This window comes from Struthio camelus, chromosome 4 (genome assembly GCF_040807025.1).
Source record: "Struthio camelus isolate bStrCam1 chromosome 4, bStrCam1.hap1, whole genome shotgun sequence".
Taxonomy (NCBI): Eukaryota; Metazoa; Chordata; class Aves; order Struthioniformes; family Struthionidae; genus Struthio; species Struthio camelus.
In genome coordinates, this window is record NC_090945.1 from 38,787,418 (window position 1) to 39,045,960 (window position 258,543).

At 41.9% G+C, this 258,543-nt stretch overlaps 5 protein-coding genes and 3 long non-coding RNA genes across 26 annotated transcripts; 5 read left to right on the forward strand and 3 right to left on the reverse strand.

Moving 5' to 3' along the window:
* The first annotated feature begins 430 nt into the window (after positions 1–430).
* Positions 431–4,993, forward strand: LOC138067045 (uncharacterized). Its single transcript, XR_011140715.1, has 3 exons — positions 431–607; positions 2,180–2,262; positions 4,204–4,993. It is a non-coding gene; the product is annotated as an uncharacterized lncRNA (long non-coding RNA).
* Positions 4,994–9,747: 4,754 nt separating this feature from the next.
* On the forward strand, positions 9,748–96,310 carry TMEM131L (transmembrane 131 like). 5 transcript variants are annotated; one of them, XM_068942340.1, is made up of 35 exons: positions 9,748–9,947; positions 10,124–10,194; positions 17,645–17,688; positions 46,637–46,708; positions 47,556–47,679; positions 48,771–48,887; positions 50,707–50,817; positions 57,160–57,237; positions 59,041–59,194; positions 61,471–61,529; positions 61,887–61,995; positions 62,969–63,074; positions 63,751–63,904; positions 64,557–64,727; positions 65,028–65,097; positions 67,120–67,237; positions 67,948–68,089; positions 69,091–69,200; positions 70,867–70,939; positions 73,096–73,238; positions 74,126–74,268; positions 74,586–74,772; positions 75,874–76,059; positions 77,617–77,766; positions 78,380–78,996; positions 81,441–81,595; positions 82,969–83,093; positions 84,515–84,672; positions 85,419–85,604; positions 86,935–87,013; positions 88,117–88,202; positions 89,546–89,666; positions 91,324–91,412; positions 92,247–92,389; positions 93,813–96,310. In XM_068942340.1, the coding sequence occupies exons 1-35, from the start codon at positions 9,824–9,826 to the stop codon at positions 94,089–94,091; spliced, it is 4,854 nt and encodes a 1,617-aa protein (XP_068798441.1). In that variant the 5' UTR covers positions 9,748–9,823; the 3' UTR covers positions 94,092–96,310. The 5 variants fall into 5 exon arrangements, with proteins under 5 accessions (XP_068798441.1, XP_068798444.1, XP_068798442.1 ...); XM_068942343.1 differs by having other exon boundaries at positions 88,120–88,202; XM_068942341.1 differs by having other exon boundaries at positions 67,951–68,089.
* A 5,058-nt stretch (positions 96,311–101,368) lies between these two features.
* On the reverse strand, positions 101,369–116,455 carry LOC104145543 (uncharacterized). 4 transcript variants are annotated; one of them, XR_694357.2, is made up of 6 exons: positions 116,316–116,455; positions 110,021–110,241; positions 108,627–108,811; positions 105,698–105,865; positions 103,006–103,103; positions 101,369–101,492 (listed from the first exon to the last, which is right to left on the reverse strand). It is a non-coding gene; the product is annotated as an uncharacterized lncRNA (long non-coding RNA). The 4 variants fall into 4 exon arrangements; XR_011140994.1 differs by having other exon boundaries at positions 101,472–101,778; XR_694355.2 differs by having other exon boundaries at positions 101,472–103,103.
* Positions 110,108–119,023, forward strand: LOC104145542 (toll-like receptor 2 type-1). Of its 6 annotated transcripts, XM_068942347.1 has the most exons (5): positions 110,108–110,247; positions 112,911–113,101; positions 113,308–113,412; positions 115,226–115,310; positions 116,286–119,023. In XM_068942347.1, exons 4-5 carry the CDS (start codon positions 115,297–115,299, stop codon positions 118,654–118,656), a joined length of 2,385 nt encoding a protein of 794 aa, XP_068798448.1. In that variant the 5' UTR covers positions 110,108–110,247; positions 112,911–113,101; positions 113,308–113,412; positions 115,226–115,296; the 3' UTR covers positions 118,657–119,023. The 6 variants fall into 6 exon arrangements, with proteins under 6 accessions (XP_068798448.1, XP_068798447.1, XP_068798451.1 ...); XM_068942346.1 differs by lacking the exon at positions 113,308–113,412; XM_068942350.1 differs by lacking the exons at positions 110,108–110,247; positions 112,911–113,101; positions 113,308–113,412 and adding exons at positions 113,635–114,995; positions 116,109–116,174.
* Positions 119,024–120,173: 1,150 nt separating this feature from the next.
* Positions 120,174–128,669, forward strand: LOC104145540 (toll-like receptor 2 type-2). 5 transcript variants are annotated; one of them, XM_068942351.1, is made up of 4 exons: positions 120,174–120,284; positions 122,341–122,408; positions 122,601–122,723; positions 124,503–128,538. In XM_068942351.1, exons 3-4 carry the CDS (start codon positions 122,606–122,608, stop codon positions 126,860–126,862), a joined length of 2,478 nt encoding a protein of 825 aa, XP_068798452.1. In that variant the 5' UTR covers positions 120,174–120,284; positions 122,341–122,408; positions 122,601–122,605; the 3' UTR covers positions 126,863–128,538. The 5 variants fall into 5 exon arrangements, with proteins under 5 accessions (XP_068798452.1, XP_068798454.1, XP_009675409.1 ...); XM_068942353.1 differs by having other exon boundaries at positions 122,601–122,714; XM_068942352.1 differs by lacking the exon at positions 120,174–120,284 and adding an exon at positions 120,396–120,714.
* A 2,102-nt stretch (positions 128,670–130,771) lies between these two features.
* Positions 130,772–149,134, reverse strand: RNF175 (ring finger protein 175). Its single transcript, XM_068942355.1, has 6 exons — positions 149,003–149,134; positions 145,590–145,624; positions 134,337–134,444; positions 132,583–132,703; positions 131,857–131,990; positions 130,772–131,007 (listed from the first exon to the last, which is right to left on the reverse strand). The coding sequence occupies exons 3-6, from the start codon at positions 134,360–134,362 to the stop codon at positions 130,926–130,928; spliced, it is 363 nt and encodes a 120-aa protein (XP_068798456.1). The 5' UTR covers positions 134,363–134,444; positions 145,590–145,624; positions 149,003–149,134; the 3' UTR covers positions 130,772–130,925.
* A 16,486-nt stretch (positions 149,135–165,620) lies between these two features.
* Positions 165,621–169,552, reverse strand: SFRP2 (secreted frizzled related protein 2). The gene is made up of 3 exons (XM_068942354.1): positions 168,849–169,552; positions 168,123–168,203; positions 165,621–166,674 (listed from the first exon to the last, which is right to left on the reverse strand). Exons 1-3 carry the CDS (start codon positions 169,339–169,341, stop codon positions 166,370–166,372), a joined length of 879 nt encoding a protein of 292 aa, XP_068798455.1. The 5' UTR covers positions 169,342–169,552; the 3' UTR covers positions 165,621–166,369.
* Positions 169,553–173,151: 3,599 nt separating this feature from the next.
* Positions 173,152–230,818, forward strand: LOC104145544 (uncharacterized). 3 transcript variants are annotated; one of them, XR_011140996.1, is made up of 5 exons: positions 173,152–173,274; positions 182,620–182,809; positions 207,094–207,170; positions 221,490–221,575; positions 225,643–228,189. It is a non-coding gene; the product is annotated as an uncharacterized lncRNA (long non-coding RNA). The 3 variants fall into 3 exon arrangements; XR_694358.2 differs by lacking the exon at positions 173,152–173,274 and having other exon boundaries at positions 180,695–182,809; XR_011140995.1 differs by lacking the exons at positions 173,152–173,274; positions 182,620–182,809; positions 207,094–207,170 and adding an exon at positions 215,923–216,450 and having other exon boundaries at positions 225,643–230,818.
* The last annotated feature ends 27,725 nt before the right edge of the window (positions 230,819–258,543 follow it).

Consider the following 258,543-nt stretch of genomic DNA (forward strand, 5'->3'; position numbering starts at 1 on the left):
GTGAGCCTGCTGCCTGGGACTGATACTGGTAAGGCACTATGAAGCGAACCTAGACACAGGGTAAAATACGTGTTTGTACCTGCTCTGCTGAGACTGTTACTGGTTTTGCAAAAAGTAGTTCACTGACTATGAAATAATCTATTCTTCCTCAGCTTTTCTTTTACAATCATCCTCACGGTCTGTACAACATCACGCTTAAACTCTAGGACTCCTTTTGTGGTACTTGCACAGCATTAAAATGTTAAAATCAAAAGGGTTTGGGCACTGAGGTTAATTCAACTGCTAAACCTTTTGTTACCCCATCCGCTGAAATGTCATTACTTGTACTTCCCAGAGCTCGGGGCACAGTAACCTGCATGGTTTAGAAGGGAAAACTGAGGCACTGAAGCAACTGGCAGAGTGAGGCAGTGACTCGGTGGCAAAGCTGGAACTGAAACTTCCTGGGAGGACGATGGCAAAAGCAGCCCAAGCCGTCGCAGTAGTGTCTCACGGCGAGCGAGCGGCTCGGTGGAGGAGCTCCTTACCGAGTCCTCCTGTCAGCCGGGCATGTCGCCAGCAGTACGGGAGGGTCTGGCTGGTGCTTATCTCTGCCTTGTTTCTTGTGGAGGTGAGGTTTGTACAGTTAGGCTTTCTGTCGTTTCCCTCCGTCTTTCTTTTCCCTCCACTATTCTTTAAATTTGGTGATGAATTTCAGCCAAATTTAATCTGAGGAGTTGCAGTGGGAGTTCCCGGTTTGTCTGTTTTGCTGGTCTGGCCGCCTGGGAAATACAGGCTTTTCCTTTCCCACCTGGTGGCTGAGGGACTTGAGAAGGGGCAGAGCGTGCTGGGCGATGGGAGGAGGAAGGAAAAACGTTGCCGACGGCTGCGAAAGACCTTTGGTGCGTTTGCTGCCCGGTGGCCGCCGGGTTTACGCGAGGGTCTGGCAGTGTTGCTGGGGATGAGGTTGCACAGCATGTGCTTCATTTCAGTGGGAAGGAACCGGGCTCTGGGAAACTGGTCTCTTGGCAGCTAGACTTCATTATTTCTGCTGCTCGTGGAGCTATGATGATTATGCTGTGTTCTCAGGCCACTGTAAATTTGCCCAGGGTTTTAGGGAGACAGAGATTAGGTGCCTTGCCCGCGCTGTGGAAGCAGCGTACTGCAGAAGCGTATGTTTGGGGGCTTAAATAGCAGAAGTCTATGGCTAGTCTTCAGTGTCACACAAGTGGCTGGATCCTTCCATTTGTGGTTAGCTGCTGACAAGCTGCAGCATTTGCATAAGTATTCATGCGTTTAAGGGCTTGCCCCTTTGCAGTGGCAATTGCTGGCCGCTTCAGCTGCTTGTTCCTCTTGCTTTTTCTCTTCCATTCCTCCGCTGTCATTTCCCTTTCAAATTTGCTTGCAGAAATTACGTAGGCTGAACGAGCAACACATGCCAGTCAGTGCAGATGGTTGTCTGTCTTACTCCTCCTCTCGCTGACACACACGTCAACACACGCACCTTCCAGTGCAAGTGGGAAGGCGTGCACGTATAAATTAGACTCGCCTCTTCAAACTGTACTTCCAGAAAGTTATATGCCAAGAAGATTAGAGGGAAGAATGAGTGAGCAAAGCACCACATGTGCTACTGAACTTCTCAGGGCCTCTCTAGAAGCTTTCTAACGCTCCACACAGAAATGAATAGTCTTTACTCTACAGGTAGTTTGGTCAGCCTGTCATTACTTCACCAAAACTGGTCGGAAACATTTTCTTTTTGGGAAAAAAAAAAAAATCATCGCTGGTGAAATATTTGCAACTAGCAGCTTTCAACCAAAACCTGCAGGGCAATTTTCTGCTTCCAGTTTTTTGATGAAAGCTGACGTCATTGTGAGAAAAGAAGAACCTTTCTACGTGAACGATTTCGTTTAAAGAAAAGCCCATCCTTTTGTATCATAACATCTTAGTGGTGTATCAGCAACCAGCTCTAAAGTAAACCCTATAAGCAGGCTGAGGGGTACAATTTTTCTGGTAAGATGATAAAGTGGAACTCTGATGAAGCTCAGAAAGCAAGCTGTTAAAAATTAGGCCTCTTGGAGAAGCCAGTAGAGGAAGAAGGTGTGTTTGAAGTGAAAATGGCCTGAGTTATAGTCTGCATACTGAAACGTGTCTTTCAAGGACTCACCTCTAACTGGACTTTTCTGCTCATTTTACCTGTGTTTAGGCTGAACCTCTGCAGAAGTCTGAAGATGAGATTTTTATATTGCTGGGCAGGAGCTGTGCTTTTTCTCATTTGCATAGTCTACGGTAGGAAATCTGGGTTTTTTACCCCCTTTCCCTTTCTATTAAAAAAAAAAGGCACAAAGAAGTCAATCACATGTTTTCTTGCATTATACTCACTGGCTGTGCAAAATAATGCCTCTCGATGATCCTAGCATCCTGGAGGATTGTTGAAGGAAGATAAAAGCCAGATTTTATATCGTGTTCTCTATTTCTTAGGAAACTTAATAGGCTATTAAGTCAGATTCTTTTCTTGCCTGTCATGCTATATTTGGTAAAAGAGATATTCCCAACTGCAGGAACGCTTGTTAATTAATTTTTGCAAGGACATCAATTAATCATCTCAGAATAAGTGATATTCCGCTGTGGGCTTTCTTTTGTCTTAAAATATATTCCGGGAAGCATGCTTTTCAACATGCTTTAAAAAAAGCAAATCAATTCATGAGATCAGTGATTAAAAAATCAAAAATCTAGGTTCTGTAGCAGACGTAGTTGCTGTTCCGTGGCCATTAATATCACATCTATGTGAAAAGGGTATATAAGAAATAACGCCGAAGAAAGTCACACCAAGAACTCCAAAGTATCAGTCTCTGTATCAATGGGTGGAAGGCAAAGGCTTTATTTTTCCTTTTCTACAATTTACTGATTTCAGTTTGATATTTAGCACTACCAATCTCAGATATTTTAAAAAAAGTAAAAGATCTGGATGATAGGTTCCATTTTTGGAAAATTACTGTCAAAAGTTCAGTGGGTAAGTAGTTTCTTGAACAAATATTTTAAACACATCAGCTTTAAAGCCATCTTTGGAATTGATCTGGTCCCTTCAAGAGAAGGTGTTATCGCAATACTGGTCTTCTGTGTTCAGGTAAGGAGGTAAGAATGAAAAATAGTTAAAATAATTCAAAAGCAAAGCTTTGATTTAAAATATTTTACTCAAAATTGGCTATCAGCTCGTTGAAGCCTTTTTCTAATAATAAAAAACCAAACAAATAAATAGGAGCTGTTTCCTTGTTCTTAAATGTCTAAGTCATAAGACTGTACAAACATAGGAAAGCCACGTATGTCTGAGTAAAGCGTATAAATTCAGGACGTGCATCCTCACGCTTTTGAACGGGCACGACGTGAAGATGAATCTAAATTTTAGGGCTACATAGTCTCAATCTTTTTTTTCTTTCTTCACTTTTTGTGGTATTTACTAAGACAAACGGTGATAGTTTTTCTGTTAAGTGCCAGTTACTGATGCGCAAATTCTCCTGTTAACCTGACAGAAACAGGCTTCCAGGTTTGGAAAAACCCATAAGAGGACAAGCGATCTATTGGACAATAATTTTTCCTCACTATAGTACATTTCAGAGGCTTTAGGTTTAAGCAATAAGCCCAAGCTAATGGGAAGGTTTTGTCGCCTTCCCTGTGAGCTGTAGCAGTGATGCTGGGACACCTGGCTTCAGCTCTTACTAAAATTAAAGAACTGTTGCCAAGATCTGACTGGTCCAGAAGGCAGGAGAGGAAGAACTTGATGAACAGAATCGGTCTACTGGGGAAAGAAACGTTTCTGTAATACGTGTCTTTACAGACCTGCTGGATTTTTTTGAATAAAAAAGTTCCCAGGTCTGCTTCAGCTGAATTTTTTTCTCTCCTCCGTTTCCGCGCTCACATCCTGCGAAAACCCGAGGTTTGCCCCTCGTCTTTGCTCCACCTGACAGGTGGCATCTTATCTTCCACCCAGCCGTTAGCGGCTGGCGCCGGGAGGCAGGGCTGTGGGATTTGCCATCGCGCTCTGCAAATGGCTGTGATCTAAGCTATTGCTCCTCAGCTCCTCGTGTGCAGAGAACAACCTAATACCTGTCCGAAAAGCTGCAAAGCTTTGGAGACCCTTGCGCAGAAAATTTTGTGCGAGTGCTAGTATCATGTTATCCACTTTATTTTAAAGCTCACGTATCCTTTGTTTCTTTTACGTTTGAAATACAGATTAAGGCACGTGTCCAGCCTGCTGTTCCTTGGCCTTCCGAAGCTCTAACGTTTAAAAATGGCAATTTTTCGTCTACCGGAAAAAAAGTAGTGCTTTACAGTAACACTGGCTGAAACCAAAGAAGAAGACAGGCTAATTGAATTAACTCAAGGAGAGGCGCTCGCCAGCCTGCGGCGCTTTAGTGCAGAGAGACACGGTGCCAACCTGCCGGGCTAGAGCTGTGTCCTGGCAGAAACTTTCTCTTGAGTCCTCTGGCCACGGTTGCGTAGGTCCTAAAGACACGGTGATACGGAGTGGTTGCAGTTCCCTCCAGCCCTGCTGTCCACGCCATGTTAAAGCATATTGCTTTTAGCTCTTTGGGCTGTGGGGTCAGGTCGTCAGTCCGGCTGGGGGAAGGAGATGTCGCTGGCTTACCATTCTTTAAAATAGGTCTCCCCACCAAATGTTTCCTTCTCACACTCAAAATGGGTTTCCATGGGAACGCTGACACTGGCACACTCTTTTTCTCAATAAAAAAGGATGAAAATAAGTGCCTTTTTAGCAATCCTAGGCTTAGCCTAGTGAAAGTCCCTTTTTGTTTGAACCTTAAGTTTACCTCTGGGGAATCCTGTGTCCTTCCACCTCGGCCGCAGGTATCCTGGCTGCCGCCTCTGCTCCCGCTTCCTTCCACGCGCTGAATTCAAATCGGTGCCTTGCTGCAGGGGTAAAAACCCGGGACGTTTGTGCAGCAGAATTCCCTGCGTGATTTGGCTTCCCTTTTGGCTAAATCTTCTTACGTTGCACCTAATTTTTATATAAACAAAATAACTGTGCTGGAGTTATCAACAGCTGTAAAAGCTCTGTCACAGGTCTGGGAGGTTACTGCTTTCAGTTTGATACTTATCGCTATTTCTCACTTTATACTGCGAGATGATGCAGAATATTGTCCTTCTGGCCGTTATGCTCACGTCCTGTTGGGCCAGTCCAGAGCGCGTTTCAGCTAGACCACCTGAGGCCGAAGCAGAGCCCTGTAATCTGCTGTTTGCTAGGGAATTTCTCTCGAGGAAAACTGGTGATTGCTCAAGGATTAGTCATGCAAAGCGTCTCCAAACCAGCCCTGTATGCTATGTGGGTTTTTTTGTAATGCCTTGCTGCAGAAACAGCTGTTGTGTGTTGACATGAGACGCAAGAGGCAGTTTCAGCCAGCTATGGAGAAAAGGCATCCCCGCTGCAACACTAGCCGTCTTCCAGCCCGAAGGTTTCTCGCAGCCCGTCCTGCGGAGGGGACCGTCCTGAAATCCAATTAGGCTTTTAAAGAGAGGAATCTAAACACCTGGGACCGTCGTAGCCAAGCCTCATGCCGTTTAAGGAAAAGAGAGTCTGGACTGCTATTTTTGTAACTGATTAATTAGAGTTTAAGTTGACTAGCTTCTCTTTTGATACCTCAGTCCAGACCGGCCTCGAAAAGGTCACAGTTGTTCCCTTATTGCCCATTCCCATTCTAGTCTCCCGGTGATCACACATTTTCAGGAGTATCATAAAAAGCATTGCTACTTTTCTGCTTTGTTTCTATTAATTATTCTCTCCTCTTACCTCCATTTTACCTGTGCACTAAGGAAGAGATCTCATTCCACAGGACGGTGGCTCACCCAGAAGCTGTACTGGCGTGCCTTAAACACAACAAAATCTCTTCTCCTTCCTGAGTCTTCAGCAGGTTATTGAGCGATTGTCGGCGTTTGCCTCGACATCCCAGGGGTATCAGAGCACAGTCGCGTTAAACGCCGTACGTCGCACTTGTCAGTCGCCGTCTCCTCTCTTCAGAGCTTTTCAGGAGGCCAAGGTGAATTAAAACAAAAAGGAGAGATTTTGTGCATTTCTTTCTCTTTCGGCTCTCTGTTGCCAAAGGCAGCAGGCGAGCGAATGGCCTGTTATCGCCTGCTGAGCGGTGGAGCCTGGGGCTGAACACGCTAGGAACACGCAAGCTGGATTGCAGCTGTTTTGCTCCCTGCTTATATTCAGAGACCAAAAGCCTTTGATGGGAGCAGAGAGCAGCATCGGAGGCGATTCCCTTCCCGATAAATGTGCTTGGGATCGCTTGTCCTTCTCCAGTTTGAGAATAATTCTCACCTACTTCCAGCTTTTTTGAAGGACAGCTGCATTATCTTCAACTCCTTAAGAGAGGAAATTGAGACAAACCGAGTTTGGAGTTGAGTCCTTCTTGTTATTTTTGTTTGGTTTTCTTTCTTAGAAAGGTAACACTGAGAATGAGATTTAGAGGGCAGTTGGCACCCTTTTCCCTTGAGAAAGTTGCATCCAGCATCCGCTGTTTCCTTGTCATGCGTGGGTCATGCTAAATAGAAAGACTCTTTTGGAGCATTTTCCCAAACGGATCGATCTGAAATGCTTACATTTGTATTAAGCAAAGAAAGATCACCTAGCTCTCCTGCTGAGGATTCATGAAGTGGCATAAAACCTAGATGTAACCCGCAGCAGGTTAGGAGTTACAGCTTGTCCCTGCAGACGCTTCACCCCTGGCTTCTGGGGCTCAGGATCGTGAGGAATACGTGATTCCAGCTACCCGCATTAAAGAAATGACCTGTTGGAAATACCAGCCTGTCCTCCTTGCTACCGTAAATCATATCGGAAGAGAAATGTAAAATAATTTTAGAACACTGTCGCCTACTTTTTCTTTTCTTTGCCTTTTTCATTTCACCTGTTTTCCATGGGTGAGATGGGTACTTAATGAATGCACTCAGCTGTTTTTTTGATTAGCCCTAGTTTCACGGCCACAGATAAACCCAAGCAGCGAGGTGCCAATTCTGAAGTCTGCGCCGAGTAGTGACCTACTTTTCAATACGCTCGCGTCTGAGAGAAGAGAATATTATGCCAACAGGCAATATAATCCCTCTAAACAGTATTTCTAGCCCGAGCGGTAGCGTGCTTTTACGTCCAGAGGCTTTTTACTACCTCCCTCTGCGTGTCTGGTCCTCCGGTCGGCCCGCGGCCCCCGCGCTGCCCCGGGGCCCCCCAGCGCCTGCTTCCCGCATCAGCCGAGGGGGGGATGCGCGCAGTCGCGTCGCCCTTTCGCCTTTACCAGGAGCTGGCTTCCTCCCTCCCGCCTCAGAAATAAATTCATTAAAAGATATTTTAGCCTCGGGGGTACGCTATAAATTTCCTTGGTAGAAATGAACGGGCGCTTTTGTGACTTGCAGGGGCTATACCCCCACCTGCGGCCGAACGGGCTAGGTGTTGTTGCTCGCGTTTTCCTATTTGGGAGCAGGCTCGTAGCTTGTTAACGGCACCTAGCAAGCGGGAGAAGAAAAGCGGCATTAAACCCAGCTCTGGCAAGGAGAAAGCAAATGGAAAAATATGCATTTTTTTTTTTTTTAAATATACCACTGGGTAAGTATATAAGAGTGGAACAACATTGGTTGTAACCTGATATGCCTCAGGAATGAGGGGAAAGCTGGACTGCTTGCTCCAGTGAGCCAAAAAATAAGACAACGCGTAAGCGCAAGCGCGTAGTCAGCATGAGAAATAACGCTCCAGAAAGGCGAGCTCCTCCGCCGCCGCCGCCCGCGGCCCCCTTGCAGGTTTTCGGCTGCTCCTCTCACCACCCGCCGACTTATCCCAGAAAAGGAAGAAATATTCTCAATTTCGTTCACTTTAACGGGAGAACAGCTGTGGGGCGGTGACGTCCAGCGCCGGCCCGAACGGCGGCCCGGGCCAAGCGCCCCCTCGCTCGGCCGGGGGCCGGGGGCATCGCCGGCCTCCAGGGTTTTATCACCACGTTTATTTCTGTAGCGGTAGCCCTGCAGGATTTGTAAGAGAGAACTGCAGCGCTAGTTCACTGTGCCTGAGGGACGCGCCGCGAGCCGCGTGGCCCCTTCTGGTGCCATTTGACCGATAACGTTGCTTTTTTAAAAAAAAAAAAAAATTATTATCCTTTCTTCTTTTTCTTTAACGCGCAGAGCAGTTTGGGGTGGCTCTACCGCTTTCGTTTCTGAGAGCCCAGAGCAAGTGACTTTATTTTTTTAGCTCGCCTAACCGTAAAAAGCAAAGCTTGGCTTTTTTTTTTTTTTCCCCAACCTTTTACAAGCCATACTCTTAAAATAACCTAACATTGCCCTATGTTGGGCAAGTCTTCCAGGCGAGCGTTTACATGGCTTGTTTCATTGCGCAGCTTTTTTCTATGAAAGACGCGTTGGTGGGGGAAAGGAGGGGGGGCCAGGTAAAGCGCGCCACCGGGGCCAGGTAAAGCGCGCTGTTTTCCTGTCTGCGTTCAATCATAGCTTAGGAAGTCAAAAAGACTTGGCCAAAAGAAAGAGAAAAAAAAAAAAGAAAAGGAAGGCGGCAGAGAAACAGCAGCGGGCTGCTGCTGGCTGGCAGCAAGCCCCAGGCGCAGCTTTGGGTTGGGAGGACCCAGCGCCGGAGTGGCGTAGTCCCCCTTTTTTTTATTTCTCCTTAAGGTTTGCAAAACTATTTTAAAACAACTGGTTTTTTTTTTTCCGTGTAATTTAAGCATTTGGGGGTGTATTTCGGAGCAAACTCTACGTTAGCACAGGATTAAAAGCGCGCGCTGGACGCGTGCAAGCCTAGCGTCGGCTCTTCCTCGACACGACGCTTCTGCTTTACCAACTGCATGAACGACAGGCCAGACCTCTCTGGAAACGGCAGGCGCTGGAACCGCTACAGGTTACTGGAAAAACCAAGCGGACCAAAGAAAAAAAAAAGAAAGCAGTAACCCCGTTAACAGGGCAGCGGCGCTGGGCAGTCCAGGGGCAGCATCGCGCACAAATCGCGCTCCCGATGTAATTTTCTGAACCTCACACCCGCTCTCGGCTTTGGCAGTGTCTTCCCGAAGAACATCGGCACGAAGGGCAACACCTTGGGGCTGCTTGGGGGTTTTGGGGGTTTTAGGGGGTTCCCCCCCCCCCAACGCCGCCTCACTGTTTTCTCCCGTTGCTCGCGCTTTTCACGCGTTTCTGCAGCCAGCGGCACCGCGGCTCGGCCCCGGGTGGGGGGGGTGCGGGCCGCGCTGGGGCTTTCCGCGGGAAAACGCGCCTAAAAACAGCCGTAAAAGCAGAAGAGGGCCGCAGCCCAGGCGGCAAGTGGGGCTAACCAGCCCGGAGGAGGACGAGGAGGAGGAGGATGAAGAGGGGCGCGTGCACGTGCTCGGCCGCCCCCCCCCCCCGGCTGGCATGCAAGCGCCAGCCCGGCGTAATAGAAACAACAAAAAAAAGGGTGTGTGTGTGTGTGTGTGTGTGTGTGTGTGTATATATCTTCAAAAAATATATAAATAAAACACATATTGTTGATATATAAATAAATACACAAAAATATTAAAAAAGCCATATTTTTAAAATTTATATATATATTAAAAATATGTATATTTACATATATACATATACAGAGAGAGGCGCCCGCGTGGGACCCCGGCGCGGCGCCGCCGCCATGTGCCGGGCGCTGCGGCGGCGCGAGCGGGGCGTGGCCAGGCGGGCGTGGGCGTGGTTGGGGGCGGAGAGGGGGCGTGGCCAGGGGGCGGGCGGGGCCGGGGCGCGGGCGTGGGCGTGGCGTGGCGTGGCGTGGCGTGGCGGCCGAGCCGCAGGACGGCGCGGCGCGGCGCGGCGCGGCGGGGGCATGGCGGGGCTGCGCTACCCGCAGCAGAGCGGCTACTGCCGGGCGGCCGCGGCCATGAACCTCCTGCTGGGCGTCTTCCACGTCCTGCTGCCCTGCTGCCGCCCCGGCGGGGCCCAGGGGCAAGGTGAGAGGGCGGGCGGGGGGGGGAGGGAGGGGGGGGAGCAGCCTCCCGTGGGCACAAAGCGGGCCGGGCCCTGCTCGGGGGGGCGGCGGCGGCGGCGGGGCGGCCCTGCTTCCCCCCCCTCCCCCCAAATGGCGGCGGCGTGACCGTGTGTGCGGTTGTTGTCTCTGTGCCCGCAGCCATGGAGCCGATCGCCGGCGTGGTGGAGCTGTGGCAGGCCGAGGAGGGCGAGCTGCTGCTGCCCGCCCAGGTGAGGGGGCCCGTGGGGCGGGGGGGGGTTGCGTGGGTGGGTCTTGTGGGGCCGTGGGGGGGGGGCGGTTCTGGAGAGGGGGCGTTATGGGGCCTAGTGGGGAGGTGGGGGCGGTGGTGGGGCCGTGAGGGGTGCTGGGGGCGGTTGTGGGGCTGTGAGGGGCCGTTATGGGACCCCCCGCGGAGAGGGGGCTCCCCCCCCCCCCCGGGGGCCCGTCTGTGGGGCGCTGCGGCTGGGCCGGGCCGGGCCCGGGCTGCGAGTTGGGGAGGTTGTCATGCTGCATCTGCCTTCCTGGGGGTCCCCTCCCCTCCTCCCCCCCCCCCCCCCGTCATTCTGCTGTTTTTGAGGTAAAAATTGAGAATGTGATTTCCCCCCCCCTTTTATTTTTTTAATAGCTCACGTATGTTGTCTGTGTGTTTTCTTGCATGGTAAATACTGAATGTGCATGTGATAAATACGTGTGTGTTTATGTTTCATGGCCTGCTCAGGTGAAGCCATTTTTTTTTTCCTTCTCTCAAATGACGCATCATTTGTGATGTCATCCCTCTTTTTGTAGTGTGTTTTCTGCTTTGTTTAGCTGCTTGTGTTGAGCAGTAACAAAATTGGTTAAGTTCTGTGTGAGGAAGAGAAGCTAGTACAGTGAAATAATGGGGCTGAGCTAGTACACGAGGAGGAGCGCTAGAAAGAGTGGTCCGGAGTTCATGGCGTTTGAGGCAGTCGTTTAACTCGTGCTGACGGACTATGCCATATGTTGAGCTGGGCTTTCCTAGACTTCAAGGCACCAGGCTTACAAATGCAAAGAGTCAGTCCTTAGGGGCCTGAGGAAAAAGAAATACGTTCTTTCTCCTAAGCTATTATATCATTCTGTGTTTATTGCTGTGCCATTGATATCTATTAATGCAGGGGAAAACAGCAGAAGTATTTTTTTCTCTCCTCTGCTCACTAGCAGTTGGTACTGCCGTTGCTACTTCCACAGCCAGCTTTGCAGGGCCCAGCTTTTTGTACTGTGGCATTGTCAAAGTATTATCTATGGCGTATACAAAAACTCTTTCTAAAATTGTATTGTGCTGTTCGGGACTTGCATGGTGCCATTCAAAAGCGTAGGTGTGATACTAAGAGAAGGTAAAGAGTCTCTGTGGCCAGATAGGCTTAAGAAGCTGAGTCTTGTGCTTGTTTCGTCCTTTACCATGAAGACATTAAGATGCATTAGAGGTAGAACCGCGTAATGCAATCGTGCATAGTTGCCTCTCACAGCAGAGCTGCAAGTGAAAGATGATTACGTAATGTTTACTTCCTGAGAAGATTAGGTCCTTTTGGAAAACACTGTTCTTGAGCATCCTCTTAAAAATATTCTAATACATCTTAGCAAAACCAGTCATAAACGGCCCCTGAACTTGACATGATTTAGCACGTGTTCCTGCTGAAGCCCTGGAATGGTGAAAGGTAAGGATTAGGCTGCTCTTCTTTCATTTTCTGTCGGTGCTGCATTGGGTATACAGGAAAATAAAAGCGATCTTCCAATTTCAGTTGCGACAGAGGGGGAAGTGAAAATCACGATAGGCCTACTAAAATAAAACACTGACATTAGAAGCCAGACTAACTGATACCTGTGAGCAGCAGTGGTGCAAAGACTGCTTTGCATAGTTTTTAGAGCTTGGAGAAAAGAGCAGAGAGTCAGCTAGTCAGATGCTGCTAAAACTGAAAGAGGAGGGCATGGGTTCTTCAAACAGATTTTAAGACCACAGTGTAATGCAAGCCCAGGCACATAACCCTGATGCTCAAATTTCTCTTCCCTTGCAGGCGTTGGCTTTTTTAGCAACTTTCAGGCTATGGGCCTGTGGCCGAGCGTCCCATTCGAAGCCTCCTTTTCCATTTAGCAGGAAGAGGAAGGTGGTTTCGCTGTATCTGTCCTACAGAACCTCTTGGATGTGGTGAGGGACTCTTGCAAGACTATTTCCTTAGGGAAACAGAACAAAGAGTCACTTTCCTTAAGAGTAGTGCCACTGGCTAGCCATTGGTATTTGTGGTACTTCTCAGAGCTCCGGAAGAGTTAAATGTTATCCTGTGTTGATCATCCTTGCTATGTGCATGGGTTCTAAACTAGAAAAAACAGTTCAGCGTGTTACCTGGCTGGGTTCAGGGAGGGTGTTGAACATCAGCAGAGGCACTCACCTGGCTCTTTTGGAGAATCTGAACGCCGGTTCGCCTGTTAATCTTTGATTTTTCCCTTTCTTTGTTAGAGGGATGCTTAAATTCCTGGGGCAGATACTGCTTGTTGGTTTCTGCACTCCAGAAAAAAAATTGCCTGTCTTGTCCTCGGCAAGGAGGTTTTCCGTGTTCTCTTCCTTGCAATAGCAGACTTTCTTACTTCCTCATGATCGTGTACTGGAACAGTGATGGTAAGGGTCTAATAAGAGGAATAACTTCCTTGCTTTTAAGTAGATAATAAGCAGTGCTAGATATAAAATATTCAGGTGTTCACTCGCCTGTCAAAAGATAGGTCTCAGGGACGACTTTAAGAACAGGAAGATATCCTAGTTCCTAGATCTGGTTCTTCTGGTTTCATTTTGGAGGAGTGATTGCAGCACAACAGAGCACAGAACTTGATATACAGAAATGAAAAATCCAAAGAAGAAATGTGCGTGCTCCTCTCCCAAAGGACCTCCACTCTATCTGTGTGTCACCAGCTCTGAGCGGGGGAACAGAAGAGGTTGCCACATCTGTTTGGGCCTTTTGCCTGTTTTTGGTGACTAACTAACATTGTTTTTACCTTTTCTAGTGGGTTTGCGTTATTATCTTATTTTACGTGCATCATCAACTGTCTGTTACATAGCAATTTGAGCATTTCTTGCTGCATGCGGAGTTTGAGAATGCAGGTTAGACAGGTCAGTAGCCCATTCAGCCATGAGGATCACATACTGAATGACGAAATTGGGTTAAAAGAAAGAAACATCTTAATATTTGTAATTGTTGTACAGCTCTCTTGCAGCATCACTTTGTCTGCTTAAAGTATATGTATTTGTATTCTGGAGCATAATCTTCCGGGGCCTTCATGCCTCCACCCTTGTCATTCTACCTTCTGTTTCCTCTTGCTTCCCTTTCATTGTTCATGCTTCTTGTGTGCTGCCTCCTAACTTCCCTCTTATATGTAGCTTCACGCCTTTTTTTTTTCCCCCCCTTTTTTCCCTCTCCCTTCCTGTGCCTGGGATCTTTTCTCTTGCTTTGAGCTTCTGCTGAAAACATTTTGACTGCAGAGCCGTTCAGCGATGGCTCACCTACTGCTGTTGCTCCGTAGCTGAGTCTGGCATATTACAGTCTTGTAATTGCACGTCTGAACTGAGAAGAACCTGGCCATATCTGGTGTGCTGACAATCTTCCATCAGTCTGTAGCTGCCTCCACTATTGATATTTCTTCCTGAGGCCCCTTTTTGTGTTGAAATGAGTCTTCCAGTCTGATAGGGTATCAGTATTCCCCTGGGTTGAGTTTCTCTTTCTTGAAGGTGGCGTGAAGTCTAGGGTAGCCACAGAGCTCCTGCCTTGTTTTTAGACCTCCTTTTTATAGCATAATGATGCAAAATATCTCTGGGGTGATTGGGTTTTTGTTTTTCTTCCTGTTCTTTAATACTGAAAATGTAAAGTCTTGCCTGCCCTGACAATTGGGGGCTGAATGGAAAGTTAGTGGGATTTTGACATAGCAAATATCAAGTGAGGGAGGCTTGATAAGAGCAGTTGCAGTTTTTATTCAAAGTCTTCATAATGTTGTGGTTTTGCTTGTTTGTTTGTAACTTGTTAATACTTATTTGACTAAAATGCTTGGGAGAAAAGTTTCTTTGTGTAGGACTTGACACCCAAGCCCTTCACTACTGATGGCTGAAAAAGCTCCAAATATGAACAGTCATGTTTGAGTGCTTCAGTGCAAAGCTGAAATGCAATTAACTATCTCTTTTCTCTAAAGATGAGAGTAAAAACATAGTGAGGGGACTAGGCCTTCTGTCTACATGTCCACAAAAATATGAAAGAAGATGCACGAATACCACTTGTTGTTTATTGCAGGCATCACTTAAAAAGGTGTTAGAAAGTCAATGTTGCAGTGATTCTTTCGCCCAGAAGCTACTTTGGTAATTACTGGGAAAATTGGAAAGCAATGGCATAGCAGTTGGGTATGTACGGAGGAAGGCATTCAATGCTTTCCTTTTAGCCCCTTCAATTTCGAGGGAGGGACTATGTTAAAATGAAATAGTGAAGGCTGAATTCTAGGGCTTGATATGAAGATTGAAAATGACAGGAACTCATCAAAGTTAACGTATATCAAGCTTTTTGGGGGGGGTATCTGTATCATATCTGTATCTGATGTGAAGTACTTTGTAGTGATGGAGTTTCTACTTTTTGTGCATGTTGCATGTAGGAGACGAGCAAACTGTTTTATCACAGGAATGACTGGTGTACATTTGGATTTGTTTGCACATACTTAAGGGGTTAGCATGACTGCTTACTTCAGAGCACTATGATAGTGTTTCAGGTGCTTGAATAAATTTGGAAAAAGAGATATGCCACAATATTTGCTGCATCACAGTCAGTTACAGACATTGTCAAATACAGAGCTATGTCGATTTTCACTTTAAAGGTTCTGGCTAGGTCTGAAAGGGTGTTTTTTTTTTTTTTTTTGTGCTCTGGTTGTTTCTCCTCACCCTTCATCCCTTCCTGTAGTAGAGACTTATCTTCAATTCATGTTCTTCAGTGCTGCTTGGAGACTTAATACGGTTAATGGCTCGGCCTGTCTTGAAAGCTGAGGAAGGCCTTGATGTTGCATATGTATCTGAGATACTTGACACAGCAGTGTGTCATTAACAGAGGCATAAATTGAATGCATAAATTGAATATACGGAGTCACTTACTTCAAAGCAGGATTTGTCTGAAGGCACATAATTTCTGTCAAAAGCCTGGGACAGACTTAGGGTGGGAATTACATTCCTCTTTGTGCTGTTATAAGGTTCCTCCAGCTTCTCAGTTGAACTTCTGGATGGTGCTGATATGACTCAGTCTAGCTGGCCATGCAGATTATACAGAAGCTGTCAGCCCAGCCTCATGACTCATGTGACATGAGAGAGGCTCTTCCAGGGGCTTTCTGGCAGCAGATATGCACCTGTCTATATTCAGGATGAGGTTTGGAGGAAGTTTTTTCTTTTTTTTTTTTTTTTTTTTTTCTTTTTGCTTCTGTCATGGGTAGGCTGTTGTAGCCTGTGTTTTGGCTTCAGGAGTTGTTCCTTTCCACTTTTTTTTTTTTCCTTTTTTTAATCCTCGGTGTACGTATACACATAGCCTGTGGTATATAAAGGAGGGAAGGTAACACAATACTGGAAATAGTGCTCTGAGTCAAGAGTGATTTATTTTTGTTTATTTATTGATTTCTTCCCGTTCTTGCACAGTTGAGATTTTATGCTGTGGCTGCACCATAGATTGGGAAGAACTTCATTGCTTAACAAAAAGGAAGAAGAGAAGTAGTCAACACTAAGATAGTGAGTGTTATGAGCAAACGCTGTGTAATGACACAATCCCAGGTTTCCAATGCTTGGCAGATGTTAATCTATTTAAAGGAAGAGCTGAGCCATTTAAAATGAGGATAGATCGCCAGCCTGTTGCAGCAGAAGAGCTGTTTATGGGAGAGGTGGATGAGAAATCCTCTAATTTTGCTCAGCATTGTACGGAGGTCCTGGAAATGCAGAAGGAGGTTGGAGGAACTGGAAAACAGAGGAGACACGTATGGTGCCTTGCTGGTAGTCAAACAGGCAAGGATCAGCTCAGTTTTTGAAGGAGACTGTACTGTCTTCAGGAATGCTAGGCGTCTAGGACCTCTCGGTAGGTCTGTGCTGAAGAACCACGTGATGAACTGTAGATCCTGGACAATTATCACAGTGTCTCCAACCTCCATTAAAAGACAGGCTTGCAGGAAGATACAGAACCCTCAAATTAACTTGCTTCCCTGTCAGGCTTGTTATAGAGTTCATTATGCTACTGTGAAGGCTCTGCTGCTTGTGTTGGTTGATGAGCTGCTTCTGACGAAAGATTAAAGATTAGATGCATGTGGTAGCTTTTGGGAATATATGAAAGCTATTTTTGATAATATTAGCCATTTATGCTTCATGTCGGGGTCTTTTTTTTTTTTTTTCTTCCCTCCCTGGTGAGCCTGAGGTCTTCAGAAATGTTGTTGTTTGTCCTGTTCAGTAGACTAATGGGGCTACGTGGGCTGCTTAAGGATCCAAAGTCTGCAGAAAGAAGTTCTATGTTTGTGCAAGTGAATTTTTTTTTTCCAGTATGTAGTGAAAATTGAAGCTGGAATCAAAGCTAGTGACTTGGGGTCTGTTCAGTGATGCAGTTAAAGTGGAAAAATATGTGGGAGGAATGATGGAAGGTATAGTCTCTTAATTTTATTCCCCTCCCTTGCCCCCCTAAAAAAAACTCTACACCTTTTCAGCATTAAAGTTTGTAGCTTGTGTCTTGTGGAACCATCACCTGCTTCTGCGGTAGCTAAGAAAGCTTATCAGCTGTGCTTGGCAGGACAACTGTGACCTTTTCTTGATAATGTTAATCTCTCTTAAGTTGTTCCTCATATCATCAGTGCAGATTAGGTTGTTGTAACACATTCCGTTTTGAATTATACCTAAAGCTCTCTTGGAAATTTCAGCCAGTTCAGAATGTAGTTATCTGCTTGTTTTAAAAGGATTTCCTGCAGGGAGCTCATTGAACCAGTGCTTGAGTTCATTTTTTTAGGCAGTTCAAAGTGTTTAGTTTTGAACTGCAAGCTGTCACGGTTTGTTTCCTGTATATCTTGAAAACTACCTTAGTCCAGCAATTGAGCTCAGCTGTTGTGTTTTAAGCTTATATTCTACAACTTGTGTGCGTTTTACTGTTCACTGGAAAGCTCTAGGTCTGGGCTCTTACCATCTCAGTTGAAATTTGTTACCTAAACTTTATTTTTGACGTTACAACATCATCTGAATTTCAAGGCATTCTGTATCTTATTTTCTCAAATACTAGCTAATGAAATTTACTGGCACAGAGCAAATAATTTGAAGATGCAAAGAGCTAGTCTCCCTGTAGTTTGAGGATGATTGATGTTTTTAGTTTGAAAGGATACATGCGAACAGAATTTTGGAAAGATGCATTTGTATAAATAAGTAAAATAAAGCGACATTTGAGGGGAAAAAAAAAAGATGAAATAGCCGTGTTACGTCACCATTTATCTTGGCAGAATGAGCTGAAACTTCAAACGGGGTGGCTAGCATCCTACCTTATTTGAATCTTGAAGGAGTCGCTGAAGGAGTTTTAGATTTGTGAGTTTTTTGCAAGTGAGTCACGAAAGCATCCATCTGCAGAGGAGTTAAAAATGGTGCATATGGTGCACACTATTATAGTTCTGAGATCCTTACACAGTATTTTCTTTGTTTGTTAGGCTGAACCTGAGGAGGATGTGGAAGAGCATCCACAAGAGCAAAGGTAAGCAAAACCCAAATGAAAACATGAGTATTAAAGCTCATTCTGTGTTTTGCTTTAGGGAATACTGAAGTATAATTGGACAGACTACTGAAAAATGATCTTTTTTTCCTGCCTTATTGTATTAAATACCTTTTCATTACTTGTGGCTTTATTTTCTCAACTAATACTAATATTCAGTTGTTACCAAAAACAAAAAATAAAGGGCAGCATATAAGTGACAGAAATAAATGCCCTCTTGTGTCTGTTTCTCGTTATTTTATCTCTAAGCTGCATTTACTTTGTATTGCTTTTGCGCAAAAAAAATCTACGTTTATTCAAGGGCTTTATTGTGTACTTTGTAATTCATTCGTTTGAACTAGAGGACAATTTTCAGTTCCAAATTCTGCATACCTAAGTAGTCTTGGAGTGTTAATGTTCACAGCAGGGTAAAGAAAATTTAAAGTCAAAGACCTTTTAATGTGTTGCAGTGGAACAGTAAATATCCTGCTTTGTTTCTTGAAATCAGATAAATAGTAAAGCTCTTAAGAAATGTAGTCTTCAACTATGCTGTTTCTGTTAATGTCAGGCCTCCTCTACTTTGAAGAGTTGGGTAAATAGCATTGCAGATTATTTTTTAAATACACATCTTGTTTCCTCTGAGTGTCCAGATTAAAATGCTTGGACATCTACCAGTGAAATGTTTCCTTCCTTTGGTATGTATTAATGCGGGTACAGCTTTCAGTGCCATGCAAGTTGTAAAGATCACAAGACTTAAAATAAACAAGTATAACACCACTGTGTTCCGATGGCTGCAGTACGCCAGAAATGCTTTTCTCATTTATCTCCTGTCTTTGCTCGGGTTTGAGAGAGAATAGGTCTGATAAAACACAAGCCTTGCTGGGTATTGACAGAAGGGGTAAGTGTAGGAGCAGAAAGGAGATGGTTATGATTGGTCTGTCCTGTGCTGCAACACTGCAGTTCTCAGTAGAGGTTTTCTCCCTCTTCTGCCCTGTCAGGAGCAGTCTCTTTCTGCAGTATATTTGTGAACCCAGGGTCAGTTGAGGGCTCTCACGCCTAATCTTTGTGGGAATGACATAGGTGGAATAGAAAAGAGATGGCTGAATTATTGCTGCTTTAAGCAGCTGTTGTTGACAGTTTCTACTTATGTATATCCCTGCTTCCTATCTGCATAGAAAAAAAATTTGTTCTTTCTCCACGCTTTGAGAAAAGGGGAGCAAACTGATGCAAGCGGTCATTTTCTTGCATATAATACTGAATTTGGTCTGTCAGCTGGGGACTACTAAGTTTTTATGCAAAACTTTCACTGCATGCCTGAGCAAGCTCTCCTTCTTGAGATGTAGTCAGAAGACAGCAGTTTCATACTATGCTTAAAAGGGTTTGTGAGTTTTTTCACTAGTAGACGGGGAGATGCAGCTTGGGGTGGTCAGGAGTGGGGACCTGCCTGTCTTTCCCTGGAGATGGATAGAGTGACTGGCTACTATGGCAATAATAAAAACATTGTTATTGAGATGCAGATAGGAAAAAGTGGTTTGATCATTTATTTTTATCATTCAGATGTTCAAAGATTCTATAGTAATTACTCATTTCCAAAAGTGAATTTGGGCTCTGAAAGTAAAGTTTATAAGGTTCACTGTTGATGGATGGAAAAATCCTTCTGTTATACTCAAATGCTTCAGGAAGCTTAGCTTAACAGACACTGATCTGTGTGCATCTATCGAACTGTTTTGGTTTAGTGCAGTATGTAAAACTGTGTATGCTCCATATAGTGGAGGTACGTCATAGCGTGAACTTTATGGAGAAGACTTAGCAAAGCTATCTTAGAAAGGCTAGAATGGGTTAGTTTCTTTTTAGGTTAACTTTCATTCCCTTGGCTTATGTTATTATATATTGAAATCATGATGATTTCCTTTTCCTGTAGCAGCAAAACCTGAAAGCTTGCAGCATCTCCATCTCATTGTCCACTGACACACTAACACGCCCTAGGGAAATCAGCTAAAGATGCTGAAGCTTGCTGTGGAGTACCTAGAGCACTAGAAGCAAAGCACCTGAAAGTAGCAGTCTGAACAGAAATTAACAGGGGTAGTGAATGCAAAATTGTTCCCAGAACTGAAGAAAACAGAGAGGGTTCAGCATCTTGGGGCATAGAGGAGAAAGTCACTTCACAGAACGTGGTATTTTATTTAGTTTCTAATTCTAGGGCTCTCTTGGGAGCTTGTTAACTTAATTTAAAAAAAAGAAAAAGTAAAGCATTAACAGTCTGTTAACTGACTTCCTGTGCACGTGCATCACAAGGTCTTCCATTTGAGGTGGGCTTCTTGTTTTTCTGTTGTTCTGTAGTGAGTACACGAGAGGGGTGGAAGTTATCTTTTTCTGTCTTAGATTGAGCTTGAACAAACATGTAAGTTTGCATAGGAATAAAAAGTGGTTGTCAAAATCTTTTTACAGAGAGCTATTTCAGAGATAAATGAGAAATGGTTGTTTTGGATGTCTGTAGGCTTTCAGCTGCCCTGAGTAAGAAAAGGATAATTAGCAACATCTTTCTTTCCAAACTACGATTCCCGCCTTGTCAATTGCTTGGATACCACCACAGGTTGCTTTCCTCTATTTTCTGTCTCTTTGGATCAGACTCTGAAATAAGAAATGCTCCCTAGTAGATAGTTGAGTTGCTGGATGTACTTTTTCGGGCCACAGTCTTTGACGGAAGTAAAGCCATGCTTATTTGGACCAGCCTGTTAAAAAGTTTCAAGTTTCCTTAAAAACTATTGCGTTTAAATATCTGTAAAAAGATGCCTTCCAAAACAAATTTGGTTCAGGATGTTAGCAGAAAGTCAGTGACAGGTGTTGACAGGTAGTTGTTTTTTTTCTGCATGCTGGTAAGTGTTCATTTGCCCACAACTGAAAGTGACAAATTTTGAAGATGTAACTGCTTTTTTTTTTTTTTTTTTAAATGACCCATTTACTAAAGCAACCAAATAATTAGTCCAATGTACAACTCTGGCACAGATAAAGATATGATAGTGTTAAGTGATGATACTATTGAAACTTTAGAATTTCCACTTTGAAGTAAATATTAAACTAGCCAAAAAGAAGAAAAAGTCCCGTGTATGACATTCTTAATCCGTCCGTGGTTTTGAAGAATTTTTCAAAGAGGCCTTTTAATGTCCAGTTTTCCGACTAGTATTTTAAAGATCACTTGTACCAGTAGACTGTTGCAAGCAATAAAACATGTGGAACAAGTACTGCTATACACTCTAATATGTGACATGCAGTAATACTTGATGAGAAAGGCATATATCCCCATACTCTTAGTATTGTAGCCAGCAAATAAGAGGATCTTTTTCACACTTTACATGAAACAGATACTTATCTACTTAAAGACAACTTATCAGATAATAAAAATATTGAGTGTGATCCAGTTAGCTCAGTCAGGCATTTTGCTGAACTTTTCCTTTGATCTCCTGAGAGAGCGTTTGACCTAGTGGACTGGTGCTGCTTACAGCACTTAACGATACCAGCTTTGAAAAGTTCCAGCTACTGTAAGAATTTGGCCACTAGGGTAACCGCTGGCACCTGGGACTTTGACTCTCCTAATTGTCAGGTGGGATTACTCCGAATCCCGTGATTTTTGCTGCCTCTGTGAAATACCGCTTCAGATACGGAAAAGAAATTGGAAGGTAAAGATAAGGAAGGAGCACGGTGTTACCTTTCCCTGGTGTTGGACAGTGAAATGTCGTTTGACATCACTGAAGTGTAATAAAAACTAGTAATCCTAAAGAGTTTAGACTAATGTTTGGAAAGACCAGGGTCTGACCAGACTGGTTGTCTGAGAGACAACAAAGCAGTTTAATGAGTACAAATTGCAGAATTACTCAGGTGTTTAATAGGCTCACAGTTGTCTAAGAAATACAGGTGTAATGTTTTCTTCAGTAATGGTTTGGAAGAGTTAGTGTGTGGTATGTTGCAAATTCGTATGTTGCAATTTCCACTTGGCCCCAGCTTCATTCATCTCCCCTGCAATCGAGAGTCCACAGTGCCAGGTTCACTTGCGTCTATCTGTGGGGACAGTCTAGAGTCTAGAAACTTAGTGGGAGTGGCTCCTGTGTGTGCAGAAAAGCTTGTGCTCTCAATGCCATGATGTCTAACAGTCCAGTTTGTGGAAAATAACGCCATGGAGAGCAGTTTTAAGGCTGGCTGCCTGACCATTAGCTTTGGTGGCCAAGCCCAGGAAATTGATTTTTTTGGTCAAGAGAAAGTCTGAATATTAACAAATGATTTAGAATTACTTTTATTTTTTTAAAAACATCTTTATTAAAGTTAGATGGAGTACTTGCTGGGAGAGTTTTTCAAAATGACTTTGTCAAAGCTACTTTTCAGCTTTTCAGAGTGTAGTGTTGAAACTGTTCAGAAGGAACCATCCTAAAACCATGTTCTGAACCTCAGCTCTTTGGGGTAGTAAGTATAATGGCAATCTAAATGATTAGCAAATATGTGAAAAATTGCATGTAGACTTTTCCTAGGATGTACACTCAGTCTTGGCTTGTAATACTGAAAATTGGGTTTATTCAGTTTTACAGGGTGGGGTTTTTTTGAAGTGAACGTAAGAACGTCTATTTCTTCTGTGGGGGGTGGGGGGAAGAGCGCTGCATTTCTTTTGGTTGAGAAAAGGCTCTTTAGTCACCAAAAATCAACCCGTTTCTACAGCCTGCATAGAATGAGTGTGTTTTCACTGACTAGCTCCAGAAGAATATTTCAGTATTGTATCAGTTATAAACAAAAGTTAACCAATGTCACGGCTGTTCTATCCTACTTAAATCACCAAGGGGCCGGTCATTTTTAAGCTTCACTGGATGAAGAAGAAATGAAAGTTTACTCTATATAATCCCTAAAAATAAGGGAGTAGCAATGAGATACATACACCTACCTGTTAGGTTTAGGTGGAAATGTTTAACGAAACAGCTGTAGGGAACATAGAGAGTAATGTGAAGCTCGAATGAAAAAGGCTTACTGGAGAAAACTGTTAAAAGGTTGACAAAGTTAAAGGATCTCTTACAGATGAAGAAACAAATTGTTTTGAAAGAAATTGTTACTGTTATATCTACTGTCCTTTAATCTTCGACTTCTGAAAGGCCTAGCGAGGGTGGCAAACTGAACTTTCACTTCTTTAATCTTTTATCTCTGACTTGCATGTTGTAATTCATTCACTGATGACCTTTGCCTTGCTGACCTTTGCGTTACGCGCTGTTCGGAACAGCTTTGCTCTCGGTGTGCTGCGCTCCTTCCAAAATACTGATCCTTTGCGATGGTATCGCTCGTCTCCTGAGGCGGGAAGTAAAAGACTTGAGGTTTTTCCAGGACAATTTACTGCGTGCCAGTGCTGTGTGCTAGCAAATGAGTCCACTTTTTTTTTTTTTTTTTAATTTTTAAGTCACTTTCAACCACTTCTGAAACTGGAACGGCAGCCTGGCCAGCTGTACTGTATTTCAGACCAGGAGCTAATGCTGTGCCTTTCTGTGATCTGGAATTAACGGAAAATAAGACAGCTTGCTGCATTTTGCAAAGAACTGTCAAACTTTTGTCCTCGACTTATATCTTAATTGGCCTTAATTGAAATATTTTAAAGATGATGCGTCACCGTATTTCGTTTCTCTTTAATATACTGTTGCAGTCCCACACGCTGTCAAAAGCTTCTGTGTTTGAATTGGGGGGGGAAAAAATGCTTGTGTGTGTATGTGATATATGTATGTATACAGGTACATATGGATAGATATCTATGATATGTGATGAGTACCTGTCACTGCTGTGAGCCCTCCTGCCCTAGAAGATGCCCATCAACACAACAGCAAATATTTCATCTGTATGTTGGCCTTTACACAGGCTTAAAATGGTCTTTCTCACCTATAGGTGATAATTTGGCTGTGAGAAATGAAGACAAGCTTGGTGTAGCTATGAGTGTTAACACTTTTGCTTTCACATGGCTCATATTGCCTTGAAGAGCCATGCTTGCTATCTTTACCTCATTTCTGTACTTGTAAAAATAGCAAGCAGTGATGGTCGTCTTCCAGTGGGGCTCTCAGCTCACTGTATATGAAGAAGCTGTATTGGTGGATATGCAACTAGAGTAAGTTTTCTCACGTGTAATGACCTATTTTAAATAGACAAATAAACTATTTAGTATTACATTTTTGGCACCTTGTCTTTTTTCTTTCTCGTGTTCTGTTCATTTCTTCTTCCTTATCTCTGTTTCCCGCTTTCTCTTTTTCTGTTTGCTTTCTCTTCCATAGATCTTATGCATATCTTACAACATCTTTCCTCTCTTCTTCTAGTGCCTGTCTGGGCCATGCCTGAAACAGTTGTGTTTTCAGCCAGCAGTGCAAGAGAAAGAGGCCTTCTGTGCTGTCCCCAGCTCCTGCAGCCCTACAAGTCAGATCAGGAAACTCCTTTTTTTTTTTTTTTTTTTTTTTTTTTTTTTTAAGAAGCACGTTTTTTGTTCTGTTTTTTTTTCTGCTAGGTTAGCTTTAACCCATGATTGTTCTCTGATCTGGTTCCCTTTAGCTAGACAAACGTCTGTAGTGGCAGAAGGAAGGATCTGATGCAGGGACAGGGGCAAGCGGATGGGGGGGGGGCACTGTTGCTTTTTGTGGCAGTGTTAGGTGAGAGCGTGCACGAAACCCTCCCTTGGTGTCTGCCTCCCTCTGCACCTGTGCAGGAGGATCCCCTGTGCTGGTGCTGGACCTTGAAGCCAGAGCTGCATCTGGCAGCTCAGCTCAGCTGGTGGACGGCAACATCACGGCATTCCTTGTGACCGCAGCGCGAATGAGTGGGGCAGCTCTTATGGAGGCCTGCCGATTTCTTGGTGCAGCTTTGGTTCAGACCTCAAACCCTCTTCCCACTCTTTCTGCATGCCCCTCTCTTCTGTCCTCTTTTGCCAGCTGCCTTTTGGCCTGTTGGGTGGTTGAGGGTTGGTGCTGTTCCCCGGGCTGGCCCCAGCTTTCTTATCTCCTGCCGTGCAGCAAGAGATAGGGAGGAGTCCTGGGAGCGGTGGGGACATAGCTGGACCTTCTGCTGTGCTCGCTGCCAATGAGGAGGACTGAGAGGAGAGCATCTTGTCGTATGCTGGGAGTAATAAAATGCATTTGCAAAGCGTTGGCTGTTATGTAGATCTAGGGAAGAAGGGTGAAGTATTTGTATTGGTATGATGGATAGGCTTGGGAGACAGCTGATGGATTTGGGCGGATGGAGTGGTGAATTGCACAGCCTGCCGCTGTGTGGGAAGTAGAAGGCACGTGTGCATACATACCCGTGCACAATTTGTGCAGTTTAGTGGGGTTTTTTTTCCAGGCTTTTGCTGAACCCTTATAGCCTTTGCTTTGGGACAGAGTCTACCCAGAACACATGATGTTTAGAGTTGGGACAGTCGTCATCTGAGCGTGTAGAAAAAGGGCGTTCAGTCTCCTATTCCCCATTCAGTGTGTGTTTTGATACTGGCTATGAAGCTAAGCAAGAGTGGAGATGGATCTCATGGTGGCACCGGCTGTTAGTATGGTCATTCAGCAAACATAGGGAGGGTCAGCTCCTTATGGGAAACACCTGCATGCTGTGAATGCTCTGGAAGACCACCTCGGAACGTGACATTTTTTTTGTTAAACTTAAACTGCCTTGTTTTGACAAGGGGACGTAAGAACATTTTAATTAAGTAAAAGTAAACAGCTGCTGGGACACGTTTGTTGTCATCCTAATCATTGTCTACTTAGTGTCCCCCTTCCCTACTCTTAGATAAACAGCCTAGAGTAAGGATTCTCTTCTTACACCTCAAATTTTACATTTTAATGCACTAGTAATGAATTTCAAATTTGTGTTCATCTCAAGCTAATCCATCTGATTCATGGACAGGAAGACACAGAAGATTAGCTTTATACTTATTAATTTATTATTATTTTGATTCAATAATAGAGAACTGCTTGCTTAGTTGCTGAAGAGAGCTTAATTTGCTGTAATTTTAATTTTATCATTAGACAGTTAAATGACAGACAGCTGGATTAACAGACCATTGTCAGCAATGTGAGAATTTCATACCTTGCAAGTGTTTCGATTCTCAGCTTTTCTGTTACAGATTAGCAAATTGTTACTAAGTAGAAAAACCAAAACTATACTTTGTTTACTTCTAGAAATCTGCAAAAGGCCCGCTTTTGAATTGTCAACCCCAGCACGTTGGCTTGATTTCTTATCACTTGAAAATAAAGTTACCTGAAATCTCTCTTCCTCTTGCTTTCTCTCCGTTACCTTAATACATTCATTAATTAATTGGAGAGTGAAATTTATCACATCAAAGAAAGTGTCATAGGCAATGCTGTTACCTTCCTGCTGTCCTCCTTGAGACTCAAAGATAGTAAAACACCTGGTTGACAGCACGTTACTTATTTTAACCTAAATAGGAGTGTGCTCTGCTGGAAAAGCAAGAGTTTGAGCCCTGGCATTGGCTCTGATTGGAAGGGCTTGCAGGCAGTTAGGTGCAAGAGCATCAGATTTTTCAGCAATTCTGGTGTTTGTAATTTTGGTAAAAATAGGGGCAAGAAAACAAAGCAGGTAGCTCGTTTTTACCGCTTTCAGTCTCAATTATAAATTCAAGCCTTAGTTTTTAAAACTCCTGATTGCATTGGCTGAAACATTAATGTTTATCCACTTTCTTCAGTAGCTGCTTAGGGAAGTGTTCCTTGTGACAGTTATTACAGAATGACCAGCTCTCCTCTTATCAGGACAAAGTCCTGTCCCCTGTAGGGAGACAGGAAAAAGTATATCCAATATTGTACTCATACATGGCAATAATATATATCAACTATTTTGCAGGATTCTGAGTGCTCTAAATAATTTGCTTTTTGTATATAGAAGAGTGTGTTTTAAGCACGAAGTAAGGAGCCTAGAAGAAGCATGCGGTCAATAGGATGAATTTAGGTGTCTGTCTTCTCTGAGGAGTTTACTGCTCTGTGTAATGTCCAGTCTATAAACAGAGCTGTGGAAGACAGAGGGCAAAACTAGGCTTTGTTAATAACCTCCCAGCCTCCCGCTTCCACAGTAGTGCACAAGTAAGGCTGCAATTTTTTGTCTTGGTAACTTTTAGGAAGTGGTGTGGACATACAATTAGAAGAGGACGACAACTCAGGGATGGGTTTTTTTGCATGCAAAACAGACCTTGTTTTCTGTGGAACAGATGGGCTTTATATAAATTTTAAACACGGGAATTTTTCAGTCAGAACCAATCACTATAAATAAGTTTTGTGCTCTAAATTATGAGGAAGGGGAGAGAAGGAAAGAATGTTTTCCAAGAGGAAGGTGAAGGGTAGCCCTCCATTTTTCTGTTGAGGTTCTCCTTCTCCAGAAGCCTCCTGTGTAGTTCAGGTTGTCTGCTGCACTACCTAGTGAACAGTAAGTTGTTTACCATCCCACCCACCCATACACTAAAAAATCCATGGATGTCAAAATTAAGTTTGAAATGTCAAATTAATGGAATTTCTGACTGCCTGATAAAAGCCAACTGTTGCTATACAACTTTACACATGTGAAGGAGTTCTGAGGACTTGGAAGTAAAAAGGAGAAAGTTAACACAGTATATAGCATTATTTACTGTTGGAATCCAAGGGTGCATCCCCCCCCCGTTCATAGTTTTGCTGGGTTGCAGTTAGAAGTTGGGCTATTTGAACAAGAAAAAGTTTTGTAAATGTGTTTGTTCATAACAGCATGCTGTTTCAGGAAACATGAAGAAAATAACTCACCGTTTTTAAAGCAGAGTTTGATTAGAAACAGTTATTTCGGATGATGAGATAGTGACCTTTGCAGTGATGTAGCTGAGCCTTTGTTTTAAATCACTTCAGTTCATTTGCAACTCTAAAATTTAAAAACTGATCCCATCCTTGAAGAGGCTTGCATATCTTTATAATGATAATCTGACGCTTCAAGATAGCTGGAAAGACCTTCTGAAACCTGAGTGTTATATATGGAGAAGAAAAAAGTGACCTTAAGTCAACAGGGTTCTGACATGTGTTCTCAGTATTTCTTTTTTTATGTATAAAAACCTCCCTTTTTTTTCCTGTTCATTGATTTTTCTGCTTCTCTTTGGGACCTTATTATTAAGAGGCTGAAGGGTAATTCCATTGTTTATATCTCTGTATGCTATCTCAAAGAAAAAAAAAGTGAACTCTGCATCAACGCTGATAGGCAGTCTCAGCTGTACATAGTATATAAAACAAAGAAAGGACCAATTTGTGTTCTGCTTATCTCAGTCTCAGCTACAGCCCTTGCCTTGACTTCATATCTGTTTCTCTCCTGTGTGGGACTTTCCCAGCTCTTAATTTTTTTTTTTATTTAATCACTTATGAATGCTGACACCTGATCTGATGGAAAGTTAGTATTCTTGTTTATTTTATGTTTTTTTTTTTTCCTCTCTATGCTCCTCTGAGGACTGCCATGTTCTTACAGGCCCGTTTCCCCTCCTGGTTTACCGAAGGTCGTCTCTCTGTCACAAATGTGGCGGTTATATGCTCGAGGAAAGTTTTGTAGGTGCTGTAAAAGGCTCCAAAATGGGACTTTCGATAGCTCTGAGTGACTTTGAATCACTTCGAATGACTGCAGTCAAATTCTGCCAACTTCTTTCAGAGCTAATGATGTTTGGCAGGCAATGGATCCAGATGTTAAGATTTGTTTTTTAAGTCTGTCTGTGTACTGAGGTCTTGACCTTTCCTGTGAAGCTACTTCAATTGTTTCTGCAACTTCTGGTTATCAGATTCAGCCAATAAATGGCCACCTGGAGTCCTGCTTCGTGCTGATGCTCTTTCCCCTGTTAATACTTCTAAAGAGTTCTCTCACAGGCAGCGCGTGTGTTTGATGGGATCAGGCGACCTTTAAATATTTTACTCTCTTTACAGTCCTTGAGCTGTCGATATTTGTTTCTTACTAATGAGAACACAAAGAGGTTCAGTAGTCATGTATCAAAGTAAAATTGGCCCACATACATGAGTATGTGTATGTGGTTGGATGCCATCCCTTGGCATTTAGGACACTGACTCATGTTTGCCTGAGCACTATGTTGCATTGCCATTGGGAATAAACTTGGAATAAAAAGGGAATTTGGAGACTTGTTTGACAATGAGCCAATAATCTTGGGGTGATGCGTTTAGCACTGGAGAGAATAAAACAGATGTATGCTTGTTTTTGAATTATTTGTGAGGAAGATCCTCTGCATGCTTTACGAGGTCTTGAGGTTCCTGCGTTATGGTGCCTTTTAACACCGTAGCTGTAGTGCTCTCAAGTAAAAGGTGCAGTTTCCACAAGCATTTAAAAACATGAGCGTGTGTGCATGCGCATATATTTTTTAAAGCTCTTAGGCGCCCTTGCTGTTTGTGTCCAACATCCTATACTCAGAATCCCAAAGCAAAGTGCACCACGTTCTCAAGTTTTTTTTCTCCATGGGAGTATGTTGAAGATGCTAGTTACTCATCTGTTATAGACCGGGCATTTGATGAACAGGTGAGGTCTATATGTAGATTTCAATCCGTATGAAACCCGTCCTGACCTACATTGTAGTGTTAACTGTTGTGATTGCACAACAGAGTTGAATCCTAAGAGAGCTGTGGGATAAAAGTCAAAACTGGTTGAATTTGTTACTGAATCATCTAATATGATACAGTACTTTTTCTTTGAGATTAAATTGCTGGAATTCATTAAAAATTTGGTAATGTTTGATAGAAAATAAAAGCTGTAATTGTAAAATTAAACGTAATCATACTTTCCTGACATGCCGCTGAGGCATAAGGATCATATTTTTTAGAAGCATCTGAAATATATAAAGGTTTGTGTTTTTTACCCAGCGTGAAATTATGGCTCTGCCAGAGTTACTGCCAAAATTACTGCAGGACTGGCATTCCACAATTTAATGTGATCTGGGCATTGGTTACTAACTCCTGGAAGCAACACAGCAGTGGCTGAAAGACACCTTAACAGATCAGCTTCTGCAGCGTGCACCAGCTGCAAGTCTTGCGCGTTTTGAAGTAGTGATGTTATCAGCAGTAACGAGTTACTATCCCAAAAAAGTGTCATGATAACACCAGTGCCGATGCAAATCCCTTGGGCAGGGCAGCAGTGGGGTTTTGCCAAAGGTTGGGGTAGTTTTCTTTCCCCTCACTGAGTGCCCGCCGTCTCCCTGGGCACCTGGCAGTACTTCAAAGACTACACTGCAACGTTGCACTGAGCGTGCTGGCTTTATCCCTGTCTTTTCATGCCCTCTGGGCTCATGGGACATTTCTGCCAGCCCAGCTTTCTGCTGCCAGACTTTTTTCTGCAGACCCCATGGAGGCAGCAGACCTGTCCTGCTCCCTGGTAGCGCTGCGAGGGGGCGAGTGCCAAGCCAGAAGGGCTGCGCATCCGAAGGAAGGAAGTGGCAGCAGAGTAGTGGCTAACAGGGAAAAAATATTAGTGTTAGTGATACCACAGGACTACTGCAGTATTGTTGCCTAGTCGTTTTGGTGTCGTGTGGTATCCTGTACGCTTACAGCACTGTTGCGGCCATTGCTCTTCTGTTGTTTGAAAGCAGATCAATGCAGAGGGTATGACGGTGGTCAGATTGCAGTAATCGTAATAAAAATATATTCAAAACCAACACAAGAGCCTTAGGGGTACCAGTCAGGCAAGGTACACGTGCTGCGTGACCTGAAGTTGACTCTCGATAAGAAGCAGGATCTGTCCTCACCACCAGCATGTGATCTCATCTGTGGGGAAGCTCCCTCCGTGGGCACTGGGGTGGTTGAGGACAGAGCTGTGGGTGTTAGATGGCTAGTCTCCTCCCGCTCCTTCTGGAGATAGAGATGCTTCAGCAGAGAGCAGTTAAGAGTCTAATTTAGCTTCTTTGACTTGCCCTGGGGAAGAGTCTGTTTTCTCCATCCCCTTGATGGGAGCTGAGTGGCAAGTTTCCTAATTTTGGAGCCCAAGGCGAGGAAGCGTTCACATCCCCCGAGCTCTCCCTTCTTCTGCTGCTTACGCAATCTCACGTGGCCAGAAAGAACAAAAAAGGCAGGTGATGTTGCAGTAACTTTTTTAAACCCTCAGTGTTACTGACTAGCATGGCAAGCCTGTCTGGCTGGGTTTTTCTTGGGGGGTTGGGTGGGTAGAGATACAAAGACTTTGATATGCTTGGCCTTGGTCTGTTATGTACTGAGGCAGAGGCTGCGGTTGATGATTTTGCATCTTAGGTACTGCAGGACTTTCTACTGTAAAAGCAGAGGATGTCTGCGTGCCAGCTAGGCCTTTCTCGGGGAGCGGCACGAGCCTCGGGGGAGCTCCTGCTCATGACCGACTGCCTCAGTGTCCGAGGTGCTCTTCAGCCTGCTGCCTTTTATTGAAGCTCCAAGCAACAGGTTTATTAGAGCAAAGTCAAACCGAAACGGGATGCTGCCATCCATGCAGGATGATCTGGCTGAGGAAAGGTTGGGCAGCGTGAACCACACGTGATGCTAGTTAGACGTCTTGCTTAATGCATCACCAGAAACTGGTCAGCTGCAATGTAAGAACCTGTCTAGGCTAGAGTTGGGCTGGGGTGGGGGGAAGGACAGCCAGAAAGACGGAGGAAAAGAAACAAAAGGGAAGAAAAATGATTTAAGGTTGTGGACCAAAAAAAAAGGGACACAAATCCTGAGAACACCCTAAGAGAATGAAGATACTGGTAGAAAGGGGAAAATGAAAGCTAGCTTATTTAAAGCGCTAGAGAAAGCGAGTAAGGGAAAAAGATTACAATCTGGTGATTAAAGGAAAGATGCACAATAATAAAAGGGAAGTGAAATGAGAGAAAGGAGGGAGCGACTGATTCATCGCTCTTCACACCATGTGTAACCACCTACCTTTATAAACTGAACGCGAGTCCGTGCGCAGCTGAATCGGGTCTCCCTGCTCCACTTGTCAGCAGTGTTTAACAGTCGTGTTGCACACTTGCTCAATGTGAGTGCAAGTTACTCCACGAGATACAAAGCTGTCAGTGAATCAGGCCTGCTTAGTGACACTGTATGTTGCCTCTTATACTTTGTCTAAATATATGTTTTATTGAAATACATTGTCTTCTTGGCTGAAGTTGTGGCTTGGCAGTAGACACGCCAATAAACATGCAAACAATAAAGACTGCATGTGACCTGGACATAGAGATAATGAATGTGTTAACCACATGAACGTAAATTGTGTAATTCCTGGGTTTTTTGTTTTGTTTTGTTTTTGAGAAGGGAACAATGAAAAGTATTGCATTGCCCTTAGAAAGTGAGCGATTATGTACTATTGTAGAACGGGTTTTGCAGTTCCTGATCACTTTGCAGATTTCATGCATCTGTTGTGCTTTTGTGTCTGCCTGCTAGGGCTGTATGCCATGTGCACCACTGGTTTGTGTCTGTAAATCCTGATTCCTGGCAACTGGAGGAGGGTAGGGAGTTGAAGGGCCTGTACTTGACCAACTCCTTGACCCGTGCTTTATGTGCTTTGTTGCTATTAACTGCCTTTCTTCAATAGCTATTGTTTGATTTCTGTCTTGGTGCGTTCTGTCTTTTATTTGAGTCCTTTGCTGCAAGCCTGCTGCGTACAACCCATGAGGTGCTTGCCGCCTGCTTAGATATTTCTGTGGCCTATTGGTGACCTAGTTTCTGGAGCATTTAAACTTTTCTTTCAAAAGGGAGGCATTTCTGGCTTTTGTGAGTATTCTCAGTGTTGCTGGGATAATACGGCTGATCCTGCAGATGCACTTAGTCACTTTAAAACAACCAATCAAACCCTCCCTGCCACATCCTCATACCTTCAGTCTTGCTTTTTTTTTTTCTTGTAAATAAATAAAACTTTTCATGTTTGCTGGTCACCATAGCGCTGGGTTGCATTTTGGTGGGTGGTTCCTTCTTGGAACTGCTAACAAAGCGTTTGTTGCACAGCCTTCGAATGGGATGACAGTACCCCGGCTAGTAAGAGTGCACGCCTCTGAATTTAAGATGGAGGCCTTTGCTTTTATTTCCAAACTGAGGAAGCTCATGTGGAAGTTAGAGAGCAAATACGTGCTTTCAGGTGGCAGTGTGCTACGCTTATGAGGGTGAGATTCTGTGCAGTGTTTTTGAGCAGCGCAGAGCACTGAGCTGAGGTGGAGGGCTCAGCTCCGGCATTGGCGAGGGGCTTGCAAGCCATCGTGATACCTTGCTCTTTCCAACTGGATCTGAGAGTTGGAGAAGATGCTTGTATGCTTTAGATACTCCTGGGGCCCACCTAAATTTTATACCTGTGACAGGATTGCCTGGTGCGCTGTCATTACTTTGCGCTACAAGTTGGCCCATCTCTGCCTTGGCTTTGTCGCAAGGTCTTGCTCTGAGTTTAGGTTGTGCTGGTCATGAGCACTGCACTGGGGACAAAGACTTTTGGCTTGAAGACTCGCAGCTTTGTTTCATTTTCCCACTCTGCTGAATTTTTACAAGCTGTGGAAAGGTAAGATGATGTGGTATAAAAAAAAAAAAAAATCTAATGGAAGCTGCAATTCAATGTATTACCTACTGCTGGGCATAGTTGGGTGCAGCACTTTGTGCTTCCTTGTTTCCTGTGCCTTTTTGCTGCAGTCTTGGCAGACGTTAAGTCTTCCATTTTGAAATAATCAAAGATTCCTCTTACAAAACTTCATTGCTCCTTTATTAGTGTAAAACGTTGCCGTGGGGTGACGTGAAGAAGCCCTTTAGAGTTTGAACGCATTTCTAGCACTTGCCAGGCTTGTTTTCAAGCGCTTAGGTCAAGTGTTTTTGAAGGTGCTCTATAGTGCTGAATATGCCCGTAATAATGGGTAAATACGCTGTACTTCAGTCCTGCTTCTTGGCCCATTAGTGGGCGCCCCCCCCCCCCCCCAACCTGCAGAAGGTCCCGCTGGCTGCAGCGGGATCTTGTGCAGGTACCGAGGTGCAGGCTCCAGCTGGCTCTCGTGTAGGAATATGACGTTTATTTGCTTGTCATCCTGCAGAGAAGGGAATACGGAGGGAAGTACAGCCAAGGTTGTGTAAATACGTCTTTGGGCCGCAGAGAAATCTTTGGCCCGTCGCTAGCCGATTTTCCTGACAGGTGGAACTTGAGAAACTCTGTGTTAAATAGATGAATTTGTGCAGCGGGCAGAAGCTTTCCTTTCAGGGGAAGCAAAATTCTGGTTTATGAGGACCATTAAAAAACTAAGAATAGCTTTACTTTGTGATTGTGTATGATGAAAAATGTACTGTATCAGTAGTTTCACAAGTGAATATATTTTTCTGCGTGCTGAGGTGTTCTCCACTTCAAGCGAAGGGGTTTCCTGGGGTTTGATTTAACCCAATCCAGGGAGATGGTGAATGTGTTCAGCTCCTGTGGAAGTGGATACCTTTTCATTGACCGCGAGGAACAAAAAGTGATGGCTTGGCATTTTAAATTGGCAAACCCTGATTAGCTTCTCGGCTTTGAAATAAAGGAGGAAACACTTAGAAATCTAGGGGAGGTGAAGTCTTAATATAGTACTGGATTGCAGCATTTTTGTTAAACTGATATAAAATTATCAAAAGCTGACTTCCTGTTATTTTTTCAGCTTATTTTCTTCCTCTTTCCTCCCCCACCAGTTGTTCTGTTGAAGGAAGCAAGTGTTAACTCGTTGGCTCAAGGTGCCCATTACTGGAAATCAAAGCTCTAGAGGTTAATGCTCCAGCCATGACATAACTGAGTTTTTCGGTGGTAGACATTTTGTTAATAAACCTGTGAAACAGTGCATTTTTCATATGGTTCTGCTTTATTTAATGGGAGAAGGTTGCATTATTTAGTACATTAGCAGGAATTGGCTCAAAGTGCATGCTGTGCATTGACTTCAACAGATCCCAGATGTTTTGTAAGAACTTGATAATTTCTGCAATGAGCATTGCAACTACTAATCCTAGCAGTGCTGTAATGTTTGAATTTTTGCCAATTTGGACTTTCAGGTGTAATTTCTTTTTTTAATGTTGTGTATTTCTATTCTTTGAGAATGTAATCTAACGAAGTATTCAGTAGTACTTAGGAAGAGGTCACGAATACACTGTGAGAGTGCTTCCTGTTATTAATAGCCCTGAATCATGGAGTTGTCTTTTCCTTTTGCATCCCATGACGGAGAGCGCCGAGTGACATGAGACAGGCTCTAGCAAGCTGCAGTGCGGGGAATTCTGCGGTCTCTCCGTACCGCGTCCTGCCGCTGCGGTGCTTGACTCGCTTTGGGTCACAATGTGGAAGTGATCTGACGCGGTGGAGGGTTTCCCCTTTCTTTTTCTGCCCACAAAAGGGGACGTAACTTGGAAACGTAACTGGAGCTCTGTCTGAGGAGCTGCAAAGAAAAAGCTTTTAATAATCGGTTTATTTAAACATGTAGAGGAAAATAAAAATGCATACTGCAATCAGTTAATAAAACATGAATGAACAATGTCAGTAGTCTGCAGTTGCTTTTTTTTTTTTTTTTAAACACTCTGATAATTGTATAAGGTTCTCCTAAGAAAAAGGTTCTGGGTGTTTCTGTAGAAAATACATGCCCAGTGAAATTAAATAATATTGTGCTTCATTTTGGTAAAATGGCATCGAACCCAATAGGTTACTGCACCAGAACAAAAAATTCTGCCAAGCCGCTCCAAAAGGGAGGGAAGAGGGGGAGCGAAGAGGCTATAACATGTCCCAGGAGGGAAAAGCAAGAACAAGCCGGTGACGTTTCATTGGGATGCGGAGGTGTTAGTTTTGGGCTGAACAGCTCCTTTTTGTGCTACTACTCTTTGTCGATGGCTTATCTTTTGTTTTTCCTCCTTGAGATTTCGCGGGGGCTCCTGGGCTGGGGGAGCGGCAGTCGTGTGTGGCTGCGCGCCAGCCCCTGCCCACCGAGCCTGCTGTGAGGGCAGCCGGGCTGCCTAAGCGCCGGTTCACTCGGCGGCACCATGCTTCAAAGTACCCTGAAGAAAAGCGTAGCCTTACTCTTTCTCATTATGTGTCTTTCTCTTTTAAATTGTACTTTTGCAGTCAGATGATACGGCTTGGGAAAACGCTATTCAGTGACATGACAAATGAGGTATTCTTAGAAAGCTAGTCTGTCTAGTTTACATTCTGGTTAGCTTGCGCGTGCCTCAGAAGTGTTGTGTGGAGCTTCTGATGTTGGAGGAAAGAATGAAGTTTTTAATACAGCAAACAATAGCAGCTATAATTTTTCTCCTTGTAAACCTTAATGGAGCACTGAGAAAGCTGAGCTTGGCTGTGTTAGTCTAGCAAACGCTCGGTGAAGGAATGGTAAGGGATGTGTTTGTGTAGGTTTTCAACAGGGACTCTGTTTTTCCACTCTCTTACAGGTCTGTAAAATAATTCGCTACTTTATCCATCTCTACCGTGTACTGCAGAGTTTACTTTTCTGAATAAGAAATATTTGAAGCTGTCTGGCAAACTATGGTATAGATAACTTGTACCATTTTGGATACTGAATCCATTTTGGTTGTCCTCATATATTGGCTTAAACAAGGAATGGTATTTGATGGTCATGCGAAATTATTAGTTAATGCTTAAAGTTTATCCCCCCCCCCTTTTTTTTTTTTAAAGGTTTGGGCTGAAATTCAAAAAATGTGGAAAATATAAAGTAAAGGGGTAGTGTTTGCTACTTCTGTGTCAAACAGCCGTACGTGTACTTTTGCAGCTTCCTATGACGCTTGAACTTATCGACCCTTCTGTGGCACCCTTTCAGGAGCAGGTGATAGCAGATGCGTTGTCCAGACCAGAGGGCATAGATTAAAGCAGAATTTGAGCTTTTGGGTCCTCGGTCTGAATTTTCTCGTATTTGCTTTGCTTCCTTTTTAGCTAATGTTCTTTTTTAATGTTTCAGGGGAAAAAAGGAGGGGAGAGGAGGGGATTTTTGGTACTTACCAGATGCACTGCAAAGATTTCTTGTGGACCATTAAGATCTACCGTGCAAAATCTGTGCTTTAGCTGCCTTATAGGCCTGTATTCTTTCATTGTAAAAGGAAACTGAAAGGCTTGGATTAATGAAGCAACAGCAAAAGACAGCTACTGCAGAAGATTATCACTGTTAATTATTAAGCAGGTCAAGCTTATCAGCTACCCCAGAACTCTTTAATGCATTTGGCTGAACTATTCTGATCTAACTTAAAATGGTTAAGATGGAAATTTTTGGCTGTAGCTGTAAATAGAAAAAGGAAATGGTTGAGTGCAATGATATTTGACAAGAATGTAACTTCCTATTGCTGTGAGCTTTGCAGCCCCATTGTGTTTCCTGTCACTAGCCTGCCCCGTCCTCTCAAGACAGGAGCGAGAGCTTCTGTGCAGGGGGACTGCTGCATTGCCCTTGCATACAAACAGTGAAACCTTTGAAGCAGGGTTGCAGCTGAATTGACAAAATATGGCCCTTAACTATTCAGCCTCGGGAGAGTTTTGAGTAAAAGCGTGTGCCAGTAGGAAGCCTACGGTTAGTTTCCTCCCCTTCTCGATGCAATGAGATTTTATTTGAAACTGATCTAGCCTTTTTACTGTTTAAACTCGGACCTTTTCCTTTTGTATTGCTAATTGTCCCTCCTTGATTTGCATTTGCAACTTTCAGCTTGGGTCTCCCCTTTCTGCCCCCCCCCCCCCACACACACACACTCTGCAGGAACAGTGAACAAGTCCATAGTTACGTTTAAGGGAATTAAATTAAGGCAGGTATGAATGAATCAGTATGTGTTTTTTTGTGAACTGCTGCTTTTTCCTTTGTTGGTTTCCTAATGGTGTTAGTTCAGGACAACGTTTAAAAGCAGACCTTGCCGCTGAAATCTGTTGTCACAGTATCACTGTTGCAAGGACAGAATTAAAAAAATTACTATCTAGTGTACAAAAACGAGTACGCTGTCATTAGGTACAAGGCTCGTGAGCTGTATTTTAGCTTTCTTAAGATCCTTTTATCCTACCTCTTTCGCAGGGATACGCTATGACGTTTGGTTACTGTCAGCAAAATACTTTGGCAACTTTGGCTAGGGAACGGCCATTTGAAAATCCTGGTATCTCAGCGCAAGATTTGCAATTGGAATGGTTTGCACAGGATTTTTGCCTGAGGAAGCACTATGCTGACTGACGTTGTTGGAGCTTTTTCTGCCTGTGCAGTACATGACTCATGTTCCAATAGCATCTGAAAAGACTGAGCAACAACTGTCCTGTTAGAAATGTTTCGTTTTCAAAGCGTGGAGGCTCAGGTTAGGAGCTTGGATAAATAGCCTGATTTTTTTCAGGGGCATGGAGTTTCATAGCTCCTGTTGAAACTATTTGGGATTGTATGTGTTCAGCATTCTTCCAAAAGAAGCCATTTATTTACATATATAAAGTAGGCCAGGGTGCTTTCAGGTTTGGCTGTCTGACTGTATTTGTTAATTAAGTCAGACAGACAAAAGTTGACATCTCAGACGTGATTTGTGATTTTAGAGCGCTTCAGTTTCTGAAGAGCAAACCTGAGTTATGCAGGCAGCTTAAGTTTGTGGAGGGTTTGGCAACTGTAGGATAAATAAATTATCTGGAAAAAAAAGTAAATTTGGCTGAAAAGCTTTGAGGTTTAAAAAGAAAAAAATAGCATGAATTGCTTTGTGTGCCTTTGGGATTTGTGTTTTTATTTCGCATACTCATGGGCTAGAAGCAGTCTTTAAAAAGAAATGGAACGCAAGATTTTCTCATAATCCCAGAAGTCCAGGACCTGGTAATTCAAGATAAAACATGAAGAATGCCAGGGCCTCTGAGAGAATCATTAAGCATTTATTTCATTAGGCGAGTGACACGTTTGATTTTTTTTTTAGATCCTAGCAAAGCAAAAGTAAATGTGTGATAGTTCCCTTGGTTTTAACAGTTAAACTTTTCTTGAAAGAGTTAAATTATAAAGAAGCTAAACAAGAAAGACGAAATAAAAGTTTTATTTCAGAACAGTTATCATCATCTTAGGTGCTTAGAGCCCTCTTCCTGAAGTGTTGCAAAATGGACAGGCAATTATTTCGTTATAGGAAGAAAAAAGGGAAAATGAAGGTAGCTCTTCAGCTTGCCAGGACGTTCAAGATTCGCTGGCACTGAGGGAGATGCTTCAGAGGAAAATATGTTCGAAGTGCGTTTTGGACTAGTGGGTCCAGTGCGTTCATCCAAAACAAATAACTTTGATATTTCTTGGCCCAGCTGAAACAAGACTCCTTTGTGTGTGTGTGTGTGTCCACAAGTAATTTGCCAGTTCAGTTTAGGCCGCATGGATGTCTCAGTACCTGCTTTGCCCGCTCGGCTCACTGATTACATGCCAGTGACCTGCGCTGTGCCCACAGCTGTACCTAGCCTACCCCTTGTTCTCCCAGAGCTGTGGCGGTTCGTACCCTTTGATTTTTAAAAGTAACTGGGAAGCCTGGGTTAATGACATAATGACATAGCTCTGAAAGGTTGCTCATCCTTTCTGCCATGTGAAGCACTACTTTGCTTTTTTGCAGAACCTGTGCTGCTTTTTTTTATTTTTATTTTTTTGTTCAAGCAGTCTGTCTGTCCCAGATGCCTAAAACATACAAATCTCCTACTGGACTTTGTCCAGAGAGCTCGGGTTGTTGCTTGAAATCTGGGTGACTAAAGGATTTCGAAAGAAGAGATCTCAGAAAGCAATTTCAAAGGAGCTAAAGTCATTGTAAACTCATTTCTGAACTTAGTACAGATTTCAGTTATTTCAGAAGTTGAGGACTGACTTATGGGAGAGGATAATTCCCTTCTGTTGTTAAACATGCTTCTGTTAAAGTAAAAGCCGCACACACACATCTGGAGAAGAAGGCTTTCTCTTTTCTCTCTACTTGTTTTAGAGCTTCACACCTCACCCTTCCTCTGCTGTGCCACAATTCTTCTTGGTTCTTATTGTGGTTTTTGTCATGCTTGGCACTTAACTTATTTGGCCCTTTTTCAAGGAGTCTGGGTGTGTGTGTGTTTGTTTTTTAGGGTGAGGGTAGGGAGAAACACCTAACTTTTTTTTTTTTTAATCCAAGTCCTTATATTTGCATCCCATTGAGAAATTTGACTTTATTTGAGAGTTGCAATCTGAGACGTTGCCAAGTTCGATCTGTACAGGCTTGGTGCAGTTATGCTTCTGGCTTTTATAATAAATAAAAACAAAGGACCACTGGTTCAGGTAACCGTTTTGCAAAGTACTTGTATGAATGGTATTGCAACATATTGTAGGGAAGGAAAACAAGGCAGACAGACGAAAGGTTACCGAGAAAGACGATTGATGGCAGTGGAAAAACTGAGATGAGAACAGAGGAGCCTGGGGAGGCTGCTTACAGTTGTATCAGTTATATGCGCGAGAGTCTTTATGGAGGTAGAAAAGAATGATTTGTTTCCGTGTTTCTCCAGCCTCACCTACCTCTTTCCCTCAGTACCTTTTTTAATGGACCGAAATGTCAGCCCCCTGGAACTTTTGTAAGCGGTCTCGGCTGTATCCTGTTTTGCCAACTTCAGCAGGTAAAAAAAAAAATAAATATATGCTAGACCTGTCTACCTCCTGAAACCATGACTCTGGCAGTAAATCGTGGGGTTTACTTTTAGGAAGAGATTCTGCTTTGTTCATTGCGCAAACTTAGCTCCCCTTTCCTACTGGCCTGTGTGTGAAGTGTGCGCCGTACGTGTTAGCGCACGTTAGTTTTTTGAGGAGTAGCACCGTTTTGGCCTCTCCTGCTTTGTGTCAGAGCCTCCTCAGTCTGGGATGTGCAGAGCGGTTTGGTGGAAAATAGGAAGACCACCCTTCTTCCAGAAGCAGCCCAGTGCTGGTATAAAGCACGTAAATGGATTCCTAAGGACGAATTGCCAATCCCCAAGCATTCAAAAGTAGTGAGTCAGTCCTCCCCCTCTTCCCTAAACAATGCAGTGCTAAAAATAGGGGAGGTTTTTGCCTCCTAGGTTTTCAGTCTTCAAAATTCACATTTTTGACCTTTTCCCAGCTAAGCATTTTTTTTCTTTAAAAACAAACCAAACCCATAAGACTGAGGTGTTCATGTGCAATCACCTGAGCCTCAGGTCTGGGGCTTTAAAGGAAGTCCTGGAAGCTGCAGGAGCAGTGGTGGTCGGCCCGGCAGTGCTGGGGCCGTGGGGAGCCGTGCAGCAGCCATGCTTTTCTGGGTGCAGCAGCCCACCGAGGGGCACGCAGCAGGTAACTTGCCTGTGAGCTGTATACCGTTGTCGCAGGTTAAACATACCAGGATTTCTCATGACTCTTGCTGCCTCTAGGAGAAAAGTTTGCTGCTTGCAAAAATCTCCTTTAGAGAGGAGAGAGATACTAGATGACTTGACAGAAGCTTTGCATGAGGTCTGCAGAAGCCTTTGGTTCAGCTGCGGCTGGGATTTGTTTCTATTTCTATGTTAACTTCCCCTTAATTAACATTCTTATTCATTTGTCCCAGTAATTTCTTTGCATCAGCTGCAATCAGAACTATTAAAAGTATTTGGGTTAAGTTGTTTCCATATGTGGGAATTCTCCTCCTCTTAGTCTACTTGAGTTTATCAGGCATAGTCTGGAGGAATGAACCTGAGATCAGTCAGTAAATGAGGTTTTTTGAATTTCACTTCTCACTTTCAGTTTGCATATTAAAAATTGTGCTTTCCCGTATAATACAGCTATGCTTTCTTATACCAAAATCTCATTCTGTGGATTTGTTAATATTCATACCTCACATTGAACGTAAGAAGTGCCAAAATGCCAAACCCCAATGTCAATTTGTGGGTTTTTTACTGTATCAGTATACTCAAAAATAAACGTAATACCCCATGAGCAGAATGACACCAAAGGGACCTCTTGCAGATTACAGATTCCAGTCCCTTTTACCTGCTGCTTCCAAAAAACACCCCTGACTGCAAAGAAAAAAAAAAATCAATAAAACCTCTGCCCCCCCCAACTCTCTTTTTCTTCCTCTGCTGTCAGCAAAGGGTGCAAAAAGGAAGGATGAGGAAAGGTCACCAAGTAGCAAGTATGCTTATTCTCAGCTACAGGTGTCGCTATATGAATCATCAGATAACCTGCACCCTCAGATAATAAAAATAAATAGAGTAAATACATACTATAATACCAAATATAATAAATACATAGTATAATAAATAGTGTGTGTATATATATATATATATATATATATATAGAAATAAATAAAAGTAAAACTAATCAATGTAAGTAAATAAGGATATGAGGAAGATTCAAAGGAGCTAATGGAAGAAAAAAGGATCCTGGGATAAACTTCCCTCCAGTCACCTGTACTTCTGCTTAGATGTAGTTTATTCTGCAGATTACCAGGCTTTTTGTATGTATAATCTGCAGGTTAATTGATTCAGTTTTGAAAGTTCTCTAAAAAAAGGTATTTAGAGAAGATGAGGTCTTTTGTTTGGATTTTTAGTGGAAATACTTCTCTGGTGCTTGTGGTCAGTGAAGTATGAATAATGCTGCTATGAAGAAAGTCCTGTTTCCCCTTCTGCTCCCCACTGGACTTTGGAAAAGGGTCTTTGCTTTATTTGGAACAAATACTTGTTTGTAGAGTACATTATATAAAAATGTTAGTTTTTGGGGCTTTAAAGAAACATTCTGATACAAAAATCATACCCAATGTTGACCTGTTTTTACTTGCATCAGAATAACAGATCTGAAAGAAGGGAGGGCAAAGCTGTGTGCTGATCAGCGCTTCCAGCACGTGCATAGGGAGCCCCACAGCAGTAGGTGCCCTTTGGTTAGCCCCGCAGCAACAGGTCGCAGAAGAGTTCCCCCCTGGAAAGGGGAAACATTGGGAAACTCTGGAAGTTCTCCATGTTCCTGTAATGGCCTTTTCCCTATGGATGCACACCTATGAGACTTCTTAGTGGAGGGCTTACGATGGCTTAAGATTTTACAGCTCATGCTGCTTTAAAAAAAAGAAGAAGAAGAAAAAAAGACTCCAAACTGAGGTCCTAGGGCTGCATGTTTCTCTTTTTGCATAGGCAAGGGGGGTTCTTGCATTCCTCTGCTCTGCTCTGGAGAGCCTCTCTTCCACCTGCTTTTCCCCCCTTCGTAACCCACCTGCTGCCATGCCCCTTTGTGTGTGCTCATGTCCACCCCCTCCATTACAGGCGTCCCTGATGCTCATCCCAGGGGGCTGTGTGTTTGGCCCTCTCCACCAGATGTGTGCCAGATGCTTTCTGGGAGTCTTGGACAATGAACTTCCTTGTGCAGGAGCTGTGCGTTTCATGGTTCATCTCTCCTTCCGCAAGGAGGGTGTCCCCTCAGCTTTCCTTTGCTTTGCCCTGGATGCTCTGTGCGGCTGTGTCGATCCCTCCTCCCTCCTGCCCCTTCCTTGCCTCCCCACCCTTTCAGCTGCTGCTTCTCTTTCGTTCTGGAGATGGGTGATTCAGGGCATCGGCGCGTGAAGATATATAGTGAGGATGGGCCAGTTGAGAGGAAGGGCGGTTGGTTGAATTGTTAGGCTGGAGAGTGATAATGGGGCAAACTAGTTCCTTGCTACAAAGACATTGACAAACGTAGCTGAAGCTCTTTGTATTCGAAGTAGTTGCCAGGAACTCCCTTCCCCTCTTCCATTTCTTTCTTCTCTTTCCGCCCAGTTCTGTTCACTCATGCCTAGAACTGTTCTCTGAAATTTGAGAACTGAGCTGCAGTGTCGCAAGTTATATTTCGGAAGCTGGTAGCCAACTGGTCAGTCTGAAAAACAGAGAAATGTGATTGAGTTGAGCGTGGAGTCTGGCTTTGTTAAACCAAATGCTTAATGATGTGGTAGGTAGCTAACTTGAAAACCCTAATAAAGACCATGGAGTAGCTGGAAGCCAAGCCTTTTCTGTTATGAAGAAGGCTGCTTCTCCATATTTGTTGTTTCAAGACTCACGTTCTCAGGCTGAGACTTGCATCTTTCCCAAGCCTGTAGCATTCTCATGAAAGGTCCCATGAACTTTTTTGGCATGTAGTTTGCAGCCAGATGAGAGGTTTCTGGCATAATTTGAGGTGAATCCATTAGTTGAGATATGGTTCCAAAAAAAAGAAAAAGTATTTTTTTTTATTTAAAAAGTGACTTAAAAGTGACTCTTAAGTATCTTTGAAATGCATTTTCGTACCAGGTCCCCAGCAGAGATTTGCATGTATTGACATACGTTTGAAAAGCAGGGATGCAGAAAGGTGCTCTGCCAGCTTTCCGCGGACTTTGAGAGACTTGCCGTAACGTATTGAAAAGTTGTAATTCTAATGCAGACGAGCCTGTCCCTTTCTCCGGACGCTGGTGGGCTTTACAATATGAGCTGGTGGTTTGGGTGCGTCGGTCAGAACGACCCCTGCACGTTCCTGCTCTTCCAACCCGTTGTCTTCTCCTTTGGGGAAAAAAACTGAAATTAGAAGAGTGGCACATGTCCCTTTCCACTAGTCCTGCTCTTGAATAAACTGCACTGGAATTATTTTTGGCACCCCTTCTGGGCTGCTGATAAACCGTGCAGATGCCCTGGAGCTGGCCACTGGGCTGGGCTGTGAGCACAGCACCGTAGGAATGCGACTCTTCTGCTTTCGGGGCCAGACCGGGGCTCAGAGCAGTTAGGCAGCTTTTGCGGGGTGCGGAGCAGGAGCCGAATGTCTCGTAACCGCGGTGCCAGCGTGGGGGCTGCTGGGGAGCAGAGCGCGGAGATGCACAGTAGCTCTGCACAGGAACAGCACTCTCCCGTGAGAAGAGGAGGTGCTTACCTGGTGGGAGCTGTTTCCTGCAGAGCCCATGTGAATTGGAGGCAAGACTGGGTGCAGAAGTGCTCCCGGCTTTCCTGAAAGCAGTTACCTCCGTATGATTCTGCAGGAGGCAGCTCAGAGCCTGCAGAGTTTGTTAGCTGTGGCTTGGCTTCAGCTGTGGCGGATCCAGGCTGCCTTCTCCAGAACGAATGGGATGTCAGCCCTGGGATCCCTGCTGCCACGCTCGCAGGGCTTTTCCCCTTCTCTGAGTGGTGCAAAATGGACTGTGGTTGCTGATGGAACAGTAATATAGTGCATTTTTAAGAACAGTGCTACAGCACGTCCTTGTTCTCCCTAACTCGGTGAAATGCAGTCTCCTACGCCCGCAGCTGCCTTTGCACCCAACATGTTGGGTAGCTATTGCAGAGAGCGAGGGCTGAGAGGAGAAGTGCTGGTGCTGCCGGAAATCCTCATGAGAGAAATGAGCAAATTTTGAAGTGCTGCTGCCCAGTAAAAGAATTGGCACAGAGCAGCGCTCAGCTTCTTGCCCTGCTTAGCAAAAGTTTTTCAGGTGAGAAAATATGTTTCAGCAGTGCCTGTTAGGGTACTAGGAACAGGAGAAAAGCAGTGATGGGGTTCAAGGGGTGACACTGTAGTTCTTCAGCCACTGCTGAACTTTTAATCTGTGTATTTTCTTTTTTATTCTATATGTGTGTATATAATAAAAGGATTTAAGAATCCTTAAAAAATGTGCCTTCCCTCAAATGTCTGGATCTTTTATTACAGCCGTAATTTTGATTTAACTGTGTTTACAACAGCAGCGCTCAGACTTTCCTGCTGGGTACCTCTCTGAGGATGACTTTTGGAGGAGTGGAAAGTGCTGGTTGCTGTGGTGTTTCTGAAGAGATGGCTGGGGCAGAGACAAGGCAGTTGGAAGGAGACCCTGTCATCTGCACAGACTTTATAGTTTTGTATCAGCCATTCTTTTTTTTTTTTTTTGTTTTAGTGGCGCCTCAGAAATGCCACCTGGATATATTCCATTCCTCCTGCTACAGTGGGAGGAGAGCTTGCTCCCAAGTATGAGAAATGTTGTCGTAAACGTTGTGGGTTTTCATAATAACAATACTGTTTTTTTAATTACTGGTAATAAATTATGATGTCTCTCTTGGTTTGGAATATAACAACAGAAGTATGTAGGCACTTTAATATATAAAAGGTGTGATGTTACAGAACTGCATTGTTAAATTGAGGACGAATTAGCTGTACTACCACATGTTATGCAAAGCAACTGGATAGCTAATGAGACCACAGTGCTTCCCTCCCTTCCCAGACTTATCCCTGCTAGGCTGCTTCCTAGCATCACCCACTAGAGGTGAAACTGGTTGTGGCTGTGGAAGTCAGACTGCTGCTGGGGAGGATTTTGGCAGCATAGTTAGTACGGGGTATGTGGCTGGAACGAGCAAGTGCTGGGCTTGTTTTTACCACTATGGTTGTTTGGACTTGTGAAGAACAAGTTTTAACTGAGAAAGTGGTAAAGGTATCCTGGGATTTCTGCCTACCCTAAAGGGTATAAACTCGTGTTGAAATCAGCTAAAAACGTGCTAGAAATGATGGGAACTCTATTGCAGGTTTTCCTAGGGCAAAGAAAAGATGATGACGTGTATGTTTCCATCTTACTTCTTACTCTTCTGCCTGTAAGACGTGAGTTGGCTTTTGTATTAAAGCCATAGTCAGACAAACACTTCTTTTGATGTCAGCATTTGCACAAGCTCTCTTTATTCCTGTACCTGTGCACCTTTCAGTTGTGCCTGTACAAGTGCTTGAGTGAGCGTCGGATGGGCCAGACTGGGGAGCTGATCCATACCGGCATAACTCTTTTCCCCCTGGAATCTTTTAAAAATCGTCTCCCCGCTGTAGCTCACTGCTCAGCCACAGAAACAGTTGTACCAGGATGACTGAGGGCAGATGAGCAAAGAAGGGTGGTTGTTCAAGCATTTCTAGAACGAAATGCTTATCAAACTACACTTCATTAGCATGCGCTTTGCAGCGTGTGCTGCTGTACAGAAAACTTCTTAAAGGGTCAGTCGTATGGCAGAAAGAGGAATGTATGAAAAGGCTTGAAAATCAAGTGTGTTTAGAATATAAAGAGCAAAATAAAAAGATGAGCTATGAGTTGTGGCTATGTATAGCATGACATCTGCCAAATATTAATTGTGGCTTTCTTTCCCTTTTTTTCAGCTTCTCAACAAAGATGCCTCCAAATGGGAAGGCTTTACATTTTCACCCTTCAGTTCTACATTTTGGAAAGCAGTGAGTATCTTACATTATTGTTCCTTCAATTAATAACGAAGTGGGGAGAAACAACCATACCCGGCTGTGTTTGGGTAAAGAGCATTAGCTCAGATCATTCCATCCTCTGACAAAACCAGAAATAGTACTTGCCGCAGAGTTGGCGTTCTGTTTCTAGCCTTGCAGTACTTTGAAGTGAAATGAAAATCAACTTAGTTCTATGAAGAAGGAAAAGGCAAATCAGTTTTTCATACTAGTTGTTCATTTCTTGGTTAGTTGCCTTTATAGATGAGAGGGAGCTTGTTACTTCCTTTAATTTCTCCTGAAAATAAAACCCAAAAAACCACAGGCAAATATGCGTGTAGAATACTTAAGATTTTTGAGATCTCCTATAAGAAAACTTCTAATTTTTAATGATAATCAGTCTTTGTTCCATTAATAACCAGAGAAGACACATGAACGCCTTTGTATGTTAAAGGAATGTTCCCAAGGCTGCACAGAATGAACATATAAGCTGGTTTTTAGGATGTATTAGCTAAAATGTAAGTCTTGAGAGAATCATTGTTTTAAATGACAAAACAAGACTTTGCTCATTAGAACTTTTTTTCTTCAAGAAATTGTGCCCAGTAAGGGTTGGATTTTTTTTTCATAAAGTGCTACTGACCGAAGTGGGTTTTGGATAGGTGCAACTCTTACATCCCGTTGTTTCTTACTTGTATTTTAAAGAGCGAAATTTGTGTGGTACGTTTCCAAAGAATAGTTGCAACTGGCAAATTGTTGTATATCGGCATGTTTTAGTGTGATTTGTGTTTGTTGCTTTTTGTACATTGCCTATGCTTATAAATAATTTCTCTGTTTTCCTCTCTAGATTACTGGGGCTACCCAGAGCTAAAATGCTGCATGCCTACAACCCTAGTAGAGAGAGAGAAGTTGTAGTGAATTCAGTGTTTACAGCTACTAGACAGTTTCATGTGTCTCCTGTTCATAGCAGGGTGAGTGTTGATGTACTTTTGGAAACTATGCAATGGCCAAATGCCAAACTTTCATGCTTTCGTTGGCCTAAAGTTTTCATTCTGTGTTCTCTCTTCGTGCTGTTTCTTAGGACCTCCAATTTTTTCTTCTCTCTGTTTTTGCTAGTGCTTTTTTGCTCGCTTTTACGTAGATAGGTGAGGGAGAAGATGTCCAAATTCTGCAGTAAGAAATGTATTTTATGGTAGTTCAGAAGGAAAAGAATTCTTCAATGTTAAATTGGCTGTTTAAATCTTTCTGCTGTATGCAGCATTATGCAGTCATTCACAGGCGTGTGGGTGTTTACAGCCTTGAATTTTCAGTCTTTTCAACAGTCTTGCATGTTCCTCATTAAAAAAAATTAGAGTGAAATGTTTTTATGCGTTTTGTATTGTGTTTATGAACATAATTGCCATGTTATCTAAGACCATTGTTTTAACTCTGATTTTTTTTTTTTTAATGGAGTATAACAATGTAATGCATGTTAAGAACGAGTTGCTGTCATCTCAGTTTGATGAAGCCCAGGCTTCATCCTCTGCTGATGTGCGAAGGGTTTTTTATATGCTTTTATCTGATTTGTATTTTTACTGTGGCTAAATGGGTATTACTATGAAGAAATAAACTTGATCATGTTTTCTGGTTTAGACAGACCTATGTGGTTACTAATTGTTTTGCCCAAGTTAGCGTTTGACTCGTTTGACTATATGTGACAGAGGAGGTTGATTTGCTTTGTTGTAGGCATCTGCATGCAGAGAAGTGTTTTGGCAGATGCAGGGACTGTTGATGTTGTGCAATGAAGCATTTGTGTAAAAAGGAGTCTTGATCGACTAGGCCTGAGCTGGCCTAGGCACTCCAGATACAACATGGCAATTTGCTGAGTGCTCTCTGTTCTTCTCTGTAATGCGAGTTGAAAATTATGGGCAGGTGAAACTTTTCAGGACTGAGGGGCTGACTGACTATCAATGCGATCTATAGATACAGATATACATGTGGAAGCACCGCTATTGAGCGACACTACCGAATAACAGGTGGCATGGTTAACTGCACTGAACAAGCTTCTGTGTCGTCTCCGTAGGTGATTCCAGCGATGGGAAACATTTCTTTCAGAGTGCTCTTTCTGCCAACAGAAGAGGGCAATATTGAAAGTTCATTATTTATAAATACCTCATCTCATGGAGTACTTTCATATCAGGTAGCTTCTCTTAATTTGACTGTGTTTTGAATTTTTGTGCGTCTTAAAAAGTGATTCTCGTGTTTTGGACTTAGAAACTTTGAACTTTCAGAATGTATTGGATTCCCGATACCAGTCAGGTAAATGAATAATGTTTACTGTTATGCCTTCTTCAGATCTCCCTAATCTCTTCATCTGTCATATGTGCATATGATTAAAGTTACTACTGTTAGTGGGGTTGCTTGCAATAGTAAAAATAAGTGTATTTGTATATGTGTACTTGGAAGAACATGGTCTTGTCACTAATTGTTGATTCCCAAATCATACTGAAGCCTAGAATGTGCTGTGCTAGAATGTAGTTGTCACAGAAAACATTTAGGAAATTTTTTAGGTCGTCTTCAGCACCGTTCAGTAGGTTTAGGTTCCTTAAAATATGAATGCAGAAGTAGTGGGTCAGCCATTGAGGCCACCTCTTAATCTGATTAACTGGGGATATGAGCAAATTTTAAGGTTTGTTTTGTTTCTTACAAGGGGTATTATATATTTTAAATTCTTTACCTTTATTAATTTATTTTGTTAAAGGAAAATCTAACTTCAGTCATTTCAAAACAGCACCAGCTTTAATCAACTGTCCACCTCTTCCAGCCCCACACGTGGATACTGTGCTGGAAAATAAAGCCCCTTTAAAATAGATAGCATAGATCAATTCAGTCAAAATGCAGGTGTTAGAATGGAAGAATTGCCATTGTCTGGGACTTGTTAGGGATAAACCCAAATTTGGTGGGAACCTTTCGACAAAGATGAAGGTACAGTACATTATAGAGTGATAAATCTTTTTTCTTTTGTGTCTGTCTCTTTGCATTCACTCCTGACCCCTTGTTTTATTACCCAGTCAGCTCAACCAGGGCCTTTTGTGACCCAGCTGCAGGGAAGCAGTTGTCGGTGTCACCAAAATATCAGTTTATCTCCTGTTGGACTGCTGCTAAAATCAGTAACGTACCGGTTTTCATGAACAGTTTCACCAGCCATCCATAATAGAGAAAGAAAGTAACTGTCCATGATGTCAACTTACTTTAGGTTCACAGTGTCAAAATTGGGCATAACTTTAGTGGGTGATGCACAGTTACAGTGTTCTTGAGAGCACAAAAGCCTCGAAACGTTTTTGTGTTTGTAATGCATTTGTATGTCTACAAGTGTATACGGAAGATTCACCCAAATGGAGAGAAGGTACCATTACAGTAAAATACACAGAATACGTTGTATTCTCCTCTAATTAAAATGTGTGGATTTTTTTTCCCTATCTAAAAATAATTTAAGATTTCTTTGCATGCCAATAAGTGAAAAACCCCAAGGGATTTTCTTGAAGAGGAGGAAAAAAATCATCGGAGATGATCTAGCATCTCGTTGTCATAAACTACTCTTGGTAGAATGGGATATGAATGTAGTAGTTAAAAAAAATTGAATTAAGGAAAATTCAAATTAAAGTTAAATTAAGGATTATTACCAGATTCCATATATATTTCATATATCCAGATATGTGTATTGTAATTACCCAAAGAATAGTAAGAGAGTTTTGATATTTTCTGTTTTGAGGTAACCTGGTGCTCTGCTGATAAGCACTTTTCTTTTGTAATAGTGCCTGACACTAAAGTGCGAGTTATATGTGTAGTTACTTCCCACCATGCAAATTCCTTTTTCTAAAGTATCTCAAGTTTTAAAAGAATGTGTTATAGTCAGTAGCCAGTCTGTTTCTTGGAGTTCTTATTAGCAAAGCAGCTTTGTATGTTATAGTAATAACTGAAATCCTAAATGTTGTTATAATGAATTTTTTCTGCAACAGGTTTTTGGGACGGGAAGTCTGAAGTCTTCTCCCGAAGAATCTGGAGTGCAGCTAGCAAATGCCTATTTACTGCTACCACACATTCAAAACATCCAGGCTTCGCAAACACTGGTATGGTACACGTTTCAAATAGAAATAAAGCATTAATCTACTGAGACATAGAAAATTTTTGTTCTCAGGTTGCTGGGACGCAAAGAACGTTAACAAAAAGTCCAAGTACCTGTAAGTGCAGGAGTGAGCTTACAAGACATAGGAATACTGTGATGAGCTAGTGTTCTGGTTTTATGAGACAGTCTGTGGCATTTAAACTATTCCCACTTGTTCCTGTTTGTGCTCCTGTGGTGTGCTATCCTCTCAGTTGTGCTGACAAAACTATTTGTGAGGCCCTGCTGTGAACCAGATTGGAGAACTAAACAAAAAAACCCCAAACCTCTATGTTACAGGGCTTTTTGGTTTTGTTTTTATTTTGTTCAGTTTTTACCTCAGATCAGTTCCCCGTGCTTGTTCACAACAGGGCCGCACAAACAGTTTTCCACTTCGTTAAAAGGCATGGCATGCTGTGCGGATGAAAACAAGACCTGGGAGTTGGGCTGGCGTGTCCCCTTCTGCCAGCATCAATGTTGAAGATATCAGATTCACCTACCTCCGCTTTGCTTAAGCAGGGGACTGTGAAGAATATTGCAAGATAGATTTACAAAGTGTAACCATTTCAAATGGAAGAGAAGCTTAACAATTTCTGTGATTTGGTTGCAATTAGTTATTTCCATAGTCCATGCCATGCAGAACGATCTTTTAGCTTCCCTTTTGCTTTTTCATGGATAACAACGTTAGTAGTTTTACATGTGTTTTTTTATTGTTGGTTTATTTCTCAAAAACATATTTAGAATATTTTAGTGCATATGGAATTTATTATTGTACGTAAATGTGACCTGCATTGGTTGCTTTCATGATGCCTTCTTCTGTTTGTTCTGCCTCAGAACAACTCTCTCCTCAGATCTTATTTTTCAGCATCTGCTATCTGTTGTTTAGGTCAATCTTAGCTTTCTCCAGGATAAGGCACAATTTCCTTGGCTTTCTTTTTTCTCCCTGGACCAGTCTCTCTGCTGTATACACACAAGGGTGCTTGCTTGTAGGCGCACACCGAATCTTGTGAAGGAACCAGAAATCTTAGGTTTAGTAATTTGTTATGATGTAGAACGCAGGGTGGTGGTGGATTTTTTTTTTTTTTTTTGGGCTGCTGTCTATGAAATGTGTCTCTGCAGCTTCGTTTCCAGCTTCATGGGCTGTCTTCAGGTACTTTCTGACGTTTGGAGGCAGACTCTGCTGCTGTTTCTCATTTCCATCTGAATTCCTGAGTAGAGAGGTTTTGGGGAGCGTTTGACATTTTCCTTTCTGTGTAATGAGGAACATTTTCCGCCACTTTATTTCTGTAGAGTACAAGCTTGAGGTCATGTTTGGCAGTACAGAGTGGTACCACCTGGCACCAGTCTTGCCTCAGTACATGAGTTGTGAGGAGAGCGTTGACTCACTGCTTCTAGCTCCGGGTGTGATTATTGTGTGCCTGGCTATAATTGGGGAATTACTCTTCAGTTCATTGAATTTTATGAATTTGGACAAAAATAAAGAAACACTGGGACAGGTTCTGCAACTCTCCGTTGAAGGTTGTAGGCCAGATCCAAATACTGAAAAGTAGCTTCTGGCTTGAGTTTGGGTCCCTTTTAGAATGATTTTGGTCTGCAGATATCTGTCCTCTCCAGAAGTGGCTCTTTTGATTTACCCTATTTACGATGTAATACAGATCCGATAAAAACTGGTAGGATTCTTTCCATTGATTCCAAAGGGTAAGTGGAGGAATGGGACTTTATTCTACCTGTGCGTATTTACAATCAATATTAGTCGCCTGTTTCTTGTCCGGTTTATATTTAAAGCTCAGAAGCTGTGGGAAGAAGAGGCCTATGAAGTTCTTGTGAGTGACTACACACATGAAAACATATGGTTACATAAATATTGAACAAACAATGGAGATTTGTAGTAACAAAACAAAAAAGCATTTAAACCAAAAACGATCACACCTACTTAACTGTGCATTGGTTTCTTCCTGTTTATTTTTCACTGATGTAAAACAGTAGTGTAAGTTTAGGATAGCATAAGCTTTGTTTGCACATCCCTTGTCTTCTTGGGGTGGATGAGTTGTAATATTGGGCGACAGTCTGATAAGCTAAAGAGATCCTTGCGTCTAAAGTCTACTGACACTGCTTGGAAAGCTGTGAGAAAGCTCAGTGGGTGCTCCATCCTGTGTCTCTCTCTTTCTCTGTTATCTGGTGTTTTAAAGATGTTTGTGTTTAAGCAGATAGTACTGAAAGTGACATGCTTGATCACTGAGGCCGGAAGGGTAACAACCTTGTTTAGTCCGAGCGTGTGGGTAGCAAAGGGGCTTCTCAGAACTGGTGGCTGCTTTGTTACCGTTGCTCCAAACACTTTTTCTTACTCCTCTGATGGCTGGAACCTACCTCTGATTTCCAATGTGAATTTATTTTTGGTCAGCTTATATTTGTTTGCTGTGCTATACATTCAGTTTAAATAACTCTTCCTGCTTCCGATGCTTACCCGAGACGGTCTTTTTAGGTGGCATTGCATCTTCCAGCTTTTGCTTTGCCAGGCGAAGCAATCTGTGCCCGATAGTACCTTCATATGTGGTGGGTTCTCCATTTTTTAACCAACCTGGCAGCCCTTTTCTGCAGTTCTTCCAATGTGTAACAGTTTCTTTTGAAGGTGAGTGGCCAGAATTGTACGTAGGGCTATCGATGAAATTTTGCATCAGCAAAAATAGCCGGACCTTTCTTTTCATCCATCATTCCGCCAGTTTTTTTTTAGCAGAAAGACTTGTGATGAGTTGAAAAAATGTTGCCTTTACTGCTGTTGAATTTCCCCTGCTTTCTGTTACTCTGTTCTTCAAAGTTTCAGCTTCTGAAGGTTTTGGAACCAGTGTGCTCTGGTTATGGTCCTGCATCCCAAAATTTTTGGGATCCTGGCTCACTAGCTGTGAAGTCAGAAGAGCTGTATCCAACCTGATCAATTCATAGTATGTCCACATGTCCATTCAGCAGAAGCTAGTTACGACTAAGCTATAGCAGATGGTGGAGCCCATTTAGGTCATGTTTGTTTATCCAGCTTTTGGATATAGTCTTTGCTCCAGTTGCCTGATTTTTGACATTGTTTAGTATTTGCATGGCACTTACAGGGCAGCGACATCAGTGCCTTATTGTGTTCAAAGCGTTGTACAAACATACAGGAAATGCCTGTGGAGGAGCAAACTGCAGGGAGGGATGTCTTATCAGAGGACATACAGACATGTTTTTGCCGACTTCCCAGATGAGTTTGGAGTTTATGAAGCAATAACATGGGCAATTATTGCAAGGACTGGCAGGAACTAAGACTCCTTAAGTTAGGTCTTGTGCAGGTGAACAAAGGATCAGAGAGGGAATGCGTGCTAAGTGTGTTGTCTGGGTGTGGAGAAGGAACGTAATAACATAGTGGAGTTCTCCTGGTGTGCCATTGTGTTAAGTGCCTGCAAAAACCTGATGAAACTCTGCTGAGCAATCATTGTTACAGGAATAGTTTATTAATGCCAGTTCAGTTATAACAGAGCAGAAATAGCTCTTCAGGGCCAGGGATTGTCCTGGAAGGAAACTTTGAAGTACCATCCTTCAGGTGGAAAGGGAGGCTTGTTCAACGTTTTGTTCTTTCTGCATTACAGTATAGCCAAACTCCAGGAAGCGGTTTGCACTCTACAGTCTTGATAATCCAGGAGCGTCTCCATGAAAATCTTGAGAGAGTCGTGCCTGGTTGACAGGGTATCTAGGACAGAATAAAGCATTCTCTCCCTAAAAGCGGCCTCAGTTCAGCAGTCGTTTGGGGGTTGTTGAGCTGGCCTGTGCCAACAGTCCAGTTATGCTCTGTTTGAATGGATGAAATATTTTGTAGGTAATTGCCTACTGTTGTCTCCCAACTAGAATCCTAGACCTTCTCTTGGGGAGTGGAGCTCCTTGCCCATCAATCAGTTCATTTTTTTGTTTTAACCCTTTCTTTAAGGGGGCCTCTGTCTCTAGCTGGTAGAAGCTGCACAAATGGAGTTCCTACCGATCTTGATAAGTATTTATATTTCACTATAGAAAGTAATCAGGGTTTTGTATTCAAGTCATATAGGGATTGTGGGTGCTCTGTGTGTGTGTGTACATAATGCAATGCATTTATATATATTCGCATATAAGATGAAATACAGGTACCACGTAGCTTTCTGGTGACGGAAGGGAGTGGCAGTGGTTGTACTGTTACACAGTGAGTGCTCTTTCTCAGTTTTCCCTTATATTGTGCCTCTCCTCTTTCAACTCGCCTCTGATGCAAACATACTCTGAATAATTCAACACTCTGATTCATACGCAGTAATATTTACAGTGTAAATGGAATGCTTTCACCATTGAGAAATGTGGACATGGTCACCGTGGGTTTCTTTTCTTGGAAACTCTGCTTCTGATATTTTCTTCTTCTAAGATTCTTTATTTTCTTCTCTTTATGGTTATACCATCTTACCAGTGTTTTAAGGCAGTAGGCGTGACGGTTATGCATATATTGTCTGCCTCAGATAAATGAAAACCCTTTTCCTTTTCTGCTGATGTCTTTACAGAGAAGAAAAAAAATTCCCAATAGAAAGCAGATTAACATTGCGCATAAATACACCCAAATAAGATATTTGTCTGTGTGTTTTCTTAGCAGCGTCACTCTTTTAAGGCAACAGTTTCTCATGTACACATGGGCCACGTCAAGAAAAGGAGTTGAAGCAAAACTCTGGAAAAACATGATTTAGCTGAATTTTTATGGAGGTGGATTTCTTAAACTAATTTAAACTACCATAGCATTGAATAAAGGCTAACAACTCCTTATTTATGACAGTGAAAACCATAGAATTCTCCTAAGGAGCACTGACAAAGGAGGTTTATCTGACCAAATAAGTAACCCCAAAAGTTGCTCTTTATGAAATTCTAGTGCCTTGTTAAATTCCATTACAAGGCACGGCCACGGAGTGTCAATAAATGATGCATGTTTTGGGGCCACGTGTTTTCTCTGCTTTCAAAATCTGATGAGGACAGAAGAGTTTGCAGAAAGAAATAAGCTGGTTGGGGTTCACACCCCCCGCCTCCCTGCCCCAGGCCCTACCGGAGAAAGAAATGCATGTTTTGAAGTTACCATTAATAATCTTTGCAGAGGTTAGATCGCCCTCTTGTGTGAACGCTCAGTCCTTCTGGTGTGAAATCCTGTTGAATTAAGACTGCAGAACAAATGTTGGCTCTCTTTTGGCTGACTGTTACAAAACTGTACCCCATGATATAAGTGAAATGTCGTACATATGGTAAATCTAATGTGTTCTCAAACGTACCCTGTGTCCTGATATGAAAAAGAGAAGACATCCAGCATTTTGTACAAAAGTTTCTGAAGCCAAATGCAGATACAGAGTAGGTTGTTGGATATTTTTAAACCCTTTCTTCACAACTTTGCTTTCCAGCATCAAATTCTTTAAATTCTTAAAGTAATGTGCAGTAAGTTGCAGTGACATCTTCAGAAGCTTGTGTCTGCGGATGCCTCGTTTAGATTTAGCTAGGTATCAAAAGAGAAACTGGATGGGGTTCCATGTCAGTCCCCAAATCACCGAGTAATTTAGGTATAATTAAGGTACCAATAAAGAGAGTCACAGAACTCTCATTATGAAAATTTTTATTTGGATTCAAGACACACTGGCTGAGCCGTTTGTGGAATTAATTCGGTGATCCAGATTTCCAAATAGCTGTCACCAGCTATGCTTGGCTTTGTCGCTGCTGTTGCCTCATTAGATTTATGAATGTTTTACAAGCTGGCACAGTTAATGTTTTTTTTTTTTTTTAACTTTTCCCTTTCCAATCAATAAAAAGGTGAAACAAGTATTTTGTCTGTCCATTTTGGCACGAAGCCTGCATATCAGCCAGTGTCCAAAATATATTACTACAATCTTAGCCTAGCAGCTGTATTTTGGAATACAATCAGCAAAGAAAATATACAGAAAACAAGCAAGAAAGCTTTTATATTATACAAAAAAGGCTCTGTTGGATACAGTTTATTGAAGTATGAAAATTTATAAGGGTTGCTCATCTTGATGCTGTACAAATATTTAATAGTCATGTATAATAATAGCTTGATAAGTAAGTAGTTAATGATGGAGTTTCTTTCTGAGAATTGGAGACTGATTACTGAACTACTGTATAGAGTAATTGTATATATTTTTTAAAATTTCCTTACATTGTTGTAACATGCGTATATGGAGACAATCTTACAATCTTTATAAATTATGAAGTGTGAGTCAGATTTATATAACATCTCTTGAAGCAATCTGCTTGACATTTTCTTCACTTTTCTCTCTAATAGGCAGAATCTATGAATGCCAGTCTCTTACATGTTCATCTTGAATGCAGTTTACCTAACAATGCTTATCAGCAAATTAAGGTATGTTTTATTGCCATATTATATCTATTAAGACTTTTTATTTTAATCTAAGTTTAAAGGGGCACTTTCCAGAGCTTTGGAAGTTTTAGCAGCAATGCAATTAAAAATGTCTCAGTTTAAACAGGAGTTGTGCTACATATCACGCTATCACTATTTGGAGAAGGGAAGAACAAAAAAAAAAATACCCCTCCGCTCCCACTAAAACAGGCTTAAGCGTTTTAATATGGGTTACATTACTTCTATAGAGTATGAAAGTGATTATATTCCCGTAATTTCCATTCTCCAGAAACATTTTCGTAAGTTTTTGGTAGTTCATACTAACAAAAGAGCAATCAAAAGAGAGTCTGCAGCCTAGACTGCCTGGGCCGAGTGTTCAAGTGGCTTTGGCTTGGGGCTTTGCTGTGCAAGCCAAATTCTGTTGCTGAAAAGGCCTCTTCCAAAGCTTGGGGCATTTAGGACCCTAGATCTCCTATCACCAGCTAGTGCCATCAAAAGGACTCTAAATATGTGTACATAGCAAATAAGTATTGGTTCATAGTGATGCTGATACTTGATCAGGTATTTTGTTGGATCAGATATGTAGGCCCTGAGCTGTGGTCTGTAGGGCTTTTCTTTTATCCAATATGATTGGGCCAAGACTCTGTAGCTATTTTTCTGTATGCCATATACTGCAGTGGTGCTGTGCTTTGTTTTATTCCCATGTTTGATTCTTGTGTTGCATAGTATTTAAGCCTAGGCTTGAGATGCACTGGAAAGTTTGAGATTGCACATAATACAGCTGCCTACTCTTTGATAGGAGCTTTCTAAAAGCATATTATCCCTGTGCTTAAGTTGCTGCAGTGGCTTCCTCTGTGCTTCTAGCTGTTCTTTCAAGTACTGAGGATTTCTTTGATGCTATGTGAGTTAACTGGCATCCAGTTCTTTGAGACACTTCCCCTCTCCTATTATACCTCATTGCGGCACTTAGGTTAGCTGAGGGTGGTTGGCTGCCAGTTTGCTAGAGCACCTAACGTGCCACGTTTGGAAGTTCTCTCTTCCTCCTCCTCCTGAGCAAATTACTCCTCTTAGTAGGCCGTCAGAGCCTGCGTTTAATGACCTTCATGATGTGATGCAGGACAAACTTATGTTATTCACTGTTGATTGTCCAGTTTGTTTTGCTCGTTGGCTTTAACATTTTGCAAAATGGTGTCTGTGTCTTTATAGTTGCTAAGACCCAGCTGTCTTAACAGCAACCACTACTCCGAATAGGAAATAAGACCCGATTTGTATTTATCTGAAGTATTCTAGCCAGACGACAGTGTTTTCTATTAAGATTTGTACATGTATGTTTGTTTTTTTAAAATTACTTCAGTGAGAAATGGAGACAAAAAGCACAGGATTTGGAAAAATTAACTATAAACAGACCAGTGAACATGAACTGTCTTCCTACCATTAAGACACATGCATCAGTCTGTTTATGGCACATTTTATTGAAGGCAGAGGATTTAACAAAGGAAACTGTTTTGCAGTCCCTGAGGTGAGACTGACTGAGGCAGTTTATAAATTTGCATTCTTTTAAGGTTCAGTGTCCTTTTTAGTTGTTTTTTGTCTTTGTTTTTGCTGTGCTGTCTTTATCTGCACTGTCTTTGGTTTCTGCTGAAAATTTTAGCAGAGGTCCTAACTACTTCTGTTTATCAGCACCTCTGTGCTGAGCACCTTGTCTGTTAACTACTACCCTTAAATAGCTTCTCAAGTTATCTTACTGTAATGAAATTTTCCATTTTCGCTCCTACACACACACTGTATCCCCTTGTCTCACTCCAGAGCTGCTGTTTTATGTCCGATGGGCCAATGCTGCTAGAAATGAGCTTAACGGTAAGAATGGAAAATGCCCAACAAGATTTTGTGGAGCACAGACAATACTTACTGGAGAATCTTTTTGTAGTTTATGTAGCAATGGAAAAAACCAAGACCTCGGGTAAGTCCTAAATATGACTATTAATTATAAGAGAAATTGGTTTTATACATACTTTGTAATCTGATGTTCTCACATGAATCAACTTCAGTGACAAATTCTAAATTTTGCAAGTGAAGGAAAAAATCAGTTCAGTTAAACACAACTTGTCAGCCACAGTTGTTTAAGACAGAGTTAGTGTGGAGCCCTCGTCTTTATAAAGGTATCAGTTTGTGCAGTTGTAAGCTGCATCTGTTTTGTTCTTTTTTCTAACCGCGCTTGTACATCTGCATAAATAGTATGAAAAGATGTCGTGGTCCTTGGATTTCTGCAACTGTATGTCTGGTTTCCCATCAATTTAATTAACCATAATAGGACTAAGAAGGCAGAGAGTGGTTTGTATAGTGCTGGGAATAGTGGCCATTGTGGAAAGGGGAAAATGAGGTAATACAGAGGATGTGTGCATCATTTGTTCTTGTCAGCTAGAATTCCACAGGCAAAATAATCAACTCCTTACAGTTTCTTGATAGTACATTTATTGGGTGAACAAATCCTCCAAATCCAAAGGATTTGAAATTATTTATAGAGCAGTCTGTTTGGATAGCTTTGCTTTTTTTTTTTCAATACTGTAGAAACATTTCTGCCCGTTGTACTTTCTGAAGGAAGAAGAAGAAAGGACTGCTTAAGAATCCATGTAGAAATAATTATTTTTAACAATGCAGACTTTGCACGAGTGAAAAGAACATGATCATTTTGTCTTTTGAGAACTTCAGTTCAAGATCTGGTCACAAAACAGTATAGGCGGTTCCCCCGGTGCCTGTTCTGTGATGTGATACGTACACGTGCCTGAAACTCAGATGCTCACTGTAACCCTAGTTTCCCCTGCCTGCGAGCTGCCAATACTTTGTCGTGTTAAATTGTGGAAGTATGTTTATGCTGAGGCTGGTAGAGAATTGTTCGCATCTGTCGTGTCAAGGGTGTCGGCTGTAACACTTTTAATGGTTAAAGTCCTAGTACGTTTTTCAAGCTGTTTTCTGTTAGATATAATGCAAATTACAAGCCCTGACGGGGTTAAAGCTTGGTCACGTAACTGCTCTTGACTTGCTGTCGGTAGGAAGTTCCACGTTTTACTCTGTCGGTGCCGGTGGTAGCTTTACCATATCAAACAGTAATGTTTGCCTGCTTGCTTTCCATCTGAATCGTTAGAGAGAGATGTGGTACTGAGGGAGAGCTCTAACAAAGTGGAACGCGGTACTGCGTTAGTCTGCGTGCAGCGCGTGTGCTTGGTGCCCTGGACTGGGCCTGCAGGTAGGCACGGAGCTGGCCAGCCAGAAACATTGAAGACGAGCGTGTGCTTTAAATCTCATGTCTCTGGAGGATGCGGAGTATCAGCTCACTTGGGATTAACAGCCTGGAGCCTTCTTTTGGAAGGTGGCACCTGTAGCCTTTCTTTCAAGCAGCTGAGCAAAGCACACACGCGCAGAAACTGTGTCTGCTGAAAGGGGAGAGTGACGAAGCGGTGCCTTTTATGTTAGCCTGTGTCTGCTTTTGTAATTCATGTATAAGTAAGGATGAGAACCCAGGTCGTCTTCCTCTGTGGAAACGTTGCGACCACCGTGGTATAGTAATGTCTTGTTCTGTACCACTGCTCTTGTGCTCTTCCCCGAGAGCTTGGAAGTGTCCTGTGAAGAGGGACGTAGCTTCACCAGTATGGCAAAGGGTGGTTACCAAAAACAGTTGTATCACTTTATTGACAGACGGAAGTTGAGTTAAACCCTTCTCCTGACCTCCCAGCTGCTGTTGCTCTAGCCAGTAGGTTAGTGGAATACAAAGAGAGAGGTTCATTCCTGTTTTAAACCCAAAAGTGTCAGGTACCTTATCAGGCTGCACATCACAATTGTTTTCTGACTTACCATTCAAACAAGGCAAGCCAGGAGTTTGTATAGGTGCGTGCACGTGCTGGATGTTTTAACTGGGCTCCCTAGTGCTGGTGATACTTTGGCCCCTAGACCGTTAGCTGTCTTCCTTCCCCTCAGCTGTGCCTCCTGCCTCGCTGCCTACCAGGAGCAGAGGTGCTGCCTGAGGCCAAAAGTCTTGTTGAGTGGTTTTCTACTCCATTACAAAAGGATTGCCAGCCCAAAATGTGGATAATTCCTCCTTTTACATGGGAATTGTTATTATTGTTGTAAATATTATTACTTTTTAAAATTTTTCATCGTTGCTACTTCTTGTATGAGCGTCTGACGAAGCAAGAGTGCTTTGACCTTCCTGCTTACCTGGGTGTTCGTTCTTTTAAACAGGTAATTCCACAGTAAACATGTATGTGTTGCATTCTGGGAACAGCCTTGTGCACATACAGGTAATTATGTGCTTCATGAGTCATATCTTAAGGCATCGAATTTGACTGGGGAATTAATTAGCTCACTGGTTTACTATCTGTGAGCAGACTGATTTTTTTTCTGATGGCAAATGTCAGGTTTCTGTATTTTTAAAATGTGCCCAAATATCTAGTAGATCTTGTAGATTTTATAGTTCAGTGATTTTTTTTTTTAAGATGTAAGAGCTGTTAACTTGAATAAAAATCCACGTGTTGATATAGAAGATGTGAAAAAAAGTGCAGATATTGGCTTGCAAATTTGCCAAGAACATTCATACAGGAGTTACAGTAGTAATTGTAGTGATGCTACAAGGATCATTATATCTTGTCTTAATGCAGGACATACGGCAGTTGTCACAGAAAGAGACATCACCTGTGGAGTTTGAGCCAGTACTGCTATCTTCTTCACCTACAAACTTTACAAAAGTTGCTTCCATTTTTTGTAAAGGTACAGTATACCTGTACTTGCAGATAACGTGATTAAATAAGGTTTGATTATGAAAAGGTAGCTTTCTTCAGCAGATGGAGACCCTGAAAAAGCTCAAAATTAACTTGTCTGGAAACTTTTTAGGAGAGTGAATCCTTTGTGCTAATTGTTTTCACTGTTGTTGTGCATATGCGCTGCCTCTCATGGTGATCTAAAGCTCTAAGCTATGCATATTTCAAAAAGGGGAAGAAAACACTGAAGATTGTTAGCTGATTTTAAAATAAATGTAATTATTGAGAATGTGCTTTTTCAACATCCTTTTATAATTTGCGGTTATTTTTCTATTTCCAATATATTTTCTAAAAGGCTATTGTACTTGGGTGGTCATTTTTATGACAGTTCTTGGCAGGATCATTGAAGAGGCTTGCCTGAGACCAGGCATATTTGTGGAAGAGCAAAAATCAAAATTTAGGAATTCCTGACTCCAGGCCATTTCCTCTTCTGACCACTAGACTGCAGTGCATGGACTTTTCATATTTCTGAAATAGGCTGCTTTCATAATGTCATTGGAACTTATTTTTTCTAGAAGAACAGGGCAAGCAAGAAGAAAGAAGGGAATAAGTTGTGGGATTTTTTTTTTCCACTCCTCTTCAGAGTAGTTTTTCATTTATTGAAAGGGGGCAGCATGCTCTGATAAATGAGAATGCTAGCTTAGGAGGCAGAAATCTGAAGCTATGCCAATGACTCCTGGTTAAAATTGGTCAAGCTTCTCTTAACAGCCTTTTTTTTTTTTGTTTAGCATTCATAAATTCCTCTTAAATCAAGGTTCAGAACCTCTGAAAATTAAGGCATGTTCTTCACCTATGTGAGAAGTGGAACAGTGAATGTTCTCCTTTGAAGAGTTCTTTGAAATCCTGATGTGAAAATCATTGTGGATGTGTTTTTATTCTTCTAGTTGATATTTTATTCTCCTCTATGTCTGTTCTTTGCCCAGCTGCATCATGTGACAGTGAAAGCTCTTACGCAGATGACAAGAGGAAGAATCTGTTGGAAGGCACTACAACACTAAAAGCCTGTCTTTCCTGTCCTGTGATGGAAGGGTAGGTTAACAGTGGATTTTTTTTAAATTTTTACTTTTTAGAAACATTCACTGACATTGTGCAGAATATTGCAACCTCCTTTAAGAGACAAAGTTAGCTTGCTTTGTCACTGTATGGTTCTAAGGACAGCGGAAAAGCTCTTTCCTGTTGTTGCTGTCATTTGTCAAAACAGACTTGTGGCATTTCAAGTAATAGGTCCTTATTTTATACAGCAAGACTTTCAAGATTCGGTAAAAGGATATGCCTTAACAGCTCATAAACACAACACATAAACATTGCTGTGATAAAATTCCACCCTCTTTGTTTCTCCGACATAGAAGCAGCGTAACTGTAGAAAAAATGTTGGGTGAACTCTCTTCTCCTTTTGCCACTTTCATTGGAACTACCATATCACAAAATAGTAGTAGGCAGTGTTGCACTGTAACATAAGAAGAGGGTATAGTGGTTACTTGGCTACTTTTTTTTTTTTAATATTGTTCTTGTCAGTTTTCACTCTGATGTTATGTGTAAATATTCTTAAGGAAATAATTTTGTTCTTCCTCCTTAAAACTCAAAAAAACCCCCCCTAAACCCTACTCATTGTGCAAGAATTGTACAGTTATCTTCTCTTGTGTGGACTTGTGTGTGCTTAAGGACAATTACAGATATATTTGTTTTAATCTGTGCTTACTTACAGATATTTTGACGTAGATCCTTCTGCGGCATTGTTTCATATCGAACCACGTCATAATACTTCAGGTTTGTGGACCATATGGTTTACAAACAACTTTGACTTCAGTGTTGAACTTAATGAAGTCTTTGTAGCCAGAGAAACGAAGAACATTTTAAAGGTAAGTTTTATTTTGGTTTCATGCAAAGTTTTGTCCTTGATTTAAGAATTTAGTCCTTTGACATAAAGAATGGACTCTTTGAAGAACTTGCTGTTCTCAATGCTGGTTGAAATCAGTAAAAAATAAGTTGTTTGCCCTTAACGGTGAGGTCCTGAAAAACTTAGGCCCTCAGTAGGCGTTATTTGCTGTCAGGCTTGCCTGTGGATTGCTGTGTTAGCAACTGTTTTTTTCATTTCAATTGCAGTTGCAGATGCATCAAATTATAGACCAGTCCACGTTCTCAGAATTGTTGCATGTCTCTTTTTGTGTGCTGTAGGATTCAGCACTTCTTCATAGGCTGTACTGGAAGTCTTCAGTACATAGACAAGCTTTCAAGTTTGCAAGGCGAGGGCAATAATTTTACTTATGCAATTGCTTGATTCAAAAGAGAAAATTTGGTTTGTGAATACTCACGTGACGTAGGGGTCTAACTGGCCGCTTGCATATTTAGGAGATTTATATGTGCAGGTTGCATGGATCAGTTGTGGGCGTATAGGAATGTGTAGTAGCAGAAATAAGGCAAAAGAAGAGGAAGTTCACACTTTTCAAGATACCAGTTGTACTCAAAAATATTTTACTAATTTTAATTCAGTTTTCATTTGATTCTTCCTAGATTATGAACTTTGCTGGACCTTTGACTCTACCTCCTGGCTGCTGGAATGTATTTTCTTTAAAATTCAGTGTGAAAGACACTGCAACAAATGTACTTTCTAGTATTTGTTTGACTACAAATGTAGGAATGATGTTTGAAATACCTCTGCAGATTTATTCGACGATGTCCAAGGTATTGTATTCAGCTATGCTGAGTGATTATTATGCACTGCACACCAAACTGCAGCAGCTTCTTTCTTAGGCCAGAAATTTGTCCCTTAGTCCTGAAGGAAAAACTAAACACCAGACTATCACGTGAAACTGTTCTGTAGCTTGAGAAGTTAAGCCCTCAGAGTTAAAAAGTGTTGGAGTTACGGTTCTCTAGGCAACCTTAGTTCTCTTCCTTGACTCATCCAAATTATGCACTGAGAAACAGCAATTGTTATTTTGTCATATAGACAGTGGTGTTTTTTGTTTTGCTTTGATTTTCCAGCAGGGAGATCTTCATTTTGAAGCCATAGCCCATTGTGATATTCAGTGTTACTTGGGAAAGTCTGATTCAGGTAGGCCTATCTTGTTGTGTGTGGTGGGTTTTTTTGATTGTTGTTTTGGGTTTTTTTTTTTTTTTGCATCTGATGGCCATTTTGTGGTAGAAAAGTCATTTTATGTAGCAGGACTTGTCATGAGAATATTCAGGTCGTTAATACAAGAACTTAGTTTTATGTCTTTTTAAAAACATCCACTTTCCTGAGAATATTACTCATATAAGCAGCTTTGAATAACCTGTAGTGAGTGCAGTATTTCAGACCTCTAATTCCATAGTACTTACTAAGCTATTGTTCCATCTCATAGCGTTGTTATGGACTTAACAGTATTTAACTTTCCTAAGAATTTTTACTGTGTTCTACTCCTTGCTTTCTTCATGTGCACGTTCTCCAGAGACATTCAGGTAGAATGATAAAGCTGTCGACTTGCTCAGAGAGGGTAAAGATTAGAAAATATGCAGAATCTGGATGAACCCACATCCTGTGAAGTCTTTATCTGATGAAAAACAAAAAAAGCCTGACCAGTATCCTACCTTTATCCAGAGTTACATTTGAAGGTTTCCTCTTTGTCTGTTTCTCCTAGTGATAATTTCTGCAAAAGAGCATTTGTCAGGCTTATAAAACAGCATTGAAATGCTTGAAGCCGTATCAAGTAAAATGGAAAGAAATGGTGCCAGTTTTTCTGGAACTGTGGAATCTGCCCAGATACTGTAATGCTGGGAGCTGTTTTAAATACCTGGCTGGCATTTTTAGAAACACAGCGTTACATACTATTTGGACAGGCTACTGTCTGAAGAATATATAATCCGACAGATTGATTCAAGATAGTGCTTTTTTATCAGTGCTCAGGAAGGAATTTCAGAAGACGGCTGGGTACCATAGGCGTTAAAAGTCTAAATGCTCTCCTGAATGCGTTTTCAAGATGATGCTTTCCTGAAATACATTCTTTTATGAGGGTATCTAGAAGGCAGCAGTAGTCAGTCATATGTAAAGGAGGAGGACTGAGGTGATGGATGGAAACACATGATACATATGCACATTTATGTAAATATCTTAAAAGCAAGTAACTAAATCTAAATAAAGTAGTATTGCCTGTGTAAGTACTCCTTGTTGTTTGCTTTCTTTTCATTCTAATAATACATACAGTCAGATTTTCACATATAGGTGTTCTTCCTTCTAATTTAAGATGCTAGTAATTTTTAAATAGAAAAGTCTGATGTACATGCCTGAAAATACCAGTTTGAAGAACTTGTAGCTGAAAAGTTCAAGTCATCATCAATCTCAGTCGGTTACTTTAAACACGAAGGATTGTAAAATAAAGTACATGTGATACTTTCAACATTAGCCACTTTTGTTTCCTTTCCATAGAAATTCATTTTCCTAACTCTTTGCTGCTGTGTGAAAATGCTTGAACCGATATGACACCAACTTTCTAAAAGATACTAATCTTCAGATTGAAGTAAAGCCTGGGAATTTTAGCTTAAATAGAATTTGAGAACATGTTCAGCATCTGGAAAAGAGAAGCTAAAACAGAAAGACCGTTAATGCCGTACTATGCTATTTGTTTTGCTACGCACTGTGCTATAACATTAGAATTTTTTACCATTATCTAGAGAGAGTATGTGACCTAGATATTCCACTGGTCTCAGTGGAGAGTTCTATGCAAAGACTACTGATAAAGTAATGACTTTTCAATGCCATCCATTAGAAATAACAACAGTAAAAAGGGTTTACAAGAGCATACAAAATGCCCACAGTTCCCATACTCTTGTTTGCATACAGAATTGCTGTGGTTCTGCAGATATATGTTTTTATTGCCCACATTTGATTTGCTTAATATATGTACCCTCACATATGCTGTTCTGGAGGGGGAAGGTGGGTTGAGCACTGTCTTGCACGCACGTGCTCGCTCTCGCGTGCACGCGCTCGCGCTCTCTCTCTCTCTCCCCCCCCCCCCGCCCCTTCCCACATTCAGAAGTAGATTGATGGAAGGAGCAAATGTTATCTCTGTAAAGCGTGACAAATCTGTTATCGTTTTAGCAAATCTGCTTTGGCAGAAGAGTCTCTCTCTGGACCGTTCTACGTGGGATGTGGATTCTGAGCTTGCAAGTGAGCTTTTTGAAAGATGGCAAAAAATAAGACGTGGAGAAGCCTGCAGGTATGTACAAGCCAGTACAGTACGATAAGAAACAAATATTTCTATCCTGAAGTATTCCTAACTGGAGCAAACGTTTTTGACCTTCCTACACTCAAGTTTAGGCATCTTGAAGCACCTGGAGTTTCAGAGCATCACAGACACCCCAGTTTCCATTTCAAGGCACTGTCAGTGATGATTAAACTTGTCAGAAGCTGACCCTTTTAAATATAAATAACGTTTTGACTACAGTAACCCCACCACAACTACCCAGTTTGAAAGCAGTCAAAGCATGTTTTATCAGATCAGTTACGGTAGTTGCACAAATCCTCTGTCAATAGACTGCATAGTAGTCTTTTCAGGGTCAGGGGCTTTGAATTGTTTTAAAGCTTTTTAGTCCCTCGCCTAATGGATCTGACATATTGGGGACGTGGGGAAGGAAGCAGTCTCTGTGCCTGAACGGTTCTTGTAGAGAGACTGAATCAGTGACATCAGCCCCCTTCCAGAGTGAGGAGGTAGGTCTGTAGAAACTGGAGTTGTGCTGTTGCAGATGGGAAAGTAAAATTGAAGGGATGCACAATAGTTACACTGACTCTCTAGTGCTAGGTTACAGCTTTATGGGCTTTGTTTTGTGAAGAACGTTTTCAAGGAAAGATTAGTTGGCATAAATAACAGGTCCTAGCAAAACAGCTTTAGCTTTTTTTTAACAAAACTTTCTGATTTTGCCAAAAAAGCAGGAGAAATATTCTCGGATCAGCTCACTTCCTTTACCAGAGGAAGTCTGAAGAGGAGTCATTTGCCTTTTTCTTGCCACGGTTGACTGCAGAGCCTGGCCTTATGCTGAACTTCAGTGCCACAGCAGTTAAAAGCAGTATGGTAAGGTTCTTGACCTTCTTCTGAGTTGATGTGTATTTATCTTGTTTAAATAACAAAGTCTGCTGTTAAAATTGGAAGCTTAATGTTTTCATATAGCTAGTACATTGGTGTTTTGGAAATCTTTGTCTGGTTTAAGACACTGGTTGTGTTTGTTCCTTTGGGCCTTTGATAAGTTCTCTAGCTACCTTATTTTAATATAAAGAGAGGAGTAAAGCAATTTGGTGTAGATCTTAACTAACAGCTGTTCGTTGTTGTTAAAGCTTTCATCACATCCTGGTATAAGTTGTATGCTCGTGGTAAAATAATTGAACAATGGACTAGGAATAGCATGTGCTGATCATTAATGATGCATGTGGTTACAGGATGGCTTACTTCATACCACAGCCATTTATAATAAAATGTGTAAAATGTTTGTGTAAGATACGATACTGAGAGATCAGCAGAGCAATGTGTCTTGCAAACACGCTGACGGTCCTTTCTTTCTCATTTGTCAGGTTTTGGTCACTACTAACCTAACCTGGGCCAGATCCAGTCCTATGGAGATACTTTTCACATGCACATAGTGTGAATTACTTTAATATTCCATTTGTGCCATTTGATTGTCAGTCATTATAGTAATATATGTAACCTACTTGTGCTCACTTCTGTGAGAAAGAGTGGCACCTTACTAATTTCACCTTATTTTGTGGAAGAGCTTTGTTCATGTCTGCGTGTGTAATTCAAAATCCAAGTGAAAGAGTTGTTTTTGGGGGGGGAGGAGTCTATTTTTGCACATGCAATTCTTCATGCACTCTTAGCTGTTTCTGCAAATGAAGACGTTGTAGCGAGATCTCCTGCTGTTTCATGCAGTCTTGTGCACATGTGTTTGTAAAGTACTAAGACTGAAGCCAGGCTGAAGTCCCTTGAAAATGCAGCTCGTGTTACCAGTGCTGAGTTGTTTTACCTTCCAAATATCAAGTATGTAGTTTCTAACTTTTTCTTTTCCCCTCCAAACTATATAGGTAAAATATTTCATACTCAGAAACCCTTCATCCTTCCCAGTTATGTTGCAGCTTCTGCCTCTCTCTTACTACCCCGATCCCCAAGCTTCACTGAGTCTTCTCAGCAAATGGTAATGAGTGTAACTACCTCAGAATACTGGTTCCCCTTTGTAAAGATGTATTTGCTGTGCCTGTGATTGTTGGTTATTGTTTGTTTGGTTTTTCAAAGCAAAACCTAGCGGGGGACAATGTTCTGTCCCATTTTGGATGGCATAATTGTGTTCAGGGCAGCTCTCTGCTCTGTGATATAATCCAAATGAATAAGTGTATTTTGTCTGCCAGCCCACAAGCTCTAAGCGTTTGTCTTCTGAGACCTGAGGCTTAGCCTCACTTGTGCAAGCTGCGCAGGTAAAGGGAGCAACTTGCCTATGTGGGGATGTGCAGCTCTCAGCAAAGCTGGCTGGGAAGTAGACTGACATCAGTGAGGAGGAAGGTGACTGAACTTTCCCACAGACAACTCGTGTGTTTTTTTTTTTTAAAGCGTCCATGTTTAAAAGCCTGGTTGAAGAGGAGGAAACAAGAGCCAGGAAAAAAAAATTCAGCAGGGCCAGAGCTGAGAACCCTGCCATAAATGTTCAAAGTCAGCTAAATAAATGTCTCTGCATTGTTTTGAACTATTTATTTTAGAACAGAAGATTTAATTTCTGCTTTTTTTAAATGAGAAGCCTGGGTAGAGTTAGATAGACAGTTTAAAGGGGGATGGTGAGGTGGGCTGAATTTAACTCAAATAAGCCCTGGCTGTCACATTTAACTTTGAAAAACTGCCCTACTTGTGTAGGTGGCAGGGCTGTGATTTCTAGGACTACGATTGCTTGCTGGGAGTTAGTGGGACTACTCACATGCTTAAGTGTACCTTGCTTACTTGGGGCCCAAATCCCTGTGTAGGTGCTTCCTTAATATCATTTCTTTACATACGTGTGTGTGTATGTGTGTTGTATGTGTGTGTGCATATATATACATATACACATATGTATGCATTAATAACTACATCTCTTTGCATACTAAATATAATTTCCACATATACTCTTTCTAGGGGTTTGAAATTACATTTTGTCTGTATTTGCACACTTTTGTTTCTTCTTAAGCTTACCAGCAGTCGTATTCACCGACTGGGTCTTTCTAAGCTAATGTGGCAAGTGAATTTGTAATTCAGTAGCTGGAGACCCATTAGTCTTCCCTGATGTGAACTCTACCTACTCTAGTAATTTTCTTATGCCCATTCTCAGTGCCTTAAGTGTCAAATGCCTGTACTTTACTCTCTCTAGAGTGATTTTAATGTGCAGAGTAAGTGATTTTAATGTGCAGAGTACATGGAAAAAAATATGAATCTGTCCCAAATAAATCACGAGCAGAAAGAGGGATATTTGAGTAAATGATTGAGATTTGATAGGAATTATTCTCAAGGATTGCGTGGGCAGGAAAAGCTTTTGGGCATTTATGTTTATATGAAATTAAAATTCTGTTTCTTGGAAATTATGTGTCTTGATTGTTATCGTTTGTAATTTTTTATGCTGAGAGATTTAAAATGCCCAGCCCATGTGTCTGTTTTCCACCTATATGGCATATACCTAAAATTGTAGTGTATTCGTTAAAATGCAGTATTTCACATCTGCAAAAATGCAACTGTAAAAGTATTCTTCCCCTAAGAATCAATGTCAGCATGTAAAAATAAGTCAGTGTAGTTCTGACAGACTAGTTCTGAAGTACTTAATTTTTTTGTTTTGTTTTTTTTTTTAGGTTTGGCCTAAATGTGCAAGCTATTAATTTCACAACCAGTGAATTCAGGCTCATGGATGAGTGTTTTCACAGGGTAAGATGTCTGATTTTGATTGGGGAAGTGATCTGACACACTAGAAAAACAAACATTTTCCTAGCTATGTTATGTCGCAGTTGTTACCAAAGGCTGTTTAAAACAACTTAATTGTGCTTCCTTGACTCTCTGTTAGGCATGTATCTTTGCAATTGTTTTCTTTCCAGAGTTTGTGCTGGTTGTTTCCTAAACTGAAAAACAACTATGGAGAGTGAGCATGTGTATGCGTGTGTGTGTGTGTGTGTGTGTGTGTGTGTGTGTGTGTGTGTGTGTGTGTATGCATGTTGAAAAGGCCACAGGTAACGTTCTGTGCTGGGACTTGTGTTTTGCCCCAGGTTGCCCCTGCAGTGTTGGGCTTGTGAGTCCGTGAACTCGGAAGCTAGCTGGATAATAGTTAAAGGAAATTCTGCCTTTAGGGGGCAGGGGGAAGAAAGCTGGGTTTTTATACTTAACCTCAGTCCCGTTGCAACTTCCCTGTCGAGCTTGGAATATCACGATTCTCTGTGCTTCCCACTACCTCGTTTATAGCAGGAGCATGATGACGCTTGATGTATCACACCGAAGCTGAGTTGTGCTTATAACCTAGGGTGTTCTAGCATGGGGAGCACAGAGGATGCGGTGTCAGGAATATTGGCATAGTCTTAACAGCTAGGGTACTGTCCAGGGTACCAGGAGACTTCATGCTTAGATTTCCAGCTTGTGCTGAAGCCTGGCTTTGGCATGTTTTCCTTGCTGTGTGCACATGGCTATAGCCACACCTTCAGAGTGCTGTATAGGTGCACATTTCTGCAGACATGCTTTAAAACCCTAATGAATGTTACCTTATTAAAAAAAAAAAAATTATACCGGTCAAAGCTGCCCTTTGCTTTCTGGCACAAGTTAAGAGTTGTTGTAAAGGAGGAGAGACAGTAGTTCTTAAATCCGAGCTGTAGGCACACTCTGAAAAAGAGAGGGTAGTTCCACTAGTGTATTGGTAGGACTGAGTTTCCAGAGTCCTATGCACCATAGCTTTGCAAAACGGAAAACAGTGGCAGATATTAACAGCAGCATGTGTAATGTCTGGATTTCACCTAGAAGCTGCAAGGGCTAGAAGGAACGTGTATGGTTAGCTAGTTATTCAGTATGTACATATACAGGGCAGCTTTTGGCTTACTGTTAACCAAATCACTAATTGTTAATATTTACTTTATCAAATGTTTCATTATTTGCCTTATCATGTTATATACATGTGCAATGAATTGTTAGACTTGCATCTGAGTGCATGCATACATTTGTTTGTAGGGAGTGATAGGATGAACTTTGCAAATGTCGTATGTGTTTTGTTTTTAATGGATAGTGACTGTTAAATGAAGGTTCTGAAACTTTCTGACCCCCCCCCCCTTTTTTTTTCTATAAAATGGACTAAGAATAAGAATGCCTTGGACTAGAAAAGTCATTAATACAACACCTATGAATTTAAAAACAACCAACCAAAAGCCCATTTTGTAATCTTTAGAATTGTTTTGACTGTTATGTAGGTGTCTGAACACTTTCCTAAGAGGACAGGCCCGTTTTGGGAACAGAAAGATTTTAGGGTTATTTTTACTTTTTTAATAGAGGAAGGAGTAAACAATGCTGAAACCTGGCAAAATTATTGCATTATTTCTAGACTCGCTGTGTTGCTCTTCGTTAGAGAGTTCACTTTGGCTTGTCTCCAGTGACTCAAATGATCAGCATATTTGCCAACAGTCCTTCTCTCAATTAAATCAAGTTGCAAGTCTTACGCTGGGAGTATAATGGTTGCCACATTTCCCTGTGCAATCAGTATACTGTCAGTTCTCCTTGTGTTGTGAAGTACTTCAGCATTCCTTAAATATGAAAGACAGTATATAATTTCTTTTCCATATGAGCAAATAAAATCTGTTTTAAAAAATGAAGTAATACATTCCTTATAGTAAGTGCAGTAATATGAACTTTTGGTCAAATAAACAACCTTATCTGATGTTTTATGCTTTCACATTGAAAGACTTTTGTATAACAAGTTAGTTAGCAGTAATTGCACCTTGCCAAAATATTTCTTATGTAGTGCTAAGTAAAGATGCAGGGCTTTCTTCATTGAGATTTTTAAAAACATATGTTTTCCTTGAATAAATAAGTGCATTTTTTCTGTTCAACAGAAAGCACATCAGGAGGATCTCATCAACAAGAAGTGCAGTTCTGAGCTGCTTCAGTTACATTTACAGCCGCTGGAGACCAGAAGAGTTGGTGTAGTTTTTACACCAGTTGACTACAAAAGAGTAGCTTCCCTTATTTTAATCAGGTAAGCCAGGCTTCAATTGCAAGTAATAAGCAAACAACTCTGCATGAAAATTAACTTGCCAAATCTTCGAGCAAAGACAAAGGGTCAAAGTTTGAACATCAGAATGCCTTCACTTTAATAAAAATTGACCCTGATGTCTCGTTTCTGCTTAAAGGTTTTTTGTGCCTTATGTATTGGTCATTTAAAAAAAACAGAACTTTGGTGGAGCCTTTTTTTTTCCCCCTTGATGTCTGATCAGTGGGTTATAAAATATGTATGAATGTATTGTTTGTGTAGCCAGGGCAGTTCTGAGTTAACTAGCTTAGGTACAGAAAGAATTGTAGTTATATTAACAAAGTGACGATTCATGCTTACGTGACTATACTACCAAAACTAGTTCAGTCAAAGGTAGCTTAGGTAGTTCTGCTCCTAACTGAATTGTGTAGCTACTGCCCACTTTTCCATGATACCATAGAACAATGTCTTATATTTCCCATTAGTGTATTCCTGTATGAACAGAGCAACAGCATTGTCATGTTGTGTGGCTTCACTGTTTTCAACTCAACTTCATAATGACAGGATTTAAGTATCCAGTGAATCTAATTTACCGCCATACATTGGGTATTCTTTGAGGAAGAGTGAGTTTATGGAAGAAGCAACCATTCTTATCAGGTGGGATTACTGTTATCCAGTAGCAGCAGTCACAAAACTTGTTCCTTTACTATGTGGAAATTCACTAGTGAGTGGGACCTAAATGATCCTGTCCATATTTAGGGGATTGCAGATATGGCCAGTGATTCTGTTGCTAAAACACTTGTGTTGGATTGGCACCTAGACAGCAGAGCCATGCTTTTGTAACCACCTTTTCTGATTCAGAGGCTGATTGCTTAATTTTCATATTGTGACAGAAACAACTTGACTGTTCTGGATATGGTCAGTGTAGAAGGCTTTGGAGCCAAAGAACTGCTTAAAGTAGGGGGAAGACTGCCAGGTGCAGGAGGATCACTTAGATTCAAGGTGCCAGAAGCTACGCTGATGGACTGCAGACGACGTGAGTAAGAGGAAGCAGGTCTCTGATCCTGTAGCTGGCTGTGGCTGTGTTATTCTGTAGCATTACTGTTAAAGATAGAGTAATGTCAATTAAACAGAAAGTTAAAGTAGAAATCTGAAGACCTTGGTAATGAGAGACATAGGTTCTGTTTCCTCAAAACACTGGCTGAGGACAGTAACAAATTCTGGAGATACGCTACTGCAAAAAAGTTAGTATTAAAATGTTGGTCAATTTTGAATTTTTTTATTAGATTGATGGTTTAAAAACATAAGAATCTCTTTAAGCATTGAAAAATAATTGATTTTTTTTTCTTTCAGAACTGAAAGACAGCAAGCAAATTTTATCCGTTACAAAGAACTTCAAAGTAGAGAATATTGGGCCTCTTCCTATAACAATTTCATCTATGAAAATCAATGGTTATAGTTGCCAAGGATATGGGTTTGAAGTGTTAGACTGTCAGGAATTTTTTCTGGCTCAGAACTCGTCACGAGAGATCAGTATTGTGTAAGCACTGACAAATTTACTGACAAATTAATTTAAGTGGAAATTTGAAATAGTACAAGAATTTCAGTAGCAGGCACTCCAATAGTCACACAAACACAGTTTGGAGGGCTTTAAATATAAATTCCATAGGCATTTCCTCTCTTCAGTAAGTATAATGCTTACAAATTGATAGTATAATAAGGTTTCTTTATGGCACTCCATTATCTTTAAAAGGCAGCATACATGCTTTTGTCTGTGCATTATGAAGTAATAAAGTAAAGCCAAAGGGTTGTCACAATAAATGAGGAAGGAATATTTTGCCACTGGCGTTTTTTCATTGTTCATTTTTCTATGCTTTATTACAAGTAGAATGACTGCAGTCTAGTCATGTTTTCCTAACATTGCACGTAGTTCTAAAAATGATTCTTTTTTAAATCCTGCTGCGTGAAAGCCATGGCTTAAACATAAGGAGAGTGAATATTACTGTATTACAGTAGCTGCAGTCTTGTATACAGGAAATATCACCTCTACTGATTGAAAAGGCGAGACACGCCTTCTAGCAGTACTCGCGGCAGTCGAATAGAACGGTGGTATGGGTCAGGGAGGTAAGTGGAAGAAGAGCCTGGCCTTTCTAGCCAAATCATCATCTGTTAGGAATCCTTTTTCCTCTGCCTTCCAGCCTTGTCCTGGGACCCTCGATATCTGGCCCTTTCCAAAGCAGTGCTGCCTGTACACTTGATAACCATTTCTGGTATAGGCTTTAGTTAGTATGCGTTGATTTATGTGCTCTCCCTTGAAAAATGGAAAACAAGTCACAGTAGAGCACTGTGTGTGCTTGTGTGTGTGTGTGTGTGTACATACTTTTATGTGTATAAACAAATGTATTTTACTGCTTGAGGATGACCTCCTCAAAGTTGTGCTTCTGTTAGGCAAATGATAATGTGTCTGCATAGTCTAAGCAGGCAGTGGTCACTTATTTCATTGTCTTTTCTCATATTATTAAATCAGAAGTTGTTTTGTATTTTTGGGTCAATGTGAAATTTTTGGGTCAATTTTCATTAGAAAATGAAATTAAACCCAGCAGTGGAAAAACAACACCAGCGCTTTCTGCTTTTTTCACAGATTTACACCTGATTTTACATCTTCATGGGTAATCCGGGAGCTTACACTGGTGACTGCTGCTGATCTGGAGTTCCACTTCACGCTGAACGTGACTCTTCCTCACCACTTGTTACCGCTGTGCGCAGATGTGGTGCCAGGACCCAGCTGGGAGGAGTCATTCTGGAGGCTCACTGTCCTCTTTGTAAGGTAACGCATTCAGACCGTGGGCACCAGATTGAAAGGGGAAGGAAGCCCACTAGTGAAAGATCAGTAGGCATTTTCAACTTATGTTAGATTTTTAACAGTGGGACCAAAATCTCTGCTGCGTCCAAGTCTCCTAAGAACTGACTCCTAGGAGTCCTGTCCCAGCAATAGAGATGCACCTGGAATCTGTTAGTACCTGAATGTCATAAAGAGAACTGAGTGGACTGATAGCTTATGTTAGAGTGTTTCTGGAAAATTAACATGAATTCTAATTACGAAGTTTTGGACAACTAAGCAAGGACATGCTTCTCCTTCCACTTTCTTCCTTTCACCCGGTAAAAGATGGTTTTGTCTATTACTGATATTTGCTAGGAACACTGCTAAACAGCCTGCTCCAGAAAGATGACTTTGCCTGTAAGCGTTAGCTCACTCATTTCTTGGACATGGTAAATTGTTTTTGAGAGGCCTGTACCTTGTGTACAACAATTAAGGGCTCCTATGCTTTGTGTATGTGGTGTTTTTTAGTGTTTTTTTTTTTTTTTTTTTTTACTTCTTTTAGTAACATTTTATATTGTGTAGTGTGACTTGAATGCTGTGTTTGTCACAAATGATTTCTGGTGGCTTCATCACGCTAACTCTGAATTCCTATGAGTTCTACCACCTGATCTGGCAAGCAGCAAATGCAAATGTCATGGTGATGCAGATGCTAGTGTATACCTGCTTGAGGTCCTGATGCACGTTGAGAATCTGCTTGCATTACTGTGTTGGCACTGAAAACAGTCAGAGCACAAATGAGAAACTAGAGACCACGTTACATGGTTCTAGATGCAACAAAAGGATGCTACATGGATATGGAAAAAATGAGGAATTTTTCATTATATTTTCTTGCTGGTGAAGCTCTATACGCTTAAGAAGGCGGCTTGAGGAATTATGGATCTCATAATCTGATTGATTAATATTTTGTGCAACTAGTATACCAGAGAGCAAAGGAGAATGTTTCACAGCTTCAGTTTTGCCTCAGAAGAATTGCGGCATTTGTAGCCCATTTTGTGCCAGCATTTTCTCTGAGAAGAAGAAGAAACAGTAATAAATAAATATCAAAATAATGGCAAAAGTATCATGGATGAATGGACGATATCCAGGAGATTGATGTGTGTCCTATTATGATTTATTGTCATATGAGATTTTTGTAGTGAGATTTTTATTTCTAAGTGATCTTCCAACTAGGAATTATCTTTCTTTTCCAGGATGGAGTACTTTGTTAAGGGTTTTTTGGTGTTTGTTTTGTTTTGTTTTTATTTTTTTGGTAAAGCTCACGGCTGAGTTATTTTTCCCTAAAGTTAACTAACAAGAACTATAAGGAAAAAAGAGGAAAAATAGCAGACCATTAAAACTGTATTTTTAATTGTATTTTGTTTTCTCCAATGTTTCCTTAGCTATCTTCAGGCGTAGAACTTACTGACAAAATGTTTGAAAAGTAAATCTTGTTAGAAGCTTTACCTCTTTCATTGAATACTGCCGAAAAGCGTAGATACCAGTATCATTCATTTCCTTTGACAGCTTGTCCCTGCTGGGTGTGATTCTGATAGCCTTCCAGCAAGCCCAGTACATTCTAGCAGAATTCATGAAATCAAGACAGAGGCCAAATCCCAGTTCTTCACCACAGCAGAACAACAACTCTGTTGACGTAATCAGCTCTGATTCCTACAAGTAAAAATACTTTCTCCTCCTTCTTCTTCTTCTTCTTCTTCTTCTGAATTGCACTCTGTTTAATGCAGAATAGTGCTTTCTGTTTGTAACTTTGATACTGTTATGGGCTTGTTTAGGGGCGATACCATTCCAGGCAACCTTCTTCAGAGAGCTCTCAGTGTAGTGACATATTTTAGATAATACTTGATATTTCCATCTCTACCAAATAGAGATGGAAGAACTCAAGGGTTTATTAATTTTGTATGTTGTTAGTAGTACTTAGGGTAAAAGATGTGTAATGGAAGTGATGGCTACACCACGTGCAGCAGCCATGGAAAGTTAAGAATGGAAAATATGTTAATGGTCCTCAAATCTGCTCCTCTTGGGTGGTTAATTAGGCACTTACTCACTCAAGCATATAAGTATTTGAAGTCTGATCACACATTTAGTCTTGCTCAACTCCCAGTAAAATCAGAATGTGCTTAGCTCGTATGATAAGTTGAAGTCTTAATGCAGTTTTGTGGCTTGTGAAATGTCTCCTTTCCTTTTATTTAAGAAAAACAAAAAAGCATAAAACAATTGATGACAGCTTCACAGATAACACCAAATCTCAAATAACCTGTCTTCTCCGCAGGGGAAGCTGCAAGACATTTATGGATTCCTATAGCTCCTCTGATAAAGGTAAAGGGAAGGGCTTCCTGTCTGTAGGCACTTCTTCTAGCCGAAGTCAGAACGCAGCAAAGAGGAGTCCTGCGACCTACAGCCACTCTCAGAAAAAACACAAATGTTCAGTTTACTATAGTAAGCAAAAACCAAACACAGCAGCTGGCAATGCCATTGCAACTACTGATGAAAAACAAAATCAGATTGCAGAGAACCAAATCTCTGCACCAAAAGAGGACATTTGCACTGATGTTGTCAGTGAGAACTGGGTAACTCTAAAATATGCAAATGGCATAAATGTTAACAAGAATTTAACTCTACCGGAAAACTTTCTGGGTAAAGAAGAAAGTGCACTGAAAAATACAGTTCTCGTTAAAAATACTTCTTCAGAGTGTGATCTGAAGGAAGATCTTCAAACATGTATGTTTCCTAAGGAAACTAACCTTAAAACTTCAGAAAATCTAGCTGAGCTCAAAGAACAGGAGTTCTGTCCTGTGAAGATGTCTAAGAAGCTACCTGAAAGTCACTTGTCAAGAAATTCACCTCAGCAACAGCCAGACCTGCAAGAAATATCCAGGAAAAATAGTGGTAACTTTTCTTTTTTTTCCAGTTTCTGTCCATGGAAATTATTGGGTAACATCTGAATTCACTGGGGTCAGGATTTTGTTTTTTGTGTGACAAGGAGATATGGTAGTACTTATGTGTTCACTGTGATATGTTTATTTAGATTCCCAAGGAAACAGCACGCATTAAAAGTAGTTTCATGAATCACAGCTAGTGCTGGAGTGCAGCTATAAAGATACAGAGTGCAGTGATGAGTGTTAGGACTTTGCCTTCATTCACAGATTCCAAGTTTATGCTGTAGCATTTTAGACATTAATCTTGTTATTGTCATAGATCTGCTTAAAAATACAAATTGGCATTGTCAACTATTCAGAAACATCCCTGTTTGCTATTCTCAGGCCCACTGAAAATCTGGTGCCTGATTTTTAGAGTTACCGAGCAACATCCTCAGTGTGGCATATTTTAGAACTCCTGTAATAATACCTAAAAGAACAAAAGCTGACATTAGAATATTTTGAAATCCTTATATTTTATATATTTGAATTCACAGGTTGCCATTTCTCTCAATAACAGGATAGCTGTTACTTTTTTAATTGTAGAACTAAGCTGCCTGAGAAATCTTACCACTTAGCTTCACAATTCAAAATTTTAAGAAAAGCACAGGAGCGCTCAGAGGAAATTGCAAGTGGGTGAGGAGACTGTTTCCTCTGGAAGTTTGGCTTTGGTCAAGGACTCAGCAAACTAGTTGAACGCTGAAGGTTGACGTTCGCTGAAGCTGTGGTAGCTCAAGTCTGTCTCTCTGCAGAGCTTTAGTGATTGAGTCGTAGTGGAGGGACATCAGCCCTGCTATGGTGTGCAGTTGTTACCCTGCACCAGTTGCTTACTTTTGTGTCGTCGTTAGATGTGGCAGGTACCACTGTGCTGTCTTTGGGGTGGAGACAGGATCATTTCACTTGTGTTTTATAGAGTACTTTGAAATTCTTCAGATGCTCCTAAAATTGCAGCATTTTGTTTTTTCTTGGCCTTGAATTTTGAAAGCACCCGGAAAACAATCAGTAATTATGTCTTAACTGTGTAGAGGTACATAGGAAAGCACTTGGGGTGTCTGACCTGCAAGCAACGTGTTTGTACATAAATCAATTGGGAGATACTAGAATTATTTTCATTAACAGAAGTTCTACCTTGAAATAGCATTTCACGAGTATGGACAATTATTTCATAGTTAGTAGTAAACCACTAAAGGTAATCTTCTGAACTGTCTATTAGCAGTTAAGTTTTGTTGTACTGTCAGGCTCTTGATAATTTCTTTCTGTTTCAAGAAGTCCGGTAGGATAAATTAAACCTAAAAAATACTGCTATGCAGTGTTTGTAACATCACAATCAAAGGGTCAACAGACCCTTTTTTTGTGCAAATAGTGTGTCTTTGAGATGCAAGGTGCTCACATGTTTATATATTGGAGAGCAATGAAAAATTGTTTTTCATTTTTTAGAGCTTTGGCAGCCTTCATCTAGTGCAGCGTTTCACCTGCATTGCTTCATTTCGCAGTCATAAGGACTGCCTGTTTCAGAGAGAAAACGTGGCTTGCTCAGAGCTAAGATGTGACTAGTCAGTTGATAGGTAGGAAAAAGTAAAAATAATTGGGTGTGCCTTTCCCATTTGAGAAAACCGGTTCAATGTGATAGTTCTTGTGTGCTTTATGCATTTTTCATGCAAAGTGGCCAGGAGTCTCAGGAGCAGATCACTGTAGCTATTTTGCAGATAGCTGAGATGCCTGGAATTGATAGAGCCGAGGTTAGTTCTGTGCTGTGCAGCAGCGGGGGAAAGGTCCAGGCAGAGAAGAGTGGCTTGACTTGAGGGACTTGGCTTTTGTTACACAAACTCTTCTTCCGCACAAGCCTCCCAAGAAAAGCAGCTTTTAGCGCTGTGCCTATCCAAAAGAAAGGACAATTTCCCTTTGTCTTTGCCCTGAACGCAGAGGGCATTTCAGAGACTTAAAGCTCCAAGTAAAGATTGGCCTTGTTTTGATCTGCACATTTTTTGAAAAATCTTCTCCCCATGCTTAGAGGGGTTTTTGTTTGCTTTTAAGCCCGATATTTGCTGACTTCAAGTTCCACCCCGCTGACCCCATGGCTGGGACCTGAACCAATAGCTCAAGCTGAAATGTGATGAGTAGGAATTGAGTAATTTGTGCGTGCGCTAAAAGTAGTATGCCCAAGAGCATGGATTGATACAGAGCTGCTTTTTGCAGCTGCTTTAAGAATTTTTACACAATATTGGCTATTGGTTTTGAAACTTTTAGCATCATCAGCCAAACAAGAACAGGTTAGCCTCCTAAAGTTTTGGAAAGCAGCCCAATTTAAAAAAAAAAAAAAAAAAAAGTAGGCCAAGGTGGAAGTAGAAGGCTTTGGGGATAAGATTAGGAGCCCATTTTCTTTCCAAGCCAACAGGTTTTATTATTTAATTGTAGGGAATAGCCAGCAAGTGCCTCTCAGGAATGAAACAGAAAACTGTGAGACTTTAAAAAAGCAGCTCAACCTAAAGCCTTCCACTGAGAAAAAGATTAATAAAGGGTCTAAGGAAGAGACTCCATGCTGCGCAAAAGAGGAGATTGCTTCCTCTGAGGTTTGTATTAAGCAATCTTTCTCCTTTTCAAATTTAAAATCATCTCCTTTTTATTTATTTCTGTATGTACGTAGAGGTGTATATATATATATATGTATGTATATAGACAATTACATATAGTCACAAAGACACTTCAAGCACTTTACTGTAAATCAGATGAATGAGGAAGTAACTGGATGTGCTCTCCCACATCCCTTACACACCAGTGCTGGTTTATAAAATGATAAACAGTTTTGGTAAAATTTAGAACAGCCCTTATATTGTGATATCAGCTGTATCACAACCAGAGATTTTCTTGCTTGTCATCAGAGCAGGCACAAACATACTGGAGCCTAATGCCAGCTCTCAGCCGCAGTAGTGGTGATGGGGGAGCATATCCCAGAGGGGAGGTGTACTAGCAGGCAATACCTCCCTCCGTTTGTAGACCTGATCTCCAAATATGGGGCTTTGCCTCAGAAAACTGCATTTCAGAATTAAGGGACATAAATCTTAGATATTTATTTATTTAATTACACTGAGGGGCAGAAGCCTCTTAACGGATTGTAAAGCTGCTGAAAAGGGTCATCCTGCATCACTGGTTTCTGAGCACTTGATAAGCACAATACATTGACCCTTACTGCAGATAGCATAAAACACTTGAAGGGCTTCCTCAGGTAACTAGTAAACCAAAGAATTTAGATTAAGTTTTTATTCTGTCTGCTAGATACTAGTCCCGCGATAAAGAAGGGTAATGACAAATTGCTTGGCATGCTTCAGGAGTACCTAACAGAAAAAACAGTTTCTAGTCTTGTTTTCAGAATTGTTGTTTCAGACTTCTTTTCATGTGTGGCTTAGTGGTTCTCAGTTTTTGTTTCTTGCATTTCTTAAAATAATTATTATTTGTTGATTAACTTACTCCATTATTTCCTCCGTTGTAATTCGGATGAATGGGGGGAGGCACCCCAAGCTGCTGAGGAAAGGGAGGATTTATTGCTGCTGAACTTGCACACAAACTGATCATAAATCTGACAGATGTTTTTTATTTTTCGCACATTGGGAATTTTTTTGACTGCTTCCCTCTTTCTCCCCCTATTTTTTACTTCTCTGGAAGTCAGGGCTAGATGCTCTGGGGGAAGATACTAACACTGGGAATTCAAAAATTTCTCTCTCATGATCTGTTGGTGTTTTGAAGGACAAAGTCTTGGAAACACTGATGAAGTTGATGGTCCTGGAAAGAGGAAGTGCTGTGGAAAGGCACTAAATCATGCAGTAACTGTGCAATTGAGTCATTTTGTCTGGACAAATTTAGCTAGAAAAATCCAATGGAGTTCATTTACTGAGCTGACTTCATTTTATAATCTACGTATTGTCTCAGCTCGTATTTTTACCTTTAGCAAGAAGATGCTTATAGGAAGAAGAAACCTCAGGAGAAAAAAGAAGGAAATGCATCAAATATAAATTGGAATAGAAATAGAACATCTAGAAAAAATAAGAAAAAGAATGTTAATATTTCTACAAGGTATGTATTGCCTCACCAAGTCATGGAGAAAACCAGAGACGCTTTAATGTTTCCATGGGTTTTCTGAGTGTACCTTAGGCAGATTGCTTTACCTATTTAAATAAAGACACTGTAATCCAGGCCTGAGACTTTCTTTTTAAGAATCTGCAGTACTAAGAATCACCACGGAAAAAAAAAATTATCCTTTTATAACTCTACGTGTACATAAATTCATCCCATTCTGTACAGCAGTAGTCACTCTCTGTTACATTCTGTTATTTGTTGTCTTGTCAGTTGGGATGGTTAGCTTCCTTTCCCTTACGTGTTGTATAGATAAAATCCAGTCATGGATTTCCTTCAGTAAAAAAAAAAAAAAGAGAGAGAGAGAGAGAATAACAAAATTGTTGAAATGATTCCACCTTCAGGTGAATCAGCTGGTTTATTGACAAGCTTAGGGAAAGTCATCTGCTAGTAGTTTTGAAAGAGGAAGAGAAATACACAGAGAAGAAGAAGGGACTTGCATTTTTGCCATAATGATTAAAAAGTTATTTTCCTCAGAGAGGCTGATCAAATAATGTAACTGAGGCTTCACAGGTAAGCATTAAGATAGGTTAGAGCAGCACTCAGATTCATAAGAATATTAAAAGAGCCTTGGGAAGATATTCTTTTTTCCCAGGTTCATTTAAATACATTTTTGAAGTGAGCTGTAAACCACTCACTGTTTCACATTTTTATTGTTTGTTTTGTTAAGAAATGCCAATTATAACTAGTGCTAGAATAGACACGCTCCTGGTGTGGGAAGTCAGCATTACATGAAAGTCCTTGCAGCATGCAGATCTTTGTAGGTGAGCAGAATGAAAAACAGTGACTGAAGTACTTAAATTGGTGTCTGTTCCTTGAACTGATTCAGTAGCTGCTATTTTTTGAGCTAAGGTGCAACTTCCTCCTGTAGAAACTTGACAGGTGGATTTTACTCATTTTCCCTTAGTACTCTGATTACTGTATTAGATCCAGATATTTCAGTTTTGCTAGCAAACCTAAGATCGTTTCAGATGATGGATTTATTCTAGTTATAATTATGCCAGTGAAATGGATATAGGGCCCGTTTTCCTGTGTGTCTGGATCTTGGTGCGATACTGTACTGGTCTTATCACCATAACATCTGAATGCCTTCCGCAAGCGCCTTAGAGATTGGAGTTAAACATATGCATGTTGTTTTACTTCTCTCCCTGAGAAGTAATAGTTTGCGTAGTGGAACACTGAATTTTGGGAAAGCTTCAGTAGAGCCTTTCTAGGTTTCTCTGTGGTGGGGGCAAGACTCCTATTTCTGGCCCCGCATTCTGCCTTGATAGGCTCTTGAGCTGAGTGTTTAATACCTGCAAAGAAAAAATGCAGCTGAAATGTAAAATGCCGACACGATTCTTTGTGTGCGGTTGTATTAGGGTTCCTGAGCAGAGTGAGTTGAAACATCTGTGCGGTGAATTTGAAAGGCCGGAACTGAGAGCAAACATGGGAATAAGAGTGTGGTGTCCTCCGGGTAACGGGGAGAATTGTAAAGCAGACCAGAAAACCGGGAGCTTGTCTGTACAGGGAGAAACAGGTAGGTCATCTTAATTTTGTTAAACTGGGGAAGAAATGTAAAATGTTTTTTTGGCAGTAGAACTGACTTCCTTTCTTGAGTGATTTTTGCTCGTCTGCCCCGCACAGTCTGACACAAGACAGCAGTATTGGCTGAGGATACCTGGGCGAGGGACTGGTGTTTGCGTGTGTGTTCAAATTAGAGCTGATGTTAGCTGAAGCAGCTGAATTGCTAAGGCCAATTCTCAGGTCATTTGAAAAAGCGCCGCTAGCGTGGGTACCTGCTGCCTGTTTTTCTGTCAGGGTTTTAGCTGGCTATTTTCCCTAGCTTTTGGGAAGAGGAGGACTGAAGAAGGTATAAATATTTACAGGGTTGTCCTCTGTCTCCCTGATGAGATGATAAGGAGAAATCTGTCTTTAGAAGAATTGTCTTCAGAAGTTCCTACAGCCAGGACATGTTTCCTGTTTAAAATAGTATCTATATAGTTCAAAGAGCAACATGTGCTTTCTGATTCATACTGTTACCTGTAACTGCATTGTACCCTGACTTGTATTCATTGTACAGGGGATGTCATTTAGGTCATGAGCCCCTCGTGGTAGGGGCTGGCATGTGTTTCTTGATAAGACTATCAATATATGTTGTTTTCCGTCCTGTTATCAGAAAATTTAGAAAATGCATGTAAATTCATGTTTCAGATGACTTCTCATTGAATTTGCAGTTGAAAGACCTTCTTAATTATTTTGGGTTTCTTTTTCCAACTTTTGTAGAAAGCTTTTATCAACGATCCAAAAAGAAGTGTTTGGAGAAATTTTGTTCCGATTCAAGCTCAGACTGTGGGAGTTCATCGGGAAGCGTTCGTGCCAGTCGCGGGAGCTGGGGTAGCTGGAGTAGTACCAGCAGTTCTGACGGAGATAAAAAGCCCATGGTTACTGCTAGGCATTTTCTTCCATCCAGTAAGTTGTGCAAATACCATCGTTGCACCAGAGCGGGCAGAGTTTCGGCCTTCCTTTTGGATAGTAAAGGGATATTGGGCTTCTTAGTGGCAAGGAACGTGTAACTTGCCTTGTAAGGGAGAGAACACCTCAGAATTGAGAGGAGAGTTTAAAAGAAGTGTAAGTACTTGAAGCAAAGTACTGGAAGTTTTGTGGCAATGAAAATGAGTTATCAGGCTCCAGGGAAGCTGTCAGACTCTGCACTGAGGAGGCTGCACTCAATTAGTTTTTATAGAAAGATGGAGGAACTAAGAGTTACTAGTCAAAGCAATTGCTGCCTTTGAATTAATGTTACATCACGTGATTCTCATGAAAATGCAATCTTTTTGTTGTAGCTATTTTAGAAAGTGCACAAATGAGGAATGTGTGAAAGCAGCTCAAAAATACCTGAGAACGCTCAGCTGGGATAGTTGTATTTGAGGTATAAGTAGTCAGGATCCCTAAGGTGCTTAATTAGTATGAAAAGTCACAACTGTGGTTCATTACTGTATCTTTCTGAATGCCTGAATATCATGAAAATAGTTGAAACCCTAAGACTCTATCACTGCCAGACTCTTCTCAGATTGATGTAACGCTAGAAGTAGATTTAGAGGAAGTGCTGGAGTGAAACAAGAAAAAGCATCTTTGAGTACCTGAAGGAAACCGTTTTGAATGATTTAAAATTTTGTGTGTGTGTGTGTGTGTATAGATATATATGTGTGGGGAGTATATATATTTACACACACATATGTATGTATAAAACCCTGCAACTTTATATTTTGAAAAGATACTGTGATATATCTGAACCTGTAATCTAATGGGTTATGAATCATATGCAGGTGAATGTTCTGTTTGTTCAGATTATAATCCCTCTAAAGGAAAAGAAAAAAGTAATTTCAAATTCATAATGAATTTGATAGTAAAAAGGAATCTCCATTAAGATTAAGACTGTAATAATACTTATAAAATACACTTAAGACCATGTGGAAATAGATTCTTCTAAGTCTGAGGCTACATGTTCTTTTAGTTAGAATAGTGATTCTAAAACGTGGTGTAATTTTATAAGCTCCACCTTCCCCTTCAGCTAGTCATAAACAAAAGACTATATAGAGAAGGAGCTATACATGAAAACTGTGTAATTGTGGTTAGTAAGCAAACCTATTAACATGTTAGAATTAATGAAGTTATTGATACTCCAGTCTGAGAGAGGACTTGATTTATACCAGTCACGAGTCTATTTGTGTGTATATGTGTTCTGTGCATACTTCTTTTTTTTAGGATCTTTGATTTTCACAGTCATTCTTTTCTTTAGGAGAGAATATTTCACAAAATGATTTTCCATCTGAAACTCCTATCACTTTAAATCTGTCTCATAACATCTGCAATACCAGGTAAAAAAATTTGAATCTATACCTGTAAGACATTAAAGAAACTCCACCAACTTGAAATCTTGGCTCATTTTGATAAATTATACCTACCTGTTGTCTTGTTCTTTTTTTTTTTTTTTTTGGGGGGGGGGGGGGGGAAGTGTCATCTAATCCTCTTTTCCTAACTTGAAAAAGAAAAGTCTTTCTCAATATGTGAAAAGATCTATGCAAGTGAGACAGAAAATGGATTATGCTTGGGAAATATGATAAATGTTTCTAAATGTAAAATAAAATTGGAAAAAAGGGAAATAAATTTTTTCTCTGATTTCTTCTAAATCTAGCAATTTATAACATTTCCTTATCACTTAGGTATATTAAAGCAATTATTATTTTAAAAAAAAGTGGAAATGAGACTTTCAAGTTGATGTTATTCTTTTAATGAGAAAAATGTTCTATTAGGATATACAGCATGAAAATTGATTTCCCCTTCCTCATGTTCTTTTCTACCTCTTTCCTGTAATACAGTTAGCATCTGAAATTTTTATTACTGTGAATCCTCATTTCACCTCTCATTCCTGACTATCTTAAGTTTTCACTAGCAGAAATAATTTAATCCTCTTCCTCTGGGATTCTGGTACTTGAAAATGTTCCTCTTCCACTCTTGCTGGTTTGTTTCTTTGGTGGGATTGGATGAATATGGAATCGATCTCCATGCCTGTGTTTCTTTGTGCACATAAAAGTAAACTCTGCTTGTCAGAAAGTTATGGGAAACATTGAAACACATGAGAAGTTGTAGGCATCTTAATGCAATAGAGCTTCCTTTCCAGTCTTAGAGAACAGCTGTTGAATCAATTTGCAGTAGGTTGATATGTGGATAATAAGAGTGGGGTAATTAGGATTTACGCATTTTCCATGTCTGATGAGCAGCTGCTTTTTAACTAGAGAAAAAAGGATGTTATAAAATTGCACAGTGGTAATTCAAAATATGGAAAATCAGGAAAGCAACTAGGAAAGCGATAGCAACTGTGATGTTCATCAGAATATTTTTTACATGTCTGTATGTTTCTGTTGAATTTCAAAACATTAGTGTGCCTAAATTTAAGGAAATAAATTTTCTTTTCATTTAGCAGAGAAATGAACACCATCCCCCAATATCCAGAAACCTTATGTCCCAGCTTCACTGACATGGCTGCAGATCCTGACAAAAATAAAGGTCAGTTACTTTATCAGTGGCTTAGGCTGGTTTTGCACGCTCTTTGTGAGCAGCTTCAGTGATGTTGCTAATAACGCTTACCTACACAAACATCAGAGATGCATGTTATTAGAATTCAACTTATTTACTTCTAAACCAGTCTTATAACCTTGACATTTTTTTCTGCATCTACTCTGTGTGAAGACAGCAGTTAGCTTTCAGCTCATGCATAAGGTATTCATTGTGTGGGTTTTTTTTTTTTGTTTTAATCATGCTTTGCCCAGGTTTTGTCTAAAGTAATGCGGTTGGGAGATGAAGAGCACCGATTCCTTAAAATGAAGCTCAGCATCAGCTTAGATTTGACCATTTTCTCTCCCTAAGTTTAAACAGTTAGGACTTGCTCCTCTTGAAAGAAATAATGAATGAGAGTGGGTTTGGGCTTTTAAATCTCTGAGAGCTTTCATTATTTGTATTTCAAAGGGAAATAATATTAACTTGTTCAGTGGGGTTCATAAAAGCAAAAGGCTACATGGTGAGATAGAGTTTGAAAGCTGGTTAAAACACACAGCTCTGTGAGCAGCAGAACTCTGATCTGCCTGTGGCTGTGCCTCTTGCTGTAGGACTAACGTGCGTCTAGTGAGGTGCAAACGCCAATTAAAGCTTTTCCTATGGTAGCAATATTCATAATATCTATGGCGTGAAATAATGAAATTGAGCCCACTGTGCAACCATTCTGTTGTGAAGACCAATCATTTGGATCTTTTCCTTTACCCAGCTGCCTGTTTTCACAGAGCTGATAGGAACTAAGTATCTTTGGGCAGTCAGGGGATTAAGACTGTAGAGAACACCACAGTGAATGTCTGCCCTATAGGCTAAATACAACCATAATGAGTTCATGTACTGTTTGCACATGAGTAGTTCTAGCAACACTGCCCATCTATTGAAAACCTGACCCTGTTCCTGCATTCATGCATCCTGCAGAGTCAGTCAGTGACCCAAGGGTGAGCTGGTGGGGCTCGCGTTCATCTGGTCTGTCCTGCCATGAGGACCAGCACTGTGTTGGTGCCTGTGACTGATGGCTTAAGAATTCTCTGTAGGAATTTTTTACCCTGTTGTTTTTTGTCCTGAATTTCAGAATTGGCTTTGAATCTTTTAAAATATTGTTTAATAAATAGAATTTTTGAGATTTGTTTAAAAATTGACATTTATCAAACATATATAGGTTGGGCAGTATCTGTCTAGATTTGTTTTATCTAGCATACAGTCTTTGTTGTGGATCTGAGAGTGAAATGGCATTGTGATGTTAAGAGTTTATAAATGCCTCCTCCTATTCTTTTGCATTTCATTCCCCTTTACCTTTCTAGGTCTTTACCCAGCAGGAGACTTGTGGCCTGCTCAACCAGTCTGCCTGACAAACAGTTTAAACTACAACCTTGAGAATAACATACCATGCATGATCCAAGAAACCCCCTCTGTCCACAACAGGCAAGTTATGTTTTATGTAGATAGTGTGGATAATACTTTATTTGGATTTCTGTAACACAGAGGACTACACTGAGCTTATCTTGCAGTATTCCTAAGGCAGATGATAGTTAAAACAAAATCCTTGCAGTAGCTTCAAGCTTAGTTCTAGTAAGAATGTTGCTATATAGTTATGTTCTTGTATTACTAATCATTAATAATTTTGCTAATACAAATTCACTGATGTCCCTACTCATAGCTATTCCATAATCTACTTGCAAATATAATCATATACTTTTTGGAAGGCTTTTGATTTCTTCCATTTCTTTTATATGGCAGAAGGCCCTGCTTTTTTAGGTTTTTTTTTTTCTGCTCTTGCTAAACACATGGCTTCTGTATATCACAGCGTGTGTTTTGCAGTATGTGCTCACGTTAAATGATGTAAGCAGATACTATTATATAATAACAAATAGCCCAATTTGAAGATGGTATAAAAATAAAAGTTAGTCTAAATATTTCCTGCGCTGCCTGGATTTGAGTTAGTCTTCCTGCAGTAATGAACTCGAGTAACTTTTGCACTTTAGACTCTCCACACTGTAAATTTTACTAATGAAAGACGCACCACAAACTAGGGAGAAGAAACACTCAGCCGCCACAGAGCAGGGAAATGCTGTCAGTTCTGCGAGCCATGTTCTGTCATCCAAAATGATAGAGTGAAAGCACTGAAACGCCCAAGTGATGATCTTCTCATCCTAAGCAGCCTGCTAATCTCATTCTAAACCTTTTGTGTCGACAAACTGCAGCCCTAATGATTTAGAATAATGGCCAGTGGTCTAGTTAAGTCAGATCAAATAAATGGTGATTTGTGGCAGATTCCATATTGTGCTACTTTGCTTTCACAGGCCCATTTCGTAACTAGACTATTTGAACTTTATAAACAAAAGTACACATAGTTATTTGTTAACATATCGTAGTAATAACTTAAAACTCCTTGCCTGAGTAGTAAAACCGAGTTAGTACGCTTTGAGGTAAAATCCTTTTGTATGCCTACCTTATCCAGCCTAGATCCTGCTTGAAGGCTGGACTTCTTCAAGCTCACTGCATAGCAGAGCTCTTTTCACTTCTGACATGTATTTAAGACTTACTTTTGAAAAATCTTTTTGAAATATTTAAATTATTTTTTATGAAAACATACATAATCCCTACAAATGAATGTGGAGTTTAAGAAAGCATTTTTTTTAATGGGGCTAACACTTGTTGTGGTGAAAGTAGAAATGCCTATTTTAGTTGTTATTCATGGAAATGCTTGAGAATGCACTAATTTTTCTTTTATTTCAAATTACATTATTTCATTTTGTGTCTACTCTTTATCTAGGAGAGAAATACAATTATTTTCTTTTTTACAGAGAAAGATGTTGAACTGTGTTAGGACTCTGCTAACTGTAGTTACAAATCATTCATTCTCTGAAAGGTAAAAGCTCAGTAAGAGAGTCGTTATGACTATGTAATGGCACAGAGTAGATAGTGACGGAATTTGCATGGCAAGTGGAATGTGAAAAGCCTAATCATTAGTTACAGGCATTTTATATCCAATAGCTTTACAGTAGATAAGTGTTTCTAAATAATCTTCAGAAGTTCTGTGAATTGTTTCTGAAAGCAGATTTTCTTTACATTGAGACAGCTTCATTGATTGGAATGCAGCTTGTGACAGCCAGTTTTCCAACATGTATTGTCCGTTAGAGATGAATGAATATGGTGCTTTCTCAGAAGGTAAGATGAGATAAAGCTTCTGTGTTATCACTGAGCATGTTGTTTTCTCTCACCTTTGGTAAAACAAAGGCTGAGATTGTCTGCAAACATCTGGGCATTCATCGCTTAAGCAAACTTTAGTTTTCAGCTGACTGTGTGCTCTGTAGTTATAAAGAGTGTCTGCATGCGGCAGATGAGAAAACTGTCCTTTTACAGAATTATTAAGCCCGAGGAGCCAGTATACGGGACCCTGTCTGAGAGGGAAGGGGGAGAAGTGCTCATAATCACAGTACTACACAATTAGTTTTGCACAGTTTTCTTTGTTTCCCCTCTGGCAGGCTTCTGCCTTCCAGTGTGTGAAACAGAAGGCCTCCTGTGACCAATTACCTTTCCAGGCTAGAGTTTCTTGGCTTGGGAAGCACACTGGCAAGAACCTAGAATTCTTTAGCATTACCTAAGCAATAATTAAAGGTCAGGCTACAGTATCGCAGACAGCATGGTGATCCCTTGGGGGCTTCGAGCCGAGGCATGTTGGCAGTGAAGCCTGGGTAGGCTTTGCCCTGCGTGTTCTGTGGCTAATAAAGACTTCATTCTCCAGTGAAGATATTGCCTACTCTTTATCCGGTGCTCCTGATAGCAATTCATTAGTGGGTTCCTAATACAAAACGGTAGTCTTGTTGACATAAACGGTTATCTTCAGCTGCTGTGTCGCCCTAAAGCTGCCTTAAGTTACTGAAAACTAGGTCAGTTCCAGCGTGTCTCACTCTGAGAAGACTGAACATTCCTGCACAGAAAGGTCAATAATGTTTACATTGCAAAAGGCTTATTTTGTGTTCCTGTTTTTATCAACTGTAGAAAACATGAATTACCCCAGTGGCTTCCCAGGTACCGCAGCGGTGCAGAATACGGCCTTCATTGATCAGAACTGTCCTTCTACCTGGAACGCGCCTCCCAACATGCCGCCGACCTGGGAGCCTGCTAGCTACGTCAGCTCCACAGTGAGTACTCCCCTTGTGAGGCTCTGCCTTCATGTGCCTGGTCACGAGCTTTCCTGATATATACCTGTCTTTCTCATACCTATTGCTTTGCATGTTCTTCATGTTTCCTTTAAGTAGCCTAAGTTATGTATTTGATGCTGGTGTTGGGAGCATGGCTCTTCCTTAGTTGTTACTAGAGTTTGCTTATACAATTTAGAGACAGATCGTTTTGCCTGAAAATTGACCAAAATCTTCTTGTGTGTGGAAACGCATTTTAGACCTTGTGACAATCGACCGAGACTCTTTCCTTCCAAAGCCAACCTTACAGTTGAGAATAAAATACAAGTAGCACTGATAACAAAACCAAAAGAGATTTAAATGGAAATTGATCTCAGTGACTCTGACAGGTTTTCTTTGCTAGCAAGTCTAGGTGATTTAAAATTGTTGCAAGTTTCTGAATGCTGACCTTGACCTGTTAGGCTCAAGTGTAGCCATGTTTCTGTCAGTCCCATAGTGGAGTGAAAGACCGGCTTCAGTTCAAAGTGGTCTTTCTCTCCTCTACCACCTACTCTTCTGCTCATATTTCAAAAACTCGTGTTCTAGAAATTTATTTTTGTGTTTACAGCAAGTTTATTTTGAATAAAGCAAGAAATATTAACTACAAAAGTAAAAATTCTGCTGTATTTAAAAAGTTACAAAATTGGTAGACTGCTTCCTAAAATAACTGTGGCTTTATTTCATATTTTATTCAGGAATGCCTGGAAACACAGAAGGTAGAGATTGGAAAATACATTAGATAATTCAGTTCATTTCCCTGGCGAGCTTTTCCCTACAATACATTTCAGTGTTTCATTCAGTTTTAAAAGTCCCAGGACTTCCATGACCTTCTCTGAGAGACTTCCTCACAGACTAATACATCTTGCTCTCCAGGAGGTTCTTTATGAACTTTCTAAATTTTCTAGCTAAATTCCCTAGCTCCCAGTTACAGTCTCTTTTCTGTACTGAATATCGCTCTCTGCTGCTGGTGTGCAGTTTGTGTCTCTTTGACACAAACTTCAGCCTTTTTCTTGTCATTCTCTTTTAATTTTACCTCTTCAAACATGCCTTTTGTGGTGCTCTTCACGTCTTCCAGTTGTCTGCTCTTTGCCTTAATAACCTGACCAGAACAGAGTATTGTTACATGTTACAGTAATATCGGAGTCATGCAGAGAGGAGTTCATATGACTTCATTTAGTGAAATGCCTTTGCACATGCAAAGTAGTGCTGCTTTAGTCTTTTCTACAATCATATTGCTTTGCAAACTCATGCTTAGTTTTCTGCTTGTGTGCTTCCTACATTCCCCTTTGCATAACTGCTGCTTCCTCTCATTTAGTGCATTTCCATATTGTATTTGGCAAATGGCCTTGTTTGCAGTTTTCCATGGTGCTTTTATCTTGCCCTACAGCCCTACCTCTCAAGCACCCGAAGCTTGTCTCCAATGTCTGGACTTTTTGGTTCCATCTGGGCACCTCAGAGTGATGTTTATGAAAGCTGCTGCCCTGTCAGTGCCACAACCCAACATTCGACCCATGTTGAGAACCAGGCAGTGATGTGTAAGCAGGAATACTATCCAAGGTTTAACCCGTTCCGTGCCTACATGAACTTGGACATATGGACTACAGCAGCCAATCGGAATGCAAATTTCCCACTTTCAAGGGACTCGGGTTACTGTGGAAATGTGTGAAAGGAATTTGATTTAAAAATGTGAATAAAGATGCTTGCAGTTTTGATTACTAGAGTAAGCTGGTTGTTGAAATAGATTACAATGTTGGTGGATATTTTGGCACTTTTATATTGAAAATAAATTTTTTTTTTTTTTTACTGAAGTCTGAGCATTCAGTGCATTTTAAAGAGCAAAATATATTCAGGACACTGTTATTGTCACACGAAGGCTATAAATTTAAAATTCAAAATTATTCAAGAATAAGAAAAGTGTTAGGTTCTTAGCAGTATCTGTGAACCTATATTGCACGTTTATTATTCAGTTTACATTTGTGGTATAAACCAAAAGGCTTTTTTTAGTATCTGTGGGTACAGAATTACACCCGTAAATAATTGCATCTGTACCAAACAGTAATAGTGGGACCTAACTGTTGATGTGGGTCAGGTATTGTCCAAGTGGTGCCACTCTTACTGTTGACATAATTATTTGTGGGTGTAAACTTCTGGCAATAAAAAATAGCTAAATTGTGGTTTGTTTATCCAGCTTCAAAATTCAGACTGTCAGCTTGGCGATAGTATGCTTGTGCAGTGTGGGTGAGTGGGTATTTCCTTCAGGAACATTTATTTCTGGGAGTAACTCCTGATATTTTGTGTTTATATTTTTAGCCTTCATGTTGCAGTAGTGTTTTTCAGTGCATTTAATTGCCCTTGTTTAAAATGCCAACACTTGAATTGGAACAAACATTTCTTTGAGAGCTGAGTTCACCCCACTCTTCAAAACGGAACAGTATTGTGTTAGTTCATATTATGAGACTGAATCTTTGTAGTGAGAAAGTCAACCAAGAAAGTGCTGCAACCCAGTTCAAGGCTGAATCTTTCCATCATGCAAGCTGTCTCTGCTGACCGTTCCTCTAGAGCCTTTTGTTCTGACATTACAGAGCGTGTTTGGGGGTCTTCACTCTTCAGGCGTCAAAAAAAGAGGAAAGCATTCCTTCAGTTCTGATAAATCTAGAAGTGGGCTTGTTTGGTCCGGAGAAAAAGAGGCTGAAGAGGTATTTAATAGCAGCCTTACAGGTACTTGAAGAAGAGTTATAAAGATGATGGATCCAAACTCTTTGAGGTTGCCGCAAGCGATAACAACTAGCAGTGGTGATAAACTGTGGCTTGGGAAGTTCAGGTTGAATGTTAGGAAAAACAGCTTCACTTAGACGGTGGTGCAGCACCAGGATAGGTTGCCCTGAGAGGTCGTCAGACCTCCCTCTTCGGAGGGTTCACGGCTCAGCTGAACAAAGCCATGGTCACCTGCTCTGCAGTTGGTGACAGTCCTGCTCCCTGGGCAAGGTTGGACTGGAGACCACCAGGGTCCAATTGCCATTTTGAGGATGTTGTGAACATAAGCAAGTTCATAAACTGTTGCTACTTCAATCATTTTCCTCTTGCCCTTTGAACTCAGACTGACTAGAGGACAGGAATTCTGTTTGACAACAAAATGCTGAAGCCTTTACATTTGTTTTTATTCTAAAGTAGAGAAAAAAAGCATTGCAAAATAGCTGATAGTCTGCTTGCAAGGCTACTCAGCCAGATGAGAGTCAGGTTCGATTCTTGCTCTGCCACCTTCATCAAATCTCCAAGCTGTAGAACCAGTTTGTCTGACTTGCTGGTTTCAGTCAGAAAAATCTATTCTAGGTCTTTCTTGCCAGAAACAGTATGTTTCCACAAAAAATCTGTTTCAATAAATCAACAGTTCCTGCAAAAAAAAGTTTTTGTTGAAAAATATCCTGCCAGCTATGCTTTTGTGTGTATTTGAATTAGCTCAGAAGGAGATAGTGACTGGGTGGGATATACAAAAGCTTCTATGTTTAACTGCTTTAAGTGCTCATGTGGAAGGTGCTTCTAAGCCTTCCTGTGTTTTCAATGTCAGAAAAATCGGATCGTCACTGAATGCTTTGGTGTTTTAAAGGCTTTAGCAGGAACTAGCATTTAGAGTCTTTGGCTGCTTTCCATGATATGTCTTGCTGGACAAAATTCTGTTTGACTGTGGAGTTTAATAGTAATTGCTTGTGATGCTGAAGCAAAGTTCACGTGTTTATATGAACTTGGATGTTCCTGAAATCAGTATTAAGCCATGAGAAGTAGTCATAACCACTAACATGCTTTCTGTGCACTATTACCTATGGCAGGAGACTTCAGGAGAAATAGAGTGGGAGTGCGTACACAATAAATATGGAAAAAAACAAGTGATCATTTGCTTTGAAATGCAATGAAGTTCTTTATTCCCTGGGTAATGTTACTTGTTTTATAGTATGTTCATTGAATTTTGGAGAGAACACAGCATGTGCAAAACTGCACTAAGCATACCCAGCTCATTCTGTTCAGTCCGTGATTTTAATGAGATCTGTTTTTTCTGTGCACTAAAGTGAAGCCTTTTTCAAGTGCCAGTATAAGGAGATGATGCTCTTATACCTGCAACAAACTACAGCAAAGAATCCCCTGGAGTTCAGGTCAGCACCATGTCCTTGTTGTCACTGCTGTGTTATGTTCCAGACTGAGTCAGTCACTTGAAAAAAAAACAAAAAAACCACACACACTATAAACCAAGCAAACACATTGGAGGGTTCAGGGAGAGCAACAAAAGTTAGTAATCTTTGGAAAAGAAGATCTCTATGAAAAAGTTGGTCAGAGTTGTTAAAGTACCAGCAACAGACAAGGGCACTGAGCTGCAAATAACTTGAGAAACACGAGAGTGTTGTAAGACAGAAAATAATCATTCTCTTTAATCCAACCAGAACAGATCAAGAAGTAATTCTTCCGGGAGCTGTGTAGCATTAGGCAAAATATTTCATATAACTTTTCATAACAATAACTAAGGAATGTAAGAAGCTTGTTAAGGTTACCAGGAATAATTGCTGCCATCAGGAGACAATTAAGGCTTAATTAGCAAGTGCTGAATATAAGTGGATTTGGGCCCGATTAAAAAGTATTCCTCCTACAGTAAAGAGGAAGATGAATTCTACTAGATGAAAGCTGGAGAGTTGTTTAAATTAATAACTATAAGGACATCTTGTCTTGAGCAAAATGGTTTCTAATTTGTTGTCTTGTGCCAGGAAATCCTTTTTGTAGGATTGGGAGCTTCATGGTCCTTTTTGAAACTTATTATTTTGCTGAGAATCTTCAGCAGAAGAAGCTCTCGACAAACGAAAGTACTTAAAGTTGCAAAGAAAAAGAAGAATACCAGCATAACAGAACAGCTTTATGTTTACCCGTAGGACTGGTTATGGAGTGGAGAAAAAAAATCAGGGGCAGTCCCAAACTTTCAGTATAATTTCTATCCGAATGGGAAAGCTACATAAATTTTTAAGACCTTTCAGCATTTTCACAAGAAGAGACTTGTCAAAGTGACAGCTGCCCCTGCCTACCCTCCTGGGAACAGTCAGTAGCTTTGTGGCTTAGAGGGGCATTGGGTGTGTGAGGTACCAATGCTCGGTTATTGCTGTGTGTGATTTGCATAGGGCATGCTGGCCAAGTCTGCCTGTTTTGATGAGAATTTCCACCCGGGCCACAGGAAATGTTTGTGACTAGATTTTGCTAAGGTTTATAGGTACTTTGAGGTACAACATTTTGACAAAATCACAATCTATCAAAGGAGCAGCCAGTTTTCCTGACCTTGCCAGGCTGCAGTAAACCCTTCCTGTGGCAGAGATTTGCAAGACTCATATAGTGTCGGTTGGAGAGCTAAGGGAGGAGGAACAGCCAGCACAGCTCCTAGGTAGGAGATGGCTCCCTGGTATCTTGTTTTTTGACAAGTGGGGCTGGGTGAAGGCTTGCTTCCTCAGGGACAGGATTTGGGCTGTCCAGCAGCCCTCACGCCAGCACAGTGTGGCTGCCACAGGTCCAGCCTGGGAGCCCGGTTTGAACTGCTTGGGAGCAACAGACTGGCCAGACTGAGTTACAAAAAAAAATTCTTTGTTTGTTTACACGTACCTGATTATTACCTCTTTTGTCTTGAGATGGAATTAGTACAGAACAGAAATTCCTAACATTTTTCCAGTCGTTTCTGCCCTTATAAGTGAAGTGAAGTTAGATGTTCAGTTAGTGCCAGGCTACTTCAAAAAGGAAGCGTTTAAGCCAGATGTTTTGCCAAGTGGTCTCCATGCCATGTGCCAGATGCTGCTCACAGGTGGCCACGCAGGTACCCAGGAAGTTTTGACCACATGTGCAGGCAAGGCAGTTTTGCATTGGCACAGGAACACAACTTCTGCTGGTCCTTCTGGCCCTCCACACCTCCTCCCAAAGCAGGTGTGAGGATCCTGCTGTGCCTAACCTGGATGGAGTGGAGGGTTGAAAGTACTTGGGGGACAGTATGAGCGTCCAGCAAAAAACAGAGAAGATAGACTGGCTCCTCTTCCTTCACATGAAGATGAGGACACTAAAAGTCACCATGTTCAGCTCCCTGCCTTCAGTAGCTGATTAGGGCAGAAGGCAGACTCACCATGGGAGCGCTGTTGCTTATTCCTGTGCCTTAAATCTGCAAATTGCCAAAACAGCCATGACAGTCTTACAGCTCCAGCACCTGGACTTGTGTGCAGCTCTGTTTTAGCTGCTTGAAGGAACAACAAAGAGCAAAGGGCTTGCCTTTACTCTTGCAGAAGTAAGCCTGAAAATATGACCTGAGTGCAGCTGAGAGGTCTGGATTGCCAGAAGGCAAATAAATTAAGTTCACTGAAAAGAGCTGGTGAATATTGTAATCTGCTGAAGGGGGGGTGGAGGGAGCAGGGGAAGAGCTCAGTGTGATCCCTGGCGCTGGCAGCGCTTTGGGCTCCGGCACCTAAATCCACTTTGGCATGGGAGAAGTCCCAGTATACAAGGCTGTCACCTGGGAAGCCGTGGCCTCGTCAGCATCGTGGCGCCTTGGGTGCCCATGGAGCCTGTGCTGCCATCCTGCCAGGTGAGCTAAGGCTGTTCGTTAACTGTGCTAGATCTGGTGTTGCTTTTCAGCATGTGCTTTTCCCTTCTTCTAGCTTTGGGGAGCCTTCTTCATTTATTTTTCTTAATCTTCTCTGTTCTCCTGGCCCTCTCCACAGATTTGCTTTTCTTTAAGCTATTTGCAGGTAAGGTGCATACAGGCATCGCCAAGTCATCAGGTGTCTGTTTTACTTACAGCTTTGATTCTGTGGTCCCATCCCATAGCTGCCTAGAAGCGGCTCTGAACAGGGCTTATCCTGTGCTCTTTCTCTGCACTGTAGTGCACCCTTGGATGGACAAAGGGCTTAGTATCTCCCCAGGACTGCTGCTCCAGGGTGGCCATCTACTGCCTTGGCAGCAGCGTGCCCTCTAATTGTACAGCCCCTCCGTTCAGCTGGGCAGCAGGGGTGCTCGCACGTGCCGCGAGGGGTGAACGGCCCAGCTGGGGAGGACCTGAGTATTTCTTGTGTTAGTCGCTGTGTCCTGCACTGGAGGAGATGCTGCTGTGGGAAATGCAGTAGTGCTCCTCATCTCAGGCAAGCTGGGGGATGTGGAGTAAGGGGAGGCACTGGGCTATCCATGCTCTGCTCCTTTCATGGGTGAGTGGCAAGCGAAGAGCTGGGGAGAGTATTTATTGTCCCAGCCCTACAAAGCAGTATTGCAACTGATGTTTTGGGAGTTTGTATCTGCCTCTGTAGCTCATCGCTAGTGCCTGGATACAGGCGCTCCTCCACTGTTGAAAACTGAATCCTACTGCTCCTCCCTCCATCTCTGGAGCGCGATCCTCTGCAAAAGCCGACTGTTCGTGCCTGCCTGACAAAAACGCCTCCTTTGTTGCTGAAGGGTGTGGACCATGAAACTCACTTTTTCCGTGATCTCTGCTTTATTTCATTTCATTCTGCTTTCTTAAAAGACAACAATGAAAACCCGAAATCTTTTATAATTGAAAACCCGAAATCTTTTATAATTGAAAACCCGAAATCTTTTATAATTGGATGGTGGTTCTGATGAGTGGCCGTTCCTGGCTGCTCCCTCTCCTTGTATGGAACGACTTGTTCCTGGGCTGTTTGGAGTTTTAACAGTGAGGAGAGTTTGGCATTTTCATACTGTTGCCTTGTGGCCCACACGCCTCTCTGGGGTTTTTACTCAAAAATTCTCACGTGCTGGTTGGAGGCTGCCAGCAGCCTGTACAAGCAGGGACTAATCTGGCATGAAACAGGGGGCCTCCCCAGTGTACAAAATGGCACCACTCTAGCAAGCCTCTGTGCAAATGAGCTGCTTGTCTGGCATAAACCGGTTATGTAATCATCGTCCGCTAATCTACCAGCAGTCAGGCTTGGCTCGCAGCTAAGTGCATACGTGTACACCTCTTGGAAGGTGTACACCGTGTCTGTAAGTGACCAAAAACTGCCTGTATCTTTCAGTAAGGCCAACTACTACCCCATTATTTTGAGTAGGGGGTGGTCCATATCCCAGACGTGTGGGTGAGACCATCCCTCTCGGGGGGATGGGTCAGGGGATGTTCTGCCACAGTTCTGCCTCGCTTGTGAGGTGACGGGCTCCGTCAGACCTTGTTTCTCCAACCGTGTTGGCGAAACACTTCATTTGTTGGGAGTTGTTTGTTTGTTTTTAATTTTGACTGGATGTACAATTTGTGAAGGGAAGTTAATGCTTTCACACGTCCTCGTTAGCACAGATGTGCAGGAAGCCTGTGCGCTGCACTGGCTCTGACTTTCCGAAATGGCTACGTGGAAGGCAAATAATGTTCACTGCATTTGCGGGGGAGAGGGTGTTTTGGTTTGGAGGTGTCTCAAAATTAGAAAAACTTTTCTTGTCCTGGAACGTAGCAGGTTGGGTGCTGTAGTGAAACACTTGGCCACCAACATCCCACAAGAACCTGCCCTGATTTCTGGTTCTGATTTACTGAGAGAAATGTTTCACATCATTCACTTGACACAGCCTTGTTACAGTAAAGGTGTTTTTCAGTGCTCTGTAGGAAATGCCAAAGAGCGTAAGCCAGATTTTCAAACTGATAAGGGAACCTTGCAGGAACAACAAAAAACACTATAACCTTCTCACCATTCTCCTTAAACATATGATTTGACAACGTGGTTGCGTGAGAGAACTGCTACTCAGAAGTGCTTGCATGAGAAAGGAAGGATCATGGCAATATTCCTCCAACCAGTTTTCTGTTTGCACGCAGGCTGATTCGCTCTTCCTTGAGCGTGGCTCACAACTGCACGCGTACCTCTTGGAAGCAGCACGTAGCGGTTGTGAGTGAATGGGAAATGACCTAATTGCCACCCGGTTTCTCAAGCAATGTGGGAAGCTCTGGCTTTCCCCCCCTCGCGCTGTTTAGCTGTGTGATCCATGGTTTGCAGCGTAAATGACTCTTCAAACTCAGCAGCAGTTTCGTGTAGATCTGCTCTTTCAATGTCTATCTACAGGTAGGCCAGTGTCTCTGCAAACAGATAGCAGTTGTTAACCAGATGCAACACCAGTCCGACTACTGCTTGTGAAAGCTTCTGCTAAATCACAGCTTGTGTGACTCATTCAGTTATCGATTTTTAATTACACCTCTGTCTCCTCTTGTTGCATGTTACAGGCATCAGACATGCACTATGCATACCTTTGGGCTGCCACTGTTAATACGCTGTTCCGTTCAGGCACTTACCAAACGACTTTGAAAACCAAGCCTCGGTGCTTCCCAGCCTATATGTCTTCATCCTATAACGCTCTTTCCAGAGCTGACAGAAATCAGACCATAGGTATCTTCTGGTTAAACAAGGCTTAGTTGCCCAATTTAGGCATTTTCTCAAGTATCCTGCCACTCTATCCCTCTGGTGAAGCCAAGTAAGCACAGATGTTATTTAGCTCCTTTTCCTAACACTTTGCCATCACTTTTCTGTACTTTTTTCTGCATTACAGAAAACACAGCTGGTCTCCGCCTTTCCTAGCTTGCATAATTTGCTTACACTTTCAGTTACAGTCTTGAACTTCTTGGCATTGTCTGGCCTGTCCTGATCTATCTACTGCTTACAGACCAAGATATTCCTGCTCTCAAGCAGAAAGTTTTACACAAATTGAAGAACTGAAAGAGAGCTGTAAGGGATGGACAGCCTGCAAGTGTTGAGCTCAGATTGACACAAGCCTTTCCTGTCTCTGTCTCTGCTGTACTTCTGCCTTGAGTGAAATTCACAGTTGTGGTTCTTTGTTTCCCTTGTAATAGCTGAACTTCATGACATATGTACCCTACTGCAATTTGCAACTTTTGGTAGTTGCTGTGTTGTAATAATTTGCAGGGAAATACCAAGCCCTCAGCTTGCAATTTTTTAAGGAAGAAATATCTTCATGCCTTTTATAAATGCTCTGTTCATTCAGTTGACTTGTGTTTTTTTGCTGAGAAAGCAACCCTTCTGATCATTTGAAAAGTTTTAATAATTTACCAGTTAAATGACTAAAATTTGTCACATGATGTTGAGGACCAAATAGTTGTTTATAGAAATACTTAAAAATCCTTAAGTGAAAGGTGTCAATGTAAAGTATCTGTTACCTCTTATATATTGGTTTTCTTAGTGAAATGCAAGCCTGGGGAATGTATCATGTATGAGGAGCCTTCATTTTCATACAGCAGGATGACAAAGATGCGCAGGACCTTCCTCTTGGTGGAGGCCCTGACATTGCTGGAGCAAGAACTGTGCTCACACTCTTTTGCAATGCACATCCCCCAGAATGGCTTACATGAATGAAGCTCAGCACACTGCAGATTTGGTTTTGGTTTTGGTCACAAGAATCTCATACACTATTTGCCATAATGGAGAAGCCTGAAATCTAACCAAGGCAGCATTTTTCTTTCTGAAGAACTGATTTAAGGGATAAGTGAAAAGTTCTTAGATTATCTTCCTTGTGGCTTGCTCCTTACTTTCTCTTGCTTAAGTAGTCCTTTGTCTGCCTGACCAGCCCTTTCCACAAACCTGTCAAGCAGGAGATCAGCTCTCTTGGCCAAAGCGCTGCTGCTATTTCATATGAGAGCGTTTGTTAGAGAAGTCCTCAGGAGACTGAGTGTTGAGTTCTATAAATAAAAAAAGAAAAGGAAACAGATGGCACCAATTTCAAAAGTTAAGTGGTTTTTAACTAGTCCAGTAACTAATGTTCTTATATACCTACAAAAATATTACAGTTTTATCTTAGTAAAGATCAAAAGAACAACTTTGAAGCACTTGCCAGGCACATACAGTCATGTGTTTTAATAGATGGCAGACCAATGTATCCTTAAGGTAATGGGACTAACTTGCTGATTTCAAATTTTCCCATGTATTCCTGCAGTGAATAAAGCCTGATGACTGCTTTGTATTTTTTCTTCTAATTACTACTGCTGTGGATCCAGTGTTGCCTCAGTCATACTACAGATACTAAGAGAAGGGAGAAAATGTCTAAAAGCCTGAGGTCTGAGAAAGAGCCTGGTAAGGAAGCATTTCATGAGAGGAGGAAGCCTCTCTAGCTGTGCATGTCTTCCAGAGAAGCTGATTATGTCAGCATCCCTGCAAGTTTAGATCAACCTACTTAATCATGGTTATCTGTTTAACTTCCAGAAAGAGATGGGGAAGAGACAAGACCGTGGCATCCCTGACTTCGATTGGTGCAAGCTGACTCTGAGCTGCAACATGGTCTCTGGGACAGGATGTATTTATAATGTCTAATGTGATCAAACCCACAGGAACTGCCATGCTGCCTAGCAGCAAGTAGAAATGTTGTGTGTCAGCTGCTGGGAACTTAGAAAAACTATTTTCCAATTGTTCAATTTATTCCAAAGGCTGGAGAGGATGTTTCTCCAAAGTTAGAATGAACGTTTTGGAATCCAGACTTTTTCGAGTTATAGTTGAACTAAAGCTTGCTCTAATATGAGATGCTGACTTTTATTAGTTTGTCTGCAAAACAGCTGCTTCTACTTTCCACAAACGTTTAACATCAGTTTAAAGTCTCCGCTATGCCTCGTTGTTCTGCTCTTTAAGCAAAAGACCATGTTAATATCGCTGGGGAATGCCACTTATGTATATGACGAGTCTTAACTCCTTTTTGCTCACTGAAATATGGCTTTCCAGGACATGGACTTCCATTTTGTTTGTCTGGTTTGATTCCTTTTTTATTTTTAATTTCTTTCTTTCTTTCTCTTTCTTTCTTTCTTTTTAAAAGTTTAAAAGAATGCCTCTCAAACAGAAGGTTATTGCTTTTCAGAGTGGGCTAAAGTCAACATATTTGCATGCAGGAGCAGTCTATCCTGCTGCCTTGCAAATTTGGGTCTAACTAAATCTACACGCTTGTGCAAAATAACTCAGCTGATTCCCTTCAGGCACAGATCTTGAACTGGAGGATCCAATTTTCTTTGATTCATCCCAGTTGTCTTCCTTTCCTCCCTGAAGGAGGAAGAATGAAGCAAGGAGGGATGCTTTCTAACTGCCCCCAGGGCTTACTCTCTCCAACAGTACCTCAGTAGCCTAACTACTAGATTTATTCTTTAAAATGCAGTAAGTGCCCATTTAATGACAGAGTAAATACACTGGTACTGGGTAAAATGGACAGCTTTAATACTACAAAGTCGTTCTATTCCATGCCAAAACTTATAGGGACAAGTAAGGGTCAAAGTGGCAGGAAATCCCCTGACGGAGCTCGGAAGTGAGAAGCATGTAACTTATAAAATATATATATATACACATATATATGTGTGTGTATGTATTTATAATCGTGAGTTTCTTATCTTCCCCTGACTCAAGGGCATCTGGCATGACACTGTTATTCAGCCTGCGATTTTCAAATACTTAAGCACCGAGGCGTGGCAGGGCCTAGTGGTTAGGCAAGGCGGGCACCTCCCTGCGCACTGGGAGGTGCCACCACGGCCAGTTCCCAAACAGGCCCCCGAGGAAATGAAACCTGCTACAATAGAGGCAGATCATTTCCCACATTCAGGTCTCCAAGGAGATTTCTTCTCGTCTCAGGATGGCAAGCTCTGGCTTGAGTAAGGCTGATTCTTGGAAAGACAAAGGAAGAGCTAGCAGTAATCTTGATTTTTTTTTTTAATTATTTCCTTGTTTCAGTGTTTTGTAATGTTTACCAAGGACAATTAGCCAAAGTAAACTATCCAAATGAAATACTGCAAATGAAAAAGTCAGCTGCACGGCAAGCCTAGCTGGTACTTTGCCCTTGAGTGCTTTAGTTATTTAAAATGAGGTGCTTACTTGCCCTTCTCCCACAGAGAGGCTTATAAAGAATCACTCACATACAAACCTGCCCCTGCATGCAGCCACCAGAAGAAAGCTTAAGTAGCGTCTGGAAAGACTCTCTAGCAAGAGAGGGGATTAATATGCTTGCATATTACCTTTGGCAGCAATTGCATTCATTGCTGTGCCAGGGAAGTTATGGAAAGTAAATGGGGAAGGATTATTTTATCGTCAATTGCATTCTGGGGGGATGGAGAGTTTATTTTTGGTACTTCCTAATAGAAGTAAAAGGCAGAGCACAGCACTAAGCGGTTCCTTCACATTTAGAGTATACTGAGCAGTTTTCAGCTGGTGGGAGGCTCTTTCTGCAGGAGGAGCCATATAGAGCCAAAATGGGTGGAAACACTCCCTTCTCCTTTAATCCTTGCAGCCAGTTGCAGGCCTGACTTACCCAGAATGAGTCAGTGGTATCAGTGTTGTCCTGTTACTTGGTGAAAAGTTATGAGCTCACTATTTTTGCTTTCCTTGTCTAGCAACCTGGCTTGCCAGCTCCTTGCAGAGTTCTCTGTCAAAGAAAAGGGGCTGCCCAGCCTGGAGACAGGATTTCCAAACCCTCCACCTGCAGAAACAGAGAACAAGTCACATTTCATTCAGAAGGCCATGTTTCATCATGACAAGTGTAAGGAAAACTTATTTTAAAGGAAAGTTTAGATTGCTGAACAACAGGGGGGAAGAGTCCTGCCAGCTACAGCCTTTCACCATATCCATCTCATCTCCTAATATTCACTGTGCTTCTGTTAGTGATTTTTAAAAGATGCTATTCAACTGGAAGGGTTTGCAGACATCAGAGAGGAAGCTATCACAGATGGAAAGATGGAGGCACCAGAGATGTCTGAGAGGGAATCCTCTCAACAGAGGGTCAAGCATCTCAGTATGTTATGCTTGGCATTTTGATCTCAGGTGTGACCTGGCAACAAAGAGAGTTCAAGGAACCAATCCCAGCGAAGTAAAGTACTCCGAAGGACAGATTTTTAAAGGGAATTTACTGAAACTATTAATCATAGAACATACAAGAAATAAATTTAAAATTATTTCATAAAAATAGGACATGAAAGAAACACAAATGTAACATAACTTCTATATATAGAAAAGAATCTTTATACCAACACTTGTTTAAGTTATAAGGTGAAAAGAAACCAGGTTGCCAGTCTATTGGATTAGAGTTATTGGTAAACTTCAGCTGTTAACACCCAAAGAAACAAGGATCTTCTTGTACCTGCAGGTGTAAACCATATCGTGAGTTCAGTGCTGGAAGAATATCACCTTCTTTTATTTTCTGATCCTGAGGATAAAGCCGAATTACTACAAGTAAGGTAAGAGTTGCATCCATTTTGATATTCTCAGAATAGAGCAGATTCAACTTATGATTACCTCTGAAGCAACCTGTTCTTGTCCTGTAGTCCTAGCTGTTGAGATGGGAAGTTGATTATTTTTACCTATTTTTTTACCTATCGTATTTCCTTTGATTCTGCTTCCTTTGATATCTCTTCTGGCTAAAGGCTGCCATTTGTAGAACATTACTTACTTGAAAGCATGAGTTATAACGCATCCTAGACTTTAATTTAAAGATCTACAAAAGTCTTGTAGCATTACTACGACCCTTCTTGCAATCTTTGTATATGCTGCCTACTTGCATTTAAATTAAGAGCTTTTTTTTTTTTTTTTTAACCTCTGTGCTTGTATATCCGCTATTACACCGAGGTCTGATCTCTGCTTGAGTTCCTAAGTATTGCTAAAAGGCCTACAGGGTCAGTCATGTTTCTGACCATCACTACTGGAGTAATGGGACATCGCTAAGAGAGGACTATTCATTCTCAAATCTGTGTTGCTGCTGCCGCCCAACCTCTGCTCCCTCTCTTCAAACAAAAACCATGACTTCGCAGACAGTTAGGTTGAAATAAAAACCTGAAAAAAAATTAGAAAAGCATTTCTGATCAAGGGAATGCTGTTGATTAAGCGCACAGCTTTGAGAGAGCAGATTTAACTATCACTGGGCTTGTCAAAAACATCTCCAGATGATTCTGGAAGTATCTGCATTGCCTTTGAAATATTTCTTGCATGGAAATAGTCCAGGTAACTTTGTTTTGGTGTTAGAGAGGAATTCAACTGAAAGCTTGTAAATGTGGATATTTCACCATATTAAAAAGCACTTTGTTCCAGGGGCTGATATCCTACTATGGGGTGTTTCTTTTTGTAGATATTATGATAAAGATGCAAAGGCATATTGGAGTACAGACACAACAGTTACGTAGTCAGCTCCAAATACATCATTACTAAGCTGATATTATCAAATTCAAGGAAACTTATAGAAGAGCAAGAAAAGCAATCTGAGGCTAATAATGAGGAGGAATGATTAAAACAGCTGAGTGCATACTTGAAAATCAGCCTGGGATGTCTGTTTTCAACCATATTCAAGTCTAGAAAGTCAGAGGAAGATCAGATATTAGAAATATCTAATTATTTGAAGTTGTTTTGGTGGTTCTATCAGATTTTACAAACACTTTTCAAATAATTATCAACATTGTTTTATGATCAAGTTTTTTAGCAAAAATTATTTAATGGTCAAATTTTTAATGGTCTACAACTCTGTAGCATTCAAACTTCTAAAAAGTCAGTTCAAAAAGTTATATAAATGCAAAAGTACAGAATGTAAATAACCTCTGCAAGAAACTCACAAATCATGTCATTTTCCCAGTACACAAAAACTTGGAAGGAGGTAATTAGATTTTCCTAATTTTTTTTTTAAAATATAGTGCTTTGAAATGAGAAAAATCAAGAAAGTTATCTGCACTAAAAGAACTGCTGAGGCAGTGAATAACTGAAATTAAAGATTTGAAATGGACTGGTTATCTTTTTCTGAAATGTAGCGTCATGTCTGAAATGTTTCATAGCATCAGATATAGACAGAGGCAGAAAACAAATGCAAAACCTGAACTACGTGTACAAAATATGTCCTGATGTTGTCTTTTTTGGATTGAATACAAAAAAGTTGATATTTTTATGGTATATGATAATGATCTGATTCATTTCCTGCTCAGATTCTTGCCCAACTGTTAAATAGTTTTTTTTTTTTTTTTGGTAACAACCAGTTAAAAATGTATCTTTGCATCCTAGCATGCTGTTTTCCATATCCATACAGGAAACAAATTCTAGCTGATCCTGCCATGACTTGGTTCCATTCTCAGGAATGTTTCCCTTCCATTTAAACAAAATAGAGCATTCTTCAGGATATTAACAGAGATAGACACATTTCCATATACCCCTCTCAACTGGGCAATGCAGATTAGTGTTGGCTGGACCTCTCCTAAACTGATACTCACCCATATGCACGTTCTTCTGTCCAGCCTTTCTTGAAATAGCTTTCCCTTGGAGCTGAATGAAGCCTTTTTTCCTTCTTGCGGGAAATTCCATTGCTAGGATGTTAAACCCAAACTTCCTAACAATAGGCTGCTAGTGACGACTTGCACCCGGTGGACTGTGACAGAGTGTTTTCTCTCCTGGTGAGCTGAAATGAAACAGAAGCTGTCCAATGGCAAGCATAACAGATCCAATTCCTCTGTTCCTCCTTGCCCCTCATATTGCATCTAGCTCTTTGGAGGACACAGAAAGAGGGGAGAAAATTGCCAACCCTTGGGGAACTGCAGCTGCCCTGATGGCCATGGCCAGAGCCTGGTACCTGATTGAGTGAAAGGGCCACTGCTGTAGAGCTGTGACGGTCGTCTACTTTCTGCAGCATCAGAACAGAGAGCAGGGGGAACCTGCTGGGAGAACTATGCACTATATCCCACAAGGGGAGGTTTTGTGCAACCCGGGAGGCCTAAGGTGAGGGCAACTATAGCTCTGACATGACAGCTGCAAAATAGTCACTTTGCTTTGAAATAGCCACTGTGTTTTATTTCTTCAAGAGCTGAAAATCCATTTTATATCAACAAATACCTATATGGATAAGCCCATAATATTAGAGATACTATTAGAGATAACCTCTGCAACAGTAGCTTGGGATACAGCATAAAGAGCTAATGTACACAACAAGAGTGCAATGTCTGGATAGACAGGGGAAAAAAGCCTTTCAAAATGTTAAGCAAGTGCTACTTGTGAAAGCTATACAGATGTATTTGCTGAAGGAGTCTAAAAAGCTGAAAGAGCAACTCTGTATATTGGTAACGTTGAGCTAATTAACAGTAGGTAAACTGAAGAAAATATATTAAAAGAAAACGTGGTTTCTAGATTCTCTTGCTCATTCCTTCCTGTTTTACAGAATGAATCCTCAGCTATAACATGCTAGGAGCTTGTTTTGCTGAGGTGACGAAAGCTACAGTTGGACTGACCTCTGAAGTCCCAGTACTGAGGTGCCTGTCTTTCAGGTTCCCAGGTCCTAGAGCCTCTTTAGGCTCCCTGTGGAGTGCATGGTGGTGATCCAGGGTCATCAATCTGCGATATATAAGGGCTGATACAGCCAAGCCAGCCTATAAGAAAAGCTGAGGTCAAGGCTGCTGCAAGCAGCATTTTTATGGGTCTTGGGCACCTGCCTCCATTTGCGGTTCTCATTCCTGCATGTTTTCTGGGAGCTGGAAGCCTTTCAAAGGGATGCAGGAAGTCCTGAGTGACGTTCAAAGGAAGTCATAGTTGACCAGCTGTATTTCCAGACAGCCATCTCCCACACACACACGTGGAGGGAGTTTCATTAGTTGATGATATAACTTTTATATTTTACCTTATTCCTTGCAGCATGCCAGGAACTCCCATAGCAGGCAAACTTGTACGCAGATGCCTTTGATCCCGCTGTGTGTCTGCTGTTTGTGTTGCTGAGATACCCATTGGCGTACTTGATTGGAGTCCAGCACCATGAAGATCTGTGTAGCCCATGAAGATCTGAGTAGCAACTGATAATGTTTGGAGTAACCTGTTCCAGCTGAGTTGTCTCGGAGCTTTCCACTTGGGGTAACAAATTTTTGTGATGTTGATACTTGGGTTTTATGTGTTTTGTCATAGTGTTCTTCAAAATAGGTCCCAAAACTTGCTATAGTATTTAATGTTGTGTAACTGTCTATCAATCAAAAATCCTAACATTCCTGACAGAAACAAATTATTTTCATCTCACTTACTAAAATGTAAAGTATGGAAAGAACTGAGTTGTTTCATTTTGCTCTGTATGTAGACTTGTTTGCTCTCTGTTGATGCAATTTCCTTAGGATTCAACAAATCAACAGTTCTATTTTGGGAGAACTGAGGGCTTTTCTCCTACTGAGTCACAGTGGTGCAATTATTCCAGAAAGACAGAACTTTCCATATTATTAGAACAAGCCTTGGTGGCCCCCACTAGCTGTTCCTGTTTTAAGGTAGCAAGCCAGCTCCACGTTATTCTGATGGAATGTTTTCAGAAAAATATGAGGGAAAAAAAAATTCTACTTCCTTGCACAGACTGCCCAAAAGGCTGGCTGCTGCGTGCACAGCCACTCTGCTGTTATCATGCTCTGCCACAAGAAGAACAGGATATCCTGGAAGAAAAATAAGTGGAATCTGTTCCTCTGCATTTAAACTTTTAGTCTGCAGATCTAACCAGAGGATTCAGTTGCTGGCAAAGTAGGCCTGAATATGGAACATAATGGAATTAAAATTGTTTATTTTTCATTATAATGTTCCTCTTTTTGTAGTTGAAGATGAATACCCGAAGCGCTGCAAGTCAGATTAAAGCATAGGCACTCGCAGTGCATGCCAAGGCTCTGCTTCCAGAATCATGAAATGATGCCAAGCCTTCTGCTTTCAATTACACAAGTATTACAGCTCCTGCTCCGAAGACTGCAAACATAGTTTTGAACTCTTTTCCTCACCAGCCATTTCTAAGGGGGTTAAGAGAAGGGTGCCACAGGTTCAGTCCAGCTTGCATAGCCACAGCCAAGCTGGTATGCTAACACATCCTAGTTACCCGGGGTAATTATCAGTAAGTGCTCTGAGGTTTGCACTGCTTGAAAAGATTTGGAAGGGATTTCTGCTAGTAGGGCAGGCTGTCCAATGGATTCATGAACTCCCTCCCTATTCTATTGCTTCTGCCTTTTCTTTGAGACATGGTTTTGGAGGAGGGTGTCAACTGCAACCTGCTAGGCCCTTTCTGTACTGCTTCCTCATCCTTTCTCCATCTCCTGAGTGAAAGAACAAAATGACAGCAGTTCTGAATGTGGAGAAAGGAGGAAAGAGAGGAAGGGAAGGGACTTGCTGCGGGATCCTTTGCCCTTAATATGGGACTTTGAAGGGGAAGTATTTTAAACAGTGTGACATGCCCAGGTACTGCAGGGGATAGAGAAGTAAGTACTTCTGCTTGCAGAAGGGAGAGGGGTGCAGGGCTCTAGCAGCTGGAGTCTGATAGCCTAAATCCAAGTTCCCCCGAGTAACACAACACACCTCCAGAAGGAGGAGACAGTGAGGACGGAGTGGTGAAACAAACCTAGTGATCCTGATGGCTGAAGACTAGTGTTGCCACTTGGTTAGTGGGTTTGATCAGCAAGTCCATTTCTGTGGGGTTCTGTCCCACATAAGAACATAGATATATTTCTATTTCTATGACTGTTCTGGTCAGCACCCATCTAATACAGCCCCCCCCCCATCACTGGTAGTTGCCCCTTGTCTAGGAGTAGCAGTTTAATAGCGGAGGACAGTTGTGGCAGGAGTCTGTCCCTCTGCCAGAAGCAGCAATGCAGAGATCCCCTGATTCTGCACCCAGGAGAAAGAGAGCTGTAGCTGGAGGTTAGGGAATAGTCAGCTGAGGATACTGTGCATTTCTTATGCTGCTGTCAGATAAACAGTAAAATTTAAAGCAAGAGAGCTTTAAAAATGATCACCATAGCTCTACCTCAGCCCTAGGCTGAGATAAAGCCTATCTGACAAAGGGGTTTTGTGCCACTTGTGTGGTGTTTGTGCTTGAAACACTGGCAGTTTCAAAAGCAGCTTGTTGCAGCTCTCTGCCCTTCTGCTGGGAAAAAGTAATGTACTGGCACTGGGGAAGGTACATGTTTTTTTTAAAGGGCTATAAAAGAGGACGGACAGTCATAGCTTCAACCAGGAAAGGGAGGAGGAGAGGGAGCACTCACAAGATGCAACAATATTCTACACTAAATGTGAGGTTACCCTGGAGAAAAAGCAGACAAATTATATTTTCATCTTAAAGACAAGTTTGCTCCTGCTTTAGACTCTAATTTCAAAAGGTGTTGTTTTGAGCCCAGTGCTTCAGCTCACTTTGGATACTGATGATCTGGGAGGCAGCTGGCTGATACTCAACCTCTGAGTTTAGAGCAATTGTGGAGGACGTTTCTGGTCTCCCTGAGCATTCTCAGACCTTTCTAACTCCAGATAACCTGCTAAATTGACCTGGAATGAAAGAGAGAGGTGTTGTGGTACCTGCAGACTTTTTCCTTATTGATGGAAATAAGTAGAATGCCCCTACTGATGTCTTGGTTTTTTTAAGCACCTTGCTGAGCTTGCTGTTTTGTCTGTGGATTGTAGCAAGGGAAAAAGGTCATGGTGATTCCAGTCCTCTCTTTCTGAGAGAAATGAAAAGCCTGCATTGCGTTATAGCCTCTTGCATATGACTATGAAGTTTGTATTATCAGTCCTTCTCAGTCCAGGTTCAAGACTGATGGAGAGTTGAGGAGGAAATGCCTGTTTCTTGGTCAGCAAATACCACGTAAGGGAGAAGATCTGCCTGGACCACGTCTGAAGCTACCTGTCTGCTTCCTTATGGGCTGGACCGGAGGCATGGCTCCAGATCCCACAGCTGACTGCCACAGTTTTATCTTTTAAGGCAAGTCAGGGGCTGACCACACCAGGTTTCATCTAGACACCAGCTACAGCTCAGCTGAGTTAGCTGTGACACTAATTAGTCAGTCTTGTTAACCTGTTGGTGCCATGAAGAAGGGAAGAAAGAAAGAAACCCTCCCAACAGCCTATCTGGTCCTAAGCAATCAGTTATTTATAGAAAAAGTCCATCTTGATTCTCCTGGATTTCAGACTCCTGTGATCGGAGTCAGCTGTGTGGGACTAGCCACAGCTGGATTGGGGTGTCACTGTTCACCTTCAGGAATTGTTCATCTGGTGAACATGGCCAAACTCCAGGTGAGTGCTGCTTATAAAGCCCTTAGCTGGATCTTCTGTGCTTTCTGCATGAATAAATCACTCCCCAAGGCCCAGTTTAGAAGTGTGATGAGAGTGGGCTAAGCCTGAATGTTAGGAGGCAGTCAGTATGTCTGAAAAAATAACGGATACCTATCTAGAGTGTCTACAAATGCAAGGTGGGGAATCTGTAACACATGGAAAAAAGCATGCTCTTTACACATTAAATACAGTACATGGCCTCATATTTCTTCTTCAAAGCTCTTTACAAATTTAACTATTTTTAACTTTATCAAGGAGTTGCAATTTTCATGACAAAACAAATAGGAACGAGTCACCTCAAACTCAGAATGTTTTAAAAACTAAAAGTATTCTCTCTTTAAAAACAAGAATCATTCTAATCAAGAGAGGCTAGAGGGAAGAGTCAGCTTTTGGGAACTTGATGACATTCCTTCACTAAAAAGCCATTTCCCTTCTCTATGTCACACAGCTTTCTCGAGTGTCTCACTTTTTGCACAGCAAAACTGCTTTAAAAATGTTGTTACAGTTACTGTATTTCTTCAGTAACTGACCAAAAACACAAGGGTATCTCACTCTTTCAGTTCATTTTTTGGAAAGCGTTAAGTTCTTAGCCTAATATGCAGTGTTAATCTTAATGTAGCAGGATGAAAGTTTGTTATGAGACACACTCAGGCTTCTGTCTGGGCTTTGTCATCCTTGGGCAAACCGGTAAGCGCATGTGGCTAGGCAGGTGGCAAGAGTTTGTGTCTGAGTCATATTTTCAGGCAGGTACCTTTCAGTGCAAGCATGTAGCAGACTCTGACACAGCACAGAAAAAAATGGAAACTGCAGTAGAAAGGTTTGGTGTTTGAATTTAACAGATTTCTCTTTCAGAACTAGTAAGAAGACTTTTTACCCCTTTATGTATGTAGTGAAATGGCCTTTTGACCAGAAGTGTGTTTCCATTCAGTTAGGCTAAAACAAATATCATCAATCCTTCCCTTTCAGAAATGCCTTACGTGTTTACAACGGAATACTTTCTTTCAAACTGTACCTTTTTTCCTGAGACAGAATATTGTTTCATTTTGTATGCATTCCCTATTTGTTGATAACTAAGGACTACGGTGGTCTTGGAAATGAAATGATGGTGAGCGTTTCTTTGGTGTTCTTTATGAGCAAATAATTTGACTCCAATATTTATATATATTAATAATAATTTGTAGAACCTATATAACAAAATAACTTGGCTATGCAGACATTTTCTGTCTCAGTACAGTAAATAACAAACCCCTTCCCCCCTTTAATTTAAAATTTAAAAGTAGAGATATAGGGAGCAAAATGCAGTTCCATCTAAAAACTATTTCTGCACTTAATGCTGCAGGAAATGATTATGAAAGAATGACTTGCGCAAAATGGTTGCATCAGCCATTTCACTGATAGGAGCTGACTGTCAAAAGGAGACGGATCTGCAGCTGAATTTCAGCTTTTAAGAGAATTCAAGAATAAACTGCTTATTTTTGTGTCTTCATTCAACAGCAGGAATAGAAGTGGTTGAAATCTGCCTTTGAAGAGCAGTGTCGTGCATGGTGCGTTTCACAAGTTGCATGCAGACTTCAAGTCATGATTTTGTTAGGACTGCAGCTATTAAAGAAAAAGCTGTACAAGCTGATATTCTTTGTTGGACAAAGAATAGTTAATAAAAACTAGGAAACTGTCAACATAAGGTTTTGCCTGAGGAGCGCAGCCAAAATATTTTCTTAGGTCTGTCATTACACCAGACCTGCCAAAGGGTTTCCAGCTTTTATTGTAATTGCAGGTATGAGGTGACTACTCGGATCCTAAAGTACCTGATCAGTACAGGTCTACAGACATAGACAGAAATGCAACATGCAGTACACAAGGTAAGTAAGTATTTACTCTGTACATATTCAGGATTTGGGAATACTGTTCTTTTGCTGTACTGAAACTATTCACAGCAGCTTGTGAACTTTAATAAGTGACTTATTTTCTAGAGAAGCCAATGGTGAAATGTTCTTTGGCACCAACAGCAGGAAGCATAGCCCTTTTGTAGACTAAAATCAGTATTGTTTTAATTACATTCACTGTTTATAAGGTGACAGGAAAATCTAATACTGCAATCTATTACCAGTGCTGATTTATGGAAAAGGGTGTTAGCCTTGTTTGGTTGGATATCTGCTTGTTCTGCCTTTTTAGTAAAGAAGGTAAATTGCTTATGTAATAGGTAAGAGGATGTGCCAGAAACCTACTCAGCTTTGCTTTTTAGAAGCCCTGAGATTTGTGAGACTATTATGGGAGACCCCAAAATCTCTCCCAGAAAACTGTGCAGTGTAGGAATCCACACACCACTTCTGAAGTGAGGAGAAGGCAAACACATACTGCGGATTACCCAGGCAGTCGTACCTTTTTTTACATTTTGGCTCTGTCCTTGCATTCAAGGCACTTCCTCTAAGTAATAATTGATGGGCAGGCTAACACTACTAAGGCTATGGGCATTTCTAACAGTATTTCTCTGTTCAAGATAGAAACATCCAGTCATAGCTTTATTACTGAGATGGGGAATAATGCTAAAGGTCTAAGAAATGAGGGTTTGGTGAATGTGCATATGAAAAGATAGGACTATATAAACGGTTCTTTCAGACTGTTCAAACAGTATATGGCTGTACTTCAAAAATGAGTAGTGCCCTATGTTTTCAAGGTTGAGCAGTTGAACTAGGATCCTTTGTGTCACAGGATAACTCTGCAAGGTAAAATTTCAATCTGAACTTCCTAATGAAATTGCACTGGATTTCAGTTGTTTTCAGTGGCTGTTCAAAATAGAAGCAGACACTATCCTCTCTCCTTTCTGTTTCCTACAGCAAAATGTTAAAATCAACAATCATGCTTACCTGGCGAGCGTGGGCCATCTACATGGTTCTATCGGTAAACCTCTCTGAAGAGCAAGCTCTGAAGCAAGTTTGTCCTTCATGCGATGCCACTCAGTTTTGCAACTGTTCTTCCAGGGGTTTGGACTTCATTCCCTCAGGGCTCACGGGTGAAATCAGGGGCTTAAACCTGGCCCACAACAGGATAAAGCACATTCGAGCACGCGATCTGCAGCAGGCTGTGAACCTGAGAGTCCTGCTACTGCCATCAAATGAAATCAGCTCAATAGAGGAGGATTCGTTTCGTTCCCTTGCAAAACTGGAGCTCTTGGACTTATCAAATAACAGCTTGGCTCACTTGTCCCCTGCGTGGTTTGGGCACCTTTTTTCACTGCAGCAGCTCAACATTCAAGGAAACACCTACAGCGACCTGGGGGAAAGTTCCCTCTTTTCTACCCTGAGCAACTTGAGCTCTCTCTACCTGGGCAATCCGCAGTTCTCCACGATAAGGCAAGGAAACTTTGAGGGCATTACGCTTCTTGATGAGTTGTGGATTGACGGCAGCAATCTCAGTCAGTATGAGCCAGGAAGTCTGAAATCAGTTAGGAAGATACATCACATGATCATCAGCCTAAAAAGGGTGGACGTATTCTCAGAGATTGTAGGGGATCTTCTGCACTCCGTCGTATGGTTAGAAGTTAGAGAGATCAAATTAGAGATTGAGAAAAAAAGTTTAGCACAAAATTCTACACTTCCTTTAATGATGCAGAAAATTACATTTAAAGATGTTATGTTCACAGACGAATATATTAGCCCAATAATGGTACTCTTGAAGGAAATAAAATCTTTGCAAGATATAGAGATAATAGATTGTGTACTTGACGGGACTGGAGTGTGGCGTACTGAAGAAACTGCAAGCAGTGGTCCAAGTTCTGTTGAAACAATATCAATTACAAATATAACAATTCAGAATTTTCATTTGTTTTTAGACCTGAAAAGTGCAGAGTCACAAGTAAAGGACCTGAAAAGACTCAGAATTGCAAGTTCTAGAGTTTTCATGGTACCATGCAACCTTGCAAAGCATTTTTCATCACTCGTATATCTTGATCTTCATGATAATTTGCTTGTAAACAATCGCTTAACTGAGACAACCTGTGAAGGTGGTTGGCCTTTATTGCAGACTTTAAATCTAAGTCAAAATTCTCTAAAATCTCTAAAACAGACTGCAAAAAATTTAAGTCATCTATCCAAGCTCATTAATCTTGATATCAGTCAAAATAATTTTGGTGAGATTCCAGACACGTGTCAATGGCCAGAAAATCTGAAACATTTAAATCTGTCCAGCACTCAAATTCCTAAATTAACAACCTGCATTCCTCTGACCCTTGAAGTTTTGGATGTCAGCGCTAATAACCTGAAGGAGTTTGGGCTGCAACTCCCTTTCCTCAAAGAGCTGTACGTTGCGAAAAACCAGCTGAAGACCTTGCCTGATGCTGCACCCATTCCTAACTTGGTGGCCATGACAATCAGGAGAAACAAACTCAACAGCTTCTCCAAGGCAGAGTTTGAGTCCTTTAGGAAGATGGAGGTGCTGGATGCCAGTGACAATAACTTTATCTGCTCCTGTGAATTCCTCTCCTTCATTCATCACGAGGCTGGAATAGCCCAAATCTTAGCGGGGTGGCCGGAAAACTACATCTGTGACTCTCCCCTGACAGTGAGAGGGGAGCAGGTCGGAGCTGTACATCTCTCACTGATGGAGTGCCACAGATCCCTCGTTGTGTCGTTAATCTGTGCGCTGGTGTTCCTGGTCATTCTCGTCCTTGTGGTTGTCGGGTACAAGTATCACGCGATCTGGTACATGAGAATGACCTGGGCATGGCTTCGAGCCAAGCGGAAGCCCAAGCAAGGTCCCCCAAAGGATATTTGCTATGATGCTTTTGTCTCCTACAGTGAGAATGACTCTGACTGGGTGGAAAACATCATGGTGCAGGAGCTGGAGCAGGCCTGTCCTCCCTTTCGACTGTGCCTCCATAAGCGGGACTTTGTGCCTGGGAAGTGGATTGTGGATAACATCATTGACTCCATAGAGAAAAGCCACAAAACGCTGTTTGTGCTGTCGGAGCACTTTGTGCAGAGCGAGTGGTGCAAATACGAGCTGGACTTCTCGCACTTCCGCCTCTTTGATGAGAACAACGATGCGGCGATTCTCATCCTCCTGGAGCCCATTCAGAGCAAAGCGATTCCCAAAAGGTTCTGCAAACTGCGGAAGATAATGAACACAAAGACCTACCTGGAGTGGCCTCCTGGAGAGGAACAGCAGCAGATATTTTGGGAAAACCTGAAAGCAGCCTTAAAATCATAGAACAAGTCAGTAATCCCTGTTCCAGCATGTTTTCACAAAGGTTATGTCAAGATTTTTCCTGTTAAGAAATGTTTATTTTCTTTTTCTGCTTAATGAGGCCTGGCTTTGCTGTATATAGAAATAATTATCTTCATGCTGAATGAAAATGACCAACTGCAAGTTTTCCAGTGTTGTTGAGACTCTGGTCTTTCCAAATTCCGGGCAATAACTGTGACATTGGTAAGACAACTGGACTTGAAACTTTTCTAAATACATTTATCTGAATTCAGTGTATTTCTGGAGTTATTTCTCCTGTTACCACATCTCCAAACAGTTCCTATCAATGCCGTTCTTTTTTACAATGGAAAATAAAAGCAAAGTACCTCAATTCTTCCCTGTGTTGTTCTCCTTTAGTTTATTTTCAGTGCCATCATAGATAGCAAGACAATTCAATTTCTGAAGAAAAACTGAGTCTTTTGATCAAAATAAGTCTTCTGAAGCCATACCATTGCTCTGCAACACAAAAAAGACAGTACTAAATATGTACCTCCACTCACAAGTCTGTTATTTTGTCTAGTTACTGGAATCCACAGCTTCACACAGGTTGGGCTTTATTCAGTAACTTGTGCAGGAAGCATCCTGGCACCTTGCGCGATGAGTGTGGTGAACTCTAGAGGTGTTGAATCACTATTTTTCTTTCTTAGGTTACTTTCTCCCTATGAAGGGTTGTTTCTCCCTTCAGGATCTCCACGTTCCCTTCTGTCTACCTACTGGGTATGGGGCAAGGATGTTTTTCTAACGAGTCGGCTAGATAGTATGGCAGACTGGCTTATTTCTTTCTGTTTCTGCATTTTTGCACAGCACATGTAATGATTGGGCCATGCATCTCTTACAGCTCTAAATACCTTGCATTTATAATCAACAGAGTATATAAACCCTGATAAGGGACAATTCATCTTCCTACTTCAGTGTGAGATATCTCCTGGAAGTACTGTAATGCTCTCCGCTAATTATGAAGGGAATCTAGACAAGTAGGTAGATGTGGATGTTTATCTTTGGATAGCTGGTCTTATCCTGAGTGCCTGGAGTCAGAGCTGCCATGTGTTTCTCATGTTTTAGAGAGATACTTGTGGAAACCTGAAATCTGTCTCTGAGAAGGGATAAAGTTTGTGGGTTCCTGTAACTCAGCATTCCCATACTTCACTCTTCTTGCATTGCTGGAGCTTATGTACAAAAGATTGTAAATGAACTGTAGTTAAACTTTATATATGTAATTATTTTGTGGTGAAATACCAAAGCATTGGCATATGGGCTGTTTCCAGGTGAATATTTGGAAAATTGGGAAATTGGCCTATACATGCGTGTCTGTGTGGGGGTATACATGTATATATTTAAATATGTAGTATATCTGTATATGTGTGTATATATATGTATATATTCACACACACATATATATTTGTGTGTGTGTGTACACATATGCATGAGATTATATTTTTGTGGGCGTAGCCTGCAAACTCCACTTTCAGTTCTTGGTTTTACTTTTGTGTTGTAATAACATCTCTTGTGTTATTCAAAAGTCTGCTATGAAAGGACTTTTTATTCACTCTCAGATAAGGATTGCTCAAGGGCTGATCAAGTCTGAACTCTAGGTAAGTGTTCAGTGAATTGACTGGTAGCAAACACTGAGCAGTTGATAAAACTAATTAGGAGGCTGACTGCCTAGAGGTAAGGAGGGAGAAGTTGTCTTGCTGGTCATTTTGAAGAGAGTGTCAGACAGAGGCAGGAGAAGCCTTGGCTTTTCTAGAGTACGCCCTTAGCAAAGACCTAGACTTTTACGGGTTCACACGTTTAAAAAGACTGGTAGTCTTACTGATCTTGTGTGAATCAGATCTCCTAGGTGGGAATTTCCCTGCTTCGGTAGCCCAGGCTGAAACATGAAGCAAAAGAGAAACAGTAATGAGAGAGGAAGCTGAGTAAAGAGTGACTGCCAAGAGAGAATTCAAGGGCGAAAAAGGCAAAAACCATCATGCTAACACCAGAGCTTGAGCTGCAGTCCCAGGGAATCTTTTCTGCACAGAGGTGAGTTTGCAGGCAGGTGGAGGCTGGAGATGCAAGGAGAGAAAGAGGAGCTGCAGAGCCACAGCAAGCAGCGAGGAGGGAGCACTGGGAAGGGTCTATCTAATCTCTTCTCTGCCTTGGGTTTTCATGATGCTTGAGGCTGCTGGGCAGGGGTCCAGCTCTTGTAGGGAATGTGGGGGTGAGGAAGGCACTTTTAGGTCCTGGCAGCCATGGAGCTGGCAGGTGTGGTTGCAGCCGGCTGGCAGGCAGGCAGCAAAAGGCAGGTTCCGTGAGCGTGCTGGGACATACTGATGGGAGCAGTGTGCTCGAGGAAAGAGGGAGAGAGGAAAGCCACTGCCTTATGAATAAATGAAAAAGAGATGGCTTGGGACAGGCAGTGTCCCTTCTGCTCAGTTTCCGCTTGGCAGGGTGCCTTGTGGGTATTTTGCCCCATTTGTATATTGAGATTGTTACCACGTGCCCAGGAAAGGCTGGGCTTGAATACAAGCTGTTTTTGTTTTAGGAATCCACCCAGGTAAGAGATCATTAGCAATGATCTCCGGGCACTGGGCTCAGATGTATACTGCTAAAGCGATGCTGGTGGGTGATACCCAGGACGTATGTTACCCACGCACAACTAAGTAGAAAGTAATAGCTTTCCGAAGTCTACTTGGTGGCCTGATCCTTTCACCTCTCACGCTGCAGAATCCGTTTAACAGTTTAACATTGTTAAAGCTTAACAGCCCTCTTTTAGCTTGATACTGTTTCCCATCCGAGCATCAATTTGCACGTTACAGGAATGTTTTATTCTGGCTGTTACCGCTAGTTGTTATAGATCCTCTTCCTGATGACGCTTTTTTTTTTTTTTTTTAAGAAAATGTACATATTCCCTCAAATACTCCTACTGACCTGTGCCAGGAAAGATAATCCTGAGCATGTCTGAAGGCTCAGGTGTTTTGTCCATAAACCAGAAACAATTTGCAAGTTTAGTTCATCACAGTCCCTTATAAAACAAGGGCTGCTTTGCAAATTCCCTTTTTATATTAACTGCATTCCAATTTCTATTTGGAAATATTTTTTTTCCTAGTACAATGGGGAAAAGCAATTCCTTGGCAGGGCAATGATATTGCGGGGTGGGCCCGTAGTTGTGTGTGCAGGGGACTGAAAGGACTGTGTAACTCAGAGCCTTAAGCTGCGTTATTAGACATAAATGGGAAGGGGAAGAGAACGGCTGAAAATGAATGAGAGTAGAAATAGGACTTCCCTGGGGCCCCCATTACAGACAAGCAAAGAAAACTGGGGAAGATGCTCAGGTGAGTGACAATAAAGAAACACTTCCTTGTAACACCTAACTGGAATCTATCCTGTAGTCTAGCCCTGGCTGGTTTCAAGCTGGTAAGACAGAGAGTAGTTAGGCTCATCTGGTATCTCCAGTGTTGGACCTGGCCAGTTTCCTTCTGTTCTATCAGCTTTCCATCTGTAAATAAACTACCTAAGGGTAGATTATTTACCTAGGCTGCCTAGCTGTTTCTTTTTCTAATAGTATTTTTATGGCAATTTGGACTTGCTCTTCATTTGAAAAATTCCACTTAAATTTGCTGCTTGCGAACCTGATCTTAATAATAGTTTTGCTCATATGACCTACAGCACCGTGTTATCCAGCCAACCTAGCATGACCGAAGAAGGCCTGTAAAAGAGCCTCGGCTGGACAAAAGGTGAGTGTGACTACAGATTGTAATTCTTCGGGTGAGAATCACCTGGCTAAATATCTAGATATCTGAAATATGGTGCTCCATTTTAAGCTGATGGTGTCATTTCTCTTGGAGTCATCACATCTTAAAATGGGTGTCTAAATCAGATGATGTGAATTGCCCCTAAAAGTTGTTATTTTTCTCCATTGACTTTAGAGGACATGGTGGGTAACCAGCTTAGCAGTGGGCATCTGAAGACAGGGGAGAGGAATCAAGATCCAGAGCTCTACATCAGAAGGAGACAGAGATTAAAGGAAAATAACACAAGAGGTCAAAATGGTATTAGTCTTTCAGATGGGAAGCGATGGAAAGATGGAAAAAATTATCCACATCCTTTCTTCTTCTCCCCATGTGCCCCAGTAACAGCTAATTCTGCCACTTTTGAATAATTTAAAGCAACTCTGGTTAAGAATAGCACAGTTAGGACAGGACTTGTCAGTTTGAACTTGTCTGCATGGGCCAGCTATTGTAAAACAAATCAGAGTATGAACTCACAGTAGTAGATCATCTTCACTGAGTTTCAGTGGGATGCCTGAAGGAGAAAGTGCTCTTCAGTGAGCCAGTCTAACCAAATTAACCAAATACAGAGCCCACAATGATCTTTGGGAATCTTTTTGTTGGCCTCTTTGGGGCTGGTTCACTCTTTTCACCTTCAGTGAAATACTTAACCTTCCCCAGCGTGTCATAAGATCAGTGGGAGGTATCTTGTGCTTTACAAGTCCTCTTTGATCCTTGCCAAGGAAGCTGTATATAAATGAGAAAGGGTTACAATTCGGTATGTCACAAGGTTTTGAAAGGAAAACAGTCCTCTCAGGCTTAAAGAATTGTTTTTCCAACTCCTCAGAGAGACAGTAGAACTAATGCCGCTTTGTTGTGAGGGAGGAAGGACTGGAAATTGTGGCAAGCTATGTAATACAGAAAGCCATGTCAAATGAGAACAATGAAAGGCACAAATGTCTGCAGAAAGAGAAGTGTGACAGGATCTCTGTGTGGATCCACACTGGCTGTGTGGATGCTCTTGAATCATTATAGTCCAGAAGAGGAGGAACAGACTGCAGGGCTGGAAGAAGGTGGTCCAGTCCAGCCTGCTGATCTGCAGGAGGCTCCAAGAGCCCCTGCCTCTCCCTCATGGCTGAGACTTGACCGTTCTCTGTCACAAGAGACCCAAAGCAGAGAAACCCTCTAGCAGAGGAGGAGGCTGTGGCAGTACAAGGGAAGAGCTAAGAGTTAGCAGGTAACAATGGTCAGTTTTCCTGGCTTGAGTTTCATTAGCAATATTGGACTGCCCTAGTCACTGCTCTCAGCTTGGTAATGATGGCCTAAACAGACATCCAGGCAAATATTTATCTTCTTGCTCCTTGCACATTTACGGAGAGAAAAGCCAAAGGCAGATAAACTGAGAAAACAGAGTGAAACATATGCAGTCTTTTCCTCCCTGTTGTCAGAGTTGAGAAGTAGAGGTAGGCTTGAAATAAATATTAAACGTGAAAGTTACTATTTCCTGCAAGACACTGACTGCTATTGCTGTGACCAGGATTTGCAGTGCATGCAGGAGACTCCCTATAGTAAAGAATGCATATACAAAATAAAACTTATAGATCAAGAGGAAAATGACCTAGGATGAGAGGGGAGTGTGCGTGGAGGGGGGATGTATGTATTTCCTGGGAGATGGCTATTTTCTAAACAGGCAAAGGACCAAATCAGTAATAGTGTTGTGATTACTCAGATATTCAGCTCAGTCTGTGAAAGATTTGTGCACTTGGTAATTAATTTGATATTCCTCATTCCAAAATTAGAAACTTTATAGGAAAGAAAAAAAAGAGAACTTAATATATTTTGTATATTTTGCACCTATCGAGTGCTCCTGGAATACCTCTGTACAATATGTCTTTTTTGACTACTCTGTTTCATCTCTGAACAGCTTTAAAAACAGGTATTTTCATAGTACCTTCAACAGGGCAGATTGCTAAGGATTTTGTTTTGGTTACATCCAAAATATAAGTTCTTCAAAACTATCTGTTCATCTTACACTTGCTCTGACTGTATTTCAAATTTTAGGCAAAATAATGATGACACATACCTGGCGAGCGTGGGCCATCTACATGGTTCTATCGGTAAACCTCTCTGAAGAGCAAGCTCTGAAGCAAGTTTGTCCTTCATGCGATGCCACTCAGTTTTGCAACTGTTCTTCCAGGGGTTTGGACTTCATTCCCTCAGGGCTCACGGGTGAAATCAGGGGCTTAAACCTGGCCCACAACAGGATAAAGCACATTCGAGCACGCGATCTGCAGCAGGCTGTGAACCTGAGAGTCCTGCTACTGCCATCAAATGAAATCAGCTCAATAGAGGAGGATTCGTTTCGTTCCCTTGCAAAACTGGAGCTCTTGGACTTATCAAATAACAGCTTGGCTCACTTGTCCCCTGCGTGGTTTGGGCACCTTTTTTCACTGCAGCAGCTCAACATTCAAGGAAACACCTACAGCGACCTGGGGGAAAGTTCCCTCTTTTCTACCCTGAGCAACTTGAGCTCTCTCTACCTGGGCAATCCGCAGTTCTCCACGATAAGGCAAGGAAACTTTGAGGGCATTATGCTTCTTGATGAGTTGTGGATTGACGGCAGCAATCTCAGTCAGTATGAGCCAGGAAGTCTGAAATCAGTTAGGAAGATACATCACATGATCATCAGCCTAAAAAGGGTGGACGTATTCTCAGAGATTGTAGGGGATCTTCTGCACTCCGTCGTATGGTTAGAAGTGAGAAAAATAGCATTCAGTATTCCTGATGAAATGCAACTATTGAGACTCATGTCTTTTTCTTTTGCAAAGAAAATTTCTTTTAAACAGGTTTTGTTTACAGATGCTACCGTGCCTGAGATGATCAGCATTGTAGAGGACATGACAAAATTAACAGAGGTGGAGATGAAAGACTGTAGACTCTTGGGAACCGGTCATTGGGGTATACAAATTCAAGCAAACCAATCACGTTCTCTTCGAGTTGTAACAATAGAGAAATTATCTATAGAAGAATTTTATTTGTTTTCAGATCTTAAGGCTGTTGTAGATCTAATATCTCCTCTTACTAAAATTACAGTTGAAGATACCAAGGTCTTTTTGGTACCATGCAGACTTTCACAGCATCTTTCGTCATTAGAGTATCTTGACCTCAGTGCGAATTTGCTTGGAGATCAGGGTTTGGAGCATTCAGCCTGTCAGGGTGGCTGGCCCTTACTGCAAACTCTAAATCTAAGTCAAAATTCACTGAGTGACTTAAAAATGACCGGTAAAAGCTTATCTCACCTGAGAAACCTAATTCTCTTAGATATCAGTCAAAATAATTTTGGTGAGATTCCAGACACGTGTCAATGGCCAGAAAATCTGAAACATTTAAATCTGTCCAGCACTCAAATTCCTAAATTAACAACCTGCATTCCTCTGACCCTTGAAGTTTTGGATGTCAGCGCTAATAACCTGAAGGAGTTTGGGCTGCAACTCCCTTTCCTCAAAGAGCTGTACGTTGCGAAAAACCAGCTGAAGACCTTGCCTGATGCTGCACCCATTCCTAACTTGGTGGCCATGACAATCAGGAGAAACAAACTCAACAGCTTCTCCAAGGCAGAGTTTGAGTCCTTTAGGAAGATGGAGGTGCTGGATGCCAGTGACAATAACTTTATCTGCTCCTGTGAATTCCTCTCCTTCATTCATCACGAGGCTGGAATAGCCCAAATCTTAGCGGGGTGGCCGGAAAACTACATCTGTGACTCTCCCCTGACAGTGAGAGGGGAGCAGGTCGGAGCTGTACATCTCTCACTGATGGAGTGCCACAGATCCCTCGTTGTGTCGTTAATCTGTGCGCTGGTGTTCCTGGTCATTCTCGTCCTTGTGGTTGTCGGGTACAAGTATCATGCGATCTGGTACATGAGAATGACCTGGGCATGGCTTCGAGCCAAGAGGAAGCCCAAGCAAGGTCCCCCAAAGGATATTTGCTATGATGCTTTTGTCTCCTACAGTGAGAATGACTCTGACTGGGTGGAAAACATCATGGTGCAGGAGCTGGAGCAGGCCTGTCCTCCCTTTCGACTGTGCCTCCATAAGCGGGACTTTGTGCCTGGGAAGTGGATTGTGGATAACATCATTGACTCCATAGAGAAAAGCCACAAAACGCTGTTTGTGCTGTCGGAGCACTTTGTGCAGAGTGAGTGGTGCAAATACGAGCTGGACTTCTCGCACTTCCGCCTCTTTGATGAGAACAACGATGCGGCGATTCTCATCCTCCTGGAGCCCATTCAGAGCAAAGCGATTCCCAAAAGGTTCTGCAAACTGCGGAAGATAATGAACACAAAGACCTACCTGGAGTGGCCTCTTGAGGAACAGCAGCAGCAGATATTTTGGTTTAATTTAAAATTAGCTCTAAAATCCTAGGCAGGGATATTGGATACTGAATATACAGCTCAACTACTAATGGCTTATTTCCCTTGCCTGTACATCTCATCATCTTTCTATACCTCTAGAGTAGAGTGCTGAACTACTGGAAATTCTATTGCTTGATGTGAAATTATTTTATTTTTGCAGTTGTGGGCTGGAACTGTCTACACATTTTAATCAGCAATGTTAACAAATTCTTTTTCATTTAAATATTTAAACTGAGGATGAGAAGTTGTTTAGAAATATGGTTATATAGTTTATGTGTCTTTATCTGAACAAAAGCTTTATGAGAGAGCCTGCTTAGCCAAGGGTATTTCTGAGTTCTTTGTATAAACCATTTCAAATCAAATGCAATAAAAGTCAATTTACGCAGCAAGGAGTTTGTCCTAGCGCCTCTAGTTACTGGATCTAAGGACAGATTCTCAGCAGTAGTTGGCAATCATTTTCAGTTAAGTGCCCAAATCTCTTGAGGATTGCAGATGCAAAGCTTAATCTAAAAATGCACTTTCATACCACAGTGCTGGCTGTTGCTGTATATATGTTCTACGCCAGCCCACCTTCTTGGTGAAATACAGAAATGATGAGCAGGTGTTTAGTTTCTTTGTTCCATATATGGGAACAGATGCTTCAGAGTGGGGTACAAACACTTTTCTTTCTTGCTTAAATGTAGTTGCCTGAATACTCAGCTAGGATGTGGGAGACACGAATGTATAAGCAGTCTTTGAATCCATGACCATTCTCCTCTCTCTAATCAGTGGCTTTTGCACTGTCACAAAAACAGTGCTTCGGTCCTTTTTTGCTCTCTCTTTAAGTCAGACCGTGCAACCCAAAGGGCTGGAATGTCTCCCACCTCACAGCACTGTGTTTCTTGTTGGCTGGGCCCACCATTCCTCAAGAAGAGAGCTGGGACAAGGACTCCCAGCTGCTGAAGGAGGGGATTAAATCGAGACACCAGCACCAGGCTCTTCCTTCAGAGAAAAAATGTGTTTTAAAAAGAAAGGTAGCTCAGGAGATACCTGTATTGTAGACAAAGGAAATTTAAGATGGCTTTAATAGTTCGAATCCAGTAGGCCAGAGGGACAACAAACTACTGGACCGGTGTAGGGCTTAGGCACAGTGTACTTGAGACTGACACATCAAGGCATGTACAGTAGGAGACCTTAGAAGTTTTCACATGGAAATGTCTGGAGCATTTTGCTGAATCAATGATTAGATCATGTCCAAGTTGTTGTTTTTAATATTGTGTTTTGGTCTTGGGCATCTAAAGTATACAAAATCTCACTTCAAACACCCGAATATTTTTAATCAAGTTTGTACATTGAAGCTGTTCATCTTGTAGCTTTTTGCCTTCAGTGCTATTGCTTTTAGGGGGTTGTTCTCTGCAGAGTCTTCAGTGAGAGCAGAAGTCTTAGCCTCTGCTAGCCATTTAGAAGGGAGCGGATAAACATTCTTCCATTACACGCACAACTACGCAACTCTGACAGTGTAACATAAAGAGGAAGATTTATTTACCTGCATTTCTCCATATATGAACACATGCATAAAGCATTACAGGAATCATTGTCTTTGCCAGCTCTTCTAAGTGATCTAGGAAAAAAGCCACCTTTCTACTATGTATTTAAATTTTGCTGTTTCTTTTATTTACTTACTTACATTTTTATTGCTCTGTTCCCCATTTTATAGCATATAAACCTCTACCTTCATATGTAAGATGGCTTCACGCATCTTCTGCTTTATTCCCATACATACTAAAGTGTAAGTAAAGCTAATCTGTATTTTTCACTTCTATTGACAATATAAAGATTCTTTAAAAAACTGACTATATTTCATTTGAGTTCAAAAGATACTTTAGCTAGGCTGGGAAAAATACCTTTTAAGCCAGCTACTGTGACTTCTAAGCAGAACTGCACACTGTTGCATAAACAAGCTATGTTTCAATTCCTTGCTTTGTGGCCAGGGTAGTACTGAAGTCAAACATTCAGCCTCTGAGCAGGAAGACTCAGGAGTATACCTGTTCTAATTCTGAACACACATTTACTTTAAAAAAAAAAAAAAGGGAGGGGCTAGTCAATCATTAGACAATTAAATACATCTGTTGTAAAGTCTATTTATCACACACAAACATCACAGCAAGTCCTACTCTTCCTGTTCATTATACATTTCCAACTGGATTAGAAAAATTACAGTGCAAATATGTACACAAAAAAATTCAGTTTGTGATGATTAAGACGGAGCCAGGCCATAACTCGCTTACTCAAAACCTGAAAAAGCATGGGAGTAAAAAGCAAAAGAGAAAAATCTTTTGCACACTGTAGTCTCTTCAGAGCACAAGAATCAGTTGGACAGTCCAGCATTTTCTCTGCCAACAGGTATGTGCCTCCAACTGGCACTGCAACACAAAATCTTTGCCAAAAATCTCAGGTGCCCTTCCCTCCACAGTCAGGTCCATCTGGCTACCAAGCACACAATACACATTGCTGTGGTTCCAATTTTTTATAAGGGGGTGTTGGAAGAGGTATGAGTTATAATACAGCAGCTCTAGAAAGAGGTGAGGAAAAAAAAAAGCTAAAGATAACCTTATGCTAGTTTTGCCTGAGTTTGGGAATAAAATTACCTTACATTAACCAAATGATCAAACTATTTAGGTGCCATGTTTTAGAATTCGCTGTATCCAAAGCCATTATGTGATCTAAAATTCTCATCTGCCACTCAGCTTTCTGTATTTAGAATTTCAACTATTAGGCACTACAAATATACTTAATAATGAAACAATTTTTAAATATTGGCACTTTCTTTTCCTTATTTTTTAAGAGCTCTACATAATAAGAAAATAAGTCCTTTTGTCTAAAACAATTTTCTCACTGAAGGCAGCAATCTCTTTTAAAACTCTCACTTTGAGAAGATCAAAAATGCTTTAACATCATGCTGTAAAGTAATGCAGTCTTGCTATTAAGATAAAAGGAGGCACCCTCCCAGTAAAAGGGTGTATAGCACACCAGAGTTCAGCCAACTACTATCTTCCATAGTCTTTTAAAATTAAGTATAGAATATGCATATTATTGTACACAGGTAAATATCCAACACTTTGCATTCTCACTAATAATCTTAGTCCTATTCTAAACTCAGTGAGTAATTAATGCCTTGGACTATGCCTATAACAGCTGGTTACCAAGCCACCAGATAGCGGAGCCAATCCAAAAGTTGCCCATACAACATGTGTGCGTTCCCACCTAATCTGCTGTTAAGGAAACTGGAGATACAGTTTAACAGTTAGTAAATCTTGGCTTTTTTTCTTAGTCAGAATCAAAGAAAAAGTATAGGCGTAAAGTTTTGAAATGCTTTCTTTCCAGCTCTTCTAATTTAATTCCTTTTGCATAAGGGTAAGGTTAAATTTAAACATGTCATTGACATATTGTTGAAATAAAGCTTACAGAAGTAAGCTAAATTTTGCTTCAACTCAAGCAGGTTTCTGAAGATGCAGCAGCAAATCTTGGACTATTCTTCTGTTTGCTACAGAAATTGGAGGAAAAAATGTAGTCTACCAAATAGTAAGAAGAAAGGAAAAGCACTTGTCCTGAAAGTGGACTATATCAATCCTGTGCACGAAAGAGCAAATGCCACTGCGTGGAATCTTTCTAAAACTGTGATTTACATTCTTTAAAATGTTCCTCTCATTATATAAATGATTTTTGGATGTCCGAAAGTTAAGAGGGAAAAATATATATATACACACACACACATATATATAGAAATACACACACACACACACACACACACACACACACACACACACACACACACACACACACACACACACACACACACACATTTTACTTGCTTGGGGTCCCAGATAAGATAAAGTCAAACAAACAGAACTATCATCTTCCCTAAATATAATAGCTCCTTAACAATAATTGTTTTTCCATTTATTTAATGTGGGCATCTCATCCCACCACTGCAGACCAAAACAACAATTAACAAGTAATCAGGCTACAGTTTAGAAAATTCAAATCAGAAGCACACTTGTTAAGGAAAGAATATGGGTTACTTAAGATCCTCTTCAAATCAACTTTCTCCTTGCATATGGGCAAGTCTGTTTCTTGCCAACAGTACACCAACCACAAATGCAGAATTCATGAAACCTGTTATCAAGCGTATTATTAAGGAGTCTTTCAAATATAAACAAGGAGCAGTGCATATATCTGCAAGCCCAGTCAAATCATCAGCAGATAATTTTAATGACTGATTATGGCTACTGCCACCTGTTTTATAACTGAGCAGTTTCAAATGGTCTTCAAATGGCTTAAATATTTAGAATTATTTTAAAATTGAATCCAATGCCCTGAACATAGACCAATAACTGTATTCTCCAGCATGCAAGAAGTCAGGAGACTTACAAACTGCAGAAGAAAATGATTCATAACAGTGCTACGGAGTGTATGCTGTACCTTTCCTTTTGGTTTCTGGAATGCAAAATGCTTAGTTGTATGGCACCCCTCAGTACCAGTTCCGGGTTTTCTGCCAGGCTTTAGGCTAGGTATATGTTACCTTTTGAGAAGAGTTCTACATCTGCTCTTAAAACTGCCCACCAAACACTACCCCAGGCACAGCCAGCGGGAACCCTCTGCAGAATCTTGAATTATCAGACCTGACCAATGGGTAAGCCTGCATGGGTTAGCATGGGGCAGTTTAATACGCTGCCGGGCACACCCAGCCTGGCTGAACACAAAGTATCTAGAAGGCAGATTTAGGCATGGAGTAGTAGGGTTATGGCTTTTCTTACGTTATGTGTCAGAAAGCCGTGTGGACTCAGGTTGTGACACAGAATTGAAATACATTTCTTTCTTACTCCTATTTTTACTTTCATGCTATGCTGTTTCTGAATCTGTTTTTTGTTCCTTTTCTCTTGATATTTATTGCTGTTACTATTATTTTTAATGCAGCAGAAAAGAAGAAAAAACAACAGTTCCATAATTACATGAAAAGGATACACATGATTACAGGACAGCTGGTAGGTATTTTCAGTGATCCCTTCTTCATTTACATCCACAAATATTTTCTGCCCACAGACTGCACAGATGTCATTGGACACGTTTCTTGTTGGTATGCCACTGACATTGTAAAACTGTCAAGATCAAGATAATATAGGAAAAAGAAGACAATAACAAAATAATCTTTGCTTAGAGTCAAGCATACACAAACACTGTTTAAATGACATCAAAGATAGGGACAGCATGAAAATGGCTACAGTTGTCTTACTCTGTGTCAAGATGCACAGAGTTACCAAGAGACAGTTAAAATCTTACTGTTGAGGAAAGAATGTCAGCAACTGTGTCCCTGCTTTTAAGTAACTGAGACAAATAATTGTGTTGAGATAGTCACCTTATTTGGAAAGGGAACATAAGAACTACAAAAAGGGAGAGACAATAAGACTTTCACAGACTTTGGGGAAGTAAGAAGCATGTCTCCCTATGGCAAAGGGAGAATGTTATAGTGTCTTGTACATGGGAACTAGCCTGTTAGCAGCCCAAACCTAGGGTTCAGCAGTTTGTCTAAGGGACAAGAACAGCTTTCTTTAAGGAGAAGTGAGGTCAGTTTACTGCAAATGTATCCAGTAGACCTTATTTATTCTTGGGAGCCCAGAGACGCAAGCAATTCAAGAGCTCGCTTCCAGTCCTTGCAAACAGTATTCAAAATGATGATTCCCCAGCACTTACACCAGTGGTGGAAGCCATGTAGTCAGAACAAATCTCTGTAAAGTCTCTTCCCATCACTCCATAGTACAGCCCATAAAAAAACAGTATCACACCAAAACCCATAGAGTCTTCAGTCTTGATTCTGTCATAAAACCACAAAAGAAAACTTGGTTGAGTCTGTTGTTGCCCAGAAATGCCAGAAAAAAATAACAAGATTTTTACTTCAATTAGCTCTTGCTTCCTTCCAACAGGAGGTTTTAGTTTCATATTTTTTGCAGCAGACACCTTCATGCTTGAAGTATCAATGTGCTTGAAGATAAGCAATGTTGAAAGCAGGCTATGGACTACTTTTGGAGCCACAGCTACTGAACTCTGTTATATACAAGCTGACACATTTTCTTATAGATAGGGACTTTGCCAAGAGCCTTAGCACACAGAACAGTTAGGTATATTTCATTGTTTTGCAGGAGCAACAAGATCAACCAGATCTTAAGACGTAAGATTCCCCTTTAAAGAAATGTTAAGCTTCTCTAGCTGAAAGTGCTCACTATTCTCCTGAAAACAAGTTCCTCAGGACAAAATATTTGCTAAACTGCAGCAAGCAATATTAAAAAAATAATAATAAAATGGGCAGAGCCTGCAAAAATGCTCCTATTTATTATCATCTATCTGAGACTGTGGTACAGGCTATGGGAGACTGCAACCTGGCTACTGAATACTCATAAAACTGGAGCTTCGCAGGTGACATCAAAAAGGGCTTGTAATTTATGTTGTAGCAGGGCACAAAATAACAGAGTTGGCAAATTTTGCAATTACCTTTTCAAAATACACTGGTGGGGGAAGATACCTGCTTAAACAAACAACCTCAATAGAATAAAGCTTACAGTATTGGTAACATAAGCCTGTTAAATTTCTGCCATGAATTTTCCAACAGAGCTGGGTGAGTCAACTATACAATGTATGGGCAATAAATCTGACACTTAAAGGAACAGCTGATTTATGTCTGTGCAGTATCTCCAATACCTCCAAGAAGAGTTGGACTGGCAGCAGATGCATTGTGTAGTTGATCTACGTGCTCTTAGGGAATGTCTGGAATTTCTAGTTGTAAGGCACCTCAACCAGAGTTCCAGCACAGTTGCTCTGATTGGACTGCTAGCCAGCCAGAAATCCTGGGCAAACATTAAAAAAAAAAAAAAATCAAAATTGTACTCAGACAAAAATTCCAGCTGGATTAAGAGGGCAGATCTAGAATCATCTGGATAACTTTTGGCAATAGTTAAAATAAAAAGAGGAGAACTCCCTAGCAACATAGCAGACTCATAGAGCGGGAAATTATAATTACCAGAAAGATTTGTAATGTGTTTTTGATATGACTGTGCTTCTCTACTTTTATCCTTTACTTTCAGCCTTTGTATGTCTCATCTCCTTCAGGAATGTAGCTGAAGGACTGAGGATTTACTCAGCAGTTAAATTAAGGGTTTAAATGAGTGAACACACTGACTCTATGAAGTTTAAAGTTTTCCCCCTCCTCTCTTCATGCCACAAATACAAGTTGTAAACTTACTAAACATGAAATTTCAGACCAACTATGCAACAATAAAAATCAAGAAGAGAACCTATAACTACACAACCTAAAACAGATTTTATATGTTGAGGTGGGTGCAGAAGAGATCAAGCTTCAGCGGAGCAATTTCATTGCAAGGAAAGAGAAATCTACATCATAACAGAGGAAATCATAACAGAGCCAAATCCCAATTTTTCTAAACAATACCTACCTAAAGAATAAATTGAATCCAAACATGGTAAATGTTATTGCTAAATAACCCACAATTCCAATTGCACAACTCAATTTATAGATCAGAAGGAACCGCTTGTATACCAACCTGTGGAAAAGAGAAAAGGAAGCCTTGGGTATGTTGCAGAGTATGTTGCAACAAAATGCCAAATACGTATACAGCTTCTACCGAAGTATTTGCATAAAGTAGTTTTAAACTTGTACATTTCATTTGTGTATTTATTTAAAGGTGAATAAAAATGTATACTACAGAGGAGGAAAGTGGAATGTTAAACTTTTGTATCATTTTGCTTCAGTCTTCACAAGAACCATTAGCTGTGAACAGTTTGCTAACATAATTAAAACTAACATCCAGGAATTGTGGAGGAGGGGACACAGGCCAGAACAGGGGAACGGCTAAAAGACAACTGAGGTAAGTTAGATGTATTCAGGTCTATAGACCATCAGTAGATCACTGATGAAATTTTCCTAAAATACTTAAAAGTTAGCAGAAGCAATCTCTGAACCATTAATAATCAACTTTGAGGGCACAGGGTGGAGAGGTGTAGTTTCAGAAGACTGGAGAAGGAAGAATATAGGCCTCTTTCTAGAGGAACAGTGATACCTTTAAGAGCTCAAGAACACCTGGGATGACTGTTGCTGGTAAGAGTGTGCATATTAAAAACCAAGATAGAATGGATGGAATAAACTTAATTTTAATTCTTGTTTAATTCTTTTTCATTTGCGTGTCATGCCTGATAAACACTGCTTTAGTGGTATTTATAATTCACACTGCAGTAATAAGATTCCTTTAAATTCAGCTGCTACTGGCCCTTTTTGTAATGTGATAAATTTTGGTACAGGGGTACTTTTATTTACCCTTCTCCACCTCCAGGTTTTAAGAAACAAAACCAAAACAAAACAAAACCAACAAAAAGGACATACTGTGGTGTCCCTCCTGAGAGAGGCTTGCGAGTTGCTCTGAAAATGATGGATCTAGTAATAACAGAGAACGTTCCCCACATGGACAGAAATCTCCAGCAGTAAAGTTTGATGGTGAAATGAAGAGGAACAACCCACATCTGCAGCAGTGTGACTAACTGTTGGCAAAAGTGAGACAGCCATTTCGAAGTAATGACATCCTAGAATTCCATTCTGCATGATTATTTTTGATCAAAATATTGCCAAACTGTAAAACCTGTACAAAAAATGTAACTTGTACAGCATCAGACATAGTAGGGCCTTTGGTCCTAGAATAATGATTTCAGTCTGTCTTACACCCGATAAATAGTGAGTAATCCTAGTTCTAGGAAACTGGTTATAACATTGAGATACAGCTCATCAGACCCACACACCCTGTCCTCAAAAGCTAAACTGTCTATTGATATAATTCTACTGAATCAATCATTAAGGTGTGTTTTCTAAATCAAGTTACACATACATGGAGACAACTGCCCTGCTAAAACTTTTGGAGCAACTTTTCTGAAATCAGTGGAGAGTCTGGCCTAAAACCAATCTTCAGAGAAAGGTGCAGCATTTGGCTCCTTTAATTTGGGACTGTTACCTGACTATGCTACTGAAAGTTTTCTTAAAAACCCTTTCTACACCACAACAAAATGCTGTTGCTTAAACTTTTAAATCTTTTTTATAAATTAAATGATATTAAACTTAATGATGTAAATTTGCTCAAGTCTCCTTTTCAGTTTGCCTGTAGTAATAAAATATGCTATTTCACATTTTTTGCAATAAGCACACATTTGAAATCCACTGAATAATCAAAAGCCCTGTAATGTCAGTTCTGTCCATGACTCACATTAATAAACCATGGATTTGGGGTTGTAGAAGCCTGATAGTGACTAAGATAAAGGAAGAATGACTTTAATATGCATTTGTATAGTTAGCTCCTGGGTCTTTGCGATAAGGCTACTAAGATTGAAGAAAAAAATCTGAGGGCAGATGGATTTATAGTTTACCTACGTTATGCAGGGATGTTTTTTAAAGCAAATGAAAACCATAATCTGTCTAGATGAAAAAGTTATTTCTGTGGAAGATGAATCTATTTTCTAAACCCAAAAATAAAGTTCTGAAGGAATAAGTGTTACTCCCAGTGAAACCAATGAGAATTTTGCCACAGATTTTGATCGAAGCAGGACTGGATTCTTCCTCTTCACCTATGAAAAGTAAGCTACTGCTGGGGGGAAAAAAAACCCCTCTAACGAGATAGAAAGCATGAAACTTGTGAAAAATGGTATTTCACAATATAAGTTTGAATAAATTAAATGAAATAATAGGCACATGTTAACCACACACCATCCCTGGATCACATCATTGGCACACATTTCTCCACCCTCCACCCCCAGCTTTAAGGGCTATCTTGCAGGAGGCTGCCAGAGCCTCTCTGTTGCCTGCCTTCCTGCTGTCTAACATGATCCCTTTCCATTGTTCTTACATACTGGGTGGGGGGCGTTGTTTTTTAGTAGGCTGAAAGTGGAGTCTAAATTTAAGAGGCAGCGCCGTAACTGGATGGGCATTCATCTCCAGTAAGGTAGCTACTTTCTAATACAAATCTAGCACTGAGCATTGTTACCATGCAAGCTGCAAAATGAAGTCCTAACTCATTTTAAAACGGTATCACAACCTTCTCTCAAGGAATTCTACAAACAGATCAATTGGTATATATTATTTGCAGTAATTGGCTAAAAATACCTTACTGTTTTTTACATCGGTCAGACTGTTAATTTTAATACTAATAGCCTCTATGTGAAATGTATTAATATTTTGACATGTAAAAGAGGACAAAGATATGAAACCAGTCATAGAGATGAACAGCTCAGTATTATTGATTTATTATTAACACTGGAAGGTCACCATCTGGACAATTCCATAAAATAACACATCTGCATTGCTGCTAAATGGAAGCGTTAACATCTGGGTCATATTATTCCAAATTTTCCTCATCCACCCATCATAGCAAGAGGAATTTCCTGACAAATCAGATCGCTGCCCAAAGGTAAAATGTTTTTCTCATTACCGTACTTTAAATGAGCTCAAAAGACCTAGAAGTGAAGTCAGCATCAGCGTCATAGACAACTTTCCTATTTTCTAATTATGCAGATTAGACTGGTCGCGCAAGCACCAACTGAAAAACCTGCATCTGTACTCTGCCTCACTCATAATGTTCTCCCTAATCTGAGTGAATAAAAATGCATATCGCAAGCAAATTCGGTAGAAGAGCATTACTCTAGTATCCTTTCCATCTTATAGTATGTGGTGACCACTGCATACATAAAGAAAATAACTGCATAATAATTAGATTTATTGTGACAGACTGACCTTACCAGAACTTCCTAACTTGGCAACACAAGCTAACTGGCTTTCTAAAAGTCTAGTTTCTTTTGATGTAGACATATTCAAATACTCAGAAACATATGCATGAAAGCAGTAATAATCAGCTATGTGGGTTTTTTTAGTTTTAAATTAACATGCTTATATTTGATAGTACACTGGAAATTGGCAGAGATTTCCATATTAAGTAAACCAAATGACTTTATTTTCAAGTTTAGCCTCATTACTTAGGTGTAGAAATCAATGCTGTTTTAAGTACATTGCTTCATTTTTCATCCATATTCCAAAGTAAGTTCTCATTATATGACTGTCATATGATATAAGATGTAGAATCAGTAAAATGGGCCACTGCCTATAGGACTGCAAGTAGGGCTTTTGTGTTTGAAATTGTTCTGAGGCCATTACAAATCTGCCTCTCTATCTTATACCTTTTAAGATTTCTATTATGCCACGGGAGAACAATTTTGTCCACATATATCATATTTGTTCAATTTTAATCAATGGACAACTTCCAACAGAAACCAAATTGCATTATAAGAATCAGCTGAGTGCCTGATAGTCAAAATTTCCTTTGGGAAAATACAGAATCAGAGCACTAGTAAGCTCTTTCCTTCTTTCCCTCATTTGACATGCTAGGCTCTACCACTTGCTTTTATGCTGCGAAAAGTGGATAGGGTAGGATAGGGTTGGACAGGGTAGGATACATTCTCAAGGACTGTAATCTTCTGACCAGTGTTCTTGGTTGCCACCCCGTGTCCTAGAGGACACAACATGGTTGCAAGCACATAATTGTTTCCATCTCTTCAAATTAGAGAAGTCAAAAATTCCTGAATGAACGGAGAGACAAGAACACAGACTCAAACTTACTAAAAGTAAGGTTTTTACAATGTGGATCAGAAGGGCACAGATTCTATGTTTATTTTTTAAAATCTCAGACAACAGCAAAATTCTCAAAAGTAATTGAGAAATTATGATTTTCTCTAATTTGCTTCCCTCTCTTATGGAAGTTCACTGTGAACTGCCAACTACCAAATAGAAGAAAAAAACACAATTGTCAGATTGGCCTACAAATACTTTATTCCAAGCCAAGCCTTACTAGCAAAACCATCTTTTACTTCCTCAGTACTAAGATGACACCCCTGTTACTTTATACCTGGCCATCTGGTGAAGGGCAATCTCTTCCCTCTTGCCAAAATTACCCCCAGCTGAGTTTTGGTTGCTCTGTTGCAACTTATGCTCTTTCCTCTTTGAAATAGGAGCCTTTCTCCCACCCTGCCTTTCTTTCATCAGGAGGCATTTTACATTCTTGATGAGCCTGGATAAGGCTCTTTTGGAAGCTGCAGGCTGTTGCTGGTTCTCTTGCATCTAGTAAGTAGTTGTTGCTTTTTATTTTTGTTCTTCTTAGACCTAAGTTAATGAATGCCCTTTCAGGGCTGATTTTATGCTCCCTTTGGTCTTTGTTTCCTTTTCTCTTTACAAAGAAACCTAACTTTTCTTTTTTCATGTTTACAAAGCACTTTGAAAGGGAAGGAGGGAGTCAATCCCTGCAGTCCTTGGCTATACTTCCACTATCAGGATTGTGCAATTCTCGCTGAGGTCTTACTATGTCTGAGAATACCATGGGTATCTGGAGAAGGGATCTATAAATGCAGACATTCATACTGAACTCAAAGACTCAGACAGAAAGGTTTGCTAATTGATGCTGCCTTCTAAGTCATGATAGGCAGTGGAAAGCTGGCTACTCATTTTCTTAATCTCCTGGGGGAAAAAAACAGAAAAGCAAGCAGTTTCTGCTCAGAGAAAAGGAGCCCTGAGCTTACCCCTTATGGAAGGCAATGTGCCCTCACTCCTTGACTTCCCTTCTCTTTTGCTCTCAAAGAAGCAAGCATGTTTTCACAAACAGTCAAAGATGTTTGGTTCTTCCTCTTCAGTGCTAGATGCCATTGTACATAACCTGTACGTGAACTACAAAGGCATAAACTGAGATGTCAAAAGCAGGATGGCAAGTAAGAGAAATGCATAAGCAAACAAAAGTAGAGGGCTTTTTCCTCTTTAGTGGGTATGTGGTTGTTTTTCTAATTTTGACTTGCTTGTTTCCCGACAAGTCGAATGAAAGTGATATGCACACGAATGCACATGTAATAACTGCCACCTGGAAGAGCTGTAATGCAGCAGTCTAGACGTGCCTGTACTTGGTGAAGCTGTAGATTTTTTTTTTTGTTGGGTGTATTTTAATGTTAAATGGACAATTTCCTGTATGCATTAACCAAGTTGCTTAAATAATAAATGAGACCAGATACACAGCTTCTGTTTCTAAATCTGAGGGTTTCCTTATCTGATGCAGCAATGTATGCTAGTTACTTTTTCACCTAATTTGTGTAAGGATTTCATTAATTATTCAATTTCATATTTTAATGTTTGTCCTATTTGTTAGTCTTCAAAGTATGGTGGTCTTAAAACTATATATAGTGGCTTATAGTGGTTTCAGCATATGGTGTTAGTCTTCAAAGTATAGATTTTGGCACTTACTATACAGCTAGAAGTTCAGAATTTTAACGTCCCATACAAAATACTTTTAAGAAAGCAAGCTAATATGATGAGATCAACAGAGGGTATTAAAAAAAAAAAAACAAACTATACACAAGTTTCTGGATATGAAACATGAGGGCAGCTGCAACTTAATACACAAACTCATACATTGTTTTAATGAAATACTCTGTTAAGTTACCTAATATGGAATAAATGCAATGAACCATCTACTGGTAGAGACCTACTATGAGTGGCACTCTCTTGTAAAAGTACCTTCATAAATACATGTAATAAGTGTGAGAATAAATTACTCTCATGACTAAACAGAGCATGAAGCAGAACCTCAGTACAAAGTTAACTTCAACTTCTCATGCTACTATTTTTACTGAAAGAGGCTCTGCTCCACTTCCTTTATTACTGGGGTAGGAGGCCTCACTGCCACCACAGAGCTGTGCTTTGGTACCTAAAACTTAAACCCCAATATTTTTCTGATGCAGGTGTTAAGTTCTGTTTATTTTAAAATGCACTACAAAAAGAAACAAAAATGTCCTCAGAAAGTCTTAGCAAAAATCTTGTAATGCTTGCAGTTGTATGGGAGCCTCCCTAAACTAGCTTACCTGCATTTAAAAGTATAGTTTTGGGTTATGTAATTTATAGCTTATGTAACTTTGTAAGTTTGACAAGCTCCTGTAAACTAATAGCTGGGAATGAAGCTTCAATTGCTGAAGTCAAAGTTACACAATTAAATGACTGTAACAAGCGGCAGACTGTTGGTGTTTTGACTTGGGAAAGCAGATGTAGTACACAGCAACTAACCTTAAAGTACTGTAAAGCAAAGCAGTGAAAAAGCAATGCAGACTGCATTTTTCTTAGGCTACCACAGACTTTCACAGACAAACAGGGTCTTCCCAGTTGCTCATTGTTGTATCGGCACTGATTAGGCACCAGTCTCATAAAAACGATTTTTAATGGAATGGTGACTGAGCGACTTCAGTTACTTCTAATCTGTTCTTCATTTAATGGTTGTTGAAATCAGTGATGCAAAGACTGCTGCAAAAGAAATGCATGAAAAGCTCCGAACTGAATTTGGCCAAGATGCGACAACAAACATAAAGTGGTTAAATGGTATAACAGAACTGGTCTAGATGAGAAGCTAAAGAGAACATCAAGGTAAAATAGTATCACATATGATGCTCAGATGCTACACATGCTCAGGGTTAGGGTCCTGTGTGTTTGTAAAAGTTGTTGACATGAAGCCAAACTTCTCAATGGCTTACACTACCTGTGATTTCATTAGACTCTTCACTACTATATTTGTTGCCATTACTAACATTTCATCACCATTCCAGACTCTGTCAAGTATAGTTGAAGAGTCTGATTCATAACCTCTCCATTACAATCTTGTGCTAAAGCAATCATAGATCAGGCTATTTTTATATCTCTTACCAAAATAGTTTATGTAAATTGAATTAACAGCTCATTCTCCCTTCTATGTTTAGCAGCCTTGTTAGAAATCAAGGTTTTAGAATTAACTCAACTTAAAATCCTTTAGAATCTGGGGAGCAATTGCCAGGGGATCAAGTATTGCTTGGGACAGTTATTGATGCCACTGTAACTGAACTCCTAAACAGCAAAAGTCTGTATTTCAACTTGCAGATGGCTTAGGGCACTCATCAACTCATGAAGAAGGGAAAAGATGAGACACTACTTGTGTGCTTCAGATTCTGCCTATCTGTAGTATCTGTGTAATCTCCATTCACCCAATAGTTTTATTTATTTATTTAATGTTTACCTAAAACTCATTCCCTTTCAAGGGCTGTGTTATGAGTACAAGATGATGCCCATTTCCACCTCTTCTTTTCCCTAGTAAAATTCTTCTCCTTTGACTCAGTAAACAGTAATTTGTGCTACGGAGGAAAAAAAAATCAACAGAAGGGATGGGGAGGCCATTTACGAGGTGCCTGACTTTTTCCAGCTATTGAATAGCAACTGCAGGGGTGGAGGCTGGGTCTTTCTAGTTTTCTCAGGTTTACAGAGAAGTGTGTTGCAGTGAAAGGAACCGAGCTGAGGCACATTAAGCCTCAGTTTTAGCACCTTAACCACAAGACAAGCTTTCTCTCTAGTTAAGTATGTGCATGAGTAACTTGATGAATAGGGGCCTTGGATTTTCTCAGTAAACCTTCTCTGAAATATTACTTCATCTAGATAAGGGTAGTGACTGTGTTCCTCCCTAGTCCATTTTAAGACAGTTGTTTGAAAACTCAAAGCTTTTTCCTAAAGGCTTTCCCACCAAAGACTGACTGCAGCATCAGTATATATACATAGAAAATAAAACAGAAGTTGTTTTTTCTCCCCACATAAAAGCTATTTTCTACCCGATCAAGAACCGAGGCTTGCTGCTCTCCATGGATGCACAGTTGTCTTGCCAGATGTAAATACCTAAGAGTATGTCATGATTGCCAACAGTTGCCTGAGAAAGATGGCTATCTTAAACCACCACAGCTCTAAAACTGCAGTCTTTCTGAAAAGCTACTCACATTGTATGACTGACAGTGTCTTTGCTTCCACTGAATAAGTATAATCCGGGCAACAATCAAGGTTGCAATGAGAATAAGAATTATTTCCATAAGCATGATTCATGACTATGGTGCTTTGCATGCATTTTCTGATGTTGGAACCTGAAAAGAAAATATACACACTATTTAAAAAAAAAAAAAAAAATTGGATTGCTTTATTGACCCTAGAGGTGACAGTGAGCCTATGGGTGTGCGGTTATTTGCAAGGAAATGTGCTAGTGTAGTTGTGCATGAAGGCACCAAATAAAAAGTCAGACAATAATACTCCCTCTTTATAACCGGAACTGTTATCCTGAAAAGAAAATGTGAAGTAAATTTATGAGCAGAGAAGGACATCTCTTTTGGTGTTTTTTTTTTTCCCCCTAGTGACTTGGTCCTGAACAGAAATGTAGCCACAAACACACAATTCCTGTAAATTTTAAGGAGAAATTTCAGATCAGCAGATCTGAGCTCTGCATGCTCTTTTCAGTCCAAGCAAAATGCAAACTCAAAAGAGATTACACCCTGTTTTAGCTTCCTTCCCTATAAAGTGAGGATCATAACTGACTCTTCCTTCTAGAGTTAATGAGAGTTGGGAGGTGATCCTGCCCCTCTACTCAGCCCTGGTGAGGCCACATCTGGAGTGCCGGGTCCTGTTCTCGGCTCCCCAGTACAAGACAGACATGGAGCTACTGCAGTGAGTCCAGCAAAGGCCTATTAAGACAACGAAGGGACTAGGGCATCTCCCTTATGAGGAAAGGCTGAGAGAGCTGGGACTCTTCTGCCTGGAGAAGACAAGACTGAGAGGCGATCTCATCAATGCGTACAAGTATCTGAAGGGAGGGTGTCCAGAGGATGGGGCCAGACTCTTCTCCGTGGTGCCCAGCGACAGGACGAGAGGCAACGGGCACAAACTGAAACACAGGCAGTTCTGCCTGAACATGAGGAAAAACTTCTTTGCTGTGAGGGTGACAGAGCACTGGAACGGGTTGCCCAGAGAGGTTGTGGAGTCTCCTTCCCCGGAGATACTCAAAAGCCATCTGGACACAACCCTGGGCAACGTGCTCTAGGTGACCCTGCATGAGCAGGACTAGACTATCTCCAGAGGTCCCTTCCAACCTCAACCATTCTGTGACTCTGATTCTCTGAGCCACCAAGAAAGAGAGGGATACACTGGCAGCTGTTAATTGTTCTCCTTCACAACTAAAGCTGAGTAAATATCTGTGTTAGGGTCTCATGTCCCTGCAGTGAGAATCTTGAGATCTTGGTCTGAGCTCGACTCCAATGAACCTGGATCTTGATTTTGCTGTGATGTGGAGCTTCCATGGGTGTGCCTGAATGTCAGGACTCAACAGCACCTCCTAGCTTCTAGATCTGAGTATGCCCCAAATGTGTTCTGAAATGATGCTAAAGTAAGAGATAGGAACGGTCTGTCTCCCTTCCCTTTCCATGCTCTTCCTATGGGAAGAAGCACCCCACACATGGGTTGGATGGGAGCTGCAGCATGTTCTGGTTGATCCCTGCCCTGGACAACTTTCAGATTAAGACCTTGTGTTATGCTGGCTGATGTGCACCAGCTACTCTATTCAGACATAGCCTGAACGTAAACTAGTCTGGATCCAGGTTTGAGCAAGGAACTATATGAGCCTGAAACTATTTTTCATTGCCAGTACCTGTTATCCTTGCCAAACTCTGAACCCAATTAAAACTTTAAACTTTGCAAAAATGTGCGTATAGATTTAAAATCTGTTCCTGTTTCCCATTCAAATAATGTAGCTCTTCAGAGGCAAAAGTACAACAGTTGTCACGCTTTTTTCCATTTAAAAAGAAATGGCTACTTGATTGCTGCTTAGCGCAGATGATACAGAACCGGAGTAGGTACTGATAGCAGTGCCAAACATGTCATCTCAGTGTTATTTAAGTACCACTGAGAAGTTTATTCTGCCTTTACGGCTCCCATCTCTCCCAACTTGAAATACACCTCTTTACTATTTAGTTTTCCTAAATCTAAATGGACACCAAACCAAGAATGCAGTAGATTTTCTAGAAATCCAGATTTCTTTCCTGCTTCCTTGCAAAAACAGCAGTCAGAGACAACTTTCAGAGAGGGAAGAAGTTGTTAAATATAATTGTTGAGGTGTAATCAGTAGCTTGTGGTCATGCAACAAAAACTTTTTTTACCACATGCACATACTGAATCTATGTAACTCAAAAGAATAGAAGAATTGCTCTACTTTGCATTAAATATTATGAAGTAGCATGTAAATGTGATGTACTTGGTGTCTTCCATGCTGAAATCAAGTGCTCTGCTCTTAGGGTGCCCCCTTATGGGCAATGCATTGGAGCTGGCCTCACTACAGGCACACTGGGAGGATGGCCCTCTGAGCTAAGGGCGGAGATCCATATTCAGTGTTATGTACATATACAGCTTAAGATAGCATAATTAAAATCCATTATAAGGAATGAGTAGGAGGGAACAGTGAGACAATTGTTTGTTTATTTTTTTTATCCAAACAGAAATTAAAATCATTGGTAACAGACTGTTTCTTTATATTAGACTTGCATGGAGAGGAAGCATTGTATTTATTGTACCTAAAGGAAAACGGTATATTACAACAGCAATCTCTGTAACGACAGATATAAAGCTGTTTGCTATTCTGTTTTGCTGGGGAACTGATTAAACTGACAGAATAAAATGGCAGTAAAACTTTTCAAAACAAAATTCTTTACTATTCTGTGAATAAATGTTAAAGGTTTCTGGTATCACTATTAAATGTACAACTCATTTATCAAAACATTTGCTAGCAATATGTAAATTGACTTACTTCCATTGTTCTTCTGTTGACAATAAATCATTTGCCTGAAACACACAAAACACATAACTTCATGGTGAGCAACAACCATATGGGTTTTCTTCTTTTAACCCTCACCACACCTTTCACTATGAGTTGTGGGATGTGGACATATATTCTGCAGTTCTGCAGGTTCCCTCTTTCCTGGATGCTCCTTAGGAACCTACTTTTTTTTTTTTTTTTTTTTTTTTAAATCAGGACCATGATTGCAAAATTTCAATTTCTACTATTTAGAGAGGGTGTAGTTATTGAACTCTCTTTGGATGACTAGGCAGTGTAGACTATAACATACTATAAGTTTCTGCTGTTACAGTTTAACTGAAGTTGGAAGGGACATTTGGTAATTATCTGGTCCAACCACCTGCAAAACAGGGCCGGTCTAAGTTACACCAGATTGCTCAGGGCCATATCCAGTTGAATGATGAGTATCTCTGGATGGAGATTCCACCACCTCTCTGGGCCTCTTGTAGTAGTAAATACCCTTTTTTTTCAATCCATAGGGACAAAGTAACTGTAACAAAACTAGTAAGCTGATGTTTAAACTAAATGTATTCCACACATCAATATAGAGGTCTAATCTTAGTGGCTACTCTAACCAGACAGCTGTACTGGTGCACTGTGAAGTCTGGCACTGGTGACCCCCCTGTCCCTCTCCCCCCCCCCCCCCCAAAAAAAAAAAAAAAACAACACCTCTGAAAAGAGAAATGCAGGAGTACTTGGTGAAGTGTCAAGGCAATATAACACAACAGGCACTTTTTGTTCTGAACTGTTCTGTCTAGAAAGCTCATTATCAAAGATGCTGTTCCTTTTTATTTTCCTTCAAACTCTTCTGATTCAGAATATAAAACCTGCAGATCTTCCATGACAATTCTAAGACTCAAAGGGATATATTTTCCCTGTTTTCATAAATGTTTGCTGTTTTTCATTTGGAACATTGTACTGTGAACATTTAATTTTGCTGATATAACTGCGGTGTCAAGTGGTCACTTTATGTTGGTCTTTGCCATTTATGTCTCAGCCCTATGGGTAGTGTATCCCTGTATCTTTCTTCAAGTAGAGAGGGATATAACTTTAGAATCTGCCTTAAGAAAGTGAGGCCCTTTGTACTCGCCTAAGAGAGGAACTGTGAATCTGAGTCACCATTCACTTGAAGGAGTATATTTTTGGAACTTTTGAAGTACTAAAAGATACAGCTGCACCTAAACAGAAGCTTCAAATGCACCTAGAAGCCCAAAACTGCTTCCTCATCTCCTTTTGCACTACTTTCTGACAGAAAGAGGTATGAGGCAATTGGATCCTGCTACCTCATCTGTGGAGGACATAAGAATGACCTCATTCTCATAAGGGAATAAGATGAAGAAAGAAAAAAATCTTCATTACACCTTTGCAAAATTCAAGTAAAAGCTTTGATGTTCTAGTCTTAACCAGCAAAAGCCTTAAAAAACTGAGATCTGATTTTGTAGTTCATATATGCTAAGGTACTATTATAAAAGTACTGAACAGCACATCCACAAACTTTTATCTCATAAGAAGTTAGCAAAACCAAGCTAAACTGCAACAATTACAATATATAGCTCAAACTAGAAAAGCGTTTGAATTGACACTGTGCTATTTATTTGTTTACCAGCGAAGTAACTGATAACTTTCAAATCCTGAAAATGGATTCCTCTTGCTAATCACGCTTGATTTGTTGTCACTATGTAAGAAGACTGGAAATATGTTTGGGATCTTTAAGATCTCAAATTTCTCAACATTGCACAAAGTAACATTTTGACTTAGTAGCAAGCTATGGCCCATTTAAGAGGAAGGATAGTAAGACTGAAAAATAAACATAATTTTATTTCAAAGAAGGCAGATCACTTGCCAGTATGTCATTGTACTCTACTAGCATACTTATTTCCCCTTTTTTAAAGTAGGGATGAACTTAGGCCAAGTATTGAATTTCTTCAACGTGTACTGATTAAGACACCTTTCTTTAAGTATTAGCTCATCTCCATCAGAATTTTGGACATGGCAATGGTTAAAAAATAAAAATAAAATTACAGTCCACAGGCTAAACAGAGGTTTTACCTTTATTTTAGATGGCTCACAGCCAAATGAATCTTTGTATCTCCAGACTTTCTTCCCTCGTGAATCTCTGATTGCTCCCCTCCTCCCCTAAGGAGGCAGTGATGGCTTAGTGATCAAGGATGCCCTGTATTATGGGGCTGTTCTGCATGAGGTGATGACTGGAGCAGCAGGTGAAGGTTGTCCCAACAAAGCAGCCAGGAAGAGGTTTGTCTGAAGGTGGACATGAGCAAGTAAGGAAAGTGCCATGAGATGCTGGTATCTAGGTGGCGCAGTCTGTGGCGCAGGGACTGGGAGGATGAAGAACCAAGTGATTTATGTGAGGAATCACAGTGCGGCGTTTTGATGGTGGCCATGGAGAAATACTCTTAAATACAGGCAAATACTACACGGCAGGATGGGGGCACTGCACATGGAGCAGTGCTGTGCACCAGCGGGATGCCAGGTGCTGGCTGTGAAGTTTGCGTAGGCGAAGCACGGAGCAGGGGTGGGGCAGTGCTGTGTGGCATGGCAGCAAGGGAACGTATTGTGGATGCTGGCAACTGGTGAATACAGTTTTAACGTGTGGACAGACTAAGGTATCTGAAAGGTGCACTTGGCCCCTAGGAAAAGGACAAACTAAGGTTTCTTAGCCAGCTATGGACCATGACATCCAGGTGGAGTGGATGATAGCAGCCTCAGTGATCAGCGTGGCAGCTGGAATGGGCTTTCCTTCCCTTAGGAAAGCATCTCCTTAGTAATGACAAACCAGTACCAGGCAAAAAAGTTTTTGCCATAAATGCAAAACTCCTTTCTAAATGCAGCAGCCATCAGCAGCAGATGGGGATAAAGGTTAGGTGCCATTTGTCCAGCCATGGCCTCTGTTTTGGCTGTTGGGTAAAACGTGCTTGCTAATGAAGTGTCAACTAATGTTATTCACTTAAAACTGGACAGCACCGAGCAAGAAAATAACCTTGGCTTAAAAGGGTTGGCAGACTGGCTTTTATCTGGGTAGAATACAACCTTCAGAGTAGACAAGCAGATGTCAAGATGTGCACTTTTAATTCCCCCAGCTGGATGACCGAGTGGCTGGGAAGAGCAGTTGCCCCCGTCCCCTGGGGCAGGGGGTCTGGGGCTAGGTTTATGGCCTCGCCTTTTTCCTCCCCTCTCCCGCAAGGCAAGGTGACGGTGCTGAAATGGCTGCTGCCTCCCCTCCCCTTCCCCCCCCCACCCCCCCCCGCGGCGCTGCCGCGCGTGCCACCAACTGCCGCCACCAACCGCCGCCTCCCGCCCGTCTCGCGCCCTTCCCCGCCCCCTCCCCTGTTCGGCCCCGCCGCTACCTGTCGCCGCGGCCATGGCTGTCCCCGGGCGGGGGGCGGCCGCCATTTGGCGGTGCCGCGGCGGGGCGCGGGGAAGGGGCCCGGCGGGAAAGGCTCGGTGAAGCGTGTGGCCGGTCGCTGGCCCGCCGCAGCCGCTGTGCTTGGCAGCCGCGGGGAGGGCATGCCTCTCTAGACGGCCCCACCGTTCAAAGCGATCGCCCCCTGCCCAAGCCACGACGAGCGGTTATACAAAACACAGGCCAAACTCAAGGGTTAAGCTTTTGGCTTTTGTATTTTTTTTAAGCGTTCAGTGGTGTTGCACTCGCCAGTTTGGGACCCCACAGTAACGTGCACAGTCTTTAAAAGAGGGTTTTTTTTCCACTGGCTCCCATGTTTCTGACGTGCTGGAGAGAGATGGTGAGCTCTGAGGGGAAAACGGCCTTCGACAGCACCCGCAGGGTGGTCTGCTCTGCGATGTGAGCTGCCTTTGGCTGGACGTGCTGCTCAGCACGTGCCACCATTGCGGCCTTCACTCCACCCAGCGCAATGGGAACCTGGCCACTTCAGGCGTTGCTAAAACTACACTTGGCCCATCCTCTGGAGAAGAGAAAAACCCCAGTGCGGCCACAGTGAATAACGCCTTTTCCATGTGGGCGATCTCAGGTGTATGGGTGCAGGTGACCAGGGCTGGGCTCCCACCTGGGCAGTCCTGGCGCCTCAGCCCCTGACTGTGGGGACGAAGAAAGGCCCTGCTCTGCCCACAACAGCGCCAGGGACCTCTGTAAAACTCGGCCGGAGGCAGCAAGCCTCACCAAAATTCTCAGGTTGCTCAGTATTCACAAGCGTGGCACACCGCTCAAAATCTCTCAGAGCAATGGCAAATTGAACGCAGAGCTGCCAGCTGCGCTGGGCAGCGAAGCGCGGAGCCAGGGCCAAGGCGGTGGCGGAGGGGCGAGTTCAAGTGCAGGAGCTGCTCAGTGCAGATGTGACGGGAGGAAAAAAAGATTTGACAGAGTATTTATATATTCATCTGGTTTGCTTATTTGCTCCCTTCCTTCTCTCCCACAAGTGCTGGAAGACCAAGCACCAGATTTTTTTTGCAGGACGTTTTAATAAAGCCTGGGTTAGCGTCTCCCTTCTTCCCTAGCCCTCAGCAACGGTCACAGCCGTCGCTCTTTCTGCCCTCTGTTTGCCAGTGAGGACGCATGGCCATACTGCCTGGGTGGCAGCAACAGCATATAGGACTGGGGCAGTATTTGCACCCTTTTGGTGCTTGTGGGATGTTTCAGTTGTGCCGTTCAGTTATGGTGGCTTAACAAATCAGTCCCTGCTAACTGGCTGACTCCCCTGTTGGAGGGTAAAGCATGCTGAAAAATTGATGCTGTAGCCTCCTTGTCTTGCTTTATTGGATGGGCTAAAAGTGCATACAATGACAGCTCTGAACAGCTTACCGGTAGTAACTTGTACAGTCACCTTCAGCTTTCTTTAAAAATCCTGTTTAAGTGTGCTCTCATTGTTTTCATTATTTCATTAGGATTTTGCCCACAGTGACAAGTGCTGGCATCCAAACTGAACCCTGCCTGTGGGACCTGTACAGTCTTTGGGGCAATGTTCAGGGGATGTTGCATGGCTGTGCAGCTCCTGGTATGTGCATGAATAACTGCTACAATCATATAATTACTTAATATCAGCCATTGGTGGGAGGGAATGGCCTTATCTAGAGATGATGGTGGATTCTGACTTCCGTGGGAGTATAATTTTTTTTTAATTTAAAAACATACATGTTTTAACACAGTGGGTTACATTTCATAATTTGATGCAGTTTCATTATATAGCTTCCATATTGGCCATTCACCACAGAACATGCATCAAAACCATCAAAATATGCTTAAAACACTACAAAGTGTTCCACTCTAAGAGCAGTGGCATAGTATATCTAAGTGCCCTTTAAAATCACAGAGTCACAGAATGGTTGAGGTTGGAAGGGACCTCTGGAGATAGTCTGGTCCAACCCCCCTGCTCATGCAGGGTCACCTAGAGCACGTTGCCCAGGGTTGTGTCCAGATGGCTTTTGAGTATCTCCGGGGAAGGAGACTCCACAACCTCTCTGGGCAACCCGTTCCAGTGCTCTGTCACCCTCACAGCAAAGAAGTTTTTCCTCATGTTCAGGCAGAACTGCCTGTGTTTCAGTTTGTGCCCGTTGCCTCTCGTCCTGTCGCTGGGCACCACGGAGAAGAGTCTGGCCCCATCCTCTGGACACCCTCCCTTCAGATACTTGTACGCATTGATGAGATCGCCTCTCAGTCTTGTCTTCTCCAGGCAGAAGAGTCCCAGCTCTCTCAGCCTTTCCTCATAAGGGAGATGCCCTAGTCCCTTCGTTGTCTTAATAGGCCTTTGCTGGACTCACTGCAGTAGCTCCATGTCTGTCTTGTACTGGGGAGCCGAGAACGGGACCCGGCACTCCAGATGTGGCCTCACCAGGGCTGAGTAGAGGGGCAGGATCACCTCCCTTGACCTGCTGGCAATGTTCTTCCTAATGCAATCCAGGACACCATTGGCCTTTTTTGCCACAAGGGCACATTGCTGATTCGTGTTCAACTTGTTGTCTACCAGGACCCCCAGGTCCTTCTCCACAGAGCTGCTTTCCAGCAGGTCAACCCCCAGCAATAGAATCTCTTCTTGCAAAAGTTGGAAGGCTAAAGAGGATTTACCTCTAACAAAGAAACTTTCAAAGGAAAAATTGTATATATTTTTATTCTACTTCTTGCCTCTCTTTTTTTCCCTTTGTTTTAATATGGGGCTGAACAATAGAAATGGGACTAGGTAATAGAGGAATGTTTCTGCATCAACTAGTAGTGCACACATTCAGTACTAACATACTATGTTATACATATCAAACAAGAGTCTCAGAAATCTAATCAAAGCCAAAGGGGCTTTTTAAGATAGAGTGAACTGAATCATAGCAATTTTAATGACATGTCCATTTAATGTTTGGGGCCCTGTCTTTCCATCTCATGTTTGGATTACCAGACAGCGCTATCGGTTCTAGGCTTGGCTGTATCATTCAACAGAGTACAACGAAGACTTGAACATATTTTTATTCTTTGAGCTGCTCTCTAAAGACCGCTTTACTGGATTCATCTATGTTTTCATAAACTTGATATGCTTAAAAGGCTTGCTTTGGCCTTAGAAGGAAACAGCTCTTTCTGGCTGACTAGACTGGATTCTGGCACTCTTGGAAAGCAAAAAATATGAATTTATTTTTTTTTTGGAACATTTGTGAGAGTGTCAGAACTGCTGAAGCTCCAGAGCAGGTCTGTCAGATAACTGGCAAATTATCAATATGATAACAATAGTACAATACTGTACTTGAAGGGAAAACACGTTAGGAAAATAATAGTAACTTGTATACTTTTTCATATCTACTGATGCACGCAATTTACCAAGAAGGTAAAATAACATGAAAGTATTTCATTGCATACACTTGTGGTGAAAGACTAAAACAATATAGATAAAGCAAGATGGTCACCAGCTTGTTTCAGTATAAGCTTAAATCAATGAAAGTTGTTCCCCTATACAAGCAATAAATTTTTTTACTTCTAAATGCCCTGTGAAATGCAAAAATGGGATCTCTTCTTGCAAAAGTTGAAAGACTATTGCTTTTAATTGTCATTTGCACTGATTAAAATTGAAAGTGCAAATTTCTATGCACTGAAATATACATGCACATGCTGTGCTCTGTGCATTGTCTATTTTATGTCTAGCTTCTGGATATTGTCATATAAAAGAGGAACATTTTTATTTTGTTAAGGAGGTGCTGTTAAAAAGCAGAAAAGCGCACCAGACAGGGGAGAAATAGTAAGTTAATCTTCTGTAAAGCGAGACATGAAAATGTGTTTCTCCTCATATCTGAACAGTTTAGTGAAGCAAAACTCTTTACTCCAAATAATGAAAATTCAAGAGCCAGTCTCCTCTTTCTACCAGTCATGTGACTGCTTTACAAACACAAAGTTTTCAATAATAGCATTAGGATTCTTTTTAGTCACTTTTAATTTTTGAGCTATTAGAACTCTCTCTTTCAATTTCTTTCCCTGAAAAGCTAAGTATAAAAATGTCTGTTTCATAAAATGGAAGCAGTGAGACCTTTATATTGCATGACTCCAGAATCTGGGCTCCAATAAGCTGTTTTGAAAGACTTGTGGAATCATCATAAAGGCAACACATGTAGAGCTGTCTTACACAACAGCAGTATCTGGCATCTGTCCCATTATAAAAATGGGAAATAACTGACACAGAGAAGGAGCATTACTTTTGGCTCCAGTGGTGTTTATCTTGTCTAAGGCATCACAGCTTCAGAAGACAATGATAGAGAGTGGCAGAGCGTTGGAGGGGCTGATGGACGCTGTGAACTTGAGCGGCCGGCAAGAGGAGACTGCATGTATTTGCAAACTTAAAACATGGCGACGTAACTGTTGCGGAGCTGTGTTTTGGGGAAGCTCAGAAAAGAGCGTTAAAATAGGATAGCTGAGACCTGGAGAGGAAGCTGAAGCTGAGAGATAGGGTGCTGCACTGAGTGAAGAAGAAAACATGGCGGGGAATAGTAGGTGTATTCCAGTAAGAGTACAACAAAGAAATGAGCAGCATGCATACATACTTGGTGGAGCTATTTACAGTGTAGGAAGTGTGTCTGTGAATGGAGCAGAGTGCACTGAATCCAAGCTCTTTATGCTATTTTAGCTTATGGTTCTGTATATTGTGTCTTTCCGTTTGGTATCTAAAGCCTTGGTCTCGCTAAAGCTTACTGAAGCGCAGAGTGTTGCTCCCACTGAAGTCAGCAGGATTAATCACTTGAGTGCATAAGCCTTTGCAGGGCTGAGGCTTCCAGGGTTCGAAGCTGCGAGGCTTGATGGGAAGGAGGCTGCGGGGAGATGAGCTCCATGGAGATGGTGGGCCAGGCCCAGGTGGGGAGCATGCTGGCCCTCGCACAGCCCAGTTGACATCTACTGAGCAAAGCAGTGTATATATAAAGCTCAAGCAGGGGCTTGAGCTGAAACCTGAAAATTGAAGCTACTCCAAGACCTACGGACCGCTGTCATACCACTTAGGTCCTGGATCACTGTGCTGTAGAGCAGTCATGCACACGCTGAAGTCAGAGGGAATTAAACATATCTTCCAAATTCGGCATGTGCTCAAGTGCTTTATTGAGCACGAATGAGCCTCAAGCTTGGGGGCTGTGTCCAGAAGGCACACAGGCTTTGTGTTGACCTGCTGAAGGAGGGGAATGAATTTCATTCTCAGAAATAGCTCCAAGACAGCAATAGTCTCAGACACTCACAACACTTACTGCTGCATTTTAACCGTATTTCAAAGGGAGCGTGTTTCCATCCTAACATTTGTTCAGTTTTGCACCTCTGAGCAGAGGCTGCCCAAAAGCTCCCAAATTTTCAAAGAGTTACATGGGGATTTATCCAGCCAAATCCCATTAGAATCAATGGGAGCTGGGTGAATAATTGCATTGCAGCTCTTTGTAAATAAGGGGGAAGGTTGCCAGTTATTGCTGATTATGATGCTGATTTTTTGTAGATATAGATACACGTGTCTGTTGGGAACGGAACTTAGACCACCAGGTTATTTCACATATTGGTATAGTTTCTGTGTTTACTGTGCATATCACTTCAAAGAACTGAGGTTGATGACTTCTGGTGTACTGTGTTCACAGTCCGTCTCCTCTCCATCTCCTGTTGTTTCCTTTCACAATCTGAGTAACAAAAAATGGTGGTGTAAATAGAATTCCAACAAAGAGGTCTGTTGAGCCTGTAATGCTCCCTTGAAAGGAGGCTGTCTAGGGAATGAATGGAGCAGCCTCAGCCTAGCAGTAGCAGGGAAATAGATGACTTGGCATTGGACAGTAGCAGCCAGCAGGGTGCATATGCCTAGTGTAGTGACAAATAATGGTTAAGCTAGTCAGTTGAAGAACTAAATGAGAGTACATTGTCTAACCCTGTAACCGTAACTAAATTGTAACCTGAAAAGAGTTTATAAACATCTGGCTGCTAGCCCATCTCTAAAGCTTAATAGCTAAATCTGAGGTGCAGAATTTTTTAAGGTTGTGGTTTAAATTATTACTTGGAAGTATTACTGGCTTAAGCGGATTAATTGTGTTTCAGGATTATAAAGAGTATTAAATTGTGATTTGACCATCTCTGCTAAGTTTTTCTATTAGATTAGTTTTTACAAGATCAACATTTACGATTGAAGTTATTTCCATTTAGAAATAGAGACTCATTTGGAAACTCATTTTGGTCCTATGACTTCTTGTGGCTGATTTGATAGCTGTGTTCAATATTTCATACAGAATTTTAGTCCAGTGATCTATCTTAACTTTACTAATTAATATATTCCTGTCTTTCGCCAGGTGCTCAATGGTTTAAGCTCAAGTGAAGTCACACATCTGTATCTCGATTTCTATAAAATTTAGCAGTGCAGGAGCACATTTCCCTGTACACTCACATTTTATTTTAATATTGTTATTCAGTGACAATGAAAAGGATAGATTGGTTAGATTAATAAGCATGTGAACTCCTCTGCTAACTAGCTTTTCAATCTTTATAGCTCTCATTATTAGTAGGACAGCATCTATGTGCTCTGCATTTGTGTTGCAAATACTTACAATAGTTGGAATCATTTTCTAATTACTTAAACAATGCATTGTAGCAGTACCAACTGAAATTCCTGTAGGCTATAGGATTGCTAATTGTTTCCTTTACTAAATCTGATTTATAGGACTGTGCAAATCGTTGCTGGTTTTGGAGTATTTTGGCAACTGAATTGAAAAACGTGTTACGGACTGACTGGAAACTTCATTTCTTTAGAACTGTCAGCACATCAACAAGAATTGATTTGAGTTGTAGAAACATTTTTTAACACCTGGCAAACTGTTTTGTTTGGTTTTCAGGTAGGTTTAATAAAAGCAAAGGATTAGATCATAAACATGAGAGGCAAGTAGTCCCGGCTCTCCCATTTTATCCACTTGTTCAGTGAGTAGGGCAATTTACCTGGGTTCTTAACAACTTAAATTCCAGAGTCCAAACTTCTTTGGTACAAGATTTTAGTAAGGTTTACTTAACACTGTGACAAAGGTCTTACCAGTGGAAATGGAGTATTCTGGCACAGATCTCTCTTTCTTTCCTAGGATGTCTAGATTAAAGAAAATGTCCAACAGAACAACCAAGCAAAATCAGAATAGTTATGTTCCTTGTGTTGGATTTCCTGTTTGTGGGTCCGATGTGGGGCCATGGCACACGTGCATGGGATCAAGAGGGAGCCTGCGGCATCAGAGCTGGGGCCTGAACCGCAATTCGTGTTCTGCTGCTGTGCAAAATGATTAAGCTAGTCATCAGGCCATAGGCTTATTCTTTCTTGGCCTGATTTCATCTGTATTTTTGCACAATTTGGAAAAGCTTCGTTTGCAAGGGTTGAGAGTGAAATGCACAGCATACTCTCTGTTCAGGTGTATAGGTACCAGATTCATTGGTGACTGGTAGACTTCTTGATCTGAACTAGGACACACAGCACAGAATGATGGAGAGGACAGATTTAAACACGGATCTTCCACGCCTGGGCAACTGGCTATTATCTCTTCCCAAAAAGCCATATGAGTGTGAGTGAATGACAATGTATGGATTATGCCAGTAATGGCCTGTGTGACCAAAACTGGAATATTTCATTTCAGAAATGGCAACCCCTGACCTTGGAAATTAAAAAGAAACAGCACTTGGTGAATTGCCCCAATTTATTTGGTTCATCCAAACCAATAAATGATTTAATGAAAAGAAGTTCAGCCAGCTGTAACTTGGATAAAGGAACTTACTTTCCATAGTGTTAAAATTGCAGACCTTGGGTTCTCCCTTTGTTTAAAATCACTATTAATACTGTAACTTTTATAACATTTTTTCAAGAGGCTCTTGCCCTGGGAGATCTTTATGCAATATTGTACATTTGGGGAAACTTGTTCAAAAATAGAAAGTAGTCTTTTATAAGCTACATTTTGTTTTCCATTATTTTTACTGGCTCTGAAGTAAAACCAGCTACTAACAAGGACTTATTTTTCAGTCTGTCTGAAGACTATGCGTTTCTCATAGTCCTTGGGTTTTCCTCCTGTTGTTTAACATTCATACATTCTAGCAACCTCAGATAAGAACCTTTGCTTTTTTTCTCTATTTTTTCAGGACCAGGCAGTTGAAATAGGACAGATTAAAGGACATATCTGCTGTGTCTTTGTTACTGGTTTACTCAATGCTTTTAAAGGAAAAGAAATATAAAAAGAAATGAGTTTGCCCAGTGCAGACCTAAGCATATGCAAACTTTGGTCACTGAAGTTCGTATGATCAGTTTGAGCAAATCTGTCTCTTCAGAGAGATGAGATTTTTTTTTCTCCCCCATGTGCTTTCCTCCACGTCTGCAACCTCCCTGCCAGCTTTAACATTCATACCATAATGTCAAGAATGAGCATTAAGTGTCAAACTTAACAATTCCCTTCCAGAGTTAAACTGGCGGCAGATGAGTTAAGGACTGTGCAAGCCCCTACCCAAATTTGGGGGTCCACTGCAACCTGTTGTATCCCTATCTCTAAAGATAAACTTGAAGAGCCAGCCCTCCCTTGCCTTCCCAGGGATCTGCACTCTTATCTCTAGTCGTGGCTCACCAACACTTTTATCTGTCAAAACCCTCTCTGCTGCCCTAGCAACAAGCATCCAGACTCTTTTCCAGCTGACATAAGCTTCCTGCCACCTTCTGATGACAAGTGCTTCCAACATGTGCAGCTGTCAGACCTTCAGCATCTGCTCCACGTGTCACTGGGCTGACTTCACTGAGCCTTGAGCAGCTTTGCTCTTAGCCTGTCGCATGGCGTTGAGAATGACTTCATCCTGGCCACAATCAGTTGTCCACCTCTTTAGGCACTGAAACAGTGACAATAAGGGTTGCTGTTCTTTTTTTCCAGATTGCTGCCGCTATTGCATTTATGTACAAGTGCATGTTTTAGTGATACTTAGTAAAGTATTGCATTAATACTGTCTTAAGAGTGGTGACTTCAATTGGGCTCCATTCAATCTATTCAAAATGTTTCTCTCCTAATTGGGGTTTTTCCACTTGTAGTGTAAGCAGCAGTGCTTGTGTGCTTAATTTATATCTAGTAAGTCTAGCATGACAATTAGAGATTAAATAATCCTACTGTTAAAAGGTCAGATTGTTCAAAAGTAGTTAATACTGTATGTACTCTGCTTGTGTTAAAATACACAGACTTTTACTGCTGATTTCCATAGGAGCAGCTCTAGGCCATCATTTCACATTTCGTGAAATCATACCTAGAATCTGTGTTGGTACCAAATTCCCTGGCAAACCTTGTCTTCTTTTTCTAAATTCTGTTCCTCTACCGAGAATCTCCCACTGAAATAGATTATGCCATTACAGTATTCACCATCACCTTCTTCTTATCTCTTTTTCGAGTGCTGCTGTGTGTAAAGTTTTCCACAAGCTCTTCTAGATCCTTTTTCTCCCTGAGAGGATCAAAGATAGACTGAGTGTGGGAGACAGGCGAGCAGGAAAAGAGCCTGGTTTGTAAATGTAGCAGGCCTGGACCTTAGGCGCTCAGCCTTGTCAAGTTTACTGTGAGGCCAAAAAGGTGTTTTTTTAATGTCTGAGTTGTAAGTGTGCCGACCTCTGCCTTGCAAATGGTCACCAGGCTGCTATCTGAAGGGATCCAACCTTTTGCTGTCCGTCCTGCTTTGTGGGAACTCACAGAGCCAGAGCAGCACCCCAGCCCGGGCTCTGTGCCTGGCCATGGGGCAGATCCCCAGTGGGACCCTTTCCTGTGCTGTGGGGGACAATCTGTACTGAGACAAATTTGGTCCCGCAAGTTCTTTCAGTAGCCCTCACCACCCCACCAACCTCTCTTGATGCTGGGCTAATCACAGCAGCAGATTGGGACTGAACTTCTTGTAACGTGTTTGCAGAATGTCTGTGTCCTGCCACCTGCATTGGCCACCACCTCAGCTTGCATCAGTTGGTACTGCTGTGGGAGTAGGTGGTTCCTCTCATCAGCTACTGAGCTCACCACAAACCAATCATTGTATTTGGTGGTTATTACTGAGAACTGATTTTGGGTTGGGTAAAAAAGCTGAGTTGACTTGCTGCCTGCATTGTGTGATTGCTACCTCTGCCGTGAGGAAGGCGATGGGAGCACACAGCTGGGGGTAGGCAGAAGCAGAGGAGAGCCTCTATGCAGCAGCCTCCGCTTAGATACAATATGCACATGTTACTGTATTTACTGTTAGGTGAACTTCACCTTGAGCTTAGTTGTGGCACTCATAGGAGATAGGCTATATTGTTGTAGTGCATGTTCTTGATGTCTTCTATGATTCTTTTGAGTTTTATAATGGAGAAAATGCAGTGTCTCTTCCATCTTCTGTTTAGAGAAGTCTCATTAGATAATAGGTCTTTTACTAACTGTAGTATTTCTTCTGACTTTTTATTACTTCTCCTTTCTATATGTTAATTAATTGCAACAGTTACCGGACAGGTCTTAACAATTAATGTAATTTGCTGGTGCATTTCGTTGCCGAAAGCGGCATTTCAAACAAATCTCTTCTTGTAATTGATGTGGTATTACAAAGTTGGGAAGGATTAGTGGAAGCCAGCAAGTTTTCTAAAGCTCAGTTCTGTGTTGCGGGATTAATTTTAATGCAATATGTTCTCATAAAAGTAGAACTAATTTTAAAATTCCAGAGGTACCTTAAGAGTGTTTAAAGTCTGTTTCTGTGGGGCACCAAGAACATCTTATTTGAGCTCTCCTAGTAAGAAGTGCAAGAATATATGACAATGAAATGATGAAATAAAGGGTTAAGAAAATTGTAACGTTTCAAACTTATGGGTCAGATTACGACACTTCTATTTACTAACACTTTCAACAGTTTAGATCCCATTCCCAAAATCCATGGGTCCCAAGCACTTTAAACTCTTTAAGGATCTATGTGGTACAGCCAAATTTTAAATATATTTAGTTACCTTAAGCTACAGATAAGCATCTATAAGTATCTGACAGGGTTTTCAAAGTGCCCTCTCACCCAGCTTCCAGCAAAATTAATTTCTTGTCAGTTGGTTGTGTAGGTTACTTAAAAATCAAGATCTAAGAGTACTTTGGAAATGAGGCTTACGCTTTGCTTATGTAGGCTCTTTTGAAAATCCATGCTCTATTCAAAAATCCAAATTATTTAAGAAACACCATTTATATCACTGGGATGATTCCACTTTAACAGATAACAGAAGGTAAATGAGATTATTGACAATTTTTCCTGTGCTGAAGAGTTCAACATTTGAAGGAAACAGAGACTGCGTGAGGCTATAAGATTTTCCTCAAAATCATTCTCTTCCTTTGCTAAAAGAAAACCATTAAACCCCTTAATTCTTAAATTAACGATAGGTTTTCTCACCTTGTCTAATTTTTTTGGTTCCTCTAGTTTTTGAAATTTTTCCTCTCAAATCCTTTTTTTTCCTTACGCGTTACAATTAAGCTGTTTTAATTATCTAGTTTTTTGCTTAGAAAGTGGCATAGCTTAATTCAGATTTCTGTCTCAAGGTAAACTGAAATAATTGATAGTTTTGTGTGTGCTTGGTAATGTGAGTCCTCCAGCCACCAAAGCACTTGTCTCAGTGTGTAACCAACTGGGATTCACTGTTGTGCATGGTTTAAGATTCACATAACAAAAAAGGCAATTAGACAATGTTAGCAATCTGAAACAAACTAACAATGCAGGGAAAATGTCTAGGAAGGATTTAGTTATCTCTTGCCTGATAAAAGCAGGTATCAATGGAAAATTCTAGGTTGTCCTTCCATAGCGGCTCCTTATGGAAAGTTTAATGTTTAATGGTGACATTGCGAGGGTTAAGCTCTGAATACAAAGACCAAAAAAGTTGAAAGAGTTTGTGCTTAAATTAGTGTTGCTGCTACCTTTTCAAGTCATTCCTAAGTCTGTGAGTTGTGCTTTAGCAGGCTGTGACTCTAATGGCAACCTGTTGTATCCAAACAGAAAATATTCCGTAGTTTTAGCACCACCTTTATGGGCTGAAAATTTTTCTGAAAGTATAATCTGAATCATTTGGATTTTTAAAGAGCTGCATTGATATTGTTGCCATATCATGGGTTTTAAATGCCATATATGCTCTTTTTTTGTGTCTACTCTGGAAGACATTTAGCATACTTCCTAACCTGTACTGCGCTTCCTTGTGGGACAGCTTTTCTGTGTGTACAGTAATTGCTTTTGAAGTTTGCTACATCAGCTGCTTTGCTCTTCAGCTTTGTGTGTTTGTTAGTCATTTTGATTAGTCGCGAGAGCGATGGGCTGGCTGGCTGATTGCTGAGGTGTTCCTCCTGGCTGGGTGACAAGCTTGCTGGCTGACCTCGGCCAACTGGCTTTAACTCTGTGCCTGCAAAGTGGGGGATAGCGACTAATATTTTCCAAGGCATCTAGGTGATTTAGGAGCCCACAGCTCACCCTAAAGTGGGTTTGATGCATTTGGAAAATGTTAACCTATTAAGCTCACTCTGAAGGGATATAGCATGAGCTCATTCATGTTTGTAAAACAGCCTGAGGTCTTGGATTCCTATGATGTGCAGATCTTGCACTCTCCTCTTCATGCAGAGGCAAACAATATCCATTGCTGTGCTTGTTTCATCAGACAGTCAGGCTGTACTGGATCTACATCTGCTGATAAGAAGGCAACTTCTAGATAAATCATACAGGCATATCTCTGAACCCTAGAAATAAGAGCTTCTGGCTCCAGTAACAAAAGCCTTGGCAACCTGACCTGAGGGAGGCCTCCTACTGCTCTGGTAGCAATGAGTCCATCAGCTTTTTTCTGGCATTGCCAACCACGGGTGCACCACAAGTGCTCACACAGCTGGTAGGTCTGGTGAGAGTGGCAGCAGAAGCAGCAATGAAGCTGCCCTGCCAGCTGCAAGGAGAGCACTCTCGCTCCAGCTGGTGCCTGAGGATGATAAGGTGGTCTGTTCCTGTGTCATGATGGCTCTGCTCGAGCCTGCGCCCTCGATGACTGAAGAGAAGTAGCAAAGGTATCTGCAAGCGTCTAGTAGAGAGGGTTGAGAGGGAGGCACCATGGCCCAGGCGGGGGAGTGTAGGGGTATAACAATGGGCAGAGAGATGTGCAGGACAACTGGCTGTGCAAGGGAAGATGTACTTTATCTTGCTGTTCTTTATCTATCTTTATATTTTCCTATTGCAGAACAGGAATAGTGTCTGTGTCTGCAGTGACCAGCATGTGCCCATGGAGGTCCTTGTCGCATCTAACTTCCCTTCTGTCCTTGCAGAAAATGATTAATTAAATTAAAATGTATTTTACTGCTTTTCCCGGATGGGTCGTCTTCTGTCTTAAGCTGGCCAATAAGATTTTTGTGGCTTGTGTGCACTTACACTACAGGAGTTCTTTAATAAAACATACTGAGGGAGAAAGTGGGTGTATGAAAAGGCAGGAGAGAGAGACTGAGTGGCTTCTCCGTGGGTGTTGGAAGTGAATGAGAAGTGAGGGAGAAAGGAATGGGATTAAGAAGCAATTAAGGGATAGAGAGAATGATAAATAAGGAAGAAAGGAAAAGACTGCAAGGAATATTGCCAAATGGATTTTAAATTTGAATTTGAACAGTCATTTTTTTACACATTTGACGGGGGAGGGAAAAGAAGTTGCAGGGAGTCTTGGTTACTATGATGCCTTGATTATATACCAAGTTAAATCACTCTGATTGCTGTGGTCTAGTGATTAGAGCATAAAAGTTGGAGTCAGAAAATGTACTTCTCTTCATGACTGTAAAGGACTTGCGGGGTGGTTCTGAGTGAGTTATGTCACCTCAGTGTGCCTCATCTTCCTGATCTGTGAAATAGGGATATTAATGCTTATTTTTTGTGAAAGCAGTTTGAGAAACTTAAATGGAAACTTCTGTATAAATGTCAAGTATCATTATTATTGTTCTTAAACTAATCCATTGTAGTCAATTGCTTTTATAGTTTTTATGAAAGCAAATACAATGGGAGCTACATAATTGGCTGCCTAACAATGTTTTTTCAATTACAAGAAGACAAACAGTGTCTGAAAAATACAACAGTGGGTTGCCATTTTTCATCAATTGCAAAAATTTTTCTGCTAGGAACATACAATACCACACCACTCCACACCACACCAGGTAATGAAGTTACTCTGAAATAAATGTGAAACACTGGTCAGAGGCAACAGATCTGCATAACTTCTTGTTGCACGTGTAGTTGTCTCTTTGCCTGACACAATCAAAAGATTTTCAATTATTGTTGAGCAAATTAGACAAAGGTTGAAAATGTGAAAATGTTGTATGTTTACTTCTTTACCAGCATCTGGGAGATAAAGTTTCTGCAAGCTGTGACTTTAAAATCCCAATTTGCGGTTGAATAGTTTGCAATGTCTGTTTTAAACACCTGCGGAAACAGTGTACAACACAAACACGGACAGTCCCTCTCTATGGTGCGGTGGGTATTACCTCTCTTTTAATGTGATGCCATGAGAATAACATGTTATGTAACTAAACTGGGAGAACGTCTGTCCTATTGATCAGATTACTTTTCACGTTTGCCTAAATTCTGTTTATTTATCTGAAAGGTTGTTCTGCCACTGCCGATTCGCCCTGAGGGTGGATAGTCCCAATGGTTCAGTCCAGGGCTCTATTTGGAAGGCTTTATCTGTAGAGGTATATGGTACTGGCAGAATGCTCCTAATCCTGGACACTGATTATACTAGTAAAATTGAATGTTTGTCTGCCTTGTTTATTCTTATTCTCCTGAATTTATCCTGACAGGAGCATGATTTTGCTAGTGTAACAGTGTTTACTTTGTGATGGAGGAAGAGAAACGTATTTTATGACAGAGCGATGTTGGTCACACATCATGTCTTTTCATACATCTAACTGATTTAGCAAAAATTTGTTAGGTAGTTTTGGCCTTAGTATAACCACAGAGTGAGTAACTTGTGAGCTGTCTGTGCTCATCAGTGTCAGTACTGCTGCCTTCAAGGACAGCCCAATTAAGATAATTTTATTGTTGCTGTAGGAGGACTTAATATCTGCAAAGTGCACTTCCAGGCTGACTGAGCGGAACAGCCCTGGCGGTTTGTCTTTGGAGACTGCATTGCAGCTACTAGCTCTTCGAAGTTCTTTGGTCTGCCACTCAGCACAGTCTCATTTCCTGCAGGCTCATCTTCAACCAGCTGCATTTTATCCATGAGCGTGTTCCCTCTCAGCCCGAGGCCTGTCCAGTGTCAGGTGTTACATTATATGCTGAGCGAGATGGGTAGAGCTGTGTGACATCTGGATGCTCATGGCTCTGTAACATGATGGACACAGTGCTGCTATTCAAATAATTATGCCATGGCAAGGAAAGACTCAAATCTGTTTCCAGAGCAGCTGGGTCCATTTCAGCAATGTATTGGCCTTTAAATAAAAATACAATTTCACAAAATAATTAAGAGCTAGTTTTGAGCGGGGCTTTTTGTTTGTTAGTTAGGGACACTGATGAGGTCTGATCATGTGTTGCTTCTTCACAACAGTCCTACAAATGACTGTATCGGGTACAGTGAGTACATGAAGACTTTGGGAGAGGGCCAACGAGTCTTTTTTCTAAAACAAAGTTACTATGGTGCATCTTAAAATTATAACTTTGTATTCTGATGGAGGAAAAATTAACACTAAAGGTATGAAATTAAAAAGATTTTTCATTTTAAAATGTAGTGCTCAATTTGCATTTTGTCTGTAACCAGTCAACATAAAATTTTGTTCTTGGAAATGCAGGGCTTCTCATCCTCTCAGTGAAGGTAAGAGGAATTTTCTGTGTGCCAGCACTGGAAAGCGAGACTACATTTGTATTTTTGCAAGACAAGTACAATAAAATTGTAACAGGCAATGTCCTTCCTCAGAAAACATTTTTAAGAAAAATGCTGAAAAACATTCCTCTAGTTACATTGTTAGGTAGTGCAAATGATCTTTTATTTTCTTTCTAAGTTAAGAGTAGCGATGATATACACACACAAGACATGCCTTGTTTTGCCATTTAAATATAATTCTGAATTGTTGGATAGCTGCATATTAGATTCTTCTGTCTACTCTTGCACTCATTAATATATCTATTTCAAATGTAATGAATGTGTAGATAGATTTGATTTTTAAGCAAATGGTCATTGCAATTCTGCACCAGCTGAGAGCAAAATCTTCTGAGAAGATGAGATGAAACTGCAGGCTTTCAAACAAAGGAACAACAGAAAACTCTTCATCTGGAAGAGGGCAACAGAAAATGTATTAAAATGAGCTGGCTGAACCCCAGTACTGTGTCTCTTCAGCAGATCTTTGAGGTTGCCTACTGATTTTTGGGGAAAAGTCCATTATTGTTTTTCTGATTGCAGCATTAGAACCTTTACGTATTTCTCTGTTGGCCATTTGCAGTGGAAGGACAAGTTTTGCTTTGCCATGACAAAACCCAATTGGATGATTTTTTCCCTGTCCTGCCAAAACAGATTAAAATAGATCCCCCCCAAAACAGACCAAGACAATAGGTAAACTATAATGTAAAGTTTATATACAAGAATATAACATTTATCTGGAGTATTTACAAGGTTAATTAAAGCAATATTTTACAACTCTTTCAGGTTAACCACTAGGTATATTACAATTAGGCTACAGATGGTTTAATTTGCAAAATTAAAAGACAAAAGTTGCGTTCAGATCAACCAGCTCCAAAACTTGTTCATTTCTCTAAGAGGGAAGGGCTCAGACTTCTGGAAAAAAAGATGTGAGAATGGTTAATACGCTCTTATGGGTGCCTATGTATCACATGCAAGAGTTGTAACATGACCTTTATAGTGTTAATATAGATGGCAAGCCATTTCACATCAGTGAAAAAGTCATATCCACTGTGACAGTTCAGTCACACATGTGGCTGTCTTTCTTTGCATCTCCTACTTTTGCACAACAAACATGCATGTATACAGAGAAGTAGCAATATAAATTGACCAGCATTATCAAAATGAAGAGGGAAAAACTTCTGACCAAAGTCACACTTGCATTCAAAAAGAGAAAAAAAGAGCTTTAAGCAAGATACTTTAATACTTCCCAAAAATAGTCATGATTTTTTATTACACTTCAACCTATGTACAATAATGGAGGCCTTCCTCCTCTCTCAGGGAACGGTCCCTGTGTCTCACGCCCACTGCACCCGAGGCTCAGAGGGGCCAAAGTAAGGGAGCGTAGGGGGCTGGAGAGCTCAGGATGGAGGCGGCTGCTGGATGTGGCCGGAGCAGGAGTGACTAACACTGCAGTTTGCGGATGCTGCGTGAGAACCGCTTAAAAGCCCGCTGCCCTTTCTGCCACCGCTTCAGCGAGGTGATCACCAGTTCCCCAGCTTGCTTTTGCCCCATCACCAAGTAGGGGACGTTGATGTCGTTCATCTCGTCGCAGGTACACTGGAGGCCGCCTTTGAGCCAGAGTACGATCTTCCTCAGATCCCTTTCCGTCAGCCCGTTCAGCTTGTAGATGGTTTTGCTCTTTGTTTCAGGGGTGATCTTGGTATCCCCATTGATGTAGGCAATCTCCTTCACTTTTATCTTCAAGGCTAATAGAGTGAGGGGAGGGGGAAGTGGGATGAGGGAGAGAGATTGAGAGGTTTTTTCCCATTAGTGCACATAAAGAGGACCTGGGGAGGGAGGTGCTCTATTGCTAATTAAACTGTCAGGGCTGACAGAAGAGGCAGCAGGTGGCTCCATTTCTAAAGCCACAAAGGGCATGCAAGTCATTCCAGTTTGAATCAACCTTAGGGTTGAGTAGTTTGGGATCTCTTTTCTCTGCTGCCCCTCCCCCCCCTTTTCCCTTCCTTTCTAAATTAATATTTTCTCCACTGTTTTTCCTGTTTGCAAACACAGAGAGGGCAGGTTGGCTGTGTTAAGCAGGCGCTCTGTTTTTCTGCTGTGATAGGAGAGTCTTCCTGAAACTCTAGCGTTTGAAGGGAGTTGGGGAGGCAAGTACCTAAACCTAATCTGAAATCTGATCTCTGCTGTGGCTGAAAACTTTTAAACTTAATTTATTAGGCTGGAGAGGATTTTAGGCAAACCTGTAAGGAAATGATATTTCACAAGCATTGTTTTTTTGAAAGAATAGATCCCATGGAGGGCAAACTGGTCCAACAGCTGCATTCGATTTGGTAAAATAACTAGGAGGGGGATGCAGGAATCTTTAAGAATCTATGGGTCATGTTTAGTTTTAGGAGGATTTATCTGAGTGCAGTTTGCCAAGCCAAAGCTATTGGTTGTTTTAGCAATAATGTCTCACAGTCACCGTTTCAGGTTCCCCCCCCCCCCTCTTTGGTAAGAAAAGCTTTTGGATTATTGTAGATATTTACACTACAAATCTGTCTCCAGGTATAAACATTGACCTATTATAAAAGGATTCCCCTCCTTATTCCCCTTTTCTCTTGAAATGCTAATGTGTGGATAATGGGCCGTTCAGTTGTCTGTGTTCAAGGGGCTTTCTTGTCCTCCTCTAACCCTGGATTTTCACATTAAGTTTATATCCCCAATTGTCCATGCATTACCTTCTGTGTCAAATGATATATAGAGCTTCACTCTTAAGCTGCAGAGAAGGTCTTTCTTTCTTATTATGCGTTGAGATCGGTCATGCGGTGCTTTCTCATACGTCTAAATGAAGCTTTGCTGTACTGCTCCCCAGGCAATACTCGGTATGAAAGATTCTTTTTCATTTTACTTTCTATTTGACTTGCCTGCCCCATTCACATAAACGAGTACCACCTCAAAACGTTTATTTGCAGAAAAGCAGCAAACAGAAAAAGACTATAAAAGGACAACTTTTTATCTGAGCTGGGATGTTGCATTTCATAACTGTAACAGTCAAACACGACAGGATGGACGGGTCAGTCTGCTGCTAAGACAAAGCTCTGCCTTTTTTCAGACACATCTCTCGCTGACTCCACTGGGAGTTGTACAGGATCGCGTCAGGATAAGACCCTAAGCCCTCAAGCTTTAATCGAGGGACTGTACTTCCACTTACCAAAGTCATTTTTGCAGAGGTTTTCCACAATGTCATTGTCATCTTCATTTTTGTTTTTACAGGCATCGCAGACCTTAGGTGCTGGAAATGCAAGACAGTCCTCATCAGGCTCAGGGAGAAAAGAACAGCAGGTGGCGTCGGGAACCCTTCGGGGACACGCGTTTTTCCGTCCCTCGGAGGACTGTGTGCCCTCTCCTGCGTGGAGCTGCCTTTCCCCTTTGACAAGCCTTACCTTGCTTCAAAGCCGCTGGAAGGGGGACGCACACGAAGGACTTTTAAGGTAACACTTAAACCCAAACTTCTTTTTTTTTTTTTAAACGGGAACAAAAAAGGGGAGGGGGAAGGGAAGGGGAGAGAAAAAACAAACAAACAAACAAACGAAAAGCTGCCCGACCCTGCGCTGCTTCAGCGATGGTCCTTGCAGAAGGAGGTCTGCATTACTGAGCTCCCCCTCCGGGGAGGGAGAAGGGCAAAGGCTGGGGGCTGCCTCCCGGCGGGCTGGCACCGGTGCGCCTGTTTTCAAGGCTCCGGGGAAGTAGCAGCGGTGCCGCCGCAAGGGCCCCTCGGGAAAGCCTAGCTGGGCCTCCCCGGCAGACGAGGGCGAGCTCTGAGGGGAGGGGGGGATGCCCGGCACCGTGGCGTCGGGGCGCCGGGGGCTCCTTCGCCGCGCTGCTGGCGCCGCGGCAGCGCTGCCGGGCCGGGGGCGGCGCGGCGGCTCCCTCTTACCTTCCCTGGTGACCGGGAGGATGTGGTCGCTGCTGGCCAGGGGGATGCACAGGTCGTTATCCTTGGGGAAGCGGCTGCAGTCCAGCATGTCGGGCCAGGGGAAGCCGAAGGCGGACATCACTGGGGCGCAGCTCTCCTTCACCTCCTCGCAGAGCGAGTGGCAGGGCTGGATGATCTCGTCCAGGTCGTCGATGCAGACGGGGGCGAAGAGGGAGCAGAGGAACTTCCTGGTGTCGGGGTGGCACTGCTTCTGCACCAGCGGGATCCAGGTGGAGGCCTGCTCCAGCACCTCCTGCACCGTCTCGTGCCCCAGCAGGTTGGGCAGCCGCATGCTCTGGTACTCGATGCCGCGGCACAGCAGCATCGGGGCGGGGATGGGCTTGCAGTTGGAGCGCTTGTAGGAGAAGTCGGGCTCCCCGAAGGGGAAGAGCCCCGCGGCCAAACCCAGGCACTGGGACGCCAGCAGCAGCAGGGCGCAGGGGCAGCGCTGCATTTTGGGGCGCTGGTGGGCGGGGGGGGGGGGACGACGCGGGGCAGCCTCACTGGCGGGCGCTGGCGGACGGAGAGGCGGCGGAGGGCTGGCGCGCCGCTCCCCTCTGCCTCATGCAGCTGCCCCCGAGCCCGGGCTGCTGCCTGGCAGACAGGGATGCAGGGTCTGAGCGGGATGCAGGGGCAAACGGGAGTTTTCTGGATTTTTTGTATGCAAATAGCAGGGGGAGCGGGGGGGGGGGCGCTGGGAGGAGCCTTGTGACAGCCATCCAAAAAGGATTGGTCACTACTTTCTTGGTCTGCTTTTGCTCAGGGGGATTGTCTTTTGGCAGGAAATCCTTAAAAGAAATGTTACAGTGCATGCACGGGGAAGGGGGGAAAAGATCCCCACGAACAAAGAACCACAAAAGCCCTCGGAGCTCCTTGGCCGAGCAAGGGGAGAGGGGCCGCTTTCAGGTGGCGGGTAGTTTAAGGTGAGCTTTGCAGTTAATAAAGCTATTGTAAAGGGATGGGACCCTCCTCTCCCCCAGTCCCCCCCTTGCCGGATTTTGTTCCTTTCGCTACCGGCAAACATATGATGTGGCTGGGCTTCTTCCCCAAGCAGAGGGCAAGGCTGCCTGCTCCTAGAGACCCCACGGGGTCCATATCACCCCCTCCCTTGCTGCTGTCAGGGCTGCGGTGAGTAGCACATGCCCCACAGTGGGCTCTGCAACCCTCCCCACTTGTGGGTCAGGTCTGGCAGCTGGGGGCTGTAGTCCCCCCACTTCTTCAGGGCTCACCCCGGGGCCAGAGCTGCGTGCAGAGCACACAGGGGCAGCGGGGTGCCTGCTCTCCTGGCCCATCTCTGGCTCAGCAGTGCCCAGACCTCCCGGAGCGGCTCCTTGTTATCTGAAGCACCTATTCAGAGAGGCGCTGGTGCCCGAAGAGGGACCCTCTGCTAAGTAACCCTCCTGCAGGGTGCCGACTGCTGGGGATGGGGCGCTGCTAGGAGCCCCTGCCAGCCCAGCAGAACCTAACGGATGCAGCGCACAGCTGCTGCAGATCACATCCCTTTGCCTCAGCAGTCACCGCAGCAGGACCAAGCCAGAGTCCCTGTGTCCTCACGGTGCTTTCGAGGCGAAGGACCTAATTTCAGGTGATCAAGAACGCCCTGAAGGATATTTGTGAGGCAAGCCCAGGGAAGCTGTGAAATATGCCATGAGACCCTTGTCCCCCTGCAGCCTGTCCTTTGCCCCGTGGCTGTCATCTCAGCCCCTGGGGGCCCTGCTCTCCTCCCCACCAGGCAGCTTGCTTGCAGCGAGCTGAGAAGTGAGGCAACATGCCTCGAGCACCGACCCTTGCAGGTGGAGCTGTGGCGGATGCCCATGCCTCCCTCCGGCAGCAGGCGGACCTGTAAAAGGTATAGGGTGAGACAGAGTGTCACACGCAAGTCCCCTTCCCCCTCTGCCAGGCTGAGTGAGGGCTATGGCACCGGGCAGACCGCATGCAATAGAGGCTGCATCCAGTCTGATCTCCTTGCCCCGCCAATTGCACAGCTGCTATGCAAAGGATGAGCATCTATAGAGTGGTCCGTCTCCAAAACCTGCGATTAACCTGACCGCCTCTTTCCTGTGGCTCTGTTCTGCAAGGAGCAGAAGGCTGCAGCACATGGGGCCCTGTGAACCCTGGCTGGCACCTGACCACAAAAGGGGGTTTTCCCTGTGTGCCTAGGTGCGAGTGTCAGTGTGTGTCAAAATACCATCACCTGCCACTTTTTTCCAAGGCTAAAAGCGTATGACTGGCTCTACGCAGTGTACGTGCCTCCCTTTCCCTTCCCTTTTGTCTTCACCTAGAAATTTCCTTAAACAATTGACATTTGTGTTGATTTATAGCAAAGGGAAGAACACTTGACAAGGCATTGGGATCACAACGCAGCATCAGTGTAGTTTGGAAATTTCTGGGATTTTTAGTAATATTCTTTATGACATTATCATTGAAGAGTGTAGGCCTGCGTAGTATCTTTTTGTGGTAAACCACATTCTTTAATCAGCTACTGAATATCTCCTTACAGAGAGGTTTTATGGGAAGCTAGCCTCAGCCATTCTGACTTTTGCAAATTGCACAGCTGTATCATCTCATCCACATAGGTTCAGTTCTCCACCTGGGCTTCCCCCAAGTTTGGGTCACTGCCTTATGGCATAGGAAACCTGCAGCTTCTCCCTGCAGAAGAAAACGGACTTCCAGATTTACTGGAACAAGCCCAGTGCTTGTCCAACCTGGTTGTTGTTAGGCACCGAAGCCAGTACTAGCTATTTCAGAGGAAGTTTCAAGATCCTTTCCAGCAGGCCATACTCATGGATATAATCTCCCTGTAGGCCAGCTTCTTCTCTGTTTTTTTAAAGTTGTTCCATATCTGGAAAAATAAATGTAATGAATATCTAATATCCCACGTGTAAACACTTAAAAGTAGTCGTTTTCTTACAGCTCCACATATTCTTGCCATTTGTTATCCATATTCAGTTCATTCCTTTAAAAACTAAATCTGCAGGCTCTTGGCCTTGGTTCGCTTTCATAGCACTGAGCCCCACAGATTACTTATGGCACTCATTTTGAAGTTGTTTTGGCAAATCCGGAGGATTGCCAGGGACTGTAGTTGTTGCTGTTTGCAGGAGAAGTCACTTCAGCTCCCAGTGCCGGTTCCGCTGGACTCCATCCCAAAACTCCTCTTCAGTGGAAGGGGACCTACCGGCGCATTTCCTCTTACTCTGAATGCCCAACTGCTCACCAGCTCTTCATAAAATGGACAAGTCTTTTTCTTTTCCTCTCCTTTTGTCTCTGCTTCTCGTTTTATGTAGTTATTGATGTCCATTCGAGTGGATGCATGATCAGAAGACACTTTGCATGCTCCATAAATTCCTGGTAGCCCTGTACACCAATTTCAACAGATTCAACACTCTGCATGGTGTGGAAGGGAAAACCCAAGATCTGAACAGGCTCTATACAGATTTTCTAAGGTGACGGATGAGACCTTTCCAACAGAAATCTGCTCATTTTTTCACCAGGAATGTTTGCTTGCTTGTTTGTTTCCAGTCCACAGGACATAAGGAGGAAAAGCACGCTGTTTTTCCTGGATTAAACTTCGGTTTGAAACGAGGCTTTATAAGACCTTACTATTTCCATTTTTAATCACCCTTGGCAAACTCACTTACTCTAAATTTGAAACGATCTGAGGTCATGTAAACAAAACCAGCACAAGCCTGCAGACCCAAGCAATCGTTATTGCCCTTGCTCTGATCCTTTACAGAGGAAAATGCTGGAGTGGAAGGCTGAGATTGGTGCTTGTCACTGCAAACTCAGGTCCAGCTTTCCTGGCCCGCGGACCTGAATGCTGTTTACAGGCTTTGCGGTTTTGCAGGGCCTGTACTCCAGCGCAGCCTGGGCGTGAGCTGCGTGGACTGGCTGCTGCGGCTGGGAGACCTGCTGAATTCACAGAGTCCAGATGACTTTCACGCTAAATGCCCCAACTCTATCAGAGTCTAAACGGCAAGAGCAGCACTAGGCACCTTTGTGAGCATGTTCAAGGGGTAAGGATAGTGTGTGTGTGGGGGGGAACCAGCAGGGTCCTCTCCCTGGGGTGCCCCGCGGGCCCCTGCTGTGCTGTGCGGCTGCTCGGGGTCGGGACAACTTGCAGCCATGCCGGCCTGGGGATGGGGCTGGCCCAGGGGGGCCGGGCGGCACTCACTCAGGCCAATAAACAGCCACTGTTTCATGCTTAATTGGGAATGAAACTAATGAACTATTTAGGACCCTTGGCTGTTTTTCCTGCATGTTTCAGGTGCTGAACCGCCCCCCGCCCCTGTGGTCAGGGGTCCCAGGGCTGAGAGACCTTTAAGGCGAGCCCATCTAAAAGCGGCCGGAGGGGCGGTGCTGGTGCTGCCCCGGGGGATCCTGCCAGCAGGTAAGGGGGCCGCGGCGGGCCCGACACCAGCCGAGCCTCTGCGGGGAGCTGCGCAGCCTCTGTCCTCGGAGGGCTTCAACACCTGACTGGGTAAAGCCGTGAGCAACCCCATCTGACCTGCTCGAGGGAAATAAAAAGCCCTGATAGTGGGGCTGAGGGCACCCTTAAAATATCATGATGTTTTAAGCTACCTTGTTGTTTTTGAAAGGGAGTATAAGCTTTTAGAGCACCTGGGAATTCACTGAGTGGCATACACGGTTAAACTGCGTAAAACCCTGAAAGTAGCATGAGCAATTAAGCTACCTTAGCTGCTTAAAGCAATATAAGCTGTTAAAATACCTTTAATCCTTAAGGCAGTAAAGTGCTTAAATCACCTTAAATCTTGGGAGGAAGGAGGGAGAAAAAGCTGTCTAGTAAAAGCCCCAACCACGGGGCCCCAAAACTGAAGATGGGGCTGCTGAAATGAGTCGGAGTGAGTTGGCTTCTCTCTCTGGAGATCCCGCCGGACAGCCTGTGCTTTCCCGCTTTCCCAGCCTCTGGGAAGGAGGGCAGGAGCGGTGGAGAGTGAGTTCAAAGACTGGATGGCACAAGGCTGCCCCCCTCCCCCCAAAAAATCACAGTAAAAATTACTTGCTAGATGGTAGTGAAAATGAATAGACTGTGGGGAAAACGGCTTGAGTCCTTGGTGCTTGTGGTGAGTTAAGAGATAACACTGCTCTCTGAGGATCATTGGAGGGCGCATGGTCTGTGTCATCTACGTCAAAACCATGGTGCCGTTTCCTCTCTCTATCAAACCTTTGTATGAACTCAGATTTTCTCCACCTTTTTCTGGCCAGACCTGGAAGCTGATAAGCGAACAGGCGAAGATATATTGGCACAAGCCTATGTAGGCAAAACTTGCTTCAAAGCAGGCAGTAAAAAATACTATCAATTTGTTAATTTGCCTGTTGAATGTTTTTCCGAATCCACTGCTTGCTGCCTTAAGATCCCGTAGTTATCTGGCTGCATAATGTGTGCAGGGCTCTTTGCACCCTCCCCACTCTGTTGCTGTTAAGCACTGACGTGCTTTGCTGATTCGGAGAGCTTGAGGTAAAACCCGCAAAAATTCAAGGCTTCCCTGGAGTGAGCCCCATTCTTTTGTTACTGCTCTGCAGGGAAAATCACAACTTTTAGTTGCAGAAGCATAGAATAATTTTGGTTGGAGGGCATCTCAGGAGACCATCTATTCCAACCCCCACTCAAACTTCAGAGTTAAATCGGGTTGTGTGGAGCCTTGCCCAGTTGAATTGTTACTGGGATATGTGCATGCTCATGTGAGACATGGGAGGCCTTGGTTCAAAACTCTGCTGCAGCCTCCCTCCCCTCCCTGGAGGATGCCCAGAGCTTTTGGCCTTGGGCAGCCCACGGTTTGGTTTCCTACCTTGCAAGAGGGGAGAGCAGGATGGTTTAGCAGCCCTCCTCCACCGTGGTCTACAGGGGAACAGTTTCAGCAGGAGAGGCTCTTGTAGCCCAGTAGTTAGCTCAAAGCTATTTTAGAGAGGACTTTGATCTCTGTGTCCTCACAAGTGATCTCCTTGCCAGACTCTTGGATTTCCCCATCCTAGTGTTTATTTGATAGATGTATATGTCCCCTGGGAGATCCATTATGAAACAGCTAAACAGGTTTAGGAAAGCTGCCAAGCTGATGAGAAGTGGGGAGGTTATTGGGAAGCAGTGCCTGTATGGGTGCCCTGTTCTTGCTCTTTCCTAGGCCCCCAGCTGGGGCCATTGCTGGAGATGGGCATTGGGTGGACCCAGCCCAGCTCCTTCTGTGCTCCCATCTTGCTTTGCTGGTCACATGGGTGACAAGAGCAAGAAAATGGTCTTTTCCCCCTCTGACTGTGTGTAACTGGTGCTCAGTTGCTGTGTGCACGCCTGGTGGCAGGGACATAGATCCCTGAGAGCAGCAATTTCCAGATTGGGACGTGTGCCCGCTGAGGGGATCCGAGCCTTGACCAGGGCGAAGCGCTCGCATCCAAAGGGGCTGGGTGATGCCGTCCCTGCCGAACGGCACGGGGCTCCGGGCATCAGCTGCTGCCACTGGCTGGTGGTGGTGGCTGCCAGGCCAAGCAGAACAGGGAAATCCTGGCCTCAGGGGCTCTCTAAGCGTAAACACAGGCGTTGAGGAATGACCCTTTGGTTAGTAATATTGTAGAAGAATGAAATAATTCTTCTTCGCTCGTTCTGTTCAGTATATAAAATGGCAGTGGTGAGAACAAAACTGGCTTTCTCCCTATGGTGAAAAAATCTGATGAAAAGGTCTGCTTACCTTTAAAAAAACGGCTCCTAGCATCACATTATCACAAGTTTATTGTTACGTGAATGATACGATTGCATTTGTTAGGGAAAAAATGAGGTTTTCCAGATTTTGACAGGAAGCAACTCAGCAACAGGTCACTCCTGACTCAGTTTTGGTGGCTAATAGATGGAATTGAACATTTTTGAGATCTAGGACTGGGTTGCAGTCTTGTTTTCTGTTACCACAACATTTAAAAGCTCAGTTGTTAAAAAATGTAAGTGCTGTACATCTCTCTCTCTTTTTTTAAACCTATTCTGAAAGGAACCCTAAAATAATCTTTATCTTGTTTTGTTTTCCACTTAAAATGTTCCCTGGAAACAGCAGCAAACTCCTAGCATGAGTGATCACTTGTTTGCAGGGTGCTGAGCAATGTGCCTGCGTGCCACAGGGCACTGTGCAGAGGGGAGAATCCTACATGGAATATGAAGGAAAAACCTCTTGGTGGCGCTTGTGCACACCGTGTGGTTTTTTCTTTGCCCAAGGTTTTATCAGATATTGATTTTCAATACTCTGTATTTCTGCCCACCGTTTCTGTGTTTTTTTTTTTTCTCTAGGAGCATCATATTTTGGGACTCAAACTGTAGGCTACGTTTAATCAATGTTTGATGTCACGAAGGGTAAAGATCAAAGTAGGGATGATTACTTTCAAGTGGAAACAAAACCAAGTCACAACAAGTTTTGTTTTTTGTTTTTGTTGGTGGTCACTCACTCAGCTCAATAGCTTCCCTGCATTTAGTATCTTCAGGCAAGTCTTTCCAATTTGGGATGTTTTCCATAGGAACGTTATTAAATATTACTCCAAGCCTCTGTTTTTTAATGTAGCATTGTACTTTCCTCATTGTATATTAAATGATAAGTATAAATATTTGGATATTGTACTATCCGTACCCTACACACACACATATACACATGAATGTGTATAATAAAAATCTAGATTTATTTGCATGCTAGTGCTTTAGCAACTTATGATCCTTCAAATTTATCTGACATACATCTATATCTGGCTACGGTTTTTGTTATGGTGAGCATTTTTGCTCATGCAGAATGTCTGTTTATGATTACTGCTCCCTTTATTATCTATCAAATCTAAGTACTGGATGACAATTAAAAGATAGCAGAGACCATGCCCTAGAGGACTACAATCTCAGAGTACCTTCTGTTCCTCGTATATTTTATTTAAAATGTTATAATGTAATATGTATGTTATTTTTTCATCCTAGTGCTTTTTTTTTTTTTTTCCTTCTGGCTATTATTTGTAGTTTGGTAGTAGCTAGCACCTTGAGCAGAGCGTGAGGCCCCACAGTGTGAGCTGCGCAGAAGGAAGGAGGGCTTATGCCAAAGGGCTTGGGGTCTAGGTAGGGCAAGGATGATACAGAAGGGAAGAAAGGAAAATTGCTGCCTCCGCATAGGAAAGGAGGCACAGGGGTAGAATACCGGCTTCACTGGCCACACGGAGAGTTTTGCCATTGATTTCAGTCGTGAAGGATCTAGCTACAAATTCTAGTACCAAAACCAGGACTTAGGCAGACTTCAGACATCTGCGTCCAAGGCTGTTGTGGTATGTCCCTGATTAGTGGCTGCCTTTACTTGAGAAGCTCTGTAAGGCATCACCTGGCAGCCCCAGGGAGGCCTCGGCACTGGCAGCTGGTTCCCTCCTGAAGCTCCGCTGCATGCGTGGGGCCCTGAAACCCACCAACTGGCTCTGCTTTGTGCCCACTGATAGGACCAGTGTCTCCCCGACAGTTAATGCTTCCCATTCATGCTGCAACTGAAGAAATGTTGTGCTCATTGAATAGTAATTTAATGATCTGAGCACTTGCCCGGGAACTGAGATACCTGCTCTCCAGTTCCCTCTTGGCTTCATGGGGCTCAAGCCCACCTCGCCGTTCTCCAGTGCCGTGACCTAACTGCCCCTTTAGGTGCTGGCCCTGCTGTCAGTGTTTTTTCTGTTCAGGGACTGTTTTCATGTGAGTTGTTTTGGGAATGAGAACGGAAACTGGGATCTCACCTCTCTGTAAGCTAGACTAGCTTTTAGCATACTCAGGATCTTTTTCTGCCACTGACTCCATGAATCCTGCATCCTGTGCTACCTGGTGCTGTAGATCCAACAGAAGAGCTGGAAAGTGGTAATCCACCCACGAGGCAACTCCTTGACTTAACTGGGAGGGCGCTTTGCTGTTTTGGGACTGACTTTTTCTCAGGCTGAATTGCTTTCTCATCTACTGCTTCCCAGGTAGATAAGTCCATCTCTGAACCTGCTAGGCTCCTGTTTCAGAGGTGGGCAGCCCCATGTCCTCTTTCTTCAGTAGGGCACCATGAGCTCGGGGCACCTGCTCAGAGAGCACCCATGGGCGCCTGCGCTGAGGAGAGGGCTCAGGGTTCATGTTGCTGGTCACAGGTAAGCCTTATCGTGGACCTGCGCAAGGCACCTACACCTCAGAGAGGGAGAGAGGAGTTTGCCTCCCGCTGTGGTCAGTGTTTCCTAGCAGCTAGATCATGGCGCTCCCGTTTTACCACTAATCCTCTACTGCTTTGCTCTGTGCCTAGCTCCCCTCATTCGTAGTTTGAAACAAGTCAGTCGGAAGAAAGTGTGATGATGGTTGATTTATTTGTTTATTTACTTCTCTCCTCATATGAAATCTTAATATAGCCATGTTCAATCTTAGTGGCATGTCCCAGACAGCAGGTGCTGCCTAGCTGATCTCTGCCGAGTGGATCTACCTGTTCCATGGATGTGTGTTGAGCTTTGGTATGGATCCTCATGCTAGGCGGGTCATGCAGTTCTGCAGATTCATGGAAAAAACACTCTCTGCTTCCACAATGCCCTAACACAAAAAACAACTGTAAATGAATGTTTGAAAGGGAGTCATATATAGAAACTCATTTTCAGAATCAGCTGCTACTTTTAGGGAAATTGCCAGGTTTGCAGTTAGACTGCAAATGGCCTAATGGCCTCAAGGTTTGGACATGTGTTACTTGTTGAGAGAAATTATTTTAAAAAATAATTTGTAATAAAACTTTTTAAAAATAAAATCAAGAAAACCTGTTGCCTGAAGCCATGTTATTTAAAATATTATTAAACTTGGTTTAAAATAAAGCAATGAAACAATCAAATCAATCTGACATATGATCAAATCAAATTAGTCTCAATATTGGATTGGAGTTAAATTACCAAGTGATTTAAATAATCAAAGGAATAGGCACATATATCAGTAATTAAAATATATTCGCAGACTATAAAGTCGATATTTCCAAATATTAAAAAAATCCAGATGTTTGAGGCCAGTTCTGAAGAGGCTGACAAAGAATCAGCTTAGGTGAAATGGCTTACAATCAGAAGTTTTTGGGAAGTCCAGAACTGATTGCAAAAAGCAGCAACACCAGTCACTTAACCTGTATTCTTTGTTGGTGAATGCTTGTGATCATCAAGCTTGTGATCATCTGCTCCAATTTCTTCTTCTTCCGTCTTCTATTCTGCCTCTTTCAAACTAGAAATTTACAATTTTACATTCCTGAACTTTATATAGAAAAACAAAATTGAAAAAGCTTGTAAAGAAACCCCAGTCTGAAATATAACATTTTAAACACGCTCTTCTCCATTATGTGTACTTTTTCTCTCTCGGTAACTACATAGGCATTCACATGGTATAGGCACAGGTAAGTTTTAGAACCACCTGGTACGTTTATTTATTACTTCAGTTTTCTTACATACCTTTACTTATTATTTTGTTTCCATTGAAATTCTTTTTGATATTCTCTGGTATCGTCTGTGTGACTAACTTGTTATCTCATCCACTCTGTGCCTGAACGTAGCTTTTCTCATATTTTTCCTACACAAGGCTTGGTTCAATCAAGGTTCAATCCTATTAATGATGCTTAGTCCAGTAGTTAACGTTTATATTGTGGTGGCACCTACAGGCCAGGTGGGTCAGAGCTTTAGGGCTCAGCCATGACGACTCTGTCCAGATTGTTTCTAAGCTGAAGCACGAACCATGGTGGCTGAGGCTGTTGCTGGGAACGGGGTGTGAGTAAGTCAAGTTAATAGTACTCTGAGAAAGTGTGCAGTTTCTTGCCTTGTGCTTTCTCAACTTTTCTCCCGGTAGAAAAGGACACAGCTGTCCCATCCCACTTGTCACAGCTTTGCAGAGGTAGAAAGCCTGCTCCTGGCCAAGAGGGCACTTCTACCTGAGTTTGAATTCCCCCTGGGAGGTAGTGGGGTGGTTCACAAATGGTGACTATACTTCAGCAAGGGATGTGGGAAGTGGCTATCAGGAAAAGGAGAGAAAGGGAGCAGGAAAAAAAAAACAGCCAAACAAAAAATGCTTCCTATCAATAAAGCTCATGAAAGACTGGCTGAGCAGACTGTTGTAAGTCCGTCTGTGAAGGTCTGGACATCAGCTCTGGTGCCTGCCCTCTGTGATTTTGTAATGGCTCACGAATGCTTTTGCTGCACACAATCAGCTATTAGAGACTGGAAGAGAGAACGGCAAGAGCTGTTTTTCCCAAATCAAGTATTTGTTGATGAGCTGGAGCAGCTTAAGCCTTGGACTTTACTGATGTGGTATGAATTCACATTTTTCCCTGTTGTGCTTTAAGCTTTTTGACATGGCCAGCCAGCCTGAGCATGTGCCTGGGCACCTACTTGGATGGGTATCTGGAATGAGATAGATGATCATTTATGGGTGCTGGACTGCTCTTACAGAAGTTTTCTTTGATATCCCATTTATTTCCCAAGTGCTTATCACTAAAAAAAAAAAAAAGCTTTTCCCTTGCCTCATTATATGCTAGAGCAGCAGCTTTGCTAGACAGAATGCTTGCTTGCCAGTTTTATTGCAGACCTTTATTCAGATATTCATGTACAGTTTCTATGTGATACAAAAATGCTGCAGGCTGAAACTTGACAGTGAATTAAATCTAGCCAAAGGATCTGACCTTGGGTTTCAAGTCAACGCTTGGTTTGTTGGTCTAATTGAAACTGTACTAGTTTTTGAGGGAAGTGAGTGTCTTGCAACACATGTTCCCAACCAATGCATAGCTAGCTTGATTGACTTCCATTAGGGGAAACTTAGATTCATGTTTGGAAAAAAAGGTGAGAATGTAATTCTCCAGTTTGTGTAATAGTTTTTCCCGTAAGACTTCAAGCAAACAAGGTTTATGTAGCTGCTGTGAGTAACATTGCAGCAGAGAGGCTATTAGAGTCAGATTAGAATTAATATTTATTGCTGTTAGTAAATGGTGAAATTATATTGTTTAAAGTAGTTATATAAACAGATTGAAAATACAGGTACCTTGATTTACACGCATATGTCTTTTACTGCTTAATAAAGTGTAAAGTTATGCATTTGGAGCCTGAAAGTGTTCACAGTGGAAAAGAGATGAACAAAACTGAAACAAAGTTGCATTATTTTAATTTAATTTGATACAAGTTATATTGGAAACGATGCTTCAACTATTAGAATAAAATCACAGAATCACAGAATGGTTGAGGTTGGAAGGGACCTCTGGAGATCATCTAGTCCAACGCCCCTGCTCAAGCAGGGTCCTCTAGAGCATATTTCCCAGGATCACATCCAGACGGGTTTTGAATATCTCCAGCGCGAAGGAGACTCCACTACCTCTCTGGGCAACCTCTTCCAGTGCTCTGTCACCCTCACAGTAAAGAAGCTTTTCCTCAGGTTTAGACAGAAGCTTCCCAAGTCTGCACATCTAGTTTTTGGGCTTGGAGCTTTGGTAAGAACAATGATACAAGGTCAGATCAAAAGTCTTTTTAACATAGTATTCTGTGATGTATCTTTTGTTCTTTTTTCTTTCCCTAAGGGCAATATGCCTTTATTGACATTTGAATTTCATTTGTTGCTATATTGCACAGTCATCCAGTGTGCGTAGTTAAGAAGAGTGGCTAATTCTGGAGCTGGGTCATTAGCCAGTATGGGAGTTAAAGCATCTCTGCCCAAATTGTTGAGTATGCAGAAAAACCTACCAGCCTAGATCTTATTTACACATTGAGATTGTACATTGAGACCCTTGGAGAGTTTTGGCTTTTGTTAGAAAACCACTCACTGGCTGAGATGGCCACAAATTCAGGGAGAGCCTTTCTAGGGCTTCAGCCTTCCCCACTACAGGGATAGGCCAGGCACATAACGCTCTTAAAGTCTTCTCCTGGGTAGTGAAAATGTCATGCACAGCCCTTTACTGAATGTGGAGTTTATAGGCACCATCTAATTTGCAAGCTTAGATTGTAAAAAGCTTCTGACTTGGATTTAACGCAAAGTCACACAGCTGAGCCAAATCCTGCTCTCACATATGTGCCTTGAATTCTCTATGGAGGCTGGGAGCTGCAGGTACTCATCTAACAGCAAAACTTGTCCTTTAACAATGCATTTTCAGGATCATGGAAGCTGGAAAAGCCTTACAGGCTTGTAAGTCCACTGATTAACACACAGGGCTTTTAGGTCTCCTATTTTTAGGGTCCATAGAAGCAGCATTGGTGCGATTTTCCTGCCTACAGGTGAGGAAGACAGGATTTGGACAGGAGAGAAAGTTTGGTGGAAATTCTTGAGTCTAATTTTGACACCTTTCTGTGTTTCCATGCTGTGGTGTGACAGTGGAAGAAGAGGCTCCGGTGCTGCCTAGATCACCTCATGCATCTTTGCCAGTTCCACCTGATGCAGAGATCAGAAGCCATGGTCTGCTGGAAATCGATGGCAGTCTCATCTTCCAGCAGGGACAAGGAGCTGCCTTTTAGCTGCCCATAGCACGCTTGCCTGTCCTATGGCTTCACCTGCAGGCTTGCCAGCCACACAGTTGGCCTGCAAAATAACCCTGGTGTGGCCCTCAGGAGGCAGCTCCTGCGGCCTTTCATGGGAGGAACAGAGACGGGCTACCCAGCATAGCGTTCCAAGTGCATGTCTCATCCTAATTATTTCCAGTGATGGGGTCAGTGACCTCACCCTGCCATTATATCATCTAATTGACCATCTTAATAGGAACGTTTCTCTTCCACCTAGTTCAAAAAGGACCTACTGACAGTTCCCAGGAAACCTTTGTCCCTTCTTTGGCGGCTCTTGCCCTCTGAGCTTCTCAGCTGTCCGCCTCCACGGCCTCCCTGCGTGCTCTTCGGGCTTCCTCCCTCTGCTTTGTGTCACCGACAATGTGCATTTTACAGCGCTGTTAACCTCTCCCAGCCTCCTGAACGTGGTGAGTAAGACTTGAGACATTTTGCGTTTTTTTTCTGTTTTACTATAGAAATATCATCTTCCAGTCTTGGCTACTAAAAACCAGAGTGCTCCGATCAAAATGGAAAAAATCGAGAAAGGGAATCTTGAGAGAGTTCAGCTCTCGATGAGGCGTGATATCTGCTAATGTTAGCCTTGGCTTGTGTGCTCAAACAGAGTGTGCCTCGGCATTGAAGATTATCTTGTTGTGGTTAGTCTAAGATGTAATTAGCCCACTGACTGATCTGAAAGACTTCAGGAATGTGTGATATGTGCATATCTGGATCTATAATTGCAATTCCCACACTAAGACATGCCAGAGTCTGCCCAAATGTGGGGATTAAAACATAGTTCTACATGGGGAATGGGGACCAGTGTAATTCAAATGATTTTTTTTTCCTTTGGCTGTACTGTGTACTGAGAACATTTGGCTGATATTTGTCGTGAAATTTCTGACGATGTCTTTGGCGTTAGATTTGTGTTGCCTAGTGTAGTTATACCTATATTATAATATCCTTCTTACTCATGCTTGGGTGGAACTGGAGGGATGGGAAGCAGTTTATTTAGCTCTTCAGATTGCAAAGGAAAAAGTAATTGGACTTTAACAATTAATCTCATTGGATATAATCATCTGTGCTTTTGAACTGTTTTGACAACAGATTTCCCCCTTTGCTATCTACCAGAATTCCAGCCACAGCTAAACTCACTTCTGCATGCTAAAAAACAGAACAGGTCTGCAGCACATATTTCATTAAGGGCAAGGCAGGGAATAGGTTTAAAAAAAAATAGTAGAAATAAATATGTATTACGGTGTTCAAAGCATTCTTTTTTTCCCTTGAAGTATTTCTTAGACCAATCATGTGAGAAATTCATTATATGTGAGGATTTTGTAATAGCAAACTGAATTAGCTGTTTGCAGACTTGCTCCGCTCTGTAAATGGGAACATGCGATATGACAGTGGGCCAGATTTTACTGTTCTAGGCATCACTGATATAGCTGTTTATTCTCTGAGCCTGGAAGAGATCCAGCAGGATTTAGTTTTATGAGGTTTAATGTAAAGGTGTTGTATTTCATGAGATGAAATCATAACACAGTGGGTTTGCAAGAATTCTGAAAGATTATTTTTTCAGAGTGTTGGCAAGCATGATTCTCCTGTGAATTACGTGTCTAAAAGAGAAATATAGATCTTCTTTCATTGGGTTGAAATGATAACTAATCCTTAATCCTTCCTAGATGTTCTGTGTCATTAATGCTGGCCTTGCATTTAGAATGTGTGCAGGTAACAGTTTTAGTTCTGTAACGCTATGCAATATGCAGCTGTACCTATATGCTTAGGAGCTATCTATATAATTGAAACGTCTGCTGTTATTTTTTGGGATATGTCTCTAAATTTTTTTTTTTGATTTCTTGATTTTTGTAAAGAAAGGAGAAAAGCATCTGGCGTTTTGACATATTTATAGTTGTGGAAGACCTATTAATATTATTAACTGTATCTGCAATACGACTATGAATACTTGTTTTATGCTTCATCAGGGGATTTTCCTTTGACTATTTGATTGTTGAGAATGATGAATATGGAGCCGTTTGAGGTTTCCCTTCTTATGTTGCCTCATACTTTAAGCAGATGAGCTCTCACTGATTTAATGGTGTGAAAACCCAGCTACTTTTCTCTGCTATTACAGCAATATGTGCATGTGTTCCCTCTTTAACTTGCTTTGTTCTGTGAAAGCAGGGGGTGGCTCTGTGAAAGTGGCATAGGACTGAGAGAAACCTGGCTTCTATTTCCAGTTTTGCGAAATACAGTGTGATCTCGAACGAATCACTGCATCTCTCTGTATATGTTCTGTTTTCTGTTCAAGGGGGATATCAAAATCTGCTTACCTCAAAGGGACATTGTTAGACTAAATTCAGTAAGGTATGTGAATCACTCCAAGGCCCTTTGAGCCTTTGGCAGTACTGAGCTCTGGAACTTACCCTATTATTGTGGGTACTCAGTTATTATTAGTACTGGTTATTATTATAGTTGTTCTTATTGCATTACCACTGTGTAGGGACACTCTACCCTGTTGTGAGTCTAACCAAAACTCTCTTTTGGTTTAGGAAACGTCTACAGATAAATGAAAACCCCTCTATCATGCCCATTTTGGACAGTATGTCTTCTGCCTATGATGGAAGTGTGCACTTCGTTGTTTACAGTTCATGACTTCTAAACATACTTGGACCTTTGCTTGTGTAGTACATATTTCATATTTCATAAGGAGTGGACAGATTCTGACTACTTTACACAGTTCTGTCTTTAGGAGTAACGATAGGTGTTTACACCACAGTGTACATTGGGGTCTGGGTCACTTACTGGTAACATCGTGCTGTTAATACTGCATATAGTGAGAAGAGGCAATGTATCAGTTACTTCCTTATTACTCATGAGTTACTTTACCTTTCTGCTCATGCTTAAAGTAGAGGTGACAGAAATGTGTTGTGTTGCTTTCTGTTTAAGCTCTATTTAAATAAAGAAAAGGGTCTGAATTCTCAGGATAAAATGCCTGTGGCATTCCAAGAACAGCCTTTTCCTGTCCTTGGGAATCAAATCAGGGTTGATTTGTAAGTTACTTTATACCCTAAATGGGCAGTTCATTGTGGGCGATCTCTTCATGTGTTTGAAAATGTATTCAGGCACTCGGATTGAGAGGGCCTGACACATGCTGTCCTCTTGCACAGTCTGTCTGTCGTGGCTGGGAGCTTAACTGGAAGGAATGGCTGATACATCAGATTGTTGTGCTGTCATTCGGGGGAACGTGAGCAGGCTGGGACATACATGGCCCAGATGAGAAATCCCTAGCAGGACAGGTCTCTTGGCAGCACATGCCTTCCTTGGGCAGCCCCTTCCCAGACCCAGTTCAGCAGCGCCTCTAGGCTTTCTCTTTCTCCTGAGCTTAACCTTATTTGACACAGTTCTCCTGAAGTTCAACAAAAGGTAATGCAGAGTCCTTCACCTGTGGAAGAATAACCCCCTTTACTAGTGTATGACTGGAGCTAGCTGCATGGAAAGCAACTTTTAAAAAGGAAAACCTCAGGTTCCTGATGCGTACCAAGTTGACGATGAACCCACCATGTGCCTTTGAGACCAAGAATGCCAGTTTTATCCTGGTCTGCGTTAGGTGGAGTGTTTCCAGGAGGCTGAGGGATTTGTTTCTCCCTCTCTGCTTATCACTCGTGAGGGTTCATTTGGAGTGCTAGGTCCAGATCTGGATTCCTCACTACAAGAGAGACCTGGCGAAACTGGAGCGTGTCTCAGAAAGGGCCACAAAGATGCTAAGGGATCGGAGCATCTGTCATACAAGGTGAGGCTGCAGGAACAAAGCCTGGAGAAGGCTCAGGAGGATCTTAGCAACGTGTATAAGTAGCTGATGTGGGGCGAGTAGAGACGATTGAGTCAGAGTCTTCTGAGTGGTATCCTGAGACAGCACAAGAAGCAGTGGATACAAATTGAAATACATGACATGCCACTGAGACACGAGGAACTTCTTCACTGTCAGGGTGACTGAGCACTGGAACAGGTTGCCCAGAGAGTTTGTGGACTCATGGAGACATTTATAGCCCGACTGGATGTGGTGCTAGGCAACCTACTTTTGTTGACCCTGCTAGAGCAGCAAGGTTGGACTAGAGGATCTCCAGAGGTCCTTTCCGACCTCAGTGATTCTGCAATTTGGTGCATTTTTAAAGCCATTAGGAGTATGGCTGCATGGTACTGATGGAGCCAGCAGTACCTCAGAGAAACTGGTTGTCAGAAGTCTAGAGTCACCATTCTTGAGCAGTATCATTGACTGTGGTTTTTGAGGTTTTGGAACTCTGAGTGCATGGACTTGTATTCTGAGAGCATATAAAACATAGCGCTGAGCATCCCCTGGTAAAAATAAAACAGTCAAACTAAAAAACCCGCCTGTCTCATAACAACAACATGACAAAAACATGAAATGTTCCTTTCCTTGGAATTCCAATTTTCTATGATTTATTTTGCCAGTCCATAATCAGAAATAGCTGCTGCATCAGACTAGGGAATGCAAATAGAGATGAGGTCAGAGTTCAGCACAGAAGTGATGTATGACTTGGAGTCAAGGAGGAATTCTGTGCTCCTAAAATAGAAAACATGCTGTAAATATTATATTTTCTTCAGGACAAGAGGAGTTGCAAATACTTAAAATTATGGGTTATAGGGGACAGTGAAAAGATGATTTCCAGAAGGTAGCCAGTGTCAGAGCCATCATTTATCCCTACTGGACATTTAGAACTGCAAGTTGTAGCGGTCTCTGATTAGGTTTTTCCTTTGTCAGTGTACGAGAAGGTAATTAATAATGAAAATAAATTAGAAGGAAAGGTGTTACTATAGTTTTTTGCCAGTGGACCTAAGATGGGAATTTGATTCTGAAAACACTGGAAGGGTACCGCTTAGTTGCGTAGTTATGAGAGATTAGATTCCTTTCACAAAAGATTACTTTTAAAGTATGGAAAAATACTTGGGTTCCATCTGCTCTAGGGATGAAAAATGCAGAGTTTCAGAGGAGATGAAGCCCTCTGTGCTGAATCCAGTCCTTACCCTAACAAATCCCTAGGCCATTTGTTCATGTTTGATGCTCCAGTCAAATCCTTCGGCTCCCCTGGGTAATGGCACCCTTTGGACGCGGTCTGCCAAGCGCTTGATTAAGTGCTTTACTGAAAGGAGCTCTTTTTTATTACACTGAATCACTTAAGTTTTGCTGGAAATCCAAGGTTTTGTCTGCTTGCATGTGCATGGATATACTTGCAATAATTCCTATGTTAACTATTCCCCTGTGTGTGTGAACATATCTATGTATGTGCATGACATGCATATGTTTACGTATTCTGGTTGTGTGCATGTATGCACACAAGCGTACACACACAGAGGAAAAGTTGAACACAGAAGTTATGTTTTGTTCCCATTTTACACAGCTACAGAGAAAACGTACTCATATTGATCACAGGATCACAGCATATCACCCCAATTGTTTTTCTTCTATTTGGTGGGAAGGTCGATTTTAATTTTTAGTGTAAATATGCACAGAGAAGTGTTTCATGAGCAGTGGAACCTGCTTTCTCACCAAGCACCCTATGTCAGCTGCAGTAATCCCAAGTCCTCCCCAAATTCTTTGATTGCGTATTACTTCCAATTTTCCTTTGCATCCTCTGATCTGCCTCTCTGCAGGGAGAAAGAGGCCAGGTGCATGACAGTGGAGGCAGGAGTGCTGCCTGCCTGGCTTACTGGCCTGGGCACAGGAGGGCTGCAGAGCTCCTGCAGCAGCCTTTCCCTCAGGAGGAGTGCTACATTGGAATTTTGTTCCCGTTTTAGCTGCTGATTTTCATACAGAAATGTAATATCTCAGGCCACTGCCTCTCTTTTTTTTTTTTTTTTTTTTTTTTTAAGATTTGTGTGCTTGTCCCAGCAATGAATCGAAGAAAATCAGAAGGTTAAATAACTGGCATATGTTTTTCTTCTGTAATTCATCAGTTTTTCCATTGCAAGAACATTGCAGGCTTTGGGAATCCATCTGTTCAATTACTGTAAACCTGGGTCTCACTGTTCTGCTGCTATAACAATTCTATCTGCATGAGCAATATAGGTTGGAGTGATTGATGAGATCTCAATTTACTACTCTCGTTCAGCCCAGGAGGAACATATCACTGGGATAATTGGCCCATCATTTCAGAGCAACTTGAAGGAAGTCAGATAAAAGGTACTTTATGTCTGATTATAATCTCTTACAGCAATTCCTCTCTAGTGGAACTATATGGACTTCAAGCTAAGTTTATATGGGTGTGTATGTGAATTCAAAATCAGGCTCCTTTATTTTAGTTGACACAAAAGACAGGGAGAAGTTGCTATAGATGTTCATAACTCCTCCAGTTTAGGAGTGGTATTTTGGATAGTTTATGTGGGATAAGGGAGGAGCTGTAGATGACTTGATACTGAACGGGAACTTTTCCCCCAAGGTTTCACACGGAACTCGTACACTCTGGACTTGGGTGAAGCAGATGGGAGCAGGTGCACTCAAGCAAGTTTTCAGTTCCTGTAATTCCTATATCAATAGTCACATCAAGCAGTAAGTGGCCCATTGTGGTGTTCTGGTTATGAGCTGAGTAGCAGGAGATGATGAGGGGCTGGAAGTCTCTGCTCCCTGTCTTGTCTGTGATTTTCTCCACTTTTTGAGGGGGAGGAGAGGGGCAGCAGCAGGGGAGAATACCTCCCTTCCCTCCAGCCCTTTGCCTGCGCCTTCCCGAGTGTATTATACAAAGTGTATTAACTAGTGTATTATACAGAGAAGAGCAGCTGCTCTGGTCTGTTGTCAAGTCTTCATGAAGAGTACCAGCTAGTCCATGCTTGGTCATTCCTTCATAAACACTAGCTTATAAATATATATAGCTGTCCATCAGCAAAAAGAGGTGTTATTACTCTAGGTAGAAGTTTCTGGAAGGTATACTTGTTACCTATCTCAGAAATGTACTTGGTGGCACAGGCTGCAGTGCTGCTGTGTAGTCTGAGGGGGTAATTGTCATGGGATGATTTTGGCTCTTGAATCCTAATATATCATTTCAGGTAAGTGTTACACAAATAACCAGCTGGTAAGCTGGCATCATTAAAAAAAAGGGAAGCAAAGCAAATTCATGTGAAGCCATTTTCCCCCAGTATATTGCCTAGGAGGATGACACCAGGTATTACTCTAGTGTGCTCCAGATAATGTAAAATTGGTTCACTTCTAAGGACTTCAAGGCATGAAAGACACTGGGCCTAATCTCAGGTTCTGTGTTCCTATGCGTAGAGAAATGGACCTCTTTTTTGTCCAGCTTTATTGTGATCAAAATTGGTGCCAAAGCCTTAGAAGATATATATCATGCTGTTTAAAAAATATTTGGTATAGATCACGTACCTCTGCAGGCATTTTGTAGAAACAAAAGGGGCTGCCTATATTGATTTACTTCTGGAGTTTGGAGAGGGCTGTGGGAGTCGGAGTGAACCTCCGTTCAGTAATTTCTTGGACTCTGTAGTGGAATGTGAGTGAGTATCTGCCTGCAGGGAGAAGGAAAAATCAGAGTTTTAAGGAAGATCACAATCTGACTTCTCTTCGACCTGTGAAAGTAATACACTTCTTCCACAGAGTACCTCTTGCTGCAGGGTTTTCACTTTCTAGTTGCCTCCGGTGAAGAAGTCTGGAGTGTTTTCTTTATGGCACAAGGTTCTGCTGATGAATTAGGTAATGTTCAGATTTTATGTGAAAATTTGTGTAATTATCTCTCAGAGCTAAAAAGAAGGCCAGCATGTCCATCTTTGATCAAATACACATGGTTTGCCTTTTCTAGTCTTCTGCACATGCAAATGTTAAGTTGAATTCTCATAGAAGTTACTGAATCTGCCATGCAAGCTCTTCAACAAATGAAATTAGCACAGTGATCCAGTGTTAATGAACCATTGAAAAAAATCTCATGCAATTTCTGATGCAAAGTCCAACTGCAGTGCCTTTGGAAACATGATACAGCTACATGAGTTTAGATTTGAATTTCTAAAATGTGCTAATGGAAGAAATTCATTCTTCTTAATATTGGGGAATTCATATTTGGCTAAGAGAAATTCTTGAAACTGACTTCCCTTTGCAAACCACACACTGGTGATTCAGACTGAAGAATGCGTTAAACCTTTTGTCTGTAAGGTACATGTCTTATGTAGGCTTCTATTTTAATTTATTGCACTTGCATGCAGGTTTTTTGAACTAGTCACAGTGGTCTCTTACAAATCATGAGAAATAGTCCACCCTCAGTACCCTTTCCAGCCCTACTCAAGGAGTCAAGGCTTGTCAAAGACCATTTTAGAAATCTTGAATAAATCTGACATTATGTTGAGACAGCTGTTAAATATATTTCTTTTTTTCCTCCCAGGTTTCCTTTCCCTCACTATGAACAATGCAATTGGTTTAGTGCTATTTTTAGCCTTACTTTTCATTTGAGTCATATGTATTCCTACCTTCCATGCACACTGAAGTTAATTTATTCTAACACGAAAAATACCAGGAAAGTTGCTACCCCCCACAAAAAGATTTTACAAGCTGAACTAGAGGCTAGCACATATATAGTCCAGATGCCCAAGCCCACCAATAAAGGAGTAAAATCTGATTTCAGGGTGTAGTCTGACTCTTATACACCTCTTCCCTCAAAGTAAATGTCTTTTCTAAACAAAATCTCGGCAGACTTGGGTAAGCTCACCCTGTATCTGTGGGCAGTTAACTTCAGTGGGGAAAGGACAGTGGAAGTCTACAGATCTTTCTACTTGTTTAATAGGCTTTTATTTAGCATGAAAGATTAGTGGGTTTTTGTTTTCTTTTTAAAAACAAAAGCAAGCTGATACTTAACAACAAAGGTCTCCTAATAGTCACTGATAACCAGTTGTGTCTCTGGTGTCAGTCTGTCAGTCCTGTCAGGGGGACTTTTGGTGTTCCTCATTGAAAGCAGGACAGGATCACCCTTAGGCTGGTGATAATCTTTTCCTTTTCTTTTGCAAATGCCACTTTTCACCCCTGGTTTTCATGTGTAGGCTGGCCTTGAAGTGAGTTTTTCAAACTGGGTAGGCTGTGCACATGAGCTCATGGGGCTGCATGCTTCTCAGAAGGATGCCTGCAGTTTCTCAGGAGTTTGCTTTCTAGTGCCTAGCTGTTCATACTCTTCATGAGAGATCAGAAGAGGTGTGCTTTTATGGAGGACAAAGATCCCCGCACTGAGCTCAGGTAACTGGTTAAAGACCCGTATTTCGAAGTGATGCACCAGCTAACGGTTACCCATAGTGAGTCAGCAATAGGGCAAATGTGATGGGTCATGGGACCAGGTCTATGTTAGTGGTTATGGTTAAATGTATGGTACGCTCTGCTTTGTACTTCTGAGTAAAGCAATAACATCACTAGCCTGAAAAACATGGAGAACTATTACTAACTCCTCTATTGTTGGCTTTCCAAAGGGGATTAAATACAACAATAACTAATAAATAGTATACAGAGCTTATGGGGCTGTCTCCAATTGGAGTTTAAACAAAGAGGTCTGGGCTTTTTAAGTGCCTCCTCGGATGTGCAGCTTTCTGGAAATGCTTTTGCCAGAATTTCACTGGCATCTCAACAGACGGCACTCCTTCCCCGGCCGGCGGGCAGTGGGGCCCGGCGTGCCGAGCCTGCCACAGCAGGGCAGTGCAGGCAAGCGAGGGGCACTGGCGCACTGGTGGTGACAAGCTGGTGTCATGGCGCAGCAGCAGCAGCAGCGTGGCTCCGTGTGTGGGCAGCACCGAGTGCGGCAGCGTGAAAGGGGCGCAGTGCACGGCAATGCCCCGATTACTGGGAGGCAGGTGGTCTCTGCTGCTGCTGCCTCCCTGCACGCGTTTCTAGCCCGCCAGCCTCAGGTGCGTGCTTGCGTGCACGCTGAGCCTGTTCTTGCTTGAAATACTGGCATGACCTTTTAAAGTCCAAGTTGTGCCCCTTTGACAGTGAGAACGCAAGCAAAGATGTGTGCTGACAGTCGCGCGAACACCCTTCCGGCAGCAATTCATGCAACTTCTGTCCCAGCTGTCTGGGAGACACTCTTAGCACAGCTTCGCAGAAGGACTCCTGAGATGCGCTCTGGCACTCGCACAGCGAACCACAGGGTGAAGATACAAGAAGGTGTCAGACAGTGTTGCAGAAACACTGTCTTTGGATGGGGTGAGCTGTGATGCCTACACCTGGTTGCCAGGCACCAGCGACGATCACAGAATTGCGGGAGGGAATCAAGACTATATATAGGAAAGTAGATTTTACCTCTGATCTGGACCTTAAAGGGGTTATTCTTTTTTTTCTGTGCGCTGGGCAGGGGAAGCTCACCTGCTTTTCATTCACTCTTCTGCTGCTTTATGCAATATAGACATGCTTTCTGTAATACATAAGTAAACGTGTGGGTTTTAGGCCCCATTCGTGTTGTGTCTGTGGTTCTCACAATTATAAACTTCCTGAGATCAGAGGGAATAAGCCCTTGCCAATTAGAAGAGCTTTTAATGTCAAGTTGTGACTAATAAATAGATGAGCTGCAGATGTGATAGTGTTAGTGTACCTATTGCCTAAATCTTTTCTAGTGTTAATTACTCTAACAATTGCTGATGGTATATATGCACCTCAGCTATTACTGAGGATAAAATAATATACCTTCTTATTGTTGCATTGTCCATTAACAGAGTGCAGAGATGTCAGCCCAGTCAAAAAGCAAACTTCTGATAGAGCCACATTTTTAGGCTACATGTTTACAAGTACAGAAAGATGTCATTTGCCTATTGTATGATTTTGAAAATGTGCTTTTGCAACTATGAATATCAGAATCCAACATTTTAACTAAGGAAAACCTTAATTTCTGGAAATTGAAAAATGGAGTCCCAGCAATGCACAAAACATAGTTTATACTTAGCTCAAGTGTTTTTGGATCCTGGTAGGTATTGAGATCAGTCATCAGAGCTCATATGATGAAGTTCTTTTGATTCTTTTTTTTTTTTTTTAATTCTGGAAACAGTTTTGGACACACATAGAAACTCTGGATCTTACTTTGAAATCTGACACTATCTGGCATCAGCTCAAACTTTAAGGACTTGACATCTCTTTGTTCACACCAATATCCCAGGGCAAAGCAGCCCCATATGAGTAACTTATAATTCCAGGGTTGTATCTTAGTTTCATGGCTACAGTAATGACTCAAGCTGATTACTAATAGCCATCACCTTTTTGTTTCCCCCGACCTTGATTCTCTCTTGAATATAGTTTACACCTTTTTTTTTTTTCTCCCTCCCTCCTGTTTGGCTCTGGAGTAGTACTGCATCAAGTATTACCCATAATCTTTTGTCCTAAGCATTTTAAATGCCTTTAATCAAGCCAGGACCTCCATGCTGTGAAACTCTGACCCCACTGTGGTCCCAACTGTAATGCTGTTTGAGGTCTGGCAGTCTGTTGCTTTGTGTTTCTCCACAGCACAGTTGTGAGTGTGGGGGACAGGGAGCATGGCATGAAATTTGGTCTCATCTCCCTCTCTCTCTCTTTTCTCCCCATCACCCCAAACCCTGTCCATTTTGACTCCTTATCTGTAAGATTCCCCAAAGCAATTTAGCGCAGGACAACACTGCCAGTGAACTGGAAACCACTTTTTATTAATGTTAAGTCTTCCTCTTACTATGCTAATGTCTGGAAAGTATTCTGTAGATAGGCCACAAATTGCTTTAGAATATTTTCTTTGTGTAATTTCGCTCCCTTCCCCTGGATCAGCAAGAATATGGTTCAAATATTAATTTTATGGTGTGTCTCTCAAGAGTGGAATATAATGTTCAATTATGCATTCCATCTGCAAAGCTCTGGATGCACAATCCTGCATTAAATAAAGAAAACAATGTGTTTTAAAGAAGAAACAGAAAGAAAGGATGTGGCACATAAAAGCAGTGGAAGAAGAGCCTTCCATTATGCTTGACTTTGTGTAAAATCAGAGGGAATTGTGTAAACCAGACAGAAGTCAACTGTCAATACATGGCTTAGATTATTTAGATTATTATTCCTGCAAGGTATAAGTCTAGAAGTAGAGTGATTCCTAGCTCTATATGAACCTTATTAACCATCTTCTGATGGTAATTTGTGTGGAGATACAATTTTGAAAATAGCTTGTCACGCTCATCATACCAAGAGAAAGCTTGCTCATATGCGACAAAGCTTTGCCTGTCCAGCAACGAGAGGAGCCCACTATTGCGGGGTGGAGAAGCAAGCTGGAGGCCCACAGCTGCCTGGGCAGGTCTATATCCCAGCACCCCATGTGAAGGGGGTGGGGCAGCCCCAAGGGGCAGCCCAGAGCTCCCATCACCAGGCAGGGCTGTTGGTCAGGCCTCCCCAACTTTAGGAAAGGACACAGCGCCTGTGCCCTTCTCAGGGTTGGTGCTTCAGGAAGTCGTCTTTGCTCTGGTGTCAAATGGATATCTTTCTACAGGACTGTTGTTCAGCACAGGGGAAATCTCTGCATTCCCTGATTGTGCTGCCCAGATATCGTACATCCTCACAAGAGCATCTCCAGTTTTCTCACAGTGCTTTGCAGTGTGGGCTGCAAAATCTGAAATCATCATAGTTGCAGCGCTGCTCACCATGGGAATAGCTGAACCCTGGGTCAGGGCTTTCACTTTGGTAAAGAAGAGACCTGGTGAAAGCCCCGCGTTGAGCACTGGGACTTTGAAGTGCTGTTAATTGAGGCAAGGCAAACATAGGAAATTAGTTAGCTTAATATTCAGAGGGAGAGGCTTATCTTCAAAGTGGGCCGGCCTGAACACAAAAAGAGATGATCATTCTTCAATACAGATGCCTTAAACATTATTGAAAGTGGGCAGGCAAACTCTGGATAGAGAAAAGCCAGGAGGACTCAGTTCTCCATTCTCCCTTGGGGTCACAACCCAAGTATTTTTTTGTATGGCAACCTAGCCATTCAGGTTTACTAGAAGGAACATTTCAAGTATTCCTCCTTAGCATATCTGTTTTTTTCGGGAAAGTACACTGATTCTTACTTTGGCATCTCACCAAGTGCTCTTGGCAAAACTGTCAAATGTGTCATTGTAATAGGAGGCCTCTTTGCAATAGTTTCAGCAGTCAGAACTGGCTGGAAAGCGCAGGGTTGAACTTATGAGGACTGGTTGCAGAGTGTTCTCAGCGGAAATCCTTTGACTCTGGAACTTGTTTGCTCTGGCAAACTCCCTGTGCCTGTCTGGACACAATGAGGGTTCAAGACGCATTGCTTTTGTTTGGTTTTCCTGGAGGGAAGACTTTGCTTTTCATTTGGCTGAATTTCTGGGTGGTAGAGAGAGAGTGAGCATGCCTTGGGCTGTATTTATCTTTTTCTTGGATGAGGGTGGTGCTGGTGCTTTTTGGTGACCTTTTGCTTTCTAACTTGGATCTTAGTACCATAGAGGCATGCTCTTCATATGTCTTTGCAATATACAGTGAAAAAGAGGTTTAGTAACATTGCTAGGTACTTGATGAAAACGTGGATTTCTCCCATTCTTTGGCCTCAGATAGAGATCAGATGTTCTCACTCTTTAGTTCCTAGTAGCGTCTAGTTCTTTTTCTGCCACCACTGTATCTTCCTCCATTTTGTGCTGGTCCTCTCTGGATCTCCTACCACAATCTTGCATGGCCCTGACCTACCAAAAAGCTTTCAAGCCATTAGGAAAGGGAAGGAGTCACAAAGTACCATGTGCAGAAAACCATGAAAACTCCTAAGAAGAGTTACCAGACCCAGGGAAATGACTGAGAGGACAACGCACACAGTCTCCAATATAATATTTAAAGGTGGCCCTGCTTTCAAAATTGCTTTGAAATGATGCCATGTGAAGCATGAGAAGACATACAAATGAGAATGAAGTTTAGTATCAGGTCTCACCATTTTGTCTCCCTACATCAGACCTGCCAGATCCTACATTGTTTCTGTATTCCTAGAGGACATGATGCAAGGAAAACATTTAATCAGTGTGAAGAGAGGAGTAAAATGCTCTAGGGAAGCTATCACTACCTCTACAAGACAGAAATGGCTTGGAAAACAAATCATCAGTAAGAAGCGTGACTTCAGGAACATCACATGAAAATTGGCTGAAGTCAGACTATTCTGTGATGGCTGCAGATGCACAGTTCTCAAACACTAAGAAGAAGCAGAAGGATGTCCTTAGAATTTGAAATTTATTTTCCCCTCAAACCAGTTCTAGTGTGTAGAAAAGAATTTAAAGAAAACATCAACCTTGAACACTGACTAGCTAGACCTGGATTCCTGACCATCTGAAATCATCAGGGGATCTTTGATTTTTTTTTTCTTCCAACAACGCTCCTCAAAATTCTCAAAAGTCAGAGAGCAACACGCAGTAATTACACTCCCCCTTCATGTAATAGCTGGTGTGATTTCTAGCAAATTGCACAACTTGCTTTAAGCATACTCCTGTTTCTCTAGGCTGTACTGCAGTTTTATTGGAAATTTGTGTGTGAGGTCCCAGTCCCTTCTGAACTAAGTGGGTGCTCCTGGTATGCTAGCACTTCATCAGAAAATGCAGAAGTGATAGAAAAGTAGGAGGAGATTAAGAGACACCAGGGAGAATTGTGAAAGTGCAGCATGTACCCAGTCAAATCAAGCCAGGGAAAAGTCAACAGCCCTGCTAGTGTAAAGGGAAGTCAAGTTATTAAAAGGGATTGCAAATTGGGTGCTATAATGCCTTTAATCAGTCTTTGAAAATGTGTTTAACACAATCCTCCTGACAGAAATGAAACTATATGAACTATAGGCATGTTTTCAAATAGGCTGTGCTTCATTTAGCTATCTTCCCATGCATATGTGTCTGGGATGTGCATCAGGTGTCTCCTTGCTGCAGTATTAACTCTATTCTCCTCTAATCATGCTCCTTTCTGCTCAGATTTTCATGGGCTGATATCTCCTGGGAGGGCTGAGATTCCTGGTTTGTGTATATGGAAGCACAGAAGGAGCTCTAGGTGCTGCAGACGGGGATTTCCCTAGCTAAGCAATGGGAGTTGGTCCTGTGTGGTCAAGACTAATCTCCAAAGGCATTTCTAGTTAGTCTAATTAACTGTTATCTCCTAGGGAGATCATGGTAACCTGTGGTATGCTCTAGTATCCTTGCTCAGTTCAAACTTGAGTAATTGCTCTCCGCATTTCTTGCAAGTTCATCCTGCCGTTCCTCTTGGGTAGCATGCTATTTACTTCAAATCTTAAATTGGTGTCTCGTGTATTAGAGCAACTGCAGCATTTCACTGTATTGGAAGAGAGAATGATTTCTTTGAGTAAAAAACCTACCACAGTGGTCCAAATTTGCAAAGCAAGTCAGTGCTATTCATGTACTTTCCAACAGCAGCCTTTTTGCATAGCATCTTTTATCCAAGAATCTAGGAAAATTCCTATTTTTTCATTTTTTCCTGAAGTGCTTTGAAACAAAACCATGTGAAGAATGAGAAGTTTCCTAGCTAGGAGTACAATTTAACTTCAGATCTTTTTGTGTCCCCAAGTCAGATCTACCAGATACACTGTTCACCTCTTTAATAATTTCAGAGCAATATGAAAGCAGATGCAAAGTAATTAAGTATCAGAGTCTGGCTGGCCTCTCCCTGGTACTCAGAATCTTGACTAGGGGAGGTTGTGATGAGTTACGTCTATTCAATCTTTGAGAGAAAGCTGTGAGTCCCACAGCCTACCTGCTTTCTTTGCAGTCATTCGTCTCATTTGCCTGAGCCTGACTGAGCGTGTTTGATGGCCCACCAAGTCACCTAAGTGTTTATTTATGCTGTATAAAGTTGCTGGGTGTGTTTTGCCAGGTGGTGGACCATATAGTACTGAGAGTCTCCTCTGGGCTGTGCTTGGGTCCCGGTTGTTGTCTAAATGGACATCAAATCTGATCTTGGGAGTGTCTCCAGAGGAGTTGTAAGGATGTTCCTGACAGAGCCAGTGAGTCTGGCAGTCTCTATCCTTTGCAGGGCAGAAGGAAAGAGGCAGCTGAACCACAGACCCTGTGCTTGGGGACCAATATGGCTGCTCCAGCCTTTTTTTGCTGAGGGTGAAGGGAGTCGTGAGACTCTACAACCTGTGTACCAACTGTGCAAGTAAAATAGTTTCCTTCCTAATGGGGACTCATAGAAAGCAAATGCATTCTAGTGTCATGATTCTTCCCCAAAGCAAAATACTTCAGTGCGCCACTGGACAAACGGAGCTCTAGAGCTCACCCAGTTTCCCATGAATATTGCATTAATCCATATTCCAAGTTATGAATTGCAATCAGTCTATTCTTGTACTAACCAAGCTGCAGCTGCTCCCAGCTGAGAAGTCTTTTGAACTCTGCCACATGAAATATTCCAAGTCTTGTTCCAAGGTGCAGTAATTGTCACTGTGGTTCTTAAGCTTTCATACATATTTAATTTAGAATACATATCTAAATGTGCATTCTGCTGATGCTGAAGCTGGTGCCAATGCTTGCAGTAATGTCTGAAGAGTAATGAAAGGGCAAAATTGTTTCAATACATTGTAATATGTTGATTTCAACTTTAGTACAGTTAATCTTTATTTGGAGTAAATCGTTCAAAACCAAAAGTGAATTCACTGTTATGATAGTTTCAATGAAAGCGTTAGCTGCGAGCCTCCAAGCTGGATCTGGACTTCCTATAGGTTTGAGGTGTTCAGATCTAGGAGATTGCCTTCCTCTATTTTAAAGATAGAGGTTTTTTTTCTGTCTAAAGATAGAAATCACTTGTAAGTGGGCATGAGGATCTGGATCCAAGTTTTTTTGTGGTTCACATGTAGTCCAGTTTTGCCTTGGCTTGTTACAAGGAAGGTAGATCCTTGCCCTTCAGATGTAGACTTCAGTGCTCTCACAGACTGAAGGGGGTTTAAAGCAGGTTTTTTCATTTCAGTCTCTGTTTGTCTGGATTAATTTTTTTTTCTTAATATTAGTGGATTATATTTAAACTCTCCAAATTAATTAAAAATAAACATACTGATGACATAATGTGGGAATTTATTCCGTTTCAGTGAATGTGGACTATGTTATGTTATTCATATTGGCTACTCTTTCATGTAGAGTGGGACAGAAGGACATGATTTGTTCCCTTTGTGAGCTAAGGACCCTCATGTTTAGTGCTAAAGGCTGACTACCCGACCTTTCCATTTTTAGGCCACTTCCTGGGATTGTTTGAGCTCTGGTTGTTTAAAATTATTTTGAAAAGAAATTATTAATACCTTATGGTTGGTTTATAGTGAAGTTGTTCGGATTATACCAGGTTTGAAAACTATTAAGCCTCAGTTATGTTTTGCCAACAGCTTTTACTTTTCAGAAAATGGAACTGTAAAATAGTTTTCATCTTTTTAATTTAATACAAGTATTATCCGGAATTTTTAAGGGATCCAAAATCCAATAATCTCTCTTCTCCTCTTCTTTGTCATTATATCTCTGTGTATGCAGAATTTTCAGTATATGCATATATCTATAAAACCATCAAATGGATTTGATCCAAAAATTTGCAAAAGAAAAAAATGTACCAACCAAACCCTTATATGGTAATTTTGCTGTGAGCTGTTCTTATCCAGTATTAGTCACTGGAAACCCAGGGAACAAATTCTGCTCTTGAATAGAGATGAATATCTCCCATAGTCATGCAATAGCCCCTCTCCTCCTCAGGCAGAGGAGAAATAGGGGGACAGGGATGGAGGCAGGGACAGAGGTGCTATTAGGCTGATATTCTCAATGCTGATGGAGGCCCATTGCTCAGGTTGCGAGTGGACTTAAAGGTGCCTTGAGTGTCAGTTGAAACCAGGACTCTTAGGTGTATCTTGGGACTGTAAGAGCAGGCTAAATCTGAAACATTTGCTCTGCAAATGTCCTGAGATAAGGCTTATGAGCTCTTGTAATTTCCTTGTGACTATCAAATAGTTTTAGCTGGGTCTAGGATGAAATTTAGCATCCAGACAAAATTACCAGTCTCTTAGAAATTTCAGCCTTGGCTTGGAAAGAGGTTCTTTGGTTGCTGGTTCCTCATCTCTGGGAGAAGAACTGGGGCTGTTGCAAAAAGGAGAGAGCGTTCTCCATCCTCCACCGGCAACTGAGAGGACTTCCTGGGGAAAGGACTGCTGGGACAAAAGGATAGAGGGGAGGTCTGGAATGGTCCTGCTGCCCATCTCTGCTGTGCCAGGCCTATGGTGGTGGAAAGAGATGGGAAATCTCTCAAAGTTTCACTTTGAAAAATAAAAGAGGAGGACCTCAGCCCTGGGAGAGAAGTGAGACACCACGAGAGAAATACAGGCAATGTGGCATGGTCAGAACCCATGTGCGACTGCTGGAAAAGGAGCAGAACTGACACCCAGAAGGACCTGATAGAAAAGGCTGCAAAGAGGGTGGAACTGATATGAGAGACAGAGATGATGCAGGATACTTATAGTTTATCAAAAAATAATTGACGAGGTCATTGCTACCCTGTTTCTGCTCCTAGAATTCCCTTGACCACTCAGTTCATTTGATCTGAAACACTGAGACAACAGGTATTTTTTATATTTAAACGTAAACTGACATTTCTAACCATATATTTATAATTAAGCTATTGTTTTTATTAGTCACAAGAGATAATTGCATCCAGAAATTCCCAAAGAAAAAATTGTACTGGGCAAACAATATTACACTGATGCTTCAATTATATGAGTAATTTTCTAGCACAGATCAGCAATAAACTTCCCTAAAGGAGCTATTAAACAGGAAGCAAGAAAACAGAGATGAGGCAGTTGCCAAATGTTAGTGTGTCTAGCACTTGTGCTCAGATCTTACCCTCCCTCTTTTTGTCTTTACGTGTGTCAGTCAGCAAAATCAAGTGACACCAGTAGACAGCAGACATGCGTGGGAAGATTCTCACTTACAGAAATGAGACTCCTAAGGCTTGGATCTGGAAAAAAATAATCACTGGTTTCTGCATTGTTGAAGTCTATCAGGCAAAACTGCTGAAGTCCCCCCCCACCCCCCGCAGAAGAATGGAAACAAGACAATCCCAGCTTTCAAAGAGTTTTGGTCACTGATAAGGAGCATAACTGAAGTGTCTGTGATGGAAGTGATGCTCCTGTGGAAGACTGTGAGATCACAAACAGCAGTACATGGGTCAAACTCACTTAATCAGGGGCATCAATGTTCCTCCATACCCAAACCCTTTGAAATGCTATCAGAGGAGGTAGACAAAAGCCAGGAGCTACCTTAGGCACCTGTCAGGTATAGCAAGCATTGTTTTTCCATTGTAATTCTATTAGCCACACTGGCAAACGAGCAAAAGCCCTAGCGTACATGCCCTTATCATAAAAATGTGTTTATTGGTAATAGCTTACGCTGAACGGTTATATGGTATTCTGGCAAAACAAACAGCGCTCCAGGAGGATTTTCTGAGGCCTATGTTGGAAAAAATATACTGCCAAACATTTCCTAATGCGTGGTCAGGCTGAAAAAACGGTCCTGCATCACCCTTTCCTTGTGAAACACAGCTCAGTTTGTGGCGTTTTCAGCTGTTCCTCCTGTTTCAGCAGTCATCTTCTCCTCCCCAGGCTGATCGGAGCTGGCTCAAAAAACTGTCACAGATCTAGAGGGGACTCCTGGTCCCTGCTGCCCATGCAGGGGGACGGGAAGGGACGGGTAGGTGTGTGCTGCAATAGCTGCCGGGGGCCAGGCAGCGTCGGTGGTGGCACGGCGGTGCCTGGGGAGGAGGCCAGTGGCTGGTGCTGAGACCGCCACTGTCAGCAGTGCCTTGCTGTTCCCAAACAGACGTGCCGAGCTAAGCGAAGAGGTACGTTTGTTTGCCGTGACGCAATGAGGATATACTTGAGCTAGCAAGGACACTGGAAGCGGTGCAGCTGACTGGCACGGCACAGGCCAATGGCTCCCTATTTCTCTCCAGAACAGACTTGCTGAGAATTAGCTTCATCTCTGTATTGTTGAGAATTAGCTTAGTGTCTCTGTACGGCAGCTCCTTTCTGGACATACTCCGCGAGGGAGTTTGGAAAACGTGGCTGCGGCTCCCACCCGCACTGTCCTTGGAGCTGTAGCACCGCTAACTCTGGAGAGAGCGCCAAGACTTCAGCCGCCGCTCCAGCAGCCAGCCCTGTGGTCCAAATGACCCCATCTGTGCAGCAGAGACCGCTCTGTTTTGATAGCACTTTCCTCTAATATCAGAGCCAGAGCGGTAATTTTTTTCACTTTCCCACTAGCAGGAGTATGCTGCCTGCCCTGCCGCGACAGCCAAAACTCATCCCTGCAGCGAAACGGCTGGGTCTCTCCTCCCGTTCCTCCTCGGGGGCCGCCACCGGTGGGAAGGCCCGGCGTACCTGTTCGGACATGCTCCGCGTGGGGCTGTTGCGGGAGAGTTAGAGAGTGACAGCGCTTGCAGCCCTCCACGTCCTGCAGGAGGGAGAGCAGGGCTGTCCCGCGCCACTGCGGCGGGGTCCGAGCCGGGACGCGCGCGTGGGGAAGCTGTGCCGCGGGTGCCTCTGGCAGAACAGGTCGAACGTGCTCCTTCCCATGCTGCGTTCTCCTCTCTCCTCCTCCTGCGTCTCCACTTTTTTTCTGCAGCCTTGGTCGTTTGCCCTTCAAAGAGTCAGAATTCTGCTAGAAATCAACCTCCATGAGCTCCCGCTCGAAGCATGGGCGCGCACTGATTTAACTTTTACCCCGCTTTCACTTTCCTTTTGGTTCCTCTCAAATTAGCCTCCGATTATCTTAGTTGTAATCATCCTGTCTGATAAAGTAATAATGATTCTTTTTGATAGGACAATGTTTTCTCTATGACTGTTGTAGCTAATAAATACAGAATGCAAAACTGCTTATAAGAAACAGATTTTTACAGATCCTAAACAAATGCCCTGCATATTTCAGGTACAGATAATAACGGAACAAAGTAACTAGTTTTTAGGGAAAAATGTATATCTTGATTAAAAAAACACATCTCTGCATTTGTATTCCAAAATAATTTTTTGTAAAGGGCCAGGACCTAAAGTCGGTATTTAAGTCTGAAGCCGTGGGACTCCAGCTCCTGGCTCTGGTGCTGCTGAACTCCTCAGGTTTCTGCCCCTCCGTGGCGCAGGGAGCAAGGCTTCAGCGCAGACCAAAGAAAAGCTCTTCTATCTTAAAACCCCCCAGTGAGTGGTTTAGCACCTCTCGATGCCTTGTCCTGTGTCATATCCAGACAAGGTGTTTTTCCCTGCAGCACTCAGTCCGGAAGGTGTTTTTAAGGACGCTTATCAGGTTGTACACTCACAGGAGCGTTTCGGTTTTGCGAAGGAGAGCAAAGCTCACACGTGCCTTGAAGCGGAGTGCGATAACCGCTGGGGGCTGGTGCTGCCGGAGCGCGGAGCGGGGAGGCTGACTCACAGCCCCCTTCTGCTGAAGCTGTGCCATGTTGCATAAAATAAATCAAATTGCATTGAAAGGCGAGGGGGTTGCAAGTGTGTGTGACTGGATACCTAGAGACTGGAGCATTCAGCTAGGAAACCTGGAGCAGGGGTGTGTGGAAACAGCTTTGGGTTACAGTCTGTGCATTAAGGAGGACTTATATGCTTTATATTAAGGCATTAATTTACATTTGTTAGGACACCTAAACGAAGCTTAGAGACTTGAACCCAGGCCTCTTTCTCTTCCCCGGCCTCTGGCACTATGGCGGCGGGCGTTTGTGTTTCCTTTCTCTTTCCCAAAGAGTCTTTAACGCACTTTTTAGAAAAGTTGCCAACCATTAGTTTTCATTTGGTTGTTTTTTGACCTATTCAGCTGTAAGTCTCTGTCTGAAGCAGGAGTCTTGTTTGCTGCTTGCACCCCATGCATACGCAGATAAGACCAGCAATGTGTTTTAAAAAGAGGGCTTGAGGTGTCAAAGAGTCGAATGAGGAAGGACTAGCATGTAGGCTTTACTCCTGGTTTAGCTAGGCTCTCTCTGTGTGTGAAGTGCTTGATCTCTCCTTGGCTTTTCATAGCCATATGTAAAGAGGGGATCAGGGCGTGAAGTTTACATTAATATTTGTCAAATGTTGCATGATGTGCAAGAGTGTATCTTATTGCTGTAATAACTCCAAAGTATTCCTGGAGCTCTTAGATTAGTTATTACAGTCAGCTACTGTGATTAGCAAATGTGATCACACAAAAACTTGGAGTCAGTATTTCTCGTTGGATTCTTGCCTCCCTTACTGCAGGGAGCTGTGCAGGCTAGGGCAAAGGGTCATCGTAGGCAGACATTTTCTTATTAATAGAAAATAATCATATAAAACTTTGAAAGAGCATGCAGGGATGGAAGCCGTTTTTGTTAGTTATGGTCTCAGTGGCATGAATAACATACAAAGCCAAATAAGCAAAAGAGGCCTGGAGCATTTGGGTCTTTATTATTTAATAGCTGATGTCATTAATACACATCACTATTTTGGTAGTATTATCTTGGATTTCTACCCCTAGCCCCATGAATGTTTTTTTAAACCAGTGGATGTATTTGTATCTTGTTTAACCGTCTCAGCTTTACAGTGAACTGTGGAGCATCCAATTGAAGTACAGCCACTGCTACTTTAACGTTACAGAATCAATGATTAGAAAAGATTTGCTCCTGAACACTTTCCAAAATAGAAGAATGAATGCTTCTGATATCTTTTATTCTAAACAAGAGAAAATCTTTCCAGCTTAGCATCTAGACAGAAAAATGAACAGCCTGATTAAACTGAGATTTCTCAAAAGCGGGGAAAGCATTTCTCACTTTCTTAGCACATTGTGATGTCAAACTTGTAGGCTTTATTTAAAGTATTTAAGAAAGAAACAACTGTTATAATAAATGTGCTATTAGTTCTACACTAATGTAACTAATTAGGGCCTTGGTTCAATGTGAAAAAAATGAATAAAGCATTGCAGTGTGCAGATTTGTATTAGTCAGTCTTTTTCTGCTTTTGAGCAAACTTGTTCTGTGTGCCAAAGGCAAGAACATTAATTGAATACAGGGCTTGTTTATAAATCTAGCACAGCTTACAGTTTGACGGGTGCCACTGCTGTTCATTCTCACCTTTCTGCTGTCCATAATTAACCTTCTGTAGTTTGAAATTCTCCATGAAATGAAGGATGGGCTCTGGTTTCAGCTGGGCTGCTTTGCCCTAAATTAAAGCTGCCGAAATCCTGCTGTATTGAGAAGTCCTTACCTGGCTGTTCAGACAACCAGAGAATCAGCCAAGTGACTCATAAATTCTTTGTTCTAGTTACATAACTTTGTGGGCAAGAGAAGGATATGAGACTTGCTGTGACTTTTGGTAGATTATTAAGTTATGCCTTTGCTTAGAGCAAATTTTGTGTAAGCTCTATTGCTTCCTAACCAAGACAGATAATGTACCACAGAAGACATGACTGGCTGCCAGAGACAGTTATGTACATAAATGTGTACTAGCACATGAAGAACAAAGATGGGCTTCGCATATGAGTCCGTCCTCCCTCCCTAAATGTGGGACTAATCAAATATCTGTTGGAGTCAATGAGACTCTTTCTGTTATCTTCTCTAGGGAGAGCTCAATATTAATCTACAGAGTAAGAGCAGTGAGCCTTTCACAAACCCTTCCTCTGAGCCACATGCTCCCAATGCTTGTCTTGTGCTTGTCTTGTGTTGGCTCTGGTTGGGCCTCTCTGTGAGCTGATTTAACTCACTAAAACGGCAGAAAATAGACAAAGCGAGAGAAAAAAAAAAGGCAAAACTCTTGCATTGCTTTCTGCCTTCTAGTGAGTCATGACAGTGCGTGGAAGGAGCCGAAAGCCAGCAGGGCAGCCCAAGAGAGGGGTGGTCGGGGACAGGAGCAGCGAAAGCTGGGGAGAGGAGAGCAGGATTGCTCCCTTTTGGTCAGCGAGCTGTTAAGACTGCCTCAGCTGCATGGGAAACCACAGCCGAATTCCTCACATCAGTGTCTTTATTTTGGTTATTGTTTGAAGGAGTCTCCTTATATCCAGTTTCCAATCAAAACATCATGTACTCCCTAAACTCTGAGCTAGAATACGAACATGTTGCACTACAGGGACTGAAGTTTACCAGTCCTATAACATAGATGAATGCCTTTGAAAAACAAATCCTTAATCAAAGTTACACTCCATTTATTTTTTAGATTTTCATTTTCCATTTAAGCAGCTGTTTCATTGCTATGAGAAGCATTAAGAGGTATTCATGTTTTTCTTCTTGTGGCTCTTTTAAAACTGAACTTCCCTTCTTATTAATGTCCTGGCAGTGGATATTCTCTCTTATCTGCCCTATGCTCATCAGGTCGGTCCAACATATCCTGTGAAGGGTTTTATTTTCTTTATGCAGAAATTTATGCACTATTATTATAACTATTTTAATGTTTTTATTGTAAAGCACTGTTTCTTTCTCACTACAGTTTTGTAATTGAATATTAAATTAACTTAAGGCAGATAAATCCTTTTTCTTCTGTTATGTCTTTGTCAGTTTGAGCAGTTAATTAATATTAACTTGAAAAAATAACATGAAGGTAAAGTGAAATAATAGGTTCAGCTATATTGTAATTCTTTTTAACCCAGCCACTGAAGGAAAGTAAAAGAAGGTACAAAATGCAGACAGGTCAAAAAGGCCAAGTTCAACATGAGGAGAAATGAGGAAAAGCTGCATATTGTGAGGAGATGCAGCATGCATGCTAACAATCCATTTATCTCTACTCAGGTGATATCTTTGATCAAGAGACTGAAGAGGTGACTTTTCTGCTCTTTCTCCTGTAAACACTTAAGCAAGGACTCCAGGTAAGAATATCACTGCTGCAAATTACTTCTAACACTCATGAACTTTTTTCTGCAAGGTACCCTTTCTGCTGGAGTAGATTTCTTATTCTAATGAGTCACTATTTCAAATAAAAGCAAACCCTCAGAATTGTCAGATGACTATTTTGAGGCTTGGTAAGAAAAACGTTGTTTTCATGTCAGCATGACCTTCTTTCAAAACAACAACAAAAAACTGGAGGAAAAGCTGGGCTATTCCAACACTTCACCTCCTGAAAAGATCAATGATAGTTTTTTCTGAAATTATTATTGAAACATGTTCAAAGCATGTTGTTGAAATGTTTTGTTTAAAAGTCATAACCTCTTTAGATAAAAGATCATTTCAAAGCACAGCTTCACAAATACATCATCCTCAAACCTCAGAAAACAAGTAAGAACTTGACATTCCAATTTTTCCCCAGTAAAGCTTTTTTTTTTTTTAATTAACCATCACTACCTCTCAGCTCATTAATCTGTTCAACAAGGCAGGCAATAGCTTATTTCTGGGAAGAGGTTCACCTCAACTATTTCTCTAGATTCTCTGATTGCTTCTCAATATCATTTGTTTTTGAGTGCAACTCCGTCCACTTCTGCTCTTCCTGAGCGTTTGGCGCTCCCAGGAAACTCAGAAATGCTGACTGTTCTCAGGCTTCCAGGTCCACATGGGTGAATTCCTTGTTTGCTTCATGCTCCTTCCAGGAAGCCAAATATCATTCATCTGAAGTAGTTTTATACACTGCTATACCTGTTCTTTACATAAGATTATATTAGGTTCCCATGACAAATCACTACGGAAGCGCATTTTTTTTTCTACCTTTTTCCTTTTGTATGTTTTCCTTCTACCTTTCTTTCCTGTCTAGTGATGTTTTCTACAGGTTGTCTAAAAATTATAGCTTAAAAAATTATTCACTCCCATCCTTCATGAGTCGAAACCTGCTGGCTGCACAGCCACATTCAGGAAAATATCAATGCGTCTTTTGAGACATTAGGGCCTAAGTAGCACTAAATAATATAGAGGTTTAATGTATTCTGGAAAGCCATGAAGAAAGTGAGCAGGCGTTCATATGGCAAGGTAGCTTTCTTGTAAAGCTTTCAAGCTTTCCTGTAAAGCTTTCTTGTAAAGAAAATGGTGATGTATGTTTAAGCACTTCCAAGGCATTGTGCAGGTCACTGTTGCATCGTAGGTGATTTAGATCTTCTGTTCTGTATCATTTTGTTTCCCTGGCTTAGGAAAGCAAGTTAAACCTAGGTAAGTGCTGTGTGTACTTTAACAGTATACATTTAGATTTTAATAGCTTAATGGCTACTTTCTTGTCCGTCATTTATCATCGTTATCATGCGTTAACAAGAACCTGTTTAGCAGAGTCGCACAAGGGGCTGCCAGATTTGTAAGAAGGAAAGGATGGAACACAGAGGAATAATTTTAAGAAGTAGGGAATAAACAGGTGCGTTTAAATTTTAATTTTAATTCCTGGCCATCATCATCCTAATTAGCAATGGATCTACTTGATGTGTCAGTTCAGAGAGTGTGAATAGTGCTGCTGCTTATCTGTCATGGTGATTAATATCTTTGTTAGGTAATAACCCAATACCCTATACAGAATCCTATACTAAATCTATAGAATGCATTATCTTAAAACAACTCTGAGACATACACCCAAATTGCATCAATGGTGATATTTTGTGTTTGGATTGCTAAAAAGTCAGACTGATGACATCTTAGGGGTGTCTGCTGAACCAGAAAATTCAAGGTGCTAGGTAGAGAAAATAGCTCTAGGAATATACTTTATATTTAATAGTAGTCATTTCACTTTTATTCTCATTTTGAACTGTTGTCCTCACTATGGCTTTTCTCCACATTCCACAAGAAAGCCAAGATGGAGGGGCAATAAAATCATAGCTAAGTGAAGCATGTTCATCATGTAATATCTCTGATCCTTTCCTGGAACTGGTAAGAGAAATGGGGTATATCCTGCTGAATCCAAAACATGGCTGTGCTCGTATTACATGCACAAAGGCTTATGAAAGACAGATCTTAAAGCAAATCAGTAAATTCATATTAATTTTAGTGGGCTTTTCACCAGCCCTAAGCCAGAGCCTGTGGCTTTGAGGTATTTGATATCTACATTTTTATTTCGCTTTTAAACAATTCCAAGACTCCCAGCATTCATTTCTTATATTACAACACCCTTTCTCAGAAGTATTTTCTTCTGCCGTGTAAGCTAGAAGGTGACTGAAGTTTCAGAAGCAGATAAAAGAAACCGTTATCCACTGTCTTTCTTCCTAAAGGAGATATTTCCTCAGTTACCCTTGGCTTGAGGAAACATTTCGCTGTGATATACAGTGTTTGTGGAGTAGGGCAACCCATAATTTATGTGACAGCTGACACTAGAATACTATGCAATACCTGAATTTTTTACTTTTCATTAAATGCATCAATATAGAGTTTTAAAAAAATCAATGCATATTGCAAGACCTAATAGCTAATTCTCTGATAGACAAGACAGAGTACTTTAAACCAAAGAGCTGCACCTGACCAGGCTTTTATGATAGAGGTTTTATTTTGGGAAACGTAGCACTGAGCAGATTGGTAAGCAATGCTGGATTGTTGCAGTAAACAGAATTGAAGAATTATCATTTTGAAGGATCACCAACAAATTCTTCTCTTTTGGCATGACATACAGGTTATGGTAATTATAGGGTTCTTGTGGGACTTTCCCACCTAGACACTGAATATAATTTCATGCCATGTTAATGAAATTAAGTGTTCATAGAGATATGTGATTAGAGTTGCAGAATTAACACAATTTAAGATTTTGTATTTTGCATATACAGATGGTGGTAATACTCAGCTCATATACATTTCACAGTACTTTATTACAGTTGGCATCAGTACCCTCCATTTTCAAAAATTACAGAGAAATTTGGTGATGAAGGTCACAGTCTATCACTAGGAGAATCAGAATGTAGTAAACGCCTAGTGTAGTAATCACTGCAGAGCACTGTTTCTCATTGGGTTTAAGAAATGTATATGAACCTTACAATTTACTTCAGTGTGGAATAATCAATGAACTTTCTCTGCGTGGGAGAATATGATGTGCATAAAAGTGAGCAAGTCTGGGTTCATAACAAGGATCTGTACTGTTTTTATTTGCATATGCATAGATTTGTGTGTCCATGCTGCAATGTTACTGATATGTGTTCATATGCAATGTGACAGTAACTCTTCCTCAGAAAGTACGCTGTATGCCTTTCTGCACAAGCCTCCTTAAACTTTGGGACATGTAGTTTGATAAAACTGTGCCTGAGTGACAGACTGGGGTGAGGAGTCTGGTCTGGTTTTAGTGATGTACCGGCTGGAGTCTGGAGCTGGCGGTACTGGTGGAACAGCACTCTTTTGGGAGCAGAATTAGGCTTGCTGTGATTTTTTTCCTGTGAACCATAGGCATGCCAGTTGTGAGGAATGTATCCCTGGTTGAAGGAAAGAAGATAAGCCCTGCTAGTTGTCCTTTTTATTCCCTTGTTTGGAAGTAGGGGTTCTGCGTATAGATCTGGGTAGCTTAGCTGATACATACTCTAGCGCAGAGTATGTATGGAGTGTGACTCCATTCTCAGAAAGGTGCATTAGCACATCGCCAGCTCCTGAAGTTAGCCACTGCTAGCTTGAAGATCCTGTTTTATCTGAAATTGTTCAGCATAACTGAGTTGGCATGTTTTTTTTCAGACCCACGTTTTTTCAGACCAGTAATATTTGGCCTGTCTTTGCAAATGATTTTGAAAAAAATAACACATTTTAAACTCTAATCCTGAAAGATACTTGCTTCTTATTTTTACTTTGATCTTTGCTTCAGTCAGTCACTGCAGCTTAAGCTCACTGTTATTTTTCCTAAGGCTGAGGCAGTGTGATTTGTTTGTGTGCTCTGTAATAATGTGCTTCACTGTTCTTTTACCTATTATTTGACCAGTTCTATTAAATAAATTATTTGTAATTTCAAATTCAACAATGAGGCACATAGAAAATCCTGTTCTTTGTGGAGCAATTCAGCAGATTCATTACTTGCCATCTCACCTAATGTTACAACGTCAGCTGGTCTAGGACATGAATGCTGCAGCCTAGGAAGCCTATTTATGTGTGCTACAGCAGCACTGTTTCAGACAGAGGGAATGTTAAAAAGTTCAGGAAGCCTTCCATATTCAGTATCAAAGAATGGAAGTAGCCAACATGAATTGTGGGCTGTATTGACTGACTCTAAAGTATAAAGTTTTCATTAGTAAAATTTTGACTAGTAAGTTATTTTTCTGTGAGTTAAGTAAATGACTATATAACTGCCAGGCACCTCTCTAAACTTTCACCATGCATGTTTTTGACTTTCTGTATTTTTAATTTTTATGCTGAACTCCCCTGTAAAGTCTTGGGCTCAAAGCAATAATAATAATAATGAAAATCTTAGCATGTAAGAAACTAGCATATTTACTTGACATACCTCAGAATCGACAAGTGTTACAAGGAATCCATGCACAAAAAGTAGGGGAAACATACAGAGAAAATTTGCAGTGTCTTTTAGGCCAAGGTAGAACGCGGGAGATTCTCGAGAACTTTACTGCGACTCAGATTTCATGTGCTTTGTTTTCCCTGTGGGCCAGAGGATGATCTCTCAGTCTAAGGACAAAACAGTGTATAGCCTTCTTTTCTGCTGCTGCTCTGTTATTGCAACATAAACTCATTCCCAAATATTAACATTCTTTCCTCATTCTGCTCAGTGCTGTTGCTAGTAACTATTTATGGAACAAAACCAACAAGCTGAATCTTCTACTTGACCGCTGGTGGCCTTAAAATGGAAGATATATTAGCAAGCTGATGATATCATTGCCTTTGTGCTGATGAGTGTAGCTAGCCACACATTTTTATAGCTTGGTAGGGAGCAGTTTAAAAACTGTTTTGGCAGATCTTTGGGTGCCATTATGAACTTATTTAACTCATTTTCCTCTTTCTAGGCCATTTAGTTTTAAGTCTCTCATGTGATTTTTTTTTTTAAACCAGGATATATATAGAATCAGAAGCAAATGAAAGTTAGGATAATGTTGCAGAAATGAGACTAGGATACAAAAATCTATAATTTTCTATTCATACATTTTCATTTTTATTGTGGTAATTAAATGCTTAGTAACCTCTGAAGCTGGTAAAATATATGTTGAGATGGTAGAATTAGTGCATTTTTTGGAAAACTCCAACAACAGTGAAAGGATGCATAGTTTTATAATTATGTAGCAAAGTGGCAATATCACCTCCATGCTAAGCGCAGCTAAGGTAACGTAACTATAATGAGATAATGTGGGATAACGTATGGGAGTAAATAAAATGGTTTCAGACAGGTGAAGAAATGCTTTATATCTAAAATATAACTGTAATTCAAATAACATTAAGGTTTTGACTCATACTCGCGGAAGTATGGAAAGTGAGAGTTAAGGCTGCCTATCTATACTTAATATGCCTTGGTGCCGCTCCAAAAAATATTTTACTATGTGAGTTCTCCCAGCAATTCTGGAACATGAGCAGCATTTTGGACCTCTGTAGGGGCTTAACAGTGAAGTTTTTCCCTTAGTCCATTAAGCAAAGTCCAAAGAAGTGGAAAAGAGAAATCTTTAGTTCCATTTTCAGGCTATTGCAGGGAAGTAAACTTTCTGTGTAGCCTGCCCCCTCCCCTCACATGTGAAAACAAAAGTATTTTGTTTAACAATATGGACTGTGACTAGAGTTTAGGCAGAAGATACTCGTTTTATGTCTGCAGAACATGTTTTAGTGGCAGAGGAGGTTGCTTCCATCCTTTCCGCATAAGTAGTTAGACAAACTTGTGTGCAAAGTGCTATTCCTTCTGACTGAGATCTAAAGCTTTCCTCTAAAGCTGGTAAAATAGGAGGATGAACATAAGTCTTCTGGCTGGGACCCTGATGCTGGGCTAGTGTGACAAAAATTCTGTGAAAAATTTTGGCTTCCTTCTGTTGTGGAACAAAAGTGTCATTCAGAGTCTTGAGAACTGTCGTAAAATAAAATGGCTGGTGAATGTTTTAGATCCTAACAGGATCAAAAGATGAGGATTTCAGTGTCAATATTTTCACATTCTTCATTATCACAGTTATCTGAGCTTCTTGCACATCCTAATGAACTAGTCTTACAGCTGTTTGATTTACGAATGGGAACATGAAAGCAAAAAAATGTGTCGCAGAGCTGGGAGTTGGTTCTTCTCCATCAAAGTCCTCACCGGGTGCAGTACACCAGGGAGCTCTCTTCTGATGGCTAGAGATATTCTGCATAGAGCCATAGTCCAAAATGGTTACTGATTTGTCCAGTGTTTCTTTTAGGTTGTCATTTTGTCCCTGCATGCTTTATATCTTTAGCTGGATCAAAAGCAAATGGTATAGGACGGTCTCCCTGACATTACTGGCTGTTACCTGGAGATCTCTCTGGCTTAGCTGTTAGTTGTACTCCAAAATCAATTTATTTTGGCTTTTTTTCCCTTTTTTTGTCTTGTTAGCTTGAAACACAAGATCTTTATAGCTCCCACCAATAGCTCCCAAGACTTATGGAAAATTAGCAAGGTTATAAAATACAGTGTGCGTGTGGTTTGCTGTTGCAGCTGCACATTAAAGGAAAAGTAATATACTCACTTGTCCTCCTTAGAAAAGCATCTATAAATTAGCACTCTTTGAAAAAGTCTTGTTGCCTAGCACAATGTTTATATATTATAGCCAAAATGTGGGTACTCTGTTTTTAACACTTCAATCAATTTAGACTGTCTTGCAAAGATCTGAGGGGTCTCAGTTTCAAATCTTTTTCTTTATAATATATTCTGACTATGCGTCTTTCTTCTAAGGGGCTGAGAAATGAGATGCATAAGAAGCATAGAGTCCGCACAGTGACTCAGTGTCTAATTGCAGTGCTTGATTTCTACTCCAAGCTGAGGAATTTCGGAGCTGCCTTGTCCTGTGGGGAATAGGAGGAGTCAAAAATGCCACTTAGTGGGTAAAATGCTGAGGGAGCAGCTCAGGCTACGCAGTGTCGGAGGGTATTATAGACTTGCCCTGCACATTCAGGGGCTTTCTTCCTCCTTACACCCTTTTTTGCCCTCTGCCAGGTAGGGGACCATTGTCTCAGGACAGGTATTTTCTGCACACTCTGAATCCAGGACTGCCATTTCAGAGGATCCCTGAATCAAGTGCTCAGCATTTTTCCTTCATCCTCCCACAGATGGCCATCTCCTACGTAATGACAGAAAGCTAGTGCCCAGGTCCTCGCTGCTGATGCCTTTGACCCCATAAATGGTTCCACTCAGTTCAGTGGCAGTCAGCTCCTGGGAAAGAACCACGAAAGTGAATATGTGGTGTGGGACCACATACATCTCTTATGCTATACCCTGGATTAGGGCTACTCAGATGGTTCCCATCCAGATGATGAGCTACTTTTGCCCAGACCTTGTTAAGTCCCCAAGAATGCCATATCTTGCATATCTCCATTTCTCACCTTGTTAGCAGGGTAGGGCACTGCTGTTTGTCTCTGCTCTGGAAAGGGAAGTAGTCCCCTTACAGCCTAGATAGCTTCAGCAGGTAAAATTTGCCCTCTGCAGACCCTGAGAAAGCTACTCAGACAACTTTGGCAAAATGTACTGAGTAGTCCTGCACAGGAAGCCGCATAGAAAACAGGCAGAAAAGCTCTGCTCAGAAGGAGGCATTATCTGTCAGCCTGTCCCCACCAGCTGTGCCACAGAGCAAGCTCTATGGTGAGACTCCCGTCTCTGCCCTGCCACCACAAAGGTTGTGCCAGAGAGCCCCTGCGAGGCCAGGTCCCTTTTGGGCAGGCATCAGTGCCACCACGACCAGAGCGCACCCATCATCGTGCGTGTACCACGTGCTGCGTGCCCGCACCGGCCCCGTCTATGAGAGTCTCTCTGGCCACCCCACGGGCTGTGGGGACCGAAGACCATCATGCCTTTGGCAGCTCCAGCTTTGTCTCTTTCAGGGCACGTTGTATTCGATTACTGGCGTTGGGAGGGCTCAGCCTTACAGTGTGGAGGTCTGCTAATATGCATTTTTCCATCTGCTCACAGCACTGGAACAACTATTTATCCATTAACCTTCAAGGTGAGGGGGTTTTTTTTTCGCATCTTCTGTGGGTTAAGGGCATACCTCAAAAATGTAGCACATTATACCTCCTTACAACATTAAGAATGAGGATGAGAAACTTAAAACAAGTGAGAAGAATGATTTGTGTTAACTTTGTTGCCAAGGAGTTTTTCTTAAACTCTTTCCTTCCACAATATTTGAATCATAATAATATTGACTCTATTAAATCTTTAGTTTTCTTACTTTTTATGTATCAACTCTAGGACAAAGCAATGGAGTCCCCAGAGATGTACATGACTGAACTGAGCAAGGCAGAGATGTGAGCATTGCTGTTGTCCTTCCCTGCCCTGTCCTCTGCCTTTGTTAATTTGCATGTGCAAATTAAACTGAAATTAAACTCTTAATTTATCACTGTGTTGTGGTGACAGCAGGCAGGATCAGAACACTTTACAAACACGTAGCACCACATTAACATCAGAAACAGATTCCTCCCCAGAGAGAGGAGAAGATTTTAAAGAATGTGGAAAGATACCACAGGGCTTTAATCCCTCCTAGTATACAGAAAACAACCGACTGTTGTTGAAACACTGGGAGGGGGCTGGCGGTTCCAGTAATCTGCAGAACATATGTATGCTGCAGCTTCTCCAGCGTGCAGAGCGAAGACGAGAAACTGGAAATAAACAGCCATAGGGAAAGAAGAAAAACCCCATGGTAAAAGAGAAAAGATTTTATACAGCAATAACTCAATCTAATTGCCCAGAGTTGTGACCTGCTCCGAAGACCGGCCCTCTGGATGCAGATTGTCCCGGCTGCGGCCTCTGCCCATGGCACCGCCTGTTTGTACAGGGCCCCAAGCTGCCCCTTGGCCCATTTGTAGGACATAGCAGATATCCTGAGGTCTGTGAGGGCCATCTGAGCAGACGCCCTGTGGTCCTGAGGTAGTAAAGCATTTAAACACATGCTTAAGGGATTTGCTGAACTGGATGCTGTGCTCTGCGCTGGCTCCCTGCACAAGTCTCCTGGCTCGCTAGTCGTTTGGCTCCACCAGTGCTTTATGCCTCAGGATGCTTCAGCATGGGAAAGCTGGGCCTCCTTCTCCTCCACAGCACCCTGACGTGAGAAACGTACATTAGCATTGCCTCAGAAGGTAGGACTTTTTTGTATTATTTTGCAGGCAGCCCTGGGCTTGCTGTCTCCATGCTTGGGGCCCAGCAAGCAGCGCAGGTGGAAAGCCGTGGAGTGTGGGGCTGCGCTTAGGCCTGTAATTTGGAGGTGCTGGTGTGGGAGAGGACACAAGGAGACTGGCCATCCCACCAGCTCTGCTCCAGCACTGCCACCCCCCCATCCATTGCAACCTCCTGCAACAGAGAGTCTTCTACAGGGTTGTTTTCTTTTGTCAGCAATGGCAAAGAGGATAGAAAAAGACTTCACCTGCGTGGTTGTATTTTAAAAACATTTCTGCCTTAATGTTATTAGGTTTGAGTGAATTGTCTTTCCCATGAGAGAACAAGAGGAAGGTTTGAAAGCCTTGGTAAATATGAGATGTAAAGGTTACTGGCTGGCAGAAGACCCTTCCTAAATTTTCCATCTTCAAAAGCACTTAAGTGATTTAGGAGCCTACATCTAGGTGCTTTGTAGAAAGAGCGTATACAGCTCCTAAGTCACTTCTCTTTTCTAAATCGGGCTTACTCCCTCAGATATTTAGGATCTTTTCAAAACGTTACCCTCATTCTGTATTCAACTTCCAATTACAAAATCTTCAGAAATGTTTTGATTCACACAGAGGCTGGGTAGGACACGTTTATTTATTCAGTCCTGCTTTGCTTCATCAAAGAGACCCCAACTGGGAAAAGTCAAAGGGCGCCATTCGTCATGCTTTGCCCAGCCTGAGATGTACTCCCGTGTGCGGTAGCAGTGCTCTGCAGGGAAATACAAACTTCCTATGCTTCACTTCTCTAACCCAGTATGTGGTGGAGTGCACTGACAGAAGCACGGGTCTGACATGCTTTGGAGATGGGCCAGGGGGAAGCGTATTGCCCCACGGATGCAGGACACATGTCCCCCTGCATGTGACTGGTGAGGCCCAATTCCTGTGGGCCTGCGGGAAAGGGGACGTACCTCTGCTAAGCAGTGCGGTTTGAAGGATGCGTGGTGTTTCATGGCAGGCTCGCTGGGGAAGGGGAGCAGGGGGAACTGTAAGCAATGATTAACTGTAGCCATTAAATAGTGAAAGCAGTGACATAACGTTGGGTGCATGAAGGTATCATTTGAACTATCGTAGAAGAACATCAAGCGCCTTGAAAATAACACCATATGTTTGGGAAGTGTGTTTGGGAGGTTTCCAGACCACGAAGCTGCATTTCACTGGTTACCGGTTGGCTCCGCTGGGATGGATGTCACCTCTGCACAGCACCAGCTCGGGCACCAGGCTGGGCCCTGAAGGGAGTGTGATTTCTCCTTTAGGAGTGTGGTTTCAGCGGGGCCCCAGGAATTCTTCTTTCAGGCACCGGGAGCTCCTTCCTGCACATCTTGGAGAGCTGCATAGGAATAATAAGGATAGATTGTGTAGTGATGCCAAAACATCTCCAAAGCCACACATACCAGCAAGCAACTACATGTCAACGTGGAGTTCTATTTTCTCCACAGGAGTCCATAAAAGCAGGTGAATCAATGGTTCACGTGTTGTTGGGCTGTGCCACCACGTGTTTGGGTAGTGTCCCAGGAGGTACCTTGGGAGAACCTTAATTCTGGCGACTGGAGAAGCTGAGCCAACAGATTGATACCATGGGTGTCTCCCTCCCTCCCTCCCCCCCAAAAAAAACAGAAAAACCTAACACCCCTTTAAAACTTACAATGTAATTTCAGGCTGCCATAAAGAAACTTATAAGGAAGTCTGAATTAGCAGAATTATTTTGTTTGGAGGTTTTCCACTAGAACTGAGGAGCTTTGTATGGGGCAAACTCAGGACTTTGGCATCTCTGGTAAGATCAACTCTCAGTTTAGCATTTTAGCTCAAGTAGTGCAAGGGGCAGACATACAGAGTGAGATGCCACAGCTGGGCACTGTTTCTCCCTGCAGTGTTGCTGTTTAGGGGAACAGATCGGGGAGGAAAGAGAAAAATCATGCCTGAAAACAGTGTGAAAATCAGCATTTCTATAAATTCACCTGCAAGGAACAAGCTCTTTTAAGTTCTTTATTTGAAAAATAAATATTTTTCCCTGAAGAGACTTTAAAAGAAAGGTTGAAAGAAAAGAGAAAAGAAAAGAAAAAAGAGAAGAGAAGAGAAGAGAAATCCTGGTGATTCAGTTGAGCAGAGTGCAATGTACTCAGCAAAAATAAGAAAGAAAGGAATGAAAGTGTTAGCAGAGCCTTGATTATTGGTGATGGAGGGGTATTAGCCAAGTTATAATGTATTGTCAAACTAGGTTCTTGTTTTTATAACCTCCCAAGTTCCTTGCACTGAGTCAACATCTAGCCATCTGGGATAGGGGGTGGGGAATAACTTTGTTTAAAAAAAAAGTAAAAATCAGTTAAATTTATGTTTCCATTCTAACGGAAGGAGCATTTAAAAGGAAAACATACCTTTTGGAGTGAAACATTTGTTATTGTTCTTTACAAGTGCATGTTTGAGTTCATGTTTGTTAAATGACTTTTAGTTATTAAATCATGGAGGTTTCCCTTGCTAACATAAAAATAGGTGTGACTGAAAAATTCATAGCAGGAAAATAAAACTGCCTTTCACCCACTTGGACTTCATTTGACTTGGTGAAATATTTGTAAACCCTGGTTGACTTACAAGCACATTTCTTCAGGAAAGGAATATAATTCAGATATTTGTCAAGAAGACAGCTAGAGGCTGTGTAGATAACACCAGGAATTGTGTGTCCACCCAAGAACTAAACTGTTCCCAAGTGGTAGTGTTTACTGACAAGGAAACATAGAACACCTGAATATGAAAGCAAAGAAGAATTTGGCTAACAAGGATGAATTTTCAAGAGCAGATGTAATCTCATTTTCTGACCTACCTCTTTGTGATTCCAAATTCAGTTGTATCTTATTGTTAAGACCCCCTCGGCTTTGATAGGCATAACATGCATATTCCTAAAACGATGGTTACCTCTTGCCTGTGTATTTGCATATGAAAATAATTGTGCTGTGTTTCATGCTACACTGGCACCTGTGCCTGGTCCCACACCGAAGTCCAAGGTAGTAAATGGATAGACATCAAATGGTTTGAGATGACTTTGGATCAGCTCCTAATTATGCATTGGGCTAATGAAAAAATGGATGATATTTCTGAGAGTGACCTTGGTAGCTTTGCCCTACACTGCTCAATGAGGAATGAATAGCAGAAAGTCATGGTAGCAAAACTGTGTCGTCTGAAAGAGATTTCAGGGATGCAGGAGAATCACAGCTGCATCCATGATGAACCTGGAGGACAAGCAAACACTTTGAGCCTGTTTCTCTGTGCTCTCTTTGGAGCAAAGAAGACTGAGGCAAGGGAAAGAGGTAGGGACAAGCGCAAGGATGGAGAATTTGCTTTAACCCTCCGGTTGCACTGATGTTTTTTGAAGGCTGGGAATGATTCTCAACTCCTCTATAGCATGGTAGAGTAGAAATATTCTACTGAAGAACCATCTACAGTATCTAAAAGTAATGTCTTTATATTCCCATTAGTTTCATCCAGGTAACCAAAGGATTTCTCTAGGGTCCTTTATGCTATTGAATTTGTATAATTCTGAACAAAAAAAATGGCTGCTGATAGAGATCTTACATTCTGATTTGCTATCATGTATGTGGGGCAAATTTGCTAACTTGCAAAATTTAGTACATCATAATCAGTTTCTGGATCATTAAAGAGACTTGGCAAACTTCTCCTGTACTTCACAGAATCACAGAATGGTTGAGGTTGGAAGGGACCTCTGGAGAGGTCCCTCCAGAGTCCAACCTCCCTGCTCAAGCAGGGTCCCCCAGAGCATATTTCCCAGGATCACATCCCGACGGGTTTTGAATATCTCCAATATTTCAAACACAAAGGCAGCTCAGGACCCACTTCACCACCACCAGGACCTCCTGCTCCACGGCACCCCACACCACCACGTTTAGGGCGATGATCGCTCCTTTCTGCCTCAGCAAGCGTGAGCTGGTGTACTTGGTCCCGCCCTCTGGCCCAAAACCCAACGCCCGCAGCAGCCGGGACGAGGTTTCGCCCCCAGCACAGATTCCACAGGAGAACATGGAGCTCCCTCTCTGGCTACACACCCCCGAGGCCGAACTCGGGGCCAAAGCCTGGATCTACTGACACCAGTGGGAGTTTTGCCATTGACTTAAATTAAGGTAGTAGTTTTATCTTTGGTTGCTAACAGGGGTGGTTGGGTTTCGGTGCTGTGCAACAGTGTTTTGATGCAAAAGCTGTAAAACGAAGATGGAGATACTTACTTGGTTACAAATCCAGAAAAATAATCTCTCATTTAGAAATGAGGAGTCGAGGCCCTGATCCCACGACATACATTGAAGACTTGCCTTTTCATACGTTACTAGTGCCAGGGGATTTAAAGGAATTATTTACAGGAGTAAAATTAAGCGTGTGCAGGACTACAGGACCCACACCCTAAAGCCCACTCTTGCCTCTAAAACGTAAAATGCCAAGAACAGGGCAGCTGTAAGCAGTAACATTTGAGCTCTCTTACCTTCTTGATCTAGTTGGAGGGATGTGCTGGGCAGCGACTTTCCTTACCTGTGTAGCAAATGCACTGCTCTCTAAAGGTTACTGATGTCAAAAGTGACCTTTTTTTCTCATAGTCCACTCCAGCTCACTGCTTTATCTGCACTGAAGACGCAGTCGTCCCGGGAGTCCCTGGGGGGCGAGATGAGCCCGTGCTTCTTGTTGAAGAGCTTCTGGAAGAGGGTGGGCGGCATGGTGGGGCGCCACGCCGCCGCCACTGGCCCCCGCCGCCGAGGCGCTGGGCTCTGCGCAGCGCCGTCCCCTCGCAGTGGCTAGTTCCGCCAGCCCGACTCCATTCGGTGTCACAGTCATATCAAATATGACTGTATGTATTATAACTTCCGTTATAATACATTTTCTCTGTTTCAAGTTAAACCAGAGAGAGAGCCTTGCCTTTGTGTGTTTTGAAAGATGATTTCTTTCTTCAGGTTTTAAAAGTTATCTTTCTTTTTGTTACACAGAGTAAAAAGAAGACTCTGATGGAACACTGCATTCATAAAACAAAAAAGAAGAAACAAATCACAAAAAAGAAACATTCAAAGACAAGGTATGTCAGTCATTTAATTTTTGTCAGAGTAAAGGTGCTTCTTAAGCAATAGATCCAATTCTGACCCACTAATAAAAAGTGTTTATTCAGCAAGGGTTAATTTTCTCTCATGCACAAGTATCTAATTCATTTAAATCCCTATTGAGCTTTTAGCACACAAATGAAGTGTTAATGGTTTTGTTGGAGCTCTTGGCATTGGGTGAATTTTTCCCATCATAATGTTAACATATTAGACATGTGCAAGGTCTGTCCACCGCACCGTGGCTGGGTCTGTGTGGCAAATACCAGCTCCATAAGGAGCTTTATGGCCCTGACCGGGATGGGACAGTGTGAGTGTCTCTGTAGGCAGCTTCCAGGACCAGGTCCCTGCAAGAAGCTGTGTCCAGAGGGACTAATCCCACTGCCCATGGGGAAGAAAGGTGCTTTCCTGGGAGGAGCGTTATGTTCGCAGGACTGCCTCGCTTCCAGTTCCTGACTTAGCTTGCTCAGAGTTAGTGCAGGATCTTCACCGCAAACTGCATTTTGCTGTGTGGATGTTCTGATTGAAGGCACTTTGTACTTTGTGAATTCCATGAGGAGTTCACAGGTCTTACAGACCTGGGCACACTAAGCGATGCTTGTGAACGTTAAACAAACATGAGCATCTTCACACCCTCTCGGAGGACTCTTTGGTATATCCATATTACTTTTGATACCAATGAAGATGTAATGCAACAAAATATTTTAGGGTGATGACACTCAAGACCAGACTTGCAGTTCTGATGTAGTGATCATACAGATCCAGGGGTAATACTGGGTTTGGGCCTGGTTTTGAACATGTAGTGGCTGTAACTGAAGATGCAACATCAGTGCTTGCATGTGGGATGTGGAGTCCTACTCCTAGATACACTATAGTAATAAAAATACAAGCAGTTATATAAAGATAATTGTGCATATAGGCTTCCTGTTATGAAAAATGACATCTTAAAGCATTATTCAGAAGCTCCATCCCATCTGCTGAAAAAAGAAAGGGGACAGTTATAGTTCATATACAAATGCTAGACTGCTTCTCATTCACACCAGGGCCTCTCTGTACTCTTCTGGCAAGGTAAAAAGGTCTTCATATGGTTGGAAATATACTTTACATCTCAGTAGAGACTTTTTTACAATGCCAAATCGGAATAAAAGGGAGTTGATATAGGTGACGGTCAGACTTACTGTTTGCCTTTCCTTAGTCTGTTCTGATCAGTGCTGCATCAGCTTGTTTTGAAACTTTCAGCCTATGGACTGGAAATAGTCTTTGTTTTGGGCTGTTCTTTTTTTGGAAGGAAATGTTAATGTTTCCAAAACAGAGAGATTCTCAGAGGGTGATGGAGCAGCATAGCGCTTATCTTACATGATGCCCTTTAAAAATTTGAAACCATATATTTACAGTGGCTATGCTTATCAAATATCTATTGGTTGGGAAATTTTTACTGGCACAGCTGCCATACAGGCATGGCAAGTTTTTAAAGAATATGTAAAAATGTTAACATATCTCCTGATCTGTGAAATCGATAGAAATATTTATTTTGGTCAAGCTTTCAGTTCCTAAAGCACACTTAACAAAACAATTGCTATAAGTTAAATAATTAAGATTAAAAGGATAATTTTCCCTGAGAGTTTTAGAGTAGGTTTGATGTTCATTGCATACCATCCACTTGCATACTGAATAAACTGGGTTTTGCCTGAAAACCTATCCAAAAGTTTACCCCGCATTTAATTCTCAGCAGCCATACTACATGTAGGAAAATAAAGGTAAATGAAAGAGCATACCAATTACATGCCTATATGTATTAACTTTTTTAAGGTAAATGCCTTTTTGATCAGACAGTCTTGTGTTTACAGCTAAGCATCCATCAAAACTTTGTTTGTTTTCAAATGTTTTGTCTTCAGTATTAACTTGAAAGAATATGAATCATGCAGAGGTCAAAAAGTGAAGTCATTTTCCTAACATGGAATATTTTACCATAGGAATCATAGACCACTTATCCTCAGTAATATGAAAATCTTCTCATTGCCCTTAGGCTGTTGTGTTGTGAAAGGCTGCAGTGTAACATGCACCTCCTGCTTCCTGGTTTCTCCTTGCATGGGGCCATCTAAAATAGCTTTTCCAAAGAGTCCTTGAAAATTTGGAATACTAACCTTTTCCTGTCACAGTTCTCCAGAGTCACTAATTATCTGTCTCCTTTGCAATTCTCTGTTCCTCCTCTTTTATTGATGAATTATCAGTGTGTTTGGCAATAAATGTGTAGCCTAACTCCTACCTGACATTCTAGTATTTTTGTTAGTGGAAAGAAAAGGCATGATGCTCTGGAGAGGGAGGAAAAAAATAAGGAATAGAAAAATGCAGTATGCATATATTTCAACTGTCTGCTGTTCAATGAAAATGAACACTCTGTTAACTGAAGTGGGCAAACGTTCTTGGATTATATAAAGTCGAAACCTGTTAGAAACAAAACCGGCAGCAAGCAGCCCGACAGTAAACTATGCCATTGATGTTGAGGAGGATGCGTCTAGCTTGCTTTCTCCAAAAACTAACCACTGCAGAGTGTTATACTGTTTTAGCCACTGCAGACTTGTCTAGCCATAGGCTTATCATAGAAATGCTCCTATTTGCACTTCAAACTGTACCTTTTTCTGAAATAACTTTTATGTTACTGGAGGCACTTATGCCCAGATCCATCATGTTTCTTAAATGATCAACATCTCTACACCTGACCTTAAGTTCCTAGTTTTGGGAATAGAACAAAGAAATCTTTGTTAAAGACCTAAGTTCCTTATGCAGTGAACGGGGAGGAATCAGTGCCTAAGAATGGGATAAATTATTGCAAAATCATGTCTGCAAATGCCAGTAATGAAAATTGCAAAGAACTACCAAAAAAAAAAAAGAAAAAAAAAGAAAAGAAAAATACGTATTAAATGGAAAACAGAGACACTTTGTAGACATATCCAGAAGGCTTATGTTTTGTAACAGACTTGATTGGGAAGTACCTGAATCGCTGTCACTGAGATCTTTCAAGAAGAGATTAGAGAGAACCTGTGAAGGACAGTCTGGGCATACTGGAGCTTGATTCAGAACAAGGCAACGCATACTTGGTGGGATGAAATCATAGAAATGCCGAGTTGGAAAAAATTTCAGAAGATTAACTAGTCCTGATACAGACATATTTATAAAACATTTACAGTAAGGATTGGAGCTAGCCATTTTTTGAACGTGCGAATATTGAGAACAGTTGATTGATTCAAAATAGTTGCCATGTATATGAAACCAAACTTTGATCTTTTTTTTTTTTCCTAAGCTAAAAGACTATAAAATACCATTTGTGTATTTCTTCTCTGGCTGGTAGACACTGTGCTGTAGCTGGTAGTGTGACTTTTGGTGCCTCTAAATAGAGGAGGAGAATGCTCTGAAATATTCTGAACTATTATATAAACAAAAAATATTAACATGCGCTTAAATTCTTTCCCAAGGTTACATATACAATAATATAATTGCAGGCTAAACTGTCCTTAGCTATTTGCTTCTGGACAAAATGTCACGTTGCATCACTTCTGGATTTAGTGTATTTATTTTTTTCTGCTGTACACTTCAGATGAGTTCCACATGTACTCCAGATTTAACAAATTCATCGTTAGTATCTTATTATCACTTGAAATTACTTCACAGTTAGGTCAGATCCAGAATTTTCACTTGTTTTTCATAGCATGGATCACATTTTAATAGAGAGTGTCTTGTGTATATCTCCTCTTCCCATTCTGCAGTTGTGAAACACCCTTGTGGTGTGGATGGCTATTATATACATGGAAAAGTAAAGTTAGGAAACTATTTCATGCAATTTTAGCTTCATAACAGTTTAATAGCTGGGAATAAGAAGCGCCAGCTCTGTATGACTGGCCAAATCTCCACTGTGGGTCATTTTTGAGAACATCTGACAATATCATTTTATAGTATTTCACTTGTTAGTTGCCTGTCTCTGTTCATTCTTTGTTGTATCTTTCTTAAGGATTCTGCCTTCCTTGAGTTCTCTTTTTCTCTCTGCTGACAGGACAGAAGCTAGAAATCAGCGTGGGAGGTCGCTCTCTGCAAGTCACAAGTTACTGGGGTACGTGAGTCCAGGGACAGCAAGAGAGGGACCAGAGGCCAGATAAAGGCTTTTCTGAGCAGGAAATTGGAAGAAGGTCTGTCAATATTCTTCACGAAACCTGCTTTCTGGCAGAGAATTGCGTTTTCAACCAAACACCTATTTCCAAGAAAACTGTCTGCTGGAAAATATCAGTATTCCACAAAAAAATGGACTGCCAAAAAAAAAAAGTTTTGATGTGGATATACTCCTCTATTGCCTCGTGGTTGTTGTAGTTAGGTTGCTTCTCAACCGCGCGGACGTCCCTGACTGACAGCTCAGCTTGTACCCCTGCTGGTGCTGCAGCCCCCGCCTGCACCCTCAGGAGAGGTACTGGTGAGGGGAGATGAGGGGCATCGCGGGAGGGGGAGTCTCCTTGGGCACTGCCTCTGCTGGCGCAGCCACGGGCTGTTGGGGTACAGCTCCCACACCCCCGGAGGATTTCCAGAAACGCGCAGGGCTTTATCGCTTCCTTGCCAGAAAGTTTCCTTTATTGGGTTTCTCTCCATTTCAACGAAAAATAGGAGACTCCCTCCTTGCCAGCTTAGAACCATTTTCTGATCGCTTGTCACTGCTTGATAACATATGCAAGCCAGGCTTAACTATACCTTTTAATAAGTCAGTTTTGCTAGGGATCTTTGTATGCGCGTTTATTACCTGTCTCTTTTTTTTCTAATATAAAGAGTGCTGCCTGTTCATTGTTTCTAATTAGAGAGACTCTTCGAGGCGACCTCAAGGAATTAAAATGACTAAATTTGCTTTGTCTGGTCACTAGTGCTATTTAGATCATAATACAGAGGTGTACATTACCAATCCAAAAAGAGTGATGTGTTGCATAATTGCAACAACAGGAATTGAGTAAGCTCTGCTAGATGTGTTAGTGCATTTATATTTGCACACATACTTAAAACAGCTACTGTACCCCACATGTCTGTCCTATCAGCTTGCTTTTTCATTCTGACCAAAGCGCCCCTTGATGCCCACAACCCAAGTATGGTGTGTAGCTCTGGTCTCCACAGATCAAGAAGGACGTAGTGAAGTTAGAAAAGATGCAGAGAAAGGCAACTGAAATCATTAAATGATGGCATGATTAGGGATGATTAAGGGAGGGAGACTAAAACATCTAGGACTCTTCAGTTTGGAGAGAAGAGAGCAGAGGGGGATATGATCAAAGTTAAAAAAATTCTGAAGGCAGTGGGTAAGATGAATGCAGAACTGTTTTGTCACCAAATCCTGCAATCTGAGACATGCAGGCGTTCAGTGAAATTCACAGGAGATTGATTTAAGAGGCTATAGAAAATACTTCTTTTCACAGCAGGCACTCTGTGACAGGGACCAGACAGCATCAGCAGATTCAAAAAGGGATTTAGCTAATCCGTGGACAACAGGTCCATAAATGGATACCAAAGGACTCGGCAAACGTGAACCCTGATAGTGATGGTTGCTGGGGTATATGAGAAGAATGACCTGCAGAAGACAGCCAGGCTCGAGCGCTCCCCTGCATAGCATCTCCTTCTGCTGCTGTAGGCCTAGACAGGTGGCTGGTCTGACTCCACAGGGCATTTCTCGTGCCCGTGTGTTGCTAACGCCCTCAGAAGCCCTGGAGCTCTCCAGAGTGCCTTGTACCAAGGAGGTCCTGATGCCAGGTCTGTCTGCCAGCTCTGCTTCTGCATGTAGCACCTCGGACCACAATCACTTCACTGCCAAGTTAGGCAACTGTCATGGTAATATAGTTCACAGACATACAATTTAGTTTAAATATAGAACATTCTGGGCATTGGCTAAAAATATGCCATTTTGACCAATGCATTACAGAGATTGTCATGGGGATGTCTGCTTTCTCAGTCTTTCATAAAACCCTTACAGAAGCTAAAAGCAATCGGTCACTCAGAGGAGTGATGTGAGGAAGAAAAGTGTCCTGTACCTCAGGTGTTTTTAAATTAAATTTAATGTACCGAAATTAGGAGAGGAGGTGGTATCGTGGGGCAGAAGGTTCTTAGAGAATCAAACCCCCTGAAAATCTCTCAGCACTAACATGGAGACACAAATCTGGTCTCTCAATGGTTACTCACCAGTTCTGAAAAAGCATAGAATTTTTTTCCAGATTCAAATTAGACAAAACAATGTGCGCTCAGTGACACACTGGACCTCAGTTTTATGGCAAGAACCTCCAGTTTCTTTGGCAGTCCAAAGCAGAGTTCTGCAGCGCACTGAAAGGTATGTGGCAACTTCGTAAGCATTCCCAAGCTCTGGAATATACTGAGCACAGTGTTACTTGATTACAGATATTAAATACATTGAAATTGCTCCTTGTGTTATTCCTTGAATGAGACTTGATCTGGGGTTTTGGCATGGTGAAGATGGAAAGAGCTTGAGACAGAGAAGGGAGGATCTTCCATATACGTTCAAGCAGAAGGATTTGGAAGAGGGCTTCAGGGATTTAATGTATAGTCCTTATGGCTCTCCCAGTGAGAAACATAAAACAAACATTAAACTCTCCCTACTTTTCCCCTATTTTCTATGTGCGCTTGTTTTGTTTGCCAAGTGGTGACTGGAATGGGGCTACACTGCTTGCAGGAACCATAGGATGTAGCTACAGCACGCCGTGCTGGCTCCGGGTGAGCTGGTAGGGGGTGAAGTGCTGCACAGAAATGCGAGATTTGGTCCCAGGCACATCAGCCCAGCTGGGGCTATTCTGCCGTGGGTTCCAGACTGCGCTTTTCTGAGAACACTACAGTGCATGAGGTAGCTATTCATTGAAATGGTTTCTGGTCTATTTTTACGGAGATGGGTACTCAGAATGACAAAAATATATTGGAAGCTGAAATCAATGTTGGAGTGGTTTTCCTTTCTCTTTGGGACCAAATGTTATTTTTAGATGATTACCATTGTATCGGCCAGTGCAGTTCCAGAGCAAAGAAGCTTCAAATTTGAACATGCATAAGTATTGCAACCTTCCTGCCAAATAACATAATGCAAGCTATAGTCATTGCCATCAACAGTTTATATGAACTCTTTAAAGACAGATGTTGGGATCTGTCACTAGAGACAAGACTGTATCCAGAATGAATGTACTTCTTGGGTCTAGTTAGAAGCTGGGTCAAAAATACCCCTTCCCCACAGTCAAATAAGGAGGGAATGAAGATAAAGGTAACTCTGACTTCCAAACTAAGTAATGCTTTACTTCCATTTTATAATAAGGCTATATTTTATAAAGCAGATTATGGAGACAAAGGTAGACAGGAATAACGGTTCAGAAGTGCAAATGAAAGTGTTTGCAGTGGAAGAGTGACTGGATAATGTCCATCTCATGGTAGTTCAAGAACTGGCACAGGAAATTGCAAGTCTGGTCGCAAGGGTTTTTATGACTGGGGGATAGGGCATGTAACACCTTCTGTTGAAGGAACGGAAAAAAAAATCTGGGCAGCTCATTAGTATCACCTCAGTAGTATGCAAGGATTTAGAACAAGTCTTAAGGGAGAGAATAGAGATAGAAAGGCACATAGAAAATAGGGAAAAAAGGCAGCAGGAGTTTATCAAATGTAAAATGTACCAGACTTAACTGATATCTCTCTTTGACAAGATCATTTCTTTTCCAAGCAAGTAAAGCGTAGAGATTTCATGCAGCAGGGCTTCAGTGCTATTGAGCTGTGTGGGAGACTGTGAAATAACCTGAACGAGATGGGGATTTATAGGAGGACTGTCAAGTGGTAAGGAACAGGTTAATGAAGAGACAACGGTGCTGCAGCCTGAAAGGGCAAGGGTTCAGCTGGAGGGAAGAGTGGTGGCATTCCTCATGGGCCATCTGGAAAGTGTTTGATTTAATAGTTTCATTGATAACTTTGTCATCAGAAGGCACAGTGTGCTAAAAACATGGGTTGATGAAACAAACTGGGAGTCACTGTCTGTAGAGGGAAGGACTGGAATATCATCCCGGAGGAAATGGATGGACCTTCAGGGTGGAGTGGCAGAAATGAGACAAAAGGTAGCCACAAAATGGCAAGGTGAAGGATATAAAGATTGGTAAGAATTTGGTACAAATTTTTTGAATAAGCTGTGCCATCTTAACGTAATCTCCTGTGCTGAGTAAAGTTTACTTAATGCTTGCATTATTCTAGTCTTTAATTAGGTGTTCACAAGCTATTTTTCCATAGCATCTCACCAAATCCCCTGCATAGGGATGGAGCTACTCCCGACATGAATCAGGCCGTTTGTTCTAGGAGGCACCTATCTGCTGCAGAAGTGAAAAAATACAGACTGAATGAAGGGGAATACAGAAAGAGAATGGTTAATGCATATTAAGACAGCTGAATATCTCCCTCAGCAACCGGCTTTTTCTTTCTGTGTCTGCAATGGCACTGTTACTTCAACCAAACTTTTCCATTAAAAAAAAAAGTAAAAAAGACCATGAGGATTTTTCAAAAATATTTACAAAATTTTGGAAAAATTGAATCAGTATTTGGGAATGTTTTGATTGGCAAGAAAAAGCTTTGGCTATTCTACTGCTTGTTAAAAAGACAGATTTTTTTTTTTAATGAAAATTTCCAGATGTTTGGAGGACAGCTTAATAAAAAATGGTAAATATATTTAAATACAGAAAATTACAATAGAGTGTTCTAAATCCATCAACTTACTGGGTCAATATCGTATTCTTAATACTTAAATACTTAAATGAAGTTGTACTTTTTTTTGATCTAAAGAGAATGATGATAAAGTATTGTATGCTTTCACCTCTATATTCTCAGCTCTAACACAGAAGGTTTTTAAAGCTCATTCATTATTATAAATGGTTGTTCAGGCAATATTTTCAAATCAGCTTCTTTCTCCATTATTTTGCACCAGGTTGTTGCTTTAGAAATATCATGAATGTTAAGATAAACGGATTTTGGCTTTCTTTGCACTAACTATTGAAAGTTAGTGTTAGCTTGGGGAACATATTTTTCAGAAGTGCTGGAGTTAGGGGATATTTTGCATGTTCTTGTGGTTAAAGCATAGAAATAGGGAGACAGGAGATGCGGGATTTGTTTTTTTCTGTAATCACTGGTGAATTGCTTAGAGAAAGTTTTTAAACTTAGGTCACTCTAATTAAACTCATCATTCCAAATTTATGTGTCAGACTATGTGGCATACATTTCAGAGGCCCCAAGCAGCCAGTTTATATTGGCTCTGGGAACGTACACACCAGTTTCAAAAAACAGATTTAGGTGCTTAACGTTAGGCATCTGACTTTGGAAAAAAAAAATTGCTTTTAATCTGTCTTGTCTTAGTTTCCCTGTTAATGTGAGATCCCAAGATGCAAACCAAGATTATCTTCATGTTTTCCTTTGCCTTTATTAAGGAAAAATTCTTGCTGGCTTCTAATCAGTGGAGATTTGGACAGAGCAAGGACTGAGAATAGAATGATTAAGCCTTTATCGAAATCTCACTTGCTTCTTCATGACTTCCAGAACTCTTCTAAATCACTCAGATTCACCTCCAGCACCAAGAATTAATCATCTGCTGACAGAGTAAAAAGCTATTAGTTTTTATAGGATTTTTTTCCTTGAAATTCCACTGCTGGTTGACTCTTTCTGAGAGTTGATGTTGAAACTGAGAATAAATTCTGTTTCAACATTTTCATATTTCTTGCAGTCACTGCCAGGAAAACACTTGAATCTTATGCAATAATGTTTTGGACTCTTTTCAGTGTTTGTCATGATAATAATGACACTAGAAGGATCTTAGCTCCAAATATACGTTTTGAGTTCTGGAGGCAATCGACATAGATAGTTGTATCCCCGTAAGTCTGAAACATCAAAAGCAGTCTCAAAATCATTTTCTCAGAAGCCCACTCATGGCACTTGGCCAGGTGGACTGGGTAGTTATATATATCTATCTGACCATACAGCTGCCTCCAGGTACTGGAAGCAGCCTTGTGGGCTGCAAAAGCGAACCAGCAAGTGGAGAAATGAGCCCATGGGGGGCTCTGCTCCACGGCAGTGAGGCTGCTGCCTCTCCCCAGCCTGATCGGGGCAATATTTGTGCAGGTTTGTGTACCTCAGCTGGCGTCCTGGCGGTGCGAGTGTCCCCTGGCCGTTTCTTTGTGCCAGGGAACGTTCTGGTGCAAATACAAGCTCTTCCTACCTGCCCTGCTCCTGGGAAATTTCAGAGGTTAAGGTGCAGAGGCTTTTTTAATGTGCCCCTCTGTATCTTTTCAAACAATATCTAAACATCTGATTGTTTTTATTTTAATATAGTTTTGAAAATATGCTGTATGAGCATTACAAATGTCATAGTTCACCTTCTCTTTTCTAGTTTTTAGGGAACACTGTGTACTACTTGTTTTCAAGAAGTTGTAATGATTTTCACCTGAATCAGGGAACTGTGTTGATGACTTTTCATTCCAGAAGGAGGTGGTGTTGTCTAATGCCTGGAACATTATAGAGTTATCAGCTCGTTTATGGCCCCTCTCTGTCACCGGCTCTATGACCGGCGGCACTGTAACTAAGCTATTTCTGCGTCATTTTTACTGTTTGTGAAAGAAGGTAAAACTATCGACCTCATGGGATGTTGTAAAGCTTTAATGGTTCAAAAGTATTTTGAAATTATCAGGTAAATGACAGCGAATAAAAACCCAGACAGTTATTAGAATTTACTAATTCTCTTCTGATGCAAGATGTCAGGTCACTCTAAATTGTCCATTCTACCTTTTTCTTTAGCAGCTTAAGTGTGTTAGTGGGGAGAAGCAGGAATAGTTCATGTAAACAACAAAAAAACCCAGCCTGGAAGTGAAAAGAAACTGTACTTCGGTGACACAGGAACAGAATGACTCAGTAATTAGTTCTTGGAAGACAGCATTTTCATAGGGAAAGTGAGTGGATCAATTTACAGGGCAATCTCAGTTACAAAATAATCCCCAAATTACTTAACGTATTAACAATTTTTCTTTTCTTTTAGATATACAAGGCAAAAGCCTCAAAATTACTCAGGCAGCAGGATCTTTTTTTAACAAATCAAAACAATCCAAACCAAAATTGCTTCTTCCGCATTGAATGCCTAGCTCCATAGACTCTCACCTTTCTCTCTGACCTCAGGGTTACTGCTCAGAAATTAGAATGAGAATGAGAATGAAACTTGATATGTTCTTTGTCTTCAAACTCATAGAATTGTTGTACCCAAAGGATTCAGTGCTTTGTGATTTATGACTTCTCTACTTTATTATGAAGAAATGTTAAACATCTTTATTTAATATGTTATATCTCGCGTTATCCAAGTTTGGCTGCTGATTGCAATGTCCTTACCCTTTATTCCCTGGAAGAGAGATAACTTACTACATTATCAGTTTTGCAATGCTATACCTTGTTTGTACAATTGCAAGGTTTTCCTGTTGTCTGGGTAACCATACCATCTGAGAGACATTACCCTGCTTTGTAGCCTGCAGATTCTTCTGAATCGTTTCATATGTTAAGAAAATTGTTTTATTTTGTTAAAAAGAAAAGCAACTCAAGCTCAATTTAGACTAATCTCACGCCATAGGAAGTGCCTACTTCTCCATCCAGAGGGGCTTTGGTTGCAGTTCCATTAACATCAAGAAAAATCCCTGTTCGTGTTGAAAGACAGTAAGTGATAAAGTGCTGTTGGGGTGTGTGTGATAGTATCAAGCTGGACAATATTTTTAATAGATAATACTGAAACATGAGACAAACCTACCCGAAAAAAAAGGCAAAATAATTTAAACTGAAGCTTTGTTTAAGCCAAAGAGAAGACACTGAGCCAGGAATCAAACAAGTTTGTGCCCTGTTTTGCCCTTTGCCTGGAAATCATGTTCCACTCCAAGTCAACAATTTAGCCAGGAAGTAAAACAACGTATTTCTTAGGAGATACTGAGTGAAACTGTAAGTGCTGAAGCTGATTGACTGCAGGAGCTCAGAGTTGCTTCTTTAAGCCTTGTCTTTACTTTATCAGCGTTAATTCGTAATGCAAAGCTCACTAGTAATGAGAAGATTTGCTGCTCTGTCATACCACTTCCTTTCCATTTTCTTTCAATTTTCATTTGGCTCCTAGAGTAAATTTGAGTACTTTGAGAAGCCTGGGGTGAAAATAAAAACTCACCAGGACAGCCCTATACTGCCGAATCAGAACTTTGTTCTTCCAAGACAGCTGTAACATTCATTTGGCTCTCACGAAGAGAAAGGGACAAATTACGCTGGGGTAGCAGAGCCTAGGAGCGTGGAAGTGGGGAGCACCAGCTGTGTGGCACGTGTGGCCTCTCCACACTCTTTGACCTCATGGAAACCTGTTTTTTTGTGTGCCTGGCAGGTGTCACTTCCTACAAGAAGGGGAAAAAATTGCCTGACTAGAGAGAGGAACTAAAGAGCCTGAGAGCATATGGGCTCTATGCAGTCTCTCAGCCTGAACTCTGGAGGGGATGTGTAAGTTTGAGTCTTCACAGTTGATTTCTGCAGATTCCACACCAAACAAAATTCCTGTTGGTTAGAAATTGGAAGTCTACAATGTCTGCTTCATTTCGCTTACTGTGAATAAAGAGACTATTGCTTTTCAAGAGTGTGACACATTGTCATCCCAATGTGGTAAAACATGCTCTTACTTCTCTCAGGAGGATGTAAAAAACTCCAGTGATCTAAAAAGCCACAAGGTAAGAAGCAGCATTAAAATGAAAGGATGAAAACAACTGATTATTGCAAAATCTCTTTTTGTTTAATTTAGAAAAACTGTTTAAGAGCCAGAAGGTGCAGCAGCAGTAGTACTGCAGGATTAGATTTCAAGAATAGACATTTTTACAAATTTACAGTAACTTTCAGCATGTGCTTTTGTCCCATTGGAACTGCAGCTGATATATGTGTTCTGTTGAACAGGGATGGGATTATACACATTCTTTAAATTAAGCACTCTTTAAATTAAGCACATCCTTAAGTGCTTAGCTAAATCAGGGTCTTAGTGAGCTGGATACAATGAAAAGAAGTACTCAAATCCAAGGATGTGAAAACAGGCTGGGAATTCTAAAAACAAATCTGGAATTAGGGTGCAACAAATTACAACTCCTTTGAAAAAAACATGCAAAGATCAAGACAAACACCAATGTGGCTTCACAAGGGACTGTTCAAAAAATCTAAGGTTAAGAAATGAACTGTTCTGGAACTGGAAAACAGAGGGGGCAGCTACACAAGAACATTCTCTAAGTTACCGCTAGCAGGAAAAAATGAGAGTTAAAAGCCATAATAGTTGAAGCTAGGCAAAGAGATTTCGGGAGGAAGAGGGGAGTTTACAAGTATATCCCAGGCAAAAGTATAATAGCCTGATAATCACTGAGAGGATAATAAGCTAAAATCAAAACCCCCAAAATGCAAATACTCATATCTTTTTGAAACTATGTTAGCATACACGTAAGAGTATCAAATAATTAAAACAGAAAAAATATATCTCAAAAGTAAGAGTGCTTAAAAATCATCCAATGGAAGTGAGTGCATCTGACAATATCCAGAGAATTAGCTACTAAACTCTCAAAGAAACAGACAGTGGAGAAAACCATAGATTAAAAAAAACAAAGAATATGGAGGTACCATATCTAAGCAAGGGAATCCTGACCATTTCATCTAAGAAATGTCACTCCTGTTACATAAGGGCTTACTCACTAAAACAAATGCTCAGATCCGCCAAGTGTAAAGCATATGCTTGAGAGTACATCTGCAGGACCAGCTCCTGCAGTCACCCGAAGCCACCTGCTTGTGCTCCCAGGAGGCTGTTGGTGCACAGTGAGACCTAGCTCACAGCACTGTGTCACTGTGTCAGGCCACCTATACCATTGGCAGAAAAGAAGGATGAAATTGCCGGTGTCTCTATGACAGCATCTCAGGATGCTAAGGGAGAAGCTTGATCTGATTTGCTTTTTTTTGCTTTAGGTGCAAGGCAAACCGTCTAGATACTGGAACCAAGTAAGTGCCACAGACTAGCATTATAACGAAAGAAAGGGAAAGTCAGACGTGCTTAGGTTTGAGAACAGCCTCTCAAAAAAACACTGATGACATTAGTGCAAATCAGCTTGCTTGGGAGACTTCTGCCAAATAGTGATTGGCCACATTAATTCATGGCTAACTCTGCTGACAAGAATTCAATAGCACGGGAATTAATTTGAGCAAGGGTCTGCGCTGAGGGCCTCTGAATGCTGATCAATCCATCTTTTTGTGCCTAAGATCTCTATTATTAATGGTTAGAGAAAAAGTAGGTTATAAAGGAGACTTTAATGGCAAAAGTGATGCTTACCATTCCAGAGACAGCATGCAGTGAGATTTAAAGGATGGAGAAATATGAGGCCAGCTCATGTTTTTGCTGTTTCCTTTACCTAGAATATAGCTGACAGGTAGAGAGTAAAGTGTAACTTAGCTGCTCAGACGCCTTGAAGGTACTCAGTAATTTTCATCAGTGTTTCCAAGGCCAATAGTGTCTTAGAGGAGATGGTAGCAATCTAGCTAGATGGGATATATTGGGAAATATTCTTATAGGTTCAGGTTTTGGAGGCCAAAAAGCAAAGACAACACTCAGTAATGATGTGCTGTAAAATATCTTATTTGGGGGCTTCCTCAAAACAGCTCCAGCTTAGTGAGTTACTTGACTGTTCCTGGTTAAAATAAGCATTCCTTCAACAATATCCCCAGTGCAATGTGGTTGTCTTCCCTTCCTATTATCTATCGCTTGCCCCCCACACCTCCTTCCCTTCAGTCCTTCGCTGCCACTTCTCAGTGGCAGGACTCATCAAGCTTGCCTGTTAATGATGTTGCTGCTCTCTGCTCTTCTTCCTCGCACTGAGTAAACCTTCCCGCAACAGGCGAGCGGACTTCTCTAGCAGACTTCTCCATTATACTGGCTCAACCCTTACCACTGGAAAAAGAAGAAAAGCCGACTGTTTATACTGTGGACAAGGGCTGAAGTTATTTAATTCCTAAAATATGTTTTGAAGTTTGGAGATTCTGAAACAGCTTCCCTGCCCTGCGTCGCAGGAGTCCCTGGAGACTGATACAGCCTTGGAAGAATGCTGTTCTGCCTAATGCAGTTACAGCTAGGTAATGAATCACAAGTCACAATGATGAAATGGTTTTTATTTCTGCTTTGAGTATGTGTTGGTGGACCTCTTGCTTTAGTATTAATGTCCTAACTCCCAAAGTCTTCTAGAGTGTCCTTGAGATCCTACAGTGAATTCTGCCAGGGTTTTCTGCCTTCTTTCGTGTGAACATCAGTGAGAGCATCTCCCAGATTGAAAAAAATACACGGGGATCAACTGGAAGAGAAAAACTTGCAATGTATATCCTACAGCCACCAAAACAACAATAAAAATACGTAGTCTCTGTATATCTTAGATACTCATCATTTTGATAGAAATACATCCCCTAATTTCTTTTGCTTGCTGCATTCTGCAAGATGTGTTCAGTCGTAGCTGCACAAACACGGACGCATACACACACCAACTGTAACTGGTAGCTAGAAACTGTTGTGCAAGCTTGCTGAGGACACAGGGATAGCACCAGGACATGGTCCAGGGGAGCTCAAGGTGGCTGAGGCAGGAGAAGCCTGGCTGTGGCAGGGGCTGGGGTGCCACCAAAAGACACAACTGCATGAAAATGGGCTGGACAACAGCGGAGGGAATGAGGAACGGGTGAAAGAGTGCAACTGCCCTGCCGATCTCCAAGACATCAACACTTCTGAGCTCAGTATTTCTCTTCTGCCAGCAAATGTCTGGGGAAATCACTAGTAAAAAGCCTGACCCTTTCCCTGGAGAGCTCATGTCTGAAAGGATGACAGCTTCTGTCACCCACCTTGGTAGCTCCTGAGGCTGAGCCCTGGCCATGGGATGAAAGTTGCAGCCTTGCTAATGATCTGTGGGGGTGTCATTATGCTCAGAGCTTCACTGACGTCTCACTGTTCATGTATAGGAGGGTGGCAATGTTGCAGACAGTGAAGATCAACGTGTTTGCTAGCACTGCTCATTAAGTAGTGCCATCCATGCTGTGTGTTGAGACAGAGAAAAATGTACTGTATAACAATGGGATTCAGGGCCCTGAAAGATTTACGTGCAAGAGCTAAATTTAAGCAGCATGGATGATTTTAATTCTGGACTTTCCTAACAGTATTTTTGGAAAACCTTAATAATATTCTTTGACCAGAGATTTCTATGCATAATTTCCTGGTTTTACTTCTCCCACAACCCTCTTCCCCCAGGCTGCTTGTCCAGAGCTATTTCCTCCTGGACTCGCCCCAGCTCTCCCCATCTGCATTTAGATGAGGCGGCTCCCTCCTTCCTGACTCTGGAGTCCAGCAGAGGGAAGCACCAAAAAGCACAGCAGAAAACAGCATTCTGGCCCTTCCTCCGGGTGCAGGTACGTGAGAAGGCTTTGCAAAGTAAGATCTTCCCCGCTACAGACTGGCTGCACCCAGTGCAGGCGGTGTTGCTGTGGATGTGCAAGGTGAACCTGTAAGAAGCTGTCGTACATGTGTGAACTGTCATTTTTCAGAGGTTTCTAATCAGCTTTTGTTCTTAGCCCTTTGTCTCTATCTATGCCTCCTCCTAGGACCTGTCTGGGCCATCTGCTCAAAGGCATCATCACCCGTTTTGAGCGGGCCTCCTTTCCAGCGCCGACTGCATTGTTGGTATTGTCATTATTGAGTAATTAAACCTCAGGCAGACTAACAGCATGGAAGCTTTCAGCCTGGGCAGTGATAAGCAACTAAAAGCAGGTAATACAAGGAAGTGTCAAGTAAACGCAGTAATAGGCAGTGTCACCCGTCGCACCTATCACTACCATTGGTGGGGCTGGAACTGACTGCTGAGAAACCTTTGCGTCAAAAAAGTTACTTTAAATAGTTTTCCTTAGCAAACAGAGAGATCATTAGAGCAATGCTAGCGTAATAACACTAGGATAATCTTGAAAAGCTTGCTGGAGTCAATCTGGGGAGCTTGTCTGGTCTGTAACTTGGTGTGTTTCCTGGCTGCCCTCTGTTTCCCCTGGGCATATAGTAGTCCCATGGGGTTGCTGAAGATACCCAAAGGAATGGTTTTTCTCAGCAAATAATCTGCTGCCCAAGGGTGAAGAGTAGCAAGGTAACCTGAAATAAGTATTTGTGAAGAAGTACATTGTGCTGTGATATGATTTTCCTGAAAAAAAAAGTAAAAAGAACAGAGGGGGAGAGATATCAATTGGGGTAGGTTTGAATACTGTTTTTGTATATATTTAAAGAAGCAAACAATAACATCTTTAACGCTTTCTAGTGACAGCTAATCTATAGCAACACTGGAAAACTGCTAAACCAGTGAGTAAACAATTTACTGGGCACAGCTGAATTCTCTCTCTTGGGAGGAAAGGCTGAGAGAGCTGGGACTCTTCTGCCTGGAGAAGACAAGACTGAGAGGCGATCTCATCAATGCGTGCAAGTATCTGAAGGGAGGGTGTCCAGAGGATGGGGCCAGACTCTTCTCCGTGGTGCCCAGCGACAGGACGAGAGGCAACGGGCACAAACTGAAACACAGGCAGTTCTGCCTGAACATGAGGAAAAACTTCTTTGCTGTGAGGGTGACAGAGCACTGGAACGGGTTGCCCAGAGAGGTTGTGGAGTCTCCTTCCCCGGAGATATTCAAAACCCGCCTGGATGTGATCCTGGGCAATATGCTCTAGGTGACCCTGCATGAGCAGGGGCGTTGGACTAGATGATCTCCAGAGGTCCCTTCCAACCTCAACCATTCTGTGATTCTGTGATTTTGTGAATATTTTTACCTATCTCCTTAAAACAGCAGAATCACAGGGCCCTTGTGGCCCTGTTTGCAGTAATTTGTTCACATACTAAACAATCTCCCTCCCTCCCTCGCATATACACATGTGCTTTCTTTTTTAACATTTAGTGTGATGTCTCAAGGCGTGGTATTAATTTCTATGTTCAAAAAACAGTGTACTTCAAGTGCTGTTAAATAATCAAGAGGGTGCCAAAGCAAACAGAGAAAAGAATGGTGGTTATACCTGATTTGCAGTGCTAGAAGTGATATGCCGGATGGTAGCCATATTTATTTATGCCATGCCTTCTGTTACACTTTTATGAATTGATGCGCTGGGGGTGATAACTTCATTACAGATATGTCCAAAATATTATGAAGCGGGAAAAGATGAGTTGGAGCAGGAACACTGTGTAGCTTGTCTCTCTCTTAGATATGAGTAGATTATTTTAGCTGAAAATATGTTGACTTAAGGAAATAGGGTTCTCTTGTAAAATAGCAGTAAATGAAGATATGTCATGTTTCTCAAGGGGGATGTTCTTACTGTTTAAGTTAATAGAGGAGGAAGGCCTGTAAATGTTTGAATAGCCGGATGCTGCTAGGTATACAGATTCAGGCCCCTTTTGGTAGCGTACCATGAAGCATGCTGCTTCTCTGAACTTTAATTTCAGCATCACCAGTCAGTCCTTTTAGGACTGGCAGGAACCTGACTTGAGGAAATGGCAGAAGAATGATGTAAAACGTCTAGGAATCCCCAAACCGACAGCACAGCAACTGCAGCGTACCGCAGTGTAGCACAGAGCGAGAAGCAGCCAGCCCCTCTCTCTGTGAGTCTCTGTTTCAGTCTCACCCTGCGTCTTGCGCAGGTGATTAGCGTATTCAGTTCACGTCCCATTACTGCACTGTAAATGGCCTCTGTTTCTCTGCTGCAGCACTCAGTCACCTATGAAATGCGGTTCCTGGAACCCTTCAAATATAACCTTAGGTTTTATACATTGCTGAGAGGTTTACGAGGCTGCCTTTCCTGAACCAGTGACCTGCTGCAAAGTGATTTCTCCAAAAATTGCACATTATTTCCATAAATATAACTTCTCTTACAGATTTCGGAGCTTTGCTATTTATCCGTTTCAGCATATCTTGAAATAATTTGATATCTCATAAACGGCACTAAGGAAAATCTCCGTGTCATGAATTAGGAATAATTTAGAGGCTGATTCAGCAGGCACACTGAAAATTGTCTTAGCTATGAGTTTTACAAACATAGGGACTTTAATTTTCGGCTTTTAGTAGTGTATTTAAATGTGATGTATCTATCTCCAGGAGCCAAAGCAAAGCTCTTGTTGTCACTGGCTTTCTCCCTCACTTAATTCCCCCTTTCACTTTGATCTATACTGGATACCACTGTGCTTCCTCCTTCCCATCATACATGAGGACTGCAGAAGTCTTGCATAGACTTCATTAAATAATTCCTGACAGGCAAAACAGCACGGCTTGCCAATTACTATCGAGGAACTGAGACACTTGCACGAAAAATAAATGGGATCTTGGTGCTAAATAGTTGCAGAGTTGGTCCAAGAGATTTTAGATCAGGCCCTGGCTGCTAGGCATTTGCAAAAGCCTCATGAGGAGCCAGCATGAGTCTGTAGGCTCCTGTGTGCTTTGAAATCTGATGCTAAGAAACTTATCCAAGCTCCAAGATTAACACTCCAAACAGGACGCCATTCTTCTTTTAACTTTTCACGGACATTGTGGTCATATTTGGGTTTTTATTTGTTTGGGGTTTTAGTTGGTTTTATCTTGCTCTGTCTTAAAAATTGTCAGCTTAGTAAGTAATTAATTCACTCAGCATGAGCGGATTTTATAGTGATATAAGTATTAACAAGATTTTTTCTGCCAAGATTGTGGTGGTGTTGGTTGCTGTATAACTCTCAGAGTGAACGTGTGTGTTGTACCAAACTTAAAAAATGGGGTCTAAAGTAAACTTTTTGATTCGTGTAAAGGCATCTAGAAAGTCTGTTTTTCAGACATACTGGTACTTACCAAGTACCTGTCACACAGAAAGACATATTTGTCATTTGAAAATCATGCACATGTTTTTGAGGTTACCAGCTTACTTCGTCATGCACTTGTGGGAAGAGATTGACCTGTGTGGGTGCAGTATTTCACTCTTACTGTATGCTCATTATTAGTGCCAGTGAGGTGCGCAACCCTTCCTAAAAGACTAGGAGAAAGGTGACATCCTACACCCTGGGACAAGAACGCAGAACGTACCTAGGAGTATCTGGAAGGAAAGCAGCAGCTTAGAAGTGAAAATAATGATAAAAACATCTAAGTGACAACATCTTGTGGGCAATATTAAGAAACAATTTAAAATGAGACAAAACACTGATTTTTTTTTTTTTACACAAGACAATGCACATGTTAAAGCTTTTCTCCTGTAGTCCATTTCCAGTGAGCAGTTGAACTCTCAGGAAAAAAAAAAAAAAGTTATACAGAGATTTTGACATTGTTATGACCAATTTATTTTTATTGACCTAGTTACAAGTGCAGTGCGAAAATGCTAAAAGCGATGGCTGAAGCTTATCGCAGGGACCTTTTCAGCCACTTTGCTGGTGACCAGAAAGGCAGCGCAAGGTAAACCGAGGCTGAGTCCGCTTCGCTGAGCATGAGCGTGGGCTGAGCACACCTCCGAAATCTCTGTCAGGGCACCCCATCGCCGTTTGCCACACCTGGGCTTTTGAAACGTGCTGCTGGGCTGCTTTTCGCCCCCGACTCGCCAAAAATGCACAGCTAGTCCCTAGAAAAGGCTGCCTCTTCCCCTGCAGTGCCCGCGCGGCTCACGGGGACGCAAGCGTTTCGTGCAGAAATGCCGGGAGGTTAAGGGATTCTCGACACCGCCCAGCTTTCAGCAAGCTGGGTATTTACGCAAGTGACCCAAAAGTCTTGGGCCTGCAAAAGCTACTTTTTAAATTAGTCTCATTAACTCTTTTTATTTGCATGCCTTAACAGATAGTTAGTTTATATGAAGAAGATGTTAACAGAGATTCTCTGCTTCGCTGATTATGGATTTATGCTTTTGAATATCTGCTACAATATTTTGTGCTTTTCTGTTTCTATTTATGGCTTTTTGGCTTAAGGCAGGCCAGTCAACTCAGCGTCCCAAGTTAAAGGAGGAATTACAGCATATTACTTAGCAGCAAACAAAAGCAGTGCTATATAATATTTTTATTAATGACTTTAGCAATTGTGATCTCTAAATTCATCAGACTTCTTGGAAGAAGAGCAACTTTGTCCTGAAAATAAGATACGTGTCTGCAAAGGGTATCAAATCTTCCTAATTTGGGCATTCTCATTTCATTTCTGTATTTTTAACAAAAGTTCACATGGTAATTGAGAGTGAATTCTTGGATGCTTTGGACTATAAATTTCTCAGTCAGCCCTTCTCTGGCTGTGTTACAAAAGGGGTTGTTTTAATTTAAAGGTATGCTGGGAAACGTGGAATGTTTTTACGCTGAATTCAGCTGCTCTGTCTGCGAGGAGCTGTGGTATCCTCAGCCTAACCTTTTGCCTTCTCCCTATCCCCTTCCCTGCGCTTGGCTGCCCTCCTGCAGGTTATGCTCCAGGCCTCGCGGGGGAAGTGTCATCACTCCCGAGGCCTTGGCTGACTTTTGGCATCCGGGCCGTACTACTGCTCCCGCTCCCCGTCGTGCTCCGGAGACTCTCGGCTGCTTTCGTCACTGTCTGCCAAAACGGGGCTCCTAACGCCTGGTGGCATTTGCTGCACGGAGCTTGCAGCCCGTGGCTCCGCCGTGCCCGTCCTCCAGGTTTGCAGCAAGCGGCCAGCCATGGTGGCAGAGGGGCCAGGGACTTTGCTTTTTGCTACAGGGCAGAAAGTGTTGGAAGTGCATAGGCTGCGCGTTCCCAGTTGTTTAGTGCTACTATTTCAGTCCACAGAAGCAACGCCATGCATAGCATGAGCAGTTATTTTGAGATGTCAGTGTTTGCCAAGAATTGCACGGAGTGTGGAAGAAAGGGCAAAGACAGAGGGGTGGCTGTGACAGCAATGCACGGCCTGAAATATTAATTCCTGGGCTACAAACTACTGTGTGACATTTACAGAAGAAACAAAAAATTCAATTTAAAAAAAAAAAAAAGGAGTGGGGATGTTTTAGCTTGCACACTAATCATGAATTACAAAATGAAGATCGTAAGCAGTATTTCCCGGGCAGATGATTTTAAGATCAGCTCTTACAGCACTAGCACCTCCTGGTTCTTCTGCTCCCTGCCTGCTTTTCCACCCCGGGCGCTTGTGGCTCTGAGGTGGGCTGGTGCAGAGGGGTAGCCGCTGCCTCCTCCTGCACCGTGTATGGTTTTTATCTTTTAGTCTTTCAATGTTAGGAGCATGGGAAAAATCTGTCACCCCCTTCCTCCGGGACCATGGCGCTCTGTGCATGGAGATAGATTGTGATCTCTTTTATCTTGGCTGCAGCGTATTCTCACAGACTTTGCAGGGAAGCAAGTTCTGGTTTTTATTAAGGTGCGACCAGAAGCAAGTCCAGCACAGATACCATGTTTCACTGAGAGGTGAACTTGGCCAGACTCCCGTCTTTTGGTTATGGTTGCACGGGTCACCACTGGATGGCACCACTTTGGTGCCTGCAGAACATGGTTAGTCACGGATAATTGCTATAGGGCAGTTAACAGGAATGGTGCAGAGAACGTTAATTACATAGCTAGGAGGATTTTCAAATTTGGTTTGGCTGTGAATCATTATTGAAAAAAAAACAAACCCTTGGATTCTTTGTGTGAAGGAAAGTGAATCCAAGGTCTGGGCTGGCGGGCCCAGCAGCTAAAACCCCAAATGTTCCTGACTGCGAGGCAGCCCATGGGGGCTGCCGCAAGCCCCCCAAGCCTGGGCTGCCCAGGAGCCAGGCAGCAGTGCTGACAGAAAGCCAGGAATTTCCTCAAGATTAAGGTGCCTGCAGGAAACATTTACTTCTTGATGAATCGGAAAATTACAACAAGAGCTTATTTTGCTGAGACAGCCCTGCATTTTAAATCATCTGCACACTAAATCACCTACTGCACGTGGTGCTGGGCCATGGCAGAGGTCGCAGAGCATCTCCAGGGAGGCGCAAGGTGCCAGGCAGGAGCGAGGGGTCCTGGGAGCAGGACTGGGCATCTATCATGGCACTGATTAGCCCAGTTAACTCTTGTGTCTACGGACACGGTGCCCTTGGTGTGGGATGGAGGTTGGCGCAGAGGACCCTCCAGGCTGGCGTTAGCCTGGAGTTAGGTCAGGTGCAGGAACACCAAGTCAAAATGGGAGCATTTCTTTGGCAGACCCAAAGCTCAGGCTGTCCCCTGTTGTGTTTCCCTCCTGCAGAAAGCTCCTGCTTTGGAAAATCAGTGTACAAGAAGGCAGATTGTTGGGGGGCAGTCCTGGAGACTTTGGGAACAAGTGGGATACCGTTGACCTTTGATGGTTCTTGCTTAGTGCAGCTGGGAGCAGCGGGCAATGCAGATTCACCCTGTGCTCACCTAGCAGGGTAAGTGCTGGCCCTGGCAGCCCAGGCACACGAGGACACCAGTGCAGCGTCAAATTGCCCTTGATCTCTCTCTGCTGGTCTTGGGGCAAGATCAGCCAAAATAAGGTGCTGGCTTTTAATTGTTCATGTGCAAGTTGAAATCCTTGGTAGGATATACAGTCTTGAAAGCTTGCCTTCATTACAATTTTCAACAACGACCGCCGTCAGGAGGTTTCAGAGGCAATATGCTCTAGCATAAAGTGGCACTGTTTGCACATAACTACTAGAAAATGACTGACAGTGCTTACAGAAAAGCACAAGATGAAAGTTAGTGTGTATAAAACTCAATACGCCACATACTGAGATAAAGGTGGAAACAGTCAATCTTAGTTACAATTCAAGCTGAATTTCTATTGCACAAAGATTTTTAAAATTATGCAACAATTTGCCAAAGTCAGCAATAAAAAGCGGTACCTATCAGCTCAACGGAAGATAGACAAATTTATGGAAAATAAGGAAACCTGAGAGATAGCCAGTGGTTGGTTTTATGTCTTTAGGAATAGATGGTGAGATACCAATTTAGCTGTGTTGCTTGATGTCACAAATGTAGGTTTAGATGGACCATTGCTTCTGGCTCTGACATACCTATGCTGTAGTAAAAAACAATTGCCTCCGTAATACAGGAAGAAACAATGGAATGATAAAATCTAACTGCGCTGGGAACAAGCTTTCTGTATGAAACTTGTGGTTTGCTGTCCATTCTGTTAGACTTAATCTCCTCTCTACAGTGCGTTTTCCTTGGCGGCTCTGGTGATTCCACATCATGTTTGTGTGCATTTTGCTGTAGGGTATAACCTCATTTTGTTCCTAGTTTAGGCACAAAGGATGGAATAAGTAAGTGCGTGTGCATATGTGTAAGTACACACACACACACACACACACGCACACGCATATGCCTAGCGGTAGATATCAGTGAGATCAGACACTAACAGATGACTCTGTGACGGTGTGATCATCCTGCAGTGTACCAACAGCAATCTCCTAGGGTGCATAAGTTTAAAGATTTTAAAAGAAACCTTCTGACACTGTAGCATGCCTTTTTTGCCGTTCACTTTCATGTATATTAATTTTCTGATCAGATTTCCTTTTTTTTTTTTAAATGCAGCCTGCTTTATTCTCTGTATTTCATATGTTGCTCACTGGTAAATATTAAGAAAGTAGGAGCCTGATTGTTTTATACTGTCTTTCTTAAATAAGCGCAAAGGCCTGATGCTCAGGGTGCTTTAGTCCACTTCAAGCCAACTCTTCAGTTCACAAGGAAGACAAGGCTGACACGTCCTCAGCCACATCCCTGGCTGTGCCAGCTCAGGCCTCTGGGCTTACATGCTTTCCCGTTCCTCCATATTAGGATCAAATGCACTGATGTTTGCTCTGACATATCATGCAAAATATTATGAAAGTAACAAAGAGTGTTTCTTAGGATGAGCATGCATTAGAGTTAGAGAGTTCTCCCTGAGAAGTTAAACCTCTCCTTCCACAGTACCCCTGGAGGGATGCTTGCAAGTACCCTTTCAGGGACACACATTCAGTGCAGACCTTGCTTGTGTTTCTTTTACGTTAACCAATTTTTTCAAAAATATAGAGATTAGCAAATCACATCGACTGATTTCTGAATATTGCAATACATGCTTTTTTCCATCCAAGACAGTAAAATGTATTACAAGTGCCTTTCTAATGAAAGAGAAAGCAAGGCCTTCATGTCCTGCAACATCTGCTGGGAACATAATCTAAATTGAAAACGTATGCTGGACTTGTGGGGAGAGAAAGGAAGAGGTCTTCCAGTGACAGGAAATATCCAAAAAAGCTAATGCTGAAATCAGTAAAAAAATCATGCGTGACAGGAGGAGAATGAACACACAACATTTCTTTTTTTTAAATTGAGGGTGGGGGTGGTCAAAGACAGGAGAGGGAAGGAGAAACTGGGAAGCAAGATTATCTGCATATTGACAGAACTGTTTATTTGCTCCTGGCAAAAATAAATGGCAGCATACATTCCCTCTAGCGTTTTCATGTTTTTAAAGATGGAAGGACTAATCTGTCGCCAAGAGCCATTATGCCTTGACTTCAGTCAGGCAGTATATCTTGCTGATTGAATCAAGGAATGCTGTAAGTTTTATGAGGACAGAAGGGAAAAGGGATGTTTACTATTGTTCCCTTTCTCTGTGTATTAGTGTGTATCCCTACTACCACCAACAAAACGTGATATTTCGTAGTTCAGCCATAGCAGAACCAGGCAAACAAATATCTAAATAGCATCTGTTAAAAAATAGTGAGGTAGCTCCACCCACGAGGAGGTGGCACGGTTCCATGACGAGGTACATATCATTTCTGAAATGCTTCTTTTCGATGTATCATGCAGTTTTTCTTCACGTTCCCTGGTGGGAAGAGCACTAATTAGCTTGATTGTACCTGTTCAAAGTTTTGAAAGTATTTCTTACATGTGCTTTATGCCTTGCCAGAGCTCAAGCATCTCTAAGTACTTCCAGTCTCCTCATAAGTACACCTTTGTATTCTGCCTAATACATAAACATCACGACCCATGTCTGAGAATGTTGGGAATTTTATTAGCTTCATAAAGTTTTAGTTGCGGTCTAGTCCAGTGGGTCCAAAATAAATAAACATAGCGAGCAAAAGAGTAACAATTTTGTACCTATTTTTTCCCTCCCCTTGAGTGTTTCCCTCAGTACCGGTGAAGTACTTGGCCGGTGTGGTTTCCATGGCTTGCTATCAAAGTATCTGCAAGCAAGTAAGCAAAAGGCAGATGCAGAGGTGAAAGCTGGAAAAAGCAGCTGTAATGCAGCTATTCATACCTTTCACTGAGTTTCTCAGTCTCTTTCAGCCTTAAGGTCTAAGAAAAAAAATGTGAGTAATTGTGAATGATTTATGATAGCTACATTCCCTTGTAATGCTGCTCTTACCAAAGCTGCTTGGTTGAGAAAGCTTCCTCGGCCCTCCAAGGGAAGCACGTAAATGACCAGCACGGCTGGATGGAAAAATATCTTTTGTAGTAAGAGCTAAGTCTTGGACCACAAGCCTTGATTCTGCGATTACCCTTTCTCTGGCTCTGCATAGAGAGCTGACTGTTACTCCTCCCTTAGCACAGTGCTTGTTTTGCCTACGGAGTTCATCCCTGCAAAAGCTTTTTCTCTGCTATTATGCCACCACTGGCAGCTAAGGTGGAAGCTGGAGTACAGTAAAGAAGCTATCAACAGCACCAGCGTTTTTGACTGAGCGACATGTGAGTGCAGTCTTTGCTTCAAGAAATTATGCACCGACGATATTTTGGTCACCACTCTGTCAGCAAGGCCAACATGCTAATGGCATACAGGGCACGTGTAACAGAGGTTGTCTTTCAAGCCCTCCTTGTGGAAACATACTGCATTATCATGAGACAAGTCGAAGTACCATTAAGCCATCATAACACTTCTCAATGATTCTGTTGTGAGCCTTCAGCCTGTCAGAAAAATACAGCGGAGCAGACAGTTACAGCTAAGGGATCAGCAAGCTAAGGCTCACACTGGAATCAGAATAATGGCTTAGAGCAGTTACAAAGTTAAATATATGATTTTTTTCAAAACTGCTGCATGCATAGCAGAGCCAGAGATGCTTCTTTTGCAGAAAGACTTGTGAGGTAAAACTTTTTAAAGAGTGAGCCCCAAAGAGCCTTTTCCTTATTTATGTGTACTATACTCACTCTATTTCAAGGCGATAGGAAAATTATTTCTGGAATGTAGCAAATGGCATAATACATGTTACAGATCCCATTCTTAGTTTCCTATAAAGCTTGTAGTGCATTTGGGGGGGGAGGGGGAAGGTTAAAGGCAACTTTTATTGTTTAAGAATTGTTACAGAGGAAAAGATTAAGAGCCGAGAACCGTAGCTACAATTACAAACCAACTAAGACCATGATAATTTGTTCGTTGTTTGCTCAACTCACAATTACCTATCTGCAGAAATGTCAATTAGAGGTTGTTTGGAAATTTTCCAGCAAAATGAAATGTTTCTGAATCTCCCTTTTCCCCCCAGTTTAGAGTCCAAGATCCTAGGTTAAGAACATCTTGGAATGTTCTTCTGCAGACTCAAAGATGAATTGCTGCAAGGTATGGCCGGCAGTGGGAGCACACAAGAAGCCACCAGGTCTCCAAGGCTGGGGCAGATATAGCTACAGAGATGCCCAGGGATGTTTCATTTGAGCTGAGGAATGATGAGTCTCCTCAGCCTGCTCAGTGGTATAACTCTTCTGGAAAAGCTGGGTTGTACAGAAGTAGCCTATGGACCACCTCCAAGAGAGGGATGCACGGATGTGAATCCCAGGTGGAGACAGGTGCCTTCCTTCAGCACAGCGTAGGTGTTTGTTAGGCCTGAAATATGGTGCATCTGCTCACTACTCCATACTGGCTAATTTTACTGTCTCATGCTCATCCTGCTGCTTTCTGAGAGCCTCCCACTTGGGATCCCAGCTCCTCCCATGCATTGTAGGGCGATGCTAAACTAACTTCAGAGTTGTGCCAGCAGCACCCACAGTGCACAAGTATCGCCAGCCATGCTTAACCCACAGCCCTGGGAGCTTTTCCTGCCACCTGGTCCTGAGGCTGTGCTCTGCTCGCAGCCAAACTTGATGTCTGCAGGAGACAGAGGTGCCAAATAGCCACTTTCTGCGCTCTTCTTCCTGACACCCTGGTTTCCATGGAAAGGTGTGGGTGAGCTGGGACAGAGCAATGGTCTCAGTAGCTGGGTCCCAAGATATTCTTGCTCTGGAGTTGAGATATTGCCTACAGCTCCTCTGTGAATTGAGCCTTGCAAGCTAGTATCTGGTGTGGAGTGCCAGAATGGTGTGATGGGACTTAGCGTGCATAAGTTATTTCCATCAGGCCAGATTGTTCTGAATCTTTTTTTTTTTTTGCCTGTAGGCAGATGTGCGTGTGATATGTAGGTAAGGAGCCTTTTGCTCCTGGAAATCTCTGTGCGGTGGGAACTGTCACAGTCCTGACTTCCCAGGAGGCGGGCAGTGAGTATACGCCCTCCCCATCCTTCTTTGGGCACAGGCTTCCCCAAAGCATGTAGGTGAACTCATTGCACCCCTCTTAGTTCAACTGAGAGTGGCCAAAGGAGAGGGCAGATGTCCCAGGTTTCAGGGCAGGCCCTTCCTCTCTGCCCAAGGCTCAGCTGTGCCTCCTCAGCTGCAGTCCAGGCCAGGTGTTGGTGCAGGTCAGCAAGGCTCTAGGTGAAGGCTCCAAGCTAGCTCATAATCAATAATAAAACGTTCTGTATCTCTCTGTATCTCTCTTTTTTTTTCTTTCCCTTTTTTTTAATGCAAGTGCAAAAGCCCAAAATGACTAATGTTTCTTCCAAGGCAACGACCACAAAACAGAGAATCAAACCCACAGAAATGCTTTCTTTTAAAAATTACTCACATTTCATCAAACATTGCTTATACCAAGGTGACATGGCCAAACCCACTGATGGTTCAGCTATGTGGCCTAAGAAATGCAATTGCATTAACAAAGCTCTCAGATGTAGAGCAGCACTTTTCATCTTTGTTAAAATACCACATTGCTACTCCATTCCTAGCCTGTCAGCATCCTTTGCGACTGGCCTTTCTGCCTGCCCCACTGGAAATCAGGCACGTGTTGCCAAGCTCCTTAAAGCCATATGAGAGGAACAGCTAAATATTCACCTCAGAATGCCTTAGAGATGTGGGGAGAAGTGCTTTTTTGCTCTTCCCTTTTCAGAAACCTAACAAAATCTTGCTATTGTGTAAGCTACTTTTTTCTTTCATTAGTAGTGAAGTATTTCATTTCATCTTACACAGCGACAGTTGTAGGCGGATGCCCAACACTTACACTCTCAAAAAGGGAAAATAATGCAAAGAGAAGATGTCCCGGAGGAAGATCATGCTCTACCCCAGCTGCTCACACATGCAAACAGAGATTTTTGAAGAACAGCAGTCACTGAGAACATGCCTGCAATCGGTGCCCTCGGAAACACCCCTCTTTGCCTTAGGTGTATTGAGAAACCTTAACTCCTGTCAATGTAAGGGTAGTTAGGGACCTAACTGTTCTTGAACGCTGGCGTTTCTGGGACACATACTCACCTGAGTGAGTACACTGAGGGCCAGTGGTGTGGCACGTGGGTGTGATGCTCTTGGGGCTGGGACATGTGCACCCACATGGGGAAATAAGGTTTCAAGAGAAGGGCCAGATGCTTTCGTCCTGTCCCGATTTGAGCTAAGCAGGCTCTGACCGATGAAGAGGGGCTTGCTTAGAAACTCAGCAGGATGTGGCTAGCAGTTTTGTTGTTCTGCTTTTGGCAGGTTAGCAAATAACAGCCTCAGTAGTACAGTAGAAATATTTTAGAGCGTAGCGATCATGTGACAGGTGGGAAAGGTAACATCTAGTCTATTAACAACTGCTGCAAGGCTTGAACAAAAATAATTGCTGCCACAAAACTCAGCCAGTGCTTAAAATCCTAGAGATAAGCGGAGATCACTAGGGGCTGTGTGACATAGGATCTGTGCCATGAGGATCAGAAAGCATCTAGGGAGAAGCAGGAAACATTTGAGACATTTGGCATCGCACGTCAGGTCATCCATCAGGATGTGCCAATGGTGAGAGGCTGGAACCGAAACTGGGTGCATGGGTTAGTGCAGACCCCAGGGTCAATGCAGGCCTGAGGCTGCCTGTGGAGAAAAAAAAAAGGTGCCATTTATCACATAAGAAAAATGTCAAAACACTTTCATTTCTGGACTATTTAAATTTGTATTAAGTGAGCGACTAAAATTGAAAATTTAAATCGAATATTTAAATTTGTATTAAGTGAGCAACTAAAAAATAGAAAAAAATAGATTCGAAAGGACATCTGGAGATCATCTGGTCCAACCCCATGCTCAGAGCAGGGCTAACTTCAAAGTGAGCTCAGGTTACTCAAGACCTTAGCCAGTAAAGTTTTGAAAATCTCCAAGAATGGAGTACCTGGAGCCTCTCTGGACAAACTGCTCTGGTGCTTAAGCACTCTCAAGTGAAGATTTTTTTTTTCCTTCCTTCTTTCAAGAGATGGGTAAGAAAAGTTCTATTTCCCAATTCCCAGATATGAGTTGGACAGTTCACTGTTTAAGCCTGTTAAAATACAGACAGCTGTGCACATGCCTGGAGACGAGATATTTTACTTTCCAGAGCTTGTTCTGCAATAACGTTGAGCAATACCTAACACAGACTGAAAGCAGTCTCTGTGCTGATTTTTTTTTAACACTTGGCGCAATTTTTCTTTCTGATGATTGCTGCTTTATGATCATTCAATCACAAGACTTACTAGCTTTAAGGGTTAGGGTTTGGGGGTTGGTTGTTTTTTTTTTGAATGTGATATTTGGTTAGAAAACCTACCTGATTTTTCTTTGAACACTGTAAATGGGGGGAAAAAATCTCCTTCCCCAAGGCTTGACTACACATTCCCTCTGACACATGCAGACTTCTGAATAAATTCTTCTAGCAGGCCTACATGCAGTATGCAGTGTGAGGTAATATAGGGGACGGGAGATAACTCTTAGAGATAAAGTAGGATGAGACAGTATTTTACTAGTTTGTAGTAACTGTTACTGGCACTTTGGGTCAACTTGGCTTTAATATACTAAACAGAAATTACAGGATAGAAAATAGCAGGGTTTCATAAGGCTAGGATGAAGCGAGACTATCTGTGCACAAAATATTAGTGGAAAGAGTATGAGTGTCAATAACCAGTCAACATATTTTTCAATCTTTTTTATCTTTTAGAGTAAGAGCAGATGGGTCTGATCATATCCACTTGCCTTTTATAGGGTAAGATACTAGATATTGTTGGTGAGGATGATAAAAGAGGGGTCTGCCCCCTGGATGCTGTTGCTCTGTTCTGGTACCTCTGCTCTTCCAGAAATTCTCTCTGCGGATGCTTCTTGGAATTTAGATGTTGAATTTAGATGTTGGTAGCATTTATGCCCTGGTAAATAATTTTCCTGCTTGTATTTTCTGAAATAATGTTTATCTTGATTTTAAGTATCTATCTATCTTCTGTCTTATTTTTACGTTTCTTTTCATCTCCAATCTGTAATTACACCATCATCATTTGCCTCTGTTTCATATGACCATAGCATTTGGATCTGCCATGCTGTGTGTGTACTGCATATTTAATCTTTATAAGGATAAAGCTTGTGAATGAAACTCTTTTCCTCTGTCATTGTGCAAATCTAGTCTCGCTGGGACATGTTTCTTGAATTCTTGTGATTTTCCAGGAAATGTCTGGAGGTCAGCACCTGCTTTCCTCAAAGAAAAGTACAAGTAAAAGTTCTTTAAAGCTCTTCTTCTTTCTTTAAATCTTCTACAGTACAAAATATTTTCTATTGTAAACAGACTTCGAAGTATATTTGCATGGCAGTTTTATCCTTCTCCTGTAGTTTTCATCAGCTTTTCAAGGAGAATTTTTATGATATAGTCATGGATAGCATATAATCTGAGATCTATATATTGCTTTGTTTCTGGTTCGTAAGGGTACAGTGAGCATCACTTAAAGGTCTACAAGTATAAAGTCTCCTTCATTTAAATAGAAAGCAATCATGCTAATCCACTGACAAACAGCATCAATGCCTGTTTCTGTGGCCATCAGTAATTAGCAAGTTTCTGGATTCTAGTTAGGCTGCAGCAGCCTGGGGGAAAGGAAAGCTTCCTGTGTCTTTTCATTGGCCTTTCATCACCAGCTTTGAATGTGTTACTTTCTGGTTATGAATTTTGTTATGTAAAAAGCTGCCAGATATTTTGGGACTTGCTGGTGATTTATGTTTTCTAAAAAATGAAGAACTTTCAGTCAGCTTGGTTGTTTGGGTGTGGAGGAGCTAATGTAGCAGAGATGGCACTGATTTGGGAAAAAATAGATGACTGAGAGAGATATAGATGGCATATGAAGGGGACAAGCTACTGGCACAGTACTGTGATATTATGGATTGCTATATAAAATAGCAGATGTGGAGAAGTGGGATGCCAAAAAGGCCAACAAGATCTCAGTGGGAAGCTTTTGGCATGTCAACATTAATGATCTAGGAAGACACCATGAGAAAGGAGAATTTTTTCCAGGAATCAGAAACCAGAGATGTGGTTGCTGAAAGCAAGAATTCCAGGAGAGGGAAAGGGGAAAGAACATGTCAGATAAAGAATTACAATGCAATTCTGGAAAGTTTAAGCCTTAAAACATTCGAATAAGGGCATTCCAGTTTACAAGTCATTATGTTAAGGACAGTAACCTAACCAAGCGAATCTTGAATAAATGGGAAGTAATCATATCATTCCACTACATGCACCATTACTATTGTTAGCACTTAATAGTATTCCTTTGAGCAAGGAATGGGTCAGCAAGTCACTCGCAAGGACCTGGCTTGCCTAACTTACAGGAGTTAGGCAGGTATCTCAGCCATTAGTATGAAATTGCAGTAGCCCTTATATTTTGCAGGCAATGACATAAAGGCATGGCTAGGATAAGGAGGATGTCTTCCACAGTAATAGGCCACTAAATGGACACCTTATTCATAATTCTCACTAATATGTTGAAGTACCATAGGCATATTTTTGCTGGGATAACCATGCTATCCCCATTACATTTTGAAATCCGACTTCTTTCTGGAGTGAAAGTCTAGTTATTATTGGGTGTGTTTCTAATGTATTTAAGCCAGTCACTTTTCCCACACTCTAATATTGCAGCTCAACATTTTTGGTAGTAGCCAGTCAGATGTGTTATAATTATGAATCAGACATTGGTTTTAAGGCTTGCAGACCTCTCTCATAGAGCTTTCATTTCCCCAGCCATTTGCAATATTCATACATCTGTCACATTCACAAAGTATCTAGACAGGGTACCCCCAACTACCAAGGTCGTGCCAGCCACAGTACTGTATTATGTCTGCGGATTGTACCTAATTAAGCACTAAGTAGTATTTGACAAGTAACTAGCACATGATCCAAGTCTTTGCTATTTATCAGGGGTAAGAGTGGTTTGTGGTCAGTCAAAAGTTTAAATGACTCTCTGGAAGAGCTATTTTATACATTTTTCAGATGCTTCTTTTACAGTGAGGCACTCCTCAGTCTGCTGAGAGTGATTCATATCATCGGTAAATGTCCAGGAGCAGTAGGTAGCAGTCCCACCAGTCTGACCCGGTTGCAATAATTCAGTAATCTACAACACAGTTATGGCATTTGGCTATGAGCGGTTACAGGAAGGGAGCACTGGTGTGCTTCAGGTAGAGCTTCCATTCTTTTCAATACATATTCTCATATTATGATCAAATATCAGGTGCTTTCGTTTTCCAGGAGTTCATTCCAAGGCATATTATTGCAATTCATAACCCAGCATTCATTTCACTCTAACATAGATTCAGAAGTTTGCATTAATTTATTACTTTCTTACTCAAACTAACTTCTCTGAACCTACTCTTATGCCTAGATTTTGTGCATGGTGTCCCGGTAGTTCAGCTAGTTTTGATGTAGCCCAGTGCTTATTGCACTTTAGTCCTGAATACGGAGAGTCTCTAGAAATCTAGACAGGCTTTTATCATGTTTCTCTTCTTAATGGCAATATCCCAGGACATTGTCTATACAGCAGCTATCCCTTTCCAGGTGCTGCAGTAGCCTTGTCATTTCCTTTGGAATATATTAGGTGCGGTAGCGATGCCAAAAGGAAGTCTGCGGAAAGATTACCATCCAAAAGGCATAATAAAAGTAGTTAACTTGGCGCCATCTGGGTGTAGAAGAATCTGCCAAAAACCATTTGCGGCATCTAAAAGGGAAAAAGACTTGGGCATTCTTCTTGGAAAGATGTCATCTACTGTGGATAGGACAGCGCTTCTCTCAACTACTTCGTTTAGTTGATTTAGGTCAAAGTATTTGCTGACTCGTCCATTTTTGTTAAGGCCTTATAACCACTAGTAAACACCATTCAGCGAGTTTGGCTATTTCTTCTGTAACACTGGCAGCATTTGGACTGTCTGTTCCTTCTCTTCATTTAGGAAACACTGAACTGAAATTGTTGTTACTCTCTGGACACTGTAAGTAACTGTGTTGCATTATATTAGTTGGGAGTTCAGCTTAACGATCCTATGGTCCCCCAGTGTGTTTGGGTTGATTTCCTTTGGCTGCTGCAGAAATGCCATTGCTGCATCTTACTGTGTTGTTAACATTTGAACCCTGGGGAACAAACACAGCACCTTAAGCGTCCTGTAACATTACAGATTACTATAGCTCTTAATGGCATTTAAGTTCATCTATGACTCTAAGTGGCTCTAGTCACTTGCTATTTAATTTTAACCAGTACTTTCCCACTTCTCATTTCTCAATGCTACTCCTTTGCCTCCTCTGAGGGACTTGCTTCTTGCTTCTTCTCTGCCTTCAGACCGAGAAGACAGCTTTCTACTTATTTACTGTCTTGCTCCAACATCTAAGAGTATGAGAGGACCTTATTCAGCTTTCGTTACCCAAAGTAGTTCCTTCTTCATGATCATCACTCGCTAGGGTGAACACCACCAGTACTGGTCCCTAGGCCTCTACTGACTGCAGCTCTGTTATACCTTCCACCTTCACTCCATTTTCCTTTTTTCCCAAAGAAACGATCCTCTCCCTCCCATCATTCTCCGTGGGAAAGAATTAATTTGTGTTGCAAAAAATTACTGCAAAATTTCTACTGTTTCCGCCTGTCGATTCCTGCCCCATCAGCCCACCTACCAGCTATTGTAGAGGGTATACAGCAACATCTGTAGCCAGATGACTTCTTGTGCAGGTAAATACTCCTCATTCTTTGTCCCAGTTTAGCAGCTGAGAACACTTAAACAACAGCAGCAATAAAAGGGCTATGACTATAAGATTTACTCTTCACAGAAGGATGGATAAGTCATAAGTATGTACACTTTTAGCTAGGACTTTATAACCAATAGTATCAAAGTGTAGGGTTTTCAGAAAAGACTATTGATATTGGTTGCCCTGCATTTTGCTTGGCTAAGGCAAAGGGTCTAGTTTTAAGAAATCATCATGCCTCTTAAAAAAAAAATCAGGCCTCACACTTATTTTAAAAGCACTTAGAATTGAAATTCATTCAAGAAAATCTTAAGCTAGTGACAAAAGGCATGACAACCTCATTTGATCCTCAAAACTGACATTTTCTTATAGCTTCAAGTTACAGTCCCACAGCCTGCAGACTTTCTTCATATCCATCTGCTACATACTTTCAGTGAGACTACGCAGATGAATAAGGAAAGTGGGATTTGACCATATGTATGCACGTGTATGTTCCTGTCTGTATGTACAAAACGATCACTGGCCGATTTACATGGGCCAGTATATACACGTATATTGTTGTTAATTCTGCTTGTGTGAACTTACAAACTGAGATGCTTTTGTTGCTGGAACCAAAAGGGAGAAAGATGAAATTGCTGTAGCAAAGTAGAAAATGTAAGCACCGTCTTTCCGTACATCTGGGCTATGTTTTCATTTCGTGCTTACAGATTCATGCAGTAAATCCCCTGTACACAGGATATGGAAATTTCCCTCCCAAAGTAATACACATAGGAATACAATACTAGAAAACACCAAGGAAGCTAAGGGCTCTTAGCTAGGACACACTGAGAGGTTTTCTTCATTTTCTTTCCTTTTAGATAGCATTCCTGAAACTCATGTCCTTCACAGGTCTCAGGACTCTGCACAGCACAATAAGCAACTCTGAGAGCAGTGTGCTGTAAGTAATTTAATATAAAAGCTACTTTAGAAGTGCATACTTTTCATGTTTTATACCTTTCCAAAAACATCAGTCATTCATTTCTAACTATTTGCCTGTTCTGCACAATTAAAATTACAAATGAAATGAACAGAAAGGAATGAATACTTCTCTTTCTTTCTTTCCTTTTTTCTTTCTTTCTTTTTTCTTTTTCTTTCTCTTTTTCTTTCTCTTTCTTTCTTTTTCTTTCTTTCTCTCTTCTCCTTCTCTTCCTTGGTCTCTTGCTTTGTCTATCTTTCTTTTTCTTCCTTTCCCTTTCCCTTTCCCTTTAATCTTCCCTTTCCCTTTTCCCTTTCCTTTTTCCTTTTGCTTTTGCTTTTCTGAATAATTTCTGTATTTTTACTCCATCTCTTCCAAGACCCTTATGCTTTCAAGTGTGCCTTAGTAAGTGGTAGCTAAGCCAAGTCCCACTCCTCTGCTTATGCTGTGAGCTGAATCCATGCATGTGGACAGACAGCTCATGCTCTGGCCAACATGTGGTCACTTGATCATCAGTCTGAGTCCTCTAAAACACATGGATGTTAGACACGCAGGATAACTTGAGTTGTCATTTGAGATTATGAAAAGCCTGGCCTGGCTTTTCATGGCAAAGAGCTGTGGGGAAGGGCATCTCTGCACTGGAAATCCCCACAAGAAGTCCTCCCAGTGTTGTCCTCTCTGCGTGGGCACCTCTGACACCTTCTGCCCCCGAGTCCCACAGGCTCTGCCCCT

Coding starts and splice junctions, on each gene's coding strand:
- TMEM131L (XM_068942340.1), top strand. CDS start 9,824: ATGGCGGGGCTGCGCTACCCGCAGCAGAGCGGCTACTGCCGGGCGGCC. Junction 17,689..46,636: donor GAGCATCCACAAGAGCAAAG/GTAAGCAAAACC, acceptor CCTTTTTTTCAG/CTTCTCAACAAAGATGCCTC. Junction 74,773..75,873: donor TCACGAGAGATCAGTATTGT/GTAAGCACTGAC, acceptor CTTTTTTCACAG/ATTTACACCTGATTTTACAT.
- LOC104145540 (XM_068942351.1), top strand. CDS start 122,606: ATGGTGGGTAACCAGCTTAGCAGTGGGCATCTGAAGACAGGGGAGAGG. Junction 122,724..124,502: donor TAACACAAGAGGTCAAAATG/GTATTAGTCTTT, acceptor TTCAAATTTTAG/GCAAAATAATGATGACACAT.
- RNF175 (XM_068942355.1), bottom strand. CDS start 134,362: ATGTTTGGATTCAATTTATTCTTTAG. Junction 132,704..134,336: donor GGATTCAATTTATTCTTTAG/GTAGGTATTGTT, acceptor GTTTTATGACAG/AATCAAGACTGAAGACTCTA. Junction 131,991..132,582: donor ACATGGCTTCCACCACTGGT/GTAAGTGCTGGG, acceptor TGATCTTGACAG/TTTTACAATGTCAGTGGCAT.
- SFRP2 (XM_068942354.1), bottom strand. CDS start 169,341: ATGCAGCGCTGCCCCTGCGCCCTGCTGCTGCTGGCGTCCCAGTGCCTG. Junction 168,204..168,848: donor CCTCCCGGTCACCAGGGAAG/GTAAGAGGGAGC, acceptor TTGCATTTCCAG/CACCTAAGGTCTGCGATGCC. Junction 166,675..168,122: donor CCTCTGCAAAAATGACTTTG/GTAAGTGGAAGT, acceptor TCACTCTATTAG/CCTTGAAGATAAAAGTGAAG.